Genomic DNA, 288358 nt, shown 5'->3' on the forward strand with positions numbered 1-288358 from the left:
TTAGCTCTTTTGGCCAGGTGCCCATTCACTTCCTATTACCTAGGCATAGCAGTGAGACTTTTTAACCCTTGACAGGTAGAGCGATTAGAGAACAGTTACTAAGAGGGATTTTATAGCTACTGGCTGGCTGGGTGTCCATAAAAGGGAGCTCCCCCCAGCTCCACCTTCATTTATCACAGGTGCCCATACTCAATTAAACTGCTTGTATTTGCTTCAGTGAATACTTACTGATAAGATCAATGAAGTTTAAATTGCTTGAGTTACTTAATTACAAATATTTAGCTATGTCATGGTTACTTAATTACAAATATTTAGATACGTCCTGGTTCCAGGCTGGTTGAACCTCCTCTGTCCCCTTTCTGGTGTCTCTAAGCTACCCCCTCAAGCCTTAGGCTTTGTGCCTTTATTTCTGCCAGAGAATTTTGTAATTCTCCCACTCTTACACTGGCCCTTGGGCTGTAGTACCCTTTGTAACAACCATGCTTATCCTGCAGCTCTGGCTGAGTTTGGGCAGCTGCAATTCCTTCCTTTGGGAGTCTGACCAGTGACATACAGTAACCAGACAGCCTCTTTAAAATAATTGTTTGTTTTAGCAGTAGGAACAAAGCATTAGAGAAAAAAGTATTTAAAACAATAGTCTACGTGCTTGTCTCTCTTAAGTAAAGGGGATGGTAACCTAGGCAGGCGTAACTTCTTTAGAGACTCCTAGCGAGTCCCTGTGTGCCAGTCTGTTTTCCCTGCCTCTCTCTCAAAAGATGGTCCCTTGTAATCCTGCTATAGTAGTTCTGTGTTCCTAGGCTTTGACCTTTCTTGATCCAAATCAGCTGTGCAGGTTTGCTTGAGTTGCAAGTGAAATCAAAGCTAATAGTTCCAGCACCAACAACTGCTGAGAGGTGGCTATTTTAAGCCATTCTTTTCCTTCCTGCCTGTTCCTTCAGACAGACACCTGTTGAGTTAAACCAATAGAGTCATACAGAACGCACCTAAATAGCCAGATCAACACACAATATTCTAAATCATTACAGAGCAGCTCCAAATTCATCACGTTAGCATTTTACATAATGGCTGATAATTTGTTACTGGCTAATGAATCTGTACGCACTTTGTTTGATATTAGAGCCAGTTGAATTTGTAAGGCTTTATACACTGCTGTAAGGAAACCACTCGAGCCAGCTGCTTCCCCATTTTGCAATCTCTTGAATGTCCTCCACTACTTTTCTGACAGTGCTATCTAAGATTGCTGTAGTGCCAAAATTATGCTAAGTGCATTCCATGAACCTGGCCCAAAGAGCACATAATTTATAAAGCCAAGCCATAGGGAATGGTGGGGAAAGTAATACAGTGTGCAAGCAAAGTGATCAGGCACTTTGTACATTTGTACTTATTTGTACATTTTTAAAGTTACATACATTTCCCATCCCCCAATCTCCATTCACAATTCGACCCCTTGGTACTTCCCCCCACAAATTTCCAGCTGCAATTCCAGCGTCTGTACACCACTCCTGTGCTTGCTTGTACATTAATGAGAAATTCACTCATAAGATAAATAAATAGGTAAGTAGCTGACTGCTTTCTTGTTAGCACTGCAGGAAGAGTGGGTATAGAGGAGGGATTTAAATACAGAAAGAATGGTTGCTTTGTGAAACAGCTCAGGAAGAGTGTTCCTTAATCTGGAAGAAAGAGCAACAGTCTCCTGAAATAAACAGAGCAGGGGAATTTTATTCACATGACGATGTATTGCAGTTCTTAAGTGGGCCTCTCTGGGCTGCAAAGTTTTATATTAAATTTGACAACTATGTTTTCTTTCTCATGAGATTTTTTGCATGGTTTGTCCAGTAGCATTCTTTTAATATCATGAATGGAATTTTGTTTCCTTTTAGTTTTGCATTGCTAAAGTTAATCCTCTGTGGGTGTCATTACCTCTGATATAAGGCATTATTATTGGAGTTTATGTGCAATTATTCACACATTTCTAGTTAGTTAATTTCTAAAATGTTAATTTTCTCTTTGATTTTTATAGTATCTTTATAAATTATCAGCCTCCTTTTCTGTTTGTTTTTCCTCCAGTGACATCACTTCCTTTGTTAACACATTCATGTTCCACAGTTAGGTACATATCTATTGGAGCGTCCATTCTTAAGTGTTTTGTGTTGTTTGTTGTTTTGTTTTTGCTGTCCTACCATGTACAATTAAATACAATCATCCTGGCCATCAGTTCTGTTATTAAGTTTAAACAGAAATCATGCAGTAGTCCCCACTCCAGCACAGCATTTAAGCTTAAATTAAATAACTTTAAGCCCATGTTATTTCAGATCCTTCTAGAACATCCATGATTCTGATGCTGAATCACTTTAATCTATTTTTCAGTTTTAGATGCAAGATAGAAAACATCTTTTGCAGTTTTATTTTCCTAAGCAGAAGTGTGCTCTTGACCCTCCAAATCCCTGATGCAGAACTCATTGTATCAAACATTTTTGGAGGAAGTCTATGTGGGTGCTTGAGACAAGTAACAGAGTAACAGCCGTGTTAGTTTGTATTCGCAAAAAGAAAAGGAGTACTTGTGGCACCTTAGAGACTAACCAATTTATTTGAGCATGAGCTTTTAGCTCACGAAAGCTCATGCTCAAATAAATTGGTTAGTCTCTAAGGTGCCACAAGTACTCCTTTTCTTTTTGAGACAAGTAAAAGTGTTTCCGTTTCCACTGCTTTATTTAATCAGCACTTTCTGTGAGGCTTAATTGCTTGCAGAATCTCTTGAGCTGCTTTACACTGAAGCTCTTCCTTAGCCTGTGTCCTGTGGCCTCAACTGCTTTGCAATTGAGATTGACCAGAAACAAAGTTCTTTGCCGGAATGTTTACCACCTCCTTTGTCTGAGTTCACCAGTTTCATTTTTCTTTCAGGAAAAAAGTTACATATTTTGGACACAGGAAATACCTTCTTTCAGTTTATTTTATTTTAGCCTGAGACCTGAGTACAGGAATAAAATGCTGTCCAGAAGTGGTGAGGTTATCCGATTCTTAACAGTAGAATTGATGAGCATTGATATTCCGAAACCAGTCAAGTAACAAAATAATACATGCTGGCCAAGTTCACATTTTCTGGGACATCATGTTTTTATTAAAATAAATTCATAGATTCCAAGGCCAGAAGGGACAGCTGTGATCATCTTATCTGACCTCCTTTATAACACAGGCCATAGAACTTCCCCAAACTAATTCTTAGAGCCGATCGTAAAAATTGTCAGTCATGGAGAATTATCATGAGTTTTGGTAAATTGTTTCAATGGTTATTTACCCTCACTGTTAAAAATGTACACCTTATTTCCAGTCTGAATTTATCTAGCTTCAACTTCCAGCCACTGGATTGTGTTATATCTTTCTCTGCTAGACTGAAGAGCCCATTATTAAATATTTGTTCCTCATGAAGATGTTTAAAGACTGTAATCAAGTCCACTCCTTAACTTTCTCTTTGTTAAGCTAAATAGGTTGAGCTCTTTGATTCTATCACTATAAGGCATGTTTTCTAATCCTTTAATCATTCTAGTGGCTCCTCTCTGAACCTTCTCCAATTTACCAGCATCGTCTTGAATTGTGGATGCCAAACTGGATGCAGTATTCCAGCAGCAGTGCCAAATACAGAGATAGAATAACCTTTCTACTTCTACATTGATGAAGGAATGAAGAATTTAATCCAGTCAATTTACTGATTAAAAATATCAAGTCAAAGATAACAATACAGCATAAAATGCTATTTGAAGTAGGAAAGATACATTTTGGCATCATTACACCTGAAAGAGAAGATTATTACACTTACACATATGGAAGTATTGAAAGAGAAACAATCTCTCTACAATTTTAGATTTTGCTTTATTAAGCGTGTGTTTGGCTGAGGCAGCCTAATTAGTGGAACAATTAAAGATGCTCACTCCATGACTGGTTATAAAAAGTGTCCTTTCCTCCCTTCTGTTGCACTCCACTGTGAATTATCACCAGAAGCTGCAGTACAGCAGAAACCACAGTGCCCCAGCTTGAATGATGGAAACTTCAGCTGAGCAGGGCAAGGTGTAGCCAATTTCTATGTTGCTCTAGGCTCCAGTAGCCAGTACTGCAAAGCTTAAAGTGGGTTTTCAAAAGCCACCACAAAGCGGAATGCGGAGCTTACCTTTTCTCTTGCTGCTTTTGTCAGATTCATTCAGATGGTTTCACTCGTGAGCCCAGTTACAGACATGATTCACACATTTACATGCTTTTACAATGTATTCATTTGATCATCCCCCCACCTCCCACTAGTTTGGATCGGTTCCAAACAATACCATTGGCTAAAAGGTCTTAAAGTTTCAAGTCAAGTAAACATAGTCTCACCTTCAGCGCACTGTATCTTTGCCAGCATTAACCATAGTATCATACAGCAGCTTCGGGGGTCACGATGTGAATGGGATATATCGAAGAGCTATACATTATGGGCTTCACAAGTCCTTCCTTTAGAAGGCCAGTCATTGTGGAAATGTTCAGTTGCATGATGGATTTATTGGGTAGGACAAAAGAGCTTCTTTCCAGAGCTCAGCCAATGGTTGGCGACTCAAGTTTCACTTTCATCAATGTGAAGGAGTACTTGTGGCACCTTAGAGACTAACAAATTTATTTGAGCATAAGCTTTCGTGAGCTACAGCTCACTTCATCAGATGCATTCAGTGGAAAATACAGTGGGGAGATTTATATACACAGAGAACATGAAACAATGGGTGTTACCATACACACTGTAAGGAGAGTGATCACTTAAGGTGACAGGTTTCAGAGTAACAGCCGTGTTAGTCTGTATTCGCAAAAAGAAAAGGAGTACTTGTGGCACCTTAGAGACTAACCAATTTATTTGAGCATAAGCTTTCGTGAGCTACTTAAGGTGAGCTATTACCAGCAGGAGAGTGGGGTGGAGGGGAAAGCTTTTTGTAGTGATAATCAAGGTGGGCCATTTCCAGCAGTTTACAAGAACGTCTGAGGAACAGTGGGGAGTGGAAGGCTGGGGGATAAACATGGGGAAATAGTATTACTTTGTGTAATGACCCATCCACTCCCAGTCTCTATTCATGCCTAAGTTAATTGTATCCAGTTTGTGTATATGTCTAAGCCTAAGTTAATTGTACCCAGTATGTTCTCTGTGTATATAAATCTCCCCACTGTATTTTCCACTGAATGCATCCGATGAAGTGAGCTGTAGCTTACGAAAGCTTCTGCTCAAATAAATTTGTTAATCTCTAAGGCGCCACAAGTCCTCCTTTTCTTTTTGCGAATACAGACTAACACGGCTGCTACTCTGAAACCTTTCATCAATGTGTTACATTCAATATATCAGCTAAAGTGCCAGCTCAACAGAAACCAATCTCTTCTCCCAATGAGAAGCAAAATATTTTCTCTCGGAAGTGACTTGTCATTTCAAATAAGAGTGGTAGGATTATAACCTGTTTTGACAAAGATTAAAGGCTAGCTTCATGGAGTACTTGGGTAGATTCTGCCACTTCTTTAAACTATAGGACAATCCATGGAGGACCTACCATATGTTGCAGAACTCTGGATCACTTTAATCCACAGGTGACATGGTCCAATAAAGAACTGTATTTATCACAGTGCTGTCATACAGGAGTTCTTACTGAAGAATGCAGATTTATAACGGAAAACTGTTGACTTCCTGCACTGACCCGGACAGCACAGAAAACTTGTTGTGTTGAGTCAACACAATTTCAGGAACATAATTTCTACAAAAGGAAACAGGATAACTCTGGGTAGTTTAATTACTAAACATAAGAGCTCTGCTACATCAGCAAAATCCCTTTTCAAATAGCTTTGCATGTATACATCCTGCTTCCCTCTTTGAAACTGTACCCTATTTTGTACATTTGTAACCTGCATAATACTGTGGAAACTGGTTTAGAGTGTGGAAGGAAAACAATCTGATATCCGTTATACTGTTAGTACTAGATTTTGTTCTTTCTATAAAATGTGCCACCGCAAACAATTATTTGAGGGAACAACCCTGCATGAAGTCAGTGTGTGCACTTTCATTAGAGGGTGGCAATGTGGCCTAACAGTTACAGGCAGAAATAGAGTTAGGTCACTGGGCTTTGCCACAATGTGTCATGCCTCAGTCTCCCATCTGTGTAATGGGGATGTTGATTTAACCACCATCACAGAGATCATTTAAAGTCTCCCTATAAGTGCAAATACTATTTGTTAGAGAATTTCAGTAATAAGCATAGTCAAGCAATGATTAAAACCTGGGCTTCTATACAGCAAAAGGCACACCCTGCCACAAAAGATCTTGACTGCAACTTATAAACAGCACCATTGGTACATAATGATCAAAATAAGGCTAAATTAAAAAAGCTCTTTGTATCTCTTTGGCCTGAGAAGAGAATCCACATCCCAAAATCTGGGATGTAATTTCCCCCACTCCTGTGTGCAGTAGCCCTGTATGCTTAGTACCACTGTGAGAATTCAATCAATAATGGTGAAGACTATAAGAAGATAATCCCAGGATTTGGACACCTAACTGCTCTTTGTGCCTTTAAAAGTTTCCTCATTTGCGAACGTAAAGAGAGACAAGGACTGGAAGTCCACATACAGTATATCTATACCTGAAGGTGAAACAGAATAGAAACTCTCTCTAACAAGACCCTCCAAAGGCACAAATAGAACTGGGCCCTTCATAGAGCCCTCAGCAGGGGAAGCGGAAGGTGTTCAGTTGTCAAATAAAAGTATTAAAAAAATTAGCAGATGCAAACAACAAATGAAGCCTGGAGGCAAAGTGGAGAGGAGCTCTGCAACAGTGTGAATAAACTGGGCACAGCTAGGCAAACATGGTGGGACAAGGAGTGTCTGCTCAGCCTCTCCTTGGTGGAGTCCTAGAAGTGAGTAAGGAGTATATGCAAATATACTCACTGGGCTTCTGTGGATATGGTCTCCCCCACATACCAGTCCTGTGGAGGCTACCACTGGCTTTCTAATAACTCTGCAATAGCTGCATCTTGGGGCTGAGCGGCTCAGTCAGAAAAATGTGTTCGATGGGGAGGGAGGTGGAGGATTCATTGCAGGAAGCTGTGTTAACTCCAATCCTCAGACTACCTGTAGATAGGGGGTTGTTTTCAGCTGTAGTGGGTGCTTCATGGCTGAGCTATCAGCCAGCTGTGGTGCTGGGGAATGTTTGACTCCTTATTCTCTTCTCTGCTATCTCTCAGCCAGGGTAGCGTATAGGGATGTCTGAGGAGGTACTCTTTAAGTTATGCTCAGTCCTCTTGAACAACATTCAATAGCAAACCAATGGGAACAGGAAGTGGAAGGAGAAAGCTTTTTGTAATTAGACAGATAGGAGTTTTAATTTTCTATTGGGATTTTTAGTAACAAAAGTTAGGAAAAAATTAACCTATAAAAATAACAAGCCCTGGCATGATCCCGTTAGCTGTAGAAGTCAATACATATATATTGTAAAAGGTGTATTTTACAAACTGTAACAGGACAAAATCAGTGTTGAGTTTTAAAGAGAGTGAGAATGACTATTACCATTGGGCCTTAAACACTAACTGAATCTTCTGAAAACTAGGCTGTAACATGTAGCTGGTCAAGTGATATAGTAACAGCACTGCAGACCAAAGAGCAGAGAAGAGAGGTGTCTGTTTTTCTCCAGTTCAGTGAAGCTTGGGTACAGTCACTTAGTAGGAGTTGCTAAACAGGAGTATCTCTTAGCTGGTGTCTTGGGGAAGGGATTGGCATCATCTCCAGGGTTTGTCAGTCACACCATATCATCCAAAAGAAGGGACCAGAGTCATCGCCACTTGAAGTAGGGGAGAAGTTTTCAAGGGAATTTGCAAGACATCTTTCAGGCCAGGCTTGATCAGACTGGATACACGGAAATAACAAACAAAAATAGAAAAGTATACATTGAATAGAAAAAACTTGCACCCTTTCTAATTGAAATATGGAAGGTATTTTTAGATTTTCATGTTTTGTCTATGTGAATCATGGCCCTTTTTGAGATTCCCCTTTTCCTATGTACTCTTAAAAAATGAAAAGAAATGCTGTATGACACAGCTGGGGGAAGCAGCCGCAGAGAAACAAAAGAGGACTCAAGCATCATTGGAGACATAATCTGAGGGAGGTGACCAGGCAGTTTGTGTTAGTTATTCCTGCTGTCTGAACAAAAAGGAAGGTTCTGTTGTGGTTTTGATAGCCTAGTATGGGTAGAGTAGTTCCACTGAAAGGCCTATATGAAAGGTGAAATGTAGGTTACAGGCTACACAATGGCTGAAAATTGCAGTATTTTTTACTACTGCCTTACATAGCTACAGAAAAATCTCCTTAATCAGAGTTTTTACAGTGAGTTGAAACAGAAATTCCAAAGCAGAATTAAAAATAAAAATACTTGGAACTTTCAAAAGCTTCACTGAAACATCTGTGGAATACCTGGTGCTGTTATTTTAACGATACTTCCAATAAGATATCAGCCATGACACAATCAAGCCAGAAATGTCAGATCTTGAGTCGCAGACTCTCAACGCTGTAGGAGTATGACAGTTTTCCTCATGTACTACCACAAGCCCAGAAGTCTGGAGAACCAAAATAATCAGGATAAAACAAACAAGAGCAATGGAAGCCTCCTGTTCCCTGTATCTCTGACTGCAGCTTTGATCTTGTCTTGATGTATACCATCGGCTGACAATATGGCTACTCCTTTGCTCATTGTTTCACAAAGGAATAATTACTGTATTAGTGACCTGTTCATGTTTCACACTGGATCAACTGAAGATTATTTTCTATTTCACTGTACAAAGATTAAGAACACTTTTCTCTGACAGACTCCTGCTTTCTTTGTTGGAAACGCAAAACTCCCAGCGGTTTCAAGAACGGAAAAAGGAACAAAAATTTGCAAAATGACTACCAGTTTCACTGACAAAGGTGCTACTTCTCCTATTGCCACGTTTAGTGATATTAATTCAAACCCACTGAGATGCTGAATTTGCCTCTCAAGAGGCACTTAGCATCTCACCAGATGAAGCCCTTACATCTGATACCGCCTCTTGAAATCAGTGGGATTGCACAAGGTGTATATCAGTGCCAAACTCAGCTCCTTTTGATCAGCTTTAGAAAATGGATCTCTTGGTAATAAATCTGTTGGAACGGGAAACATTACTGATCACAGCTGTTCTTCTTGGTTAACCCTTGATGCTCCAAAAATCTTTCACAATAGAACCTTTCCGCTATTAAAGCTGTGAAAATGGTGTTTCTTCACACCATTTTCCCCTAGGCAAAACAATAAAGAGCCACTGGATTTTTAAATCTCCTGTTAAATTCAAAAGACAGCTTTTACATCTTGAGTAACATTAATACATTTATTTAATTATAATTTATTTTTCATTCTTAAAAAGGACAAAGCATGGTTCTGCTCTACTAAATTAAAAAATATAAGATAAAGAGTAACTAAAACAAATTCAAAATTCATCAGTATTAAGTAATATTAATATCAAGTTTCCTGAAGTATAAAGAAACAACAAATGTGTCTATCTAAACTTTAATTATGAACCTTGCGTTTTAAAGCAGATGATACATTAGTTAGTTTGGTTGACAACAGTTTGAAACGGAAGGTCCCTGTTTACACAGTTGTGTAAAACAATAAAAATCTGGAATTACCAGATCAGTATGAGATGTTGTAATCTAGCTCATCTGTGTTACAGATTAAAAAAAAAGCGGTTTTACCTTCCAGATCATTTTCATCCAAAAATTAAACAGTTTTGCTCCTTATATCATATATTAGAAAAGCAAAAGGCAATCATGCATTTGGCAAAAGATTTAGTTGTGGTTGTACATTATATAAAAATGAGTGATACTGCATAAAAACCAAAACAAAATAAAACAATCTTTTGTACAGAAGGCTTACAGAGTTTTAGTTTCTGTTACACATGAAAACAGCTCATTTTTCTTTCAAATAACTATATAGTTTATGAAATTCAGGAGTGCTCTTATAACTTTTGACATTCCTCTGTAGGGAAGTTATCACTTTCACCTATTTAAAAAAGTTTAATCTTGGAACAAAATTAAAATTAAACTAAAACAGTATTATTGATATTTTTTAATGAAGACTCTAAATGTTTACAGGTAAATATATAGTACAAAATCATACAAATTAAAGAAAGGGGTGTAAAGTATTAATAGGCCTATTCTTGCTTCATGTAAATAGTATTATTATGGACCTCTACAGCATCAGTTCTAAAAAGATAAACTCGATCTCTAAATAGCTAGCAAGGTTGTGCTAATAAAATATGATTCAAAGCTTATAATTCTTGAAGCATCAGACATTGCACTATTACTTGAGCCAGCTGATTCAATATCACCGTGTTTCTTCAACATTCACACTCAGACTAAGTTCTCAGCACACGATGGAAAAAGAAAGAAATATGCACTTCTTTAACAACTTTTAAAAAACCACTGAAACAGTGTAGACACAGTCAGAACAAAAACATTCTCTATCTCCTATTGGACTTCCATTTTTACAAAAGCCATAGTTGACATTTAGGATCAGACCAGCTGGGATCTGCCTTTCATTTAACCATCTTCATATCTTTCAGTATTGTATCAGACAGAGAAATAGTCTAAGAACTTTTAAACTCTTATTTACAGCACTAGGAACAGTAGAATAATATCAAGTTATTGAAAAAAAAGCATATTCTTCCAACTGCAGGGCTTCACTAAAGAAAGGTAAAAACTTGAATCTGTAGCATAAAAAAGTAATCAGAATAATTTTTTGTTACTGTGCTACTTTGTTTTTGCCATTTTACCTTATATAGTTTAGCTTATTATTATAAATGTGTCCAGTTTTAAAACACAACTTAAATATTGTATCATTTGATGTTCCAGTGGCTGATCCTATACTGGACTCCATTTTCGAACTTTTAACATGCTGTTCCAATATCTTGAGGGAGGATGGGCAATTATGCTGCTTGTATGAAAGCCAGAATTTCACACTTAAAATCAGTGATGACTGAATTATTTAAACAATAATTCCTGAGCAGAGTAAAAGAAATGGTATCAAGCTGCATATGCTGCCACTGATGTTCTTTGTGTGATCAAATTGAAATAATCTATTACTAATTAAGAAAATCACAATTTGTTTGAAGAGCATTTTTTTTAAATGTTGCATTATAGGAAGTAAAGGGCTGGAAAATCCTTATAATTCAATGTCGCTGTTAATATTCAAAATTGAACTCCCCAAATGTATCTAAATTAAAAATTCCTTGTAATGGAACCTAGTTTCAAATGCTCTCAAAGTATATTTAATTGCTTCAAGTAAAAAAGCTCTAAAAATGAATTCAATGTTTTTGCTTTGACTGTATCCCTAAAAATGTGAAATCTCATAAATGATGATAGGGATATTCAAAAATATGCAGTGCACAAAACATATAGGATAGTACAGACAGACGTAATTACTCTTACATTTACCACACACAATCAACATTTCAATCTCTATTATATTTCACAATTTGTTATTCAAGTTAAAGCACCTATGTATGGTGATTTTACTTTCACTGTACAGCCTATGTTATTGGATTTTAACACTGTAACTTGCCCCATTGGACCAAATCATGCAACTGTCACAAATCAGCATAAGTGTTTTATAAGGCATATCGGAACAAGTTAAAAATAATTTCTTATCCTTTCAAAAGTTGATTCGCTTGATGGAGGAGTTCCTGGATGCCTCAGTCCTCTTAGAGTTCATCGTAAATCAGTAGGGTAATTTTTTAAAGTGTAATTTATTTGGCTTAAGATGGTGCCACAGGAGTCAAAAAGAATAGTCATCCTCACAGGTTTGAAGGGTGTCCTTTACACTGGACAGAGGACAAAATAAATCCGGAGACATTCAGAATTCCAAGTAGGCAAGGACACCAATGGCAGGCAGCAATAAACCAAGAAGACCAGGTGATACTCCAGCAGCACCTACAAATAAAAGAGATATTGCAATTTTGTTTTTATGTGAATGATCACCACAAATTTAGATGCAGGCAATTATTTAAGGTGAGAGATCTTGAAAATCAGCTGGTACATCACAAAGCAACTTCTACCTGTATGGATAATTGAAAATGGATAAAAGTCACCACAATATTACTAAGGACTCAGTCTTTCATTCTGTGTGAGCTGTTTATTCAGCATGTTTATATAATCAGTGAAGCCATTAAGATCACATCGGTGTATTTTGGTTTGGATGGTCCAGCAAGCCAGGAGGCTATACCACGAGGCAAAAGGTCAAAATAAATATTTAAACACATGAAAACAAAATGAGCAGACACTCTGAAATGTGATGAAGCAAAGAGATACCTCCAGAAATGTTAATTGTTGTTATGATCAGTAATAACCTGAGAGCTGTCACAGAGCCTGGGTCATTTGTTTACCTGCTGGATTATGAAGTCCAGATGGCTAATCTCTAACAGTACAGCATCTGTTAAAAATCACATGGTCTCTTTTAAATAAATATTTTAGGACAAAAATTTAGGACAAAAATAGGTTTACAATCTTTGTGTGATTTTGCTTTGAAATACGAAGCATAAAAATGATACTATGTGCAATGACTTTTGTTGTCTCAGTCCAGCTTCCTGTAAAAAAACATCTACTTTATAAAGCCACAAATGACTCTATCTGGCAACCTTGTAGTCAATCTGGGGAGGAATGAATGGTGATGAAAAACAAGCTGTCCTCTCATCTCTCGAGATGGTTCCTGTAGATCAGGATTGAGGTAGATTAGTTGGGCAGTGTGGAAGAAGATTGCATTGCTGTCGTGGGTGGTGTACTTCGGCTACGGATAGAAGACTTCAAGGCGGATCCAGTGCTGTCAGTCCCTGTCTTTCTAGATTTTTATTCTGTGCTCATCTCCATTGTATTTTTAGCACCTAATCTAGTATCCCTCTCTATGCTTTCATTAAACTCTAAACAAACCTAAAAGGAGAAGTTACTCACCCCATGCAGTAACTAATTTTTTGAGATGTGTCCCCCTAAGGATGTTTCACTTCAGGTGCGCATGTGTTCCATGAGCCTTCGATTGGAGATTTTAGGTAGCAGTGCCCATTCGGCCCAACATACACTCTACTCTGCCTTGTGCTCTGCAACGTGGCTATTTAGAGCTGCGTGGGTGACCCCACTCAGTTCCTTTCCTACTGGAATGCTCCACAGCAGAGGGGAAGGAGGACAGATAGTGGAGCACCCATACGGACACACATCTTGAAGAACTACAGTTATTGCACAGGGTGAGTCATGTCCCTATGAGTTCCCCTCTTCAGGTGACTACTGAACAGTACCCTCTAAGGAGGGGGGGAAGCACTTCACAGTCAAGTCCAAAATTGAAGACAGTACAGTAGAGCCAAACATAGCATCAGAAGCTGAGTCATGAATTATTGTATAATGTTTAGAAAAGGTGTGTATGGAGGTCCCAGTTGTGGCTCTACATATTTCAGCAATGGGAACATTCTTAAGAAAGGCTACTGAAGTAGAAAGATCTCTTTGAATGGGTTAGTACTCTAGAATGAGGTTAGAGATCATGACACTCATAACAAAAGGTAATGCAGTCAGATGTCCATCTAGAGGGAATCTGCTTGGAAATTCAAGATCCCTTATATTCATCCACAATAGACACAAACAATCTGGGAGCTTTTCTAAATGGCTTAGTCCTGGCCAACTAAATGAAGTCCTTCTGACATCAAGGGTATGTAATAATGCATTCTCCTTATTCAGGTGTAGTTTAGGAGAGAAAACTGGAAGATGAATAGACTGATTAATGTGGAAATCGGAGGACAGCTTCCATAATAATTTGGGATGTGGTCGCAATGTGACCTATCCTTGAAAAATACTGTAAAGTGGGGATATACCATCAGAAGCCCTTATCTCCCCAATGTAGAGCAAAAATAATGGCTACGAGGAAGGCTGTTTTCATAGATAAGTCAAGAAGGGAACAGGTCACCAGTGGCTCAAAGGGAGGTCTCGCAAGGCATCTAAGCACCAACTTGGGGTCCCAAACCGGGATAGGACATGTGACTCATAGAAAAATATTCCCCAGGCCCTTGAGAAAAATCACTATCATCTGATGTGCGAACACCGAAAAACCCTCTACCAGGAAATTCAGGGCTGTAATGGCTGCCAAATGTACCCTAATGGAATTCAAAGACAACCCTGACTTTTTCAGGTCTAGGGTGTAATCTAGTATATTTTACAGTGATCAGGAGGCAGATGAAAGGTGTCTTAGGTCACACCAGTGATTGAATCTCATTCACTTTTGTAGCTAAGTATTATGGGGAGACTTCTTCCTACTATGTAAAAATACTCTTCTTATTTCCTCAGAACAGGCTGTTTCTAACCCCAGGAAACATCAATCACCCATGATTTGAGGCAAAGAACCCTGAGGATGGGATGAAAAATTTGACCAGCATCCTGAGAGAGAAGATGAGGGACTGCTTGGAGGGTAATTGGTTGACAAGCATCCAACTGGACAAGGTAAGAAACCACATCTGTCTTGGCCAAGTTAGAGTCACCAGAATAACTCTGAACTTGTCTCCTTATCTTGATCACACTTTGGATGTTAGAGGAGTTGGAGGAAATGCATACAACAGACCCAACGTCCAACCAAGAAGAATGGCACCTCCCGCAAGGAGTGAAGGCCCAAACCACCTGTCAAGCAGAACTCGGAGTACTTACTCCCCCTTGATGGTTGATATAAAACATGCATGACATATTGTCTGTCATGATCTTCACATATTTTCCCCTGATCAATGGCATAAAATGAAGACTGTCATTGCTAACCACTCTGAGTTCCAGAAAGGTGATGTGCAGAATGCTCTCATGAGATGACCACCTGCCTTGAGCAGTATATCAAGATGTGCTCACCATCCCAACGGAGATGCCTCTGTTGTTATCATCAGCATTAGGAATGGCTGAGTGAAGGAGATTCCTGTGCAAATCCTGTGAGGTTCTTTCCAGTAGGAACACTAGGAACTGAGAGTAGTTTGTACAAGCTGTGTTTGCTTGACAGTTCAACAGTTCTGCAGCACATTTGCAAATATGTATGGTTTTATCACAAAAGTTCCAGTTGCCATACACCCCAACAACTGAAGACAGTTTTAAACCAACGTCTGAGGGCCGATTTGGACTATAAAGACTAAATTCAACAGAGTTGTAAACCTCTGTGTTGAGAGGAAGGCTTTGGTGGCTACCGCATTGAGGCAGGTTCTTATGAACGCCAAGCTGTGGATGGGGGCCAAGGTGGACTTCTGAATGTTTAACTGCGTCTCAGGCTGCAAAACAGTTCTGTATCCTTCTGAGTGGCCATGTAGGTCTCACTGTAGGAGCAAACCTTTAGCAGCCAATCATCAAGGTATGGAAATACTGGGATTCCTTCTCTGTGAAGGTAAGCCACTACCACTGACAGAACTTCAAAAACACGCTGGGAGCAGAAGAGAGTCCGAAGGGAAGCACTCTGTATTGAAAGTGGTTTTGATCTAGAGTGAAACGTAGGGACCTTCTGTGGGAGAGGTGGGTCACTATATGGAGATATGCATCTTGCAGGTTGAGGGACGAGAACCAATCCCTTAGATCAAATGATGGTATTATTGCTGCAAGTGTCACCATTTTGAACTTCTGTATCTTCACAAACCTGTTCAGGAGCCTTAGATGTAGAATGGGTCTCCACCCACTGTTCTTTTTTAGAACCACGAAGTACCTGGAATAAATCTCCGTCCCAACTGATTCTATACTGCTAAGGTTCAGAAGGGACTCTATTTCCTGCTTTAGAAGGCATTTATAAAAGGAGTTCCTGAAGAGGGAAAGGGAAGGGGGGTTGGATGGAGGGAGGAAAGTGAAGTGGATGGAGTATCCTGCTGATACGATCTCCAAAACCCTATGTCCATAGTGATATGCTCCCAAGCCTGTCAGAAGTGAGAAATGTCTTCCTTGCTGTGGGGACTGGCTGTGAACCATTGCAGCTGGAAAGGAAAAAGTGGGGAGCGTAACTCAAACACTCAATAACCCCAACAAAATTGGTGTTTTGGCAATGAGGGTTTCAAGGCTGATGTCTGTGTATCAGATGGTCTCTTTATCTGGAACCTCTGCCTCTTTTGTTGGGGTTCATAAGGTCTCTGGGAGCTAAAGAATTGAGCAGAACGAGATCTTTGTGCTGTCTGGGACTTACTAGATTTCCTTTTATGTGCAGGCATGTAAATTCCAGAGACCGCAAAGTGGCCCTGGATTCTTTTAATATATAGAGAGACTCGTCTGTATTTTCTGCAAACAATTTTAAACCATCAAAGGGAAGGTCATCAACTGTATTTTGAACCTCCCTCAGAAATCCTGACAGCTGAAGCCAGAAGGCCCTTCTCATGACTACAGCCATAGAAACAGAGCAAAAGCAGCTGTGTCAGTGGCATCCAGAGAGGACTGCAGAGATGTTCTGCTGTGGAGCTGACTCTCTGTCATGATTGCCTGGAATTGGTCCTCTGCTCCGGTGGCAGATGTTCAATAAACAAATTGAACTTTGTGATTATATTTCACCATCAATGCCTACTAGTCAGAGATCCTAAACTGCAGCGTCGCACACAAATGCAATTTGCAAGCAAATAAATCGAGACACTTCTGATCTTTAACATATGGCATTGATTTAGAATGGTGCTGCCTTACATATTCATTTACAGCCTTAATATCTAGGGTGTTGGGCGAGTGATCAGAAAACGGAAACTCCAAATCTTTAGATGGAACATACTATTTATTATCAGCCCTTTTACAGGTGGATGGTATTGTTGCTGGGGTATGCCAGATTACTTTTGCAGGGTTCAACAGCAGCTCATTAATAGGTAGTGCAATTTGGAAAGATGATGTTATATGCAGAATATCAAGCATTTTATGTTGTAACTCCTTAACCTCCTCAAGTGGAATTTGTAAGGAGTCTGCTATCCTTTTAATGAGGTCCTGAAACCGTTTGAAGTTGTCTGCCTGGGATGGTGGGGGGAGGGATAGCTCAGTGGTTTGAGCATTGGCCTGCTAAACCCAAGGTTGCGAGTTCAATCCTTGAGGGGGCCATTTAGGGATCTGGGGCAAAAATTGGGGATCGGTCCTGCTTTGAGCAGGGGGTTGGACTAGATGACCTCCTGAGGTCCCTTCCAACCTTGATATTCTATGATTCTATGATCTTCATCTAGGGATGAAGAAGAGATGTTGTTTAGTGTTACGACCTCTTTGTCTACTCTTGCCTTGTGTTTTCAAAGGTCTCTTCTTTTGGATCAGGCCTTTTTGAGAGAGAGAGAGAGAGCGCTAAGGGTCCTAGAGACTTGTTGATAGTATGCCGCCCATGGACCCCAGTACTTCCAATTAGAGGGACCATATGGTATAGGTGATGGCACCCAAGAGTGCTCATACCACTGGGATGGAGCTTGAGAGTGTCTTTCAGAAATATGTTCTGTCTCCCTCTGATAGGGAGGAGAGGAGTCCTGAACTGAAATTTGTGAGACCAATGAAAAATCACCATCATCATTGTCATTTTCAACATCACTTTGTAGAGGTGGAGCATCAGGAGAAAAAGATGGTGGCTCTGTCAGTATCAGGTGAAAGTCCGGAGACCAAGAGGTTTTTGGTACCAAGAATGGATCGGTACCAAACAAAGGGGAGTCAGGCATCTCTGTTATTGCAAGGTCTCATGAAAATGTAAACTTCTGAGGTACCAACATGGTGGTCGATACTGAGGTGGCAGCCTGACAAGAGCCTGACAAAAGCCTGTGGCAGATGGAGCAGGCAGTACTGTAGGCTTTATGCGCCCTGGGGAGAATCTACTAGCTGTTAGCTTGGTCTTCTGCAGTACCGAAATGTTAGGTACCGAGTGCTTGGCTGATTCTACTGGTACCAGCTTAGAAGAGGTAGTCATAGAATCATAGAATATCAGGGTTGGAAGGGACCTCAGGAGGTCATCTAGTCCAACCCCCTGCTCAAAGCAGGACCAATCCCCAATTAAATCATCCCAGCCAGGGCTTTGTCAAGCCTGACCTTAAGAACTTCTAAGGAAGGAGATTCTACCACCTCCCTAGGTAACGCATTCCAGTGTTTCACCACCATCCTAGTGAAAAAGTTTTTCCTAATATCCAACCTAAACCTCCCCCACTGCAACTTGAGACCATTACTCCTTGTTCTGTCCTCTTCTACCACTGAGAATAGTCTAGAACCATCCTTTCTGGAACCACCTCTCAGGTAGTTGAAAGCAGCTATCAAATCCCCCCCTTTTCTTCTCTTCTGGAGACTAAACAATCCCAGTTCCCTCAGCCTCTCCTCATAAGTCATGTGTTTGAGACCCCTAATCATTTTTGTTGCCCTTCGCTGGACTCTCTCCAATTTATCCACATCCTTCTTGTAGTGTGGGGCCCAAAACTGGACACAGTACTCCAGATGAGGCCTCACCAATGTCGAATAGAGGGGAACGATCACGTCCCTCAATCTGCTCGCTATGGCCCTACTTATACATCCCAAAATGCCATGGGCCTTCTTTGCAACAAGGGCACACTGCTGACTCATATCCAGCTTCTCGTCCACTGTCACCCCTAGATCCTTTTCCGCAGAACTGTTGCCTAGCCATTCGGTCCCTAGTCTGTAACTGTGCATTGGGTTCTTCTGTCCTAAGTGCAGGACCCTGCAATTATCCTTATTGAACCTCATCAGATTTCTTTTGGCCCAATCCTCCAATTTGTCTAGGTCCCTCTATATCCTATCCCTGCCCTCCAGCGTATCTACCACTCCTCCTAGTTTAGTATCATCCGCAAATTTGCTGAGCGTGCAATCCACACCATCCTCCAGATCATTTATGAAGATATTGAACAAAACCGGCCCCAGGACTGACCCCTGGGGCACTCCACTTGACACCGGCTGCCAACTAGACATGGAGCCATTGATCACTACCCATTGAGCCCGACAATCTAGCCAACATTCTACCCACCTTATAGTGCATTCATCCAGCCCATACTTCTTTAACTTGCTGACAAGAACACTGTGGGAGACCATGTCAAAAGCTTTGCTAAAGTCAAGAAACAATACATCCACTGCTTTCCCTTCATCCACAGAACCAGTAATCTCATCATAGAAGACGATTAGATTAGTCAGGCATGACCTTCCCTTGGTGAATCCATGCTGACTGTTCCTGATCACTTTCCTCTCATGTAAGTGCTTCAGGATTGATTCCTTGAGAACCTGCTCCATGATTCTTCCGGGGACTGAGGTGAGGCTGACTGGCCTGTAGTTCCCAGGATCCTCCTTCTTCCCTTTTTTAAAGATTGGCACTACATTAGCCTTTTTCCAGTCATCTGGGACTTCCCCCGTTCGCCACGAGTTTTCAAAGATAATGGCCAATGGCTCTGCAATCACAGCCGCCAATTCCTTTAGCACTCTTGGATGCAACTCGTCCGGCCCCATGGACTTGTGCATGTCCAGCTTTTCTAAATAGCCCCTAACCACCTCTTTCTCCACAGAGGGCTGGCCATCTACTCCCCATGTTGTGATGCCCAGCGCAGCAGTCTGGGAGCTGTCCTTGTTAGTGAAGACAGAGGCAAAAAAAGCATTGAGTACATTAGCTTTTTCCACATCCTCTGTCACTAAGTTGCCTCCCTCATTCAGTAAGGGGCCCACACTTTCCTTGGCTTTCTTCTTGTTGCCAACATACCTGAAGAAACCCTTCTTGTTACTCTTGACATCTCTTGCTAGCTGCAGCTCCAGGTGCGATTTGGCCCTCCTGATTTCATTCCTACATGCCCGAGCAATATTTTTATACTCTTCCCTGGTCATATGTCCAACCTTCCACTTCTTGTAAGCTTCTTTTTTATGTTTAAGATCCGCTAGGATTTCACCGTTAAGCCAAGCTGGTCGCCTGCCATATTTACTATTCTTTCGACTCATTGGGATGGTTTGTCCCTGTAACCTCAACAGAGATTCCTTGAAATACAGCCAGCTCTCCTGGACTCCTTTCCCCTTCATGTTAGTCCCCCAGGGGATCCTACCCATCCGTTCCCTGAGAGAGTCGAAGTCTGCTTTCCTGAAGTCCAGGGTCTGTATCCTGCTGCTTACCTTTCTTCCCTGTGTCAGGATCCTGAACTCAACCAACTCATGGTCACTGCCTCCCAGATTCCTGTCCACTTTTGCTTCCCCCACTAATTCTTCCCTGTTTGTGAGCAGCAGGTCAAGTAAAGCTCCCCCCCTTAGTTGGCTCATCTAGCACTTGCACCAGGAAATTGTCCCCTACGCTTTCCAAAATCTTCCTGGATTGTCTATGCACCGCTGTATTGCTCTCCCAGCAAATATCAGGAAAATTAAAGTCACCCATGAGAACCAGGGCGTGCGATCTAGTAGCTTCTGCAAGTTGCTGGAAGAAAGCCTCATCCACCTCATCCCCCTGGTCCGGTGGTCTATAGCAGACTCCCACCACTACATCACTCTTGTTGCTCACACTTCTAAACTTAATCCAGAGACACTCAGGTTTTTCTGCAGTTTCGTACCGGAGCTCTGAGCAGTCATACTGCTCCCTTACATACAGTGCTACTCCCCCACCTTTTCTGCCCTGCCTGTCCTTCCTGAACAGTTTATAACCATCCATGACAGTACTCCAGTCATGTGAGTTATCCCACCAAGTCTCTGTTATTCCAATCACGTCATAGTTCCTTGACATCACCAGGACCTCCAGTTCTCCCTGCTTGTTTCCAAGGCTTTGTGCATTCGTATATAAACACTTGAGATAACCTGCTGATCGCCCCTCATTCTCAGTATGAGGCAGGAGCCCTCCCCTCACAGACATTCCTGCCTGTGCTTCCTCCCGGTATCCCGCTTTCCCACTTACCTCAGGGCTTTGGTCTCCTTCCCCCGGTGAACCTAGTTTAAAGCCCTCCTCACTAGGTTAGCCAGCCTGCTCGCAAAGATGCTCTTCCCTCTCTTCGTAAGATGGAGCCCGTCTCTGCCCAGCACTCCTCCTTCATGGAACACCATCCCATGGTCAAAGAATCCAAAGCCTTCTCTCTGACACCACCTGCGTAGCCATTCGTTGACTTCCACGATTCGACGGTCCCTGCCCTGGCCTTTTCCTTCCACGGGGAGGATGGACGAGAACACCACTTGCGCCTCAAACTCCTTTATCCTTCTTCCCAGAGCCACGTAGTCCGCAGTGATCCGCTCAAGGTCATTCTTGGCAGTATCATTGGTGCCCACGTGGAGAAGCAGGAAGTCCTCTTATCTTTGTTGATTCGATCCCCTGACAGTAATGAAGATCCTCCTGAGCCAGAACCCTTAGATTCTTTGGGTTTACTGATGCTCACAGTACCTGAGAAACCTGCAGTCTCATGGGTACCAAGTTGGGGATCAGCAGGTGCTGAAGCCGTTGTCTCAATCAGTGACTGGGGTTTCTTTGAGATTCCCTATCTGGGGAACCTAAGCTCAATTTCCCAGAGTCTTTTTGAGGGAATTCAGGAGTCTTCCTCTTAGCAGTTGTAGAGGAGTATTGAGCTGAGTTGACTTGTTTGGAGACTTGTTTATGCGAGGGAGGGGAGAATCCCCTGGTCTAGATCAGAAGCCAGACAGCGGGAGCTTTCCATCATAAGGAGGCACGTCTTAATCTCCCAGTTCTTTCTGGATCTCAATTTTATGGCCAGGCAAAAATTATACTTTTGGGGGACAGGTGACTCCCTCGGGCAATGGACAGCCCAGGACTGCCAGTCGCTCACTGGGTAAACCTCCTGGCACAAAGCGAAATGTTTAAAACCAGAGAGCTGGGTATACCCTCCCAGCAATTTAACGTCCTTACAACAATTTTTTCAAACTACTACTAACTATAACCAACTACCGCTATTATAACTAGCTAAGCTAAATAAAACTATGAGAAAAACTGCAGATGAGGCAAGCTCAGCTTGGACACTGCTGAGGCTCTGTCTCATGCTGAGGCGGCTGAGAAGGAACTGAGGGTGGTTTGCCTTTGCAGGCCTATCTAGCTATAGTGCAGCGCATGAGGCAGAATAGAGCACATGCACAGGTCAAACTGGCAACACGACTTGAAATCTCTGACTGAGGGTGCATGAGGCACATTTGTGGCTGAAGTGTAGCACCCACAGGACATTTTGCAAGGAAGAAAAATGATTTTGTAACACAGTTCTGTTACAGCTGCTTTTGCTCACATTCTTTCCGATAAAGTTTCTTCTGAATAGCGTGACTACCGACCACAGGTGGAGTGAAATGGCTTGTAAAGTTCAGTCTCCTTAAACACAGAGTCCTTGAGGAGTTTCTGGGGTCTACTTGTTGGAAAGAACTTTCTTTGCCAAAAGGCTCATGTAGCTGTCTGAGGAAGAAATAAAGGAGCTGAAGGATGGGAAAAGGAAACCATAAATCACAAAGCAAAGATTCAGCAGGTAGCTCTGTTCCATATAGTAGCAGCAAAGAATATTAATGTCCGATATAAAGTGTTTTTTATTCATAGATTTTACAACAAGAAGGGACCATTATGATCACCTAGTCTGACCTCTTATATAATGCAGGCTGTAAGATTACACCAAGTGGATTCTGCATCAATCCCATAAATTTGTACTTAAGGATGTGGAAGACACAGTCTTTAAGCCACAATATTCTAAATTTTCAGTAAGTAAAGAGGCTGAGCTTGCATTTCATGTGCACTCAAAATCTACCATTAACAAATGCTGTCTTGATCAGATGTCTGAAGTCAAGAGGCGTTTGTAGGTGAAACCAGGATTGGGATCAAGACAAGTTAAAATAAATGCCTGAAAGGTGAGTTGAGACACTTATTACCTGCACTCTGGAAAAGTAAGGAAACCAGATGGAATGAAGCTGGATGGACTTGTGGCTAAGGCAGTAAGCTGGGACTAAGGCAATCAGAGTTCCATTGCTAGTCTATCAGACTCCCTGCATGCCCTTGTACAGGTCATCTAATTGATCTTCACTTCAGTTCTCTAACTGTAAAAGGGGGATCATGATATTTTCTAATCTAGAGAATATGTTCATTAGTATTTAGGAAATAGATATTATGATGATGAGCACAGGTGTTGACTTTGTCCTTTCCCGGGGGGGTGCTTGACCCACACTCCTCCCGGGACCCTTGCCCACTCCATCCCTTCTCCAAACCCGCACCTCTTCCCACCCCACCCTCTCCCCCGAGTGCACCCCATCCTCACTCCTCCCCCCCAGCACCTCCTGCACACCGCTAAACAGCTGATTACAGTGAGTGGGAGGTGCTGGGAGAGAAGTGGAGGTGCTGACCGGCTAGGCTGACAGAGGGTGGAAGGTGCTGGGGTAGGTTGGGGGAGGAGCTGATGGGGGGCTGCCAGTGGGTGTCGAGCACCCACTTTTTTTGCCTGTGAGTGCTCCAGCTCTGGAGCTCCCATGGAGTCAGCGCCTATGATGATGAGCATCATAGGAAGGCCTGTAAAATCAAAATAACTCTCTCTGTAAGATACTATAAGTAAATGAGGGTCAAAACCCCCCGAAGTTCTACATGTCTATTAAGTGTGGGGGTGAGCACTGTATTCCAGTTGAATACAATTCCAACTGAATTGTTCTTGCAAATTTAAAATCCATTTTGTGTGGATATTCCCAAATACAACTAAAATTATTTTTCTGTAGCCCACATTTATTATTACTGTTTGTTTGCTAAGGTCCATCACTCTAACATATGTGGAAAGTGATTACAAAAAGTTGCTTATATGTGTCCAAGTGATAAATAATCCCAGTGAAGTGCAAACTGATCAGGGTTATTCCCATAATGCAAATCATTTCTGAATTGTACAAAGGCCAAAATGTGTGATGGTAACATTTGTTGTGATGCAAATACTAGAACACCAAATTCCCTTCTTTTTAAATATTTATAAAAGCAACCTTCCTGCATTCATCTCATCCCTTTGTCTTTCAGTTGGTTGGATACCGAACTTTCTGTGGAAAGACAAGTTTGTAGTGTTTAGGAGCTGAGCTTATGAAGAAAGCACTGTTGGATCTCCTGCTATTCATCCTGAGTTTACCTGACAGCTGGTTTCATGGTGGTTGGATATGACCATATTAGAAAAAATAATCATAACTTCATTGAGTGGTCACACAAATTGTTGCTGAAATTCCTCCAAACACTTTTTGTAGTGATGCAAGTTTTTGATTACACAATATGTGCAGACTGAAGACTATATCAAAACTACTTTATCTCAAATATGCCTGTACTGTCTTTGTTTACTAAATAGCTTAATCTCTTTATACTCCTTGACCTTAAAGTCAAAGCATCTTGCTCAGCTAACAAGCGTATAAATGATATTGGCTGTACAACCTGTACAGCCATCCGATCTGGGAAAAGAAGCTACATCATGTGACTTAAGGTAAGTCTACACAGCAACTGGGAGGGGTAATTCCCAGCTCAGGTAGGCATATGTGCATTAGCTCTGCTCCAGCTAAAATTATGAGCGTGGCCATGGTGGCATGGGCAGCAGCTTGGGTTAAGGCCCAAGTATGTACCCAGGAAGTGTCTAGCCAGAGCAGCTGCCATGGCCGCACTGCTATTTTTAGGTGCTAGCTTGAGCAGAGCTGGTGCATGTTCATCTACTTACACTGTGAATTACATCTCCCAGCTGCTGTGTAGACATACCCTTAGGTGGACAGTCAAAATTAAGCAACAGAGCTCAATTTTTGATTGTTTACAAACAATGCAAGGAGTAAAACATTCCAAAAGGTGTTTGTTGAATGAATTTGAATGACTAACAAATTTGAGGAAATTGCTATTAGCATATGAATATTCTGCAAAGAAAAAAAGCAATCTGAAATAAATTATTCCCTGAGAAGTACTCTTTCAGCTCCACTGGGCAATACTCAACACAATTCACTCGGGATTAAATTTACCCAGTGCAGCAGGCTCAAAAATAGATTAGGCACCACTTCAGTGCTACCATGTAGGCTCTACGCAGTGAGGTTACTCTTATACCCAGACATGACACTAACAGCATATTGTGACGAAAGTTATCACATTAAGCAGACTTCTGTCTTTTTTTGTTGGACTACTGATGCTGATGACAGGAGGTACATGCTGGATTAGACTTCCAGGCAGGCCTGTGGGTGCAATCCTGTAGTCCTTAGTCATATACAACATCCTTGAGATTAATGTAAGCTTTGCCTGAGTAAGGACTGCAGGTTTTACAGCTGTAGGCCAGTGCTGATGTAAATCTGACCTGTCAGTCTTAGCAACTATTTTAAAAGCATTGATACATATTTAATTCAGAACACTGCTCTATGCTGTGTAACTTGCCATAGCTGGCATGATTATTCAAAAAAATTATTTCCTCCTTGGAAAAATAAAATGGTTGATTTTACAGTTGAAAGATGTACATATGTAGAGTAAGAGGTTTTAAATAGTTGCTTATATATGCATTTGATTACCTTTGCCATATCGATACAAGGACATGCAAACTCGTCATATTATGGACAAACCAGGCAGTACCATGAGCACACATGCTACAGCGTGCTACTGCGGTGGTCAAATCTGAACCTCTAGCATCTGACCTAATTTAAAATATGAATGACTGTAGACACGTCTTTTTTAAAGTATTTGTGAATATGTGCAAACAAATGTATGAATTTATATAAAAGGGGGATTTTTGCACTCTCTGTAAGGCTGGCCATGTATGAGCTTGGTATTGGGACCCATTTAGAAATAACACAGATGATTTGTATTAACATTATTTATAACTCCAAGTGAAGCCCTATTCCAGTACCATGCTATCTGTAACCCTATCCCATCAATTGCAAATACATACAGCACTGAACACACAGAATGGCAAACTGCAGCCACAGAAGGAGAGGCCAAGCCGAGTCAGCACGCCAGTCATGAGGCCTAAAGACCACCAGTCTGAAATGAAAGTATCTTTCTGTTTGTGGGTTTGGCATCAAAATATCTAATTTACTGCAAATAAACAGTGTATGCCTGTGTGTGTTATATTCAATTTTCCTACTGGCCCTGAGTGTGAGTGTCCTCTCTATATATCTGGGAAGAATTACAGATTTGGCTGGATTACTATAAAAATGAAGCTCAGCTGTGGAAATCTTGAATTCTTTTAAACCTAGCACTAGCTTTTCTACAGTGGATAAGGAAATATCTAGAATGCACTTTAAATATGTACAGGATTTTGTTTCTATGATGCATGTACTGCACTTGGTTAATCTATTTTTTGCATTTTGCTTTAAAGAGATCTTAGGAGTCTGAAAGCCACAACCACACACTGTCAATACAGTTAAGCATTTTCCCTCAAAAAGTTATATATACAAGTAAACAAAGGAAATAGTTTTGGAAACATTTTTCTCCAGTGGGAGTCGTGTGTTAGATGAATTCCAGGTAAAATCCCACCTATCTATGGTTTTATCCTCCTTACATCTTACATTCCCTGCTTCAGTATTGACCATCCACTTCAAGCAGAGAAAGACCAGAGAGAAGTCCTCCACACTTCTGGACTAAGGCTGGCTTTGTGAGGAGAGAATTAGCAGAAGATGACAAAGATGGCTTGTATATCAATTTTCCATTTTTCATACAACTAGCAACTACAGACATTCAATATTTTACCATTTAAATATAAAAATAACAAATCTAATGTGTACCAAAACATCTAAGACATCTATATATTACTCTACATTTTGTAACAATTATTTTCTTTAGACTTTGATTATTAAATTTGATATTGTTGCCCCTTCTTCTGATATCAGTGTCACCCTCTGTTGAGTGGTAGCTGATTTCTGGTGTCTTGTAGCTCTAGTGGAAGAGAAATCAATGACATGGAGTCTGGGTATGCTCTACGAGTAATCTGCTCTATTTTAACATATACACCAGTCCTGGAACAGAAATCTCAATCCACATACCAGTGCCCAAATCACAGGAAGTGTACTCTGTCCCACAAATTACCTCTACTATAGAGAATAAAGCAGAGACTCAAACTCTTTGCTACCTGCCACAGCTTCTCTCAAAGGAAAACTGTATAACAGAATTAATACTGCATTTCTTCAAAAAGTAAAAACTTGCTCACATTCTAAGAACTTGTAAGACTATGTGCAATACCACTAGTTGGTGACTATTACCACAACATTTTATAATTTTACATTTTCCATTCATGAGTTTCCAAGTATTCTATGTACATTGAACATGGGATAGAAAAGCATTTTTATACTTATTTTACAGATGCGCAATCTAAGCCATAGAAAGGGTCAGTGATTTGCCCGTGTCACACTATTACTCAGTGCCTGAGTTGGAAAGAGATTCCACAAGTCCTAATTTCCTGTTCTTTTATAACCAACGAAGAAATATTAGCTCTGAAAGCGAACTGCAGGCTAATTTCTTACCAAATAGATGTTAAACTACCAATAAGTTAGTTACTGGTCTCCGATGTAAGTAATCCATATAGTAAAGTTCCTTTTCACAGAGGAGTTTCTCTTTTCTAAGGCTTGGTCTACACTACAGAGCTGCCTTATGTCAATCTAACTATGTCAGTGTCTGTACTACAGCTTTGCTCCTACCAATATAAGTGCCCTACTCTACTGACATAATAACTCCACCTCCACAAGAGGCGCAGAGGCGTTAGGGCAACACAGTGTCTGTGTTGACACTGCGTTCCTTACATCGGCTGTAAACTGTCATGTCAATTTCACAGCTTTAGAAAGCCAGATCTTCTGCCAGGCTGCCACCCACCTGCTGCCTCCTGGGACCCCCGGCTCCCTGCCAGGAGTATGGCAGCCAACTGGCCTCTGGGTGTGGATCTCCCTGCCGGAAGCGAAGAGCCCCCGGCGGCTTCCCCTCTGTTCCCAGCTGGGAGTGGGGGGCGAGAAGCCCATGGGGCAGCTGGGCTCCCAGTGTGGAGCTCCATGGAGCTGAGAGCCCTGGCTCTCAGCTACCCACCCTGCCCCTTTTCAGTTGGTGGAAGTGCTCCTGGTGAGGACATGCACCACCACCGGAAGGAGGGCAGTGTGGACATCTGCCACCGGCGTCATTACCGTGGTGGCTGTAAGTTGACCTAAGATTGACATGCCCTGAGTGGCAAAACATTTATCCTACCAATATATGTAAAACTCCAGCTAACACTGGGCTAATCATGAGCTGACCCTGTTGTGGCACAATTCTTTCTCTATTTTGGTCCTTCGGAAAGACTTTTTCGAGAACACACATGTAATTATGTTTAACATGTACAGAATTACAGCAGTGTTCTTGGTTCCCAGGATCTGAACATCTAAATGTATTAATTATATAATGACCATCCATTTGTAAAAACAGACCACAAGTTATCATCAAATGTTTAACATAGCGAGAGACAGAGACTCCTCTGTCTCATGATATCTCTCACATGATATTTCCTATGATTCATAAATAATGTAAAATTGCTAACAGAGCTAGATTTACTTACTATGACAGTAAAGACATTTTGTTTTCTTACACAACAGCTGTCATCCTATCTTAAACATTTTTGAAACAGTGGCAAAAAATTTATCCTACCAAAAAATCAGCATTTTAGTTTCTGTAATATCTACACAGCTGCATCTATGTCTAAGGCCTGGTCTACTAACTGCTTAGTCATTTTGTGAGATATTGGTGCTTCCAAAGCTGATAGCAGCAGTATTTCGCCTGAAGTGCTGAGATACCTTTGAAATAATAAGATGCTAAAATAAGATGAAAAAGTTAAGTGGCTTTTTTTTGCATTCTATTATCCCCTCAGACAGACATAGAATCACAGAATATCAGGGTTGGAAGGGACCTCAGGAGGACATCTAGTCCAACCCCTGCTCAAAGCAGAACCAATCCCCAATTTTTGCCTCAGATCCCTAAATGGCTCCCTCAAGGATTGAACTCACAACCCTGGGTTTAGCAGGCCAATGCTCACACCACTGAGCTATCCTTCCCCACAAATGCCTGTGGAGGAACTCATCAGCAATTTCCCAAACCACATGCTGGGCACAGAACAAAAGAGAAGTGTTTAAACAGGGAAAGTTGCAAAAACACCTGGAGTAGAGGGCTGATTGTTGGAGTGGGTATTCTACGCTGGATGACAGAAAAGACATTTGAATAGTAAATTCTATCACCCTGAACAGTGTGCAGGCCTACAGAAGGCAATCTACATAAAGGCCTTGTCTACACTACTGCTTCCCCTACAGACAGCATCAGTGCTACAGGAATGGTGGGAGATTATCACACAAATGTCACTGTAGCCAAGGCCTTTATACTATTATCCCTACTTTCACGGTCATTAGTTACTACAATTGATATTCCGTAAAAAGACTGCTGCTTGAGAAATCATGCTTAGAGTGCTGAGGACAAACTTAGGAAACATGGTGGAGACATTTATGCCTAGTGGGTTTTAAAGATATCTGCAATGACATAAGACTGTAGTACAGTACTGTAGACTTCCATAGGTGTTATCATGAAGTGCATAGAACATAGTACAAAGAAAAAGGTTAATATATTTCAGAAAAGTCTCACAAGTCTCTAACTTAATAGGCACATTTTCTTCTACTGATTTCCACCCGCTTCCACCATGCATACATACCCCCACCTTGTTTCCCAAACATAATCACAATACGCTAAGCATGTTTGCTCAAGTAGCAGGGGTAGATACGTCTATTAAAGGAATCTGTGCGTCTTTGCGATGGGACCCTCCTACCCTGGGAGCATCCCCTTGCATCTTTGTGCAGTGTCGCCAGAATCCTCGGCTCCAGCACCTCTTGCTGGCCTTCTGCCTCTTATGGGGTTTTCTGTGGCTCAGTCCTCTGGCCAAGTCACATAAATTCAATCCCCTTCTGGGGTAAGTGAAAGGTCCAAATGAAAGTCCAAACAAATCTGAATAATTCTCCTGCCCCTTTGGGCTACTGAAGTCTTCTGTTTCTACTTACAAATCCTGCCTCAGGGCTCCCTCCCACAGCAACCTACTCTGTTCCCTGTGGGTCTCTTCTACCTATTGTAGGCACTAACTTAGGCTTTCTCACAGGAACCTATTCTGGTTCTTTCTGTAGGCAAATTGTGCCTACTGTACAGTCTCTCCCTGGATACAGGGACCAGTTCTGCTCTTGCACCTTTCCTCAGTCTGCCTACCCCAGGATCCTCCCAGAGAGAGGGAACTCCCCACCTCTTGTCTCCTGGGTCTTCTCCCCTCTACTTAGCTCCCTCAGTTCCGTATGAGGCCAGCTCTGCCTCTTCTGGACAGGAGGCAATTAATCACTCCCCTCCCCCCCCCCCCACAGGTGCAGAGCATGACTAATTGGGGTTCTTTCCTTTGCCTTGCAGGTGATGGGGGGTAAGCCACATCACAATATTTGGGGCGTATACTAACCTTTTCTTCTGTACTGTTATACACATGACATGGATAGGGTCTATGGACGTGTGCAGTACTGTGGGTTACTATTTTGTGTCACTGTAGAGATGTTTCAGTTCTCTAATGCTGATTGACTGCATAGCAAAAATGCTTTTTGGAAAGTGCTGCACCTCCTCCATTCAGAGAGTCTCTGCCATTACTAGGAACCCCTATATCATCAACAGGCCAGAGGAATAGCTACCTGGCTTTGGGCCTCACATCGCTTCTGGAGCCAACTTAACAGGTTCGCGTGTGGTGCGGTTCACTATGCCAAGACCGACCACACCTGGGGCACCCAGGACAGACTTCTGTATATCTGTGATGTTGTGGAGGATGCTGCACACATCCTGGGTGATCATTCTTTTTGTGTTGGGCTCCCCAGAGATCTTGCCAAGCTGAACACTACTGACTCAGAGGCCATTAACTGGCTTGAGACCAGTTAGCTCCTGCCCACCGCCCCCACAACCTTGCTCATACACAATCGCTATATATAAGATACAATGGTGCATGAGTGCATATTTGCTCATGTTTTGTATTGTGTTCCTATCTTCTATATAGCTGCAGAATACTATTAAACAAACTATTGAAACTATTAAACAAAAATAGAATATAAAAAAGTGTTTAGCAGCAGACTTCTGGTGGGTTGGGTGGCTTGTTCATCCCACTGCATTAATTTTTCTCCTATTTGGTAGGTAATTATAAGCCCATATGCCAAGTAAAAACTTTTTTTTTTGCCATGGCATCTGGCCTGCAGGCTGTGTTGATTGGCTTGTTCCTTTGCTATTCACTCTGGCTCTGTTAGAGACTTGGACTGCCAAAATGAGTGTATGCTTTGTACTCTGGGACAAGTGAGATAATTTTCAATGGTGAGACTACTACTCAATTGCCAGTAAGTGTAAATTGTCTTCTCAGCCACCCATTAGCCAATACACTCCCTGCTCTGTTAAATATAGCCTTTTCATGGCAGAGAGTTAAGTAAAACACACAAGGCACTGTATTGAAAATATGCTTATTCCTTTTTTTCAAAAGAGTAATGCACCTAGATATGGTAGTTGCAGGAGTAATATTAGGATTTTAGAGGCCCTTCTGTGATGAATGAGCCCATGCAGAACTTCTGTCTCCACTTCTCACATATAGTGGGCTTTTTTGCAAAATAAAAAAAAGTCATGAAAAAGAGAAGGCCAGGAAAGGAAGCAAGTGTGACCCTGAATGAAGTACAGACAGAGAGCTCTTCAGTACTGAATCAGGGAATAGCAGACATGAGGATTTCTAAGCAAGGTAACTGCCTGCTGTTTTCAGGGAAATAGGACTTATGAGGAGAGGCTGAGGGAACTGGGGTTATTTAGTCTGCAGAAGAGAAGAGTGAGGGGGGATTTGATAGCAGCCTTCAATTACCTGAAGGGGGGGTCCAATGAGGATGGAGCTAGGCTTTTCTCAGTAGTGGCAGATGACAGAACAAGAAGCAATGGTCTCAAGTTGCAGTGGGGGAGGTCTAGGTTGGATATTAGGAAACGCTATTTCACTAGGAGGGTGGTGAAGCACTGGAATGAGTTACCTACAGAGGTGGTGGAATCTCCATCCTCAGAGGTTTTTAAGGCATGGCTTGGCAAAGCCTTGGCTGGGATTATTTAGTTGGTGTTGGTCCTGCTTTGACCAGGGATTGGACTAGATGACCTCCTGAGGTCTCTTCCAACCCTAATATTCTGTGATTCTATGACTTGGTGCACATTATCTGTAGATTACACAAAGCATATACCTAATTTACAGAATAGCACCAATGTCTCATTATAATGGAAATAATGCCCAAAGACCTGGAATTTTGACTCAACAGTCAAAGCAAATGGGCAACAGTGCAACATCAGTGTGGATGAATCAGTGTTCAAACCAATAGTGTTTTTCCTAGTATTCCCTAGAGTAAACATGGCCAATATGAAGCTAGAGATACTGTCTCCAGATTCCTTGTCTTTTGATCTACAGCTTTAGTTGGAAGCCTTGCTCACACATGACAACATATTATTCCATCACTTTTAGGATCTACAGCTATCTATGTTAAGCCTTCCACAGAGAACCTGCCAATTTGCCCAATTTCCTACTTCCTAGAATCCAAAAAATAAAAAATAAAATAGGAAAACCAAAATTTCTCAAAGATCAGGAGGCAAACATTGGCAAGGCAACAGACACAAAACAAGGTTCTGGGGCTACAGTGTGAAAGTTTTAGCTTGAGAGATATTTTCTATGTATATATTGGAATTCCCTTAAAACTTTCTAACAAAGTAATATTTTTTTTAAGCGTGACCATGGTAGCTGGGCATACAGAAAGATAGCATTGAGCAGCACTGCTGTGCAGTGAATCATTGTGGGGACACCATGCTACTCTAGCTCAGTATTTTATGTTTTAAAGTCCTAATACTGGCATCACATTTTCAAGCCATTTCCAGTGTAATGTGAAAACCTCTTGCTCCAAGAAAACAGGCGAAAATCACAAATATTTCAGGCTTTTTGCTCACATATTTTGCAGTGATAGAAAAACAGCTTTTATAGTTGCAAATGCTTTTCACTACTCAAAATTTCACTAGAGAAGGTACTGGTTCAGGAGTATGATGAACAACTTTATTTTGGAGGAGAGAGAAAAACTATTTGTGTGTAAGTGGGAAAGGCTCTACCTATTGAGAGCAGTGGGCAAGTGGTGTCCTACATCATCCGTCTAAGCAACTGCTCATCAGGTCAAACATGAGTGAGCTGTGCCACCCCGCTAGAATGTTCAATCAACTACTTTTGCAAGATTTAAACTGCCATAGATTTTTCACACACCACCTAACACATATTTTCTCAGAAGCAATATCAGAAAATCATAGGTTCATAGATTTTAAACCCAGAAGGGAACATTATATAATGTAATCTCACAGACCATAAAATTTTACCCCGTTACCTCTGCATCGAGTCTGATAACTTGTATTTGACCATGCATATCTTCCAGAAAGACATCCAGTCTTGATTTGAAGACATCAAGAAATGAAGACCACTCATTTCCCTTGGTTCTTTGTTCCAATGGCTAACCACCCTGTTAAAAACGTGTGCTCAATTTCTCATTTGAATTTGCTTGGCTTTAACTGGTTCTTGTTATACCTTTCTCCACTAGACTGAAGAACCTTTTAGTATCTGGGATTTTCTCCCTGTGAAGGTACTTACACTCTTATAGAGGTAAACTTGTCACTCTTCATCTTATTTTTGATAAGATTAACAGACTGAACTCTAAGTCTCACATTATAAGGCATCTTCTCCAGCCCTCTAATCATTTTTTGTGGATCTTCTCGGCTCTCTCGCCAATTTTTCAACAGCATTATTAAAATGTGGACAACAGAACTGGACACAGTATTTCAGTATCAGTCTCACCAATGCTGTATACAGAAATAAAATCACCTTCTTTCTCCTACTCCCGTTTATATGTCCATGGAGAAAATTAGCCCTCTACCATAGTGTCAACTTGGGAACTCATGTTGAGTTGTTTGTCCACTGTGATCTTTCGATCCTTTTCAGAGTCACTGCTTTCCAGGATACTGTCTCCCACTCCGTAGGTATGGCCCTCGTTCGTTGTTCCTAGATGCATGACTTTGCATTTGACTGTATTAAAATACATTATCTTTGAGTGGATCCAGCTTACCAAACAATCTATATCTCACTGTATGGCTGTCATGTCTGTCTTCACCATTATTTACCACTCCATCAGTCTTTGTGTCACCCACAAATTTTATCAGCAATGCTTTTATATTTATTTTTAGATCACTGATGAACATGTTGAAGAGTGTCAGGCCTAGATTCCTGCGGAAACCCACTAGAAACATCCCCATTTTATAACGCATTTCATCAAGAACTACTTTTGAGGATCTTTCAGTTGGCCAGTTCTTAATTCATTTATCATGTATTTTACTGATATCGTATAATGAGAATTTTTAAATCATGCAGTACTCAGTCAAATGCCTTATAAAATCTAAACAATCTAACATCTACATAGTTACCTTTATCAAACACATTTTTATTCTTATTGAAAAATGAAATCAGGTTTGTCTGACAAGACGTATTTTCTGTAAGTTGACTGGTACCCATGGTCAGAGAGAGCAGAGTGTGGCAAGCAAGGTTGATGGGAAGACAACTTTTCCATTTAGTGAAGCTACTGTGATTTTCCAAAAGAAAACCCTACTCTCATAGTCCTTAGCAGGACTGGGACTCCTGCTTCAGTAGGAGCATCAGACTAGGAGTCACACTGATGAAATGTAGCATGTAGCATGTCCGAGGCTGTAAAGAACATGGATGATGGGAGGAGAAGATCAGAAGGGGTTGTGGAGCTGGGCTCCTTGGCCAGTGTTTCACACATATCCCTGATTTGACAGCCTAACCCAATTCCTTTGCCCCTATACCCAGCTTGGCTCATCTTCATTTTCCTTCTTCCCATACCCACAGCACAGCATACCTTTTTTCTTGTTTTTCTTTTATTAACATTTTTTTGTATTACTAAAAATCAACTTAATAACATAAAATGACTGTTGTAATCATAAGCAAAGGAAAAAAATCGCTGTGGACTGGGAAAGGGGTGAAGGTGGAATGAAGGGGAGCCATGGAGCTACGCAGCCAGGTTTGGCAATTGGATGATGCACCAGGGTAGGGACAGGTGGGCTCTAAGGCCAGGAGGAGTCAGTGGAGAACAATGCTTCCCAATCTGCCTTACCAGCCTGTCATCCCAGCTTCACTGCCCAGGCTGGCTCAGCTAGTCTCATAATTTCTCCCTGCCTCATCGTCTCCTAGTCTGTTCCCTAAATGTTGATATTTATCTATATTGATGTTGAAAAGTGGAAAGGGGACAAGAGCATAAATGAGACATAGAGGGGTTGAGGGAAGCTGAAGACATGGAGCATTGCCAGGGAGTACACAGCAAGGAGACTTGGTGAGATAGGGGAGCTGAAGGAGAAATATGGAAGTGGGCATATGAGGGTAAATGTGGAGGAGCACAGAAATGGAAGAAATCCCAAGGTACTGGAGGAGGGCTGTGGAAAGGAAAGACACTTCCTTTTATTGATCATTAAAAAAATCCTACACAAAACCCCAAACCCACAAGCCAACCACTGACATCAGCTACATTAAGATATATTTCCATAAACACATATGTGATGGCTCAAAATCTATCATGTGTTACTTGTCCATGAAAAGGTTTTTGCCTGGAGTTAAGGCTGTGCATTAGAGTGTGGCAGTGAGGAACTGGAGATGTGTAGTTGGAATTATAAGGGAGCTATGGAAATATGCGGTCTGTGAGTATATTTGGGTGTAATGGGTGCCAGCTCAGACTGGTCTCATGTTAATACTGGTTGAACTCTAATTTAATGAAGGGTTTTGTGTGGGAACAGAAATTAGAAAAGAAAAAGGTCTACTAGGTTATCCTGAGCAGCTACCTGTTAATTTATTTTTTATGTGGACTGGAAGTAAGATACACAGGACTGTACTTTAACAATGCTTAGTCTTCTTTATTCTAATGCCTCCAAGGATGGTAGCGGCAAGAAAACTTTTAGGATGTCAGATGACTCCCTCTGGGAAATGAGTTTATGTCCTGCCCCCCGGCAGGTTTTCTGACAATGACAGAGTCACTTTCCAGCCTCCAAACTCTCCTCACTGCACCAGCAGATGATCTCATGCGTTGGTCTTCACTAGTATTTGGCATTGCAAAAAACTCTCATTTTCCTCCTCAGTTCTCTTCTTACCCCAGAAGTGATTGTTGATTGTATGGAATGTTCCTTCACTGGTGTTGCATGTTCCCACATGGACTACAGACACTGGAATTCCACAGGATTCTTCAAGATATCCTTCAGGAAATCCTCATTATGACATTCTTTGGCCTAGCAAAAAGGAGACCCCCAGACCGTCCTGTTTTCTGTTTTCTCTATCTGTGCCACAGATGTCTTGGATCACAACCTAGTTGGGACTAATTTCCTCTTTCTTCTTTTTGGTGGCTCACTTTCAGTGCATGCCTCTTGATCGCTGATTGAGTTACTGATATCTTGGGCACTTCTTTCCCTGATCCTGTCTATCTTCTAAAGGCCATGTTATAGTACATACAGCATTTCTAGTTTAAACTTGAAATGCAGATATTTAATCTGAAAACAAGTCAATCTAAATTTTAAACCTGAAATATGATGAATAAGTCTATGTACTTTAACATGGAAAGCAGATAATATCAGGATTTCCAATTCAGTTAACTTTAGACACTTCTATAGCAAATGTATAAAGAAAGAACAGAAAGTTATATTATACATTGTTAATCTGGAATCATCTAATATGGATGTGTTCAGACTAGAGGGATTTTAATAAAGAACCTATCAACCTTACTTATAACAGCCCAAGCATCCTTTGACACATCTTTGCATGTATCAACACATTTAATTTGACAAATTTGACTTGATTATAAAGTCAGGGAAAGGAAATCTAAGGTAAAAATATCTGAACATTCAAAAGAACTTCTATCAGATGTATTCAAAAGCAACACTGCATGACATGCTTTGTAAAATCAATCACACATATCAAAGTACACAGTGATCTTTTAAAATCTTTAAATAAATAAAACCTTTATATAGCAAATTGGCATCCATTTCAAATCCTATACATGATTTCATCTATCTCAATAGTATTTTCTTGAACATATTTACCATCAAAAGGCATGCAGATCTTACGAGTATAGGCATATATACCAGGATGCTTTCAGCTTAATGAAACAATAGTTTTACACATTAAAGCTTTTTCTGTGTGACTTCTGAAACTTGCATATGATGTTTGTGATTACATTCACATTCGGTGGAAATAATCCATACAGGACACGTGTGTTCTCCTAATCATAGTTCATTTACCAGGCAGCACATCTGCCCAGTAAATGTATTAATCAGTACAACTTTGGTGCTTGCAAATAAACAGCACGTAGTAATTTATCAAGTTTGTAGCTGCTCCTAACATGTGCAGACACACCTAGGGAGTTTTGGTTTGATACATAGGTGAAAGAGAACTACAATACACACTATGTTCTTAGTTAAGATTATATAATTTAGTCCAGCTGCAACTACTGCAGTTTAGATACACTATCCTGCAGTTGCCCAGGGGTTATTGAGGGAGCTATATCATCTGTAGCACTCCTTATTACTTTTCCAAAAATCAGAGCGTGCGCTTTGTCCAATGCAAGCTACTGACAGCGCATTGACAACACTCAGGGCTTGGTCCTGCAGCACTGCAATGCCTAGGAGCAGGGTCAGATCCTCAGAAAGAATGGCTATATCTTATGCTGGCTTTTCACACCCTCTTGCAGCCATGGAGCACGACCAGATGTTTTAGCTGACTGGCTGCCTTCCCCAGTGCCAAAGGTCTATTCCCTGTCCTGATCCAATATGGGGATGCTGGATGGAGGATGGGCTCCTTGGGCCCACTTCCCCACCAGTGCATCCGCACAAAACAGGCCATAAATTTTTATCCCCATAATTTAAAGAAATGGTAGCCACATTGATTTTAATAAAGACGTCCATCAGTTTGCCGGAGAAAACTAAGCAACATATAAGAATTTCCCTGGATTGGGAAATATTCATCACAAACACTTGAAAATTTCAGATATTTAAAAATATTTGCATTTGTGATCAAATCTGGCATACTTGCTTGAATAATATAGAGAAAAATAGTTTCATGAGATCAGCCTTCCAAAAAACAGTGCTAAGATTACCTCACATCATCCCCAAATCCCAGCTGATTAGGTTTGATTTCTAAAACTAAATAAAAATACTATACATGTTTATTTCACTAGTTTGATCTTCTGTCAAACAGATGGAGGTAGATTATGAGTTTGTATTAAATAAAATTGTACATTAAAATAATTACAATATTAAACCAAAATTATTAATCTTGTTATTCATTCTTAACATATGAAGTATTCTACAATTGTGACTTTCTTTTTGCTGTGTCACTTGACCAGAGTAATAAACTGTTAAATATATATTTTCCAGGGTTTTTTCCAACTGAAATTCTCCAGTTTCCTTCCTGCGATTTGGTGAAGTGAATATAAAAAAAGATAGTTTTTTTCACATATAAGGGAAAGATGCTTCTATCATGGGATAACGGTGTATTTTTTTTAAAAAAAAAAACCCGAATATCTTAGAGAAATTGGGAAAAATATTGGGAAAAAATAACACACACATTAACAAAGAGGAATTCAGGAAAAAGCTAATTTGAATGCCAAACCTTTGATTTATGAACCAAAATGGTGGTTGTGCAAAATAGTAGTAACTGAAGGAATATAACACTGGAATTTTTAATAATGGAATTCCCCATTGCACCTTAAGACACATTTTTTCCCTCCTTCATCTGCAGTACTGTGAAACTCAGCATATCCTTGGTAAGACCCAAATTGATTAAATAGTAAAAATAAAATAAAATAAAAAAATAAACTTTGGGGAGAAGAAATAATCTTTTGCTCAGGAAGATACTTGAGTAAGATTTACTTATTTTGATATGTTTCTGGGGTTTAGAAGAAACAATGAACTGATTGCTAAAGGAGTTTGAAAAAGGTTTTCAATTTTCACATTCAAGTTCAAGATGCAAGTGGTATTCAGGAACTTAAGGTATATAGTGTCATAGTTACAGCAGCATGAAAACAGAGACAATGCTCGCATTAAGAATGATAAAGGGAGGATCTGATAGTACGTCACTTTGCATTGTCTACACTGGCAGCGGTGTTTGGGGTACATGTACGGTAGCTACACATGGCAGTGAAAGGCTCCAACAGCAGGATACTTCACTAAAAACAGCAGTGCAGATAGGGGAGGAACTGCCTGGCATGTGGAGATGCATAGGGTACATATTCTATGGTTCTGGCATGTCTTTACTCACCTAAGCAATGCTACACCGTTTCCACTGCTATTTATACCCACACTAGGGGTATGTGTAGTGTATGTAGACTGCATGCTGTCATAAGACATAGCCTATAACATATGAAGACTTCCTCACCATGCATAATGACTAAGGGTACGTCTACACACACACACACACACACACAGGCAATGAATCTCAGAGCCCAGGTCAATTGACTTGGTTTTGCAGGTCTCATGCTGCCGGGCTGAAAATAGCAGTGTAGACATTTGGGCTTGGGCTGGAGCCCAGGCTCTAAGACCCTCCCTTATCACCAGGTTTCACAGCCCAGGCTCCCGTCCGTGCCCAAACGTCGACACAGCTATTTTCAACTCCACAGCATGAGCCTCACGAGCCAGTCAGTTGACCTGGACTTTGAGACTACAGGTCTTTTTTTGCAGTGTACATGTACCCTGAGTGAGCCCTGGGTGAGACTGAATTAATCAACCTGTCATGTTGTCCCTAGTGATTACCTTGACCAGCTAACACAAGTTAAAACAACAACTTGCCTTCTCTAAACTAGAATTTTAACACATTTTCGTTAACATACGTTATCTGACATGAGTTAAACACATCTTTTTTCCTTAGTGTAGATGTGGCCTTAAACCTGATAAAAGGAAATCCTTTCTTTAACCTAGAGAACTCACTGTCACAAGATATCAGTATGTTCAAGAGTTTAGCAGGATTAAAGAATAGATCAGCCATTGATATGGACAATGAGAATATGCAGTTACATGAGTTAGGATAAAATATATATTAGGGAGTGAAACTCTCCTGCTGCAGGATATAAACTAACCACTAACTGATGGGGTTAGGGAGAAACTCTCCCTATAGACAGGTCATTTCATTATTTCCCACTTTAAGACTTCTCGCACTTTTTTCTGCAGCATCTGATAGTGACAGAATACTGAACTACATGGACAACTGGTATAATCTGTCTTGCAATTCCTAGATTTCTAATAAATCATAAAAAAAGGTCTTCCAGGCCAGCTGATTTTTAGATATTCACTTTCTACAAGCATTCCACCTTAAACTGAAATGCTCTCTTATTGCATTTTTAATCTCAACTATTCTTACAGTACCAGATTTTAGCTGAGGCTTGTGAGATTAAATCCTATTGGTGAAGAAATGCTTTCTTAATTGTGAAGCCTTCAGGAAATTAAAAGTCTCATTATCATCATTTTTATATAAGAAATCTTATTTTATCTTGAAGTTTTTATATTAAAAGCTTCTCCAAAATTATTAATGAAAAAATTGTCAATGACATGAGAACAAATAATATTTCTGATAGCTGCTCTTTATAAAGAAGCACAAAACTTCTCTCTCTTTTACTTTAAATACCAAAAAGGTAAACTACATTAATTTGCAGTACTGTGTCTTAGGCTTTCACGCTGTGCTCATAATGAGGTTGACCCTTTTCAGTATTTTGTATATAGTATGAGATTATTAAGTTTACTTTGGTATAAATGCCTAGAGAAAATACTATACCCATGTACTTTAGCTACTGCAATAAAAATATATATCACTAAACTCAGTGTCTGTTTACACAATATATACATACTAGAACAATAAGGACATTTCCAAACTCCTAAGTGATAAGCAGAAAGCATTTGTTGAACGGCAGAATGATCTTAAACCTCTTTTTCTCTGAGATGAAAGTAAGTGCCTACAGAGCAAGGTCCAGTTCAAACTGAGGAGAATACAGGATGAGTGGGGGGAGAGGAAAGCTGCAGAAGTTCAGCATTATGTGGATATGAACAATGCAAAGATGTTTTTGACGCTCTCAAAACAGTCTACGGACCATCTAAATCTGGCACAGCTCCCCTGAAGTTGACAAATGGCATAACTCCTATCAAAGACAAGGAGGGAATCATACAGAGATGAGCTGAACACGTCAATAGTCTACTCAAGAGACCATCTATAGTCGATTGGTGTGTCCTTGATCAATTACCTGAGAAACCCATCAAAGAGGATCTTGGTGTCTCTCCATCAATTGAAGAGGTCATGAAAGCCATCAAACAACTGAATTCTGGCAAAGCATCCAGAAATGATGGTATTCAAACTGTACAAGGTAGCAGGCCCAAAGGCTATTGAGGTGTTTCATGACATGTTGAGTACCATTTGGGAAGAAGAAGAAATGCCACAAGACTTCAAAGATGCTGTTATTGTATCTCTGTTCAAAACAAAGGCAACAAAACTGACTACGGAAACTACAGAGGCATTTCTCTCCTCTGTACAGAAGGGAAAATACTAGCTCACATTCTATTAAACAGACTCATTGCAAACTATCTGAGAAGAATCTGCCAGAAACACAGTGTGGTTTCAGATCAGATTGTAGAACTACAGACATGATGTTTGTCGTAAGGCAGGTCCAGGAAAAATGTTTAGAGCAAAACATGGACCTGTATGCAGTCTTCATTGACTTGACCAAAGCTTTTGATACGGTCAACAGAGAGGGTCTATGGGCAATTCTACATAAACTTGGTTGCCCAAAAAGGTTCATACAAATCATCTGTCTATTCCATGACCACATGACAGTGCAAGTGGTCTCCAATGGTGACTCTTCTGTGGCACTCAAAATCTCAAATGGAGTGAAGCAAGGCTGGGTACTTGCTCCAGTGCAGTTCAGTTTGTTCTTTGCCTGTGTCCTCAGCCATGCCACAAGGGACTTGGATCAGGGAATATACATCTGCTACTGGCTCAGTGGCTCCCTCTTTGATCTTCAAAGACTCACTGCTAAGACCAAGAAGCTGGAGAGACACTTTTTGCAGATGACTGCAGCTTCATAGTCCATAGACATGACAACCTTCAGTTCATCGTTGGCAGGCTTTCTGAAGCATCCCAACTCTTTGGCCTCCCAATCAGTTTGGATAAGACAGAGGTCTTGTTCCAACTAGCATCTCTTTTCAATACTCCAGCGTCAGCTAACTTCATCCAAGGCATACAGCTGAAAAATGTGAATCAGCTCAAATATTTGGGCAGCACAATCTCAAAGGATAGTTGCCTTGATAAGGAAATTGCTTCCAGAATCAGTATAGGCAGCCAGGCCCTTGACCAACTCCAAAAAAAAAAAAATCCTTAACCAACACAACATTCGCCTCTCCCAAAAATGGAAGATCTATACTGCAGTGGTTCTATCATCTCTCCTGTATGGATCTGAGACATGGACTCTTTATAGACAGCACATTAAGCAGCTTGAACAATTTCATATGCATTCCCTCCGGTCAATAATGAGCATTCTCTGGCAGGACAGAGTGACCAATAGTAAGGTACTTGAGAGAGCAAACACAACTAGCATTGAGGAAATTCTATTGAGAGTAAAACTTAGGTGGACCAGAAATGTCATCAGAATGGAAGACCACTGTCTCCCACAATAGATCTTGTATGGGGACCTCACTCAGGGCAAAAGAAAGAAGGGTCATCTGTATAAGTGCTTCAAAGAGAACCTGAAGAGTAGTCTTCAGTGGGCTCACATAAATCTGAAATAACTGGAGCAGATGGCTCAGAACAGACCTCACTGGTGGTCTCTGACAAGATCAGCATGTAACAGGTTTGAGCAGGATCGATGGAATAGTCTCCAGCCTCCACAGAGCCGCATCATCATACATCATAGATACGAACTTCCCATGCCCTCAGTGTGGCTTACTCCATGTATCAGGATTCAGACTTCAGAGTCATATATGTAGCCATAGATGATAATTGCGACAATATTGTCATCATTGTCAGTGATGAACTACCAACACCACACACATACTAGGCCAAATTCTCTACTTGTATACTACATTGACATCAATTGAGTTAAACCAGGAGAGAATTTGGACCACAGTTCTTAGCTTGCTTTAGAATTACTGAACTGGATTTTTAATCACAACGTGTATTTCAATACCAACAGTTATACATTTAATATATAATTATCGTGTGGCATGAGCTTCTGAAGTATATTAAATACACCTGGATAAGATGCATGTAACAAACACTTAAACATAGTTAACAACAAGGAATTAGTCCTTTCTCCCATCATTTATTTGTGGCAGCATCCATGAAGACTATTTCATCTGAAGCTACATCTTTAGATGGGTTATTAGGATTCAGGGGTGATGCATGAAGGTGAAAGCAGCAACTCGGAGGCAAAATGGCAGCTGGGTGGAGTGTAGGGTTTGTTCAAGAAAAGGGGGTGGAGAAGGAATTAGATAGAGTTGGATAGGGTGTGGAAGGCAGGGGATGGGATCAGACTGAGCAAGAGGTGGAGAAGCTTGCAGAATCAGCAGCAAAGGGTGATATTAAGAGTCTTGAAGTTGGGGCTTAAACAACACCTCTTCAGTTGCTCATCATTAGGGAAAAGGGCTTAATCCAGTTTTACGCAGTACAACATTTATTATATAATTTTTTTTTTCTGAATTCCCTCTGATTTGCCATTACATTTCTGGCAAAGGGGTGTCCTTAATTGACTACAACATTCCAGGTATGTCAACTCCAGAGCTACACCCACAGGACAATTACCTTCATGACCTGAAATGTCGTCTTTGTATAGGCAACCCCAGACAAGACTGACTCCCTTACCATGTCCCACCATCACATTATGCTGCAACCTCTTGTCTAAATTGCTCTTGGCTGTCATCCCTGGGTCTCTGTCAGCATTTCTACTTTGCCAGTTTCCATCCCACTCAGCATGTATGTTTCAGAATATTTAATTCCTGATGTATTCATTGGCACATTTCAAAACAGTGGGTAATTTAGGACCCTATGGGTGTTTCTACAAAGCAAAAACACCCTGTGGCCATGAGTCTTAGTGCCCAAGTCAACTGGTTCATGGGGCTAAAAATAGTGTAGACATTCTCACTTGGGCTGGAGCCCGGGCTCTGAGACCCACACCCCAAACCAGGTTTCAGGATCTGGGCCCCAGCCCAAACATCTACACTGTTATTTTTAGTCCCAGAGTGCAAACCCCATGTCCCCAAGTAAGCTGACCAGGCCCTAGTCTTTTTCTTTTTTTTGCAGTATAGATGTATCCTAAGTCTCATTGAAAATCCCTGGCACTTAGGCTCTTAGGTCACTTACAGGACTTTTGAAAACTTTATCCAGAATCTCATTTGGACCCTGATTCAGCAGTCAATCGCTATTTGGCAAAGCACTTAAGCACATGCTAAATTTTAACCATGTCTAAAGTTAAGCATGTGCTTAACTGCATTGCTGAATAGGGATGGATTTAAGAATGGGCTTAAATAGTTTACTGAACTAGGGCCTTTGTTATTTTGTATCTATGTCTCTAATCTCTTTAAATCCCTTTCCTGTTTATCCGCCCTACCTGGATTTTGTTATGATTCCTGATTTCGTATAAAAGCTTTTTCAATGTGCTGTTTACTCTCTTTATGATCATTGAAGAAAATGTAAATAAGACCGTCCTGACAAGAACAGTGCTATCCCTGCAGTATCACATGAGGAACCTCCTTCCAACTCTATATATCACACTTTATAATTACGTTCTTTAGATTCTCTTTGCCAGTTTTCACCCCATGTGACAGTCATCTCTAAATCTTCTTCCACTTCCTCTTTGCTCTCCCTCACAAGCACCACATCATCCACACAAAGCATGCACCATTGTGCCACTCTCTGAATGCTTTCTGTAAAGGCATCAAGCACTAACATTAGCAAAAAAGGGGCTCAGGGCCAAGCCTTAATTTACTTACTAGAAACTGTTCAGTTTCTCCCCATCATGGCCTCCTGACTTTGGTAACATACACATCCTGCATGAGTCTGATATAGACTTCAGGTATCTGTTTTCATTCTCCTACATTACCAGATGACTTTTCTCAGAATGTGGTCATAAGCCTTCTTATGAACAATGAATACTATATGCAGGGTTTTCCTCTATATTTTTCCACATGCAATTTTAACGCAAATCTATAGTTGATTTACGTGGCGCGAATCCAAATGGATTGTCAGGGACCGTTATTTCTCTTCGTAGTCTCTTATCTACAACTTTCTTCTAGATCTTCATTGTGTGGCTCACGCATTTAGTGCTCTGGTAGTTACCGCAGACTTGCATGTCTCCTTTTCTCCTAAAATATTGGTGCTAATGTGCTCTTTCTCCAGATATCTTCTCAGTCCCTCATGAAATTAAACAGTTGTGTCAATATGTTTGTGCCTACTTGCCTTAGGCACTTCCATACTTTTGCTGGTATCCCATTGGGGCCGAGAGCTTTCTTATTTTTCATGTTGCTTCTGCAACTACTACTTCTATGATTGGTTATAATGGATTTTCTTCAAAGTAATTTCTCCGCCATTCTTTAATCTTCTTCTCATTGATTAATGTATTTTCACTTTCATTTTTAATCATTTAAACCAATTTCTTTAGCTCTCTTATTGCAGATCTTTGCCAGTTTAGGTATTTCTTTCTCACCCTGCTTCATTTCAAGATGGACATGTAAGCCTTCCAGGGCTTTAGCATTAGTAGTTGCTGCCTCTTTATTCAGGATCTTTTTGGCTTTTTTTATATTCCTGAAAATCCTGCTGTTAGAGCGTTGCTTACCAAAATTTAAAACAGTTTTTCTTTTCCTTCATGGCCTCTCAAACTTTACCACCTGGTCTCACTGGGGGAAAAGGCTCTTGATTTTTTTTTCACCAAGTAGGTTCTTTGCACATTCTAGAATTTTGCTTGAATATGATTCCACTATTGATTTTTATTTTCTCTCAATCCTAAAGAGATCTTCTCCAGCACTTTCATTTTAAACTCCTCACTAACTTTGTTAAGTTTCCACCACTTGATCTGGACAATTTTCTTCTCATATATGCTATATATTGACATTCAACAACCAGCATTCTATGTTGTGATGCAACGCTTTCCCCTGGGATGACTTTACAGTTTCTGAAGTTCTTCAGCTCAGCTTAGGTTAGCAGGAAGTAATCTATCAGCACCCTCATCCTGCCACTCTTATAGGTAACCAAATGTTCTTCCTTGTTAGTGAACAATGTATTAATGATGACCAAGTCATATGTCTGGGCAAACTGTAATATAGTTTCCCCTTCCTTGCTCCTGTGTCTACACAGGCTATGGTACCTTCTAAAGCACTTGCCATCTTCCCATGCGATTGTTAAGGTCAGCTTCAATGATGACTCTTTTGTTACCACTTTCTGTACAACAGTGTCCATTTCCCCCCAGAAATCCTTTTTTCTTTGTTCATCACTGTGACGGGTTCAATCACAGAAACCCCCTTGGGACTGTCACCTGATGTGCTGAGACTACCTCTGAGCCAGTTTCGGTCTTCAGAACCCTGCATTGTTGACTCAGATGTGCTAATCTGCCGCAACACAGACGCAGGATGTGACCCACACCCCCAAAACTGCAGACTTAACTGAAAACGGCTTAGCAAGTGCTCCTGTCTCTAGCACCCAGACACCCAGCTCCCGAAGGGATCCAAACCCCCAAAAATCCATTTTACTCTGTATAAAGCTTATACAGGGTAAACTCATAAACTGTCTGCCCTCTATAACACTGATAGAGGGATATGCACAGCTGTTTGCTCCCCCAAGTATTAATTACTTACTCTGGGTTCAACAATAAACAAAAGTGATTTTATTAAGTATAAAAAGTAGGATTTAAGGGGTTCCAATTAATAACAGACAGAACAAAGTAAGTTAGCAAGCAAAATAAAACAAAACACACAAATCTATGCGTAATACAGTAGGAAACTGAACACAGGTGAATCTCACCCTCAGAGATGTCCCAATAAGCTTCTTTCACAGACTAGACTTCTTCCTAGTCTGGGTCCAGCAATCACTCACAGCCCCGTAGTTACTGTCCTATGTTCCAGTTTCTTTCAGGCACCTCTTGGGGGAGGAGAGGCCATCTCTTGAGACAGCAGAAGACAAAATGGAGGGGTTTCCAGGGCCTTTTATATTCTCTCTCTTGTGGGTGGAAACCCCTTTGTTCTCCTGGGAAAAATCACAGCAACAAGATGGAGTTTGTAGCCACCTGGGCAAGTCACATGTCCATGAATGATTCAGATTTTTGCAGGCCATCGCCATTGTTTACATGTTAGTTTGAACGTTCCCAGGAAAACTTAGATATGGCTTGGTATCTCCCAAAATCCATTGTCAGTTAAGTGTCTCTTGATTGAGCACTTACTGAGAGTAGTCCTTTCTCAAGAAGCTGACCAAAAGCTTCACTGAGACTACTTAGAATCAAACACACTGAGATACAAGTACATAGGCAATACTTATAACTTCAAATACAAAAATGATACACACATACAGACATCACAGTCATAACTATCAAACTACAACCTTTCCAAGACACCCCACTTGACCTCCTCTGTACAAGACCTGGTGCAAGCACAGGACCTTGGTTGCAACAATAATCTATACGTCACAATCACATTCCACTTGGAGTGCATATGTACGTATTACATTTAGGGGACCATTTTCAATAGCTATCTTAACCAAAATTATCCTGTCACTTCACCAATCATAATCACTACAAATTCCTGCATCACTTTGTCTAGGGGCTTGTTCAGTTCAGATTACAGGGGTGCTGTAACTCCTCCATATGGATGCTGCAGGCGTTAACTAAAACGTTCCTACTTCACATTAATGTAGTCCTGCTTGAATTCACACTGCCGGTTGGACCTGCAAGGCAGCATAAACAATGGGGCCATGCCCTAAAACTATATTAACTACATTTCTCTTATTCGATGTGCCATAGTAGTAGCTTATAGCCTTCTCCAATACTCTTGTCTTCGTTCCCTTCAATTTGGTCTCTTGAATGGAGGCAATCTGTACTTTTCTTTTCATAAATGTCTGAGTCAGCTCTGTTAATGTCCTCATTTTCCAAGATATCAGTCTGACTTTCTGGACTCTCTTCTTTAACCACATCCATCCAGAATGATGCAATATCTCTCAGATGAGGGTGCTAAGCGCTGCTTCCTGGGAATGCTCTAATAGTTCAAATAAAGTGCTCATATGAAGGACTCATTTCTTTAGACTTCTTTGGCAAGTTAGTTATTTCCCTTAATAGCCTTCTCTACTGGTTGCTCATGCTTCTCTATAACTTTCCCTGTTAAAGACATGCTAAAACAAATAAAAATTCAGCACCTCAGCCTCTTCTGAGTCACCATTAATTTCATCCTCCTTGTGTATTACTGAGTCTTCTTTCCCCCAGTACTATTTTCCCCTTGATTTATAAAATGCTTTTTATTCCTCTTTGGTTGCCATTTATTCATTTTGATTTTCTGCAAACCTTACCCTTTTACCTTTTCCCTGCAAGCCTTATTTGATTGGTGTTTTCATTTCAACTACAGGTTTTCTTTTGACCTAAACCTTCAGTAGGCCATCATGAGGCCACTGAGCAACTGTTATTTCTTGTATTTTTATTTCTATCTAGAGCAGTTATGTCTTAATGAAAGTGACGAAGAGATTCCTGGCTATGTCTGAGATCCAACTCACTTGTCTCTACTTGCCATTCAATCTATTGGTGCTATAGCAATTCCATCACCATTCCTCTCTTTCCTGTGCATCTTTTCATACTAGGGTATTAAGGGAAGAAAGCAGAATCCTGTCCTATCAATAGCAGCCTCCTTCCCTGAAAACGTATATTCACTGTTGAATGCCTCTGGCAGGGCCGGCTCTGGCTCCAGCAAACCAAAGAGGTGCCTGGGGCGGCAAATGTAAAGGGGCGGCAGGACGTCGGGCTCTGGGGTGGCAATCCGCCCTCGGCGGCGGCGGGAATTCGTCAGCCGCTCCATCACAGCACGTTTCGCGCTCGGCCATAATGACGTGACTCTTCTTTGGTCACCGGCGGCAACTTGGCGGCTGCACCATCACTCCGACTCCCCATTCAGTGGGCAGGATTCCGCCTCCCCGTTCGGCAGCAAGTTTTTTTTTTCCCACTTGGGGCGGCAAAAACGCTGGAGCCGGCCCTGGCCTCTGGCCTTTTAAGCCCCTACATGATCAGAAAATTACTCCATAATTTGCATTCATATTGTTTATTTCCCACTGTAAATGATATTGTATTTTCTCTCACTTTAGGAATGATATAGAGATTTATTTTTTAACAATGAGATGTATATTTTAACAATGAGAAATCAGTTTCCTTGGTTAAATTATTTTCAAGAAGAAAATCAGAAATCTCCACTGTAAATCTAGAGATAATTCCATCAGCCATAGAGGATAACAGAGATCATTCTATTCAGTTTCCATAAAGACAATGGCCTGATAACAACAAATATTACCAACTTTACTGGAAAAACTGTCCATTCATAAAGAACATATACATTTTTGTTAATCAATAAAAAAAAAGAAAGAAAAAGAAAAAGTGATATCTTCTGGAGAGAGCCAAGTTCATCCTCAACTAAATCTCTCTCCCCTAACACTAAAATAGGCATAAGTGAGACTTAAGTGTGCTGTGGCTTGCTGGACCTCTGCACAGCAGTTAATTTAATTTCACTCTTGAAGTCTACATTCCACATCTAAAAATAGAACCCTCAAAGTCACTCACAGATACCCCCTTACTGTTAATATTTGTTTTTCTCCTTATTTCCTATAAGCTAAAAACACCTCCCTCGTATAATACGTTAGCATAGCTACTGGACCCTATGCCTGCAGCTCTTTACAAGGCACCTTTCAGCATTCTCAGTGCAGCTTATTTTTTCATGTATCAATCATTTCCCCATAAACTTGTAAAGGAGCTCTGACAAAGAATTCCTTAAACCAAGTAAAAACCCAATTCTTGTAACTACTTCACTGAGCTACTTTGCATTCCTTGATGTATATATTAAAGCACTAATATTTTCTCAAACATTCTCAAGTAACTGCCTTCACAAATTCATTCTAAATGTAAAGTCTCCTTTCCTCCCATAGCCAAATAAGAAAATGCAAATAAACATTGAAAACAGATAAAAAATAACCCTTCAAAACCCATAATGTCCACAGCGTCATATCCTTCAAAATCCTTATTTCCTGTCCCTCTCTCTCAGAGCTCAAGTGTTTCTCAATAACTGTAAACTGAAGTCTCTTCAACACCGGTAGCTCAATTCACAAGAAGACTCTTAGGCATGGTGACACTGAACAACATCAGGTCTAATTTTTAGATGCTTCAAAAATTATTGGGATTCACAAAGCCTAAATTAGGTGCCTAGGTTCTCTATACAAAGAATGGGGAGAGATAGGAGCATAGACAAATCTTCAATCATAGCATGTGCATGGAGTGTTTTCTCCTTGAATTCTACAATCATGAGATGCTTCAGTCAGCTATCTGACTGTCTGACATAGGCCTGGTCTTCAGAGGCAAAACAGATGGGTTTTTTACAAGTGTTAGCTAACTGTAATCCTACTGTAGGCAAGGCAAATTGTAGTTTTAATACATAGCTCCCAGCTAGAGTTTACCTCAACTGGCTAATATATATTAAAACTACAACTTGTCTATACTAAGATTTTAACACCTGCTAGTTGACATGGTACCTAATGTGTTACAAATGTAATATTTTTTTCCTATTGCAGACATGGCCACAAGAGTCCATTACCAATCCAGAGTTTAAGGCACTCAGTGTGCCACATCAAGGTCAGTTAGGAAAAAAAAGAAACAGAGGGAGGAAGGCAGGTCCTAAAGCAACAACTTTGGTGATAAATTTTACTTCCTGTTACAAACATATTGCAAATAATTGAGCTTCTCTTTACTAGAAAATTAATTCATATTAGAAAATGGCCTCAAGGAATCATGTTAAATAAAAGACGATTTAAACATGACTTGGCAGTCAGTATAGATGGGAACAAATAACATTTAACATTGTGTCACCTGGTTGTGGTTACATTTTTGGTTCCCATAAGACTTACCTACTACCAGCTGACAAGATGATAATGTTAAAATTTTAAAAATTACTATAAGAAAAGGCCGTCTACTAATAATTATCTATTATTAACTAATGTCAGAAAATAATGGTTAGGAATCAGTTAGGAATTCACAAGCACTTTTGCAGGGGTCCTTTGGTTTGTTGTGGGTGCACTTTGGTTTGATTGGATCGAGGCCTCACTTCGGCTGATCTGGTGCTATTTGTAACTTAATTATACAAATTGTCATCAATTAAAAAAAATCTGCATTCAAGTAGCGCATAATACTGGAGTCCAACTGCATCTTTCAGACTTAATACTAGAATTTTGTCCTAAATGATCTATCTGTGAAACTTTTACAACCAGAAATAGCTGGATTGCTAAAAGAAAGCTCTTGATAGTAGAGTTTTCTGTACTTTCCTAAAATACAGACATTATTTCATCATTTCTGATTTTTGGCATTTTTATATTTGCCTGTCCTATATCTATTCTCTGTCCTATACCAACTCTACAATTATTTTCTATTCTAACAGTATGCTATGATGAGTTCTCATCATGATCAATTCCTCTGCTTCAGAATCAAGTTTAAATTCAAGAGAAAACTTATTCTTGAACAGCATTGAGGATTTCTTTAAAATCCCCTTCTTCCTGTCGCTGTTCTTGTTTGTCCTCCTGGTTATCCTGCAAATCTACTTTTTCTGCTACTGAGATGGAAAAAGAGAAGGGTTTGGTAATAACCTTGAGGCTAATCCTGCAAGGGGGATTTCACTAGAATTCAGTCACTAATGGAATTGTCAGAATGGACCTCTTTTTTCTGCTCCCAATGTTCCTCTGGCTCTGGCTGAGCATTATTTTCTTTCTTTTTTTATTTAAACACATGTCAAGGCATGTTCTGTTCAGCTCAAAAACAAGACTCCTACTTTTTCCAGCAAACTCTTCTTCAGATTTTTCTGCATTGCATTTAGCTTCGAACAGACTATTCTTCTACATTCTCTTTCCAACTCCCCTATGTCCTTCCATTCAAGTAGTATGCAGATTACCTTAATCTTTGCTAAAAAGAACTACAGTGCCACACAGACTCATGGGACCTGTAGCCTGTCTGGCAGGTTCACAGGAAGTGTGAATGTAGAAAAGTTGTTTGAAGGAGGTAGACTGTGAGGAAGTGGCCGCAGCTCAACATACGTGAGAGAGACTATTGTATTTCCAATAACTGTTAATGTGGTTTAATAAAGGAGTTACTAACCTTCTGTAGGCTGCTGTCTATCTCTACCTGTTTGTACTCATGTTACCATTTCAAAATCAGAGACCACAGTCACAAAAAAGAAGTTACAGATAAGGTAGGTGATGTACAGAGAGACAACAATCTTTCAGAGTTACCCCTCAATAGCTACAGCACTATTAACCACTTGGTTTGGGACAATTTAGGGGTCTACTTATGCAAAAATTCATAGTTGCTAACTCTAGCCCTAAAATCACAATTACCAGCAATAACCAATGTGCTTACGGGGGAAATAAAAATAATGGTTTCAATGTGACTTTCTGAAAAAAAAAAATCATGGAAAAAAGATACAAGAGGAGGAAAACTTTAAAACTGAATTTTAAAAAAATGGCTCTTTCTGTAGATCTGGCCTAAATCTTTCACCCAAAATATTTATGACATAACTGTTCACTTATGCAGTGGCATGCGATTCCCAGCTGAACTTTCACTGCAGATAATTGATCTATCAGTCATATTACACCATACTTCAAAACTGAATGTAATTTTAATTGTACTGTACAATAGGATACCACAGATGAGTTCAGAAGGAGACAGACCAACACTTTGGTTTAGAAGTCTGAACACATGACTGGGAGAACCATGATGACTTTCTGAATTCTAATCCTTATTCTAATTGCTTTTGTGGTCTTAAAGAGTCTCTTAATCTCTCTACCTCAGTTTCCCTCTTTGTGAAATGGAGTCAATAATACTACCTCACAGGGTGTTATGGGTATTCATTAATTAATTTGTATTGAGCTCTGTTATTAACTTTTTCTACATATCAAGGTTTTTTAATCTAGAAATGAACAACAAAATAAACACTGTCATGAATAACGTAGAAGAACGCTGACTAGACCATATAGAATGTGGTATTATTACCACATGTTTTCCTAGTCCTTCCTGTTACTGAATTTGAATACAAGAGAAAATATAAGACACTGAAATTCAAAAGCAGCATGTCTGTTTGAGAACATGCTTGTTCCATAACTGAATGTGGTGTAATGTGTGTGTAAATGTGACACAATCAAACCTTAATTCTCTTATTAAATGGGACTAGAACTGGATGTATCAAAAATTTACACAGCAGTGGTACTTAGTGTATCTGTAATGCACCAGAAATAAAACCAAATGACAAGAGAATGTTTAGCGAATCTGACAGTCTGTTTCAGAAGCATTAACACAGCGAAGTATGAGGTTATTCTGTACATTTTCCTAGTCTGTTGTGAAACGTGAGACCAAGGGCGAAATGCAATAGTGAGAAGTATAGCTCTTTAGTATGACTGCACTTTTGAAATCATGTTATTGGTTTTATAGAACATTTTTTGCTACATTTCTGTAACTAATGATTAATGAGTTCCAAATTCTGTTATAATGGACAGTCACACAGTCCAAGTCTTCATCGGATTTTATATTGGCCATATAACAGTTGCCTTACAGGATCTAGCTGTTTTCTCCACCTAATCTTTTTAATACCACAACCATAGATGTGGCAGACCGTGACAGTTCTATCGGTAGCACTCTGCTTAGTTAGGTTGCTGCAGCACAGCGAAGGCTGGAGGCTTAATTGGAGCCAATTAACCTATTTCTAGAGGGGATTACTGAGACTTGGTGGGAACTGTTGGGATACTGAAGTAATTGGCACAGTCACTGGGAGGATATATCCTTTGGAGGAACAGGGAGCAGGGGAAGCACAGATGGTGAGCTCCGTGGAGGACAGAAGCTGTGTGAAAGCCTCCTCTTGCGGTATACCTGTGCTACGCCCTGTCCTGTTTGGAAACAGAGGACTAAAGGTTCACGTGGTGGGAAAGAAGCAAACTGTGTGTTTTTGTGACTGAGGGTATGTTTACACTGCAATAAAAGACCCGCGGCACAGCCACCTCTGCCCCAGGTCAGCAGACTCTGGCTTGTGGGGCTTTTCAATAAATATTACTATTCCTATTAAGTAGCATAAAAAGAAATTCCGAATTAAAAGATAAAATGAAATTTAAATGTTGAATGAGTTACTGAGGCTGCAAAAAAACCCTCATGTATTTTGCTTTGAAAAATATGAATACTTACAAGTAAACATTTTGCAGAATTTCAAAGTATGCCTCTGGCAATGAAAAAAACCGATATATATTTAAGTGGGGGAAAGCAGAAACGCTACGATTTTGCTCTCTGTACGCATACAGTATGTAAATTATTCTGTGTTCACTTAGGCATTTAGAATGAGATTTAGGAAAGTACTGTAAGAAAGTGAAGATACCGTGAAGTACGAAGAATGAAGTCATTTAAAAGCCTATGGCTGGATTCTTCTGTAACGTATTCTGGCATAAATTAGGTGTAACTTCACTGAAACCAATTTAATTACAGTAGCGTAAGTGGGAGGATAACCAGGCGCAATATGGTTTTGATTTGTATTCATTGCAGCATTTCAGACTAACGCTGGGATTACATTAATATCTGCATTCTGACAACATACTGTAATCAGCAAAGCATTTTAGAGACTAAAAAGAAAAAAGCCAACCTTTAGTGTATTTTAAAAAAATTAGATCAGCCTGCTATTAGCTGAAGAAACTGACTCCTACGGTTAAACAAGCAGTTCCAGTCTTCAGTTGGTTGTGGTATCTCAATATAGAGTTTAAAACTGTGTAGTTCATGAATTCACTGTAATGTGGTAAAAAAAAATCACTAAACACCAGACATTGGTTAACAAAAGACAGTAGGCCTATATTTTACTCTGATTATGGTAAATGTTCTGAAATGCAGTTCAATAAATATGCAGCTGATTATTTTATGTCAAGTTCTTCAATATCAGATTACTCAGTGTAAAGGAATGTGTGTTTTTATATAAATTGATAAACTTCCTTTATACTAAAGCTAAAACAGTACATCTTTCAAACTGGAATCTGCTTATTTATAAGAGCAAATTCTCCTCCTGAATATTCACCTCCCTCTTAAATTTATGACTGAGCTTTTTTTCTTTAGGTCCGTGAGAAGGAGGAGAGTTAAAAAAGAGAGTATGAAAAGAGGAGAGAGAGAGAAAACGAGGAGGAAGAGGGGTAGAATAGAAAGAATCTGTATTTCCACATTTTATATATATATGTAAATTTGGCTTCCAAACACAACATTTGCAAGTCAAAATCTTTTGTTGTGCTTTTAATAACTAAATTAACTGCAGAAATAAGTGTGCTATAACTTACCTTTGTTTACTCCCATTGCACTTTAGCAAAGCAGCTATTCTCAGTAGCCCGATGCACTCTGTTAAGACGTCATTCTTCCAACAGAACAACATTTTTGTTTACAATGGCATTGCTTATTATGTACATCTGATGGTTTCAGAGTTAGAAGCTCCACTGTGGTACACAGACTGGGCATGCATTATTCCCAGCACTATGTTTCTGAGAGGGCTACCAGGAAGGGAAGAGCTGATAGGGAGCATGCTACCACCCTGTCACACAGCCACCAGTAACCTCCCTGCTAAAAGTCTGCCAGGTTGTGGATACGGAACCAGCAGTGCACTCTGAAAAGGCAGGGTCTGAGCCATGGATCTGCAAGCAATGCTGGCCCTATGGTCCATATACCGGAATAGCAATGGAGAGTGCCCAGCCTCCTGCCTTTTTTTCAGTCTCCCCCACTGCCATGAGCATGGTCCAGTCACAGTCACGCTGCCATTTTCTCTCTCGGCATAGTTCCGCCCTATCTGACTAGGACAGGGCAGGCATAGCAGAGCAAACTGAATTGCTTGGGAAGACAGGCCCATTCAAAGAAAATGTGTTTTAATATAGCCAATTAGAAAGTCATACATCTAGGAACAAGGAATACAGGCCATACCTACACAATGAGGCATGTATCCTGGAAAGCATTTAGGGGACAGAGCACAACTCTAAATAGGATTTAGGGGTCACACTGGACAAGCAGCTGAACATTTGCTCCCAGTGTGACAAAAGGGACTAATGAGATCCTTCAATGTATAAGCAGGGGTGTAGTGAGTAAGAGTAGGGAGGTAATTTAGCTCAATACCACTCTGGTGAAACTCATTCTGGACTACTGCATACAGTTATGGTGTCCACATATTAATAAGGATGTTGAAAAACTGGAGAGGGTGCAGAAAAGAGACAGGAAAATGATTCTAGGGCTGAAGAAAATGCCTTACCGGAGAGAATTAGAGAGCTCAATCTGTTCAGTTTATCAAAAAAAACTGACTTGATTACAGTGTACAAATAACTTAATGGGAAGAAAACACTGGGTACTAAAAGGTTCTTTAATGTAGGGGAGAAAGACATAACAAGAACCAATGACTGGAAGCTGAAGCAAGACAAATTCAAATTAGACACACAATTTAAACACTGATTAAACAATGGCACAAACTACCACAGGAAGCAGTGGGTGCTCCATCTCTTAATGTCTTCAGATGAAGACTGAATGCTTTTCTGGGAGATACGCTTTAGTTAAACACAAGTTGTTGGGCTCAGTTATAGGAGTAATTGGGTGAAATTTAATGACCTGTGATATACAGACAAGATGATCTAATGGTCCCTTCTCACCTTAATCTGTAAAACTCTACGAAGACTCCCTAGCACTCCCTTTTTGGATAGCCTTTATAATGCTGTTGATGAAAAGTAATACCAATGGCTACACAGGTTGTGTGCCAAGGGGTAGGCATAAAGCTCACAGTTGTCACCATTCTCCAACTTAAGTTTAAAAAAAAAATAACCAAGAATCAAATTTAAGCATCTGGACCTTAAGATGGCATCACCAGCATCCAATTCCATGACATTTATGCTTATTCTGAAATAGCATTTTGCATACTACATACTATGGTAATTGGTACCCCAGATATACAAAGATTGGAGAGACAGAAAGACACAGAGAGATAAAGAGAGAGAGTTTTACCACAGGCTCTTTTTGTCAGGAATGGCGCGCATTTGCTGGTCTATGAATTTATCTAGCCATATATTCCCAATAAGAAAAAAAAATGCCTACCTGAAATTTTTATTTGAGCTACTTCTCCATCTCCTCCTTCACTGTGTGCTCGAACTTCAACAACATATTCACCATCTCTGGGGACTGGCAAGTCTATTGAATGTGTGCCAGTTGAATACAATGTGCCCTCATGTTGGCCATCTGGTCTATACAGCACCTTGTAAAGCCATAAACAAGTACAGTTATTGAAATGTCATGTTACAGCTGATACCATAATTACATCCTTCCAGTTTTGATTAACAAGTTTAGGGTGCTAATTTTATGTGTACATTCTTAATTTTAAATCAAAACTAAATAACTTTAGTTTGCTTTGCAGCTTGCTATCATGTAAAGGAGCTTGGAGAGAGCAGATATTTCCTCTTTTATTTCTAACAAATGGCAAAACAATACCATCTCCTTGTCAGATAAATTTTCCATATGTGTTCAAGTTAAGAATGATTGAGAATAATACTTTAAAGCTCAGCAAACAAAACAAAAACATACCATACAACTTACCATATACTAGAGCATAAATGATTTAACAATGTCCTCAGATGGTAGCACAATTATTCTTTTTTATTAATATGTTTCACAGCTGAAAATTATTATAAATGTGAAGTTAGCATGTGACTTATGACACATATGGAAAAGATATCTGCTCATTTTCAATGATTCACAGGAAGTAACTCAATTCATCAAACAAAAATTTTTGGAGCACTGTAGCTATATTACTGCCAAGTAAACAACAACACTAAATAGGAACCCATTTTTAATGGTTTCAGCATATTGATAGCTATAACTGACCATCTTCCTATAATGTATAGATATGCTTGCACTGTAGTTGCATGTACCATGATGTGCTGTCCCTTTAAGGACAGCTCTAGATATACTGGTTCTGTTAGTGTCTGATTTATAAGTACAGGTATTCTGGAGGTTGTAATTCTCAGAGGGAGGATGGGAACAATAGGCTGGAAGTAATTCATGCTGGGAGAGGGGGAAAAATATAGAAGAGCATAATTTGTTGAACGTATGCTGTGGGAGACATGTCACTGTGGGAGCAATCAGTTCTGTTGTATGTCTAAAGTGGTGATTCTCAGCCTTTTCCATACTTTGATCTATGTTATAACATAAAATTTTAGGCTCCCTCCCATCTTAGCATAAAAGAGAAGGGTGTCCATGACCCTCCTCCAAAACGATTGGGGGACAGAGGAGTTGTGACCTCTAGACTGTGAGCCCGTGGTCTAAACTAAGGATGCAAGCACATTAGAGGCAAAGTAGCTAGCAATATTGACAATAAGATATACTGTGTGCAGGATATGAAAGATAGAAACTATTTTTATAGATCATACTTTGTATCCTTGAACAGCAGATTCATTTGACATTGGCGTGACATGATCCCAGGTGATGATGTATCTTGAACCAGACCTGACTGTACTGATAATTCTTGGACGTTGGCTTGGAGCTGAAAAATAAACATAAAATGTTGTGTGCAGAAACAATGACACTTCACAAACGTTCATTTACATTTGAATGATCCTTCTAAAAAGAAAGATTATGGCTGGTCTTTCTGTGAATGTGGGACAGTCTCTCTCCTGGAATGCAGTTCTATGGCTCCAGCTATGCATTTTTGCATGGCTTGTGCAATGGGCTCCCTGTGGGTTTGGCATTTGTGTTTGCCAGAACGGATGGGGCCAATTTCTATCCCTTTGTGTGGAACTGGGCTTGTGTTTCCTTGCAGTCATCTATGTCCAGAACCTCCCAGGATTTAGCTTAATTATACTTATTCACTGAATTTAAAGCTTTAAACAATTATATAAAAGCATTTCTATCGCACTTATCTGTGTGGTAATCAGAGTGCCTTCCTGCACAAAGTGTAATTATAGTTAGAATAGTAGCCATGTAAAATGGAATCTTCTTATCCAAACATACGCTCCCTGCAGGTCTGACTCAGATAGTATACTGCTTACCTTATTGACAAAGCACATGTTACTCTCATACATTTTTTAGGCCATCCAAGCACATTTTTAAATAAAGAAACACAGCCCTTAATTAAATATCACTCATAACTTCATTATTATTTAATTATGTTGCAGAAAGGATTTCAAAAGTGATTAGTGATTCTGGGTGCCCAAACTGAGTCACCTTGAAGAGGCCTGATTTTCAAAGGGTGGGTGCTTAGCACATTCTGAAAATCAGTCCCCTTTTAAGGTGTTTCCAGCTAGGGAGCCAAACACTGAAGCGCCACAAGTTCTGTGAAAATCTTTGCTTGAGGTTATAACCTATGGACCCAAGCCTACATTCCTCTTGGACCAGATCATGGCCTGTCCTGCATGGCTGTAGAGATGCCCCTTACTCCACTGTGCCAGATATCCACGTTGAAATGGCAGCGATGAGTGGAGAACAGCCTCTTCAGAGCCACACCTCCACAACTACTTGCTGCCCCATACCGGGGGCTTGTGTTAGTGCCACAATTTAGCCCCCGGGGAAAACTGTGTGTGTATGTGTCTTGTAGCGGGGTGGTCACCCGCTCCTGCCCTGAAGGGCTTGAAATCAGCCCTGGGAGGGGGCTAAGGCTGCGAGAGGACTGCTGCTAGGGAAAGAGCAAGCCTTGACTGATTGGGGAAACAGCCACAGCTGCAGCCACACCTCAATCAAGGCCCAGCTGGCCTTTATAAGAGGGCAGTGGGCCAGGAGGAGACAGTCTCTCTTTAGATCAGGGGTTGGCAACCTGTGGCACGCATGCCAAAGATGGCACGCGACCCCGGCAGACAGCAGCGTGCCATTAAAAATCCTGCCCGGCCCAGCCTGCTCTTCTCTGCCCCCCGCCCACCGCTCTCTCCTTGCAGGACAGGCAAGCTTCCCCTTCCCCCCCGCCTCTTCCCCCAGCTTGCTGGGTTCCTGCCCCTCCTTCTCTCCCTCCCTGCGGCCGATCCGCTGACGGCCCTTGCTACAGTGGGGGAGAGGGAAAAGTGGAGCCGCAGCAAGCTCTCTGCTCTGGGGAACTTGGAGAAGGGGGTGGAATCAGGGCATATCCCCTCCAGCCCCCTGCCATGAGCCACTCAGGGCAGGGGGCTGGGAGCACCCCCATGACCCCAGCCCACACCCCCAGCCCTCTGCCCTGACCCCTGCACCCCCACACACACTCCCCAACCCTCACCCCTGACCCCTGCACCCCCCCACACACTCCCCAGCCCTCACCCCTGAACCCCCCACATCCCCCTTCTAAAAAATGTTAAAATGTATTATTGGCATGCAAAACCTTAAATTAAAGTGAATAAATGAAGACTCAGCACACCACTTCTGAAAGTTTGCCGACTCCTGCTCTGGATGTTGAGAGGGAGGGGCCTGACTGCTGGGAGCTGAGCAGGGTACCTAAAGTGGAGCAGGGCTGGGGAAAGCCCAGAGGAGCTCCGGCCTGAGAAACCCCCAGGCTGCAGGCCTTGTGGAAGGCCTAGGAAAAGGGTCCTGGGGTTGGAGAAGGCAGCCCAAGGGTAGGCAGAAGCAGCAGGTCCAGACCCTCCTTGCCAGTCATGAGTGGCAATTATATTGCAGTCCACCCCAGGGAGCGGGGGATAGATGGTGACTGGCAGTAGCCAAAGATTGAGGCGAGGTGGGGATAGAGGATGGAGGTTCCCCAGGGCAGGGGGGAGAGGAGACCCAGATCTGTGGGGGTACTGCCAGGGGAGAGCACCCTGGCCTGAAAGGGGCACCGGGGTCCGGGAGGGACTTGAGGTCCAGTGGCATTTGGGACACCAGCCTGCAGAGGGCACTCCGGAGGCTGGAAACGCTAATTCCCTGGACGACCAGCAGGAGGCGCCACAGGGGTGAGTCCCACCCCACTACAGTGTCTCAGAGTCACAGTCTCGGTGCTCTGGAACCACTCTGAATGAAGTCAGGCAGGACTCTGATGCAGCGTGTCTCCTCTCAGGGCACGCTGTCCCCAGGGCAAGAAGCCTGCTCAGCTTCGGTGCTCTCCTGGGTCTGACCTCAGAGTCCAGCACCCCTGTTCACACCATGAACTCCCTGCAGCAAGTCCACCTGGAAGGGACACTTGGGGTAGCCTTACATGCCTCCAAAGGGCCCTGCACCCAGCTTCACAGTTGGCAGTGACTCTCAGCCAGCATTGTAAAACAGAAGGGTTCATTAGTTGACAGGAACACAGTGTAGAACAGACCTTGTTAGCACAGAAATCAGGAGCTTTCAGCAAAGTCCATTTTGGTGGGAGGGGAACCCAGAGCTCCAAGGCCCTGACCCTCCCCCCTGAGACTCCAGCCCAGAGACTGTCCACCTTCCAGCAGCCCAGTCTAAAACACGCCTGTTGCCCTTCCTCTGTCCTTTGGTTCTTTCCCAGGCAAGCAGGTCACCTGGTCTGCACCAATACCTCTGGCTCATTCTTGCAGAGGAGGGTGCCCTGCCATCAGCTGCTAGGCTACAGTGTGTCAGTCATTCTCTGCACCCAGTCAGGAGTCACATATGCCTTCTAGGGGTCTCTGCAATGATCACACACCCTTATCCCACCACTAGCACTTGAGTAATACATAGGGGAAACTGAGACATGCACATAGTATTCAGAGAAAATATTAAGAACATTCGCACTTTGTCACAATATGGTGTTAGACCCAGTAATTATAGTATTAGTATATGCAAAGTACAAACTAATAGTAACTAAGTACAGAACTTTAGAAATAAATCCAAAGCGCCTTTACTTACGTGCTTTTCTTGTTACGATATCAACAACACCACTGGGTGGTCCATACCCTGCACTATTGAAGGCGGAGACATCTACGTGGTACCGGGTGCTAGGTTTCAAATTTTCCAGTTTGGTTGAGTAGTCCTGATTGCTCACTAGCACCCGCTGTGCAGCTGCTTCTTTATCATGAACAGTCCAGTAACGAATCTGTACACAGTTGGATTGAGTGATAATTTGGTGTAATTAATTATACTGAAATCTTACAGAAACTGTAGATTGGAGCACAGAATAATTTTAAAACAATAAAGTCTGTTTCTGGCTAATTGCTGCTCCTTATATTAATCCAAGCGATAGGATCCTATCAAGAAACAGAAAACACTTCAGATTTGATGTGGAAACTTTTGCACTAACGAACCTGATTTGTACACAATTAAGCCAATGGGAATTTTGTGATAGACTTAATTGGGTGCAGGATTGGGCCTTATTAGAACAGGGCTTTCTTGCCGTTGCTCTTTTATACTCAAAAATTTTACGTTCAACTGTAATGTCATTTTCTAGGTCACAATGTACTCTCTAATGCAAAGATACCTTTGACTAAGTTGTACAGGACACTCCACTTCCTACTTCATGGCATTCTAGTTAATACAATCCCTGCAAAAACAACTAATTCATATGTTTCTTCTGCTCTCATTCCCTATATACAGTATGCCCTATCCAGCCCAAGCTGGACAGACCCCTCTTTCTTTATAAAAGATGCTGCTCAAAACACTTTTACTAAAATTTATTATCCACTATAATTTTTATCACATTCAGCCAGTATTTTTGTTTCCATGATTTAAAGGTTATAATGAGCAACTGACAAAGCAGTCTGACAGCACAATAACAAGGTATAACAAACAAAAGGGATCTACAACACCCAACCTGATATCCATTTCCTGCTCATTCCTCTGGGAACTGTGTTTAACAGACTGAACATGCATTGAATTTAGACATCAAAGCACTATCACATACTTAATAAACTGACTTGTTATCAGAACTTACCTGCTCTTGTCTTTTAGGAGGTGTTTTAGCTAAGTAATGAAGCTTAATGGTTAGACTAAAGAAGAAGTGTGAAATGTTTTGTGTGTTTTTAAACTTAATATTTAACAGTGACTTTTCTATAGTATTTAATGTTTTATGAGTGTTTATAAATTGTTATAATTCCCCTCTCTTTAAATATATTGTGCATTATTATCTTTTATTTCACCCTCCCCGCCCCAATACCATTAATCACTATTAAACCACATAAGACCATGGGGAAAACACTGAAAAGCACTCCACAACCTACATTGTATAGGTTCCCTATTTTCCTCTTCTCCTTCCCCTTAAAATTCTCCTCTGCCCTCTTTTTTTATATCCACTTAAATTACACATTTGAGAAATATATTCAGACCAGTCCATTAATGCCGATGTCAGGGGGCAACTCATGGCTTTAATACTGGGTCATCACCGGGTTGACAGACATTTTTATTAGAAAGTGAACAGGATTTATATCCTCTTCCACCCAATCTCTTTCCTCTCCTTTTTACCTGTAAACTCATTGAATGTGCAGTCTAAAACCAATGCACTCACGTCCTCTCCTTGAACTGTGTCTTGGATCCCTTCCAATATTTCCACTCTACTAAAACCATTCTCAGTAGAATTCGGACACATATGCAAACACTCACATCTTCCCAATTACTCTAATAGCCTCTTCATCTCAGGGCCTCTATTTCATCTTCATTCTCCTTGACCTACCAGCTTCTTTGATTCTGTCAATCATCCTCTCCTACTTAACACCCTATCCTCATTAAGCTTGCAAGATACTGCCTTCTCCTGGTTCTCCACCTCTGTGGATTCCTACCTATGATGGTTTCTTTAGTGCCCCTTCAGTGGATGCTCCCCCTTTCATTCCCTATTCTTTGTATGCATTCCTTGAGGCTATTTGCGGGCAAAAATAAGTTTTGGTTAGCTATGTTATCAATAGTACTTTTAAAAAACATCCTACCTTGTTTTTGTCTCATACATATCCACACAAAATAGCCAGGACAACTCTATTAAAGATACATTATCTGTGATTTTCAAAAATGGATGCCTATGACTAGCCTCCTGAGTCCATAAGTAGGCAACTAAATAAGTTGACATGATTTTCTAAAGTGCTGACCACCCAACAGCTCCCTCTGCACTTAGGAGGTCATTTATTTAAGCACCAAAACACATATTTAGGAAGGAAATATAAGGTACCCACTTATTACAAATCCTGGCCACTATGAAATGATTTTTGGTGATACTACATAGAGTCTGATTCACCACTGCCTTGTAGAATCATTCACAGGTGAGAGTAAAACATTATCAGTATCAACTGGTAGAACAGTTTGCACAGGTGTAAGCAATGATACAAGGCACAAGCTGTGGAGGATGAGGTCCATAGCATTTTGTTTTTGAAGTACTTTTAGTCTGTGCAATTTTGCTCTGCTCCCACCTTCCTTGTTAATTATTTTAGAGGATACTACAAAAGAACCCTTTTAAGCCTTCCTTTAAGAAATAGTTTAGTAATAACATTAACCTATTTCATCCTTTAGGTAAACCTTTCCTTGGAGGTTCTTCAGTCTAGCAGACAAAGGTATAACTAGATCCAATGGCTGGAAGTTGAAGCTAGACAAATTCAAATGACAAAAAAGAGGTGCACATTTTTAATAGTGAGGGTACTTAATCACTGGAACAACTTACCAAAGGTTGTGGTGCATTTTGCATTCCTGGAAATTTTTAAATCAAGATAGGAAGTTTTTCTAAATGCTGTGCTCTGGTTCAAACAGGAATTAATTCTGGGAAGTCTCATGGCCTGTGTTATACAGGATGGCAGACCAGGCCACAATCATCCTTTCTGGCTTTATAATCTAGAAGGCCTCAAAGAGAACTGATATAGCATGTTCTGATAATATAAGCACCTCTATTTTGCTGTCAGGCTTAGTCTTCTTTTCAGCTGGCATTAGTTTTGTTTCCTAGATATTTCACTTTAAGGAGACTCCAAAAATGTGTTGGGAGAGGTTGCGTTGGCTTGTTTCTCCAGCTCCTACTGCAGCAACTCTCCCACTCACAAATAATGGTACAACTTGCTGTTTGACAAGGATTGATGTTTTTCTTAAGTGTTTAAGTTAAACCGTTTAATAAAGCTATAACTTTCTTCTACCCCCAGGTATGCACTGTATCTGAACGAGTGGTGAGACAGAAGAATGGCTTCCCTTCTAATTCAAATGCATAGCGGGGCATTTTAGCAGCCAAAATAATTGAACTGAGGCTTTCCTAATTTAATTTACTCATCAAAGTGCATTGTCAATGTTTATATAAGTTTACCCGTCAATAGTAATAATACAAGCTGTCCATACTATGATCATTATAAACATACGATTACCATCGTGGCTCCACCAACTCTTTCACAATGTAGATATAATTGCATATGCATATGCTGACCAAATTGGCTCCCACTTTAAACATGGTTTACAGCATGCAAGCACATGTATTTTTCCAATTATAGAAATGTACATGCTGCAGAGTGTTTTGGAAATTTAGTCCAGTAGCAGCCACCACTAAGCATTTCTTGAAATATATTTAGGATGAAATACACACACAATGTTAATACATTCTTTTGGGAACTAAATCAGGACTTGGAGGAAATGTTGTGTCCCGCCATCTGGGAGATCTATGCGTGACATTTCTAGAACAGTTTCACTGACTGGGCCCAATGAGGCTCCCTGTTCTTTGGAGGCAAGAACTGAAGTCTATGAAAGGTTGGGGTTAGTGATGATGGTTGCTGGTCACATTTGCTGGATATTTGACAGAACAGCATTAGCTTAAGCTTAGGAAACGTCAGTTTTATGATTATCCTGTTTGAGAAGCATGTGTTGTGAACTGAGCAATGAAAAGGGGGGCTGAGAATTTGGGAGAAACTGGAAGCCTAACCCAACTCAGACCCAGGTCACTTCAGCACTCTACCTAGACAATGCCCAGAGCTCTTGGCGTAGGAATCCCTTGCAAAGGGCACCAAGATATTTGCATATTTCCATGCTTCTACAGAAAAAACAGAGATTTATGCGGTGCTTAAATACTGGAGAGCAAATGTTCATGTTTATGCTTTAAAATGACAAGACTGAATCACTGTCTTATTTTATTAAAATATGAACTAAAATTACTTCTATGTCAATCTTTTAAATATCCAGGCTTTTCCTTACTGAGGTATTATTACAATGTGGAGAAACAATATGCATCTCTCAGAGATTCTCTCTGGTATAGATAATTGCGTATCTTTCTAAATAGTTACTTCGTCTCAGCATAGTATTTTTATTCCATAATACTGCAATGAAGTGTTGTATATGTGCCTCTACCTTCTACTGGATAGAACCACAACTCCTCAACTGTGTGCCCTATGCTATTAACAGCTTGAGGTACTTCTCCTTTGGCTTAAGTGGTTGGGGCCTGTGCAATTGGAACAAGTGGATCTAAGCACTATCTCCATTTCTGCCATGAAGTTCCAAATGGGCCTGAGTCTGCAGCAAAGTGACATCTGTGATGTAGTAGGTGGTCAAATGTCTGTTACTTATGGTCTAATTAATGATAATTGTGGTGGTGATGCTGCCATGCAACGCAAACCTGTACAGTGACTGCCAGGGGCTCGTTTTTTGGTATAATCTGATTTGTTAAGTGCATGTTTTAGCTAGGGATGGTGAACACACTAAGGCTTTTGTTGATCACTGGACAGCTGCCCAAACTCCTTGAATCCCTCTCACCTGGGAGAAACTTTCTATATTCCTCCAATTCATCTACATTCTGTACAACTAGTGTATAATAAAATAAGTAATATAGAGATGTTAAACAAGTTGAGCGAGAAAAAGGAATGAAACTTTAAGCCACTCCACCGAGATGCGGATCAAATCCCTTGCAGGAATAAGATAATTTAAAAATTAAATTAACCTAAATCCCAAATACATTGAATCTTGGTTCAAATGACTTAGATTTAACTACGGTGACAATGTGATTTGTATGTATTAAACTCAGACGGCTGTACAGCTTTTCTCTACCTATCTACTTAGGATACAAACATGACTATATATTTGGGTCATGATAATTATTTCTGGAAACCATGAATTATTCCCTTGAGTGCTGAGACACTAATACTGCCCCCTTTACAAAATCCGTGGGTCTCCTGTATACTTCAAATACTTTAAATGTCTATGGAGCACTTGATTGCTACTCTTTTTCCTCTTCCCTGGTCATTCTGTACTCTGGTTCAATTAAAGTAATATGCAAAATTACATCCTTCATTGCCACCAGCTTGTTCAGTAGCCCAGTCTGTTCATTAAATTTGCATCACAAACTGAATTTTTTCATTTTTGGCAGCCGGTATCAAGTGGAGTGCCCCAAGGGTCGGTCCTGGGGCCGGTTTTGTTCAATATCTTCATAAATGATCTGGAGGATGGTGTGGATTGTACCATCAGCAAGTTTGCAGATGACACTAAACTGGGAGGAGAGGTAGATACGCTGGAGGGTAGGGATAGGATACAGAGGGACCTAGACAAATTGGAGGATTGGGCCAAAAGAAATCTGATGAGGTTCAACAAGGACAAGTGCAGAGTCCTGCACTTAGGACGGAAGAATCCCATGCACCGCTACAGACTAGGGACCGAATGGCTTGGCAGCAGTTCTGCAGAAAAGGACCTACGGGTTACAGTGGACGAGAAGCTGGGTATGAGTCAACAGTGTGCCGTTGTTGCCAAGAAGGCCCATGGCATTTTGGGATGTATATGTAGGGGCATTGCCAGCAGATCGAGGGACGTGATCATTCCCCTCTATTCAACACTGGTGAGGCCTCATCTGGAGTACTGTGTCCAGTTTTGGGCCCCACACTACAAGAAGGATGTGGAAAAATTGGAAAGAGTCCAGCGGAGGGCAACAAAATGATTAGGGGACTGGAACACATGAGTTATGAGAGAGGCTGAGGGAACTGGGGATGTTTAGTCTACAGAAGAGAAGAATGAGTGGGGATTTGATAGCTGCTTTCAACTACCTGAAAGGGGGTTCCAAAGAGGATGGCTCTAGATTGTTCTCAGTGGTAGCAGATGACAGAACAAGGAGTAATGGTCTCAAGTTGCAGTGGGGGAGATTTAGGTTGGATATTAGGAAAAACTTTTTCACTAGGAGGGGGTGAAACACTGGAATGCGTTACCTAGGGAGGTGGTGGAATCTCCTTCCTTAGAAGTTTTTAAGGTCAAGCTTGACAAAGCCCTGGCTGGGATGATTTAATTGGGGATCGGTCCTGCTTTGAGCAGGGGATTGGACTAGATGACCTCCTGAGGTCCCTTCCAACCCTGATATTCTACGACTCTATGATTAAAAGATTTTGGGTCAAATTCCTGGGCTCAGTTCCTTCTTTTTTGTGGTGTCCTAGATCTATCCAAGTTGGAATCCCCAGGGTGAGGGACTCCTCAGTGGGCACTGCCAGTTTTGTGCCAACACAACTCCAGCTCTCACTGGAAGGGTTGAGCCCAGACTGAGGAGGGGGTTGTCTGATAATCTCTGGCCCAGTGGGGGGCCATTGCATTCCATTATAGATGAGCACAGCCTGCAAATCCTTAGGTTCAGGGAAACACCCTTGTGGTCCCGTGCCTCTGGTGTGCCCAGATGATACTGCACAGCAGAAAACCTAACCCTTTGTAAGCATGGGAGAGAGATTTTTACAACTATCAAGAAAGAAGTCCTATATAATCCTTGTCTGGGTTTGACATGAAAAAGAGTATAGAAATATTCTTTATAATAACAGAACAAATATTTTATGGTGGCCAGTTGCACAACACAAGCATGCTACAAAATAAAGCAGCAATAAAGCTTAAGTACTAGAATCATGGAATTTGCAACCAAATCTTTCATATTTATCTATGTCGTTTCCAAGAAATATGACTAAAGCTACAAAATCCTATTTTATTTTACTCATTTAATATACTTTATTGATATTAGCAAGGAGACTTAGTGCCTAGTTAAAAAAAAAACCCACAAAACAGTTTCATAACCATAAACCCGTATAATAAAAGCCAAACAATACATTTACTACATGTAAGAAGCAGGAAATATAAATACCCACTAGAACTGTATGTACTGAGCAGCTTTTTTTTCAAGATTAGATGACAAGAACTCATAAATCTTGCATTCTCTGTATGGAGGGAGGTAGTTCATATTTTAGCTTTCATTTAGGTCTGAGCTGAGTAATGGCAAAATTTATCAGTTCACACTCATCACTGCTAGTGCAGTAGTCATGAGAGCTTGCATTAGTGTCAAGAAAACCTGACTCCTCCTGGTGTGAAAAGGCTAGTATCACAGGTAAAATGCCTTCAACTACTTTTCTCTCAGGTTTCAGAGTAACAGCCGTGTTAGTCTGTATTCGCAAAAACAAAAGGAGTACTTGTGGCACCTTAGAGACTAACCAATTTATCTGAGCATAAGCTTTCGTGATGCTGCGTTGCAGCTGGTGAAGTGAACTGTAGATCACGAAAGCTTATGCTCAAATAAATTGGTTAGTCTCTAAGGTGCCACAAGTCCTCCTTTTCTTTTTACTTTTCTCTCAGTATCCCCAACTCTTCGGCTCCTGAATACATGGTGCCAGTTAGGTCTTTTAGAGAGCATTTTTCAGGGAATGTGAAGGATTAAAATGAAAAGGAGAAAGTATTCTGATTTAACTAGGGATTTTTAGAAATTGTATTAGAAATGGACAATAAGGCAAATAAATAAATAAATAAATAAATAAAATCCGAGAGTATGCACTCCAGTTTTTAAACAACTTTACTTTGATCAAATTAGCCTTCTTCCAGGCCTGGATTAAGACAATTCAGGACAGAGACCTCCCTGTAGCTCTGTCCTGTGATCCTGCCCCCATGCCGTAGCTCCACCACTACCCTTCACTGGCAGTGAAAAGGTTCCTCCTCCCCTCCCCCGTAGGATGATACCTCCTTCTCCCATCATGAGCAGCAGGGGGGGCCACCCATATTCCCCCCAACAGCTGATGTACATCTGCTTGGGTAGGTAGGCTGGGACACACACAGAATCCTCTGCTGAGGTGATGTTGATGAGCCCGCCCCCAGAGCAGTGGATCTTGGAATTAACACCCCACTGGGATTCACAGGGCAACGGACACCTCTAATTGACACCTTCTATGAGGCTTGATTCTGCATTTGCACATGCTCTTTTTGCAGCATGTAGGTAAATATCATACATCGGACAATTAAAATTGCAAAGCAAGTCATTAACTTAGTAAGACCCAAATCCTTTTCTCAGAGCACAGCTGAAGTAAACAGACTGTATGCAGCAGAGTTCTCCAGCAGCTACTGTGTATGTGCAGGAAGAAACCCACTCTCTGCTGGGCTGCTCCATGACCACTTCTGCATCTAAACAGCTCTCTAGCTGTTGTGCCTGTTTTTTGCAGGAGAGTAAGAAAAGGTTTTGCTGGTAGATTTGAGTTGTTGTGGACCCAGTGGCCCTACCCTGTTCCCAAATCATTCCTTCTTGCTAGGGTGCACCAATGCTGGATGGCAAGCAGAAGATGCAGACAGACTCCCTCAAATCCCGTTCCACCCTGCACATTAAAATCACAGGATTCTGCATCTTCTACTGACTATATACAGGCTGCAGCATCTGTTTCCAAGGTACTATAAATTCTCGGGGCCATTCGTTACTTACAAGTCTGTTTCTGCACTGACAAAGACATTACAGTGTACAGCAAATATTTGCACACAAAACTTATTCTGAACACATTTTGAGACATTTATGGGCCAGATCCTTTACTGGTGTAAACTGGCAAAGTTCTTCTATGGAGTTCTGAAGATTTCTATGGAACTATCTCAACTTACACAAGTAGGGGAATCTGACCAAAAGTCTTGTATTTTAATATCAAAAAATTATATGTTATATGAAACATCTAATAGGTAGAGAATCAAATTTGTACAGCAAACATCAATTAATGCTGAGCATTAAGAGCTAAATGTGACAGTGTGTATTGCCCGTGCATAATCAATTACTGTGTTTCAATGAATGTGAAGATATTTATAAGTGTCACTGCTGAGCTCACCTGATATCCTTCAACAGATTGCTCAAAAACATGCTCCCAGGAAACGGAGATTTCAGAAGACGATAAGACTTTTACATTCACATTTCTAGGCCTTTCACTTGGAGCTGGAAATGGAAAACATTCAATCCCATCAAGTGCATTGTTATATTTACTTGCATGGTCTTTTCTCATTGTAATATTTCATATTATTTTCTCATTTTCAAAAGGCCAAGTCCTGAGGTCTTTAACCTGTTTTACTTAGCTCTTACTTAGGTAAACTCTAATTTCACTGGGTATTTGTTTGAGACAGGACTGAGAAAAAGTGGAGTAAGGATCTCAGGATTAGGCCCATATTAATTATTTATTAGCTTTAGCAGGTTCCAAAGTGAAAGTTTAATAAACTAAAAATAGGCTCAAATAAAAACAGAACCAAAAAATCAGTGATCTTTTACTTAGCTTGTATAGTGCTTCTCATATTAAAAACTGTAGGCTACATTTTCAAAGTCAATTGCATGCAAATATTTATTTGCTTCTTATGCATGCAGATATAACATACATTATGTGCATGCAAGTCAGATAATTATGATGCAGTGGGCTAGTTGTGTGTCTAACTGACCACACAGGTGCATTCATATCAGGTATTTGTGCATGTAAATTGGACACATGCAAATGTTTATGTGTGCTTAACTTTAAAAATCTGACCTTGCATTGCCAAATGCACAATTCAGACCATTTTAATGTGAAAAGTTTTTTTTATTTAAAAATTAACTTGTAGTGCCTAAAACAATAGGTGCTAGTTTAGTTAGAAGAAGCTGCCAATTTCACTCTATTGCTTGCATTTAAAAGGAGTTAATGAATGTAAAAATGCATAAACAGGCCACATAATCTATGAAAGATTCAATTTTTCAAGCTAAGATCAGTTCCTCTTTTATGGGTCTTTTGAAACAAGTTGCAACAGACAGCCACTGCTGCCTCAGCACAGGAAAGCTTTCATACATTTAATCTGCCAACTGGGCATCAAGTCAACTATGTATCAAAACAGCCACTATTCAGAAAAAAAAAATCAGTTACATTTCTTATAAGAAGTATCTAAGGTAACAAAATAATCTTATGTGCAAAGTTACTCTTCTTAATTGTCTTTCAATAATAGTTAATAATTGAAATTTATAACTTTTTAAAAAAAATGCACTGATACTACGGCTATTTTCTCAACTACAAACATTTAAGTAAGCACAAAGACCACAATCTAAAGTTTTAGTACTAAGTGTGACTAGTGCTAATGCAATTTCATTACATACATGTTTGCATGAAACACATGGAAGCACAGAATAAAAGTAGTGCACTAAAATGAATAAAGATGTCTAGGATTATAATTAGACATATATATAGCTTTATGATAAAACACATAACTCAGTAGCAATGAACGTACAGATCATGATTATGTAGCTTTGCAATCTCTAGCAACACATTCGATAAGTTCCCTTAACTGTCTGTAACCTTTTCATTTGCTGAATCATAGCTGTGCAGACATTAGAGATGGAAAAGACCAGGTTATCTTGTCCATCTCCATGCCAATGCAAGATTGCTTCCCGTTCTACCATTTAGTAGTGCTTTGTCCAATGCCCAAGATTTAAATGCCCAAGTCACAGGGCTTCCATCATTTCCCTTGGGCCAAATAGTTCTTACTGTCAGGGTGATTATCTTCATGAGACAATCTAAATGTTACCTTTCATATTTCATCCTCTTAAGCTTATTTATGGCCCCTTCAATAATACTAATTTTGCTTCTTATTTGGTATTTACACTCTAATTTTTTTGCAGACACTCCATTTTCACATTACAGTTCAAATACACGACATCCACTCCATTTGTCATTTTCCAATTCTGTAATTCTACCAATAAAAAAAAGCAATTCAGTTTGCCTCACAAGATGTATTCTTTACCAAAAACATTCTGCTTATCGCTCATAGTTCAGTTATTCTATAAAGGAAACTTTGTGGAATTAGGTGCTGTCAGGGCAGTGAGAGGGTAAACTCCATATGGCTCTGTGTAGGGTAGAGCTACAGGGAATCTTCACAACTATACAAGTCCAAATGCCTACAGGGATCTCAGGAACACATGGTATGCACTGCCTCTTGCTACACCTATTGGAAAGGTGTATGCTGGGTTACACTGCAGTCCCTGCTTATTGATGTGCTGCGTGGACAGGGACATGGCTGTGCACAGATGCATTCTCCTTTGGGGCAGCTAATGTTGTAGACAATGTTTGAAGCTCCCTGACACCCTCAGCGCAAGTTTGGGTCCCTTCTGTCCTGGTGCTCTAGGGAAGGAAGGAGTTTCTTTGTAACCTCAGCCCCTTTAGTGGCTGCAATGGGTATAATTTGACCTTGAAAACTTAGCCCTGGTCTACACTAGGACTTTAGGTCGAATTTAGCAGCATTAAATCGATGTAAACCTGCACCCATCCACACGATGAAGCCCTTTATTTCGACTTAAAGGGCTCTTAAAATCGATTTCCTTACTCCACCCCGACAAGTGGATTAGCGCTTAAATTGGCCTTGCCGGCTCGAATTTGGGGTACTGTGGACACAATTCGACGGTATTGGCCTCCGGGAGCTATCCCAGAGTGCTCCATTGTGGCCGCTCTGGACAGCACCCTCAACTCAGATGCACTGGGCAGGTAGACAGGAAAAGAACCGCGAACTTTTGAATCTCATTTCCTGTTTGGCCAGCGTGGCAAGCTGCAGGTGACCATGCAGACCTCATCAGCACAGGTGACCATGATGGAGTCCCAGAATCACAAAAGAGCTCCAGCATGGACCGAACGGGAGGTACGGGATCTGATCGCTGTATGGGGAGAGGAATCCGTGCTATCAGAACTCCGTTCCAGTTTTCGAAATGCCAAAACCTTTGTCAAAATCTCCCAGGGCATGAAGGACAGAGGCCATAACAGGGACCCGAAGCAATGCCGCGTGAAACTGAAGGAGCTGAGGCAAGCCTACCAGAAAACAAGAGAGGCGAACGGCCGCTCCGGGTCAGAGCCCCAAACATGCCGCTTCTATGATGAGCTGCATGCCATTTTAGGGGGTTCAGCCACCACTACCCCAGCCGTGTTGTTTGACTCCTTCAATGGAGATGGAGGCAATACGGAAGCAGGTTTTGGGGACGAAGAAGATGATGATGATGATGAGGTTGTAGATAGCTCACAGAAAGCAAGCGGAGAAACCGGTTTTCCCGACAGCCAGGAACTGTTTCTCACCCTGGACCTGGAGCCAGTACCCCCCGAACCCACCCAAGGCTGCCTCCTGGACCCAGCAGGCGGAGAAGGGACCTCCGGTGAGTGTACCTTTTAAAATACTATACATGGTTTATGAAAGGATTACTTTGCCCTGGCATTCACGGTTCTCCTGGATGTACTCCCAAAGCCTTTGCAAAAGGTTTCTGGGGAGGGCAGCCTTATTGCCTCCTTCATGGTAGGACACTTTACCACTCCAGGCCAGTAACACGTACTCAGGAATCATTGTACAACAAAGCATTGCAGTGTTTGTTTGCTGGCGTTCAAACAACATCCGTTCTTTATCTCTCTGTGTTATCCTCAGGAGAGTGATATATAATTCATGGACACCTGGTTGAAATAGAGTGCTTTTCTTCAGGGGACACTCAGAGGAGCCCATTCCTGCTGGGCTGTTTGCCTGTGGCTAAACAGAAATGTTCCCCGCTGTTAGCCACAGGGAGTGGGGAGGGTTGAGGGGGTAGCCACGCGGTGGGGGGAGGCAAAATGCGACCTAGTAACGAAAGCACATGTGCTATGTATGTAATGTTAACAGCAAGGTTTACCCTGAAAGAGTGTAGCCACTGTTTTATAAAATGTGTCTTTTTAAATACCGCTGTCCCTTTTTTTTTCTCCACCAGCTGCATGTGTTTCAATGATCACAGGATCTTCTCCTTCCCAGAGGCTAGTGAAGATTAGAAAGAAAAAAAAACGCACTTGAGATGAAATGTTCTCTGAGCTCATGCTGTCCTCCCACACTGACAGAGCACAGATGAATGCGTGGAGGCAAATAATGTCAGAGTGCAGGAAAGCACAAAATGACTGGGAGGAGAGGTGGCGGGCTGAAGAGAGTAAGTGGCGGGCTGAAGACAGGGCTGAAGCTCAAATGCGGCGGCAGCGTGATGAGAGGAGGCAGGATTCAATGCTGAGGCTGCTGGAGGACCAAACCAGTATGCTCCAGTGTATGGTTGAGCTGCAGCAAAGGCAGCTGGAGCACAGACTGCCACTACAGCCCCTGTGTAACCAACCGCCCTCCTCCCCAAGTTCCATAGCCTCCACACCCAGACGCCCAAGAATGCGGTGGGGGGGCCACCGGCCAACCAGCCACTCCACCAGAGAGGATTGCCCAAAAAAAAGAAGGCTGGCATTCAATAAATTTTAAAGTTGTAAACTTTTAAAGTGCTGTGTGGCATTTTCCTTCCCTCTTCCACCACCCCTCTGGGCTACCTTGGTAGTCATCCCCCTATTTGTGTGATGAATAAGTAAAGATATTGAACAACAATGAAGATATTGAAGCAACAATGACTTTATTGCCTCTGCAAGCGGTGATCGAAGGGAGGAGGGGAGGGTGGTTAGCTTACAGGGAAGTAGAGTGAACCAAGAGGCGGGGGGTTTCATCAAGGAGAAACAAACAGAACTTTCACACCGTAGCCTGGCCAGTCATGAAACTGGTTTTCAAAGCTTCTCTGATGTGTACCGTGCCCTCCTGTGCTCTTCTAACCGCCCTGGTGTCTGGCTGCGCGTAACCAGCAGCCAGGCGATTTGCCTCAACCTCCCACCCCGCCATGAACATCTCCCTCTTACTCTCACAGATATTGTGGAGCTCACAGCAAGAAGTAATAACAGTGGGAATATTGGTTTCGCTGAGGTCTAAGCGAGTCAGTAAACTGCGCCAGCGCGCCTTTAAACGTCCAAATGCACATTCTACCACCATTCTGCACTTGCTCAGCCTGTAGTTGAACAGCTCCTGACTACTGTCCAGGCTGCCTGTGTACGGCTTCATGAGCCATGGCATTAAGGGGTAGGCTGGGTCCCCAAGGATACATATAGGCATTTCAACACCCCCAACATGAATGCACTATAAGGTGGGTAGAAAGCTGGCTAGATTGTCGGGCTCAACGGGTAGTGATCAATGGCTCCATGTCTAGTTGGCAGCCGGTATCAAGTGGAGTGCCCCAAGGGTCGGTCCTGGGGCCGGTTTTGTTCAATATCTTCATAAATGATCTGGAGGATGGTGTGGATTGCACTCTCAGCAAATTTGCGGATGATACTAAACTGGGAGGAGTGGTAGATACGCTGGAGGGGAGGAATAGGATACAGAAGGACCTAGACAAATTGGAGGATTGGGCCAAAAGAAATCTGATGAGGTTCAATAAGGATAAGTGCAGGGTCCTGCACTTAGGATGGAAGAATCCAATGCACCGCTACAGACTAGGGACCGAATGGCTAGGCAGCAGTTCTGCGGAAAAGGACCTAGGGGTGACAGTGGACGAGAAGCTGGATATGAGTCAGCAGTGTGCCCTTGTTGCCAAGAAGGCCAATGGCATTTTGGGATGTATAAGTAGGGGCATAGCGAGCAGATCGAGGGACGTGATCGTTCCCCTCTATTCGACATTGGTGAGGCCTCATCTGGAGTACTGTGTCCAGTTTTGGGCCCCACACTACAAGAAGGATGTGGATAAATTGGAGAGAGTCCAGCGAAGGGCAACAAAAATGATTAGGGGTCTAGAACACATGACTTATGAGGAGAGGCTGAGGGAGCTGGGATTGTTTAGTCTGCAGAAGAGAAGAATGAGGGGGGATTTGATAGCTGCTTTCAACTACCTGAAAGGGGGTTCCAAAGAGGATGGCTCTAGACTGTTCTCAATGGTAGCAGATGACAGAACGAGGAGTAATGGTCTCAAGTTGCAGTGGGGGAGGTTTAGATTGGATATTAGGAAAAACTTTTTCACTAAGAGGGTGGTGAAACACTGGAATGCGTTACCTAGGGAGGTGGTAGAATCTCCTTCCTTAGAGGTTTTTAAGGTCAGGCTTGACAAAGCCCTGGCTGGGATGATTTAACTGGGAATTGGTCCTGCTTCGAGCAGGGGGTTGGACTAGATGACCTTCAGGGGTCCCTTCCAACCCTGATATTCTATGATTCTATGATAACAGTTATTTTGTGGTCTGGGAATAAAGTCCCTTCCTGCAACTTTTGAAACAGACCAGAGTTCCTGAAGATGCGAGCGTCATGTACCTTTCCTGGCCATCCCACGCTGATGTTGGTGAAACGTCCCTTGTGATCCACCAGAGCTTGCAGCACTATTGAAAAGTACCCCTTGCGGTTTATGTACGCGGCGGCTTGGTGCTCCGGTGCCAAGATAGGGATATGAGTTCCATCTATGGCCCCACCACAGTTAGGGAATCCCATTGCAGCAAAGCCATCCACTATGACCTGCACATTTCCCAGGGTCACTACCCTTGATATCAGTAGATCTTTGATTGTGTGGTCTACTTGCATCAACAGTAGATTTGCCCACTCCAAATTGATTCCCAACTGACCGGTAGCTGTCTGGCGTTGCAAGCTTCCACAGGGCTATCGCCACTTGCTTCTCAACTGTGAGGGCTGCTCTCATCTTGGTATTCATGCGCCTCAGGGCAGGGGAAAGCAAGTCACAAAGTTCCATGAAAGTGCCCTTACACATGCGAAAGTTTCGCAGCCACTGGGAATCGTCCCAGACCTGCAACACTATGCGGTCCCACCAGTCTGTGCTTGTTTCCCGAGCCCAGAATCGGCGTTCCACAGCATGAACCTGCCCCATTAGCACCATGATGCATGCATTGGCAGGGCCCATGCTTTCAGAGAAATCTCTGTCCATGTTCTGATCACTCACGTGACCGCGCTGATGTCGCCTCCTCGCCCGGTATCGCTTTGCCAGGTTCTGGTACTGCATATACTGCTGGATAATGCGTGTGGTGTTTAATGTGCTCCTAATTGCCAAAGTGAGCTGAGCGGCCTCCATGCTTGCCTTGGTATGGCGTCCGCACAGAAAAAAGGCGCGGAACGATTGTCTGCCGTTGCTCTGATGGAGGGAGGGGCAACTGACGACACGGCTTACAGGGTTGGCTTCAGGGAGCTAAAATCAACAAAGGGGGTGGCTTTACATCAAGGAGTATTTCAGGCAGGACTTCTCGGAGAGTTCCAATAAGAAATGGTGCACCTAAGTTATTGTTCTTATTGGAACAAGGAGGTTAGCCTGGCCTCTGATTGATACATGGCTAGATTTACCTCGCTGCACCTTCTCTGTGAGTGACTGCATGTGACCTAGAGGAATGAGTCCCCTAGACAGGGGAGGAGGCAAATGAGTACAAAACAAATCTGGTCTATTTCTTGTTTTGATCCACTCCATCTATCTTTTACATCTTTGGCTGGCAGCAGATGGTGCAGAAGGACTGCATGCCATCCACATCTCATGGCTGCTCAGCAGAAGATGGTGCAGTACGACTGCTAGCCATCCTCATCTCTTGCCTGCCCGGCAGAAGATGGTACAGTACGACTGCTGGCAATACGTATCGCCTGCCTGCTCACCATAAGACGGTTCAATAGGACTGACTGCAGGACTAAAGAGAATGACCTGGTCAAGTCACTCCAAATTTAGTCCCTGCGCCCATGTCTGCCCAGGCGCTCCCAGCTGACATGGCCAGGAGCACCTCGGACACGATGAGGACGGCTACCAGTCGTACTGCACCGTCTGCTGCCAGAAGGCAATGGGTTGCTGCTACTGTGTAGCGATGCCATACCGCGTCTGCCAGCACCCAGGAGATATACGGTGACGGTTACCTGAGCGGGCTCCATGCTTGCCGTGGTATGGCGTCTGCACAAGTAACTCAGGAAAACAGGCGCGAAATGATTGTCTGCCCTTGCTTTCACGGAGGGAGGGAGGGAAGGGGGGCCTGATGATATGTACCCAGAACCACCCGCGACAATGTTTTAGCCCCATCAGGCATTGGGATCTCAACCCAGAATTCCAATGGGCAGCGGAGACTGCGGGAACTGTGAGATCGCTACCCACAGTGCAATGCTCCGGAAGTCGACTCTAGCCTCGGTACTGTTGAAGCACTCCGCCGAGTTAATGCACTTAATGCACTTAGAGCATTTTCTGTGGGGACACACACACTCGAATATATAAAACCGATTTCTAAAAAACCGACTTCTATAAATTCGACCTTATTCCGTAGTGTAGACATACCTTTAGTGTTTCTCTGTGCAGGTGCAGAGTTATTTTGCTGGGACTAGAGTTATAGGGTGGCAACTACCAAGATTATTTTTCTTTCATTTTCTAAAAGTCAGTACTACTGTTCGTTTGCTTTTCTCTGATTTTTCTGGAGCTACACCTGCTTGCTGCTCCCAAAGTGTTTGGTCACACATGCATGATGGCTCTATTAAATAGCTGAACTCAGAAAACAACACAATTTTGCTGCTATCATATAGGCAGTTTACATATACAACTCAATTAACTTGCAGGTGCATGTTTAATGTTCCTATAACTCAATTAAGTTGCAGGTGCATGTTTAATGTTCCTATTATTAATTTTTGCTTGTAATAGTTTTTTTTGTCTAGAAGAAACACATTTAGCACTTCACTAACAGGCCTGGAAACTTACAAGTCAGATGTGGACAATGTTCTTAGAAATGAAGGGATACTGAAATGCTAATTGGGTATCAGCAACATATTAATTCATTTACACTATTATAACAATAATCATTCTTTTCCTGCAGCGGCTGTTAAAGATGATATCCTAAGGTACACTTTTCTGATAACTAGGATCAGTATTAATCACATTAGCTAAGTGTTGCTAGTGTGGACCCTCAATTAACATAAGAAACAAAAGGGTCTATTCTATGTTTCTCTCTCGGTGTGGACGATTTGTATACAAAGTTCCCATTAGTGTTAATGGGAGGTACAAGCATAAATCTGTGAAGTACACTGAGATGAGAATGGAGTCTGAAGTGTGAGAATGTGGCCTTGTTATCTGGTCCCACCTCTTGGCTCTTTGCTCTCATTTCAATAGCTGGAGTTCTGTTTTGGTGAAGCAGATTCTGTTCTACAACATGAAAAATTTGAGCAATTCTTTACAGTTCTGTTTTGTATTTCTGGCAGCAGACATTATAGTGTAATGTTTTTGTTATACATTATTGCCCATATTATTCTGCTCTAAGGTTTACCTTTTTCTAATGCTTTCTTCCACTCAGCATAGGAAATGACATTTCTAACTGAAATCCTGCAGATTGCTGAATTTGAAATAATTCCAGGAAGGATTAAGGAAAAGGTTTAGTCAAATGTCAAAGGGGTTTTCATTTAATTATTCACCTGATTGCTTTAATGTCTAAACTGGAATAAAAGAGCATGGAAGAGTTAATTTATAATAAGTATTAGAATTTGAACAGGCTTGAAAACTTAACCAAATTAATCATTCCTCTGCAGTAGTATGCTTAAATACCACAGCTGTTATATTAAGACTGATAGGATTTACCACCACCAGTTAACGAGCAAAAAATATACTCCTACTTTATTTTAGAATAAAGCTGACTACTACTAAAGCATATGTAAAAAGTGTAACGAACAGCATTTTTGCTCCCGTTAGTTCAATTATGAATATCAATCTTATTAACTGAAATATCTGAAATCCTTTGCCACTAACTGTCCTAGACAGTTTTGGACAGTAATTCTCACTAAAAACTCACCTGTGTATTACAAGATAGCAAGAGTGGTTTCTTTTTTTAAAAGTGAATGATTTTAAATTTAATTTGAGTACTTATTTTCTAGTTTTCCTTAGCAAGACATAACAATTCACCTTTCAGTGTCTGTATCGATCATACTGCATTGGTGAGGATGACCCAAACAGGACTGTTGTCTGAAACATGGCATTGTGATACAACAAATGTGGAAGGAGGCGCTTCTTTTTCCCAATTCCCCAAATCATTCGTTTTTAACTAGCTGTACAAAGGTTCAGAATGGGTATTTGCTATGTGAATTTCTTTGTGGGTTAAAACAACGAGGAGTCCTTGTGGCACCTTAGAGACTAATAGATTTATTTGGGCATAAGCTTTCGTGGGCTAGAACCCACTTCATCAGATGCATGGAGTGGAAAATACAGGAGCAGGTATAAATACATGAAAAGATATGAATTGCCTTACCAAGTGTGAGGTTAGTCTAATGAGACAATTCAATTCACAGCAGGATACCAAGGGAGGAAAAATAACTTTTGAAGTGGTAATGAGAGTGGCCTATTTCAGACAGTTGACAAGAAGGTGTGAGTAACAGTAGGTTGTTAGTTCAGAAAACAAGTTACCATGCAGTGCTATTCTGCCCATCATGGGCACTGTCCTACAGTTCTTCATGTGGGGTATGTCTACACTGCAGCTAGTAGTATGCTTCCCAGGGCAGATAGACAGACATGCGCTAGCTCTGCTTAAACTAGATGCTAAAAATAGCAGTATGGCTGCGGCGCAGGCAGGGACTCAGGCTAGCTGCCCAAGTACAATCTCATGCAGCCCACTGGATAGGTACTTAGGCAACTAGCTCAAGCCGCTGCCCATGGCCCCACTGCCATTTTTAGCATGCTAGCACAAGCAGAGCTGGCACCTGTCAGTCTACCTGCACTGGGAAGCACAATCCCAGCTGTATACAGCATAGACATACTCTTAGACAAACTCTCATGGGAGTTTTGCGTGAGTAAGAAGTTCAGGAGTGATGGCCAAGAATGACCCTATTCATTGAAGGTACTTCCTGCTGAATCCTGCTACAGTTAATTTCACTTCCCCTGATCCTGGTCCCCTTTACTTTGTTAGTGCTGGATCAGGCCCTTATTGTAGATTTTAATATGTAAACTTTACTCACCATCTTGTGCTGAATAAATGATGGCAACAAGGCTGAATGGTCCATCCCCTTTGTTGTTAAATGCTTTCACTTTTACTTGAAACTTTGTTGAGGGGGGCAGAGAGTCATCTTTGTGCACATATCGGCCAATATCAGGATTGGTAACTGTAACTCTTCTCCATTCCTTTTCACCGAATGGTTTAAAGGCTACTATGTAACCAAAATTCTTGCCAAAGTGGTACTCTCTTGACAAAGGCTGAAGAGACAAAAGACTAAGAATTAACATTTTATGGTTAACCAGTGGATCACTAATTAGAAGTTTAAAAACATTTATCCACATATAAATTGCAAAAATATTGCATTGAAATTACATTCTCTGATTTGCTTCCATCAACTTCAAAAGTACACCATCTCCATCACTGACTACATCTGGTAATAATAAGATTCAAGTTCAACTTTTGCTTTTGATCCAGTACTACAGAAATGCATGTCATGCTGTCTCCAACTAGAGAAGGCTAAGATGATTTTGTTCTAAAACTATATTCAGCTGAAGCCAGCAAAAGATACCTTTTTAAGAAATGATGAGTGACAATGAGTATGTAACACAGACTCTGTGTGTGTGTGCATGTGTGAGAAGGACAGAGAGAGTGAGTGTGTAGCTCACAGATGTCATCACAGGCTCCAGACACAAACAATTAATAATGGATTCATACCCGCCATCACAAATATCCTTATAATGATTTATTTCCCATACTAAGGGGTAATGGCAAATTCTCAGTTAGAGCAGGTAATGTGCTATCCATTCAACTGCTTTAGCATCAGTGTTGCCAGACTTTCACTCCCTAAAGACTTCACACATTCCTCAGACCCACATGGACTACCATCAGTCATCTTTATGGCACCCTGTTGGGCCCTACTCATGTCACTGATCAGCGATGCTTCTGGCTGAATCAGGGTAACACTTCTGGAAGACTTATCCAAGGCGACCGTCCATGGATTCTGAAGTAGAGACTCCGATCATTCTAGATGTAAAGAGACAGGATCCTATTGCCATTGGCTGGGTTCTTCCTCTGGCTGTTCAGCAACAGACATGGAGCAGACTCAGATTAATAGAGCTACAAGCTTTATTTACCATTTATTTGATTTCTGTGTGAACCTGAAGGCTGAGCAGAGGCTGATGTCTTTGAGAGTAGCCCCCTGCTCCACCCTTTTTTGCCCTCCAAACCCATCAGAGTCTCTCCTGCATAGAACATCCATGCAAGGGCTGATGTGAGGAGCAATGGACCTGCAGCAGTGTAACAGCTGGGAATATATTATGTTCAGGTTTTACACTGCTGTCCATTACTATATCATCCACTCAATGGACACTCTGGGTCAGATTTTTTAGAATTAAAAATAGTTTTAAATGGAATGGGCAGAAAACACAAATTCTATTTTATGGAGGATTTTGAGATTCTGAAATTTGTTTTAATTCTGAAACATGGAAAGAGTGCCATGCTTTGTTGTTTTATTCCCTGTCTTGGGTTACCACTGTTAGCTGTTAGCATGTACAGTATCTTCATCCTTGTAGCATTTCAGATATAATAAACCAGGACCAGACGGGATCTTCGTTCCTTCATCTTCTCCCCAAATGGGAGAGAGAAAGTGTGAGACTGCATTTTCCACAGGCTATTTGAAGAACTTTAATAATACATCACTTCACTTCTTGACTCCTTTTCCTGTGTACTTGTAGTTGGAAGTGCCCACAATTCTTCACCAGTCCTTCTAGTCCATTGCACAGGTTCGTAGGTCTTAGGGTTCCAGACCTTTTTGTTTCAAACTACACTTGACAAAGTCTTTCCTTTGTATCCTCAGTCTTCCACATGCTTTCTTGCTGTCTCTTGCTTCCACTTTATTTGCTGCTCATTCTTCTCCCATTCTTATCACACGTGCACTCTCCAGCCTATCTATCACTGGAAGTCCCAAGTTCATCATGCCCATGATTTCTTCCCTGCCCCCTCTGTTTACCATCTGCTTGTTGCCATGCTCCTCCATTTATTATTTTCTCCTACTTGTATCTTCTTTTTTTCCAACTTCGTAAGACCCACTATTTCCAAACCATAGAGCAGGCAGGGACGAACACACGGAGCATACTCTTTTCCTTTCAATTTGTTGCTTAATCTTTGGTCCCACAGTACTCCTGCCACATTTTTTTCACATTGGGTTCTTCCTTTCAATTCTACAGATCTCTCCGATGGCACTAAGGGTACTTCCCAAGTACACAAATTTTCTTCTGCTCCTGCAGCGTCAATCAACAGCTCTTCTTCCCCCTTCTCTACTTTCATAATGTTCGGGTTTTTTGTGTTTACCTTCAAACACAGATGCCCATTCTGATATCATATTGTCCAGTTCCTCTTTTACGATCAGATAGTCAGCATAAATGTTACGTTGAAATAAGTAGCTATACATTGCTGAACGCCAGGCAATATCCACCAATTCTAGCCCTCAAAAGAGAATGGGAAAGGCTGTCCATGAAGAGAAATGGAGAAAGGCTATGGCCAAATGAAAGACCACTTCTAGTCCTCCACCTCTGCACTTCCTTTGAAACAAGATCTCGAAGAGCTCTGGCTGGATCCCTGAATATCTCACAAAAGCCGAGATTATGAATCTGAAAATGCTATAGGTGTTGGCAGCCATATACCCTGTCTCATATTTGGTTCTCGTGCTATTAATTATGACATTATTGGAATAGTATATGCAAATGTGAGTACATTTCTGGGAACAAATACCCTTACCTAAGTCACTCTGTGCTATGTCAGGTGGGCACAGCAAATCTAACCTTAATAGAAAAAAAAACACCCCTTGATAGTTATGCTAGTGGAAAGTTGGATATTCCTGAGAAACAGAAACTCTGCCCACCTAGTTTTAATGGTTAAATGAACTACCTATTACAGAACTGCTGGAAAAACTGACATTCGCTAAGAGAAATAATTGGAATATAAATCTATTTGGGGCCATTAGAAAGAACTAAATGATCTTAGATTTCAGATCTTGCATTAGTCATTATCCTCCTGGTCATAATTTTTTTTTAAATTTAGTCATAGCTTGCAATTATGCAAGTCTCCCTGATGCCAGCACTGCCATGAATACAGGTCTTTACATGCAGTGCAAAATGTATCATTCTTAATCTTTCTCTGAGACAACAGTGTGTATGTCAATATTTTAAAACTAATCTGTCTTGCTCAACTGTGCTTTGCATGTGTTTTTATTTGATTCTCTCTATTCAAAGAGCAATTAAAAACAAAATGAAAATAATAGGAATGGTATATTGTCTAAATGACTGTCTACTGGTATTGAGAAAGATATCTTGAAAACCAATTTTTACAGAATGTTGAAGTTTTCTTTTTTTAAACTTAAGTACAAAAAACACCTTTCTCCCAAATTTGTGGCTAGTTATAACTGTCACATTTGACAGACTCCTACCAAGGGGTTTAGTAACCCTAAAATACAGCATTCCACATATACATACTCATGCACAGGTGCAATATGCATACTTTTTTAAACAAACCTGTATTTTCTTAAAGGAGCATCCTTGCTAGGACAATAAAGCAGATGCTGTCAGTCCTAAGTAGGCTTTATGTACTGATTAATCAAAGAGAAAGCATTCTTAGTAGTAGAGGTACATACAGTATGAGCTACATCTGACATATCAACCATTCCTAAAGAAACAAAGATTATATTTTTCACTCTCCATATGATGTTGGGCAAGTGACTAGAAGGGACAATGACAGCAAGATAACTTTGGTTACTTTTTAAAAGTGTAACTTTGTGGCCTCCGATTGCTGGAGGCAAGTATAAACTTCCACAACTCTTTCTTTTACTATATCAAGGAAGGAACTTCTTTCTTTCCCATACTTCATCCTCTGTAGCTTCTTCTTAACTTCTCAGCTCTCCTTTCCATCCCATCCATCTTTAGTTTACGTATGATCTTCCTCTCCCCTGCTTTCTTATCCTCTTCTGCTCCATTTTTTCCCTTCTTCCCATTTTCTTGCCTTTCTTCTCTTCATTCCCTGTTTTCAACCTTTACTTCTCTGGCTCTCTTTTTCATTGACTGGGCATTTCCAGAAGACTTTTTTTTTTCCAGTGGGTGGAATATTCCAAAGAATTGCTCCAGCCCCAGAAGGAAAACCGTAATACTACATATTCCTACAGTCGACTTTCTAAAGACAGAATATCATGCAGCCACCACTTATTGTGTCTGCAATTTACAAAAAGCTTCGTTTACTGTGAAGCTTTTCTAACACTCAGTGTCATTCTCCAACTCTGCATTCCACTCCAGTTGCAGCTAAGTGTGTGATGTGAGAAGAGCCCATAATTAAAGCTAAAGAGTTCAGCAATGTAGCTGTTAAAACATTTAAGTGAACCTGCTTACTGTTTGGGTTGTGGGCTTCAAAATTAGAATAATACTTGATCCAAAGTAAAATTTAAGTCAAAATCCAAATGCTCCTTTTGAAGTTCTAATAAATTAATCTAGTATCTTAGACTCTGCTTCTGTGTTTTAATCTATGCAATATGTGCCCAGAGCATCAGATAGGTGCCTAAAGCTATATTTTATAAAGATAAATAAATAATCTAAAAGCACACATTTTCTCTTCCTTCTTATGTATTTCAAAAGACAAAGACTGCAAACTTACTTACTGTGGGCCCAACCCTGCCTTCTCTGCAGTCAATGGCAAAACTTCCACTGACTTCAGCGGGAAGAGGATCAGACGCTGCATACCCAGCACAGCACATAATCAATGCAGTTTCATTTTGATACTCACCACCCATGTTATTGTCAGCTCTCGGTTACTTCCACCCCCTCCTCCAACATCAGAAGGAGCCACATTAGGAGCTGGAATAACAGAAAAGACAAGCAACATTTTCTCAGACTTCAGAGCTCTCATTCAAGAGAGAACCATTAATTACTAGCAGTGCCAATGAGCCCATATGGCCCACACAATTACAATAATGATAGCCTGTAATAGCTATGAGAGTCTGTGGTCTTGCCAAGACTAACGTATAGCTTTTGCCACAGGAAAAGTGCCAGTTCTCTCCAGTTATGGTAACTAGGCACTGCTGGTAATAACTCTTTCCTGATTTTGGCCATGTTCACATTACTTTTTAAATTGGATATTCAGAAACTGAACACGCCCTTCATAGATCTGAGGAGAAAAGCATTTTATTATTCTTATCTTTGCTCACTGTGTGGTCTTTAAAGACTTATGCCTCCATTCAACAAAGACTTAAACACATGCTTCATTTTACACACTTTGTGAATAGCCCACTGATGTCAATGGATTTATTCACTATACATAGAGTTAAGCACATGGATAAGTCTCTACAGGACAGGGACCTTAGTTCTGTTCTCATTCAGGTCAATGGCAAACTACCATTGATCTGAGTGGGTGGAGGATTGGGACTTAAGGCTCCAGTACTCAAAGTAAATTAAACTTCTGATCGTATATATTGTATTTTTATGTTTCATTTAGAAATATGGAAATTGAAGACTGATATTGTATACTTTGAAAAAAAATCTGCTAAAATTTAATATCTGGGCAGCACCATGGTAAAAAACAGGAAGTTCCTACCATTTCCATTATAATTTACTCCTTTATTTTCACTTGTGTGACACTGACAGCCCTCAATTCCCACTGAATATAGTTGGGGTAAAAGCAAGGTAGTTCTTAAGATGTGCAGGCTCCTTCCTCCCATGGACCTGGTAAGGAAGGTTCCTTGAAACTCATCTCTGCCACGATGACTGCAAAACACTTTCCAAAAGAGAGGCAATTGGTAGTTCTTATTGGACTAAAAATGATAATTTCATTGTTATCTTGTCTGCTCCTGCCCCTTGTTTGTATATCCATCTGTGGTCTTTCATTAATAGGTTGCAAAGTTAAGCACTCTGAAGTTAAGAAATGACAGTTAAGGTTGCCCATACAACCTTAAATATGCTCCCAGTGCATGTGCATTATGACATACAGTAATTCCTCCCTTAATGTTGTAGTTATGTTCCTGAAAAATGCTACTTTAAGCAAAACAATGTTAAGCGAATCCAATTTCTCCATAAGAATTAATGTAAATGGGGGGAGGTTAGGTTCCAGGGAAATTTTTTTCACCAGACAAATATATATATATATATATATATACACACACACACACAGTATAAGTTTTAAACAAATAATGTAATACTGTACACAGCAATGATGATTGTGAAGCTTGGTTGAGGTGGTGAAGTTAGAGGGTGGAAGAGGGTGGGATATTTCCCAGGGAACGCCTTACTGCTAAATGATGAACTAGCATTTGGCTGAGCCTCAAGGGTTAACACATTGTTGTTAATGTAGCCTCACACTCTACAAGGCAGCACAAATGGAGGGAGGGGAGACAGCATGGCAGACAGAGACATACACCCTGTGTGTGTGTGTGAGATAGAGATGTGCATTGCCCCTTTAAGTACACTGACACCACTCTAAGTACATTGCCTTTTTAAGTATATCAGGAAGTGAGATAGGAGCTGCGGCCAGCAAGCTCTCTTCCTCCTGAGCCCTGCCATGTCCCCACCCTGCTCTATATGGAGAAGGGATAAGCAGGGGGCAGAAGCAGGTGGGAGGGGGACACCCTGACATTAACCCTCCTTTCTCCCCCCCACAAAGCAAGCAGAAGGCTCCCGGGAGTAGCTCCAAGGCAGAGGGCAGGAGCAGCACATGGAGTGGGGGGAGGGACAGCTGAACTGCCGACAAGTGATAGCCTGCTGGGTGGCTGCCGCACAGGGAACTTAGGGGAGCAGGGAGCTGATGGGGGGCTTCCGGTCCACAATGGGGAGCTGATGGGGGGCTTCCTGAAAGCAGTGGACAAAGCAGGCGGTTGCCAAACAACGTTATAAGGGAGCATTGTGCAACTTTAAACGAGCATGTTCCCTAATTGATCAGCAACGTAACAACGAAACAACGTTAACCAGGATGAGTTTAAGTGAGGAATTTTCTGTACTTAACTACATCATCACATAGTTTTTTCTCAAGTAATACATGTTATTATCATACATCACATTTTTTCTACTACTTTGTAAGATGCAAGTTGCACACAGAATGACACAAGACTTTACTGGACAAGGCCAGCGCTCTCCCCTATTTAAACAGCTGGCCAACTGGTGCCTTATACAAGGCCAGGTAGGAACTTTATTTTTTCCCCTTTTTAATGTTTTCTTTTGAAAGGAAGACAATGAAATTCAAAAACTAGCATTGAGATGACTTGTAAGTTTGAAAGATCAAGCAGCCCAAATCATACCGGTAGCCTCTGACACCCACTTTGTGCTCACTTAGCACAAGTGTAAATGGCAACCCAAAGTGCAATGCAAGGGATGACTGGGACTAATATATTTATCAATACAACTCAATTAAATGGAGAAGTGCCCAACCTTCATTTTCCTAAAATGAATTGGTTGCAGAGACTTATTGAATTTTAGTGTCTAGGAGCTAAAATATATATAGCTAAATATATATAGCTAACAGGAAAACCCCAAGAAGTCATTATGTAACTTCAGTAGTACTGAACAAAATAAACAGATTTTAATTTAAACTTATCTTAATTACATGTACAACAAGCATGCAGTTAAAAGCAGCCATTAAAATGAAGGCCATATGCACATGGAAGAAAGAGTGAAGGTTCAGAGATGTTTGTGCCACTGACAATTCTCAGATACCACAGTTAAACTTATGCAATGTGTTATCCATTACTCAGATGGCACAGCAGATTAGTAGCAATGTTTGATCCTGTGTCATACTGAGCAGCTGTTCTTTATAATCAAATAATCAAAATATACTAGCATTGGTTCCAAGCTGTGCAATGAAAATACCTAATACCTTAGGGGTCCTATTCAACACACATTAAACTGAAAAGCCACATATAGCGTCTGGTTCCCATATTAGCGTGAGATTCTAAGCAGGAAATTCAGATGGGGGATGGCACCAGTCATCTCTAATAAGTGCCAACTCATGCTAAGAAATACACTTTCTTCCGTACAGGGGATCCTATCCATTAACATGTTAGTGCATTACATTCTTCGGTTTGTATTCTAAGCAGCATGCATGATTGATGCCATAAAACTTCTATAAATGCCTGCATTAACAGTCCGTTTAGATTCACCAGAAGTGCCAGTCATAATATGCCACAGGCAGAAATGCTGCTCCTAGTTGTCCTCCATTCTGCATAGGCAGCGAGACAACCAGCTGAATCTTCCAAAGATATTAAAGGCCTGATGCAAAAGGGGAGGGCATGTCATTCTTTAAGTTGGGGAGGAGACTGAAAGAAGTTTCATGAACCCAGTACAAGGCTATTGATGTACATTAAGTATCACAATCCCTCTACATGTGAGGGTTGTTTCCACCCTCCCTTCAGAACAGCAGAGAAATATTAATGGTATGCCAGCACTCCAAGAAGCAAGTGCACATTTATTTTTCAGATCCCTAGGCTCTTGTCCAAATGCAGCTGTGGAGTAAGGAAACATATGACACTAATAGCTAAGTTTATTAGAAGTAATTTCCGTTCACTTTGGTTTTACAGTTTTGTGGATTTTTCTTTCCTGTCTCCACTAACCTGACGAATCAATGCTTCCTTACTCCCTAACAATCTAATTTTTAAAAGACTAAAGGTTATTCTGCTTTTGGTTATTCTTAGCAAAATTTGCAGTGAACAAACATTTAATCTATTTTCCAAATATATATTTCAACTTCAAGTAATGGGACAGCAGCCTTCTAAAAATGATAAAGAACAGGGCTGCAAACTGGAGCTAGTGTTTGTTAAGGTGGATAAAGTGATATGGAAGTCTTGCTGGATATAGACCTTTTTGCAGTGACACATTAGCTCTAAAAGCACTGCTGTTATCTCCTTCAGACAGTCAAAACAGAATATATTATCTTGAATGATATATTCAGCATCTAATTCCTCATTTGGGAGAATTCATTTTATGATGTACCTGTCCCAGCCTACAGGATATGCTTAACTGTGCTCCGAGATCTTAACATTAAGCAATTAGACAGACTGGGGCATGTGTTGTGTTGGATAATGTCATGCCTTTGACACAGCATTAGAAGGCACAAGACCAAACCTTCAATCACAGGGAAGTGGCATTATCCAGGAAAACACACATCCTGGCATGTCTTATGATGAGAATACAGCAAGCTAAGAAACAAATGAACATTTGCTGATTTAAAAAAATATATATATTCTTCCTGCACAAAAACAATAATTAACTAATTTAAAACATACTGCAGAGGATCTCTGAAAGGCAGGAGAAGAAAACATCCCCAATGAATGCAATTTCATGCTGTTTTTCTCTTCTTTGTTAATTTAATTTAATTTAATATTTTACATGAATAAAAGAGTAATTCATTCTATATGACGTCTGTGTTTCTTGGAGAACTGAGGATACAAGTGTCAGAGCTATAACACAAGTCTGTTTGGGTAATTTCTCACTACTACTGGACAACAGCTAACGTACTGTGATAGGGCCTCCTTCCTTGTCAAGAATTTCCCTCTAACCACCAGTAACAATTGGAAATGAGTTTTATCCTCTCATTCTCTATTTCTGAAATTATTAACGGACCAAGAAGAACTGGGTAATCAGACCAAAGGGGCCCAGTGATTCATGTTAGCCGTGGGTTGAAAGTCAATATTCCAGTAGTCTGAAATCCTACCCTTCTTTCTGTAACTGATATTAGGCTGACCCAGGAGTAGGGGCATAAAACCTTGGGCCGGCAGCTCAGACAGGAGGGATGGTTTGGTTTATAAGCAGTGCTGCTGGAACAAGTAGTCACACCAGTTTCAGAGGGTCCATCACTGGTTGTAGTCTGAAGGACAAGAAGTCTGCCATAAATGGGAAGAGAAGCAACAGGCTGGAAACAACAGGAAGAGACCAGTCTGAGAGCACTAAAAGAGCCAGGAATACCGGGCCGAGTCAGATTGGCCAGCTCTATAGTGTACGTGATGAGATTAGCCCCGTAACTGGACATGTGTCTGTGGATAAACTTATTGTAGGAAGTGTGTCTTTAAAACATACACATACCATTAAATGGTCTAAGCTCCCAAAGCAAGAGATTTGTTAGTCTGATGCGAGTGAAAGACCATAAAATCTTCTCCAGACTTTGGGATCATAGCTAGCTATGGCAGTGAGCTAGTAAAAAACAGCAGTCATTAAAGACAGTGTAAATGTATCATTTGGTGTCAAGACTGCTCATTTTGTTGCCTACTTTGCGGTTGGCACTAGGATATCTGATAATTATTTACTACAGTCAATTATGACTAGTTACACCATTCTATTTGGACTTAAATGCTTTCTTGCACTCTGCTTCTACCAAAATTAATGAAAATGTAGAAAAATAAAAAGAACATTTAAGCATTTAAAGATATCTCAACAATTTGTGTCTACATACCAGCTCCTTCTGTTCTAATTCTTTGTGATGGCATACTAGGTTCTCCTATCCCCAAAGTATTCATTGCTGTTATCCGGAATTCATATTCCATCCATGGGATTAAATCAATCACCTTTGCGGTCTCCATATTTCCTTCAATGTTTGGAGGATCTAAATGAAACAAGAGACTGCTTAGAAAGGAACATTTTGCAGTCAGCTGAAAGAATAATCTGAGTTTCTGTGGTTTCTCCCTCCTCTCTGTAATCAGCCACCTAGACGAACACTACATTATAAAACGGGATCTCTCTTTTGTACAAGCAGTTCTGGCAGAGAATGAGGAGTTGAAATCTATGAGATTATCCTTTACAAGATCACAAATTGCAATTGCAAGTGGACGAGTGGTGGAGGCAGTCTAAATAATTGCACACCAGACCTTGAGACATCTGGACATTTCTGCTATGGAATAATGCACTGAGAAAGCTGGAATGCAACTATATTTCATGTAACAATCAAATGCTTTTGAAGCTCATAATCCTGGAATTTCACTCACAGTTCTGAAAGTTAAATACAAAGTTAAGTAAGTGCCAACGGGCTAGCCAGGCATAGATGGAAAGATCCGTCAACTATCCAGGAATGGTATATAGAGTTTGATTAGAAGTTAGCACCTTGGTTTGGAGGAAGCTGAGGGATTTGAAAGGTCCTAGCTGGGAGGGGAGTCAATGTTGAATGAGGTTGTGGGATGTGTGTGGTGGGAAGGGGAATGGCAAGGTAAGGCATATATACTAATATTAATTGTTAAAATAATATATAACAACAAATATTACTATACATTCTAGAATAGGTCTGGTCCTGCAACGCTCACACTCCCAGTGATCTTAATGGGATTTAGGGGTCAATAAAGCTGGGTATGTTTCTAAGGCATCTATCACTGTGGTATCAAAGCATAACTTAGATGAAAAGTTATAACTGAACTATTAAAATTCTACTATATTTGACAGTCAAAAGATTAATTTGTGATGACCTAACTCGCAAGAAAAAGATTTTAGACATTCCATTTGATTAAAGGAGTGTGATTAGGCATAACAAAAGGAATGAAACGTTAATTCTATAGACCCAGAATAAATTATTCAAAAATTAAATGTGCTGAGTGGGAAAGAAATATTTTCATGGTTGAGAATCTGCACTACTTACTTGGTGGGCAGAATCTCTGCATGTGATTGGCTCATATTAATTCCCAGAATTTAGAAGTGTTTAAGATAAGCAGTTTTGCTGAAGAAATGTATTTTGACATAAAATATTTTCTAAAGAATAAGGCCATGATCCCGGAAAGGCTTATGTATTCAACTTCACATATTGTTAGTCGTCCAGTAAGGAATGTATAAAATTAAGCACATGTAAGATGAGTCAAAAGTTAATCTATTGATTTTATTAGTTCTAATACTACCCTTACCTGTTTTGGCATCTTTCCATTCCTCAGAAAGAAAAGTCTTTGACTGGATAGTGTACTTTGAAATAGGGCTATGATTGTCTGTTCCACGACTCCAAGTAAGTGTCACAGAAGTGTCTTTAATATCTTCTATTCTCAACCCCCCAGGGGGACCTGGAGGACCTAAAAAGCACATTTGGCAATTTACAGATTAAATAATACTTTTAAAAATAAAGGGTTTCCTAACTAATGTCTAACAATCTATTTAAATGTTATATAAGATTTCTATTCTCACATTCCCGTAAGAACTGTTTGAAGAATGGGCAATATAATCACGTCTTTATAATCTTCATAAAATGATTCAGCTGATTTCTGCATTTGCATCTAAAAGATACTAAAAGTTATAGCTATTAATGATAGCTAATCCTTTCTAAAGTCCACCTAAAACTTGGATGGTCTTATCCCAAAACAACAGACTCATGAACTGAGGACATGATAATATTTGCTAAAGTGAACAGCAATTTTTTCCAAGCCTACATTTTCAGGGTACTTACTGTTATTATGGAAGCACTCCTTTACTCTCACAATTGGTTCATAAAATTCAAGCATCATAAGATACATGTGTTGTGCCATGCCTTACTCAACTCCAAGAAGAGAACTACATGGCTGCCTGGAACATACAGGTCAACAACCACAGGTGACTAGGACTCTTAGCAGTCTAGACTAGAAAGTTAAACAGAGGACAGTGATGCAGTGTGTGTGTGTGTGTGTGTGTGTGTGTGTGTGTGTGTGTGTGTGTGTGTGTGTGTGTGTGTGTGTGTGTGTGTGTGTGTGTGTGTGTGTGTGTGTGTGTGTGTGTGTGTGTGTGTGTGTGAGAGAGAGAGAGAGAGAGAGAGAGAGAGAGAACCTTGATCTGTAAAAGACACCATGAAAGTCAGAAGTCCATGCTAAAAATAAACTCCTTGCCCGATAGCGCTGTGATCATCAGCTTTGGCACATGCATGCGAATTTTGCTTGCAGGTCGTTTCACACAACTTATTTTATCCTGCTTGCATTTGCTTTGGACATTAGGATCAAATTACAAGAAAAAATTAGTGAAGTAAGAAAAGCAGAGACAATGCATTACAACCTCTAAAATCAGACTTGCTGATTCCCTTTCCATGATTAACAGCTTGCCAAATCTCATCTATGATTCAATTAATTACTCCAACAATCTTTCAGGAGATTACAGCAAATGTCACATGGTATCTTCAGAAGAATAAGGGGACTTGTCTCTCTTTACTGTGCAGACCTGGAAACTACCAGGCTCCAAGCAAATGCAGTGATAGCTTCTTTATAATTTATTTTGATTTGAAAACAAGAGAAATCTCATAAATAAACCAATTATCGACCAATTTTAACAAAGAAGCAGAAATAACTTATGATATTACAGACCTGAATCTAACCTCCCACTAATCACTCAGAAATAAAATGCCTGCTGTAAGATGACGACTTCATCATACTATCAACTATGGAAGAAGATCTCCAGAGAAGTGGACATCTTCTACAAAGCTACTACAAGACATGGGACCTACAGATAAACCTGGACAAAATAAAAATCAAGATATTTCAGAAGAATACCCTAAACAAACCCCAGTCCCATCTAGCGGCACCGAAACCACTTAGAGAGAAAGCGAGAGAGGAAAAAAAAATGCCTCTGCTCTACAGCCTTAGTTAACAGCCAGTTGGCTTTTAGCTTATGTTGTAGAGGCTCATGCGCTAAGCTCCAAAGGCCCCAGGTTTGATCCGACCTGCTGACGACCAGGGTCTGTCGGCATCACACTAAGTTATACATAATAAATGCAGCAGAGAGCTTCAGACTGGCTACCAAGGAATTGTGGGTATTCTGTGCCATTAAGGTACTGCACGAGAGATACCACCCCCCAGGAAAATTATAGCTAAATTTTTTTTCACCAGCATGATCCAATTTCTGTAAGGAAGTGAAATCTGGGGTCCATCCTTAGCAATTGATTAGCCTGACTGGGTTAAAACCCCAACAGAAACTCTACTTTTGAAGTTCTACAAACAAATACTCCATGTGCACAGGAACTCCAGCAACAACAGCTGCAGACCAGATCTGGGTCATTTCCCTCTGCTAACCAACATACACCAAAGAATATTGAGTGACCTCTCCACCAAAGAAGCAAACACTCACTCTTCTGCAAAGTACAAGAGTATTTAGAACTTGTCCGATATGAAAACACAATCCGCTCCTATATATCATTGCTCCCTGGTCTCAAAAACTTCCACCCCGACATGTGGAGCAAACAACACTACCCCAATCTGAAAAGTACTCAGAAAGCTAGGCCAGAACATAAAATAACAATATACGAGTCATTGGGAAGAAAAAATTAAAACTAGCAACAAGCTAAACCGATACAAATCATAGCACAGAAATATTATGCTTGCAGAGTCTCCCCAAATTCAGAAACAGTGATCATAAGGTGGAAATTGGAAGGCTCAAGGCAAAGTCTAAACCCACAGATGAGTGACTGTGTAGCCAAGAGTGTGACAAAGGAGAGACTGAGACAGGGAGACTTTCTACTCCTGCATCTCAAACACAAGGAAATGTGAAAAAAGATATTTCCTTAAATGATCAGGAATCATAAAAGATACTTCATCATAAAGTGCTGCAGAAAAAAACCCCCTGTGTCTGCCTGACTTTGGGAGAAAGGGAAGAAATGATGGAGATGGAATCACATCATGCTACATAGCAACCTGTCACCAAATCAGGGGTGACATACTGGCCCCACTGCAATCCCATTTACTTCAGCAGGGCCAGGATTTCATTCTAGCAATGACAAATAGACACAGGGGATCTATATATGGTACTTTTGTGGTTCCATTTCCGGAACGTCTGAGTGCCTTACAATCTTTGATGTGCTGATATCAAAAGCCCCCAAACAGTGTGTAGACCCATTCTGGGTGGACTGTACCCACCTATGACAGATGCCTAAGAGGTCGGCCTTTTTCTTACACTTTAGCAACATTCATACATCTTCTCATGCTTATAAAGTCTCATTGACTTGAATTTAATTTTTCCACTGCTTGATAGACACCTTAAAATATTTTTTTTTATGTAACGGTTGAGACAACAGCATTTTTCTAAGAATTCTTCCTGTTCCACAGCTTTCTTTAATACAGAGCTTAAAATAGCAATCTAAAAATATTTTAAGTACAGTAATTGTTTCATTTTAAACTGAGTCAGCAATGGTTTCATAAATATAGGGTCCTTTAAACGGAATCTGGACAGAATATTTTGTTTTGTAGCACTTTTTTCCCCATCTTAAAACTGCTTACGTAAGTTATTTTATTTTTTAAAAATTGTATTTGTCCTCTATTTTATAATTACTATATGTTGTTGGCTTTGAAAGTTTACACCTTATAACTAAAATAATAATTTCCTTGAAAGACAATATTTCTCATTTATAGAATGAGGTGCCTTTGTAAATCTCATTTGGTGCCTATCTGTATCTTGAGGTGCTTAAATACCTGTGTAAATCTGGCCCTAAATGAATACTATAGCAGTAAGCCTGAACAAAATAACCTAATAGTAACCATCAAACATCTCCAGTGTAATGCCAGGCAAATTTTCCAATCCCTACACTGAACTGAATACTGCTTTTTTTCCTATATACATTGAAAACTTAATATACAATTAAAAACAAAACCTCATTTGTGTCTCTCTTTAGCTATTGAAGTTAAACTGCATTATTTGGCAACTATTTCTTCTTTTTGACATTCTCCATGGGTTATAGTTCAACTTGGGGGAACAAACTTTAGTTCTACTTTTGATTTAGCAAAGATTCATTTTCATTGGGCCAAAATGTTTAGGGAAGTGAACAGTCTAGGTTATCATGAAACAGTCATCAGTTGTATGCTGTGAGAAATAGAACAACATGGTCACCAAAATAATTTATTCATGTTATACCCAGTTTCTCTTACACCTGGAAAGCAGAAGTGAAGCTGGAAAGGACATATATTTTTGCTATCCTGGTTAGATCTGGTATCTCAATCTAAAACATATGCAGGATCCTTCAGGCTCAGGTCTATGATCTCCGGTCTGGATCCCTGTCTGTCACTTATAAAAGCCAAGGGTAAATTGCTAACACATTTGGATGAATGGATCCCTTAGGGAGAGCACAGTGCTAGATAGCCAATCTTCAACTTTTGTTAAAAGTCATCTCTTGATATCAAAGACATACCTAGTTATTACCAACTCTTGAACCTTTCCAAGAGAAGGTGACTGAAAAGGTCATCAGCTGAGTAAGTTCAGAGTTTCTAGTTTCTGACTGTGGCATGGCACAGAGATGGCCCTGTTTGTGAAGACTGATGCCAAACAACTCTCCTTACTAGTACTGCTAGATCTATCATTTGCTTTTGACATGAGTGATCACAATGTTCTGCTAGCCCAGCTGCACAGACTGAGCTGGACAGGATTGTTCTACAGTGGTTCCATTTGTTTTTATGGAACTCTTTCAATCAGTGGGGCTGGGAGAAGATGCATCTGCCCCAAGGCCCTCTTCTTTGGTATCTTTTATGGGGTGCCTTTCTCACCTGCGCGATTCAGTGTTAAACCATTCAGAGAACTGATTCAATGGTATGGTCTTCAGAACACTGTAAAACCCCTATTGACATCACCATATCTCCTCATCACCTCAGCAGTTCCATTATCCTAACTGTGATGTCAGAAGGGATGTAACATTAATCCAGATAAATGGATGTATTGTTTGTAGGACAGGGAAAACATTTAGAGGAGACTGTATGTACAGTGGCTTTTATTCTAATACTTCACCTATGAGACATATTCTATTTCACCTGCCTCTGTATTACCACTGATCTGTGAACCGTTTTATTGTCACGCTTCTCCACTGACATTGTAGTGACAATGCCACTTTCGTCACATTGGCCAGATATGGCTCAGTGTTGAGCACTCCCAGAGTCCCACTGATGTCAATGGGGGAGGGGATCTTAGCCCCACGTGGACTCTCGCAATCCTGTAGAACCTGTACACCGAATGCAACATTGGTGGTAGTGTCTTTCATAGTATTTCACTATGTGAATGGTAATAATTCTACTCCCTACATACTGGGTTTGAAGGAGAAATATATCCAACAGGATATTCCCTTATTTAAAAAGAAAGTGTTGCCTACTATTATCGTAATATTAAGCCATATAAATGGACTATTCCTTTCCTTCCAAAGGAGTCTTCTGTAATGTCAGATTATTCATCCAATTGAAATTATATCTACGCTACTCAGGGCCGTCCCTAAGGGGAGTGCAGGGCCTGGGACATAGGTGCCGAGTTTCTAATCTGCTGGGGGGTGCTCCCTGTGGCTCTGCCAGGCCCCGCCCCACTCCACTCCTTTCCCTAAGGCCCCACCCTGCCTCTTCCCCGCCCAGTTCCACCCCCTCCCCCTAGCCCGTTGCACCCTCACTCCTCTCCCCTCCTCCCCAGCACCTCCTGATGCTGCGAAATATCTGATCCGCAGTAGGCAGTAGGCGCTGAGAGGGAGGGGGAGGTTCTGGTAGGGAGGGCTCCTCCTCGCCCCCCCACCTGCCTCTGCTGGCCTCCTTACCCAGCTCACCCACCCACCTCCCGCCACACTTCCCCACCCGTTGGGCCCCTCAAAGCATGGGGCCTGGGTGATCACCCCGATTCACCCTACCCAAGGGATGGCTCTGACTCTACTATTACAATGTCAGTAGAAACTTTTCATTTGCTGTTATTAACCAAAGGAAATTAAATAAAAAAAGGTTACAACAATGTTAAAACTTAACAGACCCTAAAAATGAAGGAAATTCAGAATCAAGGTATAAACTGTCCTTTAGCTACCATACTGCTGTCTAACATACCTGGTAAGTGGGGCAAAATATACTACCTATGCTGCCCCATGCATCAGGTATGTCATTTTTGAAATACCGACATTCCAGAGCATCAGCACTTCACAGCATGCTGTTGCTGTCTGCAGAAAAGTTGCATGTGAAGGCCAGAAAAACCAGATTAACTCACCCTGTTGAACCTATGCATTGTAACAGATCTTGTAAGATACCTACCATACGAGCAAGCACACTGTTCTGAGACCACGGCAATACTTAGGGACAGAGGGATGAGTTAATGATGGAGTGATAGCCTTAACTCCAAATTTCTTTGTTTCAATCATTTAAACATCAGCAGTACTTTTACTGTAATGTTTCGTTTCATGCACAATATACAATTCAGTGAAGCATTATGAATGGCTGTTTCAAAATTTCTTTTAGTAGACAAACAGGAATGACACCATTTCCTCACTCTGTTTTGAGAAGTTTTGTTATACAAAAGTGAAAACCAAATTAAAGTGTCTTGAAAATATTATATCAGGAAAAAAAACATGATAATTAATCTTTATACTTATACAGGAAATGCATTAGAAGCACACTGGATACACTAACAGTACACACACATTTAAATACCTTCTAGAATCACAATCATGAGCAGATTGTAAGGTGTTCAAATATTAATTTCCTCCTAACTTTAATTTCCATCAATTCTTGATGCGAAATAAACTGGTTTTAATGAAGAAAAAAACAATTCATACCAGTCTGCTAACCTACATGAGAGGTAGCAAAATGTCAAATTATTTTAGCTTGAAAAATCTTACCTCTTACAACAAGGTCAGCTGAAGCTGAGGAGTTGTCAACAATTGTCTGTGCTGTGCATGTGTATCTTCCAGCATGCTGCAGCTGTACGTTTTTAATAAGCAGTTCACCATTGGCCTTTATCTGTTTAAGAAAATTATATAATTTAGATTAATAAATTAGATTAATAATTTTCTTATAAATTTGTAATACACACACACACTCTGTCATTTGATATACAGTGATTGTCACTCATGACTAACAAGTACTCACTTTCAGTACGGAAAGGAGAGGACTACCTCCCTCAAATAAATGCTTGATTTATTTATATTGTAGCAATGGAAAGTACTCAGTATTTCTTGAAAAGCTGTTGCTTTTTAATAGAGCTGAAAATCCAAATGTTCTGAAACTAAAAAGTCTTTTTCACTAGCCGGTATTGCACTTTGTACACATGTACCATGTGCATGTACACTGCCATATGAAAACACTGGTTTACAATAGTTTTAGCCTAGAATTTTGCATGATTCACTTTTAAGTTTTTTCCCAATATCACTTAAATTATTGTGGAATTAAGCATAGAAATAGTAAAAACCCAACAATGGATAACACCACAATCTATATCCATGTCAGTAAAGATCTGCTCCATATATTGGCCCACATCAGGCCCCAGAAATCAATGTATGGATCAGCTGCCTCCCTGGCACTATCTTCTGCCTCCCTAGGCTGCCACAAGGAGAGGACAAGCCTGTTCAAGACCTAGAAGCTACGCTGTCTTCCCAATAGCATCACATTTGGATAAAGATCTTCAACTTCAGGCTGTATCACCTTTACATGGAAACCCTCCATACTGGGGAACACCCATCATCCCTTTAAAGGGAGTCCTGGGAGCAGCTGTGGCAAGAGGTGCAACTGGCAGCTGAGAAGCACAAGACCTCTATGCAGATGGTTTTATTACAAGTGAATTACATGGAATCTATAGGATTCTAAAGGTGAAACCATAGCTCCTTCCATGATGGGCAAAACTCTGCCTTCCCCAAGGAATCATCTGTAGACAAACTCAAGGTTCCATTCTGTAAGGTGCTGAGAACTCCTTCACCAATTCAGCGAAGCACATATGCACATGGTTAATTTTAAACCTCTGAATTCCTGCCTCAAGGAACTTCAATCTAAATAGACAATAGAGATTCAGACATACAAAGCATTGCCAACCAGCAGATGGATTTCTAACACATCAGTGCAATGTTTTAAAACATCTTACCAATAATAATTAACCACAAAACTTCTTTGGATGGTGGATTAACACTAGTAGAGTTCACAGAGAAATTTAATCTTATTATTAGGTACAATTGGTATTGCAGAAGCGCCTAGAGGTCCCAGCCCCTTTACACTAAGCACTATAGAAACACAACTGTCTCCATTGCTGCAGGGAGCGAGCCTCCCAGCGCAGGCTGACAGACATGCTCCGTTCAAGCTAGCGTGTTAAAAACAGCAGTGAGGACGTTGCGACACAGGCAGCAACTCAAGCTCGTCACCTGAGCTTGGATGAGCTATGTACTCAGGCGGCTAGCCCAGGCCAGAGCATCCACCGTGCTATTTTTAGAGCACTAGCTTGAGCACAGCTAATGCACTTCTGTCTCCCCAAGCCGGGAGGCCCACTCCCAGCTGCAGTGTAGACATGCCCAGAAAGTCAGTCCCTGACCCAAGAGATGAGAGGATGGGTGCCTGAAACGTGGCACATGAGAACAGAGTGAAGAAGGTGGAGACGCGGGTGGGAAAGTGGTATTGGTGGGAAAGTGGTTATTGTAGTCATCAGCTGTAAAAGGGACTGACCAAAAATCATTGTTCCCTAGGGTGATCATATTTTCCTATGCTGAATATGGGACACCTGGTAAAATTACTCGTATTCAAGCGAGGTCAATGGCAATCAATCAGAAGCATGCAGTACAAACGTTCAAATTAACATCAAGTTGACTGAGCCCCTGTTAAAAAGAAATACTGTGTAGCTGGATTCTTTTTATTGATCTTCTTATCTTTAAGGCTTTAGGTTTCACACGGGGAGGGGTGACACACACGCACTCCTACCCCCCGCCCCCCACACATGGGGAGAGGTTACACACACACTCCCATATCCCTCTCTTACATGGGGTGGGGGTAACTGACCAACTGACAGGACCCTCCCTGCCCAGCGCTCTGTAAGCATGGCTGTGCCTCCAGGATGGACCTGCATCTCCTGGTACCTGGCGCTGCGTCTTCCCAAGGCAACACATGTGGGGGGAAATGCAGAGTCACAAGCCCCTCCCCAGATTTCTGCCAGGCTTCACACCAGAATGTAGCCAGCAGCAGCCTTTCAGCACTGTCGGGAGGGAAGGGACGGAAGCTGCTTCCAGTCGCAGGAGGTTGGGTGTGGGTCTTTGCAGAGCTCATCTCTTCTTCTACCCCCCTGACCCTGGGGCTTTGGCACATGCAGGACTTGGCTCCTCCTGGCCAGCAACTGAGCCAGAGGGTCTCAGGCTTTCCCAGGGCGCCGGCCCAGTCAGAAGCAGTGGGGGAAGGAAGGAGCCTGCCGGCCAGGCTGCTAGTGAGCCGAGTGCTCTGAACAGGGGCTGGTGCTCTGCACAGCGCTGGGAGCAGGATGTGTCCTGCTGGGGGGGATATGGAGGAGCAGCAGGACTGGGGCAGTGAAGGGGCAAAGCAGGGAGAGGACAGTGAGAGGGGAGCACATAAAGGTCTGATGGGTGGGCAACAGAGGGGACACATAACTGGCCGCTGCCTGGCACCTGCCCACATGCACCAGCCACTGCAGCTCGCAGCGCACAGCCAGTGCCAGCCGGAAATGGGACGGGAGGAAATGGGCAGGGCACTGCTGGCCGAGAGCCAGTATGCAGTGCGGGCTGCACTGACAGACCAGCAGAAGGAGCGGCCAGCCCCACGCACTACATCTTCGCCCCACCACCAGCCTTGCACATCCACCCCCATAGTTTACCACTGGACCCCCCCACTCACCACTGGTGGGAGGGCGGCTGGCAAGCAGGGATCTGGCCAGCAGCAGGACCCACCAATACTCATGTGGGGGAGACAGAAAATATCGGACAATTTGCCCATTTTTAAGAAAAAGTCGGGACACCTACAGGAGGGCTTAAACACAGGACTGTCCCTTTAAAAACGGGATGTCTGGTCACTCTATTGTTTCCTACCAACATACAATAGAACCTGTATACAAGTAACAGTCATTCGGTGTATAAGCAACACACATCTATAAAGAATAAATAGTGTAAAGCATGTGTATACCTAATGGTGATTATGGGTACATTATACTGTAAATACGCAAATGGCATAAAACGTTCAGTAGTTGATTTTAATTATCTATATCATTTTATATCTATGCATTGTTTTCAGTCTCAGAAACAATTCTATAGAATTTAATTAAAGTATATAACGTTTGGTATTTTAAGCCCTCATCACTTCAAATATGTAGCTACTGAACAGGGCAATTATTTATTTGCATCACATGCATAAGAGCAAACAAAATGAACAATAACTTTTTGTTTTAAACATTTTTCTTGTCATCTGCCTCAGGGGGAAAAATGAAATGTATGTACATTCCCTCCTCCCTCATCCTGTATAACTACCTTTGCTCTCTCTGGAGTAGCCTGCAGCTTTCCTCACAATTCCAGACAAAACAAGAGGAGTAAATGGACCAAACTGTAAAACCTGCCAACAGCTCTCCCGGCCATCTAGTAAGGGATCTGCTATGACAATCAGGCTCACACCCATCCTCCCACAATCTGAAAACCACACATACACTATCTTTTCACTGTGCTGCATAGACTATCGTTTTCTCAGTGCAACTCCCACTTACTTTAAGCTGGAATCAAGTAGGTTTCTGGAGAAAAGACTAGAACTAAAATTCGTCCAGACAATGTTCTGGAAGTCTTACTCCTTTGAATCTGTCCATGCAAGCATTTAGTCTGTGCAACACAAAGTCAGCCTAGAACAAACTGCTTCTGCTTTCTTTCTGCCTAAAATGAAAGTTGAAAACGGGGTTGCTGAGTGAATGTTTTTTTGTCACAAATTTTGAGCTGATTTTCATGTTTCGTATTAATGCACCATAGACTAGCTTTTTCACTGAAAAGTGTTAATTTTACATTTGTATGTTAATAGATTATTTAACTGATAGTGTAACATCTCAGTTTATGTGAGGACAGTATAATTATAAGATAGCAAATCCAGATGTTAGCATGGAAAGTTGCCTTCTGACTCCACAGGATAAACGTAGTAATTCTAAACAAAATTTAATTTAAAGGGCAATAGCTATAAATGTAAATGGCATAAATATATTAATCTGCAGTGAGAGCTTGCAATAACATTTTGTAGGAAGTGCGAGTTTTACTGAGGTTCACATACGTAAGTTATGTGAATGACAGAATGTTTCATGCAACATTATCCACTAAACACAGCACTGTAGAAACAACCTCTTAAGCAGGCTCAGGCCCTGATAGTCCTTTGCAGCCTTAATCTCAGACCACAGCTACTCCAGCTCTTCTCAACCACCACCATGTTTTGTTATATTTTATTTTTACAATCCATAGCCTGCTTCCCCACTTTCTTCTGGGGAAAAGTACACTAGTAGTAGCCACTAGTTCTGCCTACTTCTCTCTTGCTTCAGGCTTCTTACTCTCCTGTAGCTCTTCCTTCCTTTCTGGCTATATAGTCCTAGCCGCTGGGGATACTTCCATCCAATTAGACCTTAAGTTGTATCTCCAAGCAGCTAACTCGGCTTCTCTTCCAACCGCCTGTCTTTCAATTAATATAACCTGGTGGGGCGTTGAGTGACAGGGTGCTGAGTTAGCTCCTGAATCAGGACACCCCGGTACACAAGCATTTCTGACTCTGGCACAAAATCCTACTCTTTTAGTTCCCTTAAGAATTTTATTTCATTATTTCATTGTGGTCCGACTCATTATTATGAATTAAGTGGTGGATACTGCTCTTTCATGGAATCTACTTCTTTTTCAAAGTGACTATTATTAAATGTATTACTATGTTCAATGGGTGTTGGACAAAAAAAAGGTAAAACTCCTACCGACTTCATGAGTAAAACATAATGTATTCTGAAAAATTCTCCAGGACTCCATGACCTATTAATGGGGGTGTAGAATAAACAGAGTCCATGTACTCATTTTGTGCATTTAAAAATACATTAAAAGAATAATGAGGTCAAAATCAAGCACTCAAAAATTAGGAAAAGCCATAATTAAGACTGACTGTTTAACCTTAATTTACCCCATTTGTGCATATTAGAATACACTTTTTAATTCCATGATCACATTCTATTTTGTCCACAGTACCTCTGCCTCATTCAATGCAGAGGATGGACAGTACTCACTGAATGAGAAGCTGTTCTATATTTTGTTATATCTTGCTTGTTCAATGTGTGGGCCAAGCCTTATTTACTAAATATTATTCAAATCCTGCTCTAAAGAAAGGATTATTAGTTTTCCTCATTATAGTATCTGAGTACTTTACAAACATGAATGAATTTGTTTTCAAAATACACTTGTCAGGTGAGGTGGTAGTATTATCCCCATTTTAATGAGGGGAAATTGAAGCACAGAGAAGTGAATATAAAATGTGTTCACTAATTTTGGGTAATAATCAAAGGCTAATAACTTTCCCTAATTTGGGACTTGTTCACATGAACAGCAAAGGGTACATCCCTGCCACAGAGACAAACCCCCTGCCAATTTTCAAGTCCCTGCTCCAAAGCATGGAGGTCACAGAGTTTCACAACCTAACAGCTACAATTTTTTTTTTTTAACATGGGCAAAACAAGGTATTTCCCCCTTAACCTGGTTCTCAGTAATGGCTAAAGCATTTTTGCTGAAACTTTCCAAAAAAATTCAACCTGGGGTAGACACTTGGCATTTCAGCCCATCTGGTTAAATTTGGCAAAATTATGACCAACTGGTCACAACAGGGTTTTATAGTGGGAAGCATAATAAACCTAAACTATATGCATTATTATCCGTAGCAGCTATAATAATTTCATATATATACACACTGTGGGTAAAATACTGCTCTTTATTACACCAGTACAAAATCCAACAGGAGTTGCACCTGCAAAACATGGACCTCCCTAAATATATACATACATATACAATTATGTGTAATATTTTGTTAAATAATACATGTACACAATGTTTAAAAATAACTCACTTATTCGCAGATGCTAGTTTGCAAATGTATCCTTAGCTTATTTAGAAAAGGATTACTGAAGTAAATCACAGCATTACACACGTGTTAGTCTTTAAAATATTTTCATAAAAACCCTAATCATCCTTTCAAAATATATCTAAAGTTCTTTCATGCAAGGTAAAATGTTACAAAAGATTAACAGCTGGATTGATATCATACCACATTGGAATGATTAACATTTAACTCTCCTAACTCACTCCAGATTGTTCAGAAATGGCATTTTCCTATGGAAAACAAACACTGAAATAGCTCCTTGCAATCATGAAACTTCACAGTCAGAAGCATAGTGGTAGCATTCAAAATAAAAAAAATATGTAAAAACCAATTTTAGTAGAATTACATTTAGAAGTAATGGTTATCTTTGATTTTTTTTCTCATCAAAAGGTTTGGGAAAGGTATAAACCTTTATTGCAAACAAAAATTGTATGGGATTCCATATGGTCTTAAAGCTAGATAAGTAGTTAACACCAAAGTGGATGTAATGGGCACTTACAAGGTCCAGGTTTATGTCTCTTGACTGAAAACAGGAAAACAAAAAAATAAAATGTAAACGTTTTGTAAATACTCTGAAACAAGAATGTCAATTGAGAACAGCCATACTTGGAGATCACAATGATAAAGGAGAAATGTATAGCAATTTGGAAAGAAGTGTAAGAGGAATCAGAACAGAATACTGGTATACAAAAGAAAAGTAGAGAGCTATCTTATTGGGAACCTCCTGTGATAAAAGAACAAACAAGCCAGTGAATGAAATTAATATACAACAAAAATTAAAAAGTAACTTTTTTCTGAGTGCAACATAGGAACTCTCTCTTTAAGGACATTACTAAGGTAACCAGTGAATTGGGTATAAAGGAGGATTACACACATATGGAAAAGAATAAAACATGAAGTTAGTTCTATACTTTACTGGCATCTAGTGTGAAGAAGAAACTCCAGGTCATAATGTAGTAAATTCGCATGCCATGTGCAATATTGATTTCTCCTCTGAAGCACTGGCAATGGCCATAGTCACAGAGACTAGATGGACTATTGGTCTGTTCCAGTATATTAATTCTTGTTTTCCTACCATCCATAGTCTAAATATAATTTGCACCATTATTGCTTTTAATTGTTATTACATTAATACCTATAAGCACTTTTCAATTCACTAACATTACAGGCTTAATTATCCCCTCTGCCAGTGTGGGTGGACGATACACATGACAGGTGAATCCAGATTGGTGCCAGTTTTGTGGCATACTATTTCCTTTTCCCATGGAAGCTCTTCCATGAGTGCTTCATCGTGATCACTCTACAGGGCTCTCCAGAGTAGTGTTTCCTCAAAGTATATGGAGATTACCGCATAAATTAATACTGACTGGTTCCACACATCAACTCCTCTTTCCCTGTCATGCCTGACCTGTGTTGCCCAAGGGGGTGAACGGATGAATACCATTGTTCTGTGGAAGTGAGAGAGGGCAACTGCCCAACCCTCCTGATGAAACAATGGAGCAAACACTTGGAGTTTCCAGTTCCCTACATTAAAAAACAAACAAACAAACAAAAAAATCCCTCTAGAAAACCTAAATACTTAGCCTGAACTTTATTAACTTTTAACATATCCTGGGAGGAATCATGTAGACCATGAATCTCTGAGCATCACCTGTTTTGCAAATACATATAAGCAAAACTTGTTCCAAACCACACAGGTTTGGTCTCAATTGCATAGCTCAGAATTCACATGATCTAATCATATTGCTCCTTCCATTTAATACATTTAAAATTTTTCCTAATTGTATACATTAATTCTAATATATTTAAGTTTATAATTATATCATTAAACATTTTAAGTAATGTTATATCTACTGACCCACAGTAATAAACTTCTGGAAATTTCCCTTATATGTTGTGGCAAATGGCTTAGTGCTGAAACGCTAAACAATGTGGAGATAAAAATGTTATCTACCCACAAAATAAAAAAAATGCATACACTTGATCTCTCTCTTTCTCTCGCCGAAGCTCTCCTGAACCAAGCTTTTTGCAGTTGGTGATAAAGCTTTCCATACCTCAATAGGAGCCTAGGTTCTCAGTGGTAAAAGGAAAGCTTACAAAGCAAATAAAGAACATGGACATCAGCAGATTCTGTCCACAAATTAGATATGAATGCTTTGTATGTTTTCACTCAAAACCTCAACTTGGCTGGGTTACAGCCCGCCTCCGTCAATACAGAGAGAGCTGAATCACAGCCTGGAAATTGTGATAGCAGTACTCAGGGATGTTCCAGAGTGTGTATGCGGTTCACCACCCAAATATTTGCCAACTTTAAAGCAAAAGACTTTCATCATATGAGCCCTCTACTTATGCTTTTAGACTACAAAATCATGCCAAAGGCAAAAAATATCTCTGTATGATGTACACTCTTTCTTGGATGTAATGCTCTAAAGACCTTTCCCACTTTGTTAACCTTTTGACTGCTGTCAGAGTGTGCCCAAAGGTGAATGCAAATCCTTCTCAGTACCTCTGGTCATCTGACTGAAGAAAGGATTCATCCCTGAAGGAACATCAGATCACAGGAAAAGACTTCATCCCTTGATGCAGCTGACATGCCACTTGGCACTAACAAAGATAATTTGGAGGAACTATAAAAATCCAATGAGTATAGTAAATCAGAAGCAGTGGGCAAAGTTTGCAAATTTGGGTCCCCAAAATTAGGCATGTGAGTTTCAGAAGTTCTGAAGAGGTACCCTGAATATACAACAGATAACAGGTAATTCAGAAAAAGAGGAGTCAGTTTAGCCAGACCTTGCTGTCTCCTCTCTTTGCAATAGCCTAAAAGATCTGTAAATCCTTTCATTGTGGACAAAAATATTAAAGGAAAATGAGTTTCCCTGAATGTCCTTGTCCCAGCAAAGGGTGATGAGGAATAGCAAAAGATATGCATTTGCACTATAATAAATACAAACAGCACAGACACTTCGACAATTGTGGCTACTTGACCTGACAGTGTAAACTGTGATTACAATCACTTTTCTGATTCCTTGTTCCCAAAAGACACAGGGACAAAATCTACTCAGATTTACACCAGTGCAATCTCATTGTCTGGGTCTCATTAGCAGAAGAATTTGGCTCATTCTGGTTTGTAAGAGATATCTGGCATGTGATTTAGGGGTAACTAAAAATCAGCAGTCTAATAACAGGGCGTACACAGAAGGACCTCATCCTTCAAAGGCCCTATATTTATATGAGAAGGAAATATGGTGCTAATTCTACCCTTGATATGTGGACTAAGAAATATTTCCAACAAATATATTATTCTTCCCCCTTCAAACATTCCACTGCTTCTGGTGCCAGAAGACATCTGGGAAACTGTGTTTTGTACTGGTGTCATTGTGATAAGGTCTCCCACTACTTCATTTTCAAGAAAGAAAATAGGTCAGAAGCTGAATATGCTTTTGCAAAAGGCTCATGTTCCTAGTAGCCTGTGGGTGGAGGATATAAACTAAACTACTAACTAGATTTCTGAGTGGAGTTAAGGACATATGCTTTTCTGAGCCCACGCTTGCCAAAACAGGTATGACACATGGATTCTAGCAGTCCTCAAAATCTCACAAACACATTGATTACAAAGATACAGTGAGCTGTTTTTTCAGGAAATTGTTTTTTTCCCTAGAGCAGCAGTTGCCATGTTTCTAGCTTCCACTGAATAGACAAAGTTTTATTGTTTTGAAAATAGCACTACAGATTAATATTTCTTCAGTGCCTCCTGTTTTAGCTAATGGCTTGTTTATCTCACCCTCACCACCATATCTCTGCTTTCCTTCTGCTGCTTGCTCTTAACCATTGACTCCATTCCTCTCAACCCAGGCCTGCTCCCCTAGTGTTATGTTCTTAAAAAATTCCAGGTTTTCCTCAAAATTTGACACAGCCTGGAGAGAAACAAATGACTCCAAACTCACCTGTATGTGTGTGTGTGTGGGGGGGGGGGTGGAAGCGGGGGAGAAAGGACTGATGACAAACATTTATTGGAAGTCACCTTTACAGAGTCTCAGGACTCCTTTAGAATAAGGGATGTGGATCAGTTGATCTGCCTGACCATGCCTTAATCAGCCACTGTCTGCTCCCTTAAACTATTTAACAGCTTCCTTCTGCAGACAGTTCAATATGGATCTGAACATGCTTGCTGTACCTCTGGTTCTCATTCCAATCCATGCATCCCACTTCTTTCTTCCTGCTTCATAAACTAGGTTCTCTGTATAAATTTTCCATTCCCTCCATTTTAAAACTCCGCAAACTTCCAATGTTTTTGCTCAGTGGAAACCTTAGACATACCTCAGCAGAGCAGTCTAATGAACCCTGCTGTACTCTGCAAAGTGGTATATAGAGAAAGTAATTCAAAACTTTAAAAATGCAAAATACTTTCCCCCACGTCTTTTTTGGTGCAACATAGTTTGTGATCTGAATAAGTAGACAATTATAAAATAACACTGCGTGTCTACTTAATGCAATGTTATATGAGAAATAGATAGCTGCACAAAAAGACATTGTCTACCATGTCCTCCCAAGGAGCCACTGCTGTTTGCAAATCATAATCTAATTACACAAATGAGCAGATACCATACAATACTCATCTAATAACAATTTTACAGTCCAAGTTACACTGCGTGGTTTACAAAGAAATCTGTAAGAACAAATTTCACTTTTTCCCATATGCTGGCTCCATCTGTCCATGACCTACTTCTTACTCTTTGTATTTAGAAACTAATGACTGATAGAACACTGGATTGAGACTCAAGAGACTTGGGTTCTATTCCTTTCTCTTCCACTGGCCTGTTGTGACCCTAAGCAAGTCATCTCTCACCTCTCTGTGCCTCCATATCCCAGTCTGTATAAACGGCCTAATACCTCCTCTGTAAAGGAGGTATTATGTCTCCTGTCTCCTGCTTTGAGAATTATGGATGAAAAGTATCATATAAGCGTTAGGTATTATCATTATTTTATGAAACAGGTACATCACAACCAACAGCAATGCAGGCTTCCTCATACTACTCTGCCAATGTGACTTCCTTCTAAAGGGACCAGTTCATTTAGTTCTTGACCTGTCAGCTGAGCTTGCCAGGAGACAAGTGGCAATGGCTAGAGTAGTTTTTTGTGATGTGGATATTTATTTACTAGAAACTTGTGAACTTAAACCACCAACTAATTTCACATAGACCATTAGGCATTTTTTTCTTGTTGCATGTTACCTCTTTCCTCCTAGTGTAGTACAGCCCTTACATTACATATATGTAGCGCGCAGTAGGACTCAGGTGGGATTTTCACATATAGCTCTCAGGAGCACACATTCTACCTTTGTCCACCTCGAAGAAGACTTGGCAGGAGAAATAATAAAGGAAACACAGAGGACAGATACAGAAGAAGGGGATAGCATTGCATATCCACTAAGTATTCCATATATGGCCCTAGAAGACTGAGAAACTTCATGTGCTTTCAGATTGTGGAGAGGGCTTGGGTGAACTAATTAATATTTGCATGAAAAAATGTTTTTGAGAAAACGGCAAAGTAAAGATAATTAACGTGAAAGATGATCAAATACACCACGTCTGAAAAACATTGGCTGGAATTCTCTAGCAGGCAGGGGAATTCCTTAGCAAAATTTCACTTCCAATTCTAGCATAGAAGATCTATGCTTGTGCATTTGAGATATGGGGGTGGATGGAGTTAGTTAAAGAAATCTGTTAAAAATAAAATTCTATAAAACCTTTTGCATAAGCTAAGGTGCATAGAGGCTGATATATGGAGGAGGAATAAACTGCAATTTCTGGCAAGGTAATTAGCTGTCAGATGTTAAGAGAGGATTGACAGAATGATTTGCTAGCTTTTCAGGAGACAAGATGGATCAAATCAGGAACTTTATGTCCTTTAAGGTGGCCCTACCCCTGAAGAGACTGAGATTAGAGCCACTATATTGGATGAAGGCTATATTTGCCACAAGGACCAGACATGCTGCCTGAGGAAAGAAGGGCTAAAAAACACTCACACACAAATACTGCACACTACAATATAACTTTTCCACATGAACGGAAAAGTCCTGCAACCTGAGTTCAACACGGGCTTATAATATTCAATAAGCATTATTAAACACGAAAAAAGTTTTAAAAACACTATTAATAACACCTCTATTTAGTCCAATTAGTGGCTGCCATCTTTGAATCTTTCCTTCTGAGGATGGGAATACAATGCCTCTTTTGAAGCTTCCACTTCTTATGTGTTTAAGTTAAAAAAAAAAAAAAAAGACAACGGAGGTCCCAAAGCGGCTATTGGCAGACTATCTCAGAAGAAACCATTACAAATGACAACCATATGTTCCTCTGATGAGACCACTTACAAGGATACATTTCTTCTTCAAAAATTTTAAACCAAGTAGCCGCCAATTCTTTATACACCTCTGATGAATCCAATTTAGCAACCTCCATACTGAAATACTTTATAGGCAAATGTGAGACTCCATGGGACACTGAGCTATCACAGGAAGCGGTCACAAACCATTACACAGCTTGCAAGTTGCCAAAACTCAAATGTAGGGGACTGCCCTTCAAAGCATGCAACCAGTAGCCAATAATTGATTTCCCTGCCCAACTCAGGGCAATTCTCCAAATTAACAGGTGGCCTGGTGGATGCTAAATCACCAGCAGCCAAGGTGTGGTATGTGCATCTGGTGAATTTTAGATTTTTAATACAAATAATAATTTTCTTGGGCTCAAAACCACCATGATAAACCCACCTTTTGGATACAGTAACACTACAAATAGTGGTGGGAGAACCTCCAACGTTCAGCATTCAGCTAAGTACGCAAATGTTGAGACCTTACCTAAAGTAACGGAGACCCCATGCAACACCCTGAGCCTCTGTTCTAGTTCCCACACAACCTATATCCCAAACAGAATTCCCATGTCCTCAAGTTGTCTTCTTGACAGGAGGCCCCAGAGTGTGCTAGCCTCTTCTGCTGTCTTCAGTAGGCAGGTGGCAAATCCATCTGACCTCTTTAATAAATAATATTTCTTATACATACTTTTCACCAGTAGATCTTAAAGTGCTTCACAATCTTGATCATATTTATCCTCAAAACACATCTGAGGTAGGGAAGCATTACTATCCCCACTTTACAGATGTGGAACTGAGGCACAGAGAGGGTAAGTGACTTGCCCAAGGTCACAGAGGAAGTACATGGCAGAGCAGGGAATTGAACCCAGATATGGTATCCCATGTCCTACACTAGCCGCTGGACCATCCTTCCTGCCCATGTGGTCCATAACTCCAGGGGATATACATATCTGATGTCTCTCTCACTAGGTACTCTATATACTTTCCCTAACGCATTCACTCTCCTCTTGGCCCCAAGGTCCCAGGGGAAGGCAGACGTACACCACCAGTCCCTCTCACACTCACCTACTTTGCTAAGCAGGTAGGAGGTGTTTGCTAAGTGCTCCCCTCCCCTCCACTACCTGCTTCACCTCTGCTCCGCATTCAGAGCCAGAGGAATCACAAAGGAGTAACTGAGGCAGAGAGAGGGGGGCAGTCACCAGCTAGACTTCCACTAATCAAAGCAACCCCTAATGGCAGGAGGCCAGAGTTGACTTAAAAAAACAATACAGCAACAGCCATGGCCCCTGGGGCTGTACATACTTGTGATGACTCTGTAGACTGAAGGACATTCTCAGCCAGATGGGACAGCTGACAGACAAGGTATAAAAAGACACAATGAAGATCGCAAAAATATCTACAGCAGAAAAGGAAGTTTAAATTTATGTGGGATTTGTTTCTTTATTAAATTATGCCTGTAATTTTCAATAGCTTCAGTTTCTAGATTCAGCATTTCTTACTTAAATAAATTTCAGTAACAGTTAAGAAATCACCAAGATGTTGAGGGACAGAGTAAATTTTGGTCTAAAAGGAGCTATGGATCTCATAATGAAATACAACTTACAGATAGTGGCTGGAATTTACAAAGGGTGAATGGGAGCTGAGACCCTTAGTCTCTTTTGGAAATCCCAGTGGTAATGTTAGATATGTGCAGGGCAGTAAAAAGATGATATACCCCCAACAATCCAATTTTCTAAGTTTATCTCAAACTCCACTTCCTATGTCATTATGTCTTTCAGTCCTCTCTCCCTTAAAAATGGCTCAGAACTCTTTAGCTCATTTAAATCCAAACATATATTCCACATTTTAATTCTTCTGAATGAAACTGATCTGCCAGATCATCTCTACAAGTTTATGAATTTATCTGTAGCACTCTAGTTTAGGTTTTATTAAAGAAAAACAGGTGAGAAAAATATCAGATCCTCTATCATCTAAGGCCTTGTCTAAACATTCCCAATGTTGTCCACAAAAGTCAGGTTTAGTCGATAAAACAGTGGAGGTGTACACACTGCCATGCTCCTCCTTCTGACAAAACTCTCCTGCTTTGCTGACAAAATAAAGTCACCTCCACGAGAGGCGTAGAGCTTTTTGTGCAAAGTTACATTGACAAAGTGTCAGCATAGACCCCGTGCTTGGTTATGTCACTGTAAATGGCCTCCAGGACGTGTCCCACAATGCCCATCCTGACCACTCTGGTCAGCAGTTCGAGCTCCGCTGCCCTGCAGCCAGGTACACAGGCCTCTGCCCTGTTCCCTTTAAAGGCCCAGGAATTTTTGAAATTCCACTTCCTGTTTGCTCGGCATGGAGAGCTCACATCGCATTTTCCCAGCTGACCATGGCAGCTCCACACATCAAACACTCTCCTGCTTGGAACATACATGAGTTATTGGATCTGCTGGGTCTGTGGGGAGAGGAGGCTGTGCAGTCCCAGCTCTGCTCTAGCTGTAGGAACGTCAATACCTAAGTCGGACTTCTTGTGGCTTGATGAATAAGGGCTACGAATGGGACATGCAGCAGTGCCATGCGAAGATAAAGGAGCTGAGGCAGGCGTACCAGAAGGCAAGACAAACAGTTGCTCTGGCTCCACCGAAAACCTCCTGTTTCTATAAGGAGCTGGACGCCATCCTTAGTGGTTACCCCACGTCCACGTCTAAGAGCCCTGTAGATACAGAGTGGACTCAAACCCGAGGACAAAAGTCGTAGATGAGGAGGTTGAGTTGGAGGATGATGTGAAGCACATGGCAGGGTTGTCCGGTGACGCGGCAACTCAGGACCTCTTTTCCATTCTGAAGGGGTCTAGTCAGTCACAGCAGTCCGTCTATGGTGCGCATGATGTAGGAGGAGAGCTCTGGTAAGTGATCTTTTTGAGTTGATACTGCTGAGTTATATGAGGTAGAGCTGTCCTTTGCTTTGTATATTCTAGAAGTGGGTGAATGGATAGAAATGTACAAGACTAGCTGTGTTTGCATGTGCTCCACATTCCCCAGTGCAGCTAAGCCGTGTGGCATAACAGTGTGTTAATGCACACCGAGATTTGATGGGAATCCTCCAGAGAGATCTCTAGGAAACCTTCCTGGAGGTACTCGCCCATCCTCTGCCGAAGGTTCCTTGGCAGAGCTGCTTTGTTCCTTCCCCCATTATAGGAAACTTTCCTGCATCAATCACCTGTGTAGGGACCAAAGCAGCACAGAGGCAAGCAGCATAGGGCCCGGGTCTGAAACTGTACACATGCAGGATACGCACCTTTGCATCCTTGCTTACCCTTAGGGGTGAGATATTAACTTTGATAACCCCTCCTGTGGAAAATGGTAGCAGAATTTACAATATTGTCCCTAGCTGATCTCCCTAAAAAAATACCTACACCTTTGCCCCATCTTGAACGCACCCAGGCCGAACTCACCATGTTCAAGGTGTTTGCCGAAATGCGTGCTTGCCACGGGACAGTGAGAAAGTGATGTTAAAAGAGGTGTATTGTACTGTAATGATTCGATGCTGTGTGTGAACTAACAATCATGCTTCTGTTTCTTGTGCTTGTGGAGATGTGGCCTTCAGGGGAACCCTCTGCACACTGGAGAAGTGCCTCCACCAGATAAGGAAGCAATCAAGGTGGAGCAAAGAGGACATGTTCCGAGAGGTGCTCCAATCCTCAGAGGTCAAAAATAGAGAACACAGTCTAAATGTGGACTTTCTTTGAGGATGTATCAAATTCTTACTGCACCAAATGAGATTATGGGGCCCGTTTTCTGCTCTATGTAGGAGGAGAGCTCTGGTAAGTGAACTTTTTGAGTTGATACTGCTCAGTTATATGAGGTAGAGCTGTCCTTTGCTTTGTATATTCTATATTAATATGAATGTATATTCCATAAGCATATCACAGGGAGAATATATCCCTTTATTTTCAGCATGGGTAGCTATTTAAGAATACTTTTGCTAATAAAAATATTTTAATATTTCTCTAGATAGTGGATATTAATTTTTTAAGTCTAACAACAGTAAACTCTTCAGTCTTTAAATATACATGGTAAAAAACAATTCAGAAACTAAATGTTGAATCATCAGAGGCACTGAGAGAGCTTGAAGCGCTAAATTTCCATAGTTATTTCTTTAGGATATTGAAAGAATATGGTAGTGTTGAACTACACAATCAAATAACTAGGCAAACAAACACAAAGTTGAACAATGTTCAGTTTAGGAGAACCCTGAAAGTGAACTGTTAATGTAGAAACTATTTGAAAAGAACATGCACTAACATTTAAATACATATTGTTTCATTTTAGAGAGCAATGTCATAATTCGTCATGTGAGATGAAAACAACGGTGACAAGTTTTCTTCTGAAAAACGAGCTGTAGAGCTAATGAAATGCAAATTAGTTCTGTCTTCAGCAACTGATGGCACTACCAAAGCTTCCAGCTCAAGACAAAAGATTTATTCAGCTATTTACATACATTTTATCATGTCATTATGTGTTTATGACAACAATAGTAGCATTATATCAGCAACTGAAGGATGCTATTAGGTTTCAGCATTTTGATTTGCATTCTCACCATACATTAATAGCTCTATTATTTGAAAGATCTATGTAGCTCCTTAAGCTACAGGAAATTGCGGTCCATATAACAATTGTAATGTTACTAATGGAATATTTATCCTTTTATGTTTATGAAAAGTTGCATGGCAAAAAGTGATTCTACCAGTTCCACAAAGTAGATTTGGTTAGAGGCTGTTTAAAGCCCCAATTACTACTGAACTGGAAATCTTATGCAAAGCTGCCACCTGGTGGCTGGAAGAAGAACTGCAATATGGATCCAGCAAAGCTAGGTAAAGAGCAAAAACTCTCAGGTACAAGCACGCATAAAAGCAGCATAAAAAGCATGAATGTAACAAATGAAATAAACAGATGAAATGGCAGGAATATATATTTCTGTTATAAGTAATTAATTACACTTGGATATAAAATGAAGAATCAAACTCATGATGGGCATTTCATATACAATATTCTAGGCAAAAACTTGTATGAAACACCAAGAATTTTTAGGAACACCACAACATTATTCCTGATTATTAAATATAACCACAAATCCAGACCCCAAACAATTACTTAAATACAAACCTCAGATCCAGACAGAAAGGGATAGACTCATAGACTTTATGGCCAGAAGGGACCATCATGATCACCTAGTCAACCTCCTGCACATTGCACCTTGCTCACCTACTCCTGTAATAGATTCATAACCTCTGACTGTGTTACTGAAGTCATCAAATCATGATTTAAAGACTTCAGGTTATGGAGAATCCACCAATTACACTAGTTTAAAATTGCAAGTGACCCTTACCCCTTCCTGCAGAGGAAGGCGAACCCCCCCCCCCCCCAGGGTCTCTGCTAATCTGACCTGAGGAAAATTCCTTCCTGACCTCAAATATAGTGATCAGTTAAGTCCTGAGCATGTGGGTAAGACTCAGCAGCTAGACACCTGGGAAAGAATTCTCTGTAGTGTGACAAAGCTCTGTCCTTGCCTCTGTGGGTCCTGCGTTTCCTGGCGGATTTTGCTAGCCTCAGAGGCTCACTGTGACTCTCCACATAACCCTTCTTTCTCTAGAGATAAGGGTCACAGTCTACTGAGCTATTTTCATCATAAGCCAGCGAGGGAGGTGAGGAGAAGTTATTCTTCCTTGCACAGTCTCTGTTGTCTCCCAGTTTCAGTGATTAATCAGGGGGCAAAGGTGCGGGGGGGAGCCCGGGCCCACCCTCTCCTCTGGGCTCCAGCCCAGGGACCCTAATAGTATCAGCTATGGTAGCTGACCTTTTAGAAACATGACATGTAGAATTCCCTGGGCTACTGCCCCCACAGCAGCCCTCGCTTCCTCAAGCTCCACTTCACCCTTACCTCAGGGCCTCCTTCCTTGTGCCTAATATGTTGTGTACTACTCAGCCTCTCCAACAGCGCAACTTCCTCCCACAGCTCCTGACATGACTGACTGGGAGGCTTTTAACTAGTTTCAGCCAGCCCCTGATTGGCTTCAGGTGTCCCAATCAACCTAGCATTCTCCCTGCCTTCTGGAAAGTTCTTAACTGGCCCCAGGTGTCTTAATTGACCGGGAGCAGCTGCCATTTCACTTAACCTGGTACCAGGGATTTGTTTAGCCTGGAGCTAATATATCTATCTCCCACTACTTTTCTATAGCCATCTGGCCTTGCCCCATCACAGTAGTAACTCAGAGCCCTCCTCATCTAGTGTCCCATCTCCGGTCATTGGAGATATTTGCTGCTAGCAGTCGCAGATCAGCTACATGCCATTGTAGGCAGTCTTATGATAACATCCCCTCCATAAACTTATTGAGTTCAGTCTTGAAGCCAGTTAGGTTTTTTGCCCCTACTGCTCTCTTTGGAAGGCTGTCCCAGAACTTCACTCCTCTGATAGTTAGAAACATTCACCTAATTTCACCCCTAAACTTGTTGATGGCCAGTTTATATCCATTTGTTCTGTGTTAACACTGACAGAACTTTAAATAACTCCTCGCCCTTCCTGGTATTTTTCCCTCTGATGTATTTATAGAAAGCAATCATATCTTCCCTCAGCCTTCTTTTGGTGAGGCTAAACAAGCCAAGCTCTTTGAGTCTCCTCTCATAAGGTAGATTTTCCACTCCTCTGAAAATGCTAGTAGCCCTTCTCTGAACCTGTTCCAATTTGAATTAACCTTTCTTAGACACGGGAGACCAGAATTTCACTCTGTATTCCAGATGAGGTGTCACAAGTGCCTTGTATAATGATACTAACACTTCCCTGTCTCTACCAGAAATACCTCATTTGATGCATTTTAGGATCGCATTAGCCTTTTTCACAGCCACTTCACATTGGTGGCTCATAGTCATCCTGTGATCAACCAATAGACCCAGATCTTCCTCCTCATACCTTCCAACTAATAAATCTCCAGCTTATAGAAAAAATATTGTTGTTAGTCCATAAATACATGACCTTGCACTTTGCACTATTACATTTAATCCCATTTCTATTACTCCGGTTTTCAAGGTCATCCAGATCTTCCTGTATGATATTTTGGTCCTCCTCTGTATTGGCAATACCTCCCAACTTTGTGTCATCTGCAAATTTTATTAGCACACTCCCACTTTTTGTGCAATGGTCATTAATAAAAATGTTAAACAAGACTGGTCCCATAACCAATCCTGGAGGAACTCCACTAGTAATCTCCCTCCAGCCTGACCGTTCACCTTTCAGTACGACCCATTGAGATCTTCCCTTTAACCATTTTCTTATCCTCTTTACAATTCTCATATTTGTTAAATAGGAGAAGATGTGGATTAATAATTTCCCACGTGGAACTGTATCAAATGCCTTACTGAAATCCAGGTAGATTAGAGCTACTGCATTTCCTTTGTCTAAAAAATCAGTTATCTTCTCAAAGAAGGAGATAGTTTGGTCTGGCACGATCTACCTTTTGTAAAACCACGTTGCATTTTATCCTAGTTACTGTTTATCTCTATGTTCTTAACTACTTTCTCTTTCAAAATTTGTTCCAAGACCTTGCATACAATTGAAGTCAAACTAACAGGCCTGTACTTTCCTGGGTCACTTTTATTCCCTTTCTTAAAAATAGGTATTATATTAGCAATTCTCCAGTCATAGATTATGATCCCTAAGTTTACAGACTCATTAAAAATCCTTGCTATTGGGCTTGCAATTTCATGTGCCAGTTTCTTTAATATTCCTGGACAGAGATTATCCAGGCCCCACGATTTAGTCCCATTAAGCTGTTTGAGTTTGACTTTCATGTTGGATGTGATAATTTCTATTTCCATATCCTTGTTATCCTTATTAGCCACTGTGGCACTGTGCTTAAACTCTTCATTAGCCTCATTAAAAACTGAGGCAAAGTATTTGTTTAGGAGTTGGGCCATACCTAGATTATCTTTAATCTCTGCTTCATATGGCAGTCTCACTTCTTGTTTCCTTGTTTTCTTTTTTTATTTATATAGCTATAGAATCTTTTACTACTGGTTTTAATTCCCTTTGCAAGGTCCAACTCTGCTTGGCCTTTGGCAGTTCTCACTTTTTCCTTACACTTTCTGACTTCCAAGAAGTAGCTTTCCTTGCTGATCCCTCCCATCTTCCATTCCTTGTAGGCTTTCTGCTTTCTCTTAATCACCCATTTGAGATGCTTGCTTATCCAGCTTGGTCTGCAACTCTTCCCTATGAATCTTTTCCCCTTGCTTGGGATGCAGGCTTTAGATAGTTTCTGCAACTTTGAGTTACATAATTCCAAGCTTCCTCCACACTCAGTTCCTTGATTTCTTCAGTCTAGTCCACTTCCCTAACTAATTTCCTTAATTTTTTAAAGGTTTCAGAGTAACAGCCGTGTTAGTCTGTATTTGCAAAAAGAAAAGGAGTACTTGTGGTACCTTAGAGACTAACCAATTTATTTGAGTATAAGCTTTCGTGAGCTACAGCTCACTTCATCGCATCCGATGAAGTGAGCTGTAGCTCACGAAAGCTTATGCTCAAATAAATTGGTTAGTCTCAAAGGTGCCACAAGTACTCCTTTTCTTTTTTTAATTTTTTAAAGTTTACCTTTTTCAAATCAAGGACTCTAGCTTCAGATCTATTTTTGTTTATCCATCCATTTAGTTTAAACTGAATTAGCTCATGAGCACCTGAACCAAGGTCGTCCCCTACAATTAGTTCTATGAGGCCCCCATTACTCACCAATCCCAAATCTAAAATGGCATCACCTCTTGTTGATTCAGTGACTATTTGGTGAAGAAATCTGTCAGCTAACACATCCAGGAAAATCTAGGCCCTACTATTATAAGTGGAACTTTTCCTCCAATCTATATCTGGGAAGTTAAATTCTCACGCCATCACAGAATAATCACACAATTGTCAGTAGTATTTATTTCATTAAAAATATTGAAGAGGTCTCTATCCATATCTAAATTAAAACCTGGCAGTCTGTAGTATAACTCAAGCACTATCACAGGGGAACCTCTAATAGCTTCCTTCCTCAAAGTGATTTTGACCCAAACAGACTCTGTCTGTTCCATTCCATCACTTCTAATTTCTTTACAGTCTACCTCATCATTATGCTACTCCACCACAATGCTCTCCACCCCTTTTATATTTATTTTGGTCTTCCCTGAACAGCACATCTCTTTAATACCCGTACTCCTGTCATTAGAATCAGGTGCGGAGATTACATGAGCATCTCCCAACCATCTGCCCCAAGTTCCTATTTTAAAGCTCTTTTAATCAATTGTGCCAACCTCCATTCCAGAAGTCTTATTTTCCTCCTTACTCAGGAGGAGTTTATTCCATGAGAACAGTCATTCTGTCCATGAATGCCTCCTCTCCATTAACTTTTTCCCCTCTTCCTATAGAACTAGCCACTCTTCTCTTCTTCCTTTCCCTCCACCTTCTGTTATTGCCTGCTGTGCCCCTTCTTCATTTTCCAACTTAGCAAACCTACTCCTGAGCTCTGTTTCTCCTTCACTAGCTGGTCTTTCCCTCTGCCTGGTTCTCATAGTCACATGCTTCCACTAGCCACTTTCCTCACAGTTCTTCAGTCCAGCTTGCATCTGCAAGTCTTGACTTTTTCTTTCAGCCTCCCCTTGCCTTCCTTCCATTATCTGCTCAAATCCCCTTCAAAACTCAACCACCGTTTCCACTTGCATCTCCAAACCTCTTCTCTTCCATCAGGTCCATCATGCGGCACTTCATACAAATGAAACTCTTTTCAGGTACCCATGTTACCTGGGGTTTTCAGAACCCAAAACAGTGGTAACTTAACTGTTTCAGTCCAAGTGGTGTCAGGAATAAATCAATAGGAACATAGCAATTCTGTCTAATAAATGATTAATACAAGTAGGCATGCTCTTATCTAAAACTACTGTTTATTAGATTTAAGCACACACAGATATAAGCAATAGGTTTAGGACATCCCAGATATACATACCCACAGTCTGAGATTGTTTTGAGTAATCACCAGCCAGATTTCCAGGGCCCTTCCTTCCATCCAGGGAGTTTACTCTGATGTGGAGTTTAGATGTCAACTCCTTTCTTGAAGAAAAGCTCCATCGGGCTGCTCTGAGGTATTTACGTTTACCTATTGTTTTATAGCTATCGCTAACAAAACACATATCCTCTAGTGGCTCCTGGTGGATCAGCACAACCACCTCTATGGGGTTACTAATTCTCCTAATTTCAACAAAATACTCATTAGCTCAAAATATTTCTAGTATTTATAGCCATAACAATAATATGTCAGGAGCACCTAAAAACAAGGCTGTTATTCATTCACTTTAACTCCATAACCTTCTGTCCCATCCTCCCATTCTGATTAACATATAAAATGGCTGACTTCAGTACTGTCAAGTTCTGGGGTACAAGCAGGAATGTCAAATTCCGGGGCAACACCTGCTCCAGGATAATGTACATCCTGCAGCTTCCACATACAGTCATCATCACTGTCTCTTCCATTCCTTGGGTCACTTCCACTGCTTCCCCTGTATCTGTCATAGCCTTCCTGCCTGAACTCCTGCCAAGGAAAAACAAACCAATCAAACCAAACACCACATACTTTCTCCTCCAACAGAACTCCTACTCAAACTTTGCTTGCTCCTGTTAGATCCTGACCTTGAGTAGAGGCATGGTAGGCCCTTCTGCCACCATCCCAGCCCCTTTCTGTGCTAACTGCAAAGGATTGAGCAAATGGTGGAAGGGGGTCAAAGAGTATCTGCAACAAAACTAGCTAAGTTAGTTAAGAGTAGGAAAATTCATATGAAGTAGATGTTTCTGCTCCAGAAGAGTGGTAGGGTGGGATTCTCCACTGCTTTGTTCAGTCATTTACATCTTGTGTAGAGCGAGTGCAAAAAATGCCACCAAAATCGGAATGGTGTTGTGCCCTTGCTGCACAGATATATACAGCTACAGAGAAGCAGGTCCAGAGATCATCTCCTGAATGGCACGGTGGGGTGGATGGCTGTTTTGAGGACTTGGCACCCTCAGGACTTGCACAAATACTCTTAGTGGGTTGCTTGCCAAGGGGAAGTGGGCCACAGTATGTTCTTCCTGAAGTACTTTGCTAGAATTCTTCAGAAACATCCTCAGTATCAGGATGGGACATTAAAATTAATTTCCTTAAAAACTGAATTTCCCTATAGTGGTACTATAACAAGAAAAATATTGTACCACATAAATAGCCACGGGTATTTGTAAAGTTATAGCTCTTGTTGAATATATGTTTTTTGAGTAAAAATCCTAGGATCTGCACATGGCCAACAGATTGACAAAGTTAACCCATTGCATAAAGCCATTTTATATTTTTTTCCCTCTGGTGTTACTCGGGCTAAGGTGGGGAAAACCTCATGTCAATGAATTTTCTTCCTTACGACACACCAAAGCACTTGCTTGATTTATCCACACTTTCAATCCCAGTCTGCGGTTTAGTGGTACATATCTGAGCCCAAGCCTAAATAACTTCTCTAAATGACTGCAGTCAGGGGACTAAACTCAAGGACCAAGACAAAAAATTAGGTGTGCTTTTACTTTGCTCTCTTACAAGGCAGAGGTTGTTTTTTTTCTGTCTAAACAGAGGGCTTTCTTCTTCATATTTTCCCAGTTCTTGTATTTTTTAAGGAAGGGTTTGACAGACACTAAGACTTCATTCCTGCTGTTATCTAAGAGAAGAGCTGTCAGCAAGCTGTAATTTCAGGCTTCTGCAAAGTACTCTATATGCACTGAACAGTGCAGAAGTGCAAATTTAAATACACATCAATGAAGCAATCCTCAGATGAAAACTTGGAAAATATCATTTTCTTTGGATGGCAATGAGGTAGATCTACATGTCTCATAATTCCTGTAAAGTACATTTCTAGAGTTGTTTAGTATGCTGCTACTGGAGTTTCGATAGACACAGATTTCTGTAAGGTACTTTGCAGGAACCTTAAGATTTTGAGCTTCAGTGCCCTTAAACTGGCATTAGAACACTATTCTGCCAGTCAGACAAAGAAAGTCCACACAGACTCTCATTGAAAGATACTAATAGGGCTTCTAGAGACCTTCACAATAAATTAATCTAGCAGCAGTAGAGCTTGTCAGCTTGGCCGTAGAGCTTGTCAGCAGGAGAGCTTGACATTTAAAAAAAAAGATTTTGTTCTGAATCACAAAATTTTGATTCAGGACCATTAAAACATTTCATTTTGACAGTGTTGAAGTGTTTTGTTTTGACTCTTGATTTCATTATTAAATATATAGGTTACATATATACTCAGTATTAAATATATAGAAATTTAACATAAAATTAATATTTTAATATAATACACAAGTCTATATAAAATTAATTGAAACATTTGACATTTTCCTATTGAAAAATTGGTCAAAATCGACACATTCCCATGAAATACCTCAATTGCGATTATTTTTTGTATTTTTTGACAGAAAAATGTCCTGTCAAAAACATTTCAACTAGCTCTAAACAGCAGTTGGGACTGGCTAATTTGGTCTTGTGGGACTGCTTATATTATGCATGTGGGACTGCTGATATCATATGCATGCTCCTAGGCAGAATGTTTCATTTTTTATGTTTATGATTACAGCCCCATGATAACTATTGTGACTATGCAAATCTTATTTTTAGTTCTGCTTCAGATTTGTAAAATATTTTTAATTTACTTTTTTTTGTAGCTATTAGGACTGATATTTAAAAAAGAGAGTGCGGAAGAAGGAACCCAACTGGCTATCACCAAATCAGACAACTTTGCAGGTATAGGAATCAGAAAGACTCCATGGAATGGAAAGTTAAAATGTAGGTAATATTGTAGGTGGAGCTTAGCGTGTGACCTACCACTGTTGAGGCCTAACGGGTTCATGCACAGCCTACCGTAAAGGCCCTTCTCCCCATATAATACCACAACAATTGTGCTCAGCAGATATACTTGAGTTAACATTCCTCTGGTTTAAAAGGGAGGAGAGTGGTGGCAAGTCTTTCTCTGTGATAGGTGCTTAATTCTGGAGCTTGCCTCCCAGACCTATAACCTTCACCAGGGTGGGTTAATCCATAGGCATGATGCAAAATCCACTGTTTTTCTTGGGATTTCAATAAGAGGGTGGGTTGAAGATTAAGAATGGCTGGATGTGGGGACAATTATTTTATTGATATTTATTCTGGGCTAATATTTTTTCAGTTTGTATAGTCTGGGTTGGATAATTTGTTTGTATTTAGTATTTATTGTTGTGTGTTTTTATACAATTTAAATTTGGTCCAAGCACAGAGCTATGAGATGGAGGCTTTCCGCAAAAGGAAATAAATATATGCAGTGTATGACCTTCATGTGTTGCAGATAGTTTGCTAAAACATGACATCATGGGACACACTGAACCAGAGAAGATTTATGCCCAAGACAAAAATTTTGCCAGAGAAATGGCCTAGCAGATGGAATGGGATAACCCCACATGCTCATTAACAATATCTGGGATGCCTCTTTATGTGTGCCAAAATGAGTGACTTTGAATTAGCTTGTTTAGTCTTAAAAGAAACTTAGGACTGAGTGCTTATTGAATTTTTTTCTCCTACTCACCATCCTGTGCAAGAGCCTGAAAATGCTCATTAGAAGAGCACAGACAGGTATAAGGAATACACATATATAAGAACATAAGAATGGCCATACTGTGTCAGACCAATGGTCCATCTAGCCCAGTATCCTGTCTTCCGACAACCGCCCGTGCCAGATGCTTTAGAGGGAATGACAGAAGAAGGCAATTATCAAGTGATCCATCCCCTGTCATCCAGCTTCTGGAAGACAAATATCTTTCCCTTTGAAGATTATTTGTGCTATGTTTGGTGCCAGCCTACCTCTTCACTATCTGTATTCACTATCTATCATTTATTATTCCTTGTTCTTTCATTTTAAATGTTTAAGTCAGCCATTTAGAAATGACACTATGGACCAGACTGCAAATCCCTTATTCACACTAGTGAAAATTATTCACAAAAGTACTCCTATTGAAGACTAGAGGAAAACTTGTGGGGAGTGACGGGCTTACACAGTTTGGACCTTTGAGACTCACACTGCATGTATAGCACATAGTTAAGAGTCAAAGTGATCCATTTGACACAGCACACTGGCTGCAATTCATTCATTCAAACTATTCAAATGCATTCAAATAAGTCAGCAGAGGTTTGTGAACTATTCACAAACAGAAAAAGAGAGTAGCATTTGTCAGACAATTTATTAATCAGAATCAACGAGCTCTAGTTTGGTGATTGGGATTCCACAAAAGCCTTTAAAGTGAAAAATGGGAACCGCTAAAGAAAAAGGTTAGGAGAACATATGAATTTTTACAAACAACCTCTTCACTTCTCCATTATGAAGTAACCAATGAACTGTAAATAACATTTACAGGCCTTGATCCTTGTTTTATAATTTTAGGCCTCTTTAGATAGGTGATTCCAGACGCATTTTCCTGGGTATGAACCAATAAACTAGAATATACAGAAAACACCATGTGTTTCATGATACTGAAAACCAGAGTTTAGCGTACCAAATGAGGGTCTGCAGAATCTTACCATAACACTCCTTTCGTAATGATCATGCTCTTTTTCAAAATCTATCATGTAGCCATTTAGAGACCAAATAAAGGTCAGATCTAACGTAGTATCATAGGACGCAATACACTGCATGGTGGCATTCTCTCCAACTGTGACATCAACATTAGTTGGTGCTAAGGTAATCTTTGTAGCTTCTGTGAAGTTAAAAGAAAATGTGGAAAATTCTAATAAACAAGTGAATATACAGATGCAAATCTAGCTGTTTGATTATACATGAAAAGAACAAACTCATTTACATGTTATTTATGCAACTACATTTCAAAGGGGAACACTAATTTCGAACAGAGGGGTGCTATACTAAGAAAAGTGACAACACCCTTACAACTGAAATGCCTTGCCTTTTGTTTGCTCATTCTCTGATAATACATATTTTAGCCTCTTGACCATGATGACTATAACCAGCTATGCTGAGTTAGTTTTTTTCACAGACTATTTCATGTGTAGAAGACAAATGATCCATTTTGCATGACCCATTGTGTATTTTTTTGTTCATAATAATCCTGGCTTTATTAAAAAATATATATCCTTAAAGAATGGGGAGCTCTGCTCAGTGCTCTCATTTCCATTACTCCACCCTAATTCTAATATGTCTATTGAGAAATAATGTTTAATTATGCATATAGCTATGATGAGAAGGGACAGAAAAGAATAGAAGAAAAGAATAAAAATATGTATAATCAGAGCTTACTATAATCAAGAAAAGAAGAAGAGCAGGAGACTCCATGAAATCCCTCAGGGATCTTGTTATACAGATCTAATTTAGCTGACACATGCTTTGATACCAAAGAGCTTAGCGTTACAGAAGGGAATGGTATTCTAACCATGTGTGTGTACATTTGGTAGCTGATTTTACAACTGTTGCTGGTTTTATATTGTAGAGTCTTCTATCAACCTAGAGCAGGGGTGGGCAAACCCTTTGGCCCGAGGGCCACATCTGGGTGGAGAAATTGCATGCAGGGCCATGAATATAGAGCTGGGGCAGGGGGCTGGGGTGCAGGAGGGAGTGCAGGGTGTGGGAGGGGGTGCAGTGTGCAGGAAGAGGCTCAGGGCAGGGGGTTGGGGTGTAGGAAGAGTGTGGTGTGTGGCAGGGGGCTCAGGGCAGGTGGGTGAGGGCTCAGGACAGGGAGCTGTGGTGCAGGACGGGTGCAGCAGGGGCTCAAGGCAGGGGGTTGGGGTGCGGGCTACAGGAGGCGTTTGAAGTGTGGGCTCTGGCCTGGTGCCGTTTACCTTGAGCCGCTCCGGGGTGGCAGTGGGATTAAGGCAGGCTCCCTGCCTGACCTGGCCCCACGCCGCTCCCAGAAATGGCCAGCATGTATAGCAGTGGCTCCTTGGAGTAGGGTGGGGCAGGCGGCTCTGCTGCGTGCTGCCCTCGCCTGTGGTACCACCCCTGTAGCTCCCATTGGCCACAGTTCCCGTTCCTGGACAATGGGAGCTGCGGGAGCAGTGCCTGCAGGTTAGAGCAGCACACGGAGCCCTCTCTCCCCCGCCCAGGGGCCACAGGGACATGGGTGCCGGCCACTTCCTGGAGTGGTGCGGGGCCAGGGCAGGCAGGGAGCCTGCCTTAGCCCAGCTGAGCCAAGGGGCTGGCAATCCCACGGGCCGGACTGAAAGCCCTGATGGGCCGGTTCTGGCCCATGGGCCGTAGTTTGCCTTCCCCTGACCGAGAGGTATTCTAGAGTATGTCTGCACTGCACTCTTCTTTCAGCGGCGCGTCGTCTACATACACATGTAGGCCCCTAGCACAGGTATAAATAACAGCATAGACCAGGAGGCATGGCTTAGGCGAGTAAAGACATGCCTGAAGGGTGTGGAAAGGTACACAAGTACATATCCTGCACGGCGCTCTACTTGCCCAAGCTGTGCCTCCCATCTACAGTACTATTTTTAGCAGTGTGGTACCCTGCTGCCTCACTGCTGGCTCTGCTGGAGCTTTCCACGACCACAGGAAAAGACTCCGATAGCAGCGGAAGTCTCTGGCAGGGAGGAGGTAGTGGAGAAAGACTCCAGCAGCTTCCCCACCACTGTGAAAAACTCCAGCAATGGGGAAAGACTCTGGCAGTGGGGAGGCGGCAGGCAAAGACTCAGGCTTTCCCTGCTGTCTGCCCCCTGCCAGAGCCTGTCCTCACCAAAGTGAAAATCTCTGGCAGTGGAGAGCGGCTGAAACCTTTCTGCACTGGCTCCCCACTGCCAGAGCCTTTCACTGACATGTGTAGTTACACCCATCGTGTAGACACAGTGCTAGAGGAAATTCTCACGTATCCACGACAGAAACCAAGTTTTGAAATCTGCCCTCTAGCCTTTCACTGTTTCTGTTGGTTAAAGTTGCAATGCAAAGGACATGCTCCGTCATTAGTTTTCCCTGCTTAGATGAACTAAGTCAGAGCCCTCAGCTACAAAAAGAAATGGTTTATGTTTAGTTTATAAACACATATGGTTTAAATGTTTAACTGTGGAGATTTTTAAGTCAATTATTTTTTTATGATTCTAAAATGTATAGTATAATGTTAAAGGGGTTGAATATTTATTTACAAATGTTTCCAGAAAACTAAGAATGATGAATGTAGTGATTAAAAAACAAAGCTACAAAATACAAAGGAAAATAAATAATCATACTAGTTAAACAGACCTCGTGATTCAAAATAAATTCTTTACAATGTTTGAACCATCATTACACATGGTCCAGGGAAATAGTTACAAAAAATGCAGTCATATGTCCTCATGGATTCACACTTATGTTGCTAAGTTTATTTTGTGGCAGCATGCTGTTGAGCAAGACTGCCACATTCTGGCTGCAGGAAATGCTTTCTTTTCAAATACATTTAATACATAGGTGGTGTTCCAGAGGCCTGGCGGACAGAAGTGCTCATGAAGTGAACACTATGAACACTATCTCATGAACACTATCTTCCCTTCCTCCTCCCTTCAGTTATCTGACAGGGCTGTAAAAGATGTGATTAAGTATATCAGCATCTGATACCAGTACTGCAAAGTGTTACAGTGGCATGTTTATTTGGATGAATGATCCCACATTGCAAATTCAAATAAATGATTTATTTAATTGCACTGCTCACGACCCCGTGCTCTGAAAAAGAAACTGAGAGGAGCCAAGGAGGGGCAGGCAGGAGGATGGTCATGGACCCATCTCTCTGTGTGTTGGCCTGCAGTGTTGGGCTATTGCATGAGGGAGAGATATCAGCACCATCTGAATGAATGGATCAGATTATTGACCCTCCGGCGGAAGGAACAGCACTGGTGGAAGAACTGAGACACTTCCTTTCCTTTGCTCCTCCTGCAGCGGTGCAGTTGCATGCTTCCCCTATTTAGGGCTGTTGCTTAAAAGCCATAATCTATCTCTTAATGGGCAATTCAGTTCAATTCAGTTGGAAAGAAATAACATAAAATGGCTTGCGGGGAAAGTCTTAAAGGGAAATCCTATAAAGCAAAGCTTTATCATTTTAAATTGAAGCATGTTATGTGAAATGAACTCACAAAAATGGAGTTTTACCTGTGATTTCCAGAGTACCAGTACTGTTAGCTTTTCCTTGGTTATTTTCTGCAAAACATGTGTAGCTGCCTTGATCCAGCTTAGTGATATTAACAATTTCCAAGCTACCATCATCCCAAATAGATATCCTATTGAAAGCATGAAAAACATACCACAAGTTAAAATAGTTATTTGCATCAGAAAGAACAAAGTATTTCCAGTGGAAATCCCTAAATAAGTCAAAACAAAGATCATAAGGGTCTCTCAATGGCTGACATCTAACTATTGCTTTTATATATGCTCCAGTACCCCACCATGATTTAAACAGAGTTTAGTATGGTTAATGGGATCTGGAATAAAGCATACAATTTACATTTGAGGGGATTATTTTCACTTATTTACATTCTCTCAAATATTTTTTTCTTTTAGTTTTGTAAGTTTAATACTCAAATAAGCGCAAGACTAATTAGAGTGACTAAAACTAGGTGCTAAGGAAGGTATTCCAGTCAACATTAATGATATTTTGACTTATCACCTCCCTGCAATTTCACTTCCAGGTTTATTTTGAGCTGAGACTTCCAAAAGTACAAACTGTACAGACAAATGCTCACTATGGACTGGGATGAGACATCCAGTCTAAATTTCACTGAGGATATGAGCTAGGATTTGAACTTGCATCACCTGTGGTGAACCAATAGTGCACAAATCCAAGAAATCTCTGACATATTCCTTCAAAGCCCCTCACCTAGAAATCCCCTTTTTAAAAACAATATACCACTAATTATAGTCTCTCTCAAAGTAATATCATATTTTAACATCTAGATAAAATAATTAGAATTAGTTTGTAAATAAATTATTAAATAAATCTATGCTGTAGAAACCACCACAAGGCCTCAGTCCGGGATCGGGGCCCCACTGTGCCAGGCATTGAACAAGGGAGTGAAACAAAGGGAGTTTGGAACAGAGAGCTCACAATTGGACAGAAGAATAAATAAACAAATGGGGTTGGGTGGGAGCAGGTAGAGATTGGTATATTTACATAAATCAGGAGCCACAGGCAGTCACCAACCTAACCACTTCCAGGTGGCAGTGATTCATAAGCATCATGGCAGAGGTAGATTTTAAAGAGGGATTTAAGACAGGATAATTCAATGTAATCATTGATTGCTAAGGATCACTGGCAGCTTGCCTCCTGTGAAGATGAATTCTATTTCAGAAGACAAAATGTTCCCCTCACAGATATGGAAACCCATCTTTGAGCTTCTGTGCAGCTCCTAGAAGATTGAACGAACCATGTCTTTCTACTGATGGTATGTGGTAGAGCAGCTCAGATCATGTCAAGTGGACTCCACTAAATCTACTCAAGGAACTTGTTGAGGATCTGCCCCATGTATAGAATGGGACACTACTGGTATGTCTACACTGCAATAAAATACACGCTGCTGGCTTATGTCAGCTGACTCAGGCTCGCGGGGCTTGGACTGCAGGGCTATAAAATTGCAGTGTAGATATCTAGTTCCAGGAAGGTCCCAGAGTTCAGGCTCCAGCCAGCACCCAGATGTCTACATTGCAATTTTATAGCCTGAGCCCTGAGAGCCTGAGTCAGCTGCCATGGGCCAGCTACTGGTGTTTTACTGCAGTGTAGATATTTCCTACAAGGTTGATGGGCAGAAGGTGTTGGCATAATGACATCTATTTAATGGAGAGCAATATCCCTTGGGAAAAACCTAATATTTAAATAAAATTATTGGTTTTTCCACCAACAAACATGAAATAGCAATGGAGGACAAGCAAGAGCTATTATTTTTGATTCTGGTGGAATTTACTAACAGCTCCTCAAAACTGATTCCTTATGCACATTCTGATTTAACTCTTTTTTGCTATATGAAACAAGGCTAATGAATACTTTCAGTATTCCTTAAAATGCTATATATAAATTCATGGACATCCCTTGCTAATTTAACATTAATTACCTTCTATCCATGGGGTAGATTCCTACTTGCGGTGGGGTAACAGTCATGAATCATCCTCAGATTTTTACGCTTTGCAAATTAAAAATTTCTAAACTTTCTAAATGCTGTGTTTTAAACAGTTATAAGTTAGTGTTGAAAACTAAGCACCCCCTTTTAGGCTAACTCTGATATTTTAAATTAGTTTTTTGAGGGAGTTTATCTGCAGCCAGGGAAATTCTCTGAGTATTGGGTTTAAAGCTTTGAAAAACTCATTTAATATAGCATTTAAAAGGTGACTTCTATAGTGCATGGGATGTTTATAAATAAGCCACCTTTACATCGGCTAAGCTACTACATTGATTTGTTTTGGCAAAGGATGAGCTTAGGTAGCTTAGGCAACTATGACAAAAAGAAGAAACTGAAAAACATAGTGGCGTATATATTTAAATAAAATAAATTGGAGAAACATTACATTAAGCATTAAATCAATTTTAATTATACCTTGTGTAAGTAAAGATTTCTGAAAATAAAACCCTATATATGTTTGCCAATACATCTGTATGCTATATCAAATTAAGAATACAGGAAACCTTTGTAAATTACCATGAAACTATTAACATATAATTGGCATGCACCAGCAATATTGCCTCCGCTGTTTCACGGCATAGGAACTATGCATCTGAATCATAGACAACACTATAGTGAACCATAGTGGCAGTATAATCAGCATAGGGAACTTATAGTTAACTTGATTTTAAAACCTGAGAGTGTAAGAGGCCCTGAGTCCAGATTTACTGCTCCTGAGTGTACTGAAGAGTGGGGAGAAGGAAGGGCCATTGTGCATCTGCAGAGGATATACACTCAGAGTACATAAGCACATAAGAATGGCCATACTGGATCAGACCAATGGTCCATCTAGCTCAGTATCCTATCTTTCAACAGTGGCCAGTACCACATGCTTCAGACAGAATGAACAGAACAGGGCAATTATTATGTTATCCATCCCCTGTTGTCCAGTCCCAGCTTCTGGCAGTCAGAGCTTTAGGGACACCCAAACCATGGGGTTGTGTACCTGACCATACTGGCTAATAGCCATTGATGGATTGGGGGGAGGGATAGCTCAGTGGTTTGAGCATTGGCCTGCTAAACCCAGGGTTGTGAGTTTAGTCCTTGAGGGGGCCATTTAGGGATCTGGGGCAAAAATTGGGGATTGGCCCTGCTTTGAGCAGGGGGTTGGACTAGATGATCTCCTGAGATCTCATCCAACCCTGATATTCTATGATTCTATGACCTATCCTCCATGAACTTATCTAATTCTTTTTTGAACCCAGTTATCCCTTTGGCGTTCACAACATCCCCGGGCAACAAGTTCCACAGGTTCACTGTGTGTTGTGTGAAGAAGTACTTCCTTATGTTTATTTTAAACCTGCCACCTATTAATTTCGTTGAGTGATCTCCTAGTTCTTGTGTTATATGAATAGGTAAATAACACTTCCTTACTCATTTTTCTCCATACCATTACGATTTTAGACCTCTATCATATCCTCCCTTAGTTGTCTTTTTTTCTTTTTAATCTTTCCCTGCAGCAGGGAAAGGCTCAAGCTGTGGGAAGTTGACGGACCTTTTCCTAGACTCCGCTAGGCTCTGGCAGGGAGAGGCAGTGAGGAAACACTAGCGCCTTTTCCAACTGCCTCCCCGCACCAGAGTCTTTCACTGTGGCATGTAGCTTCACACCACAGTGTAGCTACTAACCACAGTATGGGTGCAGCCTGCTTTTACTGAGGAGTCTAGCTATACATACCCTACATGCTGCTACCAGTGGTAGGCAGTGTACCCTCAGAGAACTCCAGTTACTGGTAAGTAACTTTTCTTTCTCCTTCATGAATTGCCTCTGCATTTCAACACTGGAGAAGAATAGCAAGCAGGAACATAATAAAAATGGGAGAAGTGAAAGTTAAATAAAGATTAAAGCACTGCCAAACCCAGACCCAAAATTTCATGGCTAATGCTCAGTAAATGTACAAGCTGAACTGCAAGTTTACATGGAAGATTTATATGCAAAATGAGAATTAATGTTTTGAATTTTTCATTAAGAATGAAGAATAAAAATAAATAATTTAATTAAGAATGGTTCTTTGCTTCAATTTTGCTTCAAGAATTCACTAATCAATAAAAATCTATCGTAAAATTTGCACTCTAACTAAATTTGTATTTCAGCTGAATATATAGGTATCATAAAACTATTCTAAGACCAATCATGCTCTCTAGAATAAATACTGACCTGCTCCCATTTACGAGCAGTTCTGTTCCTTTGCTCCATGAGAATTTTGGTTTAGGAGCAGCTTTAGGCTTGCATTCAATTATTACACGGCCTCCGTTAGCAGCCAAGATCTTCTTCTTCATTGGGTTCAGTTCAAAATTAGGAGGTGAAGCTGAAGAGAAAAAGCAACATATGGACACTGTTGTCATATCTTTTGACAATGTATGTAATACTGTTTGTTTTAGGACATTAAAGATAATCTGGGTGTATTGAAGCATACATATCTATAATTAAGAAAGGGGATAAGAATGATCCAGGCAATTACAGACCTGTTAGTCTGCCCTCAGTGTTGTGCAAGACTTTAGAACAAATTGTGAAGGAAAAAATAATTACATTCATGAAGGTAAATGGTAAAGGGGATGTAATGCAACGTGGGTTTACCAAAGGTAAGATCATGCCAAACTAATTTGATTTCCTTCTTGGAGAAAATAACTGATTTTTGAATATTTGGACTGAAGGAAAGCATTTGACACGGTAACACATGGGAAATTATCAGTTAAATTAGGGATTACAAGGTAGACAAGGAACTGGATAAAGGGGTGAAGGCAACAGGTTGTGCTAAAAAATAAATTATCAAACTAGAAGGAGGTTACTAGTGGAGTTCCTCAAAGATCGGTCTTGGGACCAATCTTATTTAATATTTTTATTAATGACCTAGCACAAAATGTAAGAGTGGGCTAATAAAATGTGCTGATGATACGAAGGTGGTAGGCATCATCAACACAGAGGAGGATCAGAATATTATACAGAAAGATCTGGATGACCTTGAAGACTGGCATGACAGAAATGGGATAAAATTCAACAATACATAGTGCAAGGTCAAGCACTTAGGGTCTAATAATAAGAATTTTTACTACAAACTGGAGGCTCACTGTTGGAAGTGACAGAGAAGGAGAGAGACCTGGGCATGGTGGGTCAATAACAGGATGACTATAAGCCACCAGTGTGATGTGGTTGTGAAAAAGGCAAATGCAATCCTAGGATGTATTATGTGAGGCATTTCTAGTAGAAATAGAGAACTATCAAGGCCTTTGTATAAGGCAATGGTAAGACCTCATTTGGAATACTGTGTACAATTCTGATCACCCACGTTCAAGAAAGATTAATTTAAACTGGAACAGGTTCAGAATTGGAAACTGTGCAGAGAAGAGAAACTAGGATGATCAGGAAATGGAGGGCCTATCTTATGAGAGGAGACCAGAAGAGGTTGGCTTGTTTTGTCTAGCAAGAAGGCTGAGAGGGGATATGATTGCTCTCTATAAATACATTAGGGGTAAAAATACCAGGGCGGGTGAAGAGCTATTTAAGCTAAAGGGCAATGTTGGCATAAAAACAAATGGAGATAAACTGGCCATGAACAATTTCAGGCTGGAAATAAGAAGGAGGTTTCTAACCATCAGAAGAACTAGGGGAATGGATGAGATTCTAGAACAGCCTCCCAATAGTAATTGTGGAGGGCAAGCACTCTAATTAGCTTTAAGAGAGAGCCTGACACATTTATGAGTGCGATTGTATGATGGGGTGCCCACCTCACACAAGGCAGAGCAGGTTAAATGAGGTCAATTAACCTTGTAGGCCACACCTGGAGGGAAGCCAGGGACTTACAAGGCCTAATGGAAGATGAAGTTCAGCTAGGCAGGAGCAGGTTGGGCCTGCATAAAGGGATGAAGCTGGGGACAGGAAAAGGCTGAAGGGGAAGCAGTCTGCAGTCACTCCCTCTGAGAAGGGGATTTGTTTAGGGCTAGAGAGTCTAGCAAGAAGTCAAAGAGGGGAAGCAGTCTACAGTTACTCCCTGGAAGGAGGGAATGTTGGCCATTAAACCCAGGGGTGGAGGCAGAAGATAGAGATAAGGATAAACCCAGGGGTGGGGCAGAAGATAGAGAAGGGAAGTGGGGAAACTAGTGGGAAGGCCCGGGTTCCCCTACCAGCCACTGAGAAAGTGGCCTTGGACTGGAAGGCTGCCTGGAATGGCATGTGGATATCTGATCCAGTGGTATTTGATACCCCAAAAAGGGAGGACCATATAGTGACCCATTCAGAGGGCTGTCATGAAGAGGGAGCACTGCGAATCCTGGAGAGTGAGGGGGATATGCTGTGAGCAACCATGGAAAGGGAGGTGTCAGAAGGTAATTCCCAGACACGGCCACAATGAGGGGTCCCAATGGTGAGCGAACTGTTATAGAGGGTAGGGCTCACTTCAAGTTTCTGACATGTTCCCAAGAGCTCAGGCTTCAGGGTTTCAGATGGCCATCAGCAGGGGTCAGGAATGTACCAATGTATTCTGGGTTTGTTTTGTTTTTTTTATCTCCTTCCTGTAAAGCATCAGGGATGGCCATGGCTGGACATGGGACACTGGATGGGCAGCTCCAGGGCTCTGAGGGCACCAAGCATTCTCTCTCAGGAGCCTGGATGGCTTGGTCTTGCTCACAACCTCAGGATCTAACTGATCGCCATATGTGGGGTCAGGAAGGAATTTCCCCCATCTCAGACTACCTGTGATTTTGAGGGATTTTTGCCTTCCTCTGTGAGTGGGTGCAGGTCACTAGCAGGATTATCTGGTTATATCTCACTTAATCATTTCCCGGCCACTGCAGGGACCTCAGACACTGGTGTACCTTAGTGGCAGATACAGCCCACAGAAGACTAGACAGTTAAGACTTTGGTCTAATTTAGGTGTTGGGTTTAGCGTGTGGGTGCTGGGTGGTGTTGTGGCCTGTGATATACAGGAGGTCAGCCTAGATTATCTGATTGTCCCTTCTGCCCTTAAAATTAATGACTCTATGAAGAACTAAGGAATTGGGCTCCACAATTTCCACTATGCAGGTGAGCACAGATGCAGAAATTTGGCTCTGCAACAGTGGAAGGTCTGACAAATTAGCTACATTAATAACATATTTATATGTTGTGTCTTTCCTAAAAATCTTAGCTGATTTCTCAAATTTCATCTGAGCTTGGTCCAGCTGTATTATGGGTCTGCTCTATAGCCTACACTGAAACCAATAGAAAGACTTTCATGGATCTCAGTGGGCTTTGGATCAGACATAATTAAGAGTCTGATAACAGCACTTTTAAAAATTCAGCTTGCTCAAAGGTCACAAGAATTTTTAAAATAATTTAAAATTTGTTTTCTGTTCTCGGTTGTTTTTAAACAGCCCTAAAGGAAACAGTAGACAATTCCTCAGCTTTGCAGTTTCTGTTGTTTTCTGTTTGGCCACTTGCTCAGACAAATTCTTCTCAGATGTGCAAAAGCAGCCGTATGATTTTAGCGAGAGCCACTCAGACATAATGGGGTCAGACGTTGGCCCGTTGAGTTTTTCTCTATTTGTAACTGATCATAAGACAACACATCTCTCTTTTGTTGACTTCTCTGTCTGTGCAACAACATGGTTTATGATGCCACCAAAGATGTGCACAGCTCAGGGAAATAAGTCTGTTAATTTTGCAGCTGTACAGGCAAAATGATCAAACGTTGGTTTAGTTCACATCTTATCAATACAGCCATCTCAAAATAAGCAAACAGATATTTAACCCTCTCATTCATCCATGCATGTTTCTGGGTGATCTGGGTCTGGGATGGGTAGCTGGTAATGGAGTGACAGCTGGTAAAGAGATGAGGGGACTTACTGGAAGTGTTGTGAAGTGAGTAGTGAAGGATAATGTGTTCCTGAGCAGTGAAGTGAGGAATTCAAGACTGGTGGCAGGAGTGATGAGGAGCTGGAGGAAGGGAGGGGAACCGAAGGCCTGGGTGGGTTGAGAAGTTACAGGGCAGAACTGGTCATGCACCATGGGAGCTCTAGCTGTGGGAGAGAGGCAAGCAGATGAGAAGGTAGAACTTCGGGGGCTGGGAGGTGGAGAAGCAGACATGGGCTGGAGGCAGATGTGAGATGAGAAGATCACAAGCCAACTGGGCTGAAATCCCTGAGAGAGCCACATAAGCTTGCCAGGGCATTGACCAATATAAATATGTCAATGGGGGTCATCCACTGTGGTTGAACATTGGACCTCTGGATCTAACAATCTGAGTTTCTACTGCTTGAGCTATAGAACAACATCAATTATCTTGGAGGCAGTAACAGGCTGAAACCTCTAAAAGTGGTCCAGCCACTAGACTGGGGTAAAGAGGACGGGTTACAGCATCAGCTCCTGAAAGGCTGTGGGAGGGCAAGAAGCGGGTAGGAGGAGCATCAGCAGTCAAGTAGAAGTTGCGTGTTGATTGGCAGAGCAGGTTCTGGAGAAAGCAGGGGGTGCCCAATCGAGTAAGTAAGATGAGCAATGGCAGAAGCCACTCCTCAACCAGCTCTGGGTGGTCCATAAGCACTGCAAACCCTTGATATGAGACCTGTCCAAGTTTGCAGCTACAGTGGGAAGTCAACACGAGGAGGTGAAAATCCAGAAGACATTTCTTACAAAGTAATGACAAGATTAAAGGTGGTAAAATTTGGTTTCTCAGCTTCTTGGTAGTACCCCGTTAGAGATTTTAAATATTTCCAGTGTTAAAACATCATCTCAGCTATATTCAATAAGAACAGGGCAATACAGTTATTAGATTTATTATTACAGAATAAGCAATGTGGTGCCATGACTCTGTATTTTACATAAAAATCAGTGCTTGTAAACATGGAAATCTGACTACCATTTTGTCCAGATTTGAAAGTATTTTACAAGTCGAAACAAAAACAGAATATCTCACTGACCCACAACCTTCAGCTCAGCATTTGCGTATATAATTCCATGTATATTTTCTGCTATACATTGATACATGCCGGCATCCTTGACAGTCAGGCCTTGTATTCTTAATTCACCTCTCCGGAACTAAAAAAAAAATCCAGAACAATAAGAATATCTCTTTCACTACACATCCACTAAAATTTCTATCCTTCCATGCTCCTTTAATTTTCTTATTTGGTGTTAGTGCTTGAGGTGAGTCTTTCACATTCCTTTAAAGCACTGAAGACCCTTTATTTTTCCCTACTTTACATTCCAGGCTTCATGGCACTATGTAGCAGCCACCATCTTTTTGAATGAAAAGATTCCATGCTGGCTCTCTACTTGACTTGAAGGATCATGGCTGAGCAATTGCATACATCAGTGTGAGATGCCTCTATAACAATCCTAATACTGCAGATCCAGTGTTAAGATTGCTGGAGAGCCAGGAACCAAATCTGTTTTTTCCACATGCTTAACACATAGCACATCCACTAAGCCAATAGCCCACACCAATGCGCTTTACTTCAACAAATTTCAAGATACATCTACAGTATATTGTAGCACCTTGTTTTACAATAATATTAGTATTTGCATTGTTAAGGCTTGCTCTACAACCTATTGAAGTCAATGGGATTCTTCTAAAGGACTTCAGTGCGGATTGATGTGGGCCTCTTTGAGTGTCTTGCTTCTACTAACCAGTAACATGGTAAATATGATTAAGTAGCTGATATAGCTTGGGAAAAATAAAACCCCAAACAGAAACACAGCAAGACCTTTTGTGAACGACAGTAGATAACCATTTAAAAAAAAGATAATAAACTATGCTCTTGCGGAAAATTGGCTGAGCAGCTTTAGACCTAGCATAAGGGTCAATTGTAGTATCTGGGAGAGCTGAAAATTAAAGAAATATTTTTGCATTCTCTGAAATATTTTTGATTAATAAAAACCAGTACAATCAGCTTTTCTAAAGGGAATTCTCTCTTTGTCTCAACCAAGGGAAATATTTAGTGTAAAAAATAGAAAACCTGTTTGATTTAGAAACAGAAAATGTTCTCATGGAAATGAGAATATTTTTGTTTTTTTCTATTGGAAATAATATTTTAATTCTAACACAAAGTGTAACTGTGTGACATATTATTTGAGAACTACATGATATTTTCTGCAATCCAATATGTAGATTTTGTCAGTGACCGTCCAGTCAAAAGGGGCAGACAAGTAATTTTACTTGTTAAATCACTTGTTTGTAATAACCACAGAAGCTTGAAAATAAGATTGTTTTCTTCTGGTTTAATCCTTTTCCATATGGCAGACACTGATATCCCTGCTCCCCCCTCCCAGATTTTTCTCAAAGCACACAGCCAAAATAGCTGTGCCCCATTGTTTTCTTTGTCTGTATACCAGTATCACTGTCATCCCAGCTCGGCAAATGCAGCAGTGTATTAGTTGTCTTGTCAACCCTCTTCTTTTTGGCCTGTTCTCCCGCAACAGAACACAATACTGTGAGTGCAACATAAACATGGTAGGGTTTCTGTTTTGGGGGGTTTATTAATTTCATTTTTTGGGGTTTATATTAGTAGCAGTGTTGAGTCCTATGTAGATGTCCAAAAATCAGGGTTTTTCAAAGCTCTCTCTTTGTATTTACTATAACAAGTAATCCCATTGTAATGGTCCTTCGTGCACTTTAACTTACGGTTACTTACTTAAGTACTATTTCAAACGACACTATGTGAAAGTGCACTAGGGAAACTTTAATGTGCACCAGCAGGGTCTACACAGACCAATTAATGTGCAACACACTGGAGTGCACTTTAGAAATCACACCCTTGTAATCCATGTAGACAAGCCTTTAGGTACAAGTAACCATTTCCAGTGTTTCTCCGGTATTCACTGAATAAACACCAATCTCATTTCTTTTTCTGTAGGGGGTGCTATATCAGCATTTATCAGTTAAAACTTAAAATGAGAAGCCCTACCAACGGCTATTAAAACTATTGTTGAGAATGCTGAAGTGAAAATTAATATATACTTTTAAGACCCAGAAAAGGATAACAATTGGAAAGCTGATAGAAAATTAGGTCTAAGTTATTTGGCAGTGCTTTTATTTTACATTTCACGTCCACTGAATGTAAATTTGCATTGAAATTTGCAATATTCTGTGACATGAAATACATGAAAAAGTTGTATGTAATAGAATGAGAAGAGCAATCTTATTTTTAAACATTTCCAACATCCCTCCATTGGCACAGTCTTTTCCATGTATCTTTTGAGATACATTCATGTTTAATGTGGTAAAATGGAAAAAAAATTTGGGGGGGTGGGAACTTTTATTTAGAGACAACAAAATAGCATTCATTGTAAAGGCTCCCAGTAAAAAAAAAAAAAAAAAAGATCTCTGTATCCCAACTGTATGCTACGAAAAAGCAGGTTATCTGAACTGAATATAAAATGTGAGAAGATATATTTAACAACCAAACAGCAGACTGAGATATAAGTAGGGTATAAAAATACATTTTATCTTTAATGCAGTCTGAATTATCAAAAGTTTATATCATATAATTCACAAGGCTTCTAACTGTTTAATAATGCATACTTTAAAAATTGTTTTCAATGTCTACATAAACAATTAATACAGCAAAATACATAGAAATATACCAACCGATACTCCATTTTTCAACCACCTGATTGTTGGAGTAGGCTTGCCTGTGGCTACACAAGGCCAGTATAGATCACTGCCTATGTCTCTCTCTGTGTCATTGATATGTTCTACCCATTCTGGATATGCTGAAAAACAAAGAAAACAGAATGTCTTGTAAATATTAAATATAAATTTAACTATCAATCATTATTTAGTTCTACTCATGTGTTTTTATCCTCAATATTCCACTAAGAATTAAGCAATAACATTGAGTATCAAGAGCGCATTTGCATTGTGCAACTGCAATAAGACCTGCATTTCCTAACATGATGAAAAGTATCCCAAAGTGCTAGGGCTCGTTCTTTAGGAATCTGTCCGATAGACACATATGAGCAGTCCCACTGAACCGGGATTATAGATTCACTGCAGTAGCTCTTCACAGTTAATCAGTTTCTTCTTAGTTGCCCAATATAGGACACCAATTCCTATAAAAAGTTGACAATGGTTAGGCTGCTGGTATGCTGATACCACTGCCAATGATGCTGACCAATACTGTCTCAATTTTCCTTCTACTCGAAAAAAATTATTGTATTGTAATGTATTGTACATTTTTCCTTGTCTGTATCTATCTGTTGTCTCCTGTGTTATATTTAGATTATAATCTCTCTGGGATAGGAATAATCTTTTTGTTCTGTGAGTGTATACCTCTAAGCACAATGGGGTCCTGGTCCATGACTAGGCACTGTGGTAATACAAATAATAATAAAATACACTTTCAAAGAAAGCTACAATATCCTTCAATCCTTTTAAGGTGAATAATAATATTACTTTTCTTACTCTCTGCTTACTAAACTGAAGATGCGCTTTAAAAATCTTACCCGAGTGGGAAAGGGAGGCCCAAGAGGTATGTGCCCTTGTCCCAGCAAACTTCAAGAAGTAATGGTTTTGTTTTTATTTCACCCATTTTCTCCCTCTATACATCTTTCTAACTTGAGAGCAGACAGTTTGAACAGAGACTGCCACACTCTCCTCCTGCATTTTCCATCTCTCTGCAAACATACATATTCTTTCTTTCCCTGTTCCCCTTCTCTTCCTTTTTCTTAAAACTTACCTGTCCCCAGCTTCTAGGAGCTGTACATATTTGCTTGGACAGGTTTCAGAGTAACAGCCGTGTTAGTCTGTATTCGCAAAAAGAAAAGGAGTACTTGTGGCGCCTTAGAGACTAACCAATTTATTTGAGCATCCGATGCATCCGATGACGTGAGCTGTAGCTCACGAAAGCTTATGCTCAAATAAATTGGTTAGTCTCTAAGGTGCCACAAGTACTCCTTTTATATTTGCTTGGAGAAAAATATAAAGTGGAAGGCAGTCTTTCTAGGGAACAAGTGTCTCCTACCAGAAGGGTTATGTTAGTTGGGAGGTTGAGGACCCAGGGTCTTATATACACAGCTCTGGTTCTGAGGGAAATCTGTCTAGGATAACTCTGGAGAAACGGGTGATTTGAGAGAGTCAGGCTTTTTCAGGAGCACTGTTCACTCTCCTGTAACCCCAACAGCCTTCAAACACACTGGAAATTTCTCCTCCCCAGCTGGGCTCCCATTAGGAGCCAAATCCTCATCTGCATTCCTTGGGAATAGCTCTCTGTTGAGCATTGTAAACGGGCACTCATCTCTTGAGTATGTCTAAGTGGCTGTGCGTGGTATCATGGTCCTTTTGTCCTCTCTTATGCCCCTGCAAGCTGCCAACTGACCCTGGCAGATCTTCAGTGGCCTGTCACTCGAGCCAAGTCACAAAGTCTGAATGAACCCCTTCCGGGGCATTAGAGTCCAATTACTAAACAGACTATTTTGCCTTCGCTACGGTCTTCAGCCCCAGCCTTGGGCCCTTTAAATTCAGCCTTTGCTCAGACTCCCAAATAAGCTCCCTTTCTTGGAGTTTATGGCACTTAACCTGTGAGGAACCCGGACTGCCCACTACTCTGGGTTCCAATCTAGGGACCCTACAAACAACAGCCCTGTGGGGCTTGATCCAATTAGTTGCTGCTTCTTTCCTTAGCCTATTTCTATCTGGCCCCTTTATCTTCACTCTTATTTCACGGTTAAGGTTGTTATGTCCTTTCTCTCCCTGCAAACCCAGCTTAAGAAAATGTAGCCAGAAACAAACTCTGACTATCCCTCGAGCTCCTTTAGGCAGGAAGGAGCACCCTTCCTTGCTCCTCTGGTCCTAGCCAGAAACTGACCTGCAGGTCATTTTATCTGAGGGACCACCTTTGCTGCACCTGTCCTGTCAATTTGCTGCTGTCCGGGGGCAGGATGTAGTAGGACTGCAAGTCTTCCTGTGGGGAGTCACAAAAGGCAGATACACTTTGCCACAAACATTCTCAGTGTTTGTCTTCCCCTTTCTTTCAATGAATTTATGCAGCAGTTCTTGATGCACTCAGGCTCTTGGATTATATATCAGCAAGGATTAATTATTTAGTGTCTTGATCAGTGGACAAAGTCCCCTCCAAAAAGGAATAAGCATGCCTTCCCTCCTTCCCGGCATGTATTTTTTTTTCCCTAGCATCTTGTGCCTGGTATGTTCGCGTCTGGCTCACCTGTTCCTCCACATTCTGCAATGCTCTCCTCAGGTCACTGATACAAGACACTGCCACATCACCTACCTGTTTAGGTGCAGGAGACCTTGCCAGTTTTTGCTGCCTGAACATCAAGCCACAGAGAAGAATGGGTTTGCAAAGTCCTAAAATAATCTCATAAGGAGAATAATGGACAGTTGAGAGCCGGCTGGTGTTTACAGACAAAGATAATCAAAGATGACTTTGAATCCCAGTCTTGTTGGTCTTCACTAAGACTCCAAGCATAGAACCAATGGTGCAGTTTGCTCTCTTCACTACCTCATTAGTTGTAGGGTGGGCAACACTGGTCCTCATCTCGGTTATCTACAGTTGTCAGTAAGCTTTGCGTAACCACCATATTCATATTCCTTCCCCGATTATCACAGATGCAGCTTGGTGGGCCAAACTTCACCACTGCATATTTCATCAATGCATTTATATCTGTCTCACCCCTTTTATCCTTTGGTGGTTGAGCCACCATGAACTTTAAGAAGGTGTGATACATTACAAGCAAATACCGATTTCCGGCTGGTGTTTCTGGTAGTGGGCCTTTCAAGTCCATCAGTATGAACTCTCAGGGCTTACTAAGCTGAGGCATTTTCCCCTAAAGGAGTTCTGCCTCTTCTTGCTGGTGCTTTCCTTTCTTGACAAGACAGGAAATTACCCAGTGCTTCACCTCTGCAGCCATGCCCAGCTTAAAAAAAGCCTGTTAGATACCTGGCTCAGTGTCTTTTTATACCCCAGGTGATCTGCAGCATTGTTATCACGAAATACTATCCTCTGTAAGATGTTGGTAAGATGATCCTCTTACCTTTATACACTTTGTTCACTTGAGTCTTTTTATACATTTCCTCATTATAGATTTCTTATTCTTTCTCCAATCAGCATTAAGCACATTTAAGCATTTGTTTTAGGTACAATACACATGTACAAGCTTCAATTTAAAAAACTTTTGCTGTTTACACCATTCTGTTTCTGTGTCTCTTTGCTCCTGTATTTTCCCAATAAAGAGGATTTTTTGTCATTACAGGTTTGTGTACCTTTTATCTAAATATCTTCCAGCACAACATGTTACTTTTGTCCTGTCAGCAATAACATAATTTAAACAAATAAGCAGATCTATATGAGGAGAAAAATTTGCAAAGCCACAGTCATGCCACCAAGGCTTTGGTCTAAGATTTGCCTCATCTAAACTTATTCACTATCCATAATTATTAATTATTCAGGTATAACTAACATTCTTACCATTAAGCAGTTTTTCATCTTTATATTTCAATACAATAATTCAGTATGCCCATATTAGATTCCTTATTTGGGGGGTGGAGGGGCAGGGAGGGGGAAAGAGCACTTTGATCTCAAAATGTCAATATTTGCTTTATCTTTTTTAAACATTGGTCTTCAAAGGCCTTTTTACTCAAAGTTCTCACCATGTAGGCATGGTAGAGGCACCTCTAAGGCCCCAAGAATTGCTCACCAGGTTTCATTCCTTCTCCTACTCACATACAGTAGAGGTATCTAAATACTGTCCTGGGACAAGTCTGTTTTATAATCACCCCAGAGTTCTTGTGATGCCCTCAGATGAAATCCACTCCTAATACAACAGTACTAGAAATACTGATCACCACAACAAAAGTCCAGAAAGTAAGCAGAGACCCCAAGTTCAGAGGGAACTAGATTCTGCCTGTTGTATGCGATAGCTGATGATTAATATTCATCAATTTTTAGCACTTAGTTCACCTTGGACCAGACAGCAAGTGTGAAAAATCGGGACAGGGAGTGGGGGGTAATAGAAGCCCATATATAAAAAAAGCCCCAAATATCAGGACTGTCCCTATAAAATCAGGACATCTGGTCACCCTACTTATTTCAGATCCTAAATCCAACAGCATTGTGGTTTTCTAACTGTCAATGTCTCCAGACACATAGTAACTAGTATATGACCACCTCTTCATGTGCCATTTTAACAATTGCTGATGTAGCTTTACCTTTGCCTCCACATCACCTATAAATATCATCCGGCATGGGACTCACTTGGGAAACAGTCTCTCTCTTCTGACCTATGGGATGCCAGTGAATAGCTTCCACTTGGGCATCCTACAATTTTTTAGCCAGATCACTAGCAATCATTTCTTGAAGTGCTAATTTCTTGAAATAGAAAGGAGTCACTGTGAGGCTGGGAATTAACAGCTGGTACCTTGAAGGCAGGGGTCAGCAACCTATGGTACGCGTGCAAAGACGGCACACGAGCCGATTTTTAATGGCACGCTGCTGCCTGCCGAGTCCCAGCCGCCGGCCCTGCTCAGCCCGCTGCCGAACCCATGCTGGGACCCCGGCAGTCAGCAGAGTGCCATTAAAAATCCTGCCCACCCCGGCCCGCTCTTCTCTGCCTGCCCCGCCCTGTGCCAGCTGCTGCTGCAGAGAAGGCAAGCTTCCCCCTTCCATGCCTCTTCCCCCAGCGTGCTGGGTTCCTGCCCCTCCTCCTCTCCCTCCCTGCCGCCGATCTGCTGATGGCCCTTGCGAGGGAGAGGGAGAAGCAGAGCCACAGTACGCTCACTGCTCCCGGGAGGAGGCGGAGAAGAGGTGGGGAAGGGGGGTGGAATCAGGGCATATCCCCTCCAGCCCCCTGCTGTGAGTCGCTCTGGGCAGGGGGCTGGGAGCAATCCCACGACTCCAGCCCACACCACCAGCCCTCTGCCCCGATCCCTGCACCGCCCCCCCCAGACCCCAGCCCTCTGCCCTGATCCCTGCACCCCCCTCACACACTCCCAGCCCTCCCTAACCCCCGCACCCCCCACACACCCCAGCCTCCTGCCCTGACCCCTGCACCCCCCATGACCCCAGCCCTGACTCCACTACCACCCATTCCCAGCCCCCCCACACCTCATGCCCTGACTCCTGCGGCCCCCACAAATGCCCCCAGACCCCTCACACTCCATGTCCTGACTCTTGCACCCACCACATTCCCACCCCCACCCTGAGCACCAAATGGGAGCTCCTGCAACCTCCCCACCCCCACATTCCCACCTGCACCCCTCACACCAAATGGGAGCTGCCCAGGTAAGCACTCCACACTCCACACCCAACCCCCAACCCTGAGCCCCCTCCCTCATTCTAGATCCTGGCCAGACCTTACACCCCAACCCCCAGCCTGCTCCTTCACCCCCAGCCCTGTGCTCAGTGCACTCCCATCCTGAGCTCAGTGTAGAGAGAGGGGAAAAGAATGGGCTAGAACCAGGGAGAAGGCAGGTACCCACTCTATGTGGGCAGGGCTGGGATCCCAGACTGGCAGTGGGCTGAGCGGTGCTGGCAGCTGGAACCCTGGTTGGCAGGAGTCGGCAGACTGAACCCCAGACCGGCAGTGGGCTGAGTGGCAGCAGGCTGAGCTGCTCAGCCCACTGCCAGTCTGGGGTCCTGGCTGCCGGCCCCGCTCAGCCCGCTGCCGGTCTGGGGTTCTGCCTGCCAGCCCCTTGCCAGCCAGGGTCCCGGCCGCAGGCCCCACTCAGCCTGCTGCCGGCCTAGGTGAACGGAACCCCAGGCTGGCAGTGGGCTGAGTGGGCCTGTGGTGTAAGATCAGCATTTTAATTTAATTTTAAATGAAGCTTCTTAAACATTTTGAAAACCTTGTTTATTTTACATACGACAATAGTTTATTTATATAATATATAGACTTATAGAGACCTTCTAAAAATGTTAAAATGTAGTACTGGCACATGAAACCTTAAATTAAAGTGAATAAATGAAGACTTGGCACACCACTTCTGAAAGATTGCCGACCCCTGCTTTAAGGAAATCCCAATTTTGGTTCCACATTTTGAACTCTGTGTATAATCTGGTCCTTAGATTTATCCAGAATGCTATCCTACATCACCAGCAAATTATGAAGTTCCCTTTGTGACAAAGTTCCTCCTCTACCTTGGTGGGTCTTGTGCTTATTGGCAGATTTGCTCGCCTTGGAGTTCACAGAAGCCCTCAGTTTGGCCATTTTCATGAACCCACAGTCCAGGTCAACTCCTCCTGTGTCTGACCAGGAGTTGGGAGGTTTGGGGGGAACTTGGGCCTGCACTCTACTCCGGGTTCCAGCCCAGGGCCCTGTGGTATGCAGCTGTTTAGAGTGCCTCCTGGAACAGCTGTGCAACAGCTACAACTCCCTGGGTTACTTCCCCATGGCCTCCTCCCAACACCTTCTTTATCCTCACCAGAGGACCTTCGTCCTGGTGTCTGATGATGCTTGTACACCTCATTCCTCCAACCTTCTGCGTTCTCACTCTCAGCTCCTAGTGCCTCTTGCTCCCAGCTCCTCACACACACACCACAAATGGAAGTGAGCTCCTTTTTAAACCCAGGTGCCCTGATTAGCCTGCCTTAATTGATTCTAGCAGCTTCTTGATTGGCTGCAGGTGTTCTAATCAGCCTGTCAGTCTTATTTGTCTCCAGAAGGTTCCTGATTGTTCTGGAACCTTCCCCGTTACCTTACCCAAAGAAAAGGGACCTACTTAACCTGGGGCTAATATATCTGCCTTCTATTACTGTCCTGTAGCCATCTGGCCTGACCCTGTCACACCTTGCTAAACCATTTATAAACTGATTTTTTCACATAGGTTCTCTCCTGGCTTCACACTGGGCATATGCCCCTCTCTGCATTGCCAGTTCGAGATTCAGTGTAGGAGTTTCTGCTTCACTGGAGCCATCTTCTGCCCAGAATGGTGCACAGAAAGATCTATAGAACACTCTCCTTAATGTACACAAATAACTATGTGGGGTTCCCCTTCCTGCCTCCTCCTGATTTGCCATTCCTTCCAGAATTTCAAAAGCTCAAATGAATCCCCACTCACAGCAGTGTAAAAGTGTTTGCATAACGGTCTCTAAGAGTCATGATCCTCACTGGGAAGCTGCTGGTAAAATGCTTTGACATCACCATCCAAAAACACTACTAGGTACTGAGCTGCTTTCTCGTTAGTCCAGTCATTCACAGAGATCATTAGCTCAAAGTCTGCCAAGTATCACAGATTCCAGTCTAATCTGCATGATCAGTATATTTCTGCTCAGGCACAAGTACTTTTGCCATCTTGAAGCTGCTGGCTCCAGTTATAATACTCGCTTATAGAAACGAAAGGATTTATTGGAACACTGTATGTACCAACTCCAGAACACACAGACAGGATTGAATTTCCCTGCTCACTTCCTGGTCAGGTCAACATCATAACAACATACAACATACAAGATGACATCTTAACACTAAGATAAGGATACAGCACCATCTACTAGTGAAGGTGCAGTCTACGCAAAATGATTACTCACCTTTCCTTAACTGTTGTTCTTTAAGATGTGATGCAGATTTCACTATAGGTGTGCGCATGCCTCATACACAGCTGTCAGAGATTCTTCCCTCAGTAGTTCCCATCAAGGCAGCGTGAATGCCCCCATGTGCCTCACACCACTGCTCACAAGTATGAAGAGCCCTGTTGCCCCCAACCCACCAGTTCCTTCCTACCAGAGAGATTCTGATAGAGAGGGGAAGGAGGGTAGAGAGAGAAAGGCAGGTAACCATTTTTTCTCCTTTGAGTGATTGCACATGTCTATTCCACTGCAGGTGACTCAAAAGCATTTTGAGCTGGAGGCATATCCAGAGCCTACTAGAACAGAAATTGTAGGACCATTTGTCCAAATCTGGCATCGTCTCTAGACTGATGAGTGAAGGCATAGCAGGAGATAGAAGTGTTGACAGAAGATCAGGTTGCCACTTTACAAATGTCCATAGAATCATAGAATATCAGGGTTGGAAGGGACCTCAGGAGGTCACCTAGTCCAACCCCCTACTCAAAGCAGGACCAATCCCCAACTAAATCATCCCAGCCAGGGCTTTGTCAAGCCTGACCTTAAAAATATCTAAGGAAGGAGATTCCACCACCTCCCTAGGTAACACATTCCAGTGTTTCACCACCCTCCTAGTGAAAAAGTTTTTCCTAATATCCAACCTAAACCTCCATCACTGCAACTCGAGACCATTACTCCTTGTTCTGTCATCAGCTACCACTAAGAACAGTCTAGATCCATTCTCTTTGGAACCCCCTTTCAAGTAGTTGAAAGCAGCTATCAAATCCCCCCTCATTCTTCTCTTCCTCAGACTAAATAATCCCAGTTCCCTCAGCCTCTCCTCATAAATCATGTGTTCCAGTCCCCTAATCATTTTTGTTGCCCTCCGCTGGACATTTTCCAATTTTTCCACATTCTTCTTGTAGTGTGGGGCCCAAAACTGGACACAATACTCCAGATGAGGCCTCACCAATGTCGAATAGAGGGGAACGATCACGTCCCTCAATCCGCTGGCAATGCCCCTACTTATACATCCCAAAATGCCATTGGCCGTCTTGGCAACAAGGGCACACTGTTGACTCATATCCAGCTTTTGGTCCACTGTAACCCAGGTCCAGGATGGGCATCTGGGCCAGAAAGGCCACAGAAACTGCCTGTGATCTACCTGAGTGAGCCACCACTTTCTACAGAGGTTCTGCATCTGCCAAACAGTAGCGTAGATGAATACAGCTCATAATCCAGGAGGAGATTCTCTAAGTGGACATCAGGTGGCCCTTTATTCTGCCTGGATTGCCACAAAAAGCTGTGAGGGTGATCTGAATGGTCTAGTTTGAGGTCCTCCTTTGCCTTCAAGATCAGAAAGTATCAGGAATAGAATTCCTTTTCTCGGAAAGGCATTGGAACTTCCTCTGTGTCGCCCACAAGGAGAGGAGACTGGATCTCCTACAGTTTCACATTCTCAGGAGAGTGGTCTCTGAAGAGCGACAGGCAAGGAGGATAGGAAGAAGGAATAGAAGTAAACTGGAGGGCATAACCCAGTTCCACCATGCTTAGAACCCACCGATCCATGGCAATTCAGGACCAAGCACTTAGGACGTGGGATAGGTGGTTGGTAAAAATAGGGGACGGTATCATGGGAGGTGATTGGCTGCTCTCGAGCAACAAGTCAAAATAAATGCTTTGAGGAACCAGTCTGCCTGAATGAAGCAGGCAGTGTGGAGGAGGCAGCCGTCTCTCACAACCTCTGCCCTTCTTTCTCAATAAGTTCTGGCTACGAGGCATAAACAAGTGGAACCACGGGACTGTTGTGCGTGGAATGGCTTTCTTTTCATCGCCAGTGTATAAGTCCCCAGTGATTTAAGCATTGCTCTTGAGTCCTTAAGGCTACAAAGCCTTTCATCCAACTTCTTAGAGAAGAATGAAAGGCTTCTGAATGGGAGGTCCTGAATGGTTTGCTGCACCTTTGGGGCAAATATGACGATTGCACTGAAGATGAATGACGCATGGAAATGGCGGAAGCCATAACATGAGCCACTGAATCCACTACATCCAGGCTCATCTGCGCAGCTGACCTGGCCACTAAACCTGCTTGTCCTTGTCAGGAAGCTTGTCCTTAACTTCAGGATGCTTTCCCACAGGTTAGAACAGGGGTCGGCAACCTATGGCACACGTGCCAAAGACAGCACGCAAGCCGATTTTTAATGGCACGCTGCTGCCTGCTGAGTCCCAGCCGCCGGTCCTGCTCAGCCCACTGCCAAACTCACACTGGGACCCCGGAAGGTAGCAGCGTGCCATTAAAAATCCTGCCCCCCTCCCCCTTCCGGCCCTGTGCTGACTGCTGTTGCAGAGCAGGCAAGCTCCCCCCTCCCACGCCTCTTCCCCCAGCGTGCTGGGTTCCTGCCCCTCCTCCTCTCCCTCCCTGCCGCTGATCTACTGATGGCCCTTGAGAGGGAGGAGGAGAAGCGGAGCCGCAGCGCGCTCGTTGCTCCCGGGAGGAGGCGGAGAAGAGGTGGGGACTGGGCCTTGGGGAAGGGGGGTGGAATCAGGGCATATACCCTCCAGCCCCCTGCCGTAAGCCTCTCTGGGCAGGGGGCTAGCAGCACCCCACTATCCCAGCCCACACCCCCAGCCTTCTGCCCTGACCCTTACACCCCCCACACATACCCCAGCCCCCTGCCCTGATCCCTGCACCCTCCCACACCCCAGCTTCCTGCCCTGATCCCTGCACCCCTCCACGACCCCAGCCATGACTCCACTACCCCCACCCATACCCAGCCCCCCTACACCCCATGTTCTGAATCCTACACCCCCCTCACATGCCCCCAGACCCCTGTCCTGACTTCTGCACCCCCCCACACATACCCAGCCCCCTCAGATCCCATGTCCGGACTCTTGAACCCCCCACATTCCCACCCCCACCCTGAGCACTAAACAGGAGCTCCTGCACCCCCCCCACTCCCCCACATTCCCATCTGCACCCCTCACACCAAATGGGAGCTGCCCAGGTAAGCACTCCACACCCAACTGCAACCCTGAGCCCCCTCCCTCATTCTAGATCCCGGCCAGACCCTACACCCCAACCCCCAGCCTGCTCCTTCACCCCCAGCCCTGTGCTCAGTGCACTCCCATCCTGAGCTCAGTATAGAGAGAGGGGAAGAGAATGGGCTAGAACCAGGGAGAAGGCAGGTACCCACTCTATGTGGGCAGGGCTGGGATCTCAGACCGGCAGCGGGCTGAGCAGCGCTGGCAGCTGGAACCCTGGCTGGCAGGAGTCGGCAGACTGAACCCCAGACCGGCAGCGGGCTGAGTGGCAGCAGGCTGAGCTGCTCAGCCCATTGCCAGTCTGGGGTCCTGGCTGCCGGCCCCGCTCAGCCCGCTGCCGGTCTGGGGTTCTGCCTGCCAGCCCCTTGCCAGCCAGGGTCCCGGCTGCAGGCCCCACTCAGCTTGCTGCCGGCCTAGGTGAACGGAACCCCAGGCTGGCAGTGGGCTGAGTGGGCCTGTGGGGTAAGATCAGCATTTTAATTTAATTTTAAATGAAGCTTCTTAAACATTTTGAAAAACTTGTTTACTTTACATATGACAATACTTTACATATATAGACTTATAGAAAGAAACCTTCTAAAAAACGTTAAAATGTATTACTCGCACGCGAAACCTTAAATTACAGTGAACGAATGAAGACTCGGCACACCACTTCTGAAAGGTTGCCGACCCCTGGGTTAAAATCATACTGACCAAGAAGAACTTGCTAGTTTGTGATTCTCAGTTGTTACCCTCATGTGGAATACATTTTCCTAACAAAGAGGTACAGCTTCCTTGCTTTCTTCCCCTTTGGGGTTGAGGTCTGATACTTTTCAATTGCAGCAGACACTACCAGGGAACCTGGAGGCAGGTGATTGTAAAAATCTCCTTTCCACACTTTTAGCTGTGAGAGGAAGGGACGATGGGGTCTGCTATAAGCTTAGGGTGGGCACTAGGATTGCCTCATATACAGGGGGAGCTACCCTAAAGGGTCCAGGAGAGGTGAAAATGTCCACCAACCTGTGTGACTTTCCTTGCACTTTCTCTGGCTGGCTATCCAGAGCCACAGTCACCATTTTTTAGCATGTTCTGGTGGACTCTGAAGTCATCTTGTGGGGGTGCGGTAGACTTTGCAAGTACTGCCTCATCCAGGGATGAAGAAGAAGAGACCAGTGGTTGTTGAGGGGGACCCTCGTCCAATTCTTGCACAGGAGTAATCAATTCCCCTTGCACAGTACTGATATTGGCAGAGGGGGAATGGAGACCGGTGCTCATGTCCCAGGGTCTACTGAATGCTGCAGAGTGTAGGGGAATGCCACAAAGGCTCCAGAAGGGCCACTGGTACAATGCTGGGACCCAGCTGTTTGCTGGCCATTGATCTGGACCAAGGTAGGTAGACATCCCGCTGGGGTTGCTCCAGCCTGGAGGAATAAGATCTGACCTTAGAATCCGAAAAGGGGAATGAGTCTGCTTCCTCTGGCCATGCGGGAGCTGATCCCAATGTCATCAGGGAGACCTGTTCCGAATCAGGTGACAGAGGCAACAGCGAGATCACTGCAGGCTTTCCTTTTGATGGAATCTGCTGAGACCTTGCAACCATAGCAGCCACTGGTACTGAATGGTGACTGGAACCAGAACAGGCACTGGAGAATCCAGCTCGCCCACTCCTGGTGCCTGATGGGAATCTTGTTCCACAGTTGAAACCAGAACTAACAAGTTCAGTAGTTTGCAAGCTGCCTCAAGCGCTTCAGATGTAGACAGTACCGTCAAAATACCAGGAGTTGACCCGTCAGTAGTAGGAGTTGTGCCAATCCTGCGATTGGTCTCAATGGGCCCTTCCTAGGCTTGGCAGTCAGCAATCCCTCTTTGCAGGGAAGTTATGCCGGGGGAGGGGCTCTTCTTTGAGTGTTCCTCAATATTCTTTGCAGCACCCAGTGCCTGCCTGTAGATTTCAAAGGCCCTAGTACCAAATCCTTTGAGGAATTCTTTGGTACCAGTGAGGCTAGCTAGAGTGGACGGAGCACTCCTGACCAACTCATACGTGCTCCGAACAGGAAGGTTCTAATGGAGGGCGAAGCGCAGATGTCATCAGTAAATATTTGAGCCTGGCCACCCTGTCCTTTTTTGAACAGGGCTTGAATCCTCTACAAATGTGACATTTTTCACCTATGTGGGCTTCCCCCAGATATTTCAGGCAGCTGGGGTGGGGGTCGCTGACTGGTATTGGCTTGCCATAGGCGTGACAGCCCTTAAAGCCAGGAGAGTGTGGCATGAGTCCAGTATCAGACCCAGTACCCAAACAGGCACTGGAGAGCAGTTTACCCTAAGAACTAGACTAAACTTATTCTAATTGGTAACTATATACAGAAACACAACTCTAAGCCAAACTAACATGACAGGAACTATATAAACAAGAAGGTGAGGGAAGATTTTTGAAATGCAAAGATTACAGCTCCAATAACCATTACGGGTGGTAGGAAGTAACTGAGGGGGAGTGTTGGGGGCAGCGGAGCCCTTTATACCTTTGAGCAGTGGCATGAGGCGCCAGGAGTTCACGCTGCCCTGACGGGAACTGCTGAAGGAAAAATCTCCAACAACTGTGGACGAAGCACGCGCACACCTACAGTGGAATTGACATGTGCAATCACTTAAAGAAGAATCATTACAATACTGTGCTATTCATTAACATTAGCTCCTTGTTTTAAGCAGCAATACACAGGTATTTTGACTGTATTGATGGTGCTGTGTTTTACATCTCATACTGCTTTATATATTCTTTAAGAAGGAACTGAGACTTTATAAGGAAGAAGCAGAGAGGTTTTTCTTTCTTTTATTTGTAATTACTCTGGTGTGTCTCTTCGCAAATTATTGTTTGCTATAATGATAAGGACCGTAGCATTATATATTTTTAAATTCAGTTCACTAAAAGTGTAGCAGTCCAGTTTACAATTGTTATATCAGGACTAAGGATTATTCCTTTTTGTTGGAACATATGTTTATGCTTTCATGTGAAGTGTGCACACAAGGTTTTATTTGCATGGAAAAGGAGACTCTTCTTCTTAGACTGCAAGCATGGGTGCATGTCAGCTATAGCAGAATGTGCAAAAATATAATTCCTATACTAATTACAAGTGATGGCATGAAGTGTTTCACAAGGCCATCAACTAAAAGTCATTCTGAGTGACCAACTGTGCTGAAATTTTAGCGAAACGGCATGCACAAACTATAATGAAATAATGAACATAAAAAGTATGCAAAGCTAATACTACAGATCTGGCTTAAGCCAATTGAAGGAATCCAGCTTATGGCTGGAAATTTATCATTAACTCGCCCTCTTGAAAATATTCATTTATAGAAGATCTTGCTGAGTGTACTGTGCAGAATCTACTAGATGCAACAAGATGGGTTGCTTCAGCTGTAGGGAAAATAAACAATAATTTTCATATCAAATCTCTTTTAAGCACGATAGTCCTTCATTTTCCTAGTTCCATATTGCTTCCTGGAACTGTTGTAAGCTCTTCCTACAAGAAGCATGCCCGTTTTTCCAATTCCTCCTTTTTGATATCCTTGCTCTAATGGGCAACTAGGTATATGCAACCCTATCTATATGGGGGCATGCACACCCTAGGAGATATTTATAATACATATCCCTATAATTTCCCCACTTATTTGCAGCACAGATAACAAATCATAGCAAACTTAGAGTCTCTAGGCCAAGTCACAATAATTCCCCTCCACCCTCCTGCCCCCCCATTCCAAATTAAGAGATTTTTTATGAAGTCAAAGAAAGTTAATTTTAAAAAAACAGTATGGGCAGGCATATTGGGTCCAATGTGACTGCTTTACGTCTCTGACCATAGTCTCCAGAAAGAGAACATTTTAATTTGAAATTTCAGTTTAAAAATATAGCTTTCATTTAACAGAAAAACTCATGACAATGTAATCTTTATATCAGAGGTATCCCACTAAAATATGTGCTGGCATGTTTTTGATGGACTTTTTTTCTAAAACTAATTTTCATTCTGAGACTGTGAATGAGAGCACAAAATTATATTAAAATATAGGGAAAATGAAGAATACGCACCTCTTCCCATAGATGCAGAAGTCTCAGAAACATAAGGGCAGATACAAATTTACTATAAGGGACTTGAATTTTCGTATACCAATTGCAATAACTGTAATCATAAGAAATGCTGCACATTTCAAGAAATACTATAGTGAAGGTTCTCTTACATGGGTAATTCAGAGGCCATCAAGCATAGGGAATATTGTAAATCAGTAATGCACCAACTAATTTAAGTAAGAAACAATGGTGGTTATGGAATATTTGGAATTATCCCATGAGCGCCACAATAACTGTAAACAATTTTTATAGAGGTAACAATGGGAAGTGGACATAACAAATCATGATTGCTGAAGTGAATGTAAGATAATACTCATTACCTCTATGGTGTTCATATTAGATTGCAGTTATTCCACATATTAACTTATTAGTAGCACCATAAAATAGATATAAGTAAACAATTTGGAATTGCAGATAACAAGGAATGCACTTAAAACGTGCATTACTTATTCTTCCCCAGAAAATATTCCAAGGAAACCGAGAAGGCATTTAAGAAACAAACAAAAATCAAATGCACCTACATTTATTCTTGCACTGTATAAGTGCCAAAATAATAGAAAAGTCATATTCATTATCATCATGTATAATAAATAGTGGTGACCCCCTGACAGCGAGAGACAGGTTATCTCAGGCCCATTCCACTGATAGCAGTAGGATGCACTATGTTCTTGAGTGCTAAACACAGAATGATAGACATGTCACAGTTTGGAACAAGAGAAAGCCAATGGTGCAAAATAACAGAAACAAAAATAAAAACAATTGTTGGATGAAAATAAACACCACTGAGATCTAAGATACTCAGTTTTTTACAAAAGGAAGTGATTTAATGGAAATCTGCCTCCAATGGAAAAAAAACCCCAAAGGTATTTAAAATCTAGAAAAAGTGAAGTAGAGAAAGCTCAAAAGAATTATTAACATTCTGTGATGGGGAAAGGCCAGATGGCTATAGAAAAGTAGTGGGAGATAGATATATTAGCTCCACGCTAAACAAATCCCTGGTACCAGGATCAGTGAAATGGCAGCTGCTCCAGGTCAGTTAAGACACCTGGGGCCAATTAAGAACTTTCCAGAAGGCAGGGAGAATGCTAGGTTGATTGGGACACCTGAAGCCAATCAAGGGCTGGCTGAAACTAGTTAAAAGCCTCCCAGTTAGTTGGTGGGTGTGCATGTCAGGAGCTGTGGGAGGAAGTTGTGCTGTTGGAGAGACTGAGTAGTACACACCATATCAGGCACAAGGAAGGAGGCCCTGAGGCAAGGGTGAAGTGGAGCTTGAGGAAGCGAGGGCTGCTGTGAGGGAAGTAGCCCAGGGAATTCTACATGTCATGTTTCTAAAAGGTCAGCTACCATAGCTGATACTATTAGGGTCCCTGGGCTGGAGCCCGGAGGAGAGGGTGGGCCTGGGCTCCCCCCCACCTTTGCCCCCAATTAATCACTGAGACTGGGAGACAACAGAGACTGTTGAAGGAAGGATAACTTCTCCTCACCTCCCTCGCTGGCTTATGATGAAAATGGCTCAGTAGACTCTGATCCTTGTCTCTTGAGAGAGAAGGGTTACGTGGAGAGTCACAGTGAGCCTCTGAGGCTAGCGAAATCCGCCAGGAAACGCGGGACCCACGGAGGCAAGGACAAAGCTTTGTCACAGTTCATATACATTAGTAGAATATTTCACTGAAGTTAGGATTAAACAGACATTTAAGACACCTTAGAAATCTTTAGAAAGAGTGTGTATATAAAAGAGAAATTGCAGGCAGGACGAAGAGAGAAAGGGTGAAAAGAGCCAGACAGAATGAGGAAACAAGAAAGTGTGATAAACCTAGTGACCTCTTTTTCCCTTAGCAGTTCTTTTTTTCGACTGTTCTACAATTAAGCAAATTAGCTTTCACTATGCATATTTATGCCATTTTTAAACCCTTTCACATTGCAATCAAGATGTAAGTAGAGCTACTATAATGAATTAAATTGAGCAGTTCAATTAATAGATCATTTTTATGGTTGTCTCACAATGCATGAATTTTGGATTTTGTTTTATTAACTCAAACAACAGTGTGTCAAAACGATGCAATTAGATAACATGGATATCAAGTGTGAAAACACAGGTGCTCCCCAACATAAGAATTTATGAAGAATTAAAATGCTGTATCTACCTTGAACGTAAACTCTTGCCTGATGTTTATCTTTTCCTTTATAGTTTTCAGCTTCACATTCATAAGTTCCTTCATCTTCAAACTGAATATTTAAGATCTTGAGAACTGCACCAGACATGCTTATCTCAGCAGTTGCTGGCATGGGTTCAAGATACTTATTCCATCTAATCTCAGGAACGGGGCTTTGAAAAGACATAATAATATGTATTTGCGTTAAATATCCTGAACTTTTGCTCCCAATGAGATATGAAAGCCAATGTATTATTCTAAAACTACATTAAAATATACTTACTTTCCAAGTGCAAAACATTCCAGTGTCACATTTTGCCCCAGGAGTGCGTATGTATCCTTGAATTTAACCTTGATATCAGCTGGATATACTTTAGATCCTAACATTAAAAGAGATTCACAGACATAGCCAGTCAGTGACAGAAATTAATACAGCAATTTTAACTTCTACAGCTCAAGAAAATGTCTTAAAATTCCAGAGAGAATTTTTCTTTACGATATGTGACACCATGTCCATTATCAGTGAAGTCTGACTTAACACAGAAAAACTTTAACAATAAGGCAGAACTATTTTCAAAAAATTATCTTTCATTGGATGATTAATAGCTAATATTCAAGAGCACAATTCTGTAGTGTAAACCTATTTAAACTTATTTTGAAGCGTAACAGTAGATTGTAAAGATGACGGAGAGAGCACATTCCTATCTTTTGTCAACTTATCTCCATGGCTTCCTTAGAACAAGTATGGATAGAATCATTTTCATTTTTGTGAACTTTAAGGTCACCCCCTTCTCTTCTGCAGGCACAGAGGTACTTGGAAGTAGCAGAACTATTGTGCTTTGTTACACAGGGCAATAGGGAGTGATGGAATGCCAGGAGTCTACGTGGGCATATGAAACCCTATCTACCAGTGAGCTGAGCTCTGTGGAGCATCTCTTATGCTATCAAATGAAGGACTCAGCGTGGATAGAAACTGCTAGGGACAGGATCAGTTGAGCTGAAACTACCTACTTTCACTGGCTATTACCCCTTACAGAGCAGAGAAAAATCTAACAGCCACAAGGGTTACTGAAGTTCTGAAGATACAGATCAACTGTGGGGCTGCTCCATGGTCTGAGGAAAGGGGTGGATTCCTTCTCTCTTCCAGACCAGCCTGGCTGGCATAAGGTTGATAGTTTGTCTATTAGTGAATAAATGGCACTTACTGATTATTAATCTAATTGTTATCCAAGAGTTCTAATGCCAATTAACATGTTTTTGCATGGATAGGAACCACTCACACAAGGAGAAATACCATGAGTATTTATCCTAAGTTCTCTCTAAATGTGGAAATTCTGTGGTGAACATCCTGTTAAAATAGTAAAGTAAATAAATATGAAATAGGAATCTAGTGTGTTCTGTAAAATTAAAAATATGAAAAATATGTGGCTTCTGATCAAGTGAGCCCAATTTTGTTAAAACTAAATCTTGCATCAAGCAAATAGTGTATGAAAGACAAGTGCTGGACATTCCAAAGTGCATGCAGGGCAGTATTTACAGTATCAAAAATGCATAACTTTGCTGACAAAATGGCAGTGAAAAATCTAGTAACATGAAGCCAAAGAGAAGGCTAGGGGATTGGCACAACTATACAAAGCCTTTGATCTCTAGATAACCAAGTACAGATCTTCCTTCCCTCCTGCAGGAAGAGCAGGTCAGTGGCTTTTACAATACCATTCCAGAGTCGTCATAGCAGAAGGTAACAGGGCCTGGGAGAGTGGACCAGAAGAGGCTGGGTTTCCCACTGCTTAGGGGATTTCCCAGAAAACATAATACTGCCAGGAGCTGCCTCAGCTTTTCCATGGAGTCACGACCCCCCCCCCCCAACAGGGATCCTTAGGCCTGCTAAAGCCAGGAGATATGACAGGTTTTGGGACAGGTCCAATGGCCTACTCCGTGATGGTGAGGGGGGAGAAAAACTCATACCTTGAGGACAGAGAAGGGATTCTGGGGGGATCTTCATGGAGGTTTCCTCTCCAAGATGACCCCAGTAGAAGGGAATGATCTGGGCCTTTGTATGTGGAACATTTAAATAATATGTCTGAAGTAAACCTACCAAAATGCTAGTTCACTGACTGCCTTAAGACTTATCTCAGAGCTAAAAATACTGCAGTAAACGGGAAAAAAATCAAAATGCAAACAGAATACTTCTCATAAATACTTACGGTCTACAGCCTGGGGAATAAGTGGAATGAATTTGCTGAATACACTCTTTGTGATTGAAGGACTGGACACAAAACATGAATAATTGCCTTTATCTGATGCTTCTACATTTGCAATGTAGAGATTGCCATTTGTCTGTGACACAAATCGCCGTTTGTCCAAAGTAATGAATACTGGGAACTCATTTAGAAGCCAGCGATAACTGAGATCATCTAGAGGAAAATATTTTCTAGTTAATATTTAGCAAACCCAAGAGTAATAGTATCAGCTGTTTGTACCAAATCAAGCCACAGTATGTTCTGTAGTATCATCTATAGTAATGTAAAAGACAGTGATTTTTTGCAGAGTATGCAATGTTTAAGGATTAATAAGGGGGATCTGTAAAGCTAATCAGAAAACCTAGAAAACCCACTAGTTTATGAACGGATTTACTTCCTTTTAATCAGCAGTTCCTTAGTTTTAGTTAGGAGGATGGAGTCACATAAGAAATAAGAACACATATCTCAGAGGAGCAAATTAGAGGCGTGCAAACAGGGAGGGAAAAATGTGTTTGCTAGCTCCTCACAAGGTCAGCTTCAATTCTTAAAAACAAAATATTAAAATCAAAATGTTGCACTGTCTGCTAAGAGGACCAAATTAAGATGAATGTCTGTGAGATACCATCTATTTGCTTCTGAAGTTCAAAATACTCCATTTAATGTTCTGAGAAATATCAGGTGATATAAAACAAATCTAAAGATGGCTTACATGAGAAATCACACAGATAAAAAACAGAGATACTGGGTTAGGCCATGATTTTTAAAGGTATTTAGACATCACTCCACTCAATGTTGCAACGCCTAACTGATTTAGGAACCTAAAACTTGTTTTCAAAAGTATCATAGGTATTCAGGACTACATCCACAAAGGGGAATAGATCCACTCAGAGTTTGCATTGCCTAACTTTTAAGCATGCTGTTTAATGCAATCCCTGAAATTAGGTGCCCAGTCCTGCAATACAACACTGTTAGGAGTATTATAGGAGTATTAGTGCCAATGTAGGATCCAGGCCTGTTGTTTCACCTAAGACAATATTTTGAGTTCTGCTTGCCTGTTTGGTTTTGGATATATATACACATTTTTACTAATATGTGTGAACAAAGGGATTCTTACTAAGAACAAAGACAGACACTGTAAATGTTGCTTTTTCCTAAACAAGATAGGTTTGTTAGTATAATGGAAATAGATAAGAGTTTAAGTGTTACTGGGCATGGTGGGAATGTAATATATGAGCGCATACTTGAAGACTGCTTCAACTCCTTATCTGAAGGCAAGGACAAGCAACCAGTTGGGGGGGGGGGGGGAGGGGCAACACTAAAAGACCAGAGAAATGCCTGCCCCTGACCAGAGTCCAGCTTCACTTCTTACCCTTCTCATGGGATACAAAAGGGGTGGGAATGAAGACCCTAGCCCGCCAACCTCCCAAAATGGAAGATGACCATAAGCTATAAGGGATGGGACTGTGGGGTGCATTTCAGGTATAATTATGCTTGCTGAGGAGTGGGGAGTGGAAACACTGGAAAACAGGGCTCTGTGGCATCAGAGTTATGCTATACATATGCCTTCTGGAAATTAACCCCAATAAACATCACATTGCTTGCACTTCGAACTTCTGGTCGGCTTTCCGACTGCATGACAAGAACCAGGGGAGAGGGTGAAGGGAAAGCCCTCGAACAAACACATGGGGAGAGACAGGAACCTAAGAATAGCATTCACAAAAGCCAGCAAGTTGAGCAGGGAGCCACTTAAGATAGCCAGTAAGAAATGCTGAGGAGAGAGGTGGGACTTAAGATTCTCCCTGCTTGGGATTCACGGTCATATACCCTTTTCTAGGCTTAAATATTAATTAGTACAGATCTTCCCCTTCCCAAGAGAGTGCCTAACCATCAGGCTAGAAAGTCACTCTCCCTCTCTCTTTGGCCCAATATATACACAAATACAAAGGGGAAAAAGCTTCAACAGAAAAGATTGGAAGAGACCCACCTGAGAATAACCAATCAATCACTCAGTAGTTAGGGCATTCATGGGGATATGGGAGAGCAGGTTCAAGTTTCTGCTCCACATGAAGCAGAGTGGGGAGCTGAACCCATGTCTACTTGTTAAAAGGGGGGTGGCACCACCACTACCACCTCCTCCTCTTCTGGCAGATGTGTTTTGTTCAGGCCTTGATCCAGTAGGTGAACTTTCAGCATGCCGGCCAGATTGGACCCTGTAGGTAAAGGAACTCCTAGTTTGTGAATTATGTTGGGGCTTAGGTGTGAACTAGGTGCTGAGTGTCAGGACTGATGTGGCTTTGCATATGCCCACCACAGGAAACTTAGGCACCTAGGGAGTTTAGGCACAAACTAATTTATGTGGCAGCTAAGTAGGGGTTCTGAGGATCTAAATATTGGATTTAGGTGCCTAAAGTGTCTGTGAGGTGGTGCCTAAATCTTTTTGAGGATATGGTCTTTAGGCACCTAAATCTCACTAAAAGTCAATGGGACATAGGCTCCTAAGTGAGTTAGGCACTGCAACACCTAAATACCTTTACAAATCTGGGACTTAGCCCATTAGAGGAGTGATCAGAGAGCTTCCTCTGAGGCACCATCTCATCAGCTGACTCACTAGGAACTAGCATCAAAATCTGTGAATTAGGCACCTAATATTAGGTACTCAGGTCCATAATTAGCTCATAGAACATGGCTATTTCTACCTCCTTGCATATACTCAATGCAGGATAACTTTTGGTAATTTAACGTGATCTCCAGCAATCATTTATTGTATAAATAAAGTGTAACTATTTGAAAGAACACAATTGTTTTGATATTTCTTCAACAGATTTAATTAATGCTTTGGATATTAGGAAAATAAGAAACTTTGCATGTTCTCTATGTCCTTCTTGATGATGAATTCTCTATCAGCTAGAGAATATCTATTCTGGGGGGAGTTAGCGGTAATAGCAAGTTTCCTAAAAGGAAGCATAATTTAGCCTTCAAATACCAAATCATTGTCTAACTACTATCTGAGAGCATTTGTTTGCAGAGTTAATTTAAATTTGCTTGCTTTCAAACCTTCAGCTGCAACTTTTCACGTGACAAGCTGAGCTCAGAATTGGTAATTACTGTACCAAATTAAAGAGACTAAACACAATTCAACGTTAAATTCATGTCAAACTTGAATTAAACATTGTTAAATAGTAAAATAGACAGATAGAAGAATTAAGACCAAGAAGAAAATATCCATATATTTCTTCTGTTTGCATTCTGTCAATATATAATCTTCTTAGAACAATAAATGATACCATGTAGTAAAGTTAAAATGTAATGGGCCAAATCCTGATCTTACTGAGGTCACTGATAAAACTCCTATTGACTTCAACAGTACCAGGATGAAATGAAAATTATCATGTGAAAATTTTGGTTGCTGATTTTCCTGATACAAGGTGCTATGATGTCCACTGGATAAGACGAATTGTCTTATCTTAGGTAGAAATCTGGCCCATCATTGCAGTATCTGAGTGCCTCACTCCTGTGGGGTAAGGAAATGCTATTACAGACGAGGAACTGAAGCACAGAGAGGTTAAGTGATTTGCCCAAGGTCACACAGGAAACCTGTGGTGGAACAAGGAACTGAACCCAGTCCCAGGTTACTGCCATAGGTAATGGACCATCCTTCCTCCCAAATTTTCAGAATCATAGAAATGTAGGACTGGAAGGGACCTCGATAGGTCATCTAGTCCAATCCCCTGTACTGAGGCAGGACTAAGTATTATCTAGACCTCCCCTGACACCTAACTTGTTCTTAAAAAACTCCAGTGACAGAGATTCCACAACCTCCCTACGTAAAATTACTTGATTTCTTTTTAGTAATGTTATTTCCAATTTCAAAAACTGTTTGTGAATTCTAAAATTAATTTGTACCTTATTGCTGTCACCATATAATTGAAGCCTTAGTTATACATTAGTACAACATAATTTTCATTCAGCTTCTATTAGTCTTGCTTTATTGTTTATTCCATATCACTATAAACACTTTTAATAGTTTATGGACAAATTGACAAGAAAAACCAGCAATGTTTTGTGTGCATCGGGCTTTTCTCTTCTAGTTTGTACATTTGGGAAAATTTCTCCTTTGTCCTGTTCATCTACAAACATGTTGCCTGAAACTGACCTAGTGGATTTGAGCTTGGGAAAAAAGTTACTGCTGTTTATTTACATCTCATATGAGTCAAGAAAAAGCCCCTTTCTCCATACATCCATGAAGCAAACAAGGCCATAGGTTTCGGGGGGAGGAGAGGAATATAATCAGAGACTTTATTTAATTTTAACTAATTGAAGTATTAACAGTGTCCAGAAATCTTTGTTCATTAACTTAAAGGGCTCAGTCCACTCTCCGAAGGATCAAAAAAACCTATCAGAAGGAATAATTTTTTGCCTTTCTTAATGCATGCTTAATTTAAACTACACTGTATATACCAACAATATCTTTATCCCGTTTATTAGATTTAAATGGAAAATATCTTAATCATACATATACATCCTATCCCTTCCATACTATAGAGATTGAAAATCGTGTAGTTTCAGTTGAATTACCTGGGTAGTGGTAAGGAGGCTCGCAAAGAAGCACTGCTCCAACACCCTCCCGTACTTTCACCTCATAGCGTTCCTCTGGTGGAAATGTATCAAGGTCTAGATATAAAAAAAAAAAGAGAAAATATAAAGCTTTTTCAGTGTTTAAGGATTGTTTTCTACATTCGGATTTACACATACAGCTCCTTTAGATATGAATGTAGAAATACATCAACGTTTGAGACAAAGTGCAGGGCCATACAGCCTGTTTTGTTTGCTTTAATCCTAGCATCACCAACTGCAATGGCTCTGCCTGTCTAACCCCTGCAGTTTGCAACTGCCCATAAAGAAGAAAGAAATGTTGACTTTGGCTCTGATTCTCAGGTCCAGGTGAGCTGCATTTAGAGCCAGAACCCAATGATGGGTAGGGCAAAAGTGACTTCAGAGAATTTTTCATTCTCCCAAACGAGGGGCTGTCCAGGAGGCCAATTCAATGCCTGTTGTAACTTGGAGCATCCCCATGGCTTCCCCCAAGATGAACCAGGCTGAACCTGCCTCATGGGCTATTCCAACAGCCAAGGACTGCTGGATGGCAGAGTGGTCCAGCTACGTATCCTATGCCAGGGGCTTTGAGATGGGGGCACAAAGCCAGCTGGGGGATCCTCAGCTGGCTGGCTGAAACAGCTCTATGGTCACTTTGTGCCAGTGGAGCAGTGCAAAGGGTCTTCTGTAGAAGGGCCAAGTATCAGACCCTTTTGAGTTACACATTGCAATAATGGTGGCCACAATTATAAGACAGTGATGGTTTGATTGCATGTCAGTTATGGATAGCAGATTTTATTTATTTATTTTAAGAGTGGTACCTACAAGCTGGACAATAGCTCCCTTCTTGTGTCACTTTCATTGTCGTATCTCTTATCAAATTAGACTGGGGTAGGGACTGTCTCTTTTACTAAGTGTTTGCATAGCACAAAGTACAGTGGGAGTGGGGGAATCCAGAATGTGTCTTCTAAGTGCTAACACAGTCTAAATAAATAATAATAAATATTAAAAGCTGTACACAATATCCTTCCCATCAAAAGCCAAAGGAATCATCCAACCTAAATTCAGATTATTTCAACTTTTTCCTCAGGCTGCTATTTCCAGGATCTAACTACAACTTAAGTTCATGAGTAGCAAGGCAGAAACAATAATGACTAATCAGGATAGAGATGCATACACATTTACACAAAAGGACATCAGTATGGTTTATGAGCTACTGTAACTGAGAAGACAGTAGAATAAATACTGTACACATAGCAGAGGGACATCAAAATAATAGGGTAAGAGGAGAAGCAGATCTTTTCAGTGACTGCTTGTAGGACAAACATCATAAAGGAAATCTCTAAAGACCTATGCTATTAATATATAAACAGGGTATCTCTTCAAATGTCTGAACACCACACTCTCTTGATTCACCTTCTAGCTCACAACTAATTCAACCAATTATTCTTATTTATGGTTGGTTCAGTATGGATTCAGATATTGGTCTGAACTAGATTTGCAATTAAATCTGAGCTAGTTAAGAACATAAGAACAGCCATACTGGGTTAGACAAAAGGTCCATCTAGCCCAGTATCTTGTCTTCCAACATTGGCCAATGGCAGGTGCCCCAGAGGGAATGAATAGAACAGGTAATCATCAAGTGATCCATCCCCTGTTGCCCATTCCCAGCTTTCTTTCTGGCAAACAGAGGCTAGGGACACCATCCCTGCCCATCTGGCTAACAGCCATTGATGGACCTATCCTCCATGAACTTATCTAGTTCTTTTCTGAACCCCGTTATAGTCTTGGCCTTCATAACATCCTCTGGCAAGGAGTTCCACAGGTTGACCATGCGTTGTGTGAAAAAAATACTTCGTTTTTTTGTTTAAAGCCTGCTGCCTATTCAAGCATATTTCTTTGACCAGGAATTGAATCCAAGCTGCGGCAGCAAGAGCACCCAATCCTAACCTCTAGACCACCAGGGAGGACATACGTTCTTAAATTGGCTTGGCTTGGAATGCATGTATGTATGTATTCATCTAAAGCATGAAACAGATGTCTTTCATTTGTCAAAGAGGACTACTCTTATCAAGCAGCTGGCCATGATATTTCCTTCTGACTTCACAACATGGGATGATGCCGCCAAACTTTTTTTCCTGGCTGTAAAATTTCACAATTTCTTGTGAGGTTGCCACTGTTTTTCATTCCCTCTTTCATCTTGGCATACTGCAGTTGTAAATCTATTATAGTGATTGTAAAAACTACTAGTGCTATCCATGAGTGGAAAATATAAAACAAAGTGATTACTACTTTGAATGTGGCCAAAGTATGGTTTGAGAAAAGAAAAAAAAAATCTAATTGTCATTTTTTAATACTTACTTTAATAATTTCCAGTTAAAATAAGCAAATGCCTAACTTTATATCTGCACTTTTTATTTATGCTGTGTTTTCGATAAATTTGTGAATTTTAGGAATAATCACCACAAATTAAAAAGGCATAAAAAAGAACAGGCAATTTAAATGTAAAAAATAAAATTAGGTTTTTACTGAAATGGAACAGTCTGTGCCAGGGTGTACAGAGATGTCTGTTCAATTACTGATCTATAACTGCACAGTTTCTTCCCACTTATGAAATGCCCCGAATGCTGATTGGCTTTGAGTGTCTGATTTGCATAATAACTATCGTTATTACTCAATAATTATGAAGAATGTGAATCCTTGGACTCTAATTGGAAGATATCCATTATTAACCAGAACGCAAGAATTTGTATAATCACTTTATAGTTATAACTGTACAGTGATTACGGAAATGTCTTTGCTTGCTCTATTTGGCTACGACAGTTCCTCTGCTATGATTTGGCTCCTGTTATTATAATTTTCAATCTGTTTTCCACCAAAAAAGGAGGTGGTTCAGCTTCTGACTCCCATCAGCATAAGCCAAAAAAGCGCTACCACTTGACATGAAAGAAGAAAATTCCCCAGAGCAAAGGAAGTTGGTGTGGGTGTGTGTGCGGACACGCAAATATGTGCATGCATGTGTGTGGTAACAGCTGCTAGCGAAAACCTTTTTAAAAACTACTTTAAAACCTTTGATTCATTTCTTTCCCGGAGACCCAATTCAGCCCCACTGAGATCAATGACATTTTTGCTAATGTTTGCAGGACTGGACTTTTCAGTTTACCCCCACCTTCCTAAGAAGCCAGCTTGGCTTTTGTCCCAATGACAATTTTATTTGAGTTTAAGATGGTTGTCTTCACTATGAACATCTCTTCCCTTTTCTCCAAAGTACAGATATTGAACATTTTTTGAATTTCACCAATTTTTTTTTTTTTTGCAGTTTTATAGAACGGGCAAGTCAATGAAAAAAATTAAAAAGTTTTTCACAATTATTTTTATCATTTTTGAATGAGCTCTATGCCAAATATGGTTTTGAAACAGAAGTATATCACAGTTATTGTGGTGGTGGGGCGGGAGAAGAGCTTTGCTGACCTATAGGGAGACAGGGGAACGGGAAATAATAAAACAAAGGAAACAAGAGACAACAAAGTTTTAATGCTTTTTTAAAAAACAGACTTTCAGCAGTTTCCTACCATATTTTGGTTTCTGTTGTTTTCTTGATTCATCCCTATCGTTAGCATTTGAGTATTTGCTTACAAAGTTCAGCATAACAATGCTCTCTTAAGCTGGCATAAACTAGGGATGTAAACATTGTTTAAAAAGTTAACTGTTTAAATGATTAAAATCATATAATTTAACTGGTTAACTGATTAAAGGGAGAGGGGCTGGGGCTCCTCTGGCCAGCCCGGGGCTGGGGCTCCTCTGGCCAGCCCGGGGCTGGGGCTTACACCTCTTTAAAGTGAGACAATTGCTTCACTCCAAGTCTACAGCCATAGGCATCTGCAGTGTGAACCACTGGAATGCACGCCACTCCTTTGACATTAGTGGGAACGCCTGCCTACTGGCTAAATTCACCTTCATTACAGAGAAACTCTAATCCAGCCTTGCGTTTCTGCTAGAAAACGTACTGTGGAATATTTCTATTTAAAATACAGACCACACTTGCATCCAGACTTATGTGAAAATCCATGAGTCTGGCTTCATTTTTAAATCTTTGGTCCCATAATATTAAATTTATTTTCACAAAACATTACAACCTGGGGTTTACATGAAACCTCTTAAACCACTGATATTATTCACTAAAAGTGAAATACTGACCAGTGCAGAGAGCGATCATAGGGCCTGTGGAGCACTTGTCTTGCCTAAGCCCTTAATATGGGGATTAAGTGGTCCATAGGGCCTTATGCAGGATCTCTGCACGAGGACAGATTTCACCCAGTGTTTTTAATGTACAAAATATTTCCAGGATAATATCATTTTAAGGGGGAGATAAAAAACAAACAAACAAAAAACCTTCTTTCTCCAGATGATAAAGTCTAGCTATTTATGTTACCTAGGTACATCCATTTTAGGGTGACCAGATGTCCCGATTTGATAAGGATAGTCCCAATATTTGGGGATTTGTCTTATATAGGCGCCTATTCCTCCTACCCACATCTCAATTTTTCACACGTGCTATCTGGTCACCCTAATCTTTCTCAACAAAATACCTGTTGCTGACAATGTGTGTGTGGAAAACACTAGCTCATAATTGTCTGAAGTTGACAGAAATGCCCTCAGCACGGCCTTAAATGTGGCATAAGGATTGCAGCATTCTTTTCACTATAAAATGACACATCATCCATCTTCAAGAACTTCCAATCTGTTTTGACAAGGATGACAGCTGACCTTCATCATGTGAACCTATCTGTCTCTCTCTTCTGACAACTTCCCCATGGGTTCTATTGTGTCTTAAAATTAGGACACTATATGCCTCAAGGATTGTGGGAATTCCCCCTCTCTGGTTAAACAAGCTGTGTGACCCTCTTTGCAGATATAAACTTAAGGCCTCTGAGATGGTTGTAATGCCAACAGCAGAATGAAGAGTATAAGCTGCTTTAAAAACTTACTACTTGCTGGTCTGTCAATGAAGGCACTTCATACCATTTTCACAGAGTGATACAATGCAATGACTGTAAAATGCTGCAACAATAATACAGTGAAACATTGACCATTTAAACCTAATCAGTATGTACTTATCTGTTTTAAAGTTAACAATTGCTTACATCCAAAACTTAGAGTCGCTTCAGCGCTTCGGACAGTTCCAAAGATATTCGATGCTATACAAACATATTTCCCAGCATCCTTTGATTTCTCTGGATTATTGATAAGAAGTCTGCCTCCCACGATACCGTAGCGATCCTTTGTTAAATCAATATCCCAGTTATTTAGTTTCCACCTATTAAAAAAAGAAAAGATGATGTGATGGTTGCAAAAAATTAGTTGCAAGAAAACTCTTCCTATGTGGGTTCACAACTTGCTACTAATTGTAAATAACTATGATATTATATTCATGTATTATGATAAATGGTTTTATTTTAATTTTCCTCAGACAAGGCTCTCACATTTGACCTGCCTGAATGGCATATAAACATGATGTATGGCAGAGTAGTTGTAGCCATGTCTGTCCCCGTATATTAGAGAGACAAGGTGGCTGAGGTAATATCTTTTAACAGAAGTTGGTCCAATAAAAAATTACCTCGCCCAAATTATCTCTCTAGAAACATGATGGCCAGTTCAATTTGCAAGGTGAGAAGAACCACCATCTGTGAGGTAAGACTGAAAGAGTTATACGGGGGTGAGGGTGGGGGTCAAGTAGCTCAAGAAAACACCCACTGTGCACCCTTGGAATATGCAACAACAGAGTTACTACCTAATCTCTACCAGATCCTCCCCCATTCACTTGAGGATGTGTAGGCCAAGGAAGTTACTTCAGGCATAAAGTATTAGTAATGCCAGTGAAAAGAGAGTCAGACTTGTTCTAACACTGCCATTTTCTTAAATAACAATATTGCTGGGGACTTCTACCCTGACTGCTAGAAGAATGACTAGGGCACTCTGCATGGGAGACTGGGTGGGTAAATGGATGGGACAGCTCCTGCATTTGATTGTGCAGATGTGGCACTGCTGTTTTATTTCATAAAATACAACCACAACAAGACATGAACTCAGTGGGCCAAATTCATCCCCGGTGTAACTCTACTCACTTCAGTGGAGTTTAGGGTGACCAGACAGCAAGTGTGAAAAATCGGGATGGGGGTGGGGGATAATTCGAGCCTATATAAGAAAAAGACCCAAAAATCAGGACATTCGCCATAAAATCAGGACAACTGGTCACCCTAATGGAGTTACACCAGAAACGAATATGACCCAATACTTTTGAACTGCCTACACAATTTCATGGGAATGTATAGGTATTATTGTGTCCATCAGAGGGAGCCCAAAAGCTTGCTTGAAGGCAACGGAAATGTATTACAAATAACTAGGAAATATATCATTTCATATAAACCTACGAAGTTCAAACTATGCACACAATTTCATATCACGATCTACAGGCAAACAATACTTTTTGAAAACAATACTTTTTGATTACTCTCTGCTTGCTTCTTCAACAAAAAGAACTATTGAAAGGTTGTTTTAAATCCAGTTACCATTTGGGAAGTTAAAGTTAATTATGTATTGAAATTTGAAACGGAGAGAAAAATCATGTGAAGTGGGTTTAATAAAAATACATCCGGAACAAAATCAAAACTCAGTAACTTTCAAACAAGAGGCTTTTCCATAGCAGCAGAAGTAATAAATAATAATAATAATTGTAATAAAATCTTCAATTATATTCATGGGAATTAAAAGATGTTATTTCAGTCCTGTGAGGGAAACCACATGTAGACATTATTAATACATTATAAAATATATGCAGAAATATACAAGGGTAGCTATCACATACATAGTTTAAACTACGACAAAACAGACCAGAACATTCTTCACAAACTGGAATCTGTGGCGAATCAGAAGAAAAAGTCATAGTAAACATGTTCTTCTGAACTTGTTAGTTTGAGGTCACTAGACGGTCATGTTTCCTTGATCCAGCTTGAATTTTTCTTTTGTGTGAACACAATATTATTTATATTCCTTTGTAAAACATTTGTATTTTCTTTTGGAGCATACAAAAGCCAGTAGGAGAACACTTCAATCTGCCTGGAGATTCTATAACAGATTTAAAAGTAGCTATACTTGAACAAAAAAAACTTCAGAAACAGTCTTCAAAGAGAAACAGCAGAACTAAAATTCATTTTTAAACTTAACACCATTAATTTGGGCCTGAATAGGGACTGGGAGTGGCTGGCTCATTACAAAAGCAGCTTTGCCTCTCCTGGAATTGACACCTCCTCCTCTATTATTGGGAGTGGACTACCTCCACTCTGATCCAATTGGCCCTGTCAACACTGGTTCTCCACTTGTGAGGTAACTCCCTTCTCTTCATGTGTCAGTACAATAATGCCTGCATCTGTAATTTTCACTCCATGCATCCGATGAAGTAGGTTCTAGCCCACGAAAGCTTATGCCCAAATAAATCTGTTAGTCTTTAAGGTGACACCGGAGTCCTTGTTGTTTTTGTGGATACAGACTAACATGGCTACCCCCTGATATTTGTAAAACAAGGTTACTTTAAAATTAAGTGTCACAAAAATAGACCTTAACAGACTCATTCAAAATGTGCACAAACCACACCTGCGTAACCATGGGATCTTATTACTGTAAACATTCTCTCCTCATGCAGTTCTTCGAGCTGATCCCAATACTACAAATACTTATGAGTAACTTTATTCACAAGAAAAAGTCCTATTTAGTTCAGTTGGACTTCTCATATGCTAAAAGTTTCTAAGGAGTGCAGGTCTTTTCAAGAACCATTGTTACACTCATTGTGTCACAGCTAAAACAAATTGTAAGCTCTTCAGGACATGGAACACTTTTGTATTTGTTCTGTAAAGTGCTCAACACACTTTTGGGTGCCATATTAACAAAAATGTGGGGCTGTGTGACCTCCATGCCTATATAAGAAGCTGGTGGCTCAGTTAGGGCCAATCCAGATGGAGGTAGGAAGTCTAGAGACCTAGAGAGAGCAGGGGAGGGACAGCCTAGAGAAGGGCTCTCTGCCAAGAAAGCTAGCAAAGCTCTGTACTCAGAAAAAGCCTGTATGGAGGCAGGATATGGTAGGACTCTGGATGCTGTGTATTTGAAAAACTGGAGGAGATAATATTTGAAGTGGACCCGAGAAAAACAGGTCAGTTGGAATCTTAGGGCGGACAACCTCTGGCTTAAACCCCTATTGTCAGAGGTCTGAAGTAGAGGGATGGCACTTGTCACCTTTGTGGTGCCACCTTTCAAGGTGATAAGGCAATTCCCTGAAACAAAGCTTAGAGGCCCAAGAAGGACATAAGGATATTTGAGCCCTATGGAAGAGTGAAGGATTGCCACACTTGGAGACAGGTAGTATAGACAAACTCCTGCATAAATAGGGAAGAGACCAGCATGCACCTGGAGAGAAGACCAGGAGAGCTAAAAATTGAGCTCAGGGAAGGACTGAAGGTTTTGTGTTGGACTACTGTTTATCTCCAAAACAGAGTGGTTGAAGGCATCACAGTGACCAAAAAGCCTAAGGAAGACTGTTGGATAGACAGGAAAATGAAGACATTGTTCTGAGGTAACTATACCAGCAAGTAAGAATGCTGTTGAATTATGCTAACTGCAAATAAGTAAAAAAAAATCTCAGCAAGAAATACTCAGATCTGTTATTGAGTGGAAAATAAAGCTGTCAAGCAATTAAAAAATTAATTGCAATTAATCACGCTGTTACACAATAATAGATTACTATTTATTTAAATATTTTTGGGTGATTTCTACATTTTCAAATATATTGATTTCAATTATAACACAGAATACAAAGTATACACTGCTCAATTTATATTTATTTTTATTACAAATATTTGCACTGTAAAAAACAAAGGCAATAGTATTTTTCAATTCATCTAATACAGGTACTGTAGTGCAATCTCTTTATCATGAAAGTTTAACTTACAAATATAGAATTATGCACAAAAAATGACTGCATTCAAAAATAAAACAATGTAAAACTGTCAGGCCTACAAGTCCACTCAGTCCTACTTCTTGTTCAGCCAATCACTCAGACAAACAAGTTTTTTTTACATTTTCAGGAGATAATGCTGCCCACTTCTTACTTACAGTGTCACCTGAAAGTGAGAATTACAACATAGGCATTTGCATGGCATTGTTGTAGCCAGTGTTGCAAGATATTTAAGTGACAGATACGCTAAAGATTCATATGTCCCCTCCTGCTTCAACCACCATTCCAGAGGACATGCGTCCATGCTGATAACAGATTCTGCTCAATAACGATTCAAAGAGGTATGGACCGATGCATGTTCATTTTCATCATCTGAGTCAGATTCCACCAACAGAAGGCTGATTTTCTTTTTTGGTGGTTCAAGTTCTGTAGTTTCTGCATCAGAGTGTTGCTCTTTTAAGACTTCTGAAAGCATGCTCCACACATCATCCTTCTCAGATTTTGGAAGGCACTTCAGATTCTTAAATCTTGGGTCGAGCACTGTAGCTATCTTTAGAAATCTGATATTGGAACCTTCTTTGTGTTTTGTCAGATCTGCAGCAAAAGTGTTCTTAAATCAAACAGTATATGCTGGGTCATCATCCGAGACTACCATAATACAAAATATATGGCAGAATGCGGGTAAAATCATGGAGCGGGACACATACAATTCTCCTCCTAAGTGTTCAATCACAAATTTAATTAATGCATTTTTTTTAACAAGCATCATCAGCATTGAAATATGTCCTCTGGAATGGTAGTCAAAGCATGAAGCAGCATATGAATGTTTAGCATACCCAGCATGTAAATACCTCGCAATGCTAGCTACAAAAATGCCATGCAAACACCTGTTCTCACTTTCAGGTGACAATGTAAATAAGAAGAGGGCAGCATTATCTCTTGTAAATGTAAACAAACTTGTTTCTCTTAGCGACTGGCTAAACAAGTAAGACTGAGTGGACTTCTAGGCTCTAAAGTGTTACATTGTTGTGTTATGGAGTACTATTATGTAACAAAAAAATCTACATCTGTAAGTTTGTACACTACAGTACTTGTGTGAGGTGAATTGAAAAATACTATTTCTTTTGTCATTTTTACAGTGCAAATATTTGTAATCAAAAGTAATATAAATTGACCACTGTACATTTGGTATTCTGTGTTGTAATTGAAATCAGTATATTTGAAAATGTAAAAAAAATCCAAAATATTTAATAGATTTCAATTGATATTCAATTGTTTAACAGTGTGATTAAAACTGCAATTAATTGCAATTAATTTTTTGAGTTAATTACGTGAGTTAACTGTGATTAATCAACAGCCTAGTGGAAAACCTACAGTCCCCAAGGTGTTCACCACATCAGCTATCCTGCTGGTTTGGACTTTGAAGAAGTCCTAGTGGTGAGGGGGAAAAAAAGCCCTATTAGTCTCCACCATCACCATACTATAAGAACTCAAGAACTCTCTCTGTTACGAAGGATCAGAATCAGAATGAATTGTCCAGCCCCAGTGTTCTAGTCTCCTCTCAAGTTCTCCATTTATCATAGGTATTTTGTATAATCAAGTGATTTGCAAGGATGATGAGGTGAAAATGAACTTCTGGTAGGTGCTGTGTTGATGGTACAGTACAGTAGATGATCATAATCATATTATAGACATTGACAGAATAGCTCAGTGACTCAACTGTGTCTTCCTTCATACAACTCTTGACAGAAGACTAATTCTGTCAGTTTGTGAGAGCAGATGAATGAAATGGGTCCCTTGCCTTGAGAGGACTTAGGAGTCTGTCCCTACTTTGAAGGAGGTGCTTATCTGACCATGACAAGAATGTAAACTACCATGCTCTCATGACAAAAGATAAGCTCCAGAGTGTGTCCTTTGATGTGTGTTGAGCCTATTGTAGAGACCTATGGAAGACATGAGATCCTACACTTGCACAAAAGAATCAACCATCATGGACTGGTTCATTAAGAATATGAGGTTTATTATGACAGTGTTCATATTGCGAAACTCTAGACTAGCTGGTAGAAACATTTTAAAAAAATTCCATTAAAAAGCTTCTCATGTCTAGGATGACAATGGTGTCCCTGATTTTGACTGACAGGAAATGAAGGACGGTCTCCAAAGATCACAGCTAGGCTCCCAAAAACAAATTAAGAAACCTGAAAATGTTTCATGAAACACAATTGATATTTTCTGTCCAGGACTTCTCTAGACATCATTGCAAGCATAAGGAAAACTGTCTTCTTAATGAAAAAAATGCACAAACTTCAACTCATATGCGTCTAAGAAGACTGTACAGCCACCTGCTAAACTATTCATTCATTCATAATCAGCAAAATATATTTGAAATGTGAAATGAAATGGGTCTGAAATGCCTGGCAAGCCCTGTAATTCAAAACCAAGCTAAAGGTTTACTTGTAAGTTGGAAAAGGGATTGCTCGAGCTCTGCAGTTCATTGAAACTTGTCCATCTGTAGATTCCTCAGGGTAGATGGTATCAATGGGTTGCTCCTCAAACACTGGGCCATATCCTTTTCCATCCTCTGAAATAAAAATATAGGTTCACAATTAATATGTTAAGAAAGTAAATCTTACATAAGAATATAAGAACGGCCATACTGGGTCAAACCAAAGGTCCATCTAGCCCTGTATCCTGTCTTCTGAGAGTGGCCCATGCCAGGTGTTTCAGAGGGAATGAACAGAACAGATAATCATCTTGTGGTCGCATCCATGCTGCGTCTCCCATTCCCAGCTTCTGACAAACAAAGGCTAGGGGCACCATCCCTGCCAATCCTGGCTCATAGCCATCAATGGACCTATCTTCCATGAATTTATCTGGTTATTTTTTTAACCCTGTTATAGTCTTAGCCTTCAGAACATCCTGTGACAAAGAGTTCCACAGGCTGACTGTGCACTGTGTGAAGAAATACTTTCTTTTGTTTGTTTTAAACCTCCTGCCTATTAATTTCATTTGGTGACTTCTAGTTCTTGTGTTCTGAGGAGTAAATAACACTTCCTTGTTCACTTTCACCACACCAGTCATGATTTTATAGACCTCTACGATATCCCCCCTTAGTCGTCTCTTTTCCAAGCTGAAAAGTCCCAGTCTTATTAATCTCTCTTGAACCAATTTACATCATCCACACCTATTAATTTTGTATTGATTTTCATTAAGAAACAAACAATAAAAAATACAAAAGGCACACCCTTTATAACATGCTGTGTGTGTGGATGCTATTGGTTTGCTAGCCCTAAAAAAATGAAGTTCTGCATGCATCAACAAAACAAGCACATCATGGACATCAGTGCTGGCTTCCCTTCACTACTCTTCTTTGGGTCATTCTTGCCCTGGGGTGAAGGAGAAGGTAATTTAGATTCCATTTCCATTCATTTCTTACCCTCTCTGCTGACATTACCAACTAGGGTGACAATTAGTGCCAGGTCTGATGGAGGTATTTGTCATTTGGAGATCTGTCGACTAGGAATGCATTTGAGACCAACTCATCTGACATAGGCCAACATACTGCCAGCACTGATAGTGAGGACATGTGAGCTGGGACAAATACAAACGAGTGACCTAAAGCTGAATAGTCCCTTTTCCTATGATCTACAGAACACCAAGTTTTCATATGTATGGAATGAATCTTTACTGTACAGATAAAAGACTAACATGAAAGAGAATGAAGCTGAGCCTTCCTCTCCAAATCAAATTGCTCTCCTTTTATTCAGGCCCCTTGGAAAAGAAAAATGATGTTGCCACTTTGATGTAAGATGCTGCAGGCAAAGGTAAATTTATCATTGTATATTCAATTAAATCCCCAAAAAGCTGTTAAACGAAAGTTAAAGTTGATGTGATGGGAATAGGTTACATTCATGCTTGCACTGAAAAGTCAAGATTCACATGTTAGGAAATTCCAGAATTAAGGTTCTCTGAGCAATTCACATTTTTAAATAGCTTCATCCCCCATGCCCGTCCTCCTCCTGAGCTCCTGACCTCTTCACCTTGCTCTCTCTTCCCCTCCTCGCTCCCTGCATTCAAGTCAGGCTGCTTTCTCCCTCCTTCTCCACATTGCCAGGGCACCAGCAGGGGCTCTTAGTTCTGGTGACTGATGACGCAGTGGTCCCCAGCTGCCGGGAAGAGCAATTGCAGGGCATTCCTGTCTAGCCCCTGCAGCCCTAGGATGTAGCACGCACAGGGCGTATGTGCATTCCATAGTCTGCAGTATGCGCATTTATATGTTCTGGTGGAGAGCATGCTCAGTGCAGGTGGAATGTTAAGAGATTTTAACTGACAAACTCTAATAAGTCTCTAATGAGAGAATGTGAACTGATATTTTTCAAAGTGTTATAATTGGCTAAATGTAGCTAAATTTTCATGGGTACAGCAAAAGCTGCAAGCCAGATACCAGGGCCACTTCCCAGCCGAACAAAGTTCTTGCTCCAGAGCATGGAGTTGCTGCAGCTTCTCTACTAAATGAGAAAACTGAATGTGACTAAAATATCAGCTAATAAATTAGTATCAGCTATTTCATTCATTCCATAGGTTGATAAAAATTATATGTTTCTATAAAACAACAAAAAGTCCAATAATACACAGATGATATTTTTGTTATTCCTAATTCCCACATTTTTGGGCCAATATTTTTATTAGAAAAATATCCGAGATACTGATAAAGAGCTTGATCCTATTCTACTCAAATTTCCATTGCCTCAACTGGGAGCAGGTCCAAAGAGGTACTACATGCTGCAGCGTGGTCATGCAAATTCATTTATAACAACATCCAGGTAAGGAGGAGAGAGAATTGTCACAGAAGCAGAGGAGAACCGGAAAGATGGCGAGAGCAGCTGAAAAATGAATTCCTCTCTTTACTTTTACAGCATACCACTATTTAAAATTCATGTATTATTAAACCACATAAATATATCTTATACTGTAACACAGACAACAGGTATCTACTGATAGTGGGAGGCACAATTTAAAGGTTCCCCCCCCAGCACACGCCCTCTTATGCTCAGCGGCCCTATTTGCAAACCCGAGAGGTTAGCTCAGTGGGGAGAGGCAGCAGCAAAAGCAGTGGCTCTCCCTGCAGCTCCCAACTATTTTGCTGCTGCCTTCCCCCATCGGCCAGCCCCAAGAGCTGCCATGCAGGGATGGGAGCACTGCTGGCAAAGCCTGGCAGAAATCGGGGGGGAAGGGGAGGCACGTGGGGTCACCCCCCACCCCCAAATGCTTCACCTCTGAACTGTAAGCTCTTTTGGGTAGGAACGAAGTGTGTGTATAGGGCCTATAGTAATTGGGTTGCAAAGTTGAGTGAAGCTTCTGGGCACTTCTGTAAACAATCACCTCCACCAACAAACATTCAACCATGTAGTATACAGTGGCAGATTAACTGTTTCTATCTTGGGATTCAGATGATGTTACAACTTACTTACAAAATACGCCATTTCATATTTCGTGATTTCACCTGCACTCATTATTATACCATAGCAAGTGACTGTTTTGAACACCTTCCAAATATGCTATATAATGCCGACTCTGTTAGCATACATTTTGAATTCAGCTCCAGTTGACTGGGTTAGGAAGATCAGATGAGCAGGATACAAATCAAGAGAGGTAAATAATGTGAATATTTAATTCTCCATTACAAGCTGAGTGTGAACCAGAGATATGCAAACAGCATGAGTACTCCAGTATGATGAGGCTGCAGTGGGACTGGAGGATTGTGAGGGACTAGAAAGTCATACTTCAGATGAGACGGTCGGGAGCTGCAGGATCCCTCCCACCGCTTCTGGAAGCCCCCAGAGCTCAAACTGCAAATGTTTGTCTATATTTTGAGATCAAGACATAGTTGATTGGGGAAGTGAGAAGAAAGATCACATAAGGGACTGTGTGTCTAGGAGGAATGAAGGAAGAGATGGGCACAGTGGAGAACTCAGGGATGAGAAGGTAGAGAGGTCTTGTCTATACTGGTTAAAAATACAACTTGGAATTCCTCACTGGTGCAGCTCCAGAAAAGGTAGCACAGATGGAAGCAGGGCTCCATTTAATCCTACTCTGAACTCTGATCAGACTTATATGAAACAACTGGAAAAAAATGCTTGAGCCCTGTCTACACTACAGCTACCAAGGGAGCTGCACTGATAATGAATTACAAGTCTCATTTTTTTGCCAGTTAGATGTAGGAGAGGTGGAAAGAATGATGTATTAGAGAGTTAGTGAACAAGACCTACTGTCTGAGGGAAAGGAAAGAGGGATGAGTGAGGAAGATTACATGTATGTGTTTAGGATGTTAACTCAAGGCTGAGAAAAAGCTAATAGTTTAATAAAGACTATTCTTCCCTACTAAACTGAATCATTTATGTAATATTCAATAAAATACTAAATCTCTAAATGAATAAATGCATTTTTACTTTAAGAATCCATTTCCTAAAGAGACAAAGAGAATTTCAAATATAACCAAAATGTTGCATCCGAGAGATCTATACCACATTTGACCCAAGAATAAAAGAATAAATACTGTACTTCTCATATCAAAAAATTTACATACAATTTGGCTTCACTCACATCCCATGCTTTGCTCTTCATGATATTCCTCGATGCAAAATAAACATATTTAGCAGTGAAGGAGTTTCCATTTAAAAGACTTGCAAATAGTATTATGAGAGATGCATTAAGTTTAAAATTACATACTAAATATTCTAAATAAAAAAGATAACAAAGCTATTCATCATGTAATTCACTTTAGATATGTACATATTATTTCTCTTTCACAAGTCACCCAAAGATGCAGAACTCAGCCAGCTCTCCACTTGCATAGAGTAATGTGGGCGATATCATCCATTGAGGACCTCCATTGGAGGGAGAGTCTATGGAGAGGTCAGGTAAATATGTCATACAGAGATTTTCAAGGTTCCTCATTTAACAGTTTATTGGAATGTTCCAGGGAACATACATGACAGGTTGTGACACTGCTAGCATACAGCATGCTATGGCATCACGTGATTGCCCATTGGGCGAGTTTGATATTTCTATTAAAAAAAAGATACATTTCAAGTAAATTATATTTCAAATTTTAGTAAGCTATATGATTTCATTCTTCCTATCTGGGGCACTCTGCCAAATTCTAAAGTTGAGGGGTAGGATATTCAAAAAGCGCTGACATGTCTGAGGAGCCCCATTGAGAACTCACAGGGATGTGTGTGCTTTAGTAACTTAGGCACATTTGAAATTATGACTTGATATATTTTTCTTAATACTATTTGTGGATCAACTTTAAAATTAGATTAATACACCTTTATTATCTATACAATTGCACAATACAAAGTCTATACAATTACACAACAAAAACATATCAAACACATTCAGAAAAAGAGAGGTGATTTTGAAAGGCCAAAACAATGTTCCCAAATAATAATCAGAAACTACCCAAAGCAGTCATTTTCAATTCATGTCATGAAGTTTTGTCGAAGGTAAATGGAAAAAAAGTCCAGGGCATAATCAAAAGACTTAATCAGTACATACTAATTCTGTATATTTATTTCAGATTAAATGTGGCTTTTTCTACTCTGTATTAATATGTTGTACAAAAATAAACTAAACATTCAAGTAACTGTTAACCTTGCTGAAGTTTCCACTCAGCTAAAATAGTAGATAATTTATAATGTATTGATACTACCATTTCAAACCTCCAGAAATTTCAAGTCTCTTATAAGCTATAGCCATACAATGGATCAAACTCTCTGCTAGTGTGAACAGTTAATGCTGTGTACCATCAGAGAATGATCCTCTATCTGTACACAAATTAACACATTCTCAGGAGTAGTTATGCCCCTTTGCATTATTCAGCTAGTGTTAAGGGGCCATAATCCAGCCACAAATCAGCAGCAGAGAATTCCCCTGTCTTAAATTGTCATCCTCCTCGTATCTATGCAGCACCTTGGTGGTGCACCTAGGTGCAGTTGGACCTTGAACCTCTACAATTGCACCTCCCTATGTAGGGGCCATTTGTCAGGGGTGTGGAAGAGCACCACTCCACTGCACCAATCCTCCACAGGCTGAAGACCACAAATCAGTGGTGTAACAGAGTTGCCTGGCAACAGCTCTGAGGGGTGTAGAGCAGGCCCTCAAAATACGAGAGCTGGAACCTGCTGTCTGAGGCATGCCCCTGCACGGTCCACTCCCCACACTAAACAGAACTCTGGAACAGAAAAGGATATGCCCCACAGACAGATGCAATTATAGTCCACAGCTGTGGCATCTCAGATACCACAATGTGATGTGTGTGACTAACTGGTTACTTTCTAATGATGGCCATAATGTGGTAGGTAAAGTTCAAAATTCTCTCTAACCTTTTCTAAATCTGCAAGTAATATTTTAAAAGGATTAACTGGTATTCCCTATCTTTATAATCAGGACTACCACTAGCAAAGATGATAACTTCAAATAAAAGGTAAAAAAACTAAAAAGTTTAACTGTGTCCCCTATATAGATCTGCTTTTCAATTTTTATTTCCATTTTTTCTTGCCATCAGTCTCTTATGCCAGGAGCAGATTTTTTACCTCAGTATTTGTTTAGTTACAGAATTCCTGCTTTCATTAATTACATTTGCTGTTTCCACATTTAAAGATTCAGGGCCAAATTCATCCCTGCTGTAATTATACAGACTTTCATTTACTTATGCTAGTCTTGAATTTGTTATAATCATTAACAGACAAAGCAGACAAATTCCAACTTGATTTACATCCTGTGCAATAAATTACATCCTGAAACGTCAATGAATTCAGTAGGATTGCGTAGTGGGGCAGATTGCTACACCAGTCAGGAAGGGGTTAACGAACTTCTGTGGGCACAATCAGCCCAACCTGGTACACGTGTGAGGCTTGTCAAACCAGGAGGGGGTGAGTCTTTAAGACAGAAGATCCAAACCCAATCCAGGATTGCACTTTGAAGTGAGCAGAACTAGAACACAGAGCTCTCTAGTTCCAGAGGGCAGGGGCCACTTACTGGGAAAGTGTTAAAGAGCTGTTATATTTAGACCCAGCAGAGAAGGAAATAGACATAGGGAAAACTGATAGAAAGACAGCTATCGCCTTGTTCTGGCCACAAAATAGAAACTAAAATGAAAGTAAAACTCTGCACTGAGCTCAGAGAACCTAATCATTTAAAGCGGCAGGACATCACGTTCCTCCACTTCTGTTTAAAATACTTTCCACATACACACACATTGTCATTTACATGGTTACTGAAAACACTGTATCAGCAGTTCTCAAACAGAGGTCCAAGGCCCCCTGGTGGGCACGAGTAGCCGCCCAGCTCTGAAGGCAATGCAGAAGTAAGGGTGGCAATACTGTGACCCCCATAAAATAATCTTGCCACCGCCCTGCAACTCCCTTTTGGGTCAGGACCCCCAATTTGAGAAACACTGGTCTCCCCCCATGAAATCTGAGAAGTGTAGGGTAAAAGCACACAAAAGACCAGATTTCATGGCCTGTGACATGTTTTTCATAGCCATGAATTTGGTAGGGCCCTAGGCATAAGTCAGGGAAACACTGGGTGTCTAAGCTTACCTGATGAAACAGCACCCCAGTGGCATTTTTGTTTTATCTACTTAAAAATTGTGAGGTTAACTTGTGAAAGTTGTAGAACAGGAAAGTCAAATCTAAGTCCTGCATTTTTAAAGAGATTTTAAAATATGCTAAGTTTTCAGAGTTGATAAGTTTACAGTTCTTCATTCAAAAACACACCAATTAAACATTGTTACTGTTAGTATTGGAGCTTCAGGCTGGTGCCAGCTTTGCTTTCATTTACTCCAGCATAAGCTGAGGCTGGTCTACACTACAGACTCAGGTCCTCACCCTGAGCCATTCAGCTATACCAACCAAACTCTTGGTACAGACAACGCTATGTCAATGGGATGGCTTCTCTCGTCAACATAGCTACTGCCTCTCGGGGAGTTGGAGTACCTACACCAGCGAGAGAAGCTCTCCTATCAGCATAGGTAGCGTCTTCACTAAGCGCTAAAGCAGTGCAGCTGCATCGGGGAAGCTGTGCCGCTGAAGTTCTGTACGTGTAGACAAGCCCGCAGAGTAACTCCAACAACTTCAACAATCTGGACATCTGTCAGCAAAGAACTCATCTGAGACCAAATCGTTTCATACATTGCAAGCCAATAAATTGACATCACATGGCAGTGAATTTTGCTCAGTCCATATCTAAGCTGCATGTGAACCAGTGACATACAGCCATTAGGTCCCAGTGACATTGACAGTAAAGGAGTTCCTGATTATTATTATTATATATTATTAAGCACCAATAGCTTGCAGTTACCCAAGTGAAAATGGCCTGGAATCATAGAATCACAGAATCATAGAATATCAGGGTTGGAAGGGACCTCAGGAGGTCATCTAGTCCAACCCCCTGCTCAAAGCAGGACCAATCCCCAACTAAATCATCCCAGCCAGGGCTTTGTCAAGCCGGACCTTAAAAATATCTAAGGAAGGAGATTCCACCACCTCCCTAGGTAACACATTCCAGTGTTTCACCACCCTCCTAGTGAAAAAGTTTTTCCTAATATCCAACCTAAACCTCCCCCACTGCAACTTGAGACCATTACTCCTTGTTCTGTTATCAGCCTATATTGATGTATGTTAGAATCTTTGTCTTTTTCACAAGAAAAAATGTGCAGACAGCCATGGAATCAACATCTATTTTCATACCTCATTTCATATTGTATATACTGGTCACCACAAACCTACTCACAATCTGAATTTCAAAAGACAGTAGCTGAAAACCTGCATTACAGGAAAAAACTTTCATATTGTTCAAAAGAAATACCAACAGTGCCAGGCTTTGTCATTTCACCTAAAATATGTTATTTTAATAACAGAACTCATCCTCCTGGGAACTCTGAAACTTTGTTTTTACTTATTCTTAATGTGTATGGCTACACTGTGCCTGTTAAGCACAGCCCAGAGTATGGGGCAGTGCATAACCAGACCACCCTAGGGGAAACACTAAAGCGCATGAGCACATGCTGACACGGCCTTACAGGGGGCTGCTTTCACTCACCACTGCACTGGTCTTGCTCTACAGGCTGATGCAGAGGAGAGCAGGACCATAACCCTACACCTCTCTGGCAAATTGAAGCACCATGCACCCACAAGGGCGGAGGAAGGGAGCAATCCCTGACATCAGATTTTTTTATTTTTTTTTTTAGTTTTTACCTTTATTAAAGATGTTTACAATAATTACTCCTCAATAGCATACTTTATACTATTGTTCATCCAGAAAGGTTTGCTGTTAGATAAAGTTTACATATTGTGACAGGGTCAGATGCAAGGATTGCAATTTTGCCTAGCCTTTACACAGGTTGCATGTGACAAATGGAGTGGAAGGCTTTTTCCATCCTCCTCCAAAATGCATACCCTTACATGGCATTCAGCAGAACTTAGTGCTTCTCAGCAATGTCTTGTCCTCATTAACTGCTCCCTTTAATCCCTGATGATTCAGCTGATCCACAGATTCTTTTGCAGACTTCCTGCTTCAGATATACTTAAAGCAGCTCTACTTGTTTGTTTTTACACCGTTAGTAATTTGATCTTGGAAATCCATTTTGGCCTTGCAATTTCCCTCTTGCTTATTACTGCCAGCTGTATTTTGTACTCATACTTGTTTGCTTCACTAGGTTAAGATTTCCAAAATTTGAAAAAAGATTTGTTTGGCTCAAATAACCTCTCAAACTTTGCCATTTAGCCATATTAGTTTTCTACTGGCTTTCTGTATGTTCAATGGCACAGAAGTCTTCTGAGACTCTAATATTTTTTTTAAGTTTTTTAAGTTTAAGTTTTTCCAATGGTCAGGATTTTACTTCTGATTTGGGGCTTTATGACTAACTTCCCCATTTTATTCACATCTCTTTTTCTAAAGTTTGGTGTCACTTTTTTGGATCCCTACTTGCCCTCATCCATGTTGAGCCTAATGATATTCTCTTCACTATTTCTTAGTGCAAAATAGAGTAGTAAAAAAAAAAAAAAAAAGGCAGCAAAAGACTGGCTTTGCATGATCATTCATTCTGTTCTCCATATGCAATAATGAAGATTTTAACAATGAAAATATTTACATACTGTTTAGTTAGTAGGCAATTATACTAACCAGACTATATATATAACCTTGTTCCCAAAATCTATTTCAGTAGACAAGGAGATGTGTAAATAATTTCTGTCTTCAAGGGGACAGCAAAGATTTAGTCTCTGCTGCATCACCATCCATCCCAATCACTTTCAGCCAAGCCAATTTATTTTATCTTCAGCTAAATTAATCCTTACATGTATGTAATTTAGTTTTGAAAATCAATTTTATTCACCGATTAAGGATAATGCCATGCAGTAAAGCTATGATTTATAATTATACCAGCCTATATGGTGTGTATCTTATGTGCACGTCCCTGTGTGCACGAGGGGGCAGAGTGGGGGAAGCTGGACGTATACCGTAAAATACTAGCCTCATCATTTTTATATTTCATAGTGGGATGTACTGAGGAGACTGTTTTCCCACAGGGAAATTTTTAAAAAAATAGCCTTTAAATTCTAATCTGAAGTTTTCCTTTGTCTCATTGGTAGTCACACAGATTTTGGATACTGCAGCTGTTTTTTTACAGATGTTTGACCCTGATTTATGCCAACAGCCTTGAAACATAAAACCCTTTAATTGTCCCTTTTAATGTATAATCAGGGCTAGTAGCACTCTATGGTATCTCAACCTAGGGTGATGAATGCAGCATAAAACCCAGCAAGGTTAGATAGATAATGATAAAATTATGTTAGATAGACAGAAGGAAAGATTCTGCTCCCTGCTATGCTGTTGTAAATGCAGAATCCAAATCACAGATTTTGGATTTACATTTCTGCAACTGAAAGTAAAATCTCACCCAGATGCCTCCAGCTGTGCTCCCAGAATGGGTGGCTAGTGGCTTGCATCCAATCTTTGGCAGTGACTACAAATGTGGGAGACTGATACTGAGGTATTCCCACCACCTCCACTGGCAACTGCATAACAAAGAGGCTATGGGAAGCATATTTTCTACCTCTCCTAATTTGATGCCGATCCACAAGGAAGAGAGCAGTGGAGGCCCATTTCTACTACTGCTGTGAAATCCAGTTATGATGATTGCTTTAATTTGTATTACAGCAGTGCCTAGGAAACCCAATCAAGAATCAGGGTCCCATTGTATAGTCATGCAACAAAGACAACAGGCCCTGCCCCAGAGAGAGGATTCGTCCATTCCTATGCAGCAGAAGGGCACAACTGCAGTCTCTGCACTCCCTGGAGTGCTTGGACTCCTCCCCACATCATTTGCTCCCTAGGGTTTCGGACATCCCAAAGGGTGCAGAGAGGAACAGGGATGAGGCAGAGCCATGGCCCCATGTGTATGCATTTCCTCAGCCCCAGAGAGCTCTAAGCAAAAATCTTTCGGTGGGTGCTGTTACCAATTTAAACATCTTTCTCCATGGACATGGGGTAGAAATCTACCACATCGTCATTTCAGCGCCACACTTGGGGACATCATTTCCTTTCAGATGATTTATCAGTGAATCTTTCCAACAGGCCATTCATTTGATATAATGATTCTATGGATTAATTTCTGTCAGTACAGGTCCTGCATTTGGGCCCACAAGTGATAAATCATGGGAGGGATAGCTTTAATTAGAAAAGCATTGGGGTGAGAAATTGTTGTCCCTCTGTGTAACCAATGTACCATCTAAGTCTGTTTATAAAGCAGTATTTAGTGATTGACTGAACCTACTGAGTTGGTCCGCATGCAACTGAAGAGACAGGCTGTGTAGCATCAAGTAAGAATACACTCAGCAAGTTTTTTTTCATATAAGTGAGACAAGGAGAAATAGCTTTGGTGAGACACAAACATCAGAGAAAGGAACAATCAGAAGGACAAAGAAAGCAGCTAGATACGTGGACACTGAAAATCCATTTTCACTAAATTCCTATACATTCAATGGATTTAGGGTCCCCCTCCACATTTTTGGAATTTAGAATAAGCATGAAATTAAAGAATTAGAGTTAGCTTAAGTTGGGTTAAGGAAATGTGTGTTGTAAAGAAAGGCCCTGACTAGCAAGTAGAAGGAAGGCCTTGAAAACCACAAGTTATATGGCGAGAAGGAATGAAGCAGAAAGGATGTTTGGTCCAAAGAATATCTAATGAGATAAGGGGAAGTTTATAAAAAGTAGGCCTCCGATCGATAGGGATGACTGCAGATGGCATTAAATGAGACAAAGAGAATCTGCCTTAGAAGAAGCCAACATGGACCTTTCCACTCCACATACCAGTGTTATCTAAAAAGTAAGGCCTATATGAACCCAGGTGCAACCAAAAAAGCTACTGGTCAGGAGGAAGGAGGATAGGCCGTGGGGAGAAAGGGAGGTTATAAATCTTACCTGGAGTAAGACTGGAAATAAGGGTGAACCTATCTCAAATTGGTTGTTAGCTAAAGTAGTAATTGGCTATCCTATCGTTTGTTTGTTGATGGGTATAAATCATGCTGGAGTACGCCTGGACGAGATGGTTTTCCCTAGCTCTGACCTGTTTGTAAGTAAACTGATCACATGCTTATACATATTTTATTACTGTATTCGAGGTAATAACTTTTTGTCAAGCTGATAGGCATGTATAGACCATTTGTATAAAATACCATTTGGCTTTTGGGCTTAATAAAGGAATATATCGTTAAATTAGTGTTTGGTAGTCTCCCATATTAAGAATTCCAAATATTAATAATAATTCCAACACCAAAGTTTTCCTATCTAATTAAGTTTTCATTTAAAAAAAAGCTTTTCTTCATATGCACCTCACTTTACAAATCTCCCTAATGCCAAACTAGCCTATGCTTCCCCAACCTTGCATCCCCTATCTCCCAAACTCCTCCCTTTTCCCTCAGGAAAAGGACGCTCCTGAACTGACCCTGTGTGAACATTTCCCTAAGCTTGGAGACCTGGATGGAACTTCATTTGCAGTTCATCAACAATATTTCTTGCTCTGCTATACAGGTTGTATCAGGGTGTCATGTCATGTTTGTTCCTTAACAAGACTTAATTGCAAGATCTCTGCACTATTTCCAGCTCCTTGCAGTGTGGGGAGTGGTAAAGTGGACCAAAGCCAGGGTTTCACTTGTGATAAAGAGATACACTAACCAAAAATGCTGGCTGTTAGATAACCTGAATTGTTGACATAAGTTTTTGTGGGGTAGCTCCAATGACTTCTGAAGTTACATCAGAGAGAGATCAGAACTGGGCATACAGTGCCTTAGTATATCTGGTATTAAGACAGAGGATCCAGTTCAAGTACAGCTTAAGAAATATCCAGTGAATTCCTTCAAATTTTGGAATATTGCTCACTGATTCCAGTTACTCCTGGTCAAACAACTCACACATGCAGTATATAAAAGGCACACACACACACAGGCATACTAGCAGTTTTAATTCAAGAACTGCATAACAGTTGAAAGAAACTTAGAGAAAAAAAGGAAAAACCAGAAAAGATGCAATGTGTTAATTAGGAGATTCATCTAATATTAATTAGAAATTGTTTTAGATTTAATATTTATCATGTAACCATCCGTGAGATTCAAATATGTTTATTTTCTTATATTCAGTAACGACTATCTTGGACTTATGACAGATATGTGGGGAGATCATTTAAATCTCATCTGGAAGGTTTTTTATAGAAATGCTTGGGGTCCAATTTATATGTATAAATTACTTATACAGCTAATGCCTGTCTCTTCACTATACTCATTCTTGCATGTGAGACAATCAACCAATTATTCAGTTTGATACATAGTAAGGCACAAGATATCAGAAACCACTTTACAGGAGTTTTACTAGTTGTGTTTTATGTCCCTAAAATTGAGAATATAATTGTCAATCCTGCTTGAGACTTTTATTCATCATGGGTTTCATATCTATTTATAATGATTTCCTCAAGTGTCTCTCATTCAGTGATATGTCATCCATCATGTTAGTTCTTCTGTGAGTCCACTTGCACAGAAGAAAAAACAATGCAGGAAGTGATGAGATTCCTCAAATCTAATAATCTCATACTGGAATTTCACAAAAATCATGAGAATAAATATTAACTCATAACAAGCCCTGTTCATAACTTTACTGGCAAAAAGATTTGCCCAGGACTTGTTATGAGTTAATATTTATTCTCATATTTTTTGAGAAATCCCATTATGAGAGCATGTGATTTAAGACATGTATTCATTCCCTGTATTTCATATAAGAGTGTTTTTTTTTCTTTTTTCTGTACAAGATGACATATAGAAGACCTAGGCTACTTTATTATCATGCAGAAGCTACAGTTCCATAAACTGACATAACATGGAACCAGCCTTCAATCCATCATGGAAGGCTGGTTCCATGTTATGTCAGTTTACGGAACTCACATTTTTGAAATCTACAATATGAAATTCCTATGTAGTTAGTCATGTTTACTCCTAAACCTAGATTATTTCACTCAACTATTTATTAATTACTATTATTACTGTGAACCTCATTGGTAACATTTTACATCTTTTTTGAAATTTACAGTAAGAGCCCATATTAGATGTCAGGGAAAAAATTAACAACTTATATGGATCTTAGAAAATCCTTTCCTGAACTTGCACCTGCAATGGATTTTTCAATGAATCATCCAACACACTGGATATTAGAATCTGGTGATTAGGATGACAGATTTGATGGTTACGGTTACAAGGAAATCAGCATTTAAGATTAGACCACCTCACCCAAATGAATGCAGATTTTGTTTTAACTGGTGACTTTTAGTAGGTTTCTATTTGTCGCTCTATTCTCTCTATTCCAACATGTTTTTAAATCTTATCACATTCTTAAATCAAAACACAAAAAACGGAGTCATAATTGAATTTTAAGAAGAGAAACAGCTAGTCAACATCTAGCACACTCAGGTTCTTGAAATGGGTCCCAGATCAGGCATTATCACAAGGGGCATTAATCAGAGAGAACAGTATGCATATATCAAACAGAATGTTAGTATGTAAACTACCATAAGCACAGACTAAAGGAGGAAAAGGTGATGGATATTACTGAAATGTAGTGAACAGTTGGCAATCTGTTCAATAAAACATATGGGGTTATATACACACAGGCCCTGCGAGGACCATCTGTTCAGACACTACACTGCATAGATCCTTAGGCCCTGATCATGCAAACATTATACGCTCGCTTAATTCTACTACTGTGAATAATCCCATTCATTTCAATAGATCTATTCACGGTACAAAGGTTAAGCATGTGCGTAAGTGTTTTCAGGATAAGGACTCGCTAGGTGTTCATTGGGGTCAGTGCTAAAGAAAGCAGATCCTGGAGTGAATGAATAAACTTCCACTCACCTGGAAGAGCTTCAGAATAAAGTGGCAGGAGATTAAATGGTTTTCAAGAAGCAGAAATTCTGTATATTTGTACATAAACAACAACATTTTTTTAAAACTGTAAAGCTGAAACGCTGGGAAATCTTTCCTTGAGTGTGTTTAAAATGGACAAAATCGTGCATTTTGGAGGTAAAATCAAAACACACTGTCAAGGATGAATATACAACAGTTTTATAATGAGCAAACTTTGCATGATACAGTATTCTCCTTACTGGGAAAATATTTCTGGTGGGGGAGGAGAGTTTCCCAAGAAAATATTTAAATAGTACATTTTAGAATGTATACTTGGGCAAGGAAGGAAGCTACCACTATTTATTAAAAACAATGACCGTAAGCTGACTTGGTTGAGTTCTTTTAGGGCTCTATCCTGTGAAGCACTTAGCACTTTGTCCTTGATCCAACAAGAGACTTAAACACATTTACCTTTAAGCATGTAAGTAGTCCCAAATCCATGGGCCTTACTCATGCGTTTAAAGTTAAGCTTATGATTAAGGGCTTTGCTGGATCAAGACACATGTGTGCTGCTCAGCACTTTGAAGGATACAGTCCTTAATCTGACCCCCCAAACTTAAGAAAAATGCTTTAAGTATACGGATAGGTAACCTTTCAATGTGATCTCCTAACAGCCAAAATCTGAGAGGTGCTGAGCTTCTCAAACACCTGTAACTCCCACTTAGAGCAGGATGTGCAAGGCTTGAATCCCGGGGACTTGGGCATGAGCACACCGAAGAAACCAGCTGGGGTGGAGGGTAAACCCCCCAACCCAACTACCACTATCTACAACAAAAACAAAGAACTATCAAGAAAAGCAAACAACGACTAACTACAACACTAGGGAAAACGTGGAGAACTTGCAGAGCAAGACACCACGGTTCCAAAGACCATCACAGGCGGTAAGAAGGAACTGAGGGGGCGCTGGGTCATATATTGAGCACTGTCATAAACATACAGCTACGGGTAGCATAAAATCCCTCCTTTACCTGTAAAGGGTTAAGAAGCTCAGATAGCCTGGTTGGTACCTGACCAAAAGGACCAATAAGGGGAGAAGATATTTTCAAATCTGTGGGGAAGATTTTTGTTTTGTGTTTCTTTGGGTTCTCTCCGGGACAGCGAGGAACCAGGGCAGGGAAAATACATCTCCTAAAGCCATACCTGAACTAAGCATCTAAGATTACAAATTGTAAGTAATAGGAAGGAAATCCGTTAGATTACCTTTTGTTTTAGATTGTGAATTTTCCCTAGGCTAAGAGGGAGGTTTTATTCCTGTTTTTTTTTTTTTTTGTAACTTTAAAGTTTTGCCTAGAGAGGAATCCTCTGTGTTTTGAATCTGATTACCCTGTAAAATTACCTTCCATCCTGATTTTACAGAGGTGCTTCTTTTACTTTTTCTTTATAATAAAGTTCTGCTTTTAAGAACCTGATTGGTTTTTAGTGTCCTAAAAACCCAAGGGGCTGGTCTGTGCTCACCTTGTTTACTCTCAAGCCTCCCCAGGAAAGGGGGTGAATGGGTTTGGGGGATATTTTGGGGAAACAGGAACTCCAAGTGGTCCTTTTCCTAAATCTTTGTCACTCACTTGGGGGTGGCAGCGATACTGTTCCAAGGACAAGGAAGAATTCGTGCCTTGGGGAAGTTTTTAACCTAAGCTGGTAGAGATAAGCTTTTAGGGGGTCCTTCATGCGGGTCCCCACATCTGTACTCTAGAGTTCAGAGTGGGGAGGGAACCCTGACAAGCGCCATGGAGGCACCACTCCAGGGGGCTCCACAGCCGACCCGATGGATGCTGCTAGGGGAAAATCTTTCCAACGGCTGTGCACGCAACGCACGCACACCTAAATGGAATTGATATGAGCAAGCACTAGAAGGAGAATATGACTTACCAGCATTAGAGAGGCTCATGGCCTGTACCAAGACAGTTTGGAAAAGAGCCAGAAACATACTCTGCAAGGCTCACAGGAAGATAAACAATGCACTTTCATGTTTCCGAGCATTATGGTCATGCAGCACATCATGATTATTTATTCACTAGTACCATCGGTGCTGCACAAAGTGCTCTTGTCAGACAAAGCAGGAACATGGTGGAGGCCATAAATGGACATATGTACATTCACCCACTTTTTATTTTAAGAGGCAAGTGTATTCCCCCCCCCCTCACTTTAGCAACTGTGAGTACCATATGGTATGGAAAAAAAGTTTAAATAATGTCAATTCAACTCCCCAGTTCACAACATGTGTCTTTGAAGCTCTTGCCTTGGAAAAACTCCAAGAGATATATAATTTAAGATCTGTATTTCACTCCTCTCATAATAAGAATGGGGCATGCTGCACTTCACAGTGGGGCCTCATTGACTATTGTAGCATTGTGTCCGTGACCATAAAGATCATGGACCTGGCACATCATAACACTGCTAGAAAGTTGCCATCAACTTCATGAATAACATATCAGCATAGGCCAATGAGGGTATGTCTACACTGCAGCTAGGAGTGTGCCTCCTAGCCTAGTAGATAGACGCGTTAGCTCAAGCAGTGTGAATATTGCAGCATAGGTGACGATATCAGCCAGCTGCCTGAGTAAAAGATTGCCCAACCCCCTGGGTTTGGGCGTGGGTGGCTAGCCAATGCCACAAAGTCTACACTGCTATTTTTAGTGTGCTAATTCAAGTGGAGTTGGCACACATCTCTCTATCCAGGCTGGGAGGTATGCTCCCAGCTGTAGTGTAGACATACCCTGAGGGGTTAGATGGATATTGGTTCCCAAGAACACTTTACCACTTGGACAGAAAGAACACCCATTAAAAAGTAGTCGCACCTTCTTCTGTACAAAGTGACTAGATTGTCTTCGGGCAGACAAATAGTATACTACTAGATTAAAGAAGGTAGGAAAACTGCAATTATCTATGCCCAGCTACCAGTGAGATCACTGATTAACTATGGTATATCACACAGTTGGGGTGGATTTTTTTCTTTTTCTAGTTTAAAAGTTAAAAGTGAATTTAGTGCATATGAAAAGTATCAGCATCAGAACTCCAGTTTTACTTTTCTAAAGAACAGATGCAGCATAGGCACAGGACAGTATACATTTCTCCACAATGATCTACTCTGCTTATCAATGAAAGAGTCACTTTAGTCCTTTGCTTCTCTTCTGAGACTGCCAACAAAGACGTCAATAAATATTTTGTAATAGTTTGTAATTATATTTACACACATGCATCATGTCCATTAGAAGACTTAAGTTCAAATTTTCACAAGCACCCAAGGTACATAGGAACCTCAGCCTCACTTCCAAAACTGACTTTGGACCTATTGACTTTCAGTGACACTTAGGGACTTAGGGCGAAGTTTTCAAAAACGCTTAAGACTGTAAAATCATCTTGCACAGGCCAAACAGCCATTAGAATGGCAAAAGGTTACAGTCAGTACTTTGTGGAAAGTAATTGTGGAAAAGCAGCATCACTTGCCCCATAACCTCAGCCATGCGGAACGCAATGCCATCCACAGCCTCAGAAACAACTCTGACATCATAATCAAAAAGGCTGACAAAGGAGGTGCTGTTGTCATCATGAATAGGTTGGAATATGAACAAGAGGCTGCTCGGCAGCTCTCCAACACGAGTTTCTACAAGCCATTACCCTATGATCCCACTGAGAGTTACCAAAAGCAACTACAGCATATGCTCAAGAAACTTCCTGAAAAAGCACAAGATCAAATCCGCACAGACACACCCCTGGAACCCCGACCTGGGATATTCTATCTACTACCCAAGATCCATAAACCTGGAACTCCTGGGCGCCCCATCATTTCAGGCATTGGCACCCTGACAGCAGGATTGTCTGGCTATGTAGACTCCCTCCTCAGGCCCTACGCTACCAGCACTCCCAGCTACCTTCCAGACACCACTGACTTCCTGAGGAAACTTCAATCCATCGGTGATCTTCCTGATAACACCATCCTGGCCACTATGGATGTAGAAGCCCTCTACACCAACATTCCACACAAAGATGGTCTACAAGCCGTCAGGAACACTATCCCCGATAATGTCACGGCTAACCTGGTGGCTGAACTTTGTGACTTTGTCCTTACCCATAACTATTTCACATTTGGGGACAATGTATACCTTCAGATCAGCGGCACTGCTATGGGTACCCGCATGGCCCCACAGTATGCCAACATTTTTATGGCTGATTTAGAACAACGCTTCCTCAGCTCTCGTCCCCTAAAGCCCCTACTCTACTTGCGCTATATTGATGACATCTTCATCATCTGGACCCATGGAAAAGAAGCCCTTGAGGAATTCCACCATGATTTCAACAATTTCCATCCCACCATCAACCTCAGCCTGGTCCAGTCCACACAAGAGATCCACTTCCTGGACACTACAGTGCTAATAAACAATGGTCACATAAACACCACCCTATACCGGAAACCTACTGACCGCTATTCCTACCTGCATGCCTCCAGCTTTCACCCTGACCACACCACACGATCCATCGTCTACAGCCAAGCTCTGCGATACAACCGCATTTGCTCCAACCCCTCAGACAGAGACAAACACCTACAAGATCTCTGTCAAGCTTTCTTACAACTACAATACCCACCTGCGGAAGTAAAGAAACAGATTGATAGAGCCAGAAGAGTTCCCAGAAGTTACCTACTACAGGACAGGCCTAACAAAGAAAATAACAGAACGCCACTAGCCGTCACCTTCAGCCCCCAACTAAAACCCCTCCAACGCATTATTAAGGATCTACAACCTATCCTAAAGGATGACCCAACACTCTCACAAATCTTGGGAGACAGGCCAGTCCTTGCCTACAGACAGCCCCGCAACCTGAAGCAAATACTCACCAACAACCACATACCACACAACAGAACCACTAACCCAGGAACTTATCCTTGCAACAAAGCCCGTTGCCAATTGTGCCCACATATCTATTCAGGGGACACCATCACAGGGCCTAATAACATCAGCCACACTATCAGAGGCTCGTTCACCTGCACATCCACCAATGTGATTTATGCCATCATGTGCCAGCAATGCCCCTCTGCCATGTACATTGGTCAAACTGGACAGTCTCTACGTAAAAGAATAAATGGACACAAATCAGATGTCAAGAATTATAACATTCATAAACCAGTCGGAGAACACTTCAATCTCTCTGGTCACGCAATCACAGACATGAAGGTCGCTATCTTAAAACAAAAAAACTTCAAATCCAGACTCCAGCGAGAAACTGCTGAATTGGAATTCATTTGCAAACTGGATACTATTAATTTAGGCTTAAATAGAGACTGGGAGTGGCTAAGTCATTATGCAAGGTAGCCTATTTCCTCTTGTTTTTTCCTCCCCCCCCCCCCAGATGTTCTGGTTTAACTTGGATTTAAACTTGGAGAGTGGTCAGTTTGGACGAGCTATTACCAGCAGGAGAGTGAGTCTGTGTGTGTATGGGGGTGGGTTTTTGGAGGGGGGTGAGGGAGTGAGAGAACCTGGATTTGTGCAGGAAATGGCCTAACTTCATTATCATGCACATTGTGTAAAGAGTTGTCACTTTGGATGGGCTATCACCAGCAGGAGAGTGAATTTGTGTGGGGGGGTGGAGGGTGAGAAAACCTGGATTTGTGCTGGAAATGGCCTAACCTGACGATTACTTTAGATAAGCTATTACCAGCAGGACAGTGGGGTGGGAGGAGGTATTGTTTCATATTCTCTGTGTATATATAAAGTCTGCTGCAGTTTCCACGGTATGTATCTGATGAAGTGAGCTGTAGCTCACGAAAGCTCATGCTCAAATAAACTGGTTAGTCTCTAAGGTGCCACAAGTACTCCTTTTCTTTTTACAGTCAGTACTGACTCTCTGGGCCAGATCTGAACCAAAGTTGCGTATTTGCCTTGTATTGCAATAGAATATCTGAGAGCATATGCTATTTTGAGTGTTTTCATTAAAAAGGAATTAGTATGGCATGTCACACGATTTTTGGTTCCACAGATTCTCCTTTGAGCCAAATAGAACTGAGGGTTCATGAAGCACAGTAAAAAATAAAAAAATGGCCATTAGGTTTTGGCATATGCTTTATTAGGAAACAGAGTAAAAACTAAGCCATTACTGAAATGGAAGCCTAATCCACTACGCCCAAATTTATCAGACTTAGGGAAGGCCACCAGTCACTGACTTTCTTGCTTGTGTAAGGGGACTCTTGCCCCCTTACTAACATTCAGTGGGGGGTGTTTTAGTTGCTAGCTCCCAGTACTAAAAAGGGGGAAGGGTCTATGGGAAACCAGGACCCTGAGACTGACAGTCCCCAGGAACAATGGGGAGAGGCCAATGCTCCATGTCAGCCGGAATGACAGGGCGGGCAGGCTAATCAGGGAGTCAGGAGGCCAGGGAGGTCCCGTCCTCCGTGTGAGCTGGGTTTGCCTGGGTCAGACAGAGTGGGGGCCGAGCTAAGGAGAAAGCAGGGGCCCAAGCTAAGCTGGGGAGCAGAGCTGTGCCAGATCCAGAGAGACCAGAAAAGCAGCCCAAAGAGAGCAGATCCTGTCCAGAGAGCAGAGCTGCAGCCCCAAAGCCGGAGGCACAGCCCAGAGAGAGCAGACTTGCCCTGGTAACAGGGCTGCGGCAACCAGAGCCAGAGGGGCCAGAAAAGCAGCCCATGAAGCAGGTCAGTGCTGGGAGCAGAGTCACAGAAGCAGCCTGCAGAGCAGACTTGCCCTGGGAGGAGAGCTGCAGCAACCAGAGCCAGAGGGGCCAAAGAAGCAGCCCAGGGAGCTGGAGGCAGAGCAGCAGCAGTGCAGAGACAGAATGGTGGAGCTGGGGCTGGAGCAGTCCAGAGCTGGGTGCGGTGAGCAGCAGGCCCAGCACAGGGAGACGCCTCAGCCAAGGGGCTCTGCAGGCCAGGCTTGGATCATAACCCCGGCAGGGCAGGGGCGATGCTGGGAAGAAGGGTCTTACCACTTAGAGCCTGAGAGCGTGGCCACCACCAGAGCAAGCGTCCAACCTACAGCACAGCCAGGGCCTGAGAAGGAGGCCTGGGACTTACAAGGAGCTGACTGTGAACTGCCCTGACATTCCAGAGACACTGTTTGTGATGTTTCCTGCCACAGAGCGGGTTGATGTTTCCTTTAACCTTTCCCATTTTTCCTTATTCTTTTTAAAATTAATTGTGATTAAATAACTTGCATTTGCTTTAACTTGTATGTAATGGTCAGTGGGTCAGAAAAGTGCCCAGTGCAGAGAGAGTACCCTGGAGTGGGGACACCCTAGCCCCTGTCCTAGGTGACCACAGCAGGGTTGGGGAATCCTGGGCGCAGCCTTGTTGGGGTTATGAGGACTCTGCCAGACAGGAGCGTGGAAGGGAAGTCCTCAAGGGCAGGGAGGCCACTGGGTAAAGGAAGTGGGAGTGAGGATTCAGATCCTTTTCCTAGTCCACTTCACTGGGGTACTGCAGAAGCCAGGAAAGTTCCCCACAATAGCAGGACTATTCCCCCGCTTATACTTGGGGTCAACTTGATGAAAAAGAAAAGCTTGAAATCACAAACTTTGCAGTGGGGAGAGGTGAATCTGTACAGGAAGTTAGCCAATTTTGAAATGTTATGGGGGCTTGGAGAAAGCCCAGATATGGGGTGAAGATGGGGACTCAAATATTGCTGACGATAGGTATGAAATATTTGTGACAGCTGGGCGGCCAATCATCACCTCACTCCTGACTGAGTGATTTGCAGCTCTCATTTGCCTTGAACCACTTAAAGTGCACTCTGAAAGGTGAACCTTCTTTATGAATTTGTTAGTCTCTAAGGTGCCACAAGTACTCCGTTTCCTTTTGCGAATACAGACTAACACGGCTGCTACTCTGAAACCTTCTTTATGATTGTCTGTCAGAGATGGATCAGTTTGTGAAGCACTGAAATTAGCTATGGCTTTTTCATCAACTTCTATTTGCCATACTGGATTCCAAGCAGGGCCAGCTCTTGGCACCAGCAAAGCAAGCAGGTGCTTGGGGCGGCACATTTGCACGGGCAGCATTCGGGCCATTTTTATTTTTATTGTTTGGGGGCCAGCCCTGCAGGTGCTCACCCAGGTAGACGCTGTCCCAGCCCCCAAGCTGACACCGAAGTCCAGGTGGAAGAGCTGCAGCGGGTGGCCAAAGCTGGCCCCGGGACTCGGGTCCAGCAGCAGCAGCACGGGGGGTGCCCTGGGGCTACTGTAGTTCATGGTGCTGGCTGCGGCCAAGCCATCTGGCGGGCTCCGACATATGGAGCGCGGGACACTTGGGCTGGGGGCCACCCCATGGGGCTCACGGAGCCGCCTGCAAGTGCCGCAGGGTGGCTGCCCCTCAGCACCACAGCCGGGGCACGGCGCCCAGGAGCAGCAGCTGCACTGGGTCGATAGAGGGGACCGCTGCCTGGGGCGCTGCTGTTTGGGGCCCATGTCCCGCTCTCCGGGGCTCCGCTCCCTGCTGGCCGCTCCTTCTGGGGCTGCCCTGCCCCAGCTCCTCAGCCCCCTGCCGGGGCGGTCCCCCCAGCTCTGGCCTCCTGATTCCCGGCCGGTTCTGGAGGCAGGAGCCCTGGCTGAAGGGACCCTGGGTTGAGGCACGCCCCAGGAGCCCCACCGCTTACCCCGACCCTGCCAGCGCCGGACCGGCTGGAGGCGAGGGGGGAGCAGGCGGAGTCGAGGGGGGGATCCAGAGCTGTGGCGGCAGGGGGTGTGGGTGGGGAGTGGGAGAGCCCAGGGCTGGGGCAGCAGGGGGAAGAAGGAGAGCCCAGGCTGGGGGGCAACCAACTTTTTTTTGCTTGGAGCGGCGAAAAGCCTAGAGCCAGCCATGATTCTAAGCACTGATTTACCTGAAAAATAAATGTTACTCCACTGCTGGAGATGATCTCCGCCTGTGAAACGGCTGCATTGACTCTTGTCCACTTCTGCTCATCAAAGTAACTGCAGGCTTCCCACTGACAGTGTTTTGATGAGATTTTGAAATGAACTGCTATAGCAATTGTTTTTTTTGTTTTAACCTACTTTAAAGTCCTCAGCAGTTGTTTTAACACATTCATGTGCAGCATTAGTTTTGAATTACCAGAAATATTTGGTGTATGCTAATAAATCATTAAAATATACATGGGTCATCTCCATCACCACTACACATTCATACTCTTCCCCCTTCACTTCTGCCATATTTCTTCCCAAACTGCATTATTTCCCCACTACCATCCCCACAATCCACATTACTTTTTGCCATCATCAATTCCCCCCTTGACCATTCACTTCCTCCTCCCTCTCCATGCAGGATCTTAATGGCAGCTTCCAGGAGAAGATTGATAAAATCTATCACAATCTCTCTTACTCCCCATCCTACTTCTCCCCTGTCACCAAGTAGGCTTTTCACCTACTTTCCACCCACCATCCCTTTACCTTATCTATTCGAGCCTACCAAATCTCTCTCCTTTTTAGTCATTCACTTTTGGCTTGCTCTCTTTAAAATGCAAACATGCTCTCATCTGCTCCTTATTGTCAAGAAACCCTCCTGCCTCTTCAGTTTCTTCCTCATTTCCTTTCTCCCTTCCTGTCTAAACTTATCAAAAATGCCTTGTTCCTCAATGTTTCTTTCAGTGGACTCTTCTCTACTCTCTTCCCTTTGTGGCTCACTCTTGGGCGTCCTCCTCTTTTCCCTTTACACTCCATTTGCAGAGTCTCACAAACAGGCCCACTGTAGTGGGGTGGTCACCCGCTCCCGGCCCAAAAGGGTTAAAAGCCAGCCCCTGGAGAGGGCCGGGCTGGGAGCCTTAGGCTGGGCTGATTGGGAGGCAGCCTTAGCTGTGGCCACGCCCCAAACAGACTCAGCTGGCCCGATAAAGGGGCTGCTGGGCTGAAGCTCAAGAGACTCTCTCTAGCTTCTGAGAGGGAGGGATTTGACTGCAGGGATCTAGATTGGAGCAGGGCTGGGGAAGGGCCTGAGGAGCAGGGGAGTTCCATCCAGGAAAGTCCCAGGCTGTGACCCAGTATTAGGCCCAACAGGTACTGGGGTTGCAGGGGACAGCCCAAGGTTAGACAGAGGCAGCAGGTCCAAACTCAGCCTTGCCTGTGATGAGTGGCTTATACTGCAGTCTGCCTCAGGGCGTGGGGGCTAGCTGATGATTGGCAGTAGCCTACGACTGAGGTGAGCCTACTAGGGTAGGGGGTGCCAGCTGTCTAATTGCGCAAACCCAAAGATCCTTGCCCCACCCCTTCCCCGATAGCACGCCCCTGCCCCACTCCTTCTCTGAGGCCCCGCCTCCTGGTCACTCCCTTCCCCCCTCCCTCTGTTGCTTGCTCTCCCCCACCCTCCCTCACTTGCACCAGGCTAGGGCAGAGGGTTGGAGTGCAGGAGAGGGTGAAGGGTCAAGCTCTGGGAGAATCATAGAATCATAGAATATCAGGGTTGGAAGGGACCTCAGGAAGTCATCTAGTCCAACCCCGTGCTCAAAGCAGGACTGATCCACAATTAAATCATCCCAGCCAGAGCTTTGTCAAGCCTGACCTTAAAAACTTCTAAGGAAGGAGATTCCACCACTTCCCTAGGTAATGCATTCCAGTGTTTCACCACCCTCCTAGTGAAAATGTTTTTTCCTAATATCCAACCTAAATTTCCCCCACTGCAGCTTGAGACCATTACTCCTTGTCCTGTCATCCGCTACCACTGAGAATAGTCTAGATCCATCCTCTTTGGAACCACCTTTCAGGTAGTTGAAAGCAGCTATCAAATCTCCCCTTATTCTTCTCTTCTGTAGACTAACCAATCCCAGGTCCCTCAGCCTCTCCTCATAAGTCATGTGTTCCAGTCCCCTAATCATTTTTGTTGCCCTCCGCTGGACTCTCTCCAATCATCCTTCTTGTAGTGTGGGGCCCAAAACTGGATCCAGTACTCCAGATGAGGCCTCACCAATGTCGAATAGAGGGGAACGATCACGTCCCTCCATCTGCTGGCAATGCCCCTACTTATACATCCCAAAATGCCATTGGCCTTCTTGGCAACAAGGGCACACTGTTGACTCATATCTAGCTTCTCGTCCACTGTAACCCCTAGGTCCTTTTCTGCAGACCTGCTGCCGAGCCATTCGGTCCCTAGTCTGTAGCGGTGCATGAGATTCTTCCGTCCTAAGTGCAGGACTCTGCACTTGTCCTTGTTGAACCTCATCAGATTTCTTTTGGCCCAATCCTCCAATTTGTCTAGGTCCCTCTGTATCCTATCCATACCCTCCAGCGTATCTACCACTCCTCCCAGTTTAGTGTCGTCTGCAAACTTGCTGAGGGTGCAATCCACACCATCCTCTAGATCATTAATGAAGATATTGAACAAAACCGGCCCCAGGACCGACCCTTGGGGCACTCCGCTTGATACTGGCTGCCAACTAGACATGGAGCCATTGATCACTACCCGTTGAGCCCAACAATCTAGACAACTTTCTACCCACCTTATAGTGCATTCATCCAGCCCATACTTCTTTAACTTGCTGACAAGAATACTGTGGGATACAGTGTCAAAAGCTTTGCTAAAGTCAAGATACAATACATCCACTGCTTTCCCTTCATCCACAGAACCAGTTATCTCATCATAGAAGGCAATTAGATTAGTCAGGCTTGACTTGCCCTTGATGAATCCATGCTGACTGTTCCTGATCACTTTCCTCTCATCTAAGTGCTTCAGAATTGATTCCTTGAGGACCTGCTCCATGATTTTTCCGGGGACTGAGGTGAGGCTGACTGGCCTGTAGTTCCCAGAATCCTCCTTCCCTTTTTTAAAGATGGGCACTACATTAGCCTTTTTCCAGTCGTCCGGGACTTCTCCAGATCGCCAAGAATTTTCAAAGATAATGGACAATGGCTGTGCAATCACATCCGCCAACTCCTTTAGCACTCTTGGCAACGCATCCGGCCCCATGGACTTGTGCTCGTCCAGTTTTTCTAAATAGTCCCGAACCACTTCTTTCTCCACAGAGGGCTGGTCACCTCCTCCCCATGCTGTGCTGCCCAGTGCAGTAGTCTGGGAGCTGACCTTGTTCGTGAAGACAGAGGCAAAACAAGTATTGAGTACATTAGCTTTTTCCACATCCTCTGTCACTAGGTTGCCTCCCTCATTCGGTAAGGGGCCCACACTTTCCTTGACTTTCTTCTTGTTGCCAACATATCTGAAGAAACCCTTCTTGTTACTCTTAACATCTCTTGCTAGCTGCAACTCCAGATGTGATTTGGCCTTCCTTATTTCACTCCTGCATGCCCGAGCAATATTTTTATACTCATCCCTGGTCATTTGTCCAATCTTCCACTTCTTGTAAGCTTCTTTTTTGTGTTTAAGATCAGCAAGGATTTCACTGTTAAGCCAAGCTGGTCGCCTGCCATATTTACTATTCTTTCTACACATCGGGATGGTTTGTCCCTGTAACCTCAATAAGGATTCTCTAAAATAAAGCCAGCTCTCCTGGACTCCTTTCCCCCTCATGTTATTCTCCCAGGGGATCTTGCCCATCAGTTCCCTGAGAGAGTTTGGGTGCACGAGAGCGTGCAGGCTCTGGGAGGGAGTTTGGGTAGGGGTTGGGATGGCGTTTGGGTGTGAGGTACGGGCTCTGGGTTGGGGCAGGGGATTGGGGTGCAGTAGGGGGTCAGGGGGCTGGCGCTTACCTCTGACAGCTCCCAAAAGCGACCAGCACATGCCTCTGGCAGCAGCTTTTAAGCGGGGGGGCCGAGAGGGTCTCCGCGCACTGCTGCCCATAGGCACTGCCCCCACAGCTCCCATTGGCCGCAGTTCCCAGACAATGGGAGCTGCGGAGTCAGCGCTTGGGGCGGGGGCAGAGTGCAGAGACCCCCCCTTCCCTGGGGCCACAGAGACGTGCCGGCCACTTCCAGGAGCGGCGCAGAGTGAGGGTGGGCAGGAAGCCTGCCTTAGCCCCACTGCACTGCCAGCAGTGGCCAGGGGCCCCCAGGCCATTTTAAATCACCTGGGCCACTGGGCAATTTTTCCCCTTGTCCCCTGCCCCTCCCATCGGCAGGCCTGCTCACAAATCTACCTCTCAGTTCCTGATTTGTCTCCCTCCATCTAATCCTCAGCCTGTTAATGAACTTGAATGAACTTTTGATCTTTCCTCCTAAAACTTCTTTTCTTCCTACATTCTCTATCACTGTCAATAACCTCCTTCTCTCTATCACCCATGCACATTATCCTCAATGTCTCTTTTCCCTTGGCCTGCATATCCAAGCTGTACCCAGATCTTGCTAATTCCGACACCCCTATCCTATTTTGTCCAGATATCCAAAGCTCTCATCCAAGCACTTATCATATTCCATCTTAAATACTGTAACAGCCTATCTTCCAGCTTCCCTGATACTCATAGCAGCACCCAATCTATTCAAAATACATCTGCTGAGACCATCTTCCTTGCCCACTTCTTTGACATTATACTCCCCTTTCCATTTGAAGCCCTCCGCTAGCTTCTCTTTTCCTTTGTAGCAAGTTTAAGACAGTTTTCCTCACTGCCAAAGACCTTCACAACTCTACCCCTTCTGATGTAATGTCATCTCTTACTGTGTCACTCCCACACCCCCCTCCTTGTCAATGATACCACCTTCATCTGCATATTTATCAAGTGCTCTTACCAACATCTCTGCGTCTTCTTCCATGCTGCATGAAACATCCATCTGAACTGATTTGAAAGGTCACTTACCCTCTCCTGCTCTGAATCCCTCCTCAAGACCCACTTCTCCTATTATGCTTACATGGCCATTACATTACTTTAACTAACCAATGATGGCCATGTGGAAGGGCAGATGAGGATTGATGACACTCATTTCATCTGTTTATCGAATAATGCTAAATGTATACATGCATATTAAAATAGCATATCATTTTATTGGATCACTCTCTCCATCTCCTTCCCTTCTCACTTCCTTGCTTAGACTCCACGCTATTCAGGGCAAGGACTGGGTCTTCGTATGTTTTTAGCGCACCAGGGTTATTAGAGCCCTGATGCTGATTTATGGCCTCTGGGCACAACTACAATATACATATTAACTAATTAGATGGATAATCTAGGGGTTGCTTTCAGACAAAATACCTGAACACTTGTGCATTGGTTCACTCACACAACTTACATATGGCTCAAAACCCAATACTCACTTAGCTACAGGAGCTGATAATCACGTTGACCAAAAGGTTGATGTGGCTAGGGTGAAATGGCAAAGATAACATTACTGACTGGAGCTGACAGCCTTTCTTCAAGAAAAGCCCCAGGTTAAATGAAACTAGTGAATGAATTACTCTCTGCCCCAACAATAGCTCTCACGTCTGAACTGAGCAAAAGCCATATAAAAAACCCTGCAGTGTATAATACTTTACATTCAAGAATTCTTAATGCCTTGCCAGTCACTGGAATTTGTTCTCTAGTGAACTACGACAGGGTAAAACACACACATCAAATGGAATGATTCCAACAAAGATCAAAAATATACTTGTGTTCCCATCACTAAACCAAACTACATTACTGTAAGCTATGAAGTCATTTCTGGAAGGACTGTCTTAGAAGCAATGGATTGACATCACAATGCTGTTCAGCTTTTGTGACTCAGAAACCGTGCTTCATGATCTACTTCCATAAATAACACAAACAGGAAAAAGCCATGACCATTTCCAGTATGGGAGGTAATACTGAGCCACACCATGAACCTCTCCCTCCCAATGGTGAGCTGTTACTCACACAAGCAGCCCTATTAACTCGAAAGGAACTGCACGTGAGTAACTGTTTGCCAATGGCAGTAAGGGATTCACAGTCTGGCTCAATGTGAGCAGAAAATTTCCCATATTAATTCCACAAGGTACCTGAATTTTTCAAAATCTGCTTTAGCCAGCATTTTATAAAATACACAAATTCTGCATGCTGCTTCTTAGACACCAAAGGCTAAATCATGTGGTCTATACATAAGCAAAATGGCCCCTGAAAGGAATTTTACCTACGTTGGCTCTACAAACTGAGCTTTATTGTGTCATTATAAAAATGACATTTGTTTAAGGTGGAATTAATGTTTGAAATGCACATTTATCTGTCTTGATGTCCTTCGTGTTTTGGGTGGTTGGAATAGGTGCTGGTTGTCATAATTCAAACCTGGATCTGAAATTTGTAATTGGCTGCTATCACTACAAAGGACTGAATTTCAGTTTTAAACACCCCCTAATTTTGAAGCGTTAGAAATCTGGATCCCTAAAATCTGAATTTTTACAGCAAGGGCCCAACTCTAATTAGAGTAGTTTTACTATGTACAATTTTATTAAAGTCAACATATGCCACATTAACACAGTTATGCAGGATGCGTAGCAAGCTATCACCATATGGCACTGCAACTGAATGCTGATTTTTTTTATTTTATTTTTATTAAATGGCATCTACATTACAGCAGTTCCAATCTTTTAAATCTCTCCTCCCATGGACATCTTTCCATTTTTCTAGTGATTTTGGTCACCTGGCCACAAACAGTTGTTTCTTATATTAATTTTATGTAAAACTTGATAAATCAAGGGGATTTACGAGATCAGACAGACCCAGAAACAAATGCAAGGTCAGGCTCATTTTTATTTCGGACTATTGCTTCAGTTATACTGTGAAAATCTTTCTGCCAGTTTCATTATCTGCATTTAGTAGCTCACCACATCTGCACAAATAAATTAAATCCGATACAAACACCAGTATTGACCTTGAAATGTGTGGCACTGAAAATAAGTTAATTCATTTAACTAAAATGAGAGGTCGTCTTACCTGCCAGGCAGAAGATGAAACACACTGTAACAAGATGACTGATTAAGAACCACATTTTCATCTTCTATTCAGAGATGATTATTTCAAAAGGAATTTTGCCTCGCAGCCCCAGTGTTCAAAGAACTAAAAATTCCTGATAATAAAAAAGGAAAGAAAAAGAGTGAATAATTCTGATAAGAGAATGTTCCTGAAGAGACAAGTACTACATTTAAGTCAGCTACATTTCCCATGTTTAAGAGACAGAGAATAATATATTTGTAAATTAAGGGTACTCTCAAATCTGGTAGACCAAATGTATGATGATAAATGTATAGTTTACAGTTACAGAGCATCTCCCATCTAAGGCTCTCAAAGCACTTTATAATGATTCACCTAAACTATTCAAAGTCTGGAAGGCTTAATGTAATAGCTTCTGCTTTGGCTCATCTTACAAAACCAAAACCAAGGTTGGTTTGGATGTGGGCGCTATTTGTATACCCACCTTACAGTATGGAGGTCTTGGAAAATAGTTTCTGATTTTTAGCTAATGATATAAATCCAGATTCTGTCACCCTTACCCATGCCAAGTACCACCTTACACTGCAAATAATCCCAGGGATTTCAGTGTCATTAACAGAAAAATGACCATGAAATGGTGGCACACAATCTCTTTCAGAATGCATTTCTTTTGCTTAGCATGTGGTAGTTGTTAGAGTTCTAATTTGTAGTTAACAAACTTGTGGAAAGACAATCTTAGTTTTTACTTAGTGGTTTTTTAAAAACCTTGAATTTATTTTACTCAATTATTTTATATGTGATTTGAGCTATTTTATATTCTGTATGTGGGTGGGGGGTAAAGAGTGCAGTGAACCCATTAATGGATCCACACAGCTTCATTTGGATCCTTCCAGAGTTCAGACATAGTTTTCTAGAATTCTTTGCTTCTATATTTCTTGCTTGTTTAGATTAGAATATTTTGCTAGCTTTTTCTTTTCTAATGCCTGTTATCTATTTCTTTAGGCAGTGAATCATGGTGATTGAAGTATTTATTTTGTTTTGTTTAATGGGTTTCCTGCCATGCGTGTATAAAAGCATCCTTTACATCCTTCATGTCTTGTTCACATTTCTCTTTTCTTCTGCTCATTGGTTCTGCTGTGTCACTAGTTTCTCTATGACCTGTGGATAGGGTATGATTTCCAATTCATCACTGATGGAATATGCATATCCTACCCATGAGTGGACACCATCCATTTGGTTTACTCCTGTTCTTAGGTGGGGGTTTGTTTTTGGTATTTTTTTTGGCCTTTGTGACTCTAATACAAATATGGTAGAAGTATATTTGAATGCCTTTTACTAAAGATTAAAATCTTCACATAGTGTCTTCTAGACCAGTGGTTCTCAAAGCCGGGTCCGCTGCTTGTTCAGGGAAAGCCCCCTGGCAGGCCGGGCCGGTTTTTTTACCTGTCGTGTCCACAGGTTTAGCCGATCGCGGCTCCCACTGGCCGCAGTTCGCTGCTCCCGGCCAGTGGGGGCTGCGGGAAGGGCACCCAGCATGTCCCTTGGCCCGTGCCGCTTTCTGCAGCCCCCATTGGCCTGGAACAGCGAACCACGGCAAGTGGGAGCCGTGATCGGGCGAACCTGCAGATGCAGCAGGTAAACAAACCAGTCCGGCCTGCCCGGGGGCTTTTGCTGAACAAGCGGTAGACTGGCTTTGAGAACCACTGTTCTAGACCCTTTTTTCCTTTGGATCCCAATGCATGTTTATATATTGGCTAACACAGGCATCATGAAACCTCTCTTTTCTCAGTTCCAAAACTGCTTTCTACCAGCTTGCTTTGTCATGTGCTGGTGATTCTGATGATGTCTACTGGCTTGCATATAGAGACTATTTAGCCACATTACTCCCACTGAAATGAATGGGAGTTAGGTATCTAACTACCTTTGAGGATCTGGGCACATGGCTCTGTTGAAATTTTTACTCTACTATTTTTTTAAAAAACAAATTACTTTGATCCTATCTGCTTACTCTCTCTGTTTCACCCCCTCCTCCACCTTGTTTGTCCTAACATGCACTTTCATGCGACTTATCTGGGCAACTGATTATTCATTATCAAAATACCTTTTATAATGTACAGATTTCTATAAGGAAGTAGCCCAGAATGGATGTGAACAGTAAGAAAGGAGAAACAGCAGGCTGATAAATATTTTCATTTCTACTAAAAAATCATGGAGGTTGCTGGGAAAAGAAAACAAAAACACTACAGAGGTAGGATTCTGTAATACCCAGAAATATAGGCCTTTGAACTTTAAATCAGATAGATTTAAAGCTATATTCTGGAATAAATGCCATTTGGATTCATGGGGATTCTGTTTCTGAGATCCCACAGTGTTCTTGTCAGGTCCAGCTCAATGCCCTACCTTTGTGTCCATCTCTAAGCAACTGTAACTCTTTCTCCTCACCACTAGGGTCTGCTGTTGTAGATGCTCTGAAGGTCCTGTCCTCCTCCCCAGCTGCATCTTATGGTTCCCTGCTTTTTCTCTGCAGAAAGCAGGAGAGATAGCCAGGAGGTAGCAACCACCAGGGCCAGCTGCCTCACTTATTTACCCACCCATCATCATCATCATCGTCAGGGACAGCAGCTTCAGATCTTCAAGAGGTAACAGAGAGAGACCAGAGAATGCAGAAGTGGCACTAGGAGAGAAGAACAGTTATCTTCCCTCTGCACACCCTGCCGAAAGATGTAGAGGAATGCTAGCAGGCGTGGTGGGGTGCGTCACTTTAGAATCCTTATCTGAACTAATCACGAATGCCAGACCTCTGGGGATCTCCTCTCATTGGTCTTCCATGCAACTTTGCACCAGTGCCGATGGTGGGGTTTATAAAAAAAACCTCTATAAAGCCATGTAATATTCATTCATTGTATGGAAACATGGTATACAGTGTCCTAGTGCAATCTATACAGGGCAGAGAATGACAGATTTGGTGGGTTTGCTCTTTTTCAGTCTAGTAGATGAAATCTTTAACAGCAGCCTAAAAACTGTTTTAGCTGTCAGAGACTGTTAATTATGTTGTTCAGATTAAAAAACAGCTAAAGTGCAACAGAATATACATAAGGCTATAGGGCAGTCCAAGGAACTCTGGCTTATTTGAAAACAGCCCCCAAGTAAAAAATTCTTAGTACAAATGTACATTATATGTACTCTAAGTGAATTTGCTAATCTACATGGAATATTTTTCCACTAAAAATCTTTCCCTCCTTCCTTTACCATAGCACTAAAGCTTCTTCAAAGTCCAGCACTACTGTCTGTTTTGCCTGAAATGCATAATTAAAAAGAATTCTCTTCTAGAAAACCAGAAAATGTTAACATACAGCATAATCCACTGAACAGTATGGCAATGCAACAGGACCAGAGCAGGAATTTGCAGTGTTTTAATAGACCCGCTACCTTATAGCAGCCATCGCCGAATTCTAAAACCAGTACCAGGAAGTGGGTTCTCTGGTCCCCTTTCTCCCCTTCCAAGAAGCAGCACTGGGTAGTACCATGATAAATATTTTTCACATTTCTCCTGGACCAATAGGAGAGAGATGCTGCCAGTTATTCAAAACATTTCCAAAGGGCCTAACGTTTCCTGATTATGAAGCTAATCATTTTATGAGGTTGTTTGTTCATTCCCTATTGCCTGGCATGAGTTACACGGATAGTTACTGCAAAATGATGTACATAATTAAATAACAATCAAACAATAATTCCACTGGTAATAATGGTAACAATGTTACTCATGTTAACGTTACCAGGTCATCACCTAATAACTGTATTTGAATATAATAAAGCAATGGGTTAAACAGCATTAACAGTAAGACTATGTCATCTATATGAAATTAGAGGCACTATTGCTGATGCAAGGCCCTTCCGTCCTCCCCCTTTGTATTGATCTTTGCGGAAATTATGTTCAATTTTGAAAAACTCTTCTCTCCCCTACCTCATCAGAAATTAGGGTTAATGGAAGTTGTGGTTGTAAGTCCCCATGCTGTAAATCCCCAAGCATACTTAGCTGTGCGTACAGAAAGACACTCTGCCAAGATATAAAAATCTTCCTTTACTTCCAATTATTTCAGCTGAGCGAGAACGGCATATACACTACGTCTAACCTGATTCATCTTGGCTTATAAAAGAGAAGTGAGGCATTTTGATATATTTCTCTGGCTCAAGTCAGTAGTACTGCCTGCTATTAAATGAGACAGTGCACAGGTTACTTTTTATAGGACTAGGATAGTATGACTGAGCATGATGAGCTGCCCAAGCAGCCGTTCAAAATGATCTAAGACAGCAGCCCTATCAGAAGAGACAGGATTGTGGATGCACTACTCATGCATCATGTCTATTATTTAATTAAGGATTAAAAGATTCTCTCCCTTGAAGCTCTGCACTTTTTTCTCTTTAGAGTAAGAGGCATACCGTATCGTAAGTGAAAAGTGTTCCCCATCAGAAGGGCTTGCTTTACTTTCCTGTACAGGCTGAGAATGACTACGTGCCCAGATAGATGTCTTTCTCTATGTCTTTTACTAGCATGTATTTTTTACAATGACATAATTCTAGCAAATTAAGAAACTATTTTAAAACACATGCTGAAAACAGCAAACGCTTGCCTGCCTCAGTGTCAGATTTCATTACTATTTAATTATTTAATTCAATGGGCCAAGTACTAAAGCATTTATTTCCCTTTTGACAATTTTGTTTTTCTCCACATAATCCAGCCACAGTTACAGTCCCCACACTCTGCTAAACACAGGAGAACTTATCCTTCTGAGGTCCCTGGAGCTCCTGGTACCCTAAAGAGGTGGAGAGAAATTGAGGCACTGGCTCTGCTCTCTCTCTCCCACACACACACTAGCCAAAGGGGCTGGCTAGCTGTAGAATAGAGTTTATGCTGCACCTTATACAGCAGGGACATTGTAACTCACTAAGGCACAACGCCTCCCAGAATTGCTCCAGAGTGCTGCAGCTCCTCACCGCTCCTCCACAGGACTTGGTTTCAACTGCACACCTTTTAGGACCTAACTAAGCGGCACAGGACTATCGTGGCTTTGCACTTTTGAACGAACTCAGTATTTCACATCATTTACCTAGTTATTTGAATATTAAACACACACATACAGGAAAATAAAGATAACAGACAAGGGAAGGGAGGACTACAGTTAAAACAAAAATCACGTGAGGCAGAAAATAGTGCAAGATAGGGAAAGAACAGGGGAATAGTCAGCACAATGGTGGAAAAGTCAGCAGCCAAAAAAATGGCATCTGGAAGCAGATAATGAAGATTCTTAGCGCACTGGAAGTGGGATGGTGTTCCAGGTGTGTTTGTGTGTGGGGGAAACATGACAGTGAGAGTAGCAGGAGAAAAAGAAAGCAAGAAGCATGGAACACCAAAATGAGGAAAAGAAGCTTGAACTTTTTAAAGCAGGAGACCAGAAGCCAGTGAAAAGACTGAAGGAGTGGGGCTGGAATAGACAGAGCAGCAGGGGAGGAAGGTTATTTTATTTGTAGCATGTTGGACAGTCCGGAGAGAGGAAAAGGAAGATTTGGGAAGGCCAGGGAGGGGAAAGTTGCAGTAGCTCCAGTGGAGACAGAGAGGAAGGAACAGACTTTAGTAATGTTACAGGAAGAAGAAACAAGACTTGATGAGAGCCTGGATGTGAGGAGAGAAGGGAAAGAGAGGGTTGTAAAATAATCCCGAGGTTGGAGTGATAGGAAGGATAGTGGTGTTGTCTGTTTATGCCAGTTTCCATACCAGGACCTATCTGGGACTCCCTCCTGTTTAGCTGTCCCCATTCTGCAATATGGGAATGACAGAGTGGTCAAATTCCTGTGACACCAGTTCATCACTCCCAGGCTGAAAACCCCCGATCTATGGTGATGGAGTGAGCGGGAGGGAAGTGTGTTTAGAAGGAGTTCCAGTTTTGCTACATTTAGCCAGCAGAGGTGAATCAAGTCCCTTATTATTAGTGTACTAGACTATTACTACAATTATACACACTTACGCTTGGAAAATGGTTAGAGAACTGGAGGATCCACCAAAATTACATTATAAATAGATACAATAATCTAGTGGAAATCTCTAGTTCTCCACCCTTTCTCAAAACATGAATATGCATAATTGCAATAATTCACTAGTAAATTATCACAGTGACAAGTTCTAATCAAAGCTTTTTAGGAATGGCATGTTACTTCAACCCAATTAGTGTTTTGTATTTGTTTTTATTTTAGCCTCTTGGAATTTTGGTAAGCGTTTAATTGCTCATTTTCTAGATCTGCTTTGAAGAGTTAGCAGTTTTCATTACTTAAACTGACTCACTTTTCATAAATCTTATCAGCTGCTACAGCACCTAGAATTAAAAATTACTTTTTTTTAATTTAATGAAACTCATGACGTATATTGCATACTACCTGGCATCTCTCTCTGTCTTCCCTACATTTGTGGCTTTGGCAATTCTATTGTGCAACTAAATCAACAAGTCTTCAACCACAGCATTGAGTAATGGGTGGCGCTCAAGATCTATACCAGTAGCTAAACACCACTGGCTGGTGCATGGGGGTGAAGAACTAAGGCTCAGCTCCTAACCCACATGATCTGGGGTGGGACAATACAGAGCATACAGATCCTCTTTGCTCCTGTGCATCAGTCCCAAACTCAAGGACTGAGTAGCAAGTACAGGGGAGCAAGGAAAGTTCTTATTTCCTGAGTAGCTATGTAATTCAGTTCACAATCTTGCATTTAATTGTTTAGTATTTAATTGTCTCTAGACATCAGTCAGTTGTCAATGGTATAAAATGTCTCTAATTTAAATGGATTTCCATTTACGTACACACACACACACACACTCACTCTTAAGGAACTAAAACCCTCAAATGATATTGCTAAGTGAAATTCACTAGGATGGCTGTGTGATACACTGTACATTTGCAGTGTAATATTCCGCTAACGGTTTTACTACAATACAAAAATAATTGAAAACACCTGTTGAAATACAGACCACTTTTCTATATTTTCAAGATAAGGGCAGACTTTTAAGTAAAGACACAAGATACTTTTGTTTGTGTTTAGTTGGGAAAGAGTGAAAGTGAGGAAGATGAGGTAGAGTTAATGCTGTAGCATGACAGATGATGCACTCGTTTGTACTTAATTACATGACAATTAAATGAATTGTACAGTGTAACACAGAGCTATCCCAGTGAATTTCACTAAGCAATATCATTTGGGGGTTTCAGTTCTGTAAATAAATATTTTACTTACACACACACTCACACACTCTTGGACAATAGACATTCTATAGTATCGTTGGCATCTGCTTGTTGTCTAGAGCAAGAGAAAGGTGAAGGAAAGTGCAGGTCCTCTGCTTAGTGGGGAAGGAGAGCTAATAAGTGATGACATCTAGAAGGCTGAGGTGTTCAGTATCTATTTTACTTCAGTCTTCACTTAAAAGGTTAGTTATGAACAGATGATTAACACAATTATTAACAACAAGGGGAAAGGATCACAAGAGAAAATAGGAAAAGAACAGGTTAAAGAATATTTAGATAAGTTAGATGTATTCAAGTTGGCAGGGCCTGATGAAATTCATCGTAGGATACTTAAGGAATTAGCTGAAGCAATCTTAGAACCATTAACGGTTATCTTTGAGAACTCACAGAGGTTGGGTGCATTCCCAGAGGGCTGGAGAATGGCAAACCTAGTATCTATCTTTAAAAAGGGAAACAAAGAGGACCAGGGGAATTACAAGCCAGTTATCCTAACTTCGATACCTGGAAGGATACTGGAACAAATTATTAGACAATCAATTTGTAAGCACCTGGAGGATAATAGGGTTATAAGTTACAGCCAGCATGGATTTGTCAAGAACAAATCATGCCAAACCAACCTAAATTCCTTCTTTGACAGGGTTATTGGCTTAGTGGCTAAGGGAAGCTGTAGACATGATGTACTGGATTTTAGTCAGGCTTTTGAGACAGTCCTACATGATGTTCTCATAAGCAAATCAGGGAATTGTGGTCTAAATTATCTTACTATAAAGTAGATGCACAACTGATTGAAAGACCATACTCAAAGAGTAGTTATTCATCATTCACTGTCAAACTGGGAGGACATTTCCCTGAACACAATATGAACAAACAACAGGAGGCAGTTTCCGTGTTCAGAAATCTAAGCCTGCTTTCCAGTCAGACCTGTGCCACAAGGAGCTCTATTTCTGCTCTCTCACAGCCATGCTACCAATGCTTCTCTCACTATATATTCAGCTTCCTGGGCACTTTCTGCTTCTGATACATACAATTCCACCTGTCAGTGTCCCAGCCCCTATATTTGCAATCAGTCCCTGTTTTATTCTCCCTGAGTTAGTTCTTGCTCAGGCCTTCTCATATGGCCCAGTGCCTTGGGTGGTAGCTTCTACTGTTTTAGCAATCTTATTCAACAAAGGTGCTTAATTGCTTCTTTCATTTAGCTTGAATGAAAGGCGGTCCATGAGTCTCCTTCCTGACTGTGATTGCCAATAGGTCACAGACACATTTTGTGGCACCCAGCATCACTCTCCAGCACAATATGTAATCATACAACAAACAGCAACTAGTTGAAGTGAACAGTTTGCAAACAATTTAAAATCTGGAAACTATCTATCTAAATTCTTTGGCAATTTTTTACAGATGCTGAATCTTTTCAGAGAAAATCAGAATCAGTTCATAAGTGCCGTGCTAATGCCAAAATGGTCTAAATGCATAATATTAATAACTAACTATTCAAACTGCTCTTTACGAAAATTAATCTAGTCGTCTAATAGAATAAAGTTCTCTAGCAAACACAGTGGCCTGTGGCTTCAATAGTGGTTTTGTCTGAATACGGGAATTTTGACTTAGTAAATATTTCACCATTTTGTCCACTGGAATTGCATGTGTCCAACACCTCAAGATTTAGCTCAGCAAAACTAATTGTGCACCCTTATTCTCATTCAGCAATAATTCTTTAAAAGGTAGGGATTTGGCAGTAAGTAGTTTTTGATATTTCAATTCTCTTTAATCAGTACAGTAGTTTTGTGGAGCTTCTGCAGCCCAGTGTACACTTCCCATCAATCTATAGATTGATATTAATATATTCCCAGAAAGCAATAAGATAGGTCCTTGCAAAAAGAAAAGGAGTACTTGTGGCACCTTAGAGACTAACCAATTTATTTGAGCATGAGCTTTCGTGAGCTACAGCTCACTTCAGGTCCTGTTTTCCAAGCAAGTACAATTTACTTGTTTACTGGTTCTCACCCTCTTTCTTTATGTAAATCTCTAGTGGCACCTGCAATGGCATCTTTAAGTAAAATCAGCATTAAAGCCAGTGATGACACCACATCATATGCTGCCTCAGAATTACCCTTTTCCCCCCCTCAACCTCTCTCTCACCTTCTCTGGAAATTGCAATTTCTCTCCCTGGAGTAACCACAGAAAAAAATAATCCCTTCTTTACTCATGCTCACATCCAAGTACTTGTAAACAATAGGTTCTACAGCTTAAAAGTCTTTGTATTGAGAAACAGAAACACATTCTCTTGTGTTTTGCTGTAAATTATAATGATTGACACTGTATAATCAAAATGTAACTCTGCTGGTTTTGGAGGTCCAGTTTCCACTACAGTTTCTTTTAACACGTCACTTTCTCTAAAAGGAGAGTATATGCTAGTCTCTGATGTTTTACCCTCATGTTTCTGTTCTGGTTAGCATGTCAAAAAACATAGACCTCTAGCAATAGCAGCCTTTTCTGTTAGTTTTCTTGGGTTTTTTTTTTTTTTTTTTTTGCTTTTCTGTTAAGCTTCTTATATAATTAAGTGAAGTATTATGGGATTTTCTTTGCCTTGTCTGGTATCTAATAGAAAAGTCAAAATAGAAGTATGATTTTCCATTGTGACTTTTTGTAATCCCCTCCTTTCCCAGATATGTTAAATGACCAGTAAGAGGTATTATTTTTCTTAATTGCATTCTGAGCCTCCCTGTGTATAGACATTAGTCGAAGTCCTCCTCCCCCCATTGGTTTTTATGGCATCACATCTTTCTTATACTACAGTTAATTATTGCACTGTGATTAAGGGTCAGTTAGTATTTCAATTATAAACTATAATTTTTGCACAAGAAAGGTTAATATGCTGGGCAATTCATAATGCATGATATGTACAAGATATTGACCTAAATGTTAACTGTTAAAAGAGCTACATCATTTTTCTTGAATCATGGAGCTGCAAAAAAGAATGTTTTTACACTTTCAGATAATGAAAAGTGTTTCTTAGATGTACTTAAACACTGTATTTAAACATCATTGTGGGAGCAAGTGGGCTGAAAACCAATCCTCCAAGTCCTTTATTCACATGCATTAGGCTATCAACAACAGGCTGTTTTTATCTCTTTGGGTAATAAATAACACCAAGATCACACACTTCCCAATAGTTAACAGCTATACTCACATGCCTAAAAGTCCTCTTTAGGGAATATTATGTTTGCCTGCCTCTTAGTTAACAGTTTTAACAAACAAACAACTGGAAAGATCAATAGTCTTTTTGTCAAACACTACAAATACTTAGCAGACAAAAGAGCATATTGCTGCATTTTCTTTCTTGAACAAATATACAATTTCATGTCACGTAATTTCCATTTTTCTCTCCCCTCCTTTAGCATTAACATAAACATTACAGCACCCAACAACAACAAAGTCCAAGTCATTTTACTCTGGGTCTAAGACACTCAAATTTCACTCAGAACATAGATTCCAAACTCTAAAATATTAAAGACTCAAATTAGTAAAGAAAACAAGAACATTGAAGGGAAAAACAAAATAAAAAAACAGTAAGAAATACTCACTTTTTAAAATTGGACATTTTTTCAATACAGATAACCATTTGTTTTTCCTTCACACTATCTGTTTACACACTGAAAACAGATTAACTTTCTCAGGAAATTTGGGTTATGTCTCATCACTCTTGGTTACTACTGTCTACACTTGGATGTCTGACTCAATTATTGTTTCAAAAAAGAAATCAGCACAGCATTTTTGTGGATATATTTTGGAGTTTTTTTCTTTATATAATCATTTTACCTAAAAAATTAAGTAGACTCCTAGACTTTAAGGTCAGAAGGGACCATCATGATCATCTAGTCTGAAAGTATAGTATAAAAGTTCCATTTCTGAGAAATATTAAAACAAAGATTTGTAAGCGAAATTGAGTTTCTTTCCAACACTGCACGTTTATTTTCTGTCTGCTTTTCGCCTCCCTCAAGTTTAGTAACATGTACTGGTTGAAATAGTGTCTTGGGAACTATTCAGATAAATTAGATGATTTACAATATATAAAGTAAGTAAATATTTTAAAACATTTCCAAAATGAAGTGTTTTAAATAAGTTCATACTAGATTTACTTCTAACTATGAAAAGTTATCTGTTTATTCTTATAGTCTCAGAACCAGGACATGGCCATAACACTTTTTTTATTGTACAGCTGAAGACAAGCTCAATGGGAGATTTCATTTTCGAACTGCACGTTTCCTAGCAACTCTCTTTAAACCAGACTGGGTTTTTTTACATCAATCACTCACATCTGTTGAGAATGAGAATGAAAGAGAAACATCTCTTTCATCCTGTGAATAAACAATACGAATTAGACTAGCAGGCAGCTGCAAACAGGAGGAAAAAGGAAAAAATCAATTCAGTGTTTACTAGAATTCTCTAGTTGATTTTGGAATAATATGTTTGTGCCTTTCAGTTTTAAAGTCTAAGAAACAAATTCACATTTCCAAGTAGCTGTTATTAAGATACATGCTAATTTTTAAGGATTTGAGCTGTCATGAGGGGGGAATATTGAAAATAATCAGACTGTTTCAAATATTTTGAATTCTGATATGATGGAAAGAATCTCTATATAGACAGTATTAAAGATTACTAAGATTACTATTCATGGATGCTTAATCATTAGTTAGACTTTGTCATACTCTGAACATTTAAAGTTAAATTATATTCATTTACGTAGGTTTCAGAAGATTTGCTATATTACCAAAACAATCTTTTTCTATAGCTTTCTTATTTACAATAAATTAGGAAGTGTTTAGTGTTTGTATTTTGCTAGGTATAAATGAATAAATGTCATGCATATGCTGCACATCAGCTGCAGCTTAACCTCTGGGCCACATAAAATAAATAGAAATCTCTCAGAATGCTCAGTCAACCAAGAGATGCATTGTTGTGAGGGAGGCTATGCTATTAGAACAGCCATTGGATCAAATGCAGAGCCAAAACCTTTCAAATATTAGATTAGAAATCAAATGCCATTTTAACAACAACAAAAATACTGGATTTCTTGATTGCACTGAAGTACTCTCTGTAAAATATTCTGCAAAGAAGGGAAAAGTCTTGCTCCTACTAACATATTTTTGCAGCTATTAGGTCAGTTAAATACTTGAACTGTTGTTTCATCACATGTGAGCCTCTGGAAAAATAGGTTATGGCAGAGGTTCTCAAACTGTGGTCCATGGACCACCAGTGGTAGGCAAGCTCCATTTCAGGTGGTTCACGGATAGTTCCCTCTAAGGTGCGCGTCTGGGCAGCTGCACATGAGAATGAAGGACCACCACCTAATTAGTGGAGTCACACAGGCCTGGACCCTGGAAAAGATGCATATGTGAGGTGGTGGCCTTGGGGGGAATAGGCTGTAGGAGGGAGGGGGCAATGGGGTGAGAAGAGGGGGTCGGAGGAGTTTGGGACTTGCAGGGCTGCGGTGGCCAGACAAAGAGACGACTTTCCCCAGCTCCAGGGCTGCAGCTGCCGGAAAGAGATGGCCCTCATTCCGAGCCCCAGCTCGGGGGCTGCTGTGGCGGGGGAGAGAGGGAGAGACCCCCTTCCTTCCCATCCCCAGCTCGGTGGCTGCCGTGGTGGGGGGAGAGAGGGCACATCCATCGCATTAGAAAGGTAAAACTACTGATATTAAAATATGAATCGTGTGCTTTTATTTGTAGAACAAAAAAACGTGAATTATTAAGTTTTTTTTTTATATAGTGCTTTTATCCAAAGCTTTTTATAATAGTTAGCTAATGGTACAAATGACATTTGGAAAGATCATTAAGTGGTCTGCCAAAACCCTCAGCAATTTTCAAGTGGTCCACGAAAAAAAAAGTTTGAGAACCACTGGTCTAAATGAAAGCAAGAGAAGGATATACAGTGGTTGCCGCAGTTATCAGACAGTGGAACCTGAAAGTACCAGTTTCCCCAGTACTTACTGGTAGTAAGCATGAGACAATAGTATTTTGGGTTGTTTTTTTTTTCCCTTTTAGTGGGACCTGATGTAGTGCCCAATGAGATCAACAGAAAGAATCGAGTTTACGTCAGTGGGTGTTGTCGTGCCTTTGATTATTGTACAAAACATCAAGCAGTCCTGGTAGTATCAATGAATGAATGAATGAATGAATGAATGATACACAAAAACCTTAAGGTTGCAAAGTCAGCACTCAAGCGTCAGGAAATGTTAGTATTAAGGTTGCTCATACAATCTGAATTTGGTCCCCTTGTTAGTATGCATTATAATAGTTTTTAAATACGTGATCACATACTCTGTCCCTTCTGCTTCCTCCTCCTCATTGCCTGGACCTAACAGGAGGAGCATTGAGAGCACAGGAGAAACAGCTCCCAAATCAGGGCCAGGCACCACAGCCATCCCTGGCAGCGGGGAGTAGTGACTGGAAGGAAAGTCCAGCTCAGTACCTGCATCCCTTGGCTGCAGTGTGCTCTGTGCAGAAAGAATCTTCAGAGAATTTACCTGCCACACTCTAACAGGTCTCTACTGATCATGTGTGAGCTAACATTTTTCAAAGGGTTATAACTTGGCCAAATGTTGCTAGTTTCCCACCCACAGTAACAGTAAAACTCACATTCCAGACATAAAGACAACTCTCCGACCAACTTACAAATCCCTGCTCCAAAGCCTGGAGGCTCTAGAATTTCTCAATGAAACAGCTGTAAGAATTTTAATAAAATCAAAGCAACAAATTTTCTCCAATTCTCATTCTAAGAAATGGCTAACCAATTTTTCTGAAACTTTGAAAAGAAAAATACTCAGCCTGAGGCAGACCCCTAGCATGGAAAATTTCAATTCAAACAGTAAAAGTTTGACAGTTATAAGTAACTGAAAAGAGAGTCTTATAATGGGAAGCGTTGGTCAATCTCAACTACAGTATTGTCGGTGCCCCCCTAACCTTCACATCTGCTCCCCCCAGGCTGCCACATCCTAGCTAAATAATTCATTATGCACACACTGCAATGCCCTAGGCAACTCCCAGTAATCAATGGTGTAGACTCCAAAAAAGTGGGCCACCCGGCCACTGGGGATCATCATTCTCCCACCCGTTGTAGTTACCACATAGGCCACATGTCTAGCTCTGGTAATTCCCAGTATCAGCGATACAGAATCCATAAATACAGATTATCAGGCTTTACAATGAAAACCTAGCAGAGGGTTCCAGTGGTAGAAAGTCCACTAAGACAAAAAGCTATGGCCACACAAGGTGGCCACACTTCTCTTGTGCGAGGAAAGGGAATATGCAGCCAAGTCAGCCCCAAATACGTGCATGTGCACCACAAAGCTGGCAAGGCCATGCCATCTGGGAAAGTTAATGAGCTAATTCAGAGTCTCCCTCAGTAGGTCCTGCATGCAGAGCTCATTTCGTGCTCCCAGCATGGGTTAAAGTAGCTTTTTTCCCAGGAGGAGTGTTATGAGGGAACACTGCCTGCCTTTCACCACTCTGGTCCATCTAAAACGTGGCTGTTGAAGTTATTTTCATTTCCAGGGATTCAGATCATGCACCCACACCCATATACGCAGGTTCTTCTTTGTCTGCCACATCAAGTTTAAATGTTTTGTCCTCATTTTCAATTCCCTTCCCAACTCTGCTCTGCCCTATATCTTTCATCTAGTCATTTATCACCAAAACCCCATGCCTCTGCTTCCCAGAACTCCCCTTTCTCCCTTTATGATTTTTCAGATTATAAAATGCCCAAAACAGGAAAGATCATTTTGTGACTTCTACAATCATAGAATCATAGGACTGGAAGGGACTTCAAGAGGCCATCTAGTCCTGTCCCCTGCACTCATGCCAGGACTAAGTATTATCTAGATAGGCGTTTGTCTAACCTGCTCTTAAAAATCTCCAATGATGGAGATACCACAACATCCCTAGGCAATTTATTGCCATGTTTAACCAACCTGACAGTTAGGAAGTTTTTTCTAATGTCCAACCTAAACCTCCCTTGCTGCAATTTAAACCCATTGCTTCTTGTCTTAGCCTCAGAGGTTAAGAAGAATGATTATTCCTTCTCCTCCTTGTAACAATCTTTTATTACTCCTGACAGAATTCTGCGCCCCTGCATGGGCACAGAATTCATATGGCCCATATTTTTCTGTGACCCCGTGCAGAAAAATGCAAAAAAAAACCTGCCTGGGGCCACGTGCCCCTTCCTTGGCAGATGAGGCAGCATGTCTGTTCCAGCATGCCTGGAGCAGTCTCAGAGACGGTGGAGAGGCTGGGCGTGCGTGCCTGTGTGGTTGATCACCAGAGACGGTGGAGAGGCTGGGCGTGCGTGCCTGTGTGGTTGATCACCATCAGGGGAGTGGGGCTGGGCATAGAATCATAGAATCATAGAATATCAGGGTTGGAAGGGACCTCAGGAGGTCATCTAGTCCAACCCCCTGCTCAAAGCAGGACCAATCCCCAAATTAAATCATCCCAGCCAGGGCTTTGTCAAGCCTGACCTTAAAAACTTCTAAGGAAGGAGATTCTACCACCTCCCTAGGTAATGCATTCCAGTGTTTCCATTCCTAGGTAACGCATTCCAGTGGTATAGGTGCGTGCCAACAAGCGAGAGAGAGAGATAGAGACAGAGACTGTCCCTCTCTCTTGCGACTGCAGCTCGCTGGCGTGGATGAATAGGGAATTTTATTATGCATGAGCCAGGCTAGAGGCAGAAATGTAGCAGCCTGACTGTGTAGTAAGATTGTTAAAGTTGCTGTTGATGGTTAATTAATCTCATTCTCTGAGGCAGAAATGTAGCAGCCTGCCTACGTAATAACATTGTTAATGTTCCTATTGTTAGTTAGCTGTTCCCAATCTCAGTCAATTCCCCCAGGAGCATAAAACCTGTGAAAGTTTTAAGGCCCCTACATTGCCAGAGTGATGTGAAGGAGCCTTATTATAAATGACAGTAAGGGAATCCTCAGCTAGGAAAATCTATGTGCTTTCTCACTTTTTTTCCTGTGCCAGAGTGGCACAATGAGGTTAGATTACAGCTCAGGATTTCTTTTACTTACTCATTAAAAAAAAGACTTTGAGTGCAAATAAAACATTAATGAGGCAGCCAATAAAATGTCAGGACAATCAGAACCAAGCACTTCCCAAAGCCAGGTCCAGGACAATGATTAGCAAAACTATGACTTTAAAAATGATTTTCTACTTTTTTTTTTCTGTTTGGTGTTCTGTAATGTAATTTAAATGAAAATCCAAGATTATAACTGAAATGCAGAATATTAGTAACCAAGGGTTTGTAACTTAACTTTCATGTGTTTAGGAAATGGTGAATAGTTATTGTGAATTCTTTCAGTATTGTAGTTTAAATAAATTACTAAAACAATTGAAACTACTGTATTATACTGCATTATTTTGACAAATAAAGTATGCAGAATTTTGAATTTTTTGGCACAGAATCCCCCCCCCCCCAGGAGTATTTTATGAATTTGAAAATTGTTATCACGTCCCCTCTGTCTTCTCTTTTCCAAACTAAACAAACCTGATTTTTTTCAGTCCTCCCTCATAGGTCATGTTTTCTAGATCTTTAATCATTTTTGATGCTCTTCTCTGGACTTTCTCCAATTTGTCCACATCTTTCCTGAAATATGGCACCAAGAATGGTGAGGTTTATCAAATAATGAATAATAGTGGAATGAAATGCAGGCAGGGTTGACATGAATATAACCTTGTGTCTTTTATTGCCTAATGCATTCATATAAATTTTATCTCTTAACTTATTTAATCTTTGTCCCAGGTAGCTGACAATAGGAACATATCATTAGGAGGAGGGAACCTGTAAGAATCCAAAAGTTTGTTTTGTTTTTTTAGTTCACTGTTAACACTGGCTATGGTTCCAAGTCTAAATGAGTGATTTGAATATACCATCAACCATAGACATGGGTTGCTACTAAAACCTAAGTAGTATTTAAGCAAAAAACAACAAAGTTTCTGTTACTGAACTGTTGAGAAACTCAACATATACTAAGGGCCAAGGCTGAAGAAACTAAATTTCCATAATGACATACAGGATTTATTCATATAAAAGTGCTAGTTTAGACATTACAATCTATCATACTACTATTGTGCATATACATTGGTAATCAAATAATTTATTTGTAAAAAAAAATAAACATTTTATGAGTAACGTATGCCTGATTAAAATTTGATAGCACCAAAGTGGCTGGAGAGCAATTAGAAAATTTTAAAAAAAAATCAATCATCTACAAATCTTAAGTTGAAAAAGTATGAGTAATCAATTGAGCACTTGCACATATGTGGACATTTCATAGATTCATAGATATTAAGGTCGGAAGGGACCATTAAGATCATCTAGTCTGACCTCCTGCACAACACAGGCCACAGAATTTCACCCACCAATCCTGCAAAAAACCTCTCACCTATGTCTGTGCTATTGAAGTCCTCAAATTGTGGTTTAAAGACTTCAAAGAGCAGAGAATCCTCCAGCAACTGACCCGTGCCCCATGCTACAGAAGAAGGCAAAAAACCTCCAGGGCCTCTTCCAATCTGCTCTGGAGAAAAATTCCTTCCCGACCCCAAATATGGTGATCAGCTAAACCCTGAGCATATGGGCAAGATTCATCAGCCAGATACTACAGAAAATTCTTTCCTGGGTAACTCAGATTCCACCCCATCTAATATCCCATCACAGGCCATTGGGCCTATTTACCATGAATATTTAATTACCAAAACCACGTTATCCCATCATACCATCATTTCAGAGCACAACTAAGCAATTCATCAATCTATAATTAAAGCTGAAAGAGAAAAGAGGTTTGCCATACTTAGCAATGATGTTGCTATGCTTTATATTGCTTAAAAGCACTTAGGGAGATAATTTAAATGCAAACAAGCAAATACTATCTATCAGCCGAAGGTCTGATCTTGTGAGGGTTCAGCAACTATTGAGGTTATGTGAGCAGGACATGCAGCAAAATTATATGAGGTGCTCATCAGTTGGCAGGACTGATCCCTAAAAAGCAGCAGTTTATAGATTTTGTTTTGAGTTTGATATTGCTGTGACAAAAAAATTACATTCCTGAATATGGATTAGTCAAATCAGACACAAGAAAAGCCATGTCTTCTCTTTAGTTGTCAAAGTAACATCAGTGTGAGATTTTTCTGACAGAATAATTTTAAACATTTAGGGATATTCAAGATATTAGCTATTTTGCTAGATAGATGAGTACCCATTTATAGATGCAGTTATAAAAATACTGATCAACCAAATATGGTGACATGCCAACAAAGCAAATGATTGCAAGGTAATACCATGACATCTTGCCACAGTTCCATTTTGCTCAGAGGAATCAAATGGCATTGCCTTTGAATTCCAAAATAAATCCCAAGAATTCTTGTACACTAACCCAGTATTTACTGCTGTCCCACTACTTAAAGATTTACAGCATCCACACCATGCAGTGTATGTGTTTTACAACACATAATGCTATTTCAGGAGCTACTGACAGCACCTAAACAATGAAAGCACAAACTAGGTTTACTAAAAAGGTGCTTATTTTTAATACATCAAGGGTTTTAATTTGCATTTAATAAATTCCAAGGCCAGAAGGGATAATTGTGGTCCTCTAGTCTGACACAGGCCATAGAACTTTCCCAAAATAATTCCAAGAGCAGATCTTTTGGAAAAAACATCCAATCTTGATTTTCTAGAGAGAAGCTCTAGGTCACATAAAAAGGCCACATTTTTAATAGAGAGGAGACGTCTAAACTCATGGTCTGACTGAAAACTCCTGTTTTAAACTCTCCAAATCTGACAGTATATAAGTCATTAACTTGAATATAGTTTTTTATATTAACTGTGTAGAATGTATAATCTGTTATTGTTTCAGACATATAGGGTGTGTCTACACTGCACAATAAGATGGGTTTAGTGGGAATTGGGCTTTTGGACTCAGCGTTTCCAAGCCCGTGCTTGAAAATCCACACTACATTGTAAATCTAGTTTACAACTGATGAACGTGGGTCTCACAGACACATTAACACATTCATACTGCACTACATACACCTTCTGACTCGAGTCTGTGGTTTGACTATGTCCATATACAAAATGACCAGGCTTGGATCCAAGTCTCAGCAGGACTCAGACTCTGACCCATCCCCCTAACAAGGTCCTAGCACCCAGGTTCTGAGTGCTTGCTGACCCAAATCAGACTGATTTGTGAGTGGATGGAAAGGATGTTTGGGCTCAAGCCTCAGTCAGTACCTGGACTTAGCCTGCAGTGTAGACATACCCATAGTTTTTCTTAATGCCAGAACCAGGATTTGATCTGGTCAATCAGCAGTGAAAAGCACTGACAATTTTTGAAGTTCTAAAATACCACCATTTGCAGGCTGTTCCAGTGTTCTAGGGATCACACTTTTTGGTACAACAATAATATGCGTCAGGAAATACATATAGCCCTTTCCAACTAGAATGGTTTGTATGAAGCAGGGATGATGGTGAAAGCACAGAGAAACAAAAGGCAAAATATCATCACATAAGACCCAGCATAAAGTACCAGCTGGAGAATTCTTTCTGAGTAATTCTTTTGACTTCTATGCCTTGTATCTGCTTGGTTCCATATTTTACTCCTGATTTACACTATTTACTATAAGTGAGATCAGAATCAGGTACACAGAATTCCTATCATATTACCCCACAGGGTACTAGCTAAATGTCAAATGTCTGAGAAGATGCCTGGATATCGCTATTCTGCTGTACGTGTTCTAGCTGAGCAGTCTTCTTTACGCTTTTGGGAAAGAATGGACCCTTAGAAGGCATACAGCAAACTGACCCAACATATGGATTTCTCAACATGGCCAATGTGAAAAAACTCCCTTAATCCATACTATCATATTTGATCTCGAGATTACTTCTGGGAAGATTATGCTGTGCACTTCTACTAGATAAACTGGGGGACGGACTTCTTACTACTTGCTTACTGCCAGTACCTACAGGCATTATCAAAGAAGCCAGATTGGGGAGCGAATCCAGAGTTGGCAGATTTTCTTTTCTCTACTTGTAGTTGCTCTTTTATCTCTTTTGTTGTGTGTTTGTAACATATCTATTACAAAAGCCTGAGGTCACTCTCTTTACCTTTATCCTTAATAGTATAGCACTGTCTAGTGCTTAACTATTTTATTTACCTGTTGATCTCTGTTAGCCTTTTGTACCACCATTCTTTAATGCTCTGAGCACATCTGCGCCTATTTGTTCTAATATCCGATCAACTTTCAATTAAAAAAAAAAAGACTTGAATTTAATACTTTTTAGTTAGTATGAAGAGAGTTTATGCCTATTGTGAGAACCAAAGGCTAATTAGGGAATGCTCCTCAGGCTTTTAGGTAGACTGGCTTATATTCACCCCACTCTTTACAGGTTCCAGACCCATGTTGTTTATTAAAAAGAATGTGACTCAGTAACAGTTTTATATGTTTTATTAAAACTATAAAACAAAAATACAGTGAAACGCAGCAAATGAGTGAGCATCATGATTTTCAGTTGAATCATGGCCTGCTCTATTATTTAATTGCCAATTAAATATACCACAGATAGCACACTGCCTACTCAAGTGATGTTACTAGGTAACCCAAACAGCAAGTACTTTTCCAAGAAGAAAAAAAATAAAGGGAAAAATAAAAATGAAATTCCATCACTGGAAATAACGTATAAATATCTGTCACTTGTGTTACTAGAGATGTCTAACAGATCTTGAGAACACTCAGCCTCTACAGGGGAGATCTTGAAAGTCAATATGGCATTGCACAAAAAGAATGGAATCAGAACACTAAAATCTCCCAATGGCCCTCTACATTCATCATATGTCTTGCTTTGCGGTTGCTTCACGAATCTTGTGATTTTTATTACTGTCATTATCAACAGTATTCTTTGTGTTCATTTGTATTTGCAGTATTACTATACTGGCTGTAATAATGAGCTGTTAAGAGAATTGACCAATATGTTGGCTGTTACCTCTCTTTTCAACCAACAAGATAGTCGTTGCTTCTTAACCACCTCAACCCAACTAAATCTGCATGTCACTTTGAAAGTGTTTATAAAAGTAGGCCTGATTCACTGCTGTGTTACTCCAGTTTGTGAATAGGGTTACACTGACATTAGACTGGAGTAACACAGTGGTGAATCAAGCCCTTTTGTTTCTAGGCTGCTATAACAGTTTTCTTTAAAATTTATTGATTTTTAAATAATATTTCAAGTGATTGACACACGGGATAGGAAATGGTGCTGTCAATAGTTACAATGTTGCAGCTGTCTTTACTAAGATGTGAACACAGGCCCACTGCTATGGGGTGGGGAATTAAAGACAATGTTCTTCCCACACACATGCCTCCCTCCCCCATGGAAACAATTCCCAGATCCTGAATAACTGTGAAGGACATAGCAATGTTCACTTGGAGTGACTCAGGTGCTTCCCATCTGCTATCAATCAGCTGTTGGGTGGAGGAAAAGGAACCACCACTCTCTGCTCAGCAGGTGATGGGTGGAAATAGACTGCATGTGCCTTAATTGGCCTAAAAGGGAGGGGAGTGGACCATAACTTCAGATGATCACAATTCTCCCTAGAAGGGAGGGAAGTAGAAAGAGGAGGTGACAGAAAAGTTAATCAGATAGAAAACAGACAGTGACAGATTTAGAAGGAAAAGGAAAGCGATTGAATGATGAAAAAAGAAAAGGAAAGCATACACTTGCTTTACTTACTATTTTGTTGAAAGTTTAATGCCATGGGGTAACATTATTTCACCAAACTTACACAAAATAATAATAAAAATGCCTTAACATAGTTCATTCCTTAGGGTTTTTTTTATCCCCCTCTCTTCCTTTACTCCACTTTACCATGAATTGCACCTGGCAGGAAATATACACAAGCAAATGAGATCCTGGGGGGCTGGTTTATGTTTGTTGGTATTTTAACAAAACACATTGACCCTGGCAAGTTATTCCAGAGCACCATTCCACAGAAATAGATATTAACATTGCTCCATCTTATTCAGCGCTAAGTGCTGGCATGAACAGAAATGGGGTATGCAACATGATCCCATCAGGTATCAAGCCCTCCACAACTTGCTTGGAAGAAGGAAGGGTAGTGGCCTGAAGGGAGGAAGATGGGAAGAAAGACAGGGTAGGTTGCAGGAGGGGGAATAAACATGGTTACTTGGCTTAATATGTTGTCTGTGATATCCAACTGGAGTACAGTCCGTTCCATTTCCTTAAAAGGTTTCCTGGCCTCTGATCCATATTCTCATTTTGTTCCAAATGAGACGGTCAGCTTCTTGCTGTTACATAAAACTTTGGTGTTATTAAAATATATAGCCTTAGAACATTAATTAATAGTGTTGTTGCATGTGTCTGAAGCTCTACTCTACATACCATCTCTTGCCATGGAACGTTTTCTTATATTGCCTTCCCCAGTTTGTGAACGGTGTGAGTAATGATGTGCAGATGATACAGATTTCCTATAGAGGCAGCTAGATACAGTAAATACCATTTTAGTACGTGTGCTACCTTAGAGAAAAAAAATTGCTTAATATGCAAGGGATGGTAGTTCTAGTGAAACAGTTATGCATTTAGAAAAGGAGTACTTGTGGCACCTTAGAGACTAACATTTATTTGAGCATAATTTTTCATGAGCTACAGCTTATGCATTTACTTTCATTTAGGGCTTGCACAAAACATGACACTGCACAAGTATTGTACATTTTGTTACATAGTATAAGATTTAATTTTATTTGATTTGTATGTACAAATGTAGTGAAGGGAAACCACTAAAAATCACCAATTTACTGTCAACAGCTTATATTCCTGTTACAATGCACATAAAATCTGAGCCTCTGAGAATCAGTGTGAGTGATGGTACTTGAGGTTAACATATATAAGGGCTAGATAATATAGTCACCCATTTCTAGGATTCAGCTCTTAAACCTGCATTGCAGTGAAGTTCCTGCCTTTTCCAGATGACAGTAAATAACTGCAGAAATTGTGATTCATAACACAGGAACTTCACACTGGGGTTAGTGATTTACACTGAACAACATGCAGGAAGTGTTCCATGCAGTATAAATCACCTGTGAAGTGAATTGAGCCATGGCTCTTTACACCAGCTGCCCCTTGCTGCTCATCAAACAGTCCTACTTAAAGATACCAGTTGAAATAATAAATATTTTACTGCCAGTCATACAAACAGATCTCAAAGCATTTTACAAAGCTTGTCCTAAAAACCTCATCATTTTTGCCTTAAGTAAACAACTAAAGTTCATTCAGTGTTTATGGTATTCCCTACACTTCTCAGTATGGAGTGTATATTTAGTATTAATTTAAAAACATTTATTGCTACGAATTACAAAAATTAGAGTGTTCAAAAAGATGGAGCTGATGTATGGTACTTAGAGAGGGCTAGGTGCCCTCTGGAAGTACAAATCAGGAGACTATAGATATTGTTAGAATATGATTTTGTACCCTAAAACCCAAAACAAAATTACAAATAATTAAAGTGAGCAGACCCTGCTTTGAAGTACTTGCAGAACCCGATGCCAAGAGAGCATGCCAAAGGGAGATGATCAGTGTACTTCTGCTTGCCAGGTACCATGAAAATGCTGCCCTTATGTAAGCTTTGTATTGCTGCTTCCTCTTCCACTTCCCATGCCAGTATTTCTTAACATAAGACCCCACTCACTTGTGTTGTGCATGACGGAAGCATTTATACACTTTGTCCAGCTTCTTATTATTGCCCTCTGCTCTATCTATCTTACATTTGTTCCCACTCCGTGGCAAATACTGACCAATGACAGTAGCATCTGGCTGGAAAAATTGTTGAAGAATTCATTCTTGCAAAAATATTATCCTTTTTATTAGTTCTCCCATCTATATTTAGCAAAATTATTGAGCAAGAGTATTGAGATGAATGGCCCAAATTCATGATGATGTCAGCCTGGAACCAACCCCTCTTTTGGGTTCACTACATTTTAGGAATTGTGCACTGTAGTAAAGTGCAAGTCATTCTTCTTAACAACTGCCATAGTTCAGAACTACTAGTGATAGGAAGCCCCTCTAAAGCTGAAGTTAGAAACATTTTTTGCTAAGACAATACGGGGGGAAAAAACCCAGAATCAAAGTAATTTGTAAAAGAGTTTTAAATCCAAAACCTTAATTAAAAGGAAATTATTTTCCAGACATCCCAGAAGAAGCAGTAGATTCATTTTATCGTAGAAATTATTTATACGTTATAAGTCCATTATTTTTTTCTTTTATTGTAATTTTTCCTGAATTAATGAATGAAATTCCAGTGTTAAATCCAGAGCTAATGGGCAAAATGCAGAGCAACTCAGTTGACTACAGTGCCATTACTCCTGATTTACACATGCAACTGAAAGGAAGAGTTAGCCCAAAGGATTTAATATTACCTATTACCAAATATTACCTGAAAGTTGATATCTATTTTATTTCATACATGTAATGAGAATGTGTGTCACAGAGACTAATCTAATTTTTTTTTAAAGTTTAGAAATATGCTCGTGGAGAGATTGTTTTTGGAATTGGAGTCAATGTGCCTGATTCACCCATCTTACTCCTTGTACAGCTGTGATAGCTGCCATCTGGGTCAACACAACGGGGAATGAACCATGGACTTCCAGACCTAAAAGAACGTGTGGCTATAGCTTGAACCAAGGAGGTGCAGCTGGGACCTACAACACATTCACCCATGGGTTACATTGTCATTTACCTACAAGCAAAGTGGGTATGTCAATGACTGTATGATTAAGAATTCTGATTTTTGTACATCTTGAACAGAAGTAAATGACTACACCAGGTTTAAGGCTGTATGTTTAAATGATAGAGATTAAATAAGTTCTTATTTGCAAAAAGCCATAACTCAAGACACACTTAAATCTGTATGAATTTTGAAGGGGTTCTTTAAAAACTCTCCTCACCAGATGGCTGCAGGTTAGTTCAAGATGAGTCAGCCAGTCTGTCAGTATTGTAAATGGAATATATGGTGTGCCGTATTTCTCACATTCAGCATTCCATGCTTGGGGGAAAATTCCCCTTGATATCTACTCAAGTTTTGATCGGTTAAGACTATAGTATTTAACCGTGTAAATAAATTTACAGGTTGACAAGATTGTTTTTATTATATATTGATTATTATGAGTGAAGGAGTTTTATACAACTTTAGTTTTAAGCTTAGATCTTCATAAAGGTACTGATTTTGATTGATCAAGACCTACCTTTACATTTAATTAATATATTTTGAGTATTTACTTTTTATTATTCATGTTAGTTTAAAATTTGTATTTAATTTTTTCTTGCTTAATTATTTTTTGTAAGCAGTTTTTGACAATCTTTGGGTCTGTCAATACTGCAGTGTAAGCCCAGGCTCAAACTCGGGCTTAAGCTGAACACCCCTTCCATCTACACAGAAATTGCACTAATCAGAGGTCAGGTCTGAGCCCAACTCAAGCCACGACTCACAATTTGAGCCCTACTGCTTTGCAGTTTAGACCCAGCCCTGCTTCATTCATGTCCAGGGAGTCCAGCAGAAATATCCCACAATCCCCCAACTTCCTTTGTCCCCTCTGTCCCAATGATCTCAACTCCACTGAAAATAGAAGTAATCCCCCATTGGTTTACAGCAGCAGCTCAATAAGTCACTGTTAACCCACTGTCTTCTAGTCACCAAGCTGTAAGCATACCATCAGAGAGCCTCCTGAGTTTGCAGCAGAGAGCAAACAGAGCAAGCCTTTTGCAAAGCGAGCTGCTTCATGGTCACAGGAACACAGCCAGATTTTGGTGAATCTCTCATTTGAGATCAGTAAAACTGTAGATTTTTAGCAAAAACTACCGGGAATATCCATGTGTACCAGCAGATAGTCAAAAAGCTGGCAGTTCTGCAAATTTTCCAGATGGTGACCAGTGCAGAGAGCATATTAAGAGACTGAAAAGCGAGTAACGGAAGACCAGGGACAAGAACAAAACCTCAGGCAACCTGCCATCATGATGCCTGTTTTCTGAGGAACCTGACAAGGTGCTGGGCACTGTGCCCAGCACAGAGCCAACCGTGGGGCATGATGACTTGGTCAGCCAGTATGGTGTCCTGCTGATCCCTGAATCCAGCATGGGAACCAGCAGCAGGCTCTGAGTAAGGAGCGTGAAGTGACTGTTTCTGAAACCAGTCCCAGAGCGGGCTGTGGAATAGGGTCAACAGCAAATTCTAAGTCCATACTCAGAAAAGCTGTTTGATTTCTCCTCCTCCTACCAAGAAGCACCCCGCTGCCAATCCTGCAGCAAATGTGGTATAGACAGAAGCAGCCCGAGCCCAGTAAGTTTCTGACTCCAATGTAAAATTGATTACTACAGTAATGGTAGGTATTTCCAATCTAAGAGCCTGTGCAAAAGTTATGAGAAACCCTGCTTCCAGTGTGATTATATCACAGCACCTTCGCGTCCCCCCTGCCCCTCCTACATGGTGTTCAAAATGGCGAACGCAAATTGCAAACAGTTAAAAAAAAAAAGTATTTTCACTAGATGTTCGGTAGGCTCATTCATGTTTTCCTTTAAGTAATAGTGGCTTGAAGGTTACTACTCTGCAATCGCTTAACGGTCTGTGTAGCTGCCTGAAAAGAGTGAACTCAGCATGCGTGTGTGGGAAACTGTGGTCTATTTCCAAATCTAGTCCATTTCAGTTAGAGGTAATCTATGCAGTCTGCAGGTGACAAAATCCTTTCTCCCAAACTTGAGTGGAGTGTCAGTTTTTATCCAGAAATGTGATGAGCTATGAAGGAGGAAAGCTCTGGAGTTCTGCGTGTCTGCATGCAGTCATAACAGGCTACGCCATGTTGATGCTAACACAGCATCCTGTGGATTCCCTCATGGATTCTGACCTAATCCTGATTGCTTGTAGCTGCAGACTGTCCCTGAAGCAGGAACTCCAGGTAGTCACATTGGGTTGAAGAGCATATTTTCCAGGGCCACCTCAGTAGCTGACTAGCCCACTCCACTCACAGATGTGCTGTTCAATAATTATACATTTGAATACTTCAGCTGTGTACACTGCAGGTTTCCCACCAGCTGCTTGGAATAACAAGAAGGCACCACAAGAACAGTTATGCCCTCCAAAATGTGAAAGGCCTGAAACAATAGAAAAAGCCTTTTATAGCAAGGGCACGAGCTGCCCCACATCTCAAGTAGTTATGCAATTTTTATAAAACAGAAAAACTCCATAATTTTAAACTTAACATTATCTGTGCACATATGTAACTGCAATTAACCAGACTGTGGTCCAGAGAGAGAGAGAGAGAGAATGGGGACTGAAGCACCCTTTTCACTGTATATATTGGTTCAGTTTTGAAAGGCAACATTTTATGTCCTTCAGGTTCCACAAGAATTAATTCAGTGCTCCTCCACTGAGCTACTGTAGACAATAACGCTCTGTTTCTCTATTTCACCTCTACTGCCTGCTGTTCATAAAAAAACTCAATCCCTGGCCCAGCATAACAGCACAGATGGTTCCAAAAGGAAGCATTTCTGTGACAAAATTATGGTCAAAGTTCTTGAGAGGGCAGACCAGCAAGTCCTGTAACAGAATCACAGGGATGCAAGACTAGAGCAATGGCATACAGAGAACCAGGAGAAAAGGCTGAGGCTCACCATGCAGCTGGAGGAGGGCAGGGTTTCAGCAAGGGAGCAGGCACTTGCAAAGCAGTTCCTGGAACAGGAATGGCAGCTAAGGGAGGAGGACAGAGCTCCCAGAGAGAACTGCCTGAGTGACTCACCTCCCTCATGGCTGCAAGAGCATCAGCTCCTGCTTCCTCCCCCACACAATGGCCTGATCCCCCTGCAATGCATTCTCAGTCCAGAAGAAGCTTGGACAACTGCATGTCAGGGTGGCCCATGAATTCAGCAACCTATGAGCAACTGGGTAGGGCAACTAAACCTCATACAGCCTTCCTTTTTCAATCCTCTCCTGTGGATATCTTCACCCTCCTCCTCTCCAGGAGTTAAGTATGCAGAAAATGGGGAAAGAAGGGAAAGGAGAACATGGGGCCAGGGGACATGTAGAGGTAGGGGGCTTGTGTCAGGTTTGCACGGTTTCCTTCACTTTTTTGTTGTTTTCATTTGGAAATGTTCTTCTGATACTTGTTTTAGCATGTTGTAATGGCAGCTGGCCTGCCCAGCACGGGGTGACTGTTGTACTGTTTTAATACATAATTACAAATAAAGCCTTGTATGTCATCAAGAAAGTTAATTTATTGATGAGTGCATCTCATGATACAATCCTGATCTGAGAATAAAGCCAAAACATAATCGGGAGCAAATATGCATTAATAAGCAAACACCATTTCTCTATTTAGTTAGGTACAGCAATTCACACTTCAATAAATTTCATATATAAATCCCTGGTGTGATTCCCCCCCACAATTCGTTCCTCATCATGTCATTCATAAGGACATTGCGTGGCAATCAAGCTCACACCCCGCCCAAACTCTGAGCTCCCCCCAAAACAAATTAATTAGCCCCTTTCCCCACACAAGCACATTCATAGAGGTACTATTCCCCCTCTTCCCTTGGAAGTCCATAATGTGAGAACACAAAGCATTCCTGTCTTCTTTTGCCCAGGTGCAACCGGTGCCTGCAGTGGTAGGTGGACTTTCTGGCTGAGGGTACCCATCGTTGTCACAGGTCCATAGAGGGGGAAATGGCTCACCTCTGGCTTCACAAACATTATGAAGAGCACAGCAAGCCACACTAATGCAGGCAGCACTGATGACATCCACCAATGGGATTTCAGTCTGCCAAAAGCACATTCAACAACCATTCTAGACCTGCTGAGAGTGTAATTAAACCTTCTTTTGTCAGACCCTCTGAAATCAGGGTACAGTTTCATAAATCAAGGCAAAAGAGGAAACACACAGGATCCCCCAGAATAACGGGGGTGACAGTAACTCTGTTTATGAGTCATTAGGTGGGAATAGTGTCCCAGTCTGTCCATGAATGCAGACTCCTGAGTGGCAAAAAACTCTGGCATCATGAACTTTTCCAGTGCAGCCCATGCTGACATTCATAAATTGGCTTCTGTGGCCCACGAGGGCCTACATAACAGTGGAGTAGTGCCCTTTGCAGTTTATGTACTCGTGCTCCTTGAGAAGGGAAAATTATGGGCACATGAACCCCATCAATGGTCCCACCGCAGTTAGGAAACCCCACTCTCTCAAAGCCAGCAATTATCTCCAGAATATCTTTAATGCCTTCCACCTTGGGGTAACCACACACCTGAATGCCTCAGAAACCTCTGTCACCACTTTACCCACAGTCGACTTTCCAACACCAAATGGATTGGCAACAGACCTGTAGCAGTCTGGGTTAGCCAGCTTCCAGAAGATTATAGTGTCCCACTGCTGGACAGGCAAGGGTGACCTCATTTGTGTGTCTTTTCACTGGAGGGCCAGGACAAGTTGCTCACAAAGCTCCAGAAATGTGGCTTTCTTCGTTTGAAAGTTCTGGACTCACTGCTGGTCATCCCAGGTCTCCATGATGATATGGTCCCACCAGTCTGTGCTTGTGGCCCAGAAGCACCAGTCTACATAAGGGGTATCAGTGGCTCTGCCAACTGTACTGAGCAGTGTCTACCATGCCAGGGTACTCCTCTTCCTCTTCCTCTTTTCCTGCTCCTGCTGCTCCATCAGGAAATCTGCCACGTACCTTTGGTGGGACAGAAGCCAAAATGTCCACCAGTGCCTCACGGATGCTCTGACCAGTTGCTGACTAGACTGAAAGCGCAAGCAAGAGAACTTCTTCAAAAAGTGCCTTCATCATGTTGCTGGCCCTGGTAGCTGGGAGCACACAGACCAAAATGACTGCTTGGCAGGCTGTGTTGGCGAGCTGTTCCAACTTCCTGTAAAGTTCAGGATGGGAAGCAAAATTTTCACGATGCAGCACGATCAAAGAGCAAGAGCGGCCACATTTCAGGAAGGTGTTAGAGACTATGAAATATGATTGATTTGACTTAGGTCTGAGTACTGCAGTGCAGACAGCACAGCTCCAGTTTCAAGCCTTAACATAGGTTTAAGGAACAGTGTAGACACTCAATCCCAGGGTTCTCTAACACAGGTCAGCTGACTCAAGTCCCACTAATTCTCGGCAGTGTAGACATACCCTTTAACAGAATTAATGGATGAAATACATTGATGCATTAAAAACATATGTATTCAGAGTGATTTGACATACCCATACTTAATTATTCTTATATTACAGTGAACTTAATTTACAGTGACTGATTCCATTCCTTGTCCTCTTAATTGTTACAACCAAGTATCATACACAAAGTAGGCGCCATCACTTGACTGACAAATATCATGTAACAAACAAATCAAAACACGGAATGAGTCATTTAAAATAATTTCATTTCCCATTTGTAACATGCAATTTTGTAAGCATACATTTTCTCAGCCACTGCCTTTCATTCATCTGCAATAGGAGGTAGAGTATAGCACAGTGCCTGCACACGTGTCTTTCAAAAAACAACATTTAAGATTTCCTACCAACCAAAAAAACCCACCTGGTTTCATTCACCTAATCTCCTCAGAGGAATAATGCAGAATGATTGAAGACTGTGTGAATGTACAGATCTACAGACTTTTTCCCTTTAAAAAGACCCTTTGCAAGGCCGTAAAGAATTTCTCCAGTTGCTGGATGGTTGACATTTGGGGTGAGAGTTCCTTTTTGTCATAGTCCCCATGCCCTTCTTTCATTCTTCTCCCTTCATTTAAGATGCCAGAGTATGTCATTATTTCTTTTACTTTCACAATAGCTGTGCTGGGCTTTATCCAGATCCATTGAAGTCAATGGGTGTGTTTTCATTGACTTCAATGGGGGGTTGATAAAGCCTTATCACGGAAAGCATACTGAACTCAGCAAAGCTAATTTCTGCAGATGAAGAGGTGTCAACATGGAAGATTATTTTTCAGCATCTGGAACCTGTGTAACAGACCTTCATTTTGAGAAACAGTTCTTTATACTGGTCTCTTTTAACAACCACCCTCATATGAATCGCCCCAGTCATGCTTTCCGAAAACCCACCTCCAAATCTAAAGTGATGGCATTTCATCCAACACTTTAGCTCACATTAAGTGCAGCTAGTGTTTCCTGAATAACTGGTTAACTCTCAGATTGAGAGACTGTACAATTGAGTACATCTTCAGGGAGAAAAATCATATTAATATTATAAACTGAAATCTGTAATGTGCTCAGTGAAACAATCCAGTGCAGGAGAGATTATCATTCACTGCCAACCAAATTCCAAGTTCCACTTGGAAAGCTAGGGAAGAACTCCAGCACAGTCACTGAAGCATTACATCCGATGAAGTGAGCTGTAGCTCACGAAAGCTTATGCTCAAATAAATTGGTTAGTCTCTAAGGTGCCACAAGTACTCCTTTTCTTTTTGAAGCATTACAGTTGCTTTTGTACTCTGGTGGCAAGTTTCCTGTGTCATGAAAGGAACTTGGGACTGCTCATTTCCCAGTCTCCTGTGCCAAGTTTGTTTGTCCCCGTTACAGTATGTTACTGAAAATAAAACAGTGACAACTTTTATTTCCTTTCCACCTGCAATGGGTTTACCTTCAAAGGCCTGTGTTCCGGATTCAATCACCCTCCAGACAAGGTGGCTTTCATCACAAAAGTAGCTATTTAAAAGTTCAAAGATTCAATCTGAACATTTTCTATTAATATTTTATGATGCATACAATGTTTTTCTGTTGCTTTAAAGCCATCTGTAAGGGTAGACACATAGTAAAACAGCACCAATTAAAAAGATATGTGGATATTTGGTCACTGTATACTCAATATTCAGAATACACCCATCTTCAGAAAAAAACCTGATTGCATTTGACAATTTAAAAACAAAAATGGTTATTAGACTTGCTAATGTGAGTAAAGACAGAATTGTTTTTCAGTTTCAGCATTTCAAGAAATGCTCCAGAAAAAAATATGGCCTGGCTGATGTAAGGAGGTTCCTCTCCTGCCAAATAGATAAACTTCACCAGGTCATTGTATAATGTCTCTCAAACAGGAAGTGAGCTGTTCATTTTTGCACCTGTTAATTTTGGATTTGTGGGACTTTCCTGCTAACGAATTGTAAAATAACTTATACTTTCTTAATAAGCAATTATACAAAAAACTGCTTGTAAAGATCTCTATCACTTTATTAAGAGAAAATTTCATTCAAGTGTGAAATTCTCTCCAGAGTATTCGGACAATGTTCTCGTCTCTACTTACACCCCAAGCTAAAAGCTTAAATGGGACAAACTGATTACAAATGCTTGTGAAGTTATGCACTGAATTTCCCACAAAACATTGTGCCAGTTTTTAACTCTGCTACTGTCCCAGTGCTTTAAATTGGTTAGCTTAGAATTCTCGTGCTATAAGGCGAATCATTGGGTTCCTGTCTTAGGGTAGGTGTATACAGTGAGCTGAGGGTGTGATTCCCAGCTCATGGAGACACACATACTAGCTCTGATCAAACTAGTGCACTACAAATAGAGAGTAGCTGCAGCACTGCTAGTGGAGGGTGGGGTTAGCTGCCCTGAGTACACGCCTACCATCTCAGACAGGTATGTGCTTGGGGCAGATAACCCCTCCCACTGCTCGCACCACCACAGGTACACTTTATTTTTAGTGCACTAGCTCAATCAGAGCTAGCAGAGGTATGTCTCCTCACGATGGGAATTACACCCCCAGCTCAAAGTGGAGACATACCTTTATGGGAAAGGAATATAGCCAGAGTTTTGATACCCTCAGATGATCCCCCAGCGTCCTAGGAGGACTGTGGGTTGGGGAAACACAAAGGTAGTGTAAAACCATCTTTTGTCTCTCCGCCCTCTAACCCCCACATCCTGCACCAAATGCAGCTTGGCAGAGGATCTGGCCCATTGTTTTGCTGTAAATTTCATGGTACTAACAAGAACCTTTTTTGACAGTAACATAATCAAAGTAAGAAATTCACTCCAGTGCAGAGAGCCAGCACACGGCCTCTCGGTCTTTTCAAGCCTTGAATTCACTGTGGACAATTCCAGCACAAAATGAATAGGGAAAAAATTACACATTCACCCACACACTTTGAAATGTGTTTCTGACCAGTGATAAGCAGGGTCTGCAGAGCAGGGTGGGGGTGGGGTGGGGCTAGTGATCCTACAATGGAAATATTGGTGGGGAGCGGAGCTTTGTTTTTCTTTTCACAATATCTTGGAGGCAAAAGTGGCATCCGGCTGAGCGCACACACGCCTGAGGGACGGAGAAAAGAGCAGGACCTAAAGGAGGGACTGGTGGGGCTTTGGTGACATATCAGCAACATCAGGCCAGCTGCCAGGGAGCAGGTAGAACTCCCTGGCCCAGTCCAAGCCTACCTTCCAGCCAGCATGAGTCCTGATGAAGACACCTGTCCAGGGGAGGGGCAGGAACATATCAGCCAGCTGCTGGGATAGAGTGGGGCACTAGTACCTGGGCAAGGGGCACACAGGGCACTAGCCACTGGGGGAGGGACAACATTAGGCCCCAGCCACAAAGGACCTGCTGTAGGAATGGCAGTAGGAACTACTGGGACACCCATTCCCAGCCTGGAGCTGACTGCCCTCCTCCCCACCTTTTTCCCCTGCCCCCGCATTCATATGGAGCTTCTATCTTCCCCCCAGTGATAACTTACTGCACATATACATGACGGCAAAATTACCTATCTATAATTTAGAATGAAATCTTAGAACCAGATTAAATAAGAAGCCCAACCAATGCATGTGATATGCAAAGTGACTTAAGTGCCCAAAAGGGACATGTACAATCTTCTGTAGTACAACACAGGAAAGTTACATATATGGGCCCAGATTTTCAAGTGACCAGTGGTTCAATCTGAGACACTTTAAAAGAGCCTGCTTTTCAAAGGGTGGATGGTTGGTACTTTCTGAAAACCAGGCCACTTTAAAACTAGTTCAAGCTAAGCATTAAAAAAAACAGAGGTACTTAAGACTAATATTACATCTACACATTCCTCCTTGGTCCCTAGAGAGGTATGCCAGAATAAAAATTCTGTCCCCCCAAAGAAGAGTTTCTATATTATTCTAGCTAACAGAACATTATGGGCTATACTGTGCCTTTAAGGTACACGTCTTTGTTAGGAATGTTGTGATGGTGCACTGCCTCAGCAGGAGCTCCCAAAGGCAATGCTCTCAGGAACAACTTGTACTGGAGCAGCAGGGGGATCACAGCCCCTTTGGCACTCCTTGCAAAGAGGCAGCTCTGTTCCCCTTCTCCCGTGCCAGTTCCCTGCCCATTTTGAAGTGGCTCAAGCTGCCACTGGAACTAGACGTACAAAGTGTTTGTGCTCAGAGGACTGGAATGGGCAGGTTTCCCCTGTCCTTTGTTAGGTTTCCAGGGTTCTGGAAGTTGTCTGCACCCCACCCTAGCATACTTGTGGAGGGCTGGGTACAATCAGACCCCATCCATCCATATCAAGCACGCTGTGAGATGAATTTAGAGCGTGTGAGATTTGCCAGATGCAACTAGAAACTGAAGTCCTCAGCCCTCAAACCATTACAGCACAGGCTGCAATACTACTAGCTTCACTACCCTGCACCGTCAGTGAGCCTCAACCCTGACAAACAAGGACCACACCAGAGGCCCGGGGATGCCTGCTGCATCCTTGGCCTCACGACTGAGATTGTCAACACCATCAAGGTTAACAAGTGTTTTCTGCGATGGGGACACTTGTCCATCAGGAAATGGATTAAGTCCAGCAACCTATTTGACAGAAGCTGTTCTACAGCAGTGAATGGTGTCAGATTTCACTACTGATTTAGGATGCATTTGAACTATTTACTTAAAAAAACCCAAACCTACATACCCAACTTTCAGTCCCCTGAATCATTTGGTCCCACTGCTCACTTTTAGACTTTTAGTCTAACAATTCTCCTCATTAAAAATAAATAAAATGTTTTAAATTTATTTAAAATAAAATTGATACTTAATACCTCTCCTCATTTCCACTATAGATAGTCGCTAAAGTAACTATGCGGCAGATCCTCAGCTGATGTAAATTGTCATAGTTCCACTGACTTCCATTAAGGATCTGCCCCATAAGTGATGGACGGACGGAAAGCACAGCAGTAACCTCAGTGGGATCACAGTTTAGCAGCATCCAACAATTCATTCATGTACTCTTGTAAATAACTTTGTGCAGGAACAGTGTCCTGAAGATCTTCGTGTGACTAAGAAGATCACCACAGATTTTGAGAGAGATAAAACTGTGTGTGAATATCAGAGAGAGACAAGACTGTAGATTAACACAAGGTCTCTCAGTAATAAACCAGTATAAAGTGGAACATCACTTAAAGGTCTGCCTGAAAAGACATAACATATTCCATACAAATGTATTAAACACCACTTCAGTGCTACCTGTTTTCTCTATTAAATTCTATTTTTTATTTCTTGCTACAGACGAAGAGCAGAATACTGGAGAGGGACAGATTGCAAATCCCAGGGTTTCTCCCCAAAGCTTTGGCAAAATGCCCATTCCTCACTCTGGAAGATACAACCTGAATGTTCACACTATAATTAAACAAAAATAGTGGGTTAATCCTGAGAGGTGCTGAACACAAATTCACTGATTTCAATATTCTGCAGTTTTACTCCATCAGCATCAGTGGTAATTGTGTGTGCTCAGCACCTCTTAGAATCAAGCCTTTTTATCATTACGAATGATCGATCTGATTTTATGTTCTGTTGTGCACATATCCACGAACATCTAGCTATGATGTGTGCTTTTGACGGATGAATGAAAATACAGAGTAAGTACTGAAGTAAGCATACATGTAAGGCATACCACTCAGAGAAGGTGGGAGGGACGTGGGAAGACATCTCTTTGCTCATGTATCTACAAAACCACAATTATATTCCTTACCTAAAATTTTGTTGTAATATTTTTACTAGTTTCACTTTTTCAGTATTTTGACCATTTATTTTTAGTTTCCTGAAGGGGTGAATAATCTCTTTTCCCAAATCTTTATCACTGTTGCCCAAACCAGCATCTTCCTTTCCTCCCTATCCTATCCCCACCACCTACATACACTTTGACCCTTATCCTATAAATGCTTACGAGTGTGCTTAACTTCACTACCATTAGCTTTGATTTCAGTGGGACTGCTCAGGGTAATACATTTAAGCATCAGTGTGTTTGCAAGACTGGGGTCTTCACATTTGTCAAATGCAATAGTATAAAAGGGAGCAGCAGCTCAGCTCAGTTGGCTCCAGCCGAGGACCAAGCGAAGCCTGAGGCCTTGGAAGCTGGAGACACCGCAACCCAGGCAGATGCCAGGCTACTTATGGACGCCCTGCAGAGTCTGGAGTCACCGGGGACAGCGCAGACCTGGGAACCCAGGGACAAGAGACACCCACAGCGCGGCAGCGGGAACCAGGGGAGGAAGCAACCCAGGGGAATCAGATAGTGTCCTGCTTAGTGAACTGGAATATTGAGTCAGTATGTTTTGGTCAGACCCGCCCCCCCCCCGACACACACACTGACTCAGTGGCATGCGCTTCTGCCACTAGGCTGGGGCCTGGTGGAGAGTGAGGTCCTGGACCCCTACCCAGGCTGCCACCATCCCCCTTCCTGGGAGTTGTGGCCCCCTTCCCCAACTGAGGCCACTTGACCGCTAGGCCTTACTACCTTGTGTACAGGGACAAACCCACTGACTCTGGCCACTATGCCATACTGCCCTACTAACTGGGGCAGATACGTGACTTTGGTCCCCAAGCCTTGCTGCTCTGCAAATTGACTTTGGCCACTAGGCCTTACTGCCTGGCTAATGGGGGTAGATCTATTGACTTCGGCCACTAGGCCTTACTGCCCTGCTAAGAGGGGCAAATCTGTTGACTCTGGCCATTGGGCCTCATTGCCCTGATAACAGAGATGAGTATATTGACTTTGGCTATGGAGACATAGATGCAGATTAAGTACACCCTGCCCCTACACCTTAATGTAGCTGACGCACTTGCCCCTCACTGGTCAAGGTCCCCCCCACAATCCTGTCACAAGCCTCATAAATCAAATAAATAATACATAACAGTAAGTGAAAAATTTAATTGTTCACTTGGATAAGGTTGTTTAGGGCTCAATCGTGGAAGGTGCTGAGCCCTTCTGAGAAATGTTTAACATTCTCAACTCCTTTGGACTTCACTGTGAACAGAGATCAAGTTAAAAAAATGTTAAAATCATGTTTGATTGCTATATTTAGGAATGAGTCATATCTACTAATTGATATGCTTTGTTTAGATGATATATAATGCAAGAAAGGTTTATTTTTCCATAATTGTGACAACTGTTAACACTGAAAACTGCATTTGTCTCATGGGCTGATAATGAGAGGCACATGACAGACCTGAGCATATTTCAAGTTTACCAATTACATTCTAGTAATAAATTTCTACAGAAGAAGTAGCTTGTAATCAACAGAAATTTTGATTTACATTAGGTAATACCAAACTACAGTCGTCAGATACGTTTACTTAAAATAAGCAGTTAATAAAATGAATCCTGAATAAACAAGGAAAAATAGTTTCAGAATAAACTTGAATGTATCCTTGATAATGTAATGTACGGGAAGCCAACTCATACCATTTTAATGGTCCTGTTGTCTTTTTCTAAAGTATACACATTAGCTGGTGTCACATGTGGCTTCAATACATAGTCAATTAGCATATCATGCAATCCAATAAAACGCAATGCCAGCTGGAGACATTTATTGAACCTTATCGTCAATGAAGCATACGATAATCTAAAAGGAAAACTAAAGAAAAGATGAGCCAAATAAGACAGTAGATAAATTAAATAAATTTCAGAGTACCAACTTCAGAGATGAATATTTAATATACCTGGATCATTTCTGAGTGAAGAGATTTGGGATTAGTCTTACTGGCCACTGGATGTCACTGCTGCTTAAGAAAATACCAACCAAAACCACACTTATCAGGCAGTAAAGATAAGAGCTTGGAAACTGCTGTTTCAGGAATTTGGCTTATCGCTATTAAGTTTCCTTTTCTATCACTCCTATTGCCTTAGCTTTTGCTTTTATCATCTGTCCAGTTTAATTAAGTTGAAAGTGTTCTATTAGCTTCAATAACATTTAAAAAGGAAAGCATTGGTGGGGGGGGAGAAGCAAATTCATGCCTGGTACTTGCACCACTTGAGGATCCTACCATCTAATCCCAACACCTTTTTAAAAATATATATATTATATTCCCCTGAAGATCTTATTTGCAGTTTTACTTGTGCATACTTTTACATAGTTTTGAAAAATTTATTAGTGCATGCTGACATCTTGACAAGTTTTACCCTAATGTGAATTTTACTGACCATTTGAAGAGTGAAACAAATCCAAGCACACAGCCCCTCTAAAGAACTGTTTTATAGAGGTTAGATCAGAGGACTAAATCAGGACTCCTGAGTTCTATTCTCAGCTCTGCAATTTCTTGCAGTCACGTCACAATTCTGTGTCTTATTTTCAACTGTATAGAAAATTAATATACTACAAATGATCCCTTCTTTATGTCTACTTTGCACAGTGTGTATATGGAGTCCTGGGGCTTTAAGGTCTGTAAAGGGCTTTGAAATCACAGGATGAAAGACTCTAACCACTAGGTGACAAAGCATTAATACTCTACACGCTATAAATGAGGATGTAAAAATCCAAAGGAAATAGAAATTTTGTGGAGTTTATTGTCCACAACTCAGCCATGCCATTTCTGAGATAACTGAGACATTCATTCCTGCTTCTTCATCTAGAATATTCAAGAGCTTGATGCAGTGTTCAAGTCCATGTATTATGCATAATAAATGTACCATAACATTCTTTAGCACAAATGCAATAAGAAAACACACACACACTAATTCTATAATACCTTTTACAGCCAAGCTATAGAACAGACATTGCTGTAACAACTTATTTATGGTTGATTAAAATCTGAAAGGTTTCTGTAAATTATTAATATTCTTTGTATGACAGTAGCACCTAATCCTTTTCATTCATTTATACACTGTGTTTAATTCTAGTAAATGGGAAAAAGAGGGTAAGCTATTTGATAGTATCCTTTATTTTAGTTAAAACTACTAGTTAAAATAATTGTTTTATGGACCTCGTGAGGAAAAAAAACCTTTTTCTTTTCAAAAGTATTTTTCATGGAATTTACTTCCTATAGCTCTCAAGTTTATATTCCTATGCTATATAACTTTTTTTATTATTATGACTGCTTACCCACCATGAATTAGTAACTCCTGCATGTCTTGAGCCTTATACAGAAATAAATTATAAATTATAGCCCAGTATCGCCATCCTCCTTCCTGCCCTCTCCAAACCCCACCATCCTTTTGGTAGCCTTTTACCTTCAGTTTTACCTTGACAGTGTTATATCCTCTAGTGGACTACTAGCAGAGAGGGAGGGTAGAGTGGAAATGCTTATACAATATTAACTTTAGCAGACACTGCTGTTCCTCCTGCAGTTATAAATTAAGGCCAAAATAAATATGGGTGGCTAAAGTTAGGCTCCTAAATCCCTGGCTAGGCACCGAATAAAAGTGGCTTATTTGTAGAGGTACTGAGCACCTGCAAAATCAACTGAAGTTCACTGGAGCTGTAGGTATCACCATTTGGAAAATATGACTACCTTTATTTAAATGCCTAATTATGGATTTAGCAGCCTAAATTCAGGCACCCAGGTTTGAAAACAAACAAACAGATCTATATTTATTTTCCTTACACTGGGCAAAATTCAGATTTCAGTTACAATGTTTAAATCTCTAGGAGCTCTGGGAAAAGTGTTATACTGATATAACAGAGCAGATTTGTCCCTAAATTTATCCTACATAAGCCTAACATTAAAAGGCTTCAATCTGTGCAGCAAATTTTGTTTCACACACTTCTAGCTGTGTGTTTTGATAATATTGTTAGGCTCCAGTGTAACAGAGAAAATGAATGATGTCCAAGATCAACACAGGAACTGGATGTGTTTGGAGTTCACTGAAGTGTCTTAATTCTTTTAAAATCTCCGAAGTCTGCGAGCACGTTATACTCCTTTCATCTCTATTTTATAGGGTGCAGTTCCATGAAGAATATACTGCTTTACACAACTACTGTAAAAGTTGAGATCAGAAGAAACCACCCTCTCCAGAGTTTCTACATGCAAGTAGCCAGTTTAGGTTCTTGAAATGCTGGGAGATGCATTATCCTGCAGCATTGTTACTTATTGCCAATTTTGGCCTTGTTCCTGCAAAACCTCTTGAGCCCAGAGTAAGAGAGAGGCATCTCCGAAGATAGGAGTCCTTGGCTGAATAAGACTCCTTTTGATCTTATTTTGCTACTAGACATGAGTACTTGGAGGCTATTGTGTAGCATTTTTATTTATGAAGCATGGGGTTCTCCTTTGCCACTGATTTTGGCATTACTTTTTTACGTTCTGCTCATAACACTCCACGTCTGCACAGAATCAATGCCTCTCTGAGCCTTAAACCAAGTCTGCTTGAGTAAGGAAAGCAGAATTTAGCCGTCAATTATATTCCTCTATGAATGGTCTAGTAGATTTTAAGAAACAGATTAATCTTTCATGTCATCCTTTGCATTGGGACTTGCTGAAAAAATCCTCTTAAAGTCTGTAAGATATTTACTTATTTGCCCCTGATTTAAGAAATAACAAAGATTCTTTTTATTAAAATATGCCCCTGAGCTGGTTTAGCAGGTATGTCTAAAATAACCAATCTAGTTCCTATAAAAGACAATAAAATTTAATTCATAATAATTACATTTGCTACTTTTTAGGAGTAGTTTACAGCTTCAGGGATTTCTTTTTTTAAAATGGATGAGGAAGTAACTGAGAACAGTGCACTAAAAACTATTGCACATATACTGTAAGCAAATGCACATATAGTGTAAGCAAAGCAAAGAGAAGGTAAAAAAATCCCTTCAAACATTGTGCTGTAGGTACATTTACAAATGAAAAACAAAATTAGTAAAGGAATTTTTAAATAAATAATATTAAGTGATCACTTCACTCATTCTCTGCTTGTAATTCATTGTCCTCACACAAATTGTATTAATTTGTTTCTCCACCATAAACCTACATTACTATTAATGGTTCTAGACTTAAATGTTACCTGTAGAACAGCTTTTCTGACAACAACTTGAGATTTCCAGACATACTATAAAAAAAAGGAAATATTTTAAGACTTTTTTCTGTGGTAAAATGTACGGAGATTCCGTTTCAATTTTTTGGCAGTGCCTTCTCTTGACTAAAAAACTTAAAATATGTTCCATCTACATGCAGTGTTGCCCTTTTTCTATTTCTGTTCTGGAAGTGGCAGTTCTTCCTCACTCAGTTTCCAGTCTTTGGTTAAACAAAGAATACATGACAAATCTGCTGGGGGATGGAGAATTCCACCACAAAATCAATTTAATAGATTTTCAAATAGTAGGTGCACTAACCCCCACTCCAATTCTTTTTGCTGTTTAATTTTATATAAAAAATAGTGGCCAAGATTTTTTTTTAAATATGAGCCTAGAATTAGTTTCCTAAATCCTCATTTAGACACTTAAGTAAAGTGTCTTGATATTTAATACTGTTGAGCACCCAAAGGTCTCCAGAGAGGACAGTGGGAACTACTAGATGCTAAATACTTTTGAAAATCAGGTTACTTTATTTAAGTGCCTCAACATCGATTGACTTTAGGCTCTTATCTTTTAAACTCTTGTCCTATAATTTTACAGTGTTCATGTCCACTTCCTGGCTTGAGCAAGGACTGTGGATACTGTACTGAGGATATCACAAACAGTTGCCAAAGGCGTAACCAAAAGGGGGAAGATGGCAAAGTTACATCTGATAGTTTTCAGAGTCATTGCTTACAATGGCAAATTAAAAAGTCTAAGCTCTGGCTACTCCCTGGAGTCATTCCCTAGTCTCCCCATACCTACACACAAGCAATGGCATTCTCTCTCCCATTAAAGAAAATATCACAGATTATTAACTTGATGTTAAAATAATTGTACTGTTCAGGGAAACTTTGGCAAACCAGTAAAGTGCCTGAAACCACTATGGCTTATTGCTAAAAGCAGCCAAGTCAGCAGGCTGTAAATTGGCCATTCAGCACTCTCAGTTTGACCAAGGCAGGAGGGGAGGAGGGAGTTTTGGGTGAGATTAAGAAAAGTTTAGCTTTAAATGAAAGCACTCTTATGTTGTCCTGTTAGTGCCAGCCATCTATCGGTCGGACGGCCGTGTCTCCCCTGATTTATTTCCTGACACCACTTCGCACAGAGTAAAAGTTACCAAGAGCTTTGGGTTGAAAGAACCCCGGGTAACAGTATCTCCTATTTTAAGTGAAACAATAGGCTCAAAGAGTCAAGCTTATTTCTTTGTTGTCTTTGTTGTCTGTTTTTTATTCCTCACTTACCTATTTGGTAATGGTCACTGCATACATGGCACCTCTGTCACTAATAAATAATATTCTTTGACTAATGACAAAGTTTTGTTGTCATATACAGAAAGTGGTAAAAACAACATCCTGAGAATCAAATAGTACCAGGAGAACACCAAGACTAATTGTTCTGACATTTATAATAAATTCTGTAGCCTTGAATGGATCAAGCTATTAATAATATCTAGATTTTTTATTCGTAGATCTTAAATTCTGTAGAAAGGTGGCAAACAATGATCATAATGAACTATTCTATAGACAAGAAAAGTGTGGCACAGAGGTTAAGTGATTTGTCCTTAGCCAAATATCAAGTCCTTTGACAGAGCCAGGAATTGGCCCAACTCCTCATGATTGCCATTCTGGTGCCCTATGCATTTAACCATAGCCTCTTGACCAAGCAGACCACTATTTACCCACTGATGAGAGTTGTTAATATGAATGAGCACTACAAGGTGTTTCTTTGTTTACTCCCTGATTGACCTTCCCTAGCAATCTTTCAGAGTCGAGCTGGTGTGATGGTGACCCTGTTGGCCAACATACCAGGGACTGAACCAAGCAGCTCCAGAGCTAAAAGCATGAGCTATCAGAGCTTGAACTCAAAAGCCAAATCTAGCTGACAACTCATATCCTCTGTGGATCAGCACCAGTGGTTCACACTGGCAAATCTAAGGGGGCTTCTGACTTCAGTCACACTGGTAAGTTCAGCAACATGTTTAGTGTCCCTAGGGTCAACTGACACCTTGTCGACTGAAAAGGTGTAACTACCGTTATCCAATGAAATCTTATAATTCCATTTGCTTGGATGCAGCCTCAGGCCTGCTCCAAGATATGCTGGTTGGTAATTGCCCACTTGGGGCATTTCCACTGGCCCAGGGTTACCAGAGTCCAAAGCCTTTCAGCCACACCCTATCCCATCCCCATACACATGAACAGAACCAGGAGTGAGGGACAGAGAGCCAGCTTTCCACCCACTTCATACTGGAGCAAATGACTTCACAGGGTATACAGCACTGGAGAATCAAGTACTGAGAACTGTAGATACCATAGTCCTGATTATGCTCTCACCTTAGTTTTACATCAATATAACGCCATTGATTTAAACAGTTACTCATGATTTGGACCAGCATAAGCAGCATCAGAGCTCTATGACCAGAAATTGCACTTTACTTACAGGTATCTGTTTTAATAACACAAATTTGAAAATGTGATAGGTTATGAATAAGTGAATCCATCTGGTCTTTAAATAAATCTTCTACTAGTAATGCAAGGAGTAGAGAATAAATACTAAGTACAATACATATAAACAAACAAGTACAATAATATATAGCACTTGACATGTTACGTACAGTTGGGCTTTTTAGGTAATTATTTCTACTGTATCATTTCTGGGTTATGATTACCTTGACATCTCTACACAGACACCTGCTATTTTCTTAATCACTGAATCAAATTGTAACCATATACTGTATGAAAGTAATTATATAAAGATGTCCAACTTCTGATAGAGATCAGCTTGTCATGCATCAAAGGCTTTGAGAGGCTTGAGGAAATTATTCATGCCTTAATGAAGTGCAATACTATAGTTTTCCAAATGATCATACTGAAGCATTAACAGTGAGGGCCATTCTGTGCCCTCTCATAGTAAAACCTACAGAACTGCAACAGAGCACAGGAAACTCTGCAAGTCTCACCACTTGGAGTGTTTAACAAAAAGATTCTCTTCATGGGAGGATGAGTTCAGCGAGCAACAGTGTGGGCATTGCCTTCTAAACCTACAGAGCCAGGAAGCCACGTGGAATTCTGCTCCAGGTCCTGTACATGGCTGGCCTCCTCCTGCCCCTCCCTTCTGGCAGCAGGCTCACTCACACTCCTTCAGTAGATGTTAATAAAGTGATTCATATGGTTATTATTTTACAAAAATGGCCAAAAAAATCTGGCATAAATTAAACTAATAGCAGACTGATTAAAAAGGAGACTGAACTTGGAATAAAATTAAGTGGCATTACTATATCTGCTTTTAACCTGTGCATTTTCAGTTACATTTGCCAATATACTGGTAGTTTAACATGTCACCCAATCACGCTTTTGATTTCATCACCACATGTTGAAATATCTTCTAGGGAATCAATTTATCATAATTATAGTGAATGAACAGGACCATATTAGCATAAATTCTGATATATGGTGAAACATTAAGCTAGTGCTAAGTGGTTAAGTGATGCTGCACTAGCAGAACTTGTAAACTACTTGACCCAGAGCTATTCCTCTTACAGAGATTACAACTAGGAAGATGCTGCACTCCTTCCAGATGTTCCCTGTTTAGATCTGAGATTCGTAAATAATCCAACAAATCTACCAGAATTAAACAACCAGAGATCTACTGCCCAGATACTGCCTTAAGTACAGAGAGTAAAAATAACTGATACAAATGCTTAATAAAAGAAATCTTAAAACTACATACAAGAATATGGAAAACTTCTATGCCAAATACACAAAACTGCCAATGCAAATTGTTCATAACTTTAAAACTAATGTATCAAATATATCAAAACTTGAATCAATCATGTCTTAATTCTCAGGAAAGAGTACAAAACAGGCATGTTTGAATTTTCTATCTTTATCCTTTTTCAAGCCACATGAATACAAAAAAGTCTGATCAGAACATATGGGGAAAGTTTATTTTTTCATACTCCAAATCAAAAATAGAGCATATGATGAACCACGTTTGTTCAAACTTTACAGTAAAGTGCATCTTTTCAAGGATGGAACTATTTTGAGACTGGTAAGGATTAGATTAGATTAGCATCTTGAGCCCAATTATTTGCAACTATTAATTATTTAACACCCCGTTCACTCAAAACACACATTTGATTATATTTAAGAAACAAAGGTCAAATTAATTAGGAATTGGTATTAAACTAATAGAGCACAGTCATGCACACTCTAGGCCTGATTCATCCCTGCTGAAATTGGGTGACACTGGAGTTACCACTGATGAATCAGGCCTTTAGATTGTAACTCAGTAATAAAAGTCACCTGGGCTAAAGACCAGAGCAGAAGCACAAAGGTTCCAGAAGCATAGCCACACCTCCGTATAAAGAGACTGCAAAGATTTGGACTGTTTAGTCTTGAGAAGAAATAAACAACAAGGAGTATAGAGATAAACAAAATAATGACTGGTATAAAGTAAATCAGGCACTCCTAGTTATCTCCTCTCATAATTAAAGAGCAAGAGGACATTAAAGGAAACTAAAAAGCAAAAAATAAAACATTAAAATAAATACTTTTATTTGACAACACAAACTGTGAAACTCATTGCTACAAGATATGACTAAGCTCAGTAGCATTAAAAGAAAATAACATTTACATGCATAATGAGAACATACAAAGTCATATTAGATTAAATTAAAAAAATAAGAGAGATAAATCCTTTATGTTTCAGGGCATAAACCAGCTACTATTAAAAAAAAAACAAAAACCTTCCTTTAGTGACAGGTGTGACAGATAGGGCAATTTCCTGAAGAATTAAGTTAAACCTTACTGAATTAAGTTTAAGTATTTTAGGAGTTCGTTACATTAAAAAGGCAAGTATTTATGTGTCATTGGGGGATTCTTTGTAACCTGGTTAAGGGGGAGACAGGACTAATGTAAACCCTAGGAAGTGTTAGGAGCTTCAAAGGACTCTTAGAACAATGGGCCAGGCAAGATTGAACTTTAGTTGAGCAGGCTTCCCAGGAAATACTTAGGAAGAGGGGAATGCAGATTATCCATCTCTGGACCCATCCTTCTGAAGCTGCACCCTGAGGAGAAATCCATTGTCTGCTGATCACCTGTTTACAGGAGGACAAGTTCAGAGGCCCCAACTGGATAAAAGAGGGACTCTCAGATTCATGGGTGTACTTGTTCTAAGCTAACAGCTGTTATGAACTTGTGACCACTGAAAACCCCCTTCATGGGGTCTGAAGGACCGTCCACCTGCCAGAGCCCTTGTCGGAGTGAGGGGGTGACCTCTGGTAAGCTTATTAGCATGCATGTAGGTTCTTTTATTGTTTTTAATATGTTTTCTCTCTAATGCTTTTACCTTAAGAATAAACATACTTGCTTAGAAAGCACTGTGTGGTAACGTCTAAATGTGGCAATTACATTGTTTATAGCCTCTGTGGAGAAAAGCATAGCACAGTGCTTTGGCAGTTTGACTTTGCTGAAGAATTTATAGTGCAAGCAAGGAACATTGCAGACTGAAAATACCTCAGTCAGGGAAGGAGAGAGAAGTGTGCCTTCACCCAAAAGCTGGGTACCTGGAAGCTTGAGCGTGGGTGTCCTTGCTGGACCATATTGGGGAATACAGGTGCAGTCACAGTTCAGGGCAACAACAGGTTATTCCATAATTGTCCACTGTAACCTTTTATTTCATTTAAAGCGAATTTTGTAATGTGTAACTCCGGTGGTTAAAGTTTCAAGCTTAACAGAGTGAAAGTCACCTGTGCTACTTACTTTAGATTTAGAGTCTGTAGAAACTCAAAGTCCAAGGGTAGTGACTACACATATACTCACAAGTACAAGGTATAGTCTATTTTACAAGTTTTATTAAAGTTACAGTTAAAGTTATGAATACCCAAGCATAGAGAAATTCTATACAGACCTATGCACAAGTTACAAATATAGTTTAACTCACATCCTTAACAATAGTGTTAGGCTCTGATGGGTCTCTCATGGATTAATCATCAGGTAGAGAGATGGTTCCTGCTGGAGTTTCCCATAGGGAGCTAAATTTTCCTGCTTGGGGCACCCTCGCTTTAAAGTGTGATTCTGTCTATACCTACATTCTGCACGTCCATAGAAGTGTCAACCTTCTTTTTCCTTATCGGTCTGATGTTCCCTAAAAACTTAAGGGACCCCAATTTCTATAGGTTGTGTCTGCTGTCTTTATTCTCATTAGCATTGATGCACAACCTGTGTCCTGTGGTTAAGGCTTATGTTGGAAACAGATATTTCTTTACATAATTTTTATGATTTAAAGCTAATCTTCTGGTTAATTTTTTTTTGCAATGTTACCACTTGGTACCTCTCTTCCCATAATCTTAGGGCACTGGGTTATTCTTCGGTCACTTGCTTATATCAGCATTTCTTAGCTCCAAGGACTAAAATAGGTAAGCTAAAATCTTGCAGGCCTCAGCCTACAGGCCTTGCATTTCAACCTTACTTTCTTAGTTACCTCATACACGATTATCCCTCTATTTACTGATCAGTCTTATCCTTAACTCTATTTAGCATACAATGATTATATATAACATAACATTTTAGTTAAGTAGAACATCACACTGTTGGATGCAGTTGGATACTACTATGCATAGTAGTAAACGCTGTAATACGTTCTAGGCCATTGAGGCCTAGTATGAATGCAGTGTGCTTGACATGAGTATCTGAGTTGTGTGTTGGCAACTGAAGTGAGGATTTAACTTCATGAGTGGGTGAGAACTGTTCCTGCAAAACAACTTTGTTGTGTCCAGGGGAAATATGAAGAATCAGCAGATGGCGGAATAACATCGGTGTTGTTGTCATGACAACATATCCATTACAGCAGTGGATAAAAACTGGGTGAAATGGAATGTGAGAACATAAGAATGGCCATACTGGGTCGACCAAAAGTCCATAAAGCCCAGTATCCTCTGTTTCGACAGTGGGCAATGCCAGGTGCCCCAGAGGGAACAAACAGAACAGGTAACCCTTAAGTGGTACCCCTTAAGTGGTACCCTGTCACCCACTCCCAGCTTCTGGCAATCAGAGGCTAGGGACACCATCCCTGCCCGCCCTGGCTAATAGCCATTGATGGACCTATCCTCCATGAATTTATCTAGTTCTTTTTTGAACCCTATTATAGTCTTGGCCTTCACAACATCCTCTGGCAAGAAGTTCCACAAGTTGCTGTGAGTTGTGTGAAGAAATACTTCCTTTTGTTTGTTTGTTTTAAACCTGCTGCCTATTAATTTCATTTGGTGATCCCTAGTTCTTGTGTTATGAGAAGGAGTAAATTACACTTCCTTATTTACTTTCTCCACACCAGTCATGATTTTATAGACCTCTATCATATCCCCTCTTAGTCATCTTTTTTCCAAGCTGAAAAGTCCCAGTCTTATTAATCTTATTAATCTCTCCTCATACATACATTTTCCCCACCCCCCACCGCTCCTCGGATGTTCCTGTTAACTGCTGGAAATGGCCCACCTTGATTATCACCACAAAAGGTTTTCTCCCCCCCACTCTCCTGCTGGTAATAGCTCATCTTAAGTGATCACTCCAGACTAACACGGCTGTTACTCTGAAACCTCTCCTTACAGTGTGTATGATAACACCCATTTTTTCATGTTCTGTGTGTATATAAATCTCCTCACTGTATTTTCCACTGAATGCATCCGATGAAGTGAGCTGTAGCTCACGAAAGCTTATGCTCAAATAAATTGGTTAGTCTCTAAGGTGCCACTAGTACTCCTTTTCTTTTTGTGAATACAGACTAACACAGCTGCTACTCTGAAATCCATATCCCTAATCATTTTTGTTGCCCTTTTCTGAACTTTTTCCAATTCTAATATATCTTTTTTGAGATAGGGCGACCACATCTGCATGCAGTATTCAAGATGTGGGCATACCATGGAATTATATAGAGTAATATGATATTCTCTGTCTTATTATCTATCCCTTTCTAGATGATTCCCAACATTGTTTCCTTTTTTGACTGCCGCTGCATATTGAGTGGATGTTTTCAGAGAACTATCCATAATGACTCCAAGATCTCTTTCTTGAGTGGTAACAGCTAATACAGACCCCATCATTTTATATGTATAGTTGGGATTATGTTTTCCAATGTGCATTACTTTGCATTTAATCAACACTGAATGTCATCTGCCATTTTGTATCCCAGTCACCCAGTTTTGAGATCCTTTTGTAGCTCTTCACAATCTGCCTGGGACTTAACTATCTTGAGTAGTTTTGTACCATCTGCAAATTTTGCCACCTCACTGTTTACCCCTTTTTTTATGAATGTGTTGAATAGGACTGGTCCCAGTACAGGCCCCTGGTTGACATCACTATTTACCTCTCTCAATTCTGAAAACTGACCATTTATTCCTAGCCTTTGTTTCCTATCTTTTAACCAGTTACCAATCCATGAGAGGACCTTCCCTCTTATCCCATGACTGCTTATTTTTCAATAACCTTTGGTGAGGGACCTTGTTAAGGGCTTTCTGAAAATCTAAATACACTATATCCACTGGATCCCTCGTGTCCACATGCTTGTTGATCCCCTCAAAGAATTCTAGTAGATTGGTGAGGCATGATTTCCCTTTACAAAAACCATGTTGAGGATTCCTGAACAAATTATGTTCATTTATGTGTCTGACCATTTTGTCCTTTACTATAGTTTCAACCGGTTTGCCCAGTACTGAAGTCAGGCTTACTGGCCTGTGTCATAAATATAAAGGGAAGGTTAACCACCTTTCTGTATACAGTGCTATAAAATCCCTCCTGGCCAGAGGCAAAACCCTTTCACCTGTAAAGGGTTAAGAAGCTAAGGTAACTCCACTGGCACCTGACCCAAAATGGCCAATGAGGGGACAAAATTCTTTCAAATCTGGAGGGGGGGAAATGAAGGGTTTGGTCTGTCTGTTTGATGCTTTTTCCGGGAACAGATCAGGAATGGAGCCTTACAACTCCTGTAAAGTTAGTAAGTAATCTATAAGTAATCTAGCTAGAAAATGCGTTAGATTTTCTTTTGTTTTATGGCTGGTAAAATAAGCTGTGCTGGATGGAATGTATATTCCTGTTTTTGTGTCTTTTGTAACTTAAGGTTTTGCCTAGAGGGATTCTCTATGTTTTGAATCTGATTTCCCTGTAAGGTATTTTCCCATCCTGATTTTACAGAGGTGATTCTTTTACCTTTTCTTTAATTAAAATTCTTCTTTTAAGAACCTGATTGATTTTTCATTGTTCTTAAGATCCAAGGGTTTGGGTCTGTGTTCACCTGTACAAATTAGTGAGGATTCTTATCAAGCCATCCCCGAGAAAGGGGGTGTAAGGCTTGGGGGGATATTTTGGGGGAAAAGGTCTCTAAGTGGTCTCTTTCCCTGTTCTTTGTTTAAAAAGCTTGGTGGTGGCAGCATATGGTTCAAGGACAAGGCAAAGTTTGTACCTTGGGAAAGTTTTTAACCTAAGGTGGTAAGAATATGCTTAGGGGGTCTTTCATGCAAGTCCCCACATCTGTACCCTAGAGTTCAGAGTGGGGAAGCAAACTTGACAGCCTGTAATTGCCAGGCTGAGAGCCCTTTTTAAAAATTGGTGTCACGTTAGCTATCCTCCAGTCATTTGGTACAGAAGCTGATTTAAATGATAGGTTACAGACTACAGTTTGTAGTCCTGCAATTTCATATTTGAGTTCCTTCAGAACTCTTTGGTGAATACCATCTAGTTCTGGTGATTTATTACCATTTAGTTTATCAATTTGTTCCAAAACCTCCTCTAATGACACCTCAATCTTGGACAATTCCTCAGATTTGTCACCTAAAAAGAATGGCTCAGGTTTGGGAATCTCCCTCGCATCCTCAACTGTGAAGACCGATGCAAAGAATTCATTTAGTTTCGCTGCAATGGCCTTATCGTCCTTATTGAGCCTTATTGAGTACTCCTTTAGCATCTCGATTGTCCGGTGGCCCCACTGGTTATTTAGCAGGCTTCCTGCTTCTGAGATACTTAAAAAAAATCTGGGATTATGACAGTCTGCCCAGAACTGTTTTCCTGAAGTTATGGGTGAAAGGCCCAGCAAACAGAGACAAAAAGCTGATGATGCTACGGACTAGTCTATAAATAGTTGTCTGACATATCTGAAATTTGGAGTCAGACATCGACTCAGAGCCCTGATTTTGAAGAGGTGTGCAGTGCCGGTTCCCCAGGCCTTATGATTGGACCGAACCTCAACTGGTCATCGGGACTTCGTTGTCATCTTTGGACTCTGGTGCAGTATGTTTAGGGTGGAGTGAGTGGGGTTTATATTGTAATCAATAATAGTATTTAGGAGGATTATATACCAACACTGTGTCCGGTATCTGCCTGCTCCCCAATCCCATAAAGAGACCTCTCTCAGAGCCTAACACCACAATAAATGAACAATAAACTAAAATAATTGGCTACACCATTATGGGATTTCTTTCTCTCTCTGCTAAAACATTTGGTACTGGGCACTGTCAGTGAGTGAACAGGGAACTAGATGGGCCAGTGGTCTGTTCAGGTATGGCAATTCCTATCTTCTTATCTAAAAGTCTGTGTAGCCCATCATGACAATAACTGATTTATTAAAGTAAGTTGTTAAAATAGTACAGCTGTTTGCATCTATTCAGAAATTGGTCATTTGAGTCAAACAAACCAGGAATTGTAATTTGATGGAATAAGCCCCATTCCGTTGGTCATCATGACCTTTCTGTCCAAATGGGAACAGTACTTAGATATCACAGTTCTTCAGTGCTTACTATTTTGGAAAGGTCATAAAAAGAGAGTGCTTTTATGGTTCAGGAATGAAAGTTCCATCTTTTTTTCAGAAGGACAGTTTGCTTTTCATCTCTCAAGATGTTTGATGCTGCTAAAATATTTAAATTACTAGCTGTATAGAGAGAAATCTGATTACATCTGATCTTGGTTATCAGTTTGTGAATTTAATTTTTATATTTTTAAACTGCCACTTTAAACCATACTCATTATTATTTACTTGTATTACAGTAGAGCCTAGATGTTTCAACCAAGATTGTGACTCCATTGTTCGGGGAATGGTAAAAAAGTGCTTACAAGCAATATAAGCACACCAAACAGACAAAGGTGGGGACAAAAGAAGTATCATCCCCATTTTACAGATGAAGAATTAAGGTAAGGCAAGTCACTTAGCCTCTTTATATCTCATTTTTCGTTTCACTTTTGAAAATCCCACCCAAAATGATTTTTCCAAGGTCACACAGGAAGTCTGTGACAGAACCAGGAACAGAACCTATATCCACTAAGTCAGTGTTCAGTGCTTTAAATACGAGACCATCCTTCCTCAAATCAATGGATGATAATAAATGAGTGATTATATGTGCATCTTAATGGATTGATATGAAGTATACCTCCATAAGACTGCTTACCTCTTTTTAGCTTTTGAATACCATTATTAATGTTTGAACTGGGTCTGACAGTATATAGAAGTTCTATAGTTCATGATAAAAAGCACAAAAAGGGCCTGCTAGAGTCAGAAAAAGGCATCTGTGAAGCATATGCAATCATAAGGGACATAATAGGAGAGAAAAGCTCATGAGTCACTTTGAAAAATACTGAAGCACAGCATTCACCTTCACAGTGGGGAGTGAAAAGGAAACATATTACAGAAGCTAATATGCACAGTGGTAGTTAAGAAAATGTTGTTTCTATTTTGAGTACTATTTTTAAACTCATATTTCAGTTTAAAAATTATTTTATCCATTTCCATCTACCCCATTTTTAGGAATCTTCTAACTCCATTGTTTCAGCTTGCACCACACATTATACATACAATCCCTCTGTACCCATGTGCCTTACAATTTAATTATCACACATTATGCATTAGTCCTGGACATTAAGATGTAGCAAAAGCATAGTAAAGAACAAATTGTTCTTAATAAATTCTGAGACAGATAATATGCGTTGTAAGGGGTGGCTGGAGAAGCAGTGGGTGATAAGTAACCCAAGCCACTGTCCTCTGGGTAATACTATATGCTTGTTTTGAGGCTTGTTTTTTCTATCAGCCTCTAAAAACTGAGAATCTCCTTTTCTGTGAGAAGATGCCAATTTTTACTAGGATCTGACTGGCTACCAGACCACAACAGCTGACCCACAGATGCTGTTTCTCAGACAGATCTTTGCAAAAGAATAGGTAAAAAGTTTATATTTTATGACATATGCAACAGTCCTATCAGACATCTCTTCCAACGTGTTAGCTTGTTGTTGATGGAATGCTAATTGTACTGTAGGTGTAAATTAAGGTACTGTTATATTTTATTTTTAAATCTCTCACATCCGAAGGTATGGAGTAGCAAGTTTTTCTTTTATTTTAGTCAGTTATGCTTGGTGTGACTGTATAAGACTTTTTAAATTATTTACATACATCTATAAATACATATATGTTTATATACATATTTGTATTGGCTTCTTAAAATATACCCATCCCACGGCTGTGAACACGTCTATTTTTTATAATAATACACACTATCTTGACAATATTTTTCACCTCCTTCTTCTAAAACCTTTAACATTAACAACCAAACAAAATGGCTTAAAACATTTAATCTACACTTTTAGTTCTACTGTGTACGTGACAGAGGGTGAGTTTCTGTGCTGTCCCTCTGAGGTGCACCACAGAAATTGCAGCCCATGATGAGGGCTTTAAGCCACCCGATTCTTGGTTGTGGCTATGACTCATGACTTAGAAAGCCCCGAGAGGTCTGTAAGTTACGGCAGCCGGTCATGACCTGCCTATGGGCAGCAGTACTGCCCAGAACTCTCAGAGTGCTATGCGCTGCAGCCCTGCCCCATCCTTCTGACTACTTGGCACACACTCTAGGTTGTGGCTTGGCAAAAGGGGCCTCATCAAACAGCTTGTAGCTGTCTTCTCAGTTCTTGCATTCGGAGAATCTCCTCCAGTCATCGGACCTGGGACTTTTAGAGCCCTTATGTGCTCCTCTGGCCTTTCTTGAAGTGGCCAGAGCAGGGGAGTGAATGTCACCCAGTTTTTTTCCCAGTTTAGATAAATCAATTGATGAATTTGGCCCAATTTGTCTCAGTCTTTAGCAGCCAATGCAACTGTTTTGTATTTACCTTTTTTTCATGTGACAACTAAGAATAGAGAGTTTTTAGTAGTAATATGTGTACCTTTTCTAAACCTTGTTAGTAATCTGCAACCATTGAACCACTGAGTTATGACATTAAGTGGATATACATATAATATTGTTGATTTCTCCTCTTCTCAGCATTCCAATATGATCTTTTCTAAGTTATGACCATGTCATTTTCTTAAATGTATAGTATAACTTTTCTACTCAAATAGAGAAAAAGTAGCCTCTTGGAAAGCCATGTCTCATCTATAGCTCAGTTTGCCTGACTAAAATGGGGAGAACAGTGCTCACCTACTTCACATCTGTGCAGCGAGAGTCAGTTAGTTTTTGTACAAAGCTTTGAAGATGTTAAGTGTGAAGTAATATTACTTTATTGTGACCTTGAATGATATACAGATAGGTATGGAGGAAGGATTTAAGTCAGGCCATATCTTGACACTCTGTTTCACATGAAAGATTGAACTAATACTGCAAAGATCCAAAGGATAAAGCCCAGGTCTGCATGGCTTCCAGGCTGCCACAGCTGAGCTTGGATCAATATACTATAAACTAAGCACCAGAGGAAGTGCCGCCCACAAAAGACCCTGATTCACAGCACCCTCAGAACCTCTGATTGGTCCAGGGACACTAAACATGGAAAAAGTTTCAGGAACCTACCTGTGCAACTTGGCAGTACCTGGCCTCCTGCTACAACAGCCCCCGTTCCTGTTCCCCGCTGTGGACCCTGGCTCTGTTCTTCAGCTCTGACCCAGAGTTTGACTTCTGATCCCTGACACTGCGACGATTTCCAACTAGACTTCTGATTCCTGAAGATTCTTGTTCTGACCGTCAGTTTGACTCCTGCTTGACCCCCAGCTTCCTAATCCTCCTCTGAGCACTAGGTCCAACTCCTGGTCCTGCCCACTTGGTGAAACAACCCACATCCTGGTCATAACACTTTTTTAAAAAAAACTTTATTAGGGCAAGGATCAAAGATTTTTAAAAGATAGTGCACATTTAAGAGGAAATTGAATCACCCTGTCAGGATTCTGCCCCAACGTGAAGAGCCCTTCCTGGATCTGCATCCAAGAGTCCGGATGCTCATACCCCAAAATAAATTTCATCTTTCCTTCGCCGTGTCCTGTTTCCTTGGTGTAATGTAATACATTACATAGTGTATTCATTTGTTAGCAATACTGAAGAACTAATCAAAGCTAATCTTAAAGAATTGAAACATGCAAAATGATACGATGAATTCAAGCAAATTCTTTTTATGTGCTCATTATATGTATTGAACAGACGGCCTATGTAATAGGCTAAACAAAAAAATCTGCTTAATTTGCCCAGTGTGGGTCAAATTCAGGGGCAAAGTGCAATTATGCAGAAGGGTCAGAAACTCAGCAAGTGACTCAAAACAACCTGATCTGCTGAAGTGTGCTAACGTTCACTTGCACTAAAAATCACACCACTGTTATAAGACACAGATGGGCATACCTGCACATTCTGCTATGCTCTGGAAATGTTGCAAAGAAGTCCTTGTCAGTAGCCCAAGTGAACACACTTTGGGGATTGACCAGCAATGCAGCTGGGAAATGCTGATTCTACAGCACTGCATTCAGCAGCGAGGTGTGATTTTTAAGGCAAATTCTGCCCTTATGTGAGTGCCCCACAATGATTTACCTCTCTGCTGGCTGCCCTGGGCCCCTAAAACATACTGCTTGGGCGGGTCGTATGACCACTCTTGTGGCTTCCTTTTGCTTCCCTGTCAGAAAATCATTTTTCTGCAGGAAGCAAAGAAATCGGCAGGAGACAAATTCTGCATGAGCAGTGATGCAGAATCCCCCCAGGAGTAAACTAAGCATAATACACAAGGAGTACTTGGCAATTTCAAAATAGATTGAATGCTGAAGTAATCTTTTGGGATTTTTACATATCCTTTAGCGCCAGCGCTGTACAAGAGAAAGTGCACAGAAAGTCAGTCACACCGGGCCGTGATTGTATTCAGCTAAATTAGCCAGGATCAGTGGGGAAAGATAATCCCACAAGCCAGAGTTTATGTGCAGTTTGATTGAATAAATAGTTGTTCTGAGGTTTTCTGCAAAAGCACACATTTATTAAAGGCAGGGAATAAGGTAGTTTCAATAACTCCCTTGAGTGTCTGAGTTACTATTCTGTATATCTCATCTCACTCAGATGGCACTATGGATGTGCATGTCATCACTTCCTTCTTTAAAGGAGGCCTTTCAATTGAGTAAATCTCAGCAGGCAGGGCCACACTAGAGAAGGAAAAGAAGAACAACCAGACTTCTTGTTCTGAAAGGTAACTAGTACAGTACTCCTGTTTCCATAATTGATGATAAAACTTGTGAAATCCACTCAAAGGAAGACTGTTATTTCTGGAACTGGAGCACAAATACATAGTATTTTCTGGTGCAGAATTTTCACTGTTTCAAACTGAGCATAAAATTAGGAAAAAAGCAAAGTACAAAAATGGCACTTTGAATGCAGCTATGACAAATAAATCCTAAATTATCGCAACATATTTACTCAGAGGAAATTTAACCCCAACACCTGCACAGTAAAAATATATATTTAGGAATCCGAAAACACAGGGGGCTTTTAGTATTCGGTTTTGAACAAAACTCTCCATCACAGCTGATTAATACAGAAACATGTGCTAGAAGACATAAACCTCAGGATATCTGATATTGAGTCAGAGTCTCTCTGTTTAAGGCCACCACACCATCTAGTCTGACCTGTATATTACTGGTCACCAAACCACTCAGCACCTGGGACACTAAACCCAACAATCTAAATTAGACCCAAGGGTTACAGCCCATAGGAGGCTAGACTGTTATGTGCCACAGGCAGAGAACAGGAGGGACGAAGTGCACCAGTGCCTGAGGCCCCTGCAATGGCAGGGATATTGAGATCACAGTGACATACATGGCTAGATCGTCAGACCTTCTCCATCCCCTTTGTGCCACGAAGCAGTTCAAAGGGGATAGAAAGCTCAAGTAAGGAGCCAGCTAGGGATTTCCCCATATATATTAGGATTAAAGAGGCCTTTACTGACTGAAGTAAGAGGAATCCTTACTTTCCCAAGGAAAAACTGAAAAAAACTCTAAAACTGTGGTATTGGTTCAGATAAGAAAAAAAGCTCTCCCCAGGAAACCAACAAGTCCAAAGGCAGTGGTGCTGTTAGAGCGGAGATGAGACAGGAGGGCAGGGCTACTGTTATTCACATATTCGTTGTATTCCAGTAGTGCCTAGAAGCCCCATCTGAGACTGCCTCACCCTTCCACCCCCACGTGTTACATGCTGTATATCTATCGATATTGTTCCCTTTGTTCAGGAACAGCTAGGAAAAAAATGACAAGACTGGAGAGAAGTGGATCAGTCTTGGTGAAGGGCCACATGCTGTCTGGCCCATATGCGAGTGAGCAGCGTTAGGGAGGGCATAAGGAAGCCCACGTAAAGCAGAGGAATTGCGGCTCCTTCACTCAAGGGAATGGAGGAACTGCGAGGTGTCGATTCTGCCAGAGATGTATGTTGCCCCAAATGAGGTGCAAAGTGGGGTGGGACTGGTTCCATGTTGGGGCAGACTGCACCACAGAAAGGAGAAGCAGGCTCCTGCTGTGCACGAGGGAGATCAGGAGACAGAATGCTCACCATGTGCACGGTGTACTGGAACTCTGCAGCCCCGTGTATTATGGGCTCTGCCTAACTGGCAACACTGAACCTTAAGTGTTCACAGTTCTTGGCATTTGCAGCAGTATTCAGGTCTTTCGATGATTCCGTGAATAAATAAGATATGTTGTTGTTTGAAGAGTCCAGGTTTGATTCAAGGACAAGGGGATGCAAGGAAATAAATGCTAACTTTACCCCTGTGGGGAATTCACTCCTGAAGCAGAGCAGACGCTGCACAACCCTTCTCCTTCAGACACTCACCATGCCATGCCAGCATAAAGTTCAGTTTCAGGCTCTAAATGAGACTCGTCAGCAGAGACTGTTTGGAAGACAGCAAATTGCTATCGCCCTGCATGTGGGCTGCACAAGGATTGCAGCCAGTTTACCTTGATATATCTCCTACTATGCATGTTTTCCACCACTTCATGTCCGGACGTCAGTGGAACTGGGCAACATAACTAGACCTTCAAAGTAAATAAAGAAAAACATGCCATACTAAAAGACAAGAGAAACAAACTATCTGCCTGCAAAAAAATGTAAAGTGAAAGGTGAGTACATGACTCCCATACCAAAAAAACAGCAGATGGACACTCTCTCTTTATAAGAAATATCTTTCCTTTTCTCCCACGAGGTCTTCTGTGATATCAACCAACATTTTCCTTTCTCTGCATGGTTATTTAAATCATGGCAAACAGGGGAAGACAATCACAGGGTAGGAAGACAAATGTTCCACCATCCTTTCTTGTACTGAACCTAATCCTCAAGTTCCCTTGTCAGATGAGATGTAACATTCATATTGCGGTGTTTGTCCTGGTCAAATCTTAACTTACTTAAAATAACATTCTACATATCTATATACCTCATCCAATTTCAAGTAGATGCTGTATTCTTCAAGTGCTATTTTAGACTGCTATGCAAAGTGGCCAAGATTGATCTTCGTGGTAGCTGTGCTTGTGTGTCTAGCAAAGGGACCTGCTGCGTATAGGTATCCTGAAGGACACAAAGGTCTTACTACTCCTTAGGAAAGCTTCAGAACTTTATTTCAGCCTGACTGATCCTCAGGACAGTCACAGTGATGTGGTAGCAGCTGTGGCAAAAGCCACTCCCAGATCAGGTCCTAAGAAGCCCGCAGAGAGGCTCTTCTCTGGTTCTTTGCAGATCCCTGTCCCTTTCCCACCAAAAGACTACAAAGACTATGGCAGTCCTGGGGATTCAGTAACTCCCTGTGTGTTTTGAGTGGGGGCTCAGTTGGAGTCATTCAAAGAGGTTTGTGGTAAGGGGAAATAAGGGAGGGTAGAAAGGTAGGAAGGAAAGTTCGGCTGACAACCTATGGCAATTTGCCTTTGAGGGAATGGTATTTTTCTGACCAATGGACCTTGTCATTCCCACCTTACTGCTCAAAGTCAGAATCAGTCCTTTTTCTGGTTGATCTGCAACTCAGCTGATGAGACTTCACCTAGAGTCAACAACCTGTGCATCCCACTTAAATTAAAAGGTCAGGGAGCAGAGGAGAGGCAGGGCTGGACAGCTCTATGACTGCTGTTGAGGAGAAACTGAAGGAAGTAGGCATGAGTTCTCTCACTACATGCACCCAAAGCAATTCCCTGCTGTATACTATGGAGTCCTGGTTGGTTGCCTCACCCACAAAGGCCAGAATTTTGAAAAGAGATTGCTCCCAACATGCACCCAAAGTGATGAGCTCCTTTGAAAATCCAGCCAGTTACCATGGTCTCTAAACGGGAGTGGAGTACTTTTGAAAATCTGCTCCAAAATGCATATGGTAGGATTTGGCCCACAGTTTGTATGCAAGTATAAAATCTATAAAGTATATAAGGTATAAAAAGCTGTAATGTGATATTTTGTGACACTTATGTTTCCGCTGCCTGAAAAAAGTACCATCCTGTAAGAGGGTACAGGAGTCCAACGTAGTACCAGGTGAGTAAAGGGATAACTCCAGGTCAGATACCCCTCTCCTAGCATAAGTGCTTAACGTAAGGACAATAAAAGAATGGCTACTTAGGAGAAAGAGGGAAGAATACCTTTGCAGGGGTGGGAGGCAAGGCCTGTGAGTGAAAGCTTGTGCTTGAACACCATGGTGGAGAGGTTTCTGGTTTTCTGTCTGACTACTTTACTTTCTTGGTATAAGCATTGAATCTTGAGGAAGAGACTTTGGTATCTGCAACTGTTTAATTTTCTGCTCAGTTGTTCCAGCAGTTAACATGCCCCTACGGCACAGCTGCTGCAGGAGGCATAGGGATATCTGTTCTAATTCAATGAATATTGCTTTAAAACACTTAAGTAGCTTTTAAGAGGAGGATAAAGAGGCACTTTTGAGAACTAGACAAACTCTAAAAGCTTTCATTGAGCTACATTTATCATTAGACTTATAGTGTCTAACAGGTAAATAAATAAATAAATAAATAATGTAGAAAGAAAACTAATCCATAGTGTGTATCAACAGCATTTTAATAAATATAAACTTATAAGACACGCAAGGCATCCTTTTTACCAATTCTGATGTAATGGAGAAGCTTATTTCTAACCTCTGGGAAGTTCAGAAACACAGTGGTGACTACACTCTGAAGAGCATCTTTGTAAAATGGCATCATGGAGTTCTGGGTTTGTTCCTGCTCAGTTAACTCAAAATAGAATATGAAAGCCAAAGTAGTGTTCAGTTCTGTGAAGGAGTAATGCCAACAGAAACCACTTCAGTCTCATAGAGTGGTATTGGCTTGGGAGCATGAACTGGAGTAAAAAGTAGCAGTACTTTATCGGTAAAGTCTGATGGAATTTATCTGTTGAGCAAAATTGTGCCTTTCATACTACATACATACATACTTAGCTGACCATAAATACACTCACAGATTTCTTTCCTCATTTTAAAACTTGTAGTTGCATAGAATAGATCTGAACTGGTAATCTAGCTCTCTCACGAGTATCCAATCATTTCACAAACATTTCTGTTATTCTTAACCATCTATCTCCTCTCTCCCACTCTGGGAAACACACAGCACTAGTGCCAAGGATATCTCAGACATTTCACAAACAGTGTAATGATGAATGAAAGAAAGTGAAATTTCCTTAGCCCCTTTACCATTTCATAAACTCAGCATTGCTAGAAAATACACTGCGTAAACATTTCTTATCACTTTATTAATCATCCACTTAACTTCCGTTTGCATTTTCATTGCATCCTCATTTACATGCCCACTAGCCTCTGCTGATCTTTTACCAATACCTACTCTCCTGCTATAACAAGTACCATGGAAATTAGAAATAAAGTCTTCAGTTTCATTTCCATGTGAATAAAGCACAATATTACAGTAGCATTGTTATAGCATTGATCCAGAACTGACTCATAGGAGTGCCATCTAAGCATCACTCCTTGAAGCTCAACACTACTTCCTGAAGTACCTGGTTTTCACAAGTGGTCTCCCATTTAGCTACTGGCTACACTGAACTGTGCTTAGTTTAGAGCCCAAGATGACATGGCAGTAGTTTGATCCAAAATAGTTTTTCAAAACCTGCAAAGCCTAAAGCTAAAATTAAGTGTACTTTGTCCACTTAGTTCTTTTATTTAGTCTTTTACATAAGTATGAGATATAAAAAACCCTAATAGATTAGTAAAAGATGACTTAATGCCTGAATCAAATTGCATTTTTCCAGTAACATCCCTTAATAATAAGACAGTTTTCAGGATTCTCCCAACAACTTATATTAAATTCATTTTTCTATGACATCCTGCATTGCCTCTTGATCCTTTCACAAAACACAATAATAGACTTATGTGGGGACAAAATAATATGATTTCTGATCTTTCGCTAATTATTCTCGGGATTTATATTAATAGCTGTGAACAATCAAACTGCCTTTATTGTCCTTGTTGTCTAGCCAAACTGTCCCTGCTGTATTCACTTAAATATTTATATTGGCTCCTTTGACAGTCTTAGCTAAAGGGATATAGGGGCCCGATTCCCATTAAAACACAATGGTGCTTGGGCTCTTAACTCACTTAGACATTCTGGGAAAACCCAAGCCACAATTTCTTTCTGAGAATTAGTATTTCTCCTTTTTAATACTTCACTTTGCTTCTTTCCTTGCTAAACACTGTATTCTGACATTTTGATATTTATTCATGTTTCAGTTACGACAATTAATAACACACACAATTATTTGAATAACATGTAACTCCATTTTTGCCATTTTAGTAGGTGATATATGCTCAGAACACATTATCTATGCAAACACACCCACAAATACATACCAATTTTGTAGGTTTCAGAGTAGCAGCCGGGTTAGTCTGCATTCGCAAAAAGAAAAAGAGGACTTGTGGCACCTTAGCCACAAGTACTCCTTTTCTTTTTACAAATTTTGTAGTTCTTTTGTAATTATTTTGTTACTAACTTTTGTATATACGTATTTTCTAATTCATCTAAGAAGCTGGCTCTTGTTATTTATCTTTTTGTATCACTTGTTCTCACCACTAATAATGATGTGGGCTATTCTGTGGTGAGAAAAGTGGCCCCATATATTTAATACTTTTACAACAAATGCAGAACATTGCCAAAATATATACTAACATACATATGCTTGTTAAAATTACTATGTTAGCTTTACATTTATGTTGCTGCAGTTCACACAACAGGATTTAAATCTTTCCACTTCAGCCTGAAAAATCACACACCCAGAAGCATGTTCACACATTACTCTTAGTTTAAGATACTGTTTTTGCCAGGAAAGATTTTTTAAGACTTCTCCACTCCCCTCTCTCCACTCATTTTGGATAGTATTCTTCCCTAATTTTTCACAATCGTTATCATACTGCAATAGCTTTATCTACACCCAGGAGGCAAGTGAGCACTACCTAAAACTGCTTTGTGATTCAGCATTCAGGTGGCTTTTAAGATCCAAGCAAGCAACACAGTCCCTTTCCTAGAAGCTGTGTGTGTCACCTCTACAATACACCCAGTTCAAAAAGAATGATAAAACGTGTTCTAAATTCTGTCTTTTATGTGGGAGATCAACCAAAAGACAGCTTACAATAGTAATAGAAAAACAACACTATTGAGCAATAATCTTGCAGCCCAAATCTGAAATATTAAGTTATCGGTTTAAGAAAATTCATTTGCTGGTGGATTCGTTAATTTCCTTCATATGTCTCAAGGGAACTTTTTGCAAGTAATCAAACACAACCTGTTCTTTGAGTCAGGGGCCCATACGTGTGGGTACAGAGTCTGGCACTATGAGCCTCTGATTCTGATTGGAGCCTACAAGTGCTACTGCGACACTGTTAAATAATAATGTAATTTCAGAGGCAATGTTATTTATCTGAAGAAATATAATACATGGCATTTCTGTTGCCTTTTTTTTTTAAACGCAATACAGATGGCACTAACTAGCTCCTCAGCAATTCATATCACATAGCTTTCAGATTTATTAAATTATCTGTTAGGTCTTTCAGTACCTGTAATTCAGAAAAAATATTTCTATGTAAAAAATTTTGGATATGTCTTTACAAGTTATTTGCATTTCATTTGAGCCCATTTCCTCCAAAACACAGAAGTTCAACACTTAAATATACAAAAATATTTAGAAATGATACAAACATTTAAAGCATTTCCTGTACTGGAAAATTTGGTTTAATAAGCAAGAATTGTATAAACTGGTTGTACTCTTGTACCTCAGAATGATGGTTGCTATATTGTACTTCTAGATTAATTATAAAGACATTACAAACATTTTACAATTTGTATGTTGTGTGCAAATGTAAAGATTCTATATGCTTTTTAATCCCGTATTTCTTGTCAAGAATACGTAGTTCCAGCAAATTAAGTCACTATAAATAGATCTCAGAGGATGTAAACTGTCAGACAGCATGGAGTATTCTGAAGGACAATACGGACAGATTTGTTTCTGTACTGTATGACAGACATTACTTTTAGCCAAGATTTAGCACTTTAATCATCTCTATCATTTACAGGACAGTCTGGGAGTGGATCCTTCTCTCTCACATCCCAGATACATTTGCAAACAATAGTCAAATAAAAAGTGTAATAGTAAATGCACAGAAATTGGAATAAATATCAATGAAACTCCACTGTCATTTTCCTGCCAGGACCACTAATGAAATAGATCACTTTATTTTTATGGATTAAGCTTGGTTACTGTACAGCCCCTCCCCATGATGCAGTCATCTACAGAAGATACAAATTGGTCACCAATATATACTCCTATATAAACTGCAATATGCAAAAAGTATAAAACATTCACTCACAATAACCGTCATTTTAAAAAAATCATATTAGTAGGATACATTCAGCAACAACCATTTGAGAAACCTGACTCTGCATTCCAGTACAGAGATCTGTGTCGGTGTCACCACATAACCCTGCCTCAGCACACTCCAGTTTCTTCAATCAAACCAACAGAAAAAAATACTCTGTTTACCTGAGAAGGTGAGTTCCTTCATGTCCTTTTGTTCATAATAACTATTCCAAGTTTATATTTTTGAAAATTCAATGATGGCTGCACCAATAGAATTCACAGATCCTCTCCTGCGGCAGAAAGCAAATTAAAAAAAAAAAAAAAAAAAGACTTCAAGCTGTGACCTCAGAGCAAAGCACAGCCGTTAGCATCCCTCAGCCAACCTTCTGTAGAAAACAGGTTAGACAGCAGGAAAACTGGCTCTGTGCATGGCTGCAATGCTTTCAAATCAAGCATTCTGTGCTGTAAACTCAGGGATTTATATCTTCTTAAATAGGCCGTCCCACTCCATGCTGCCTGTGTGCATGAAAATATGAAGCGTTTGACTGCAGTTACTTTATGCAAAAAACTATCCCAGTCATCTTCACCATCTCTGTCACTGTGCTTGGAGACTAAAGAATGAGCACAGAATGCATAATTTATGCATTAAAATCTTCTAGGCACTTCCTGCAGCCACGGTTACATCCAGTAATGGAATATTGATCAGCTCATCATTAAAACAATTGAGGCTAGGCAACTGGTTTACTGCAACAAACAATATTCCAACCAAAATCAGATGCAGACAAACACTTTCCACCCCGGCAGCACTCAAGCATAATCCCAATGTACATGGCATGGCATTTACATACTGCAGAGTATGGGACCTGCATTTCTTCACCCTTCATAAAATGCTGCATCATCTGTTCTTTTATTCAAAGTGTACATTCTCTGCAGTCATTTGTTTTATACTCTAAATAATATAAGAAGCAAACCACTAAATGTACACAGCTGCTAGAACACTAAAGCTTTATTTTACTTTCTATACTACTATGAATGGTCCATATGTATCAGAATGTTCATAAAAGGAGTAATCTCGAACTGAAATCCTGTTTTTACACATATATTACATGCACACTATATAAATCTGTACACATGTATCATTTTGTTTAGAATATCATAGTTCACATGGTAATTTATTTTTGGCAGTTTGATTAAAACTGCAGTACAGAGCACCATCCTAGTGGTTCCACCCTTATCCAGAGATCGGAACATTGTGAAGTCTTTCCAGCACGCTCCCTCTTCTTCCATTCTAGCGACCTCAACAAAAAGCTCCCAGCACAGTTTACCAGCTTTCTTTCTTCCAATCTTAAGCAAAAGTAATTACCTTTCAGAATAAAGCTCCTTCCATGTAAGAAACTTGCAGGTTGCCAGCATCTCAAAAACAAACGTTCCAAAGATTACGAAGAGCCACACCAATGGTTTCTTGGGGGGTGGGGGAGGGAAGGGGTGAAAAACAGCTGTAGCAAACCCTTCATAGGGATCACTACAGACCTTTCACATATCCATAGAAAGCTGAGAACCCCATTGGCCAAATTCTATTCTTGTTTACGGCAGTGCAAATTCCATGCAACTCCAATGAGTTCAGTTGCTTTGGTGTAGAATAGCAGCTTTTGGTACAATATCCATAACCCAGACTGACACACAAAGTAATTAGATAGAGCTTGTGAGGTATGCATGGAGGGATTTCATAACTCACTTCAAACCAGAGCATGAGCCTGTCCACACACAAAATATGGGCTAGGTTTTGCTTTCATTTGACCAATGTAACCCCATTAACATCAATGGGATTGCACAAATTCTATGATTCTATGAAATGTAACTGAGAGCAGACCTTGAGTCTGTAAGTCTTTCTTATACACCCTTTCTACACTGTCATGAGGGCTATGGAGATTCGGATATCAAACTTGTCAACCTTCCACCCCACCCCCCAGCCAAAAAATCCAGTTCAGGATGTTAAATTATGCGTCCTCCCTGATGATATATATGATAGGCCACTGTCACCTCCAACAGACCTGGAAACCGGGGGGGGGGAGTTTTGCCCAAATGAAATGCAAAATGAGGTCTGTGACTACAGATCTTAGTGCTCATTTATGACCCTTCCTATTAAGGCACACCCTGGGTACCATAAACCATCACTGCAGAGACAAAACCCAAAAGCTCATTCTTATACTTCCCATCAAAACCAATATAATTTGGACTTTTGGATGGGAAAGAATGACAATTTCATCTGCGTTGTAACTAAAAGAGTTCACAGAGTGGTCACCATTAAAATGTCTTTGATGGCTTCTATTATATTTAACCCAACTGTGACTGGGAATCCACGGGGCCTTTTTAAGTAATTTATAATAAAAGATTGTAAATGATTTTATAGATATGTGGGCAGAACTCCAGGACAGATATGTTGTTTCAGACAGATTCCTTCCAGAATTCCAACCTTGATCACTCAGTCATACAGATAGGAGAATGATTACACTCTCCAGTTCAATGTAGGAACCACCAAACATTCTACAAAAATAAAGCCAGATCAAACAGCAATACCTTGAACTGAAGTAAATTTCCCTAATAGAAATCTGAGTTGGATTCCATGACCAGAATGCATCCCTGTATCAGAAAATACCAAGAATAAACCTCTTTCTCTCTTTGTCCCAGTACAGTCTTGACAAAATTTCTTCCAAGTGGTACTACAATCGGTCTGTCCAATATTTTGTGGAATTCCACTGTCTGTGTACGGGTTTCAGAGTAGCAGCCATGTTAGTCTGTATTCACAAAAAGAAAAGGTGTACTTGTGGCACCTTAGAGACTAACCAATTTATTTGAGCATAAGCTTTCTGTGTAATTTTTGTGTGTCTGTGTAATTTTTATGTGACCCAAGAACCCCCTAATGCCAACTGGCAATGAGGTACAGACCTTATGAGTCTGGTGTATACATTCTGGTTCACCAAATAATGTCCTAGAAGGTCTCAAATGAAAGCCAGTCACACTGGTCATAAATATTATTGTGAAATATACATACAGATACCATGTAAGGAGCTACATATAAAAACTGAAAATATGTTTTTAAAGTCTGTATCCAGGTATTAGTCATCTGCAAGGATATGATTCTGTCATATAAGGAACATACCAACAGCCATACTAAGTCAGACCAAAGGTCCATCTAGCCCAGTATCTTGTCTTCCAACAGTGGCCTCTGCCAGGTGCCCCAGAGGGAATGAACAGAACAGATCATCATCAAGAGATCCACCCCGTCGCCCATTCCCAGCTTCTGGCAAAACAGTGGCTAGGGAAACAATCCCTGCCCTCCCTGGCTACTAGCCATTAATGGTCCTATCCCTATACTCCATGAAATTATCCAGTTCTTTTTTGAACCCTGATATAGTCTTGGTCTTCACAACATCCTCTAGCAAGGAGTCCACAGGTTGACTATGCATTGTGTGAAGAAATATTTCCTTTTGTCTCTTTTAAACCTGCTGCCTATTAATTTAATTTGGTGACCCCTAGTTCTTGTGTTATGAGAAGGAGTAAATACCACTTCTTTATTTACTTTCTCCACACCAGTCATAATTTTATAGAGCTCTATCATATTCCCCCCTTAGTCATCACTTTTCCAAGCTGAAAAGTCCCAGTCCTTTTAGTCTCTTCCCATATGGAAACTGTCCCATACCCCTAAATATTTTCATTGCCCTTTTCTGAACTTTTTCCAATTCCAATATATCTTTTTGAGATGGGGTGACCACATCTGCATGCAATATTCAAGATTTGGGTGCATCATAGATTTATAAAGAGGCAATATGATATTCTCTGTCTTCTTATCTATCCATTTCTTGATGATTCCCCACATTCTGTTAGCTTTTTTGATAGCTGCTGCACATTGAGTGCCTGTTTTCAGAGAAAAAAGAACGAGGAGTACTTGTGGTACCTTAGAGACTAACAAATTTATCTGAGCATAAGCTTTTGTGGGCTAAAACCCACTTCATCAGATGCATGCAGTGGAAAATACAGTAGGAAGATATATATACACACACACACACACACACACACAGAGAACATGAAAAAATGGGTGTTGCCATACACACTGTAACGAGAGTGATCAATTAAGGTGAACTATTATCAGTAGGAGAAAAAAACCTTTTGTAGTGATAATCAGGATGGCCCATTTCCAACAGTTGACAAGCCACAATGACTTCACAATCTCTTCTTGAGCGATAACAGCTAATTTAGCTAATTTTATATGTATAGTTGGGATCCTGTTTTCCAATGTGCATTACTTTCCATTTATCAACATTGAATTTCATCTGCAATTTTGTTGCTAAGTCAGCCAGTTTTGAAGAATACTTTTGTAACTCTTCAGTGTCTGCTTTGCACTTAACTACCCTGACTAGTTTTGTATCAACTGCAAATTTTGCCACCTCACTGTTTACCCCTTTTTCCAGATCATTTATGATTATGTTGAATAGAACCGGTCCCTGTACAGACCTCTGGGGGACACTGCTATTTCCCACTTTCCACTCTGAAAACTGACTGTTTATTCCTACCCTTTGTTTCCTATCTTTTAACCAGTTACCAATCCATAAGAGGACCTTCCCTCTTATCCAATGACAGCTTACTTTGTTTAAGAGCCTTTGATGAGGGGCCTTGTCAAATGCTTTCTGAAAATCAAAATACACTATATCCACTGGCTCACGCTTGTCCACATGCTTGTTGACCCCCTCAGAGAATTCTAGTAGATTGGTGAGGCATGATTTCCCTTTACAAAAAACATGATGACTCTTCCCCAACAAATCAGGTTAATCTATGTGTCCAATAATTCTGTTCTTTAATATATTTTCAATTAGTTTGCCCGGTACTGAAATACCGGCCTGTAATTGCCAGGATCACCTCTGGAGCCTTTTTAAAAAATTGGCATCATGTTAGCTATCCTCCAGTCATCTGGTATAGAAGCTTATTTAAATCATAGGTTACATTCCACAGTTAGTAGTTCTGCAATTTCACATTTGAGTTCCTTCAGAACTCTTGGGTGAATACTATCTGGTCCTGGTGACTTATTACTGTTTAGTTTATCAGTTTGTTCCAAAATCTCCTCTAATGACACCTCAATCTTGCATAGTTCCTCAGATTTATCACCTAAAAAAAATGGCTCAGGTTTGGGAATCTCCCTCACATCCTCAGCCATGACGATCAATGCAAAGAATTTATTTAGTTTCCCCGCAGTGGCCTTAACGTCCTTAAGTGCTCCTTTAGCATCTCGATCATCCAATGGCTCCACTGGTTGTTTAGCAGGCTTCCTGCTTCTGATATGCTTTTAAAAAAACCTGCTATTACTTTTTGAGTCAAAGGGGTCATGGATTCCATGACTTTCCAGGACCTCCATGACTTCTTCTGGGGCAGGGCTGAAGCAGCTGTCAGCTCTGGGACTGCTGGAGCAGTGGCCACTGGAGCAGCTGACTGGCAGCCAGCTGCGGGGCCACTGGATCAGCCGACTGGCAGCCAGCTCTGGGGCCACCGAAGCAGCTGACTGGTGGGCAGCCCCAAGGCCACCAGATACTGAGATTCTTCCCATCTGAATGGATGGGGCCTAGAATTTGGGTAACCTAGAGCTCTGTTAAGGGTATTTGCCCTCACTGAATCCAAATATTACTGTTGAATCTGAGTATGTCTTGTTTGTACTACAGCACTACCAAAAAGTCTCCATCAACTCGAGGCCCCATCATCCTAGGCACAGTAAAAAAATAAACAAACCAAACCCCATACATATAGTAAGAGATAGTCCTTGATCAAAACAGCACTGGAAGCTGGTTTCAGCATTCCGAAGAATGCTAAAGATGAAGATCAGATAGCTCAGATGTCTTACCTTCTTTTGTTTTTTTCTGCTTTCCTCAGATCTTTTAACCTAAGGCTGTCGTATCATCGTACATCAGGTTCTCATGGTTTTATTGTATCTTGTTGGAGTTCAGATACTTAGACATACAAATGCAAAGAAGTATCTCTGCTCTTGCTGCTGCATCACATGCATCAGTTTTAGTACACCAGATCCATCATCCCAGCCTTCCCACTACATTACCTTTTCCGAAAATAAATCTGGGTGCTTTCTTCTACATGTTAAATTGGAACTTATGCATGTAGGACTAGTCATTTCTAGGACAGGTGGCATGCTGAGGACTGTTATACTATCCCATCTTTATCCTAATTTATTATCTGGATGCAACAAACCACCAATGCAGTCATTTCTCAAAGAGATGTAAAGGGTCTCTAGAAAACTAATTGTTCAATGGGAATTGAGGACTCAAGCACCATACAGAATCAGTGTGATACCAAAAGGAATCAGAAGGAGTCCCCAGGATCAAGCATCTAATAAATGAGTAAATAAAGGCCCTATTTAGAGTCTTAGAAGTTGATGGAACTAAGATTGTCAATTCAGTCATTAGAGTTGAATGCATAAACAACATTCCTGGCTGGGACACATATGTACTACTGCTTAAACACTTTTTTGAATATGCATTTTCTATTTTAGTGTACAAATATACTATATTGTCACTGTCTTGAGATATTTCAGATATTCAATAGTTTTTATATTTTTCTAAAAACTTTTCTACTTACCTTTAATTTACAATTTCATTTTTGCAAGGATTGAAATACTTTCAAATATTTCAGTATATTTTATATAAATATATATTTACTTTTTGTACTAAACTGTTTAACAGCACAAAGCAATGCTGCACAACAGTTGCTGTATCTCTCAATGATGGATGAAGTGATCCTGAATATAGTCTGAACTGAGGAAAATGCCAAGACTTGTGCACATATTCTACATACGTTAAAATAGCCACCACACAGTTATTTTGCACCAAAGGATCAAGAATATGTGGTAGCTGTAACTCACTCAAAATGGAACCCTGCATTCGGTAACTCAATACATACACACAGAGCCAAGGAGCACTGAGAGTAATTCTTCCGTGTTCTATTTGTTGCTGCTTATTATTGTGATGCTAACACTGTAATAACATCAGAGGGGTAGCCGTGTTAGTCTGGATCTGTAAAAGCGGCAAAGAGTCCTGTGGCACCTTATAGACTAACAGACGTATTGGAGCATAAGCGTTCGTGGGTGAATACCCACTTCGTCGGATGCATGACAGACAAGCACCACCCTTCAAAGAAGGATCTCCAAAAAAATGGACCCAGTGCTCCTCCATGGGACTTATTTAGCCCACTGCCTGATTCTTCAGTCAAGAGTCCAACCCTTGTACCCTAGTTCCAATCTTATTTCAGCGATTGTAGAGTGATGTCATTTAAGTTGCTACTGCTTCAAAAAAAATAGTTCTAAGTAGATAGCAACATGCATGAAATTATGTTCTCCCTAAAATAATTCAAAATAATGATCTGAAAATCACTGTTACTCTGATCACATCACTCACCTCTTCAAATCCTTTCACTGGTTCTCTGCCATACTTACTTCTGCATAAAGTTTAAGCTCCCCACGCTCAATGAAAAAGTTCTGCACATTTCTCTGATCTTTTCCTACTTCCCCACAATCACTCTGCCTAAATCTCATGACCAACCACTTGCTTTGTATCGTCCACATGTAGTACGTGCATTCTTTACCGTGCCTTTACCTCTAGAATGCTCTCCCTAACTGTGGACAGCAAGCGCCCACCTCTGTCATTTCCCTCAAAACACAGCTTGTTGGCCTTTTCCAATCACCCTAAAAAATGGTATCACTGGCTAAGCAAAGCAATGCCTTGCACTCAACTTAATGACATTTCTCTGTTTGTCTATCAGTAATGCGATAAGTCTGAAAAACCACAGCCAATCATTTCCATAATTTCAGGGGTATTCTAGGAGTCAGTGGGCAAAACCCTATTGATTTGGATAAAAACTGGAAGCTTACAATCCAGTCCGGAATACTTCAGACCACAGAGTACACCTGGAGCTATGGGATCTCACAGTGAACGCTATTGGGAGGAGTAAGATGTGGTGAGGATGTGAAAGAGGAGAGGGATATCATGTGACACATGGGAACAAGGATGCTCGAACAATTTTTAAAGTAGGGGTGCTGAGAGCTTTTCAACCAAACTGTAAACCCTGTATATAATGGAATCCACTTCAAGCCAGGAGGTGCGGCAGCACCCCCAGTTCCAGCACCTATGCATGGGAAAAGAGAGCCATTGTACAACACAGCAGGAAGTGGGGCACAGATGGCAGAATGAAGGGAGTGGGAAGAAAGTTACAAAAGGGTGGTGAGGAGAAAGGCTTGGTCTGAACAAGGTGGGTAGCAGGAGGAGATGTAAGCAGGAGTAGAGCAGGTAGGGCCCTGCAGGTGAGTAGAAGTCTGACTTTGATGCAGGAGGAACAGGGCAGGCAGTGCAGGGTTCTGCAGAAGTGAGAGACACGAGCAGAGCAGCAAGGAGGAAGGTAATTTTAGCTGCAATACTTTGGTTGGAATGAGGAAGGAGGCAGGTGCGGAAGTCAAGGGGAGCAATGACCAAGGCAGGGTTTAGCATGGGGGACAAACGAAGATGGAGAATAAAGAAGATTCAGTGGCAACCAAAGGGTGGAGGAACATTAGGGAGTAAAAGACAATAAGGAGATTGCAAGCCTGTGTGGCAGGGAGGTTAGACAGAGAATGGGGAGCAGGCAGGAATCAAAGCATTAGAAAATAACTTGATTTATTAGGAAAATACAATACAGTGCATGAGATAAATGTATTACGATAATACATTAGTCTGTGTGCATATGTAAAGCTGCCTGCTGAAGTAAGGCTATGTATTAGCCTACGAAATACACACAATAAACAAGCACGCACGCAAGCTCTGAAGTGTGTGTGCATCTGAATGCACTGATGAATCTCACCCCCACCACGTACACATTTCAAGCTGCTAGCAGATAATGGTTTAAAGATTTGACACAAACTGGGAAGAAAACGAAAATCTGTATCAGAATAGTTTCAGAACACAAGGAAGTATTCAAAAGTTTAAAATAAAAAAAAAAAAACAGGAGAAAAGGATAAAGTTGAGTGTATGTGCTACAAATGGTGTGGCCCAATTTTTAAATGTAAATATATATAGGCTAATCGTTCTAAATCTACAACAATAAACTGTTTATTCAAATGAAAAGTTTTATTTGGGGCTTAGAGCTGTATTATTTTCTTAAACTCAGAAGTGGCATTGTCTTTTGAGTTCCGTTTTAATTCTGCAGGAAACCACACTGCTGAATGGAATTCAAAGCATTAATCTACTGAATACTCGCCCGCCCCTTTTCCGTCCACCAAAATAAACCCAGATATTTATCCAGAAAATTTATTAATAGTTTTTTTGCACTGATTTTCACCTGTTTTTGTTGTTGTGGTACACACACATAAATTACTGAGAAAAATTAAATAAAAACTGAAAATTAAGTGCCCTATGTATGTACTATGCAGCATGGATAATTATCCCCACCTTTCAGATGGAGAAATGATCCATTCAGAGTTTGAATGGTTTTCCCATGCTCACCCACACACAAGTCAGAGCAAAGTTGATTGTAATTCCTGGTTTCAAAATACCAGTAGATTCCAGTAGCCCATGATGATTTGTTTGAGTCATCAGAAGCCCAGTTGAGATACGTGAACTCTAATTTCTCATCTGACAAGGTGCGGCCATCTGCTTGTCTTCCTGCACAATGGCTCTAATGCCTCTAGTCTGTAATCATCATCATGTAGTTAGTTGGTGTTATAACAACCACCACCCCTTCACTATCCTGTGCAGTGATTCTATTTACAGTGACATGCAACCATCATCCTGTTTTGCCAGAGAGGAGAGAGAAAAGAGATCTCCATGCAAAAATCTCCCTTAGCCTTCGCTTTCTTTTTTTTAATCTCTCCTCCCCCTTGCATTTCCTTCCTATGCTCCCTTTCTACTCTTGCAGTTAATGGGCTAATTATCTCCTTTAGCTCAGGCTGATCTAGTAATTAGCTACTGCTTCCCTCAATCAGGCCTTGTCCAGGGAACTAGCTGGATTTACTATGACCAGAGTGTTGGTTCAGCTGCTGGTTCTCAGTCTGACTGGGGTTCTCTGCTCAGTGTCCCCTTCTGGTTCCCTGATTTTATACCTATGACCCTCACTCCCAACCCTGTTATTCATCAGTTGTCCCCCCATCATTATTTGAATCCCAGGTTCCATTGCCTCTTCTCTTAGGCTGTGGGAGGGGCCTTCAGATGCACGCCCGCCTCACGGACATCAATAGGTGCTGGTTCTCTGCTTGGTGTCTCCCTCTGGCTCCCTGCTTTTGACCCTGTAACCCTCACTCCCATCCCCGTTTTATCATTTGTTATCCCCCAACCTTAGTTAATCCCTGATTTCAGCGGCTCCTCCTCTGAGTCTGGGGGAAGAGCCTTCAGATGTGGGCAAGCTTTGGCCGCCCACCCACTCCTAGGAACTCAACAGGAGCTGGTTCTCAGCACTCTGTCACACTTAATGCCTGCCAGACAAGTTACTGCTGTGATAAATAGGGGGGGGGGGGGGAATAGCTCCCTTTTATGGACACCCAGCCCGCCAGTTAGCTGTAAAATCCCTCTTGGTAGCTGTTCTTTACTTGCTGTACCTGTAAAGGGTTAAAAAGTCCCCCAGATAAAGAAAAAAAAGTATGCACCTGACCAAAAGAGCCAATGGAAAGGCTAGAACATTTTAAAATTGGGAAAGAAACTTTCCCTTTGTCTGTTGTTCTCTGGGCTGCAGGGATACGGGCAGTAATGCTGTAACCAGCTTTAAGCCAGGTATGATTATAGATTATCAATTCATACCTCAAACCTACTTATCTGGAGCCTCAGATATGTAGGTAAAATTAGGGAATGTCTAAAAAGACGCCATTAGGGTTATTTCTTTTATTTCTTATTGGCGTGTGGACTCCTCTGTGCTAACCCCAGATGCTTTTGTTTACTTGTAACCTTTAAGCTGAACCCCCAAATAAAGCTATTTTGGGTGCTTAATTTTTGTAATTGTTTCTTTTAAGATCTACCAAAAAGCCTAAATTCCAGATGTAATTTTTTCCTTTTTGTTTTTAATAAAATTTACCTTTTTTAAGAACAGGATTTGATTTTTGGTGTCCTATGAGGTTTGTGCGCGTTGTTTGATTAGCTGGTAACCACAACTAATTTCCTTTGTTTTCTTTCTCAGCTCTTCCTGGGTGGTGGTGGGCGGGGGGGAGGGGGGGGGGTTTGAAAGGGCTTGAGGATATCCCACAGGGAGGAATTCCCAACTGCTCCTTTCTGGGTTCCAAGGGATTTTTTTTGCATTTGGGTGGTAGCAGCATTTACCAAGCCAAGGTCAGAGAAAAGCTGTAACCTTGGGAGTTTAATACAAGCCTGGAGTGGTAAGTATTAATTTTTAAAATCCTTGTGGGCCCCACTTCTGCACTTGGAGTGACAGAGTTGGGATTCAGCCTTGACAAGTGCTCTGCAAATCTCAGGTGCACTTACTGACTAAAAAATGAAAATGGGCCTGCTTTCTTCACTCCCTTGGAAATACCACTGAATGGCAGAAGAAAGCTATGATCTGCTTGTCTGGCCTGCTAATTTTGCTACATACCTCCAATGACTTTGCTCTGCACCTCACACATTCTTTCCTTTTTCCCAAAATGCAGTGCGTCCACTTGCTCCATGATATGGAGCATAGGATGCAGCTAGCACTTGGCAGCATGTATGAAGGCCAGTATTTACTTTTCAATCTCATGTCAAACATGCTTGTCAGTAATGCTTGTCAGTCAGCAGCAATCACTGTTTTCAAGTGCAGGTCAGATCAGATCAGTAGCTTGTCCCTAAAGTGTCAAAATACACAGAAGCCTTGCTCTTTCCTCAGCTGCCAGTCAGAATCAGTCTCTGGCTCTGTTCACCTCCAGGACGGAACCCTCTGAAACTCTCATCAGAGAATGGCTTTTGACTTGACGATCTCCACTTCTTCAAAACTCTGTATGAACATATGCTCTTCCACGTAACACACCCAATAGACCTTTCAGATTAGAGATAAACACAAATTACAAAGATTGCTCATTTTGGCCTTATGACAACCATATTGTGTCACCTGACAAGCAAATCTGAGGTGCAGCTTGTCCTTGAAAATATTTTTGTATCTGGTGCTATTACCAGGTACAGGATTAGGCCATTACCGCAGTGGCATCGGTTCCCAACACAACTTCCAAAAGCTCTCAAGTTTTTAGGTCTCTAATCTCTTATTAGGAACACACTGTGAAAAATCACTAACTCAAACACTAGCTTTAAGTATATATCTTGTAACAGAGAATAATCTAGTATTTGAAGGGAAGTGAAAAGAACTGTGACATGTCACTGAGACTGTATTGTGAAATCAATTAAGTCCGTACCGCACTGCAACTTTAGCACTTAAAAAACCCCAGGAATGGCAATTACTTAAATTCAAAATGAGAAATGTATCTTTTCAACCCACATTCTCTAAAGTATCAAGTATGATAGGGTTAAAAATGGCCTTAAAAATTGTCTTAAGAATGTAGAACCTCTGGCACACAAGTTAAAAAAAATATCAGGGAGACCAAATTTATCCTTTGCAGAATGAAGGCAATTTTTGTTGTGTGCTCTAGGTAGGAACAAAGGAAAGGAATCAGTCTTCAAGTTAGTGGAATTGGCCATATTCCACCATCCTTTGGGCTCATTTTCAAGTGTACTTCCTGCTAATACATAATGCATACCTCCCAACATTTTAAGCTGCTAAAGCAGGGCACAGCACCACTCAGGATTGGCCCATCCGCACTTCCGCTGAAGGAGGCAGAGTCAGACATGCCAAATTTGATTGTAGCTGCAATCTAGCACATACAAATATGGCCTGGCCTTCCACAGGCCAAGACAGAGAGGCAACTAGGTCAAAGCTGAATGGTGCTGTGACCTGTGCACCAGATTCAATGCCAGTTGGTTTCGGGACTCTCTCAAACAGAGGGCCTAAGGCAAACTGCTCTTCAACTGAGACTCACGGAATGGGGGAGTAGGTGTCAAACAGGACAATCCCATGAAATCCAGGGCATAGAACCGGAAGGTATGAGAATCCAGAAGATTTCTATTCCTGTCAGAGGGTATTATGAGTAATGTCCCAAGATATCTGGTCCATTCAGAAGGAGAGGATTATTCTGAATAATAATGGCTTCCATACAGTTCTGATTTGACCAGAGTATTTCAGAATGCTTACACTTTATGACTCTTGAAAGACTGTAATGCTCTACAACATCAGGAGTACAAGAATTCATTGGAAGGCTGTGGGAGTTATCCTTTCATTTCTTAATAATCATAAATGTGCTGCCATACATCATGAAGCATATTGGACAAACAAGTAACACTGACACTAGTGATACAGACCATTACATTGTGGCCAGAGTTTGAAATTAGATCTTTGCAGCCTTAGGCCCAAAGTCTGTTTAAGAACTTAGGCAACCCCCATGACTAGGTGTGGAAGGGTGTGAAAGTGAGGGAGGAATTTGGTCCTTAAATATTAGCTCTGTTTATTATATGGTCAAAAAAAGCTGGCTCAGGAAGAACAAGCTGACACATTAGTGAACACTATATCACTTTATTAAACAGGAACAGTATGATTTTAATAGCAAAGTGGGATCAAGAGCATGGTGAGGGGGACAAAATGTTCTCCAAGCAGAAGAAACTGTATCGGAACCACTGGGAGGTTAGACCATAAACCCCACTGAACATTACAGAGCTATAGGGTAGAACTATGTTGTTCTCAGAAAATGAGGCCACTCAAGTGCAGCCTGGACAACAACAACAAAGACAAATCCTGTATAATACACTGATGTTCGTGACATGTCCACCTCCAGCACTCGTTGCTATTGAAAACATGAACATAAATAAATGGATACATAGATTATTTAGATATCTTGTGTGTTCATATTCCCTCTTTCTGGTACCAAGGCATATTTTTGAAATGTGCATTCTCAACAATTATATAAAGAAGGTCACATCTAAAAATCCCTCTAAACTGATGTTGGGAGAAAACAAACTGTACCACGTGCTCTGCTGCAATACTGGAATCTTCAGGTACATGTGCAGAGCAAGGACTTCATTCATCACAACTCGAGTACAAAGAAACCCAGATATTAGAGGAGAGTTTGAGAATAGCATTTCCTTACAATGGACTCAATATACAGTGCGACAAGATTGCTTTTCACCTATATATGCTTCAGCTAAGTATTTATATAGTTCATTTAAAAAATTTGTCTGGGCCTAAAACATTGAAAAAGAGTTCAAAGACTGTTCTGCACAAACTCTCTTCCCCCTCGATCCACGCTACCATTAACCCTTCCTGTTTTTCCCTTACAACAATTCCAAAATCCATCCATTCAGGCCCTGACCATCTCTCTGACTACTGCAGGCTTTTCCTCCCCAATTTTCCTGCCTCGGTCCTCACTGTGCTATTCAAT

At 41.1% G+C, this 288358-nt stretch overlaps 1 protein-coding gene across 1 annotated transcript; it reads right to left on the bottom strand.

Moving 5' to 3' along the window:
* Positions 1 to 11654: 11654 nt before the first annotated feature.
* On the bottom strand, positions 11655 to 211897 carry CNTN1 (contactin 1). The gene is given in 27 exon segments (XM_077807776.1): positions 11655 to 11684; positions 11686 to 11779; positions 11781 to 11842; positions 11845 to 11932; positions 11934 to 11976; positions 57346 to 57502; positions 58674 to 58786; positions 62035 to 62221; positions 71142 to 71245; positions 82051 to 82285; positions 86832 to 86902; positions 92475 to 92624; positions 93904 to 94062; positions 100560 to 100680; positions 127772 to 127947; positions 131319 to 131446; positions 135531 to 135681; positions 140264 to 140381; positions 142933 to 143057; positions 160127 to 160308; positions 160419 to 160515; positions 162340 to 162549; positions 166951 to 167046; positions 172113 to 172285; positions 178427 to 178553; positions 209235 to 209367; positions 211823 to 211897. Coding segments are annotated over 26 exon segments (3258 nt in total). The 5' UTR covers positions 209296 to 209367; positions 211823 to 211897.
* Between the last annotated feature and the right edge of the window lie 76461 nt (positions 211898 to 288358).

This window comes from Eretmochelys imbricata, chromosome 1, assembly GCF_965152235.1.
Source record: "Eretmochelys imbricata isolate rEreImb1 chromosome 1, rEreImb1.hap1, whole genome shotgun sequence".
In the NCBI taxonomy this organism is placed as follows: Eukaryota; Metazoa; Chordata; order Testudines; family Cheloniidae; genus Eretmochelys; species Eretmochelys imbricata.